A 288,358-nucleotide genomic window follows, 5' to 3' on the forward strand; every position below is an offset into this window, starting at 1 on the left:
ACCTAAACAGACTCAGAAAAGTCCCAAAAAAGAAACAGCGGAAATGCATATGCTCAAAACATCAACAAAATTTAGCATTCGCCTAATTAACCATAAACCAATTTTTAGACGATAATAATTGAGTGGAGACACTCCTAATCTTATCCCACTCTGTCATCTTGATCAAAATAAAACAGGTTGACAACATATTAAAATTCATAGAAAATATAGAAAATGGTTTAGCTATTCCAAAATAGTCAAAATCCGTAACACTATCAAGAAATGGAATACTATTTACAAAATTAATCAGAGTACATGGTCATAAAAACAGGTAGATCAAAATACGCAAATTAATTATTAATTACATAGAATACATATTTTATATAACCTTTTCATAATTAATACTCTCGCCATGAAAGTCCACGCTAAACAAGAAATAATATACAGCAGATCGACAAAAACATAAATATTGAAAGCAGAATTCTTTCACATCAGCTGTCCGGGAAGAAAAACAACTCCGCCTTCCGTACTCGCAAGTACAAAGAATGCCGACAGCGGTTCCGCCTCGCCATTATTGTTGCGCCCGCCTGTGCGGCACGCTTGATCTCACTCGCCTGTGTAACGGCATTTCCTGAACGTCCGTTTCACTGAATTCTTTAGGAAAAACTCACTCCCGAGTAATCTCAAGGAGTCCCTCAATACTATCACAGTGGATAACTCAACACTGTCCATCATCACACGCATGTACTAGCCTGAAACTTAAAACAGTGTCTAAGTACATCGGCAATGACTAGTAAAACACACATTCGTGAAATCGTACAGCTATTTACAAAATCATATTTACATTCCTTAATCTACTGTGACTCAGCTGAAAACTTAAACTAGCAGCTTGGATTTTTCAGTTGATTAGATCATGATTAAAGTGATTAAAAATTAAATTGATTAATCAAAATTAATTACTTATTAATTACAACTTCTTTAATGACCTTGGGCAGTCAAAAACATGGCAGTCTAGCAAATCGTTAAATCTTACACTCTATTTTACATACAGTACAAATTACCCATTGTGTGGTATTAATCAATCCTAGGTTGGTACAATTTCAAGTCTACAATGTTCCGTGTACCTAATAGCTTTCCAGAGCTTGGATACTCTAAGCAATAAGCATTTGTGTGAGGTATACCAATGACTTTATATGGTCCATTATAAACAAACTTAAATTTAGAGGTTTCATGGTCTATCTCGCTCGATTTCTCATGAGCTTTTACAAGTACTAAGTCTCCGATTGCAAACTTAGCAAAACGCGCTTTAGCGTCATGACGACGTATGCGAGCATCGGCTTTTAGCTTCATTACTTCTCGCAAACGATCTTTTTTCACACCAATACTAATGTCAATCCGTGGAGGGAATTTGATTATCTCTTCCACTAAACTTTTACTTCTGTCATCCAACAGGATTTCCTCTGGAGAAAATCCCGTCGATTCATGTCTCAAGGTGTTCATAATTCTCTCGAATATTGCTACATATTTGCCCCATGCCCTATGAATGTGATGGCAATAGATACGGCAAAGTCGGCCTAGCTCGCGCATATACCTCTCAGCGGGATTTCCAGCCGGACAATAAGCTGAAATATGGATCACCTCGACCCCATTACTTTCCATGCCTTCATTCCACAACTTAGAAGTAAATTGTGCACCATTGTCTGATAGAATCGCCTTGGGCTTGCCAATATTAACAAAATAATCGTTCACAAGCTTGCTATAGACCGCTTTGGCTGTAGCTTTCCTAATCGGGTATAGTTTGATGAATTTGGAAAAAGCTTCTAGCACTACTAAAATGTAGGCAAAGTTTCCTGATGACTTGGGCAAAGGTCCGTACAAGTCCACGCACAGTAATTCAAAGGTGTCGTTAGGTCTTATACTTTGCATAGGACCACGACTCGTACAGTTGGTAACCTTCACCTTCTGACATAAATCGCAAGTTTTCACTCTGTCAGTAACGCGTTTTAACATGTTGTTAAAATGCACTACTTCACTCAGCTTTTCCGTACATTTCTTTGGTCCACAGTGACCATACGCCAAATGGTAGTAGTCTATTATTTCCGTGACGTATTTGGTGGGCCAGCATACCCGCCAAATATTACTATCTTCACCCTTACGTATGTACAAGATATGATCGTATATCTTGTAATACTTCCTTAATTTCTCTCCTTCTGGACTCCTTTCGTCATATCGGGTTTTCACCATATTTAAACAACCGTCCTCGTCTGATGACGACGTAGATTCTTACAGATGTTCATTATTAATTTACGTCCCTCAACTTCTTTAAAATAGTATAATTTGACCACTCGGTCTGCCTCATCTTTCAATTCATCTTGATTAGACTCGGGCAAACGCGACAGCGCATCCGCTACGCAATTGTCGGTCCCTTTTACGTAACAGATGTCATAGTTAAATTGCTGTAAATACAGCAACCACCTAGTCAGTCTTTCGTGAAGTAGTTTACAATCCTTCAGATAAGTGAGCGCCTTATGGTCCGTATGAATAATCACCTTACGGTCCCATAGGTAACCCTTGAACTTCTTGAATCCCCACACGATAGCGAGACACTCTTTCTCAGAAATTGTGTAGTTTCGCTCACTTTCTGATAAAGTTCGACTCGCGAACGCTATCGTCCGGTGTTCCTTATCCTCCCCTTTACCAACTTCTTGGAACAGTTCTATCCCCACCCCGTAATTCGACGAATCCGTTCCCAGGTGGAAGGGTAGCGATAAATCAGGATGAAATAGTATGTTAGATCTTAACAACTCGTCTTTTAATCTCTCGAAAGCGGCCTGACACCCGTCAGTCCACACAAACGGAACATTTTTGCATAAGAGGTTATTCAAATTTTCATCATTAAACACTTGTCCTTTTACAAATTTACGGTAAAATCCTGTTAACCCTAGAAAACGTTTTAACTGTTTTCTAGACTTGGGTGGAGGACAATTCCTTATTGCCTCTAGTTTCTCTGGGTCCTTCGTAATACCAGCAGTGGTAATTACAGCCCTAAAAATTTCAGTTCCTGCTTCACAAATTCGCATTTCTTTAACTTTAGAGTCATTCCGCCATGGCGCAATGCTCTAAGAACTTCATCTAACAGGTCACAATGGTCATGCCAAGTGGCATTGGCCAACAATAGGTCGTCAACATATACAGTTAATCTTGAACTCAAAGCCGGTCCTAGCACTTTATCTAGGGCCCTGATGAATACGGACACAGATATATTAAGTCCAAACGGCAGTACTCTATACTGATAACACCTGCCCGCAAACAAGAAGGCGGTGTATGGCCTAGATTCTTCTTCGAGTTCTATTTGCCAGTAACTAGCCGTCAGATCGAGGCTAGTCATGAACTTAACGTCATGAAAACGTTGCAAAATCTCCTCCATACTCTCTGGTCTGTCTGTTTCGCGTTGAACGACCCTATTCAACGTGCGTGTGTCAATCACAATACGCACATTACCATCCCGTTTTGCTACAATGACCAAATCGTTATTGTATGGACTCGTACTTCTTTCAATCACTCCCCATTCGATCATCTTATCTATCTCCCGTTGCACTGCTTCCTTTTTGGACAGCGGTATAGCATACGGTCTCACGAAGAATGGTTCGTGCGGAATTACATGCAACTTGCATTTATATCCTTCCACAAGTCCCGGTTTGTCTGAAAACACACTCTTATTCCTCATTATCACTTCATACAGGCCTCGTCTTTGTTCGTGTGTTACGTTTGACACACCGTCTACAATACTTTCCAATTCACTTTCTACACTATTGTCAATGCCGAGATTCCTCACATTACAGTAGTTCAAATTCATACCTACGTCAATAGCATCCGGCCAGTTAACAATGTGTATAGGCTGGTATTGCCTATGCACACCGTCTCCTGCCTCGTCAAAACTAACTACTATTGTTTTATCTTGTGACGTACATGTCAAAGTTTTGCTTTCGCAATTAATCACTGCACGGTATTTTAATAGCCAATCTAACCCGATAATTACTTCCGTAGTCAAGTCTGGCACGACGACAAACTCTTGCTCAAATCGTGCCCCACATATCTCGAAGTTGACAAAAATCTGTTTTGTGACCAGTTTACTGGCCTTCCGAGTAGCACTGATAATTTTCACTCGTGTTACTGGCATAACTACGATGCCAGGTCTGTCTTTCAGTAACTCAAATATTTTCCCAGATACAGCACTCAATTCTGCACCGGTGTCAATCAACACGTTCAGTAGTAGGCCGTGCATATTAACAGATACTACTATCTGTCTACACTTGTCCTCCCTGTTTCTTTATTTTGCCACAGTAAATCCTCGTCTATATCCAGGTCATTCCAGAAAAAACCATCCGGCTTTGATCCTAAAGCCGGCTTATCTGGCGGCCTTTTCAGTTTTAATTTCAACACGTTTGTCCTGAGGCGTAGTCTGTAGCTTCGCCTCCAATACTGAAACCTTTTCCTGTAACTCGTCAACTAGTGAGTGTTGCTTTGCTATCAATTCATTAATTGTCACCTTCGTTGATTCCTCTTTGGTCAGATTGATCTCATCTGCCAATCTACCTGGAGAAATGTGCCCAGTAGTATCTGCAATTACTTCCTCTAGATCTGCGCAACCCACACTGCTATCGTCTGACCGTATAATGTCAGCTCTAACCTCATACACGCTGTAATCTATGTGCTTTTCTACCAATCGTGTCCGGCCATCACTAAAATTTTCGTAATCTTTCTCCTTAATACTCTCGCAATGTTTAAACTGGAGGTTTGCGTCGGATGGGTCGGCTACTTCTACCACTACGACTTTCGGTAAGGTCTGCCGGTTAGGGCCAGAACTTTCCGTTACTACTTCAACATCTAACTCCTGCGGGACGAAACACGACGAATCTTGCTCGTGCTCCCCATTAACATCAACTGTTTCTGGTAAAGTCTGCCGGTTAGGGCCAGAGCTTTCTATCATTTCACAAACACTATCTTCCTGCGGGACGAGACGCAGAAAATCCTGCACGCGCTCCCCATAAACGCTTCTCCCATACAGACCCCTATAATCTCTTAGTTCGTCGTATAAGCGACCGAACTGCCTTAACCAGACCTCATCCCTCTCTGCATCCCCTCGCTCGATGACGGACGTTTTATCCGACATCTGATCTTCTCTCAACACTTGCGAATCATTCTTAAACTCAATCTCCAGTTCCGCTGTGGGTATTACAGCTGCCACTTTATAATCGATTTCCGGAACACTACTTAAATTGTTCTCACTGACAGTGAATGTACTTCCTACTGCCGTGTATACAGCTGATCTACTACTTGTGGGCGCACTCCTTTCTCCTAACAGTGGCACACTCTTCCGCCGTTGATTATTCCACACGGAATTTTCATTACGACGACACCTGGGTTTTCTCCTGTTATTGGGCCGCCAAAATTTCTCCACGCCCGGTCGGCCCCTCACCGGCGCGGCTAATGGTTTCCCTGTCTCGTCCCAGCAGATGCGCTCCCCGGATGCTGCTGAGGCGGCTGATCACACACTCTGGCGTTATTACTATTCTGCGAAGCCCGTATCACGCTAGTGTGATACTGGTTTCCGTCATTCCTGTTATTATTTGCATTGTACCGATTGTCATTACGGCCCCAACCACTATTGTTATTGCTGCCAAGATTGCGGTATGCATTATTCCCATAGTTATCATTGTTGTGGTTGCTGTGGTACCCGTTGTTGTTACCACGGCCTCTACCACTGTCGCGATTATTGCGCCAATTGTCCTCGTCCTCAACTCTTTCCAGGAAATCATTGATTGTCCTGTGATTGCTTCCTACGTAGCGTTTTGTGTCATCTGGAAGCTTCCTGTAGAGTTCCCAGACTATTTCGGATTCCGTGCGGCAATCACGCAAATATTCCAACTTGCGGATCCAGCCCTCACAAAACTCCTTCATCGAGCCGCGCGAACTCGCATCGAAAGGCCTCGATACGACAAATTCGCGCCAGACACTTTGCTGTTTTTGCTCTGACCAGTATTCAGCCAGAAACAAATTTTTAAACTCGTCAAAAGTCAGGTTCGTAATGTTGAGGTTTAAGCCCCAACGCTTGGCATCACCAGCCAGCACATCAATAACCGCATTAATTTTTCTCTCATTAATCCATGATCTGGGTAAAACTCTTTCACAATTTTTAATGAAATCCGTCGCGTGTATACCGCCCTTTTTCAAGGGGTCGAACCGCTCCTCTTTCGTCAACAATTCCGAACTATGTGCACAGATTGGCACATAGCTCTGTTTTTTGTCAAGTTTCTTTTCTAATTCCGACACTCTCGTAATTACTTGGCAAGTGGTTGTCGCAAGCGTTTCTACTTCCCTTTTTTTCTCTTCGCAGGTATTAGCCTGCTTCGTCACTTTGGTATCTACTTCGGATACTAAAGCCTTTACAGTTTACACCTTCTTTTGATCCTCTTTTTTCACTAATTGAATTTGTTCCGTCACCTTATTCTTGATGATCGGAGCAACTGCTTCTCCTACACTTTTCTCGATTCTGCTAATTTCAGAATAAAAACGAGTATTTATGCTCGCAATATCCGCCTGTTCGCTTATCATTTCCTGTTTAAGATTACCGATTTCGGTATTAATTACAACAATATCTTCTTTGATTTTATCAACTTTTGTGTTAACAACTCCAACATTGTTGTTAACAACATTAATAGCTTTGTTCTGATTGTCTAGCATCCGTTCAATTTTTTCAGACTGAGCTTCTTGCTTGGCAGCCTGAGCTTCTTGCTTGGCAGCCTGAGCTTCTTGCTTGGCAGCCTGAGCTTCTTGCTTGGCAGACAGAGCTTTAATTTCTGCCGATTGACTCTTGATTTCGTTAATCAAAACATTCAATAAATCAGTTAAATTCCCGGAAACTACCGGTTTTACTTCCGTAGCGGCTTCCTCTTTAATTGTCCCCCCGTATTCGTCATCGAGGGACTCAGATTTGATTTTCACTTCCGATTCCGAAACATTTTCTAAAGTTTGGAATTCCATTTCTGCTCTTTGTTGCGTTTTGGCGGTCGCGTCTTTCATGCTAGCCGCCTGCCCCTGAACAATGGGTACCGCAGTGCGCGTTTCCCACTGTTCGACCGATTGTTCCGTATCCAAGTCTACCAAATTTTGGTAATTGTTGCCTTCACTCATTTTAATAATTTTCAATATAAATGCCAAATCTCAAATCTAATTAGGATTCCTCACACTAATATTCTGGCTGACGTATCGAACATTTCGTAACCAGTACTCTGTTACGAGATTTGCACAATGCAAAATTCGTGTCCACAACAATCTCAAATCCGAAGATTGTCCTGTCACCAGGTCGCCACGTGTAACCTCCCCCTCACTTATCGACCTAAATGACAGTAAAAAATTAAACCGCGTGTACCTAATGGAAATTTGGGAAAAAGCAATCGTCACCGAAGTTAATTTGTCGGTAAAGAGGGAGGAAAGGGTTACATCTAAATGAAAGGAAAAATGCTAATGAAACTGGTGGAAATTAATTTTGAAAAGGGGTAAAGTTAATAAAGAAAGTAAATGTGCGGCCGTTACGTTAACAATCAACTAGCGGTAATTAGATATTTGAGATTTGGAGGAAATTACGGTCGCCAGTCCTAAGGACAATTACTATAGTAACTGAAAAAGAAAGGTTATTACACATATAATTAGCACTAGAAGCGTGGCAACTGAAGGTTGACACGTGCAGTGTGAAAACTGAAGGTTTGTCAGAAGTAATAAATTTCGCTACACTCTGACTTAATTTAGCAAAAGAATTAATAAAACAGGAAAATCGAAAGTTAATTTAGTGACTGAAGTTAATAGTGAGCTTTCTTTCTGAAGCACATCGAAATTCGGTAAAATACGGTTAGTCTTGGACTACCTCAACAATCATTTCAAAAGCTACTTGAATCTACGCAATTTAGAAATAAGAGATTTAACTTTGAACTTGAATTAAATGATTCTGAACAATTAACAATAGTAAAATTTAGTACGTACCAAGCTAAGCTGCAGTCACATGTAAGCTAAAATACGGTAACAAAACTCGCACTCTTAATTTGTGCTTGTGTAATCTGAATATTGTAGCCAGCTATGAATACTTTAACTGAACTTTAAAATTAAACCAGTGAAATCAATGATGCTGGCGTTCGAATTTCAACGACACTCGGGTTCATTCCGGAAAAGGAAGTGACCCTGCTTGGTAATGCAATTGGGACAATGAGCAACAAAGGTTCATTCTACGTTGCTGTAATTATAGTTACGAAAATGGTACAGTTTGAAAAGCTGAGGTCTGCCATACAGTTCTAAAACTTTACGTGCTCCCAGTCTTCCTTGTTGGTTGATTGAAGGTTTGAAGCCGTCGATCGAGGAGGTGGCGACAGTCACTCATTGTCGGCCGTCGCTGTTGCAGAAGCTGGATGTTGGCGCGCCTTCTTCTCGACACGGTCACCAGACGAAACGGGCTCTTGATGTGCGCCAGCTAATGCTTCCCGTCCGCGACACCATGTCAGAAACTATCATCGCAAGTCGAGTGCAATTACATGCTGCCAAACCCCGAAAGCGCGGCAACTCGCGGGAGCTTCACACAACACACCTGCTCCACTCGCTACTCCAGCCAGACCCTCTCTCTATGCCCTGCCCACGCTCCACGCGGCCGAGTTAACACTACCAAAGATCCTAAACACTCTGGTTCCCCACACGACCTATCGACGTATTCATTCGATAGCATCGTTTTCCCTAGGCATGACCCAGCGTAAAAATACAAATAATATTTACAAAACAAACCAATTATACATAGACATAAATGCATAAATATATATATACAAACAGTAAAACAATTACAATATATAAAGAGACAGAAATGTCATATCTTGAGGTAACAAAATAAGGAAAAAATTACAGTACAATAGATGGAAATAGGAGGATATGCATTTCCGGCATTACAACCTGAATTTGTAGACTTTTCCAGACATACCTGATGATGTCCACTACAGGTGCGCAGGCATTTTTGTGAAATGCAGCAACTACCACACAGTCTATCACCTCATCTCGAAGGGTACTGTTAAACACTATCAAGAACCTTGCCGGATTACATTTAGCATCTGCGACTTACACAGTATCTCCATCTTCTCATAAGGAAGCCTTAAATTTATGGTAAGTAACACAGGTATCAAATGGTGAAATAGCCAGATGATGTGGGTTCACATGAGCTGAAGACTTAACTGTGTAATGTTGGCACCTGACCAAACACCAATGTTACAGTTAACATTATGAAGTCATCTTGCCATTGCACTAATGTGCCACGAAAAAGATTGGCATATCTCTGTCGGGCTACAGTGTGTCGGAAACCTCGATCAGTTCATCTTGTAAAGTACCTGTCTCCTTGTAGCTATGCCAGAAAACTCGGAAAGATCATAAGGTTGGATTATAGTCATATTTTTGTTTATGATTTGGTGCAGTTAATTTAGAGTGTCCCGTTTAATTGTTCTCTTTTAGAAACTTTTGTATTAGTAGTTGGTATACAAACTGTTTGTGGACATTAAAGTTACATTCTGTGATTATTAAGTTAATTAACAAACATTGCAGTTAAGTGAGTACTGAATTTTTGTTGTAAGAAATAAGTAACTTTTATGTTTTATCACGTACTTGAAAAGCTAACATTCAGGCCTAATTTTTGTGGCTTGTAAATAACAAAAATTCAAGTTGTGGAAAGTCTGTTGTGTGATTTAGTTCTATTTTTAAGTGTGTGGTTTGAGTTGCTGTGCATGATAAGTTTGGATGGTGTCGTAGGATAGTCAAAGGGGGAATGGCGATTGTAGGTTGTGGGCTGGAATTTCACTTTGGTGACTGTAGCCAGGAAATGAATGGGGTAATAAATGAGGCTGTCTCATGGAACTTAAGACTCTGCAAGAAAGACAATAGAATTGCTGAGTAGGAAGCAAAACTATGTACCCTTCAACCTGAATTAGAACTTGAAATTTGAACTAGACAGGTTTAAGGGGGAAAAGGTGATTGGGACTGGGTAAAGGTAACAAGTAATGGGCAAAGGGTACCAGTTCTTCAATTCTTTCATCTGCATTTGAACTTACAGTATCGAATAAATTTGGCATGTTACCTAAATTATGAGGGGAAGAACCTCCTCCAGCTGTAGGTCACAGTAGGGTGAAGCAGGCTTCTAGCAAAGAAACTTGGTATAAGATGGTATCAAAAGAGAGCAAGAAGAAAAGTCTAGCTGCTAGATAGTAGCCGTGGGAGGAGTGTAGGCCAGATGATACAGGGCAGCAGGGAACAACTTGGCTAAGGACAATAATTAATGCATTAGGGGTGACCTGGATGAAAGAGGAGCAGCAACTACACACACAAATGTGAGTTTTGAGGAGGTCCTACAATACAATGACCAGCCCTGTGTTAACATTGCTGCGAGCCACATGAACACTGCGTTAAGCAGGCTGCTGCTGACTGAAATGGAATCTTATACGAGTGCAGTGCCTGTTGCTACAATTGTGAGGTGGGGATATACTAGACTTGGTCTACACCTTAATAGGAGAGGGAAAAACAGGTTGACTGAGCGTCTTACAGAAAATATACAAGGGGCCCAGCATCACTCAAATTAGGGTCCATATGGTTACTGGCGTCAGAGAGGTAACTTTTTTAGGTTAGAATCAGGATTCAGGCACCCTGTTTTGAAATAAGCCAAAATAACAGAAGAGTCCCACAAAATGCTGAAGCATGCACAGAAAAGAAAGTGTAGCTTATTTCATTAAAATATTAGAGGACTGAGTAATAAAGCAGAAGTGCTTCTTATCTGGAAAATTTAGAGAGCTTTGAAAAGATCAACATCCTGTGCCTGACTGGGCACCACATACCCACAGGGTTATGTAAGTTACATGTAAAAGATATTACATTCTAGCAGCTTACTCGTGCAGAACTAATATGGGAAAAGGATGAGTTGTCACATATACTAAGATGGAACACAAGTTCAGAAACACAGATAAGCAGATTTTCTAGTGATCAGAACACACAAGTGTGTGCTTGTGAACTGATATTGAAAAATAGTTCACTTTTAGTTGTAACTGTATACAGATACCCACTGTGAAATTTTGAAGTGTTACTATGCTATTTATCAGACAGGAGGACATAGTTAAGTCTATGGTGACTTCAGTGCAGATTTTCTGAAGGATTCTGGTAGGAAAAAATCTGGAAACCTTAATCAGATCCTACAGTTTTATCTCAGTAATGAACTTTCCAGCAAAGGTGGCTAAAGGCAGTAGGACTCTAATTGATAATGTTTCCTTTGGTGAAGCTCAAAGCAAGAAAACAACTGTTTACCAAGTGACAAATCATGCTTGTGATCATGAGGCACAGTTAGTTAGGATAAATAACATACTGCCTTATGGTATGAATACTCGTCAGTGGAAATCCATTAGAATAATTAATGACTCCAGGACAAATGTTTTTAAGAGCAGTTTACAAGAGGTGACTTGGCATGAAATTCATGATGAACCAAATGCTAACATTAGATTTAATCTATTCCATGATAACTTCATATCATTATTTGAAAATAGATTTCAGCATAAGCTAACCAACAAGATATTAAACAGCCACGTAAAAAGCCATGGATTAGTAGAGGGATTAAATTATCATGTGAAATTAAAAGGGAAATGCATGTGTTGGCAAGAAAAAGTACAGATCTGGAGTAGTCGTGCCTACAAAAACTACACAAAATTACTAAAAATGTTATTAAAAAAATCAAGCAATGTGCACTTATCAGAAAACAGCAGTGCCGACAACACACTGAAGTCTATATGGAACATAGTGTAATGAGAGACAGGATAACTAGCCACAGAACATGATAACATCACTATTGAACTGAATCAAAGGGTTACAAATGATGAATCACAGGTAGCAAATATATTTTAACAACCTTTTCTTAAACATAGTAAAAAGTATTCAGGCAAAAAGTTAAAGAGAAAATCACAACAGTTTGCTGAAAAAGCAACCATCATAAAATTCAATCATATAAGTGTATCAGCAACTTCATCTGAAATTAAGAAAATTATACATTAAAAAAAAATAAAAGCTCATCCGGCTTTTGGTGGTGTTTCCAAGAGAGTACTAAAGATTTGTTCCCATAAAATAAGCTGTCTTGTCTGGAATATGTAATGCATCATCTACTCCACGGCATTTTTCCAGAGAGCCTGAAATATGCAGTTGTCAAATCTGTATTTAAGAAAGGTGATAGGACACATGTCAATAACTGCCATTGTGTTTCACTGCTGACACAATTTTCAAAATATTTGAGGTGATGTATTCTAAAGCAGTATGTCACCTTACCATCAATAATATCCTCATAAAAACACTATCTGGATTTCAGAAGAGTTGCCCTTCTGAGAATGCAATTTGTGTGCTCATTCACCAGATTTTACAAGTATTAAATAATAAAATAACACTGGTTGGTATGTAAGGCATTTGACTGTGTGAATCACAGTATTCTCCCAGATAAATTGAAGTTTTATGGAATTGATGGTATAGCCAGCCAATGGGCAGTGTGGCATCTAACCAAAAGAGGAGAGAAAGTTGTACTTGGTAATTCAACCAATGTAGTTTGGGAACATTATTCCGACTGGGGAGAAATTGCATATAGGGTTCCCCAAGGCCCAATCTTAGGTTTCTTTTTGTTCCTCTTATATGTAAATTAGCTTCTGTCTTATATAAAACTGAGTTAGATCTTTTTGCAGATGAGACTAGTATCATAACCAATCCAAACACACATACAGAAACAGAAGAAATCTTAAAAGTATCATTGACTAATTTTCTGTGAATGGTATCACCCTCAATTTTAGAGAGAGACAACTAGAATTGTAAAACTACCCTCGGCTACTGTAGACTTTCATAAGTACGCGTAGATAAAGGTAGTTTTCTTAGTAGCCTTGGTCAGTTAAGTTCATAACCGTGTTACCTGTATGTTAGGTGTGCTGCATACCCCTCGGCCATTACCTCATTTCAATTATGTATGCGATCAGTCTCTTACTAGAAACCTAAAGCAGTGAATTGTATAGAAACTGAGTGAGGGTGTATAAAGGGCCATGTAACCTACAGAATGTTCTACATAGTTATCTTGCCGTCAATTCCTTAAAAATAAACAGTACTTATAGCAAAATTGAAATTATCAATGTTTAATACTGGTTTTATTTGAAAATTTTTAATTTGTATCGCGAAACAGAGGTATGTTGTAAAAATAAAGAAAACAATACGGATTTAACATATAGTGCTAGAAAATGCAATTTCCTAAAAAAAAATGAAAATATAAAATCATCACTTCAGTACTTCACCAAGCCCATATAAAACACGGTTCTGTTATTCGTAAACAACTTTCACACTTATCACTAATAATCGGAAGCTTTTGTCTTCAATCATAATGAAGAACATTCTATTGAGAAAAAAAGACAATAATAGTTATATTAATCTTTTAATGTTTGTTCATGTGAATTATACTTGCATGAAAAGTAATTGCTTTGTTTACATTAAAGTGCAAAAACTAGTTTGTATTACTTATCAGATGCACTGTATATTTTGCAAGGAACTGCAAAAACTGAACAATGTGTGGTTTTAATTAAGTGAAAAACAAACTAAGAGAAGTCATTGGCTCCCAGTTTCTCTCTTACACATTCATTTATGTTTCTTTCCCTACCAATACAACAGGTAATCCTACTATTTATTATGTCGTATATGTACTGTACCAAAACTTCAGAACTGACACACTCTAGACACAACATACTCAGCTCTGTACATCTAGGTGTACCACACAAGTGATAAGTGTAAAAAATGGCGAGAAATTAATAAATAGGATGGAAACTTCTAAATTTTTATATGTACATACTGATGAGAATCTAAACTGGAAAAAGCACATTTTGGAACTCCTAAAACAATGTAGTTCAGCCGCATTTGCACTTCAAATCCTTGCAAATCCTGAGGAGAGACAAACCAATAAGTTGACAAATTTTTGCTTTTCAACAATCAAGAAAGAAATTCTTCATTCCTCAAAAATGTGCTGCAAGATTAATGTGCGGTGCTTACGCACAATCGTCTTCAAGACACCTGTTTAAGGAGTTGATTATTCTGACTATTTCTTCACAGTATATTTGCTCCCTCATGAAGTTTGTTGTAAATAATTCACTGCAGTTAAAAAAAAAAACCATTATATACACAATCAGAAGGAACAGTAACATTCATTACTTCCCATTAAGATCGTCTTGAGCACAAAAAAGGGGTGCACACTGCTGCAACTATAATATTTGATCACTTGGCCAGTGATATAAAATGTCTGACAGAAAGCAAAGGAAATTTTCAAAACAAACTGAAAAAGTTTCTTCTTGACAACACCTATTTCATACAAGAATTTCTATTATAGTAATGTGGGAAAGGTGGCAGGTAGGAATTACTGTGTATTAAAAATAATAAATAAAAACCATAGAAATGGTCTGTATGTAACGATATTAACAAATTAATTTACATTGTGAATGTAAAATGATTCTTTCCACATCATTATGATTCATCGTGTAAGATGATCCAAGGAACACGAAACAAACTATTGCATAACTGATGATGGCAGATAGAGAGACATTGAGATTTTTAGCAACAGAAAGGAACAATTTCCTTGTCAGGGTGAGTTCACTGGTGATGTTTGTGCAATTAAGGTAAATGGTTTTTGCTTTTCATTTACGCCACTTTAATGTGTTTAATTCAGAAACAGTATCTGCTTCAACTTCTTTATAATGACAAATCACTGTTGTTTTGTTTGCACATACAGAGAAATGTAGATCTAAGATACATTTTGTCAGATCTCTGACCCAATGCGCAGAATTTAAATATTTGCAGATTAGTAGTGCATGCTTCCCTTCAGGGTGTATTTCACATGACTGTTCAGAAACAATTAAGCATCTGCAATGGACTGCATCTGTCTCAGCTCACTATAAAATACCCAAGAATTAACTATAATCAAGAAGGGAAAACCACACACACACACACACACACACACACACACACACATACACACATTTTGTGATCAAGATATGTGGAGGGTTACTGAAGTAGTAAAAGGTTAATCACAAGACACTGAGAACAGAACAGCAACTAAAACATATAATTAGATTTGCTCTCAAACCAAAAGAGAGGTTTTTAAGAAGAAATAAATCTGGTAGCAGATGACAGACTAGTTTCACCTCCTCACTGCTTCCCCAACATGCTCTATAGCAGTAAGTCTGAACCAGAAGTCCGGCTGAGCGGTTCTAGGCGCTTCACTCTGGAATAGTGTGACCGATATGGTCGCTGGTTCGAATCCTGCTTCGAACATGGATGTGTGTGATGTCCTTAGGTTAGTTAGGTTTAAGTAGGTCTAAGTTGTAGGGGACTGATGACCTCCGATGTTAAGTCCCATAGTGCTCAGAGCCATTTGAACCATTTTGAACCAAGGGTGAAGGGAGGGAGTCTGTTCTAATCACACCAATTAGTGTTGTTTCTGATACTGGGTGTGTGGGGGACAGTGGCTGGTTCACTTCTTTTTAAAGTGCTCTTGCTATCCTTAGAAGTGTACTTTGTATTACTGTTTCTGCAAACAGGGCTTGCCAAACAACCATTAAATGGAGATATTTAAACAGGTAAATTTTGCTAACAGTTTGGCCTAAAATCAACATTGTTTTGAACACCTCTGTAAGGATGAGGATAACACACACAAAGAATTATTCATATACTGAAGTTCATTGGCTTTCAAAAGGTGCAGTGCTATCACATTTAGTTTTTATGTAAGAGGATGGAAAAAGAATAAAAAATTTCTGTTTGCTCCGTTCAGGTTTGCACCATAGTTTTTGTGAAAATGTTGGAATAAAACCAGATGTGTTTTCTATTAATATTTAATCTGATTACCAATGTCTTTGATACTATGGTCACACAGTTCAGTGGTTACAGAATAGATAAATTAAAAGTTCGGATTGCCGTTGGTCACTCCACTGTATGCCTGGTGAGCCAGCTGTGTTATAGCTTTGTGCTGTTTCTCATTTCACTTATGATGCTACTGTAGCTCTCACATTGGCTCAACACTGAACTTTATAGGTGTCTTGGATTTCTTTTGACACAAGCTTTTCTTTGACTTGAGTTTTCTATAATTCTGAGCGTATTTACAAATCATATGAGCTGACAGTTTTCAGTTTAATACCAATTTTGACACATATTTTGGCAAATATTTTTATTGTCTCACTTTGGGTCCTAGCAGTACTCCACAGCTCTTCACAATGATACCTGATCAGACTGGCCATGGGTGCTTTTAGGACCAGCCCCATGCCTGTCTCCTGTGCCACTTACCATCCGGTGCCAGCTTCTCACGGTGTGTCAGATACTCGCTACTCCAACTTCCTCTACATACCATACCGTTGCTCGTGTAGCTACAGAATGCCACTTTACAAATCGTCCCTGGGCATTGAGGTCATTTGGAATCTCTATGAAATATCTGCTTGAGTTTCTTTTAGCTCATCCACAGTTTTACATCTGTTTTAATCCCAGGTATAGCACCTTTCACACTTTCTCAGTTGTCTTCAAGCATATGAGATAAAGTGATTGCGTGGCTCAATACGAGTGAGGTGGGAGTAAGTGAATGAGTGTTATTTTATAGATTTCCTCCTCACCATGTGCAACAATTTTAGGGACTTTATCCACATATGTTTGTTTTACTGCGGGTAAGGGCACCGATAACCTTGCCGTTGAGTGCGCATAAGCTACACGCACGCACGCGCACACACACACACACACACACACACACACACACACACACACACACACACACACACACACACACAAAAATGACACCCAACTCCAAGTCTTAGCTACATGCATGAAGTGATTCGTAACAGTTGAATGCGTGCGGTGGCATCAGAGCAAAACAAATACTGTGTAACAGACGTGATCTATCCATTGCCATCTCAACTATTATTTATACATTACTAGTTTCTTAGCTATTAGCTAGTCAAATCACAGTATTTTGTTACACAAGGAGTCGGTCCGACGACCAAATAGACATTTTTATGTGAGAGACGTGTACTCTTAAAGATTGCTTACCTGTTGGGTATGTTCTCACATATCAACACATTAAACCTGCATCTATCAGAAAAAAATGATGCAATATTTCAAAGTGAAGCAATACTGTAGCTACAAGGAACAAATTAAAACTCCAGGAGTGATAACTCTCAAATGGCAACTGTTGGTTTTCTTGTCTCCAGAATTTATTCATATTTTGGAAAACATTGAAATCGGCCTTTTAGACATCTTGTACAGTATTTACACAAATGTTAAAGACTCCTGAATACTTTCCAGGACCTGAATCATATAAAGTTTGAGTTGGGGATTGTCTTCTGCCGACATGAGCAAAGGGCTGCTAGAACTGCAGAGCAAGAACTATAAAAAAAGTTTGAGAAGCAAAAATGTTGAGACTTTTTGAGCACTTTACGATTGGCCTGTTTTAGCAAAGTAAGCAGTAGGAATTATGATGGTTTCTCACTTCCTGCTTGTGTGAATGTGTGTTTCCTATAGTAATTTGCATGGAAAAGTAGGTACAGGAACAGACTCAAAGATGTCAGTGCTGACCTTGGGATTCAGCTGTTGGGAACTGAACCTAATGCTATCAAGTTTCAGTGACATACATCAAGATTTGTACTGATTTCTTTTAAAGTTGTTTTTCAGTTATTAATAATGTTACTTGAGATGTCAACTTTTCATAAAATGCAGATACTAATCTGAAAGCTGAAAATACTGCCCTGTCATACTTGTCTGCCCACTGCACCTACTTGCAGTATAGAGGGTGTCTAAGGAAGAGTTGTCAATATTCAGGGATATGGCAGGAATGATCATTAAAACAAAAAAGTCGCATACAGTGCCTCGGGAAGTACGACAGTGTTGTAGTGCCTCAATTTTGCATTAATGGATATGAACTTTTTGTTATAGTTCCATGTGAGTTTATTATAAATAGCTTAACTTATTTATCATTAGATGTAGTACCAAACAGTTTTGATGCTTTACGTTTTAAGGGGTCTACCGTAATAAACAAGTGCTCTGTTGGATTCAGTTCCTTTGACCTAACTGACCAGTTCATGCAGTGGATGTTAACAGGCACAGTAATATTGTCCATAAAAAAGAAGTCTTGACTAAATGTATCTCTTAAACTGCCCACATGGTACAGCTGGTTATTTCTATGCACATCTATGAAGATAAGGAGCTTCATGCACGGGGTGTATATTCCCCGGACAGCTGGGAATTTTTTCATCCGGGAGAAAAACAGGAAAAACATGGGAATTTTTCATTGTTTTAGTTTTCAGTTAAATTTTTGTAATTCTGACTGGTAAGACCTCATAATCTAACAAAATATTTTATTTCAGCCTGCTACTGCAGAATAATGCAGCAACAAGACATGAACGAGAGAAAAACACCAATATAAAAGTTAAACTACAAAGAAAATGTGGCAAAGGCTTTAGGATGAAGACTACGTAATTCTTCATAACAACAAACAGCTTTTGATGAGCTTAACATCACAAATGTTTACATTTCTAACAGGTCACTGGAAAATATTGAGAATGGTGGTTTCAGAAGCGTTGCTTCCAAAATAAATATCCTTTTACGCAAGGTGAATTATATTATGTGAGAATGTGCGATGAATTTCTTAAATTGCAGAGCATTTAGTCTCATTCAAAACTTAACACTTTTAGGACCAGCCACTTTGAAAAATTTCAGGCCCAGAAGACCAGACATTTGTCATAATTTAAAATTTAATTTCAGGCCCAGAAGACCAGACATTTGTCATAATTTAAAATTTTCCTGGCACATCTGTGTTTGATATGCCTTAAAAGGTAACACTTGCAAAGAAAACATTATTATATGTGAAAGCTTAGCTTTTATTGTAGCTATACTATATGTATAGTCATTTAAACCATGAACTTTCCTATTTGTGTGTTCGCACTACTTAAGTGATATTCCTATTGGCTGACCGTTGTGCCAATGCTTTCTGCAGCGATCGCTCGCTTCCGAGTGACGTCACTGTCGAGAACCATCAGCACCGCGAGGCTTATTCTCACGCCCATGTACGGTGCTATTCCGCTCATGTAACATTTACGAAAGCTGAGGCGCAATGTAAACAGTCACGTGTTCGATAGTTTACCGATACAGTGCTCTTATATTGTTTTTCTAGTGATAGCGAAACTATTAATTGTAGCCCACTTAACATGCATATTCTGTTATTCAATCTTTTCTATTAGGTAAAATAACCTGGCAAACTTTCAGACCGTTTTCAAATAATATACAATTTTCAGTCGCTCACAAGAACTTTCAGTTTAGTAACCATATTTTTGCGTCACAGTCAGAAACAGTGTATTTTTGGAAATTTGTGGTGAGGTACTATGGGACCAAACTGCTGAGCTCATCGGTCCCTAGGCGTACACACTATTTAATCTAACTTGAACTAACTGACAACACACGCATCCATGCCCGACGGAGGACTCGAACCTCCGGACCCGCGCGAACCGTGGTAAGGGACCAGAGACCGCGCGGCTAAATAGTGTAAAACACTTTTCTCATTAAGATATTAAATAGTAAGAAAACGCTATAAGTCCAGTTACTTGACACATTACTACGCGTGATACAGAAGTTAGATGATTAATCGCCTCATTTTCAAGAATGTGAAGAAGAATTTAAATACCTTAACCCGATATGTAGTGAACCACAGAAGCTCTCCACCTGCGTGCTGTTTGGCGCTCTGTGCCGTTTGCTGATTTGTTGAGGTGTCTTATTCGAGTAAAGGTTATGGTTTTAGCATACATTGTGATGACCTCGCCCGCATCTCGTGGTCGTGCGGTAGCGTTCTCGCTTCCCACGCCCGGGTTCCCGGGTTCGATTCCCGTCGGGGTCGGGGATTTTCTCTGCCTCGTGATGGCTGGGTGTTGTGTGATGTCCTTAGGTTAGTTAGGTTCAAGTAGTTCTAAGTTCTAGGGGACTGATGACCATAGATGTTAAGTCCCATAGTGCTCAGAGCCATTTGAACCATTTTTTGTGATGACCTCTTAAGAAATAGCTTACACAGACTGCTGCATGAAAATTTGAAAATAGCACCTCTAACTGCTTAATAGCTTCAAATCACTCATCTGAAGGGACGATTAAGCCGTCACGAGTGAGTTTCCCAATGCACCCAGAACTTGTAGATTCTTCTGACACTTCCATTATCTTGCCTCTAGGATAGTCGAGTGATTTGTCTACGGAGGCGCATCTAGTGGCAATATATCTAGCGACGTAGCGGAGACCTTCTAGAGAACACTCTGAAGCTTCTATCAACGGTGAAACACTCCAGCCATCTCGTATGATGTGTGTCATTTTTTGCTCACCTCCTGCCATTGCCAACGCTTCCTCAATGTCCCACCCAAGTCCTGTAAACAACTTGGAAGTCGGATAGTTTGTATCAGTTTCCACTGCGACTAGTGAAGAATTATGTAATTGAATGTCAACAATACTTCTGTTCATAATTAAGATAGGCAAACGGCGTTTGAACTCCACTGGTAAGAGAGGATCATACATCCTGCCAGTTGCTACTAGCTGGGAAAATAAGTTTTCCAGGCAGTATTGACTGAATCCTGAGGTCAATACATACACCAAATCGTAGCTATGTCTCAAATCAGAGAAATAACACAATAGTGACTGTATCGAGGTGAGTAACCTCATTTGGAAAGAGGTAAAGTTTTATGATTTCCTACTCTTTTGTTCACAGATGGAGTAGAAGCTGCGAAAAACTTCCTCTTGTGTCTCCATACACAATCCAAAGGCAATTGAAATTGATCAGTTTCCAACGGGTGCTCTTGAACTCCTAATGTCAAACGTATCGTTTACCAACCAAAAAAGTTCTGTAGTATCTTTTTCTTTAGGCATTACGTAAGAAACTGTCTCTGACAAAATGTTGGGAAAGAGCTAGCAGGCAAGATGAACGCGCTGTCGATTCATTCTGGAAAGTGTCGGATGATGAGCCATCATCTTCCAACAACAGCTGCTCGATTACGCGTTTTGTTATTGTTTCCTTCCATCGCTTAATGAAAAACCGTAGCCCAAAAAGTGGTTTCTCAAATGTTTCGCCATAAACAGTACATCAGCAAGTAACCAAAAACGTTTCATTTCAACGTCAGGGTTTATGAATCACGTGTTTGTGTAATCGATGTGGATTCCTTCCACAGTTTCCCATTTTTATCTCCCAAATCAAATACAATGCCAACTACAACAAATCCCACTTTCTGCATCTCTTTGATGATACTGACCAGCAAATCCCGATTCATCGCAGCAGCAAGTTATAATACACAGGCTGCTTCCACGTTCCACATAAACCACGTGCCATAACAAACTGTTCTTGGCTATGGGGACCATATATGGTGTCAGTTTCTTGGTCGTAGCGTATATAACTGTCCACACTCATTTCATAAAATCTCAACACGCACAGGCCCTCTACCTCGCTTAAGCTTGTTGCTTGCATACTCATTTTTTTAGTGCAACACATCCGTCAAAATGCCAGGAAGACAGCAATATGGATTTGAAATATATCTTTCTAACACCGAAAATCCCGGTAAGAGTATACCCATAACGTTCCTCAAATAAATGTAAGTTTTTCTGGACAGATAGCTCAGACGCAAAACTTTGCCTCCATCTTCCTGACTCCAACCTGTACTCTTCTTGGACATCATGAGACGTTTAGTTTGTGTGTCCGTAAATACTCTTTGTAAAACTTGCTGTACTTTAGCCATCATTTGTAGACACTGAAGGCTTTGGCACTGCTTCTTGTTTTTCGTCCTCAAATGTAATGTTTTCAGGTATTAAACTATTTTTTCTTTCTCTCAGTAGTGATAATTCTTTTTCAAGTCTCTTCATTTCATCCACGATACGGCCTTTTTCTGTATATTTTTCTTCGGCGACAAAGAAGCTAGCGTGTTAAGTGCACGTTTACGTGTTTCACGATCTTTTCTTCTGTTACTTCTTTGCTGGACAATGGAGGAAGCAGCAGAGCGTCAGAAGTGGCTTTAGTAAAAGGGGGGGGGGGGGGGGAATTAACATTTCCTTACCGCCCACTGGACAGCATAATAGCAAACCTATTTACTACTAAGTAAATTATTATGTGTAACGCAGCAGATAATATTTCACCATACTTTCTAATAATACAGGGTTATTACAAATGATTGAAGCGATTTCACAGCTCTACAATAACTTTATTATTTGAGATATTTTCACAATGCTTTGCACACACACACAAAAACTGAAAAAGTTTTTTTAGGCATTCACAAATGTTCGATATGTGCCCCTTTAGTGATTCGGCGGACATCAAGCCGATAATCAAGTTCCTCGCACACTCGGCGCAGCATGTCCCCATCAATGAGTTCGAAAGCATCGTTTATGCGAGCTCGCAGTTCTGGCACGTTTCTTGGTAGAGAAGGTTTAAACACTGAATCTTTCACATAACCCCACAGAAAGAAATCGCATGGGGTTAAGTCGGGAGAGCGTGGAGGCCATGACATGAATTGCTGATCATGCATCTCCACCACGACTGATCCATTGGTTTTCCAATCTCCTGTTTAAGAAATGCTGAACATCATGATGGAAGTGCGGTGGAGCACCATCCTGTTGAAAGATGAAGTCGGCGCTGTCGGTCTCCAGTTGTGGCATGAGCCAATTTTCCGCGGGCTACGCGTGAAACTTGCCCCCACGCGTTCAACCCTTCGCTCACTGCAGGCCGACCCGTTGATTTCCCCTTACAGAGGCATCCAGAAGCTTTAAACTGAGCATACCATCGCCGAATGGAATTAGCAGTTGGTGGATCTTTGTTGAACTTCGTCCTGAAGTGTCGTTGCACTGTTATGACTGACTGATGTGAGTGCATTTCAAGCACGACATACGCTTTCTCGGCTCCTGTCACCATTTTGTCTCACTGCGCTCTCGAGCACTCTGACGGCTGAAACCTGAAGTGCGGCTTCAGCCGAACAAAACTTTGAGTTTTTCTACGTATCTGTAGTGTGTCGTGACCATATGTCAATGAATGGAGCTACAGAGAATTATGAAATCGCTTCAATCATTTGTAATAGCCCTGTATTATAAATTTCACGCAAGAACTACTGGCTGTATTTGGATGAAATTTTGCACGCAGTACGATACGAGTTAGACCTGGATAGGATATAGGATACTTTGATACCGATAAAATGATCCCGTGGGATAATTTTCAGTGTTGGTCCACACTAGGCAAAGAAAGTCGCGGGCAGAAGCAAGTAAAAACAAAAAAATGTAGTACTCAGCCACGAAAACATGTTCCCTTGCCGCGAAGCACGTTAGAAACAGTGAAGTCAGGACTAGTGCGTCCGCGGTGACTCAGAACTGCGGGGAGACTGGCTTTCGTCAGTGCCGGCAAATCATTCTCGCTTAACTAGTGCGCCTTACCGAGCAGCCTGATTTCCTTTAGAGCAGCTATTTCCGATCAGTAAGCGTCGGAGGCAGGGGCCATGTTTTCGTGTTTGTAGTAGATTACAGTTAATAATATAGACACTAAAACGAAGTAGACAATTTTAAGTTTATTTTACAATCATTTTCTGGTTTTGGTTTTTGAAAAATCATCAATAAGTACCGTTGAATCTATACTTAATGCGGCATTGTTTTCGATTGCTATGAGTGCCAAATGTCGGAGTCGAACTTGACCTATAAACTATTCCTTAAATAAGTTTTAATCTTTTTAATTTGCTGAATGATCTTTCGGATGTTACAGACAGGTATTGTATAAAACTTCGATAAACACTTCCGTAATGTGGTTAGCATTGCATATTTATAATTTCCTTGCATAATTGGTGAACAGTCCATATCACAGTCAATCTAGGTAGAACAAGGCGATAAGTATTAATACATTGAAGTGAAAAATTAGGACATTGTTACATCAAAATATTTACTTTGGAACTGATCACATTTTTGTAGTAAAGTTGCTCCATCTACAGTGAGCGAAAATGGTGTTAGGAAATTTAGTAATTGCACTCATGCCAGTAAAACGTGTATTTAACTGAGCTATTACTGTGTCTAGTACATTTTTTGAAAATGGTAACGTTATATATTTCTTCCCTGTTTCGAAATCAGTGGTCAAAAGCTAGTTCATCAAAATATTTTTTACTTTAGCTGTTTTCCGTGAAAACTGGGATCTATGCCTGGCTTTGTGCTTGAACTGTTAGAAATCATTTCTATAAAATATCAGTTTTAGCATCTACTAAAGCTCTACTTGCCTCGTCCAAATAGATATCGCGTTTTTTTTTTTTTTTGGATGCATATTGATGTCATTAAATTTTTGGCCCATGAACTCAGAAAAGAAATCAGAATTTAGCATTTTTGTTTTAATACTTTCTGCTTCGCTGCACTGATCTTTACTGGAACTCCTCAGTACTACGTATTTCTGATAATGCCTTGATTATATGAAAAAAGTTTTATTGCAGACATCGTATAACTCTGGTAGACCATCTAGTCGGATTTGATTGTCTTAGAGTGGATTCTGATTCGCCAGTAAATTTCGATAGTAGACCCCAACGCTTCATGTAGTTCTCGAAAAAATTATACAAGTCTTGTATTGTTGCGAAAAAAAAAATACTTCCACACAACTGCTAAAGACATAATTTATTACTAAATTCAAATTATGACTGGCGCAATGTACACACTCTGCATTTGGACGCCATTATAAACACTGCTCATCACACTGGCCCCCATCATAAACTTGACCCAAACAGCTACCACATTATCTGCGTCACAATCAACACAAACGTTTCGACCAGAAATAGTTGTAGAAGGCTGAGTAAGAAATTTGTCAATTTTTGTGTACACTCTTCTTTTTCCTGTCGTTTTCACTTAAACGCAACACTGTGTTTCTTTTTTATCCATGATTTTAGTTCACTTCAACAAAAACTTTGCAAAGTAAACAAACAGTCCTAATGCTTGGTTACACGTAGGTGCTCGAGTCGATTACTCACCGAACAGCGTCGACTTTACAAATTGTTAAAAATAAACCTGATGTAAACATTTCGCTATGTATACTTCTGCATTTGCTATTACCTCATTGGCCTGTCGTTTACGGGGGGCTTAAAGCACACCCTCTTGAATACAAACAAGTAGGATAATAGTAAGAGAAGTTGTACTGTAACGTAAGACCGAAAAAAAATCTCATAACCGCACATATATTACCAGCACATTTGCACTGACTGGCCAGCCATGCCAGTTAACTCATGTGAACACCTGCACAGAGTTTGTAGAAATGACAACATACAGAGAAACAACAAATGTCAATTGATTTTAAGCTAATGAATGAAAATACGATAAAAATTCAGAAATATGCACTTTAACAGGCAGGTGGAAAGCAAATTACAGCAAGTGGGAGGGGGGGTGGGGGGTGGGGGGGGGGGAGAGAGAGAGAGAGAGAGAGAGAGAGAGAGAGAGATTGTTAGTGTATATGATAAACACTTTCCCTCGAAAATCTCTCCCCCTCATATCTCCTCTGTGTTACCAGATGATGTGTCGGTGATCTCATTTGTATTAAGATTGCAGTACATGCGAGGTACCTATTTGCATCCACCGCCCAGAGTTGAATGCATAAGTTCTAATTAATGTTCACCAACCTGCAGTCTTCTATAGTAGTTGTTTCCTGTGCAGAATACAGCACTCAGGTCGTGAATCCATTGTCTTGAGGCTGCAATAAACTCTTAGTGAGGATCCGATATTGTATAAATAATTAAATCTTCAATTAGTTTGTTTTTGCAGGATGCGACTTGCTTTTTTATTAGCAGAACACGTGAATCTGCACAAAATCCACTTTGCGAAACTCAAATAATCTACAATCCTCACTCTTTCATAGAAAATAAACAAAACAGTGAACTGCGTATTTGTGTAATTAGAATCAAATTCTCATTTGAAGGAAAAGTATATAGACAAATCATCAGCACAGCCATGGGCACCCACATGGCACCCTCCTATGCCAACCTTTTTATGTGCCATCTAGAGGAGACCTTCCTAGCTTCCCAAAACACCAAACCCTGAGTCTGGTGCAGGTTCATAGATGATATCTTCATGATCTGGAATTAGGGCCAAGACACCCTATCTTCGTTCCTTCACAATCTCAACACCTTTGCTCCCATCCGCTTCACATGGTCCTCCTCAACCCAGCGTGCCACCTTCCTAATGTTGACCACTTCCTCCGAGATGGCTCCATCCACACCTCTGTCCACATTAAACCCACCAACCATCAACAGTATCTGTATTTTGACAGCTGTCATCCCTTTCACACCAAATAATGGGGACAGTGTACCTGCAGTGACAAAAAGTCCCTTGCTCAGTATGCTGAGGGTCTCAACAAGGCCTTCACAGACTGGCACTACCTCCAGACCTAGTCCCAATCACACCCTCAATCCTCCTGCCACCCCAAGAACCAGCCACAAAGGAGTGTCCCCTTCATCACCAAGTACCACACTTAACTGGAAGAACTGAGTCACATCCTTCACCAGGGTTTTGATTACCTATCATTTTACTCTGAAGTGAGAGACATCCTATCTGAGATACTTCCCACCCCTCCTAAAGCGGTGTTCTGTCACCCACCCAACCCCTTCACAGCACCCTAGTCCATCCCTATGCCACTTCCAATCCAAACCCCTTGCCACAAGGATCATATCCCTGCAGAAGACCCAGGTGCAAAACCTGTTCAATCCACCCACCCAGCACTTCCTATTCAAGTCCTGTCACAGGTTCATTTTACCCCATCAGGGGCTCTGCCATCTGTGAAAGCAGTCATGTCATTTACCAGTTCTGATGTAATCATCGCACAGCTTTTTATACTGATATAACTACCAACCAGCTGTCCACCAGGATAAATGGCCACTGCCAAACTGTGGCCAGGAGCAAAGTAGAACACACTGTGGCACAGAATGCAGCTGAACAAAACACACATTATTTCAATGGCTGCTTCACTACCTGAGCCATCTGTATCCTTCCCTCCACCACCAGCTTTTCTGAACTGCACAGATGGGAGTTACCCTTACAAAACATTCTCCACTCCCGTGATTATCCTGGCCTTGACCTACAGTAACATACTATCCCACCCCCTCTACCCGCCTCTGTCCTATCGTCTGCTCCCCATACTCATTTCCCACCCTGTTTATTTGCAGCCCTCTGCCAATGCATCCACCCATCTTTCCCCACATGATGCTGCATTCTGGGTGTGTGCATGAGGTGTGATTGCTTTCGTGTGTGTTACTGACAAAGGCTGTGGCCGAAAGCTTCATCTGAGTGTCTTTTAATTATGCCTGTTTTCAGCCTGACGTGTCTTCTTTACGGTAAGTAGGAATTTGTCTTTTCCTACATTTTTGATATTCCTATATGGAGTTCCCATTGTTTGTATTTTTGTTGCTATATTTGTTTGCAATGCTTTTATACAGTTTACTGGTTACCACAGAGCTATCAGTTTAATTTTGTGGCTATCTTTAATATCATGGTATTCCTTCCTTTCTGATGAGCATTTCCATGCAATATATACCATTTTAGAGTGCTTGGGGACGTTTATATTGTGCGACTGACTGTAACACGATCCACAGGAGGTTTCCTGTACGTTTAAAAATTGTACGCCATTGTATTTCCTTATCTTTAAGTTAAGAAAGGTAAATGAATTATTAACTAAAATATAATGTGTCTGGTTGCAGTTTTCTTCTTCACTGGTATTTCTGAGAAGAACTGCATTATTTTCAGGCCATCATGGATCAAACAAGTTAAGGTTAATTCAAAATAAAAACATTTATTGGTAGATATATGTAACAGTTAACAGTTTCATGAAACAAGAATCTAGTATTAAGAAAACAACTCCTCTTTCTTCTTAGCTGAAACGTTCAAAACAGTAAATATCATTGAAATTAGATTTCCACAGCCATTACAAATGTCTCAGATTTCATGACTAAAAATAAAGCCAACACACAAATCATTTAAGAAGAAAACATATCCAATATCTTTTAAGACTAAGTACTACATGAAGAACAAACAGCAATAACTTAATATTTTTTTGGCAGAAATATACCTCTAACAAAGTCCTGAGTAGTCTAGATTTTGTCATTTTGACAGAGTTTTGAGTTTTAAAAGCTATCCTTATATATCTGTATGTAATGTCACTCATTAAGGACATTTTTCATAAATAAAAAACACTGCTTTTGGAGCAAAATTTCTAAAAACATGTCAATTCGTTAATGGCTGAATTAAATAAACAAGTTTTATAAAATGCTGCTATACTGAACATTACTTTGGTTGTGATTCACAAGGTCCACAAATTACTGAAACATACAGAAACAACAACATAACATTGTGATATTTTAATACCAACAGCTACTCAGTCTTCAGTTCTCCTGGGTACCATGTACTGCAGTTAATTTGCCTTCTCTTCAACAGCAACTTCTGTACTAGCTTCAATATAGAATGGTCCACGATTTACGTACTCTCTCATTTGAGACAATATGTTTGGGCTGAATACAGACTCAGCTATATGTGAATGAAGTAGAGACCGTATAATTTCATACTTTATTTCTCTACTTTCCTTACTACTGGCCCTCTTTCTGTCTAACAGGAACTCAATCAGCCCTGAAAGTATATTTTGTTTGGTTAGATACATGCACAATAATCTCTCTCTCTCTCTCTCTCTCTCACACACACACACACACACACACACACACACACACACACACACACACACTCTTTTCACACTTAAAATAAACCAAAATTAGTGATATATCAACACCAAGAAGGATAAAGGCAATCAAAATGAACTTTTTAGCTATGATTATATAACATGACAATACACAAATGTTTAGGTTTACAGAACATGCTCTCTGGCAGAGAATTACAGAAACCAGTCATATTAATGTGGCCTCTGCCTATGTTCGATGTGCAATAACCACTTGCAGACAGCAAGTGGTGGCACTAGTAGTAGCTGGTATACGGAGGGTGTCAGAGGCGTGGGAAACGAGTTTAGTCGTTGTTGTAATGTGCCGAAAGGGAATGATCATTGGCTTTTGGGCCAAGGGTAGAAGCATTTCCAAAAGGCAAAATTTGTGAACAGTGTGTGTGTGTGTGTGTGTGTGTGTGTGTGTGTGTACCGTGCAAAGAAAAATGGTGCTATCCAAAACAGATGCTGCGGCAATTGTGGTATACTACGGGCTACAGACGACACAGGTGAGTGATGGCTATACAGAAATGTGCACTTGATGATGATGATGATGATGATGATGATGATGGTGGTGGTGTTAGGTTTGTGGGGTGCTCAACTGCGCAGTCATCAGCATCCATACAAAGTCCGAATTTTTACACAGTCAAATTTTTTTACCCAATCCAATTTAGTCAGACATGAATGATGATGATCATATGGTGAGGACATCACAAACACCCAGTCCCCGGGCAGAGAAAATCCCCAAACCAGCCTGGAATCAAACCCAGAACCCCGTGATCCAGAGGCAGCAATGCTTGCCACTATACCACAGACTGTCCAGATGAACCAAGGGACTACCAAAAGTGTCTCCTTAATGACCATGCAGTGAACGTTGCTGCATATGGGCCTCTGCAACAGGTACCTGGTTCACGCATCAATGTTGACTGCAGTTCATGAGTGGTGACGGCCAGAATTTGATTGCCCATACCGTAAATGGACATCCACTGAGTGGCGACAGGTGGCCTTTTCAGATGAATTGTGTTTTATGCTCCATCAGACTCATGCCTCTTAGTGTGTATGGCATAAACATCTGAAAGTAAACACCCTGCAACTATAGTCAGAATGTTATGGTTTGGGAAATGTGTTTGTGTCATTCTCTGGGTGATCTCATCATTGTGGAAAGCACAATGGATAACCACATGTATGCATCTATCCTTGGAGACCCTGTCCACTCCCATGTGCAGGTTGTTTTTCCTCACCATGATGGCATCTGCCAGCAGGACAATGCAACATGTCACATAACTCACAGTTTATGAGCATGTTTTAAAACCACCAGGATATGATTACTGTACTCCCCTGGCCATTAAACTCTCTGGATTTAAACCCAATCAAGAATCTGTAGCACCATCTACTGAGTTGGGCTGTTCACGCCATGGATCCTCAACTGAGAAACCTAGAACAGCTGTCCAAACACTGTAGTTGGCATGGCACCACATCGCTGTTAGTAAGTTCCAGAACCTCACTGACACTCTTCCTGTACATCTTGCATAGTTTGCACTGCAAAGGGGGGTTATTCAGGCTTTTGACAGATGGTCCCATTAATGTGACCAGACAGTTTAAGTATGGTGTGAAGCCCATCACCTGCAATCAGAGTTTTCAGAGTTTTGAAGCATGGAATCAAAGTAGGCCAGAGTATTTCACTGGTGAACCTTCCATAACATAGTTTGTATGCAAGATGACAAGACAAAGCATTGGAGGAGGAATGTGACACCCAAGTTGCCCATCAACCATATCCCACAGTTGATGGGCAACATGTCCATCTAACATGCAAAAAGAAGGAAGGAAGATTAGTGTGTAACATCCCATCAATGATGAAATCATTATACTTGAATGACAAGCTTGGACTTACGAAGGAAATCACCTGTGCCCTTTCAAAGAAACCATCCTGGCATTCACCTGTAGTGATGTACGGAAATTGTGGAAAACCTAAATCTGGATGGCTGAAGAGCTATTTAAACTGCTCTCATCATTTATATGAAGCAAATGTCTTAATAACTGCATCACGTGGTTCAGTGGTCAAACATGCAGAACAGGAAAAGAGTGGTAACAACGTTTTTTCAAAGATGGTTTGTACATTGCTTGCCACATAAATTTGCATGTTCATGCTGAAGTATGGCACATGGAGTACCTCTTTCACTAGAACCTTCATAATGATGTAATAGTTGTTGTTCAGATGCTCTCAATATGTAAGAGTCACTTATACCAGCATAGTAATCATCCCCCCCCCCCCCTCCCAAAGTAATGGGCATATTCAGAAATGACAAGGGATAAATGGCCAATTAAAAATATTGAACTATTCATATGTGTAGTTAACTGTTATATTCAGAACTTTCCTATAGTGTTAACAGATCTTATTTGTGTGTCTAAGCTGGTATTAAAAAATTTGACAGCATGAAACTATAAGTTTTAAAATAACTTGGCAAATGACAGTGAATTAATCAGACTAGCACTTTTGATTTGCATTGAATTCTTTTAGTAAAACATGAAACTGTTAATGTATTATTATTATTATTATTATTATTATTATTATTATTGGTTACCACACCAACATAATGAGACTGCACTTATCAAATTTATGAAAAGGCTTTAAATAATCTTTCTCTCCTGTATTTACAGAAAAACCACAATCACCAATACCACAATCCCTGCAAGATAACAGCATCCAAAAACATGCATTTTCCTGTACATGGTTCATGGTATCATATCAAATTCATTATCAAAATCTGCCTTTCAAATTGAATTAAAGACAATCAAATTTACCATTTTCAGTAATGGCTATAGCTCTGACTGATAACATTCTACAAAAAGGAAAATGTGTAAAATCACACCACTTCTGTACGCTGGCCAACAGGAACCAGTTGCTCTGGTCACATTACATGATCCAGTACCCATTTTTGCTGCATTTTACCCTCTTCTATCCATTGGTTCGTGTTGTCACAGTAACAACATACCCTGTCTGACCTTGGGTATTGTCATATGACAAACCTACTTTGCAGAGATTGACCACTCTGCCCCTCAAACTTACATGCTGTATTATGCCTACTGATGTTAACAAGGATACTGGCATTTGTCTTCATGTTTCCACTTGGTGTGATTGCTTTTTGGAGATTAGGCCGGGCACATAATACTGACCTTTCTAGAATCAAAAGAGAGGACACTGCTAGGCCTACGTGTCTACCACCTTTTCACAATGTTAATTATTTATTACTAGTACATTTTACTGTACACACTCCAAGTTTTGGTTCACTCAGACTATTCTTGGTGGGTGCTGCAATTTTCATGGATGTTATTGTATATCATTTATTCATTCACACAGCATGTTCTACAAATTCTGTCATGAAGATGAGTCTGCAGGGGCTTAGAATGTGTCAAATTATATGTTAATTGTGAGTGGCAGCTACTTTAGGCCACTTCAGAAATGTACACTAACAACCATTTACAACTAGTGCTATACTCTTGCAGATAACTGTGAGAATTACTTCCCGAGTTATTTATTGCTATATATCTTAGCGGAAGGGCAATGGCTTTTTTCAAAGCAACTGTCTTTCCACTGATACTATTCAGCTGCTGTTTTTAGCTAATACTTCAGCCTAAGCATAAAAATTTTGAGCATTATCTACTGTCTATAAGTTACTGTTATAAGTTACAAACTTGTTTAATGTGAACATTACTGGTTAACAGAATTTACATAAACAAGTCCAACTATTTCAGTATATTATAGATGGAGAGGCTCCTAAGGGATTCTCCAGGGTATCAATCACTGTGCCACCTTGATTGGCAGGTAAATTCCTATATTAATTATCAAACTATATTTGATAAACAAGTGGAGGCATTAAAAAGAAATGCTGTTGTTGTCTTTGATGCCTTATAACATATCCTATAAACTGATGCTTTCTTTTAATTGAAGTGTGCTACACATTTTTATTCTCGCTAATTCTCATTACATATCTGCCTCATTACATATCTGATCAACCCATCTAATCTTCAGCATTCTTCTGCAGCACCAAATTTCAAAAGTTTCTATTCTCCTCTGGTCTGTACTGTTTATTGTCCAAGTTTCACTTCTGTATAAAGCAATACTCAAAACAAATACTATCAGAAAAAGACTTCCAAACAATTAAATTTATACTAGCTGTTAATATCTCATTCTTTTTTAGAACAGCTTTTCTTTCTATTGCCAATCTGAATTTTTTATTTTATTCACCTCTGCCACTGTCCACTAATTTGCTCCCCAAATGGCACACCTCCTCTATTTCTAGGTCTTGTTTCCCGATGTCATGCCTCAGCATCACCTGATTGAACTAGACTACACTCCTTTACCGTTCTATAAATTTTGTTGATGTTCATGTCTTTTCAAGACATTATTCATAATTAGACAGCGGATTTTAGGTAAAAACCTATTTTGTTCCTGAGTTCCTATCTGCATAAAAATTTGTACTTATGCATTTCATGACTATTTACACTTAATAGCATTAATTCTATAGGACCTACAAAAGCTTATTTCGACGTTAGTGCCTATTTCAGCCTTAATATCCTAAAGAGTGCCTATTTCATCGTATAAGACAGTGGCTCCAAGTTTTTCCACAGTATACGACAGATGGAAAAAAAATATTTTCTGCCCAGCGTGCAGCAAGGTGGCTAGTTGATATGCGCTCATGCTTCATATTTGCCTTCATATTTGCCTAACACTTCGGTCTTTTTTTATTTTTTTTATATCGCTATCCCTGTTAATACCAAATACTCTTTATAGGTGTTTTATTATTCATATGTAAAAAATAGATCACAGATCTTTAGGATAAAACCTATTTTTTTTTTCCTAAGCTCCAATTTGCGTATAAGTTGGTACTTATGCTTTTCATGACTAACTAAACTGAATACCATTCGTTCTATAGTATTTCGACATTGACACCTAATTTTGCCTATTTCGGCATCAAAATCCTAAAAAGTACCTATTTCGTTAATCTGACATAGAGTTCTTGTGTTTTCACAGATTAGAAAAAGGAAGTAGACTTAGGGCTTTATGTCTCAGTCGAAGGTGAAGGTCATTAAAGACTGTTTACAATTCCTTTGCTTGCCTTACTACCAACAGCACCCGGCACGGTTGAATGGTCATCCATCCAAGTACGCGCAGGGGGCAACAGTGCTTAACTTCGATGATCGAATGGGAACCGGTCAAAGATTTGAGTTACACATTAGAATCGAATGTGGGAGAACTAAATGTTATATTTGAAAATATTTCGTTCGTAGGATTCTGGCCAGCTGTGTATTTTCGCAAAGAAACGGTTTCATAGGCCTTAAGCTGAGCATGGATTAAAAAATCACAATGTTGATCGTAGATGCCCTCTGTAGCTAAATTACTGCCCTTCACGCATTTTCTCGCTGCTGTCTACAGGCAATCCTATCAAACTACTCTGTTTCGTGAAAGGTATTATACGTGAATTTTCCGGTTCGAAAAATAATTTGCCAGTAGTGAGATGTTTTCATCTGAAGCACCGGTAGATTCAATTCGCTTGTTCAGAAGGGGCGGCCATCTGTCAGGACCCCTATGTCCAGCAACGAGTATGGTACTTCCACTATCGCTCCCATGCAGCACAGTAAAAAAAAAAAAACCAGGTCATCGTTCACTTTTTACCAGTGAAAACAAATCAGTACATTGTGTAGCGATCGACGTGTTAAGTGTTACTGATGTTCTAAGTGCAAAATAAATTCTAATTTCTGTGTGAGAATACTACGCCATGCCGAAAACAGCTAGTTCAAAGTCTACTCATATAAAGCAGTGGCTGCAAGATTATCTGCATTATACAACAGATGGGAAAATTATTTTTTGCCAAGCATGCAACAAGGAGGTTAGTTGACGTTTTTCTTAGACTTCTTATTTTCCTGTCACTTAGTATTCTTTTTTATCGCTATCCTTTAGTAATACGAAATACTCTTCATATGCGATTCCAAACTGCATTTCCCTTTTTTTCTCGTATTAGGTTTCGAGTGTTAAGAAATCTCACTTAACTCAGCATGCAGATGGAATCGCACATAAAGCTAACGTTGAACGAAAGTCAAAATTGAAGCAAACTCTTTTAACCAATAAATCTGGCGAATCCTCCGAAAAAAACAACTTCTGCAGTGATTTGTGTCATGCATTTGTGGCAGCAAACATCCCCTTTCGGAAACTAGAATACCCTATTTTCAGAGGTTTTCTTGAGAAGTACTGCCATCAGTCTATTCCTGCAGAGTCAACTTTACGTAAGAATTATGTGGATTCAGCTTACAATGCTGCATTGCACAGAACCCGAGATGATGTTGGAGAATCTTGTATATGGATTTCTGTGGATGAAACTACTGACAGTCTTGGCCGTTACATTGCAAACCTGATTATTGGCAAGTTAGATCCAGATGCTCCATCCAGGGCTCATTTGATTTACTCAAAACAGCTTGCAAAAACTAACCAACAAACAATAGCACAGTTTGTGAACAATGGGCTTAAGGTGCTATACCCAAATGGAGTGGATGAGAATAAGGTGCTTCTGGCCGTCACTGATGCTGCTGCATATATGACAGCAGCGTTTCAACTATTAAAAGGATTCTACCCATTGATGCTGCATGGGATCAACCACATAGCAGAGCAAGTAAGGCTACAATTTCCTAAAGTAAATAAAGTAATATCTACGGTGAAGAAAATTTTTGTTAAGGCACCATCAAGAATACAGGCATTCAAAGAACAGCTTCCAGATGTCCCATTGCCGCCAGAGCCCGTTGTCACCCGCTGGGGCACGTGGTTGATAGCAGCAGAATACTATAGTACGCATCTCTCAGTTGTCCAGAAGGTGGTTGAAAATACACCGGAGGATGCTGCATCCGTAACTACAGCAATGGAGTTACTCAAAGATTCTTCTTTAAAACGGGACTTATCTTACATTAGGGCCCACTACACATTTATGGCAACAATAATTTCACTATTAGAAGGCTCAGGGAGACCTATCTACGACAATATTTCTTTGCTTGAAGAAGTCAAAATGAAAATTAATGAAGCGCCACGTGAAGTAGGGGAAAAAGTACGGGCAAAAATGCAAACAGTTTTGCAGAAGAACACTGGCCTCAAGGAGTTGTGTGCAGCTGCCGACATACTTAGTGGAAAATCCAGGACTCCTGACTGCAGCATTCCTGTCCAACATGTGCCGAAAATGAAGTACGCCACTGTCACATCTGTTGATGTAGAACGTTCTTTTTCTGAGTATAAATTGATTCTGACTGACAAGCGCCACAGTTTTTCACTAGAAAACCTAGATTTGGTTATTTATTGTGAAGCCAACTATGGTCAGAATATGTGAAACTACGAATATATTAATTAAAACAATTCCCCCCCCCCCCTTTTTTACGGAGATCTTTATCTTGCAGGAACTCAAAAATATTTGGAGTTATGTTCAATATTAATGTTGTAGATTGCTGTGCTCTGTAGCTGTGTAAATTTTCATTCTCCTTGTTTTAATGACTAATAAGATGTTCATACTGTCAACACTGTGTATTTTAATCTATTTTTATTTTCTCTGCATCATTTTTATTAGAGCCTATTTTAGGTTTTGTATAGCCTAAATGAACTACTGAAGGAGCCTATTTTAGGTGCCTAAAACACACTTTTTTACGACCTAAAAATCTGTGGTCTATTCATAATGTTTAATGGATCTAAGTCCTTTGCTGTCTCTGACAGAATTACATTGCCATTGGCAAACCAAAAATTTCTCCATCTCCTTATCTGCTGGGTCAACTACATCCCTGTCCTACACTCTTTTTGTCTACTACCTCTCTCTTACGTCCTCTGCTTCTTAAAATTACAGTCCAGTTTCTGGGTAAGTTGTAGATAACCTTTTCTCCCTGTATTTTATCCGTGCTACCTGTAGAATTTTGAAGAATGTAATCCAGCCAACATTTTTGAAAGCTTCATCAAAATCTAAAAATGCTTGTAATTATGGGTTTTCATTTTTTCTCTCTTCTGAGATAAGTCTTGGGGTCAATATTTCCTCATGTTCCTATGTTTCTCCAGAGCTCAAACTAATCTTCCTGATGTTGGCTTCTATCTGTTCTTCAAGTCTTCTGTAAACAGCTCATGTTAGTATTTTGCAACGGTGATGTATTAAATGATGGTTTAGCAATATTAACACCTTTTGGCACCTGACTTCTTTAGAAATTGAATTATTACAATCTTCTTGAAAGCTGAGGGTATTTCTAATTCATCTTGAATACCAGATGGAATAGTTTAATTTACGACATATTTTCCCAAGGATCTCAATAGTTCTGAGGGAATGTCATCTACTCCAGGTGCCTACTTTCGACTTAGGTCATTCAGTGCTCTGTCAAGTGCTTGCAGATGGATATTCCCAATATCAGCAGTGTATTCCCAATCTCATATTATACCACTTTCCTTCCCTTCCTTTAGACTTCCCATCATATTTTCTTACAATTTTTTCTCCATATAATTTAAAGCCTTCTATATATTACATCTACCTTCCAACCTTCCCAAATCTGCTTGTTACTAAATTGCCATCCGAGCTCTTGATACTCACACAGCTGCTTCTCTTTTCTTTAATTTTCCTACATGTGACACCTATCTTTTCCATACTATTGTATCCTTTTACAACTTGCAATTTTGCACTTTCCGTCATTCTCATTTTTTAGAGTTCTGTATTACCTTTTATCCGCTTCATTTGCTGTTTTTTTATATTATCTCTTTTCATGAATTCAATCTATAGTTTTATTTAAGCAATACAGCTAGGATTCAACAAGGATGAGAATGATGGCATTTCTTTATATATCACTGAATTTCTTGCATTGGTTTGCCCATTAGCAAACAGTACAGTGGTTACATTTTAACATAATGTAAATAAACATCTGGAGCTTATTGCAATGTTCAACTTTGTGTGTGTGTGTGTGTGTGTGTGTGTGTGTGTGTGTGTGTGTGTGTGTGTGTGTGTGTGAACACTACCAGTCCTCATATATTTTCAAGTTGAAAACGGTAATCATATACAATTTTTATGTCTTAAAAAAAAAAGGGGGTGGCATATTCCACAAGGAAATCAACTTACTAATGATCACTGTCACGGCCACAGCCTCAACTTGTGTATCATCTCTAATGACTAGTTTCCCGCATTTTACAACTCTTTAAGGGAGTATATGCTGCAAGGAATATTTTTGATAATTTAAGGGTTAGCTGCTGCCATTGCGTCAATGTGAACTCCAGTTAACACCTCTATGGCATGACCACATCTGTGTGATAACTGTTTCTGTCTTCTACCTATTTCAGCCTTTAAGCAAACTTGCCTTTACCACTAATATGATCAGTTATTTGTTTTGTATGTTTTCACTGTATGCACATAAGGCTTACTCTTTCTCACAGCCAAGAACAACATGAGGATAGGACCACTATGAACTGATATTCCATTTATAAGGAAAATTAGAGTAGATCAAGATGACACTGTTGAAACAAGTGAACATGATATACATTCTGAGGGGATTGGCTATTCAGTTAATGGAACTTTGAATGCATCTGCTAAATAATTGTTACTCGAATAAGGATTTTTGTTTATTTATTTACCAAATGTTTCAGCACAATATTTGTAAAACTATGTGTGTGGGGGGGGAGGGGGGGGGGGGTAATGCAGTGCAATGTTAATGTTGTACGACAATGACGAGAGAAAAGAGAGGATGAAACCCAGTGCCAGCACACAGTCTACTCCTCTCAAATAGTACCAAAGAGGCCGCCAAGCTTAACATCCCCATCCAATGGACAGATCAGCATCAACAGTGCCCCCTTCACTTCATGAGACACTGCAGAGAGGTTTTGTATTTAAACCAGGACATTGGTGCGAAGTATGGTGATCAGGAACTTCACGCCACCACCTCTCCTTCCCTAGATGGGGATTCAGACTGGCTTACCACTGAGTCTAGTGCCACCACACAAGTGTGTGTTAGTGATCCCGGCCACAGAGGTAGGTAACTCGAAAAAGGATGAGCAAACTACATGACAAACAAAACCAATCAGTTAGAAAAGAAGACAAACTAGGAGCTTCAGGGCTAGATATAGCAGTAAATACTCTGGCAAAACTGTTTTCCCTTTATTCTGATGATATGGATGGCAGTATTGTATATACTAATACATACATTATGAAACTATGTGGACAGTGTGACAGGACCAGAGATGCACAAGATATGCTGAGAAGAATGCTGTTTAGGTTTTTATGCTACATGCAGAACTTCTCATCTCCGAGTGGGGTATAGGGGAGTCTGATGTATTCTCAGTTACACTACTACATAGAAGATTCCTATTTTTTTCTTGATGATAAAAACTGCAAAAATGAGAAACAAAAAACTGAAAAGTTCATATGGATTTATCAAATCATCACAAGATAGGTATTTGAAGATGTATACTCTTTGAATGAGTTCACATCACAATGACATACTCTCAATCTCAAGGATGATTACTTTGCAACCACACAGGCCAAGAAGGGGGAAAACTGACATATGAGTCTTTGCTTTGGCAGATTCCAGAAGAGAAGGGGAATGGAGGAGAGGCTGAAAGCTGGGAGGAAGAGCAGCACGCAAGTGGGACAGAAATGTGGTGTCAGTGAGCCTGCCCTGGTACAGGGGAGTTGCATGTAGTTTGCAAAGGGGGGTGGGTGGAGGAAGGGGGGGATGAGGAGGAGGAGGAGGAGGAGGAGACAACAACAGGTAGAACAATGCATTGGTAGATTAATGGAGTAAGTGGGAAGCACAAGGACAAGGGTTGGTGTGGGTGTGTGAGTGTGGGACATGGGCTAGTGAAAACTGAGGTCAAGAGGCATGCAGGATCAAAGGATGTGTTGTAAGGACAATTCCCATCCAAATATCCAGAGAAACTGGTGATGTACGAGGGATCCAGATGGCAGCAATAATTGAAGTTGACCATTTTGTGGTATGTCATATGGTGTCTGGAACCACTGGGTGGTCAACTTCACTTCTGTCCACAGTTTTGAAGTGGCAATCATTCAAGTAAACACTATGTCATGCCCACATAAAAGACTGTGCATAAGTTTCAGTACAGTTGGTAAATAACACGACATGACTGAAATATGATTTGTTGGTTGGGTGTACACAATATACTGTCAAAAAAAAATTAATTGTTAATATGGCGGCAATGAGAGAGAGATTCACATCCTTCAAACTCTCCACGGAAAGCTACATATAATAACTGAACACGGGGAGTACACAGCAGGCACCAGGCAGACAGATGAAAACAATGTGGGGCCTTTCTTTTATCCCAGCCTATAGGGCAGATACTGAAGTCAGTGTCAGCAATCCTTCATTTTAGACAAGAAATGTTATATATGTTTGGTTTCTTTCTACCAATAAAATCCAGTTTTATAAGTGGCCAAATCATCTAACTAAAGAACAAAATTTTTCCCATATCTGCTTACAGTATGCAAATCAAATGGTAACATTCCAAAAAGAGAAAGACAGATTACAATTGCTCAGCTTCATTTACATTACAATGTGTTACGTTTCTTAGAAAATAAATGAGTAGTACATAATCATCATTTTGTACAGTAATCCCCGCGTGGAAATCTTGTACGCTTGGTGCTCTGAAGCTTGTAAGTATTTTTAAAAAAGACACATTACTATACACCACGAGCTTGCCAGACACGTATTCAGGCATTGAGTGTTTACTATGGCCAATAAGTGTGGCTGTTAACATTTGACAGCTATAACATGTACAAACGACAACTTGTGTATCATAATGTAAGCTTACTGGACAAAAAACTAATCAGCCCAGTTCACATGCACAGATGAATCATTAAGTCTTTACAGATGGATAGGTGACTGATTCATGTGCTCTACCATGCATGCACTGCCTCTCTGTGAGCATAGTGCAGTACTGTTCAGTAAGATACTTATATTTTAAGGGGACATTGTATGTAAACATGGGTAAATGGAAGGACGTGAGGGAGTGGCAAAAGGGGGTAATAATGTTTGGCCATGCCCATGGCAATACAGTACAGTACAAGCCTGCTTTTTCATTTCCGGAATTAAAGTTTCCTGCCGTTTATGACATTTTTTTATCGCTCCCTTCAAATTTCATACATTCACAATGTTAATTCACACCCGTTTTTACGTTAACATGTCAGTAATTTTCCCATGATTTATGTTTTATGAAACAATTTTCGACAAGGAAAAAAACTGGTGCGATTGACATAAAATGATGCAGGCACAGCATTTGCCTTCAAGTAGTGTTTACATACATTTTACGTTTAACTTTCTTGACACCAGGGTGCTCCACTCAGCAAATCTTAAGTAAAAAAAAAAAAAATGTAATTTGTATCCTGCCGCTGCCAACCACAACTCGGCGTGGTGGCTGATAGGAGTAACTGCTTCAATAGAAGACGGAAGAACTTCTGAGGAACATTCATTTGTTTTGAGTCGATACCAACTTTATCTGTCAGTACTGTGTGCTACAATAAGTACTACCCTTAATTTATTGTATCTGCATCGTTTCGGCATTAGCTTTACCCTGTGATGATGATCCCATACGGAGGATATCCATTTTACAGTATTTGTAACTTGCTAATATATGGTAATTTCCTTTATGGTCTGTATACACATTGTACTCAACATATTTCTTAACAAAATGATCCACCACTTTGAAGAGGCCTTTCTGCAAAAACCAGTAAGAATAAATAATAATAATAATAATAATAATAATAATAATAATAATAATAATAATAGAAAAAAAGAGTTGGATTACACCAGCTATAAAAATCTCTTGCAAACATAAAAGAATACTCCACATGTTATGCAAACAAAGTAGTGACTCCCCCCAACTAACAGAATACTATAAAAACTACACATGTATCCTAAGAAGAGTGATCAGACAAGCAAAAAGGATGCAGAATGATGAGTACATTGACAAATCCAGCAATAAAGTAAAAGCAACGTGGAATATCATAAAAAGGGAAAGAGGGGAAATGAAAGCTTCACACACGAACATAGAAATCAAACTCAACAATGAATCTATATCTAATCCCGAAGTTGTGGTGAACTCTTTCAACAATTTCTTTACGAGCATAGCTGAAAAACTGGTCCAAAATAATCCTAACACAAATTACCAACCAGCAAACCAAAAATATAACACATGTGCAGAGTCAATTTTCATTACCAAAGTCACTGAATATGATGTTGCAAAAGCCCTCACAGAGTTTAAAAATTCATATTCAGCTGGAATTGATGGTATCCCAGCAGCTGTAATCAAAAATTGTGAACACACAATTGCTGAACCATTAACTCACCTCTGTGACTGTTCTTGCCAGGCAGGTATCTTCCCTGAAGCTCTGAAACTTTCTAAAGTAATTCCTGTCTTCAAAAAAGGTGATAATAAAGATATGAATAACTACAGGCCTATCTCAATCTCATCCTGCTTTTCTAAAGTTTTTGAAAAAATAATGTACAAAATAATGATGGACTTCACTGGGGAAAAAAAAAAAAAAAATAAATAAATTACTAAGTTTAGCTCAACATGGGTTCAGAAGCAACAAATCTATTGAAACTGCAGTATATGATTGCATAAATACACTTTTAGAACTGTTAGATAGAAAACAACCCATAACAGGCATATTTCTGGATCTGTCAAAGGCTTTTGACACTGTTGACCACAAAATATTACTGGAAAAATTAGAACACTACGGTATCAGAGGAATTGCAAACAACTGGATTGCTACATTCCTAACCAATCGGATGCAGAGAGTCAGCATGAAATATACTAATAGACAAAGCAACTCAATAACCAAAATACTATCAAGTAATAAAACTGTAAAGCAAGGTGTTCCACAGGGCTCAGTATTGGGACCCCTACTTTTCCTCCTGTATATTAATGATTTGACCCTGAATGTTGATGCACACAAAACAATAATATTTGCTGATGCCACAACTGTACTCCTCAAAGGGAAGAATACAGAGGCTGTGTAAAAAGCTGTGAACTTGGCCACTGAACAACTCAGCAACTGGGTATATGTACAACACTCAACTGTGTAAAAAGGGAGTTTTCCACATGGGCCTCCAACTGTTCAACAATCTTCCCACTAGTATTAAGTCCATCAAAGACAACATTAAATTTAACAAAGCCGTGAAGTCATATTTGTTGTGTCACTGTTTTTACTCTGTAAATGAATACTTAGAACAGTAATCTTGCTGTTTGTGTTAAATTGAAAACATTGAGCAATATAATACATTAGGATACTATAGGCCTATGTTAATATATGTTAACAATGTTAAATGATATTTTCTGACATCTGCAACACACTGTGTACCACCAGATCACATGGGATAAATAAATAAATAAATAAATAAATAAATAAATAAAGTACAGTGTTGTTTGCTATCTAAGGTTGGCAATGCAACAAAGCCTGTTCCTACAACCGAAGTGAGTCGATTTCAGTCAATACAGCTACTCTCAACAACTGCCGTGTGAAGAGTTTATGTGTGTTACTTTGTTTGTGTGTACTGCATAGTGTGTTCGTGGCCTTGTGTGAGGGGATCTAAGTCTGTGGTTAGTTGTTTCATTCACATTGTTGTTTTCTGTCGCAGTTTAGGATGGAAAATGCCGGTACTGCCAAAAGAGACAGGAAAATCCTTTCTATGGAAGAAAAAGTAAAAATTCTGGAAAGAGTTGATGCTCACCATGGAACGTGTTGCATTAGCACAGAGTTTAGGAATACCGGTATCTACATTGAACACTATCAAGAAAAACAGGGAGACTATTTTGGAAAGTGTAAGTAACAGTGGGCCAAACTCCAAAAAAAAAGAAATATGCCAGCTATTCGAAATACGCAGAATTGGAAGAAATTATGAAGAACTGGTTTCAGGCAGCACGTGCATCGAATATTCCAAGAAACAGCGTGATGATATGTGAAAAGGCGCTGAAAGTTGCCAATGTACTTGGGATGGAGGACTTCACAGCATCAAATGGGTGGATAGATAGATTCAAGAAGCGGTACACTGTAGTGTATAAAACTGTATGTGGCAAAGAAAACAGTGTGGACATAAAATCTGTTACAGAATGGCAGAGTGGCAGGTTACAAGAATTTTTGAAACAGTATAAACTGAAGGATATCTTCAATATTGACAAAACAGGTCTCTTTTACAGTGTATTGCCAAATAAAATGCTTGCCTCTAAAAGCAAAAACTGCCATGGAGGTAAACACAGCGAAGTTTGCCTGACAGTAATGTTAGGCACTGGCAAATCTAAAAAACACTACCAACAAACTAAAGTGCCAACAAAAAAGTGTTAATGACATCGGAATTATTCGAGAGAGAATTACATTGTCTTGATGCAAGAATGGGTACTCACAACAGAAAAATTCTCCTCTTAATGGATTGTTGCCCTGCGCATCCCAGAAATATAAGCCTACATAATGTGTAATTAGAGCTTCAGCCACCAAACTGCACAAGCAAATTAGAACCTTTGGATTTGGGTATCATCTACACCTTCAAAACACACTATAGGAAGGTGATTGTGCAGAAGGCATTAACTTCGAAGGAAGTTGGGAAAGACCCAAACTCCTTTAAAGTGTAAATGTTAGATGCTTTGCATTATATTGCGAAGGCATGGACAGAAGTTACAGTGGCCACCATCTCCAATTGCTTCCACAAAGCGGGATTCATCGAAGCCGATGGTACAAATGGATCTGATGCACCAGACGTGAGTGTTAGTGACAGCGGTGAAAAACTGCTTGCTTCATCATGGGAAAAGCTGCAGCTTCAGCATCCGGTTCATGATTTCCTACACATTAAAGACGACGACGTCACTGTGGAAAGTATTTCTGTTGATGACGTCAGCGACTTTCACACACAAGAAAATGCAGAAAGTGACAGTGATAGTGATAGTGATGAGGACAATGAGGTTTCCTCATTTGCAGTTGTTAATGCAGCACAGTGGAAACAATTAAAAAATATATTTCAGCTGCAAATGTTAATGACAAAGTCCTCCAATGTGTTTATGAACTCGAAAACCACATTGAAAAAATTCATCAAACAAAATTAGAACAACCCACAATTTTGGACTTTTTGCCAAAAAGTAGTAACTACTGTACTCATTTGTTAACGTCATGTTAATAGACCAGCCAAATTAAAAGTCAGTATAATAAATATAAAGGGCATATTAATGTTTTGTAAATGTGTGCTTGAAATGCTTAAGTGTAGTATTGTTTGCTTCCCTGTAATTTTGGCTGTGGATACAGACCGATCTCTATCGTAACCCCAATGTCTACGTTGATTTGAAAGTGTCAGTTTGGCTGGGAGCTGACTAAGTCAGTGAGTGTGAAATAAAGGCTGCAGTGACAGATTGATCTGTAGTGTAGTGCCATATTTAACGTACTTTACGATATTTCACGCACCTATATATACAAAATCAAAAACAGCGAGATAAACGACCAGTACTGTATACATCTGCTGACATCACTTTCGCAGGAAAGTTACACTAAAAATGATGCAGTTTAGAGAGGTCTTAAATGCAGTATACACTTGACATGCACTTTTCATAGGCATCAAGTATAAATACTAAAACTACCAACTGCATCACTTTAGCTTTGCAAACACGTAAATCAACATGGTGGTCGCGTGGTTTGCGTTAATTTTAATGCGATTTGTTGTGCTACACTGTCGGTGAATGTCATATCACCTGCTAAACATAGCACTAAATTCAGATAACCTTTAATAAAAATAAACATTCCCTGATGAGTAGTTTTTGCCTATTATCTACATGTATCATATAAAACTACACAACCAGTAAAACTTAAAAAAGTAATATCCCACATTTCACATTTTCTCGCAGTTTACGCCATTTTTTTTCAAGTCCCTTGAAAAGTGTAAAAGCGGGCTTATACTGTATGTGAAGTACCTGATAAATTAATGGTGAATGGGAGAGAGGTTGTATCAAAATAATGGGGCTTCTCTTTCCTCAGCTGAGCTATACAAACAGCAGTTTTTAAACATTGATAATTTATATGGAATAATGTTCACATAATTAATGCACTCTGAAATATTGAGTATTTTAAAATCTGTGATTTATAAAAGTTAATGAAATTAATCTTCATTGTTGGGTTAAAAACACAGAATTTCCTGAGATTTTATGATAGTTCTGAAATTCCCTGAGATTCCCTTGATTTTTCCAGGTAAAATGTAATTCTATAAGCTTTCCTAGTTTTCCAGAAGAATCCTCACCCTGCACATAAAGATGATAACAGCAAAGTTCATTGGACTGGAACAGTATGTGGCTCATTTTCTGAATACTCCCCCACCCTATTACCTCTCAATTGGCCTGCAAAAATCACCTGACTTGAACCCCATAGAAAATCTGTGGGGCATGTTGGAACAGTGAGTAAAATGCTGACATCAGCATTGCCCCAATTTGGTCAAATTGTGTGATCCAATCCTCAGAGAGCACCTTACCCTGGAAGTGATGTATATGCACACCCTTGTGGACTCACTTCCTAACTGCAACCAGGTGGTTATCAAGTCCAGGGGTGGAACAACATGGTATTACACGACGCTTGTAATGATTTATTTAGGGATGACTAATGTTTTGTTCGGTGTGGTTACATCAATTTTAACATCATAAAGATTTCATACTTGACACACCTGTCATTTGATATAGTCATAAATTATAGGCGCCACAGATGATTTGATTTTTTATTGGTCCAGTTTTGTCATACGCCACACATTGTACAATTGATGTTGGACAGGTCAAAGATAAGTTACAATAATACGTAGTATTACCAAAATAGTAGGCAAATTAAAAATAGGTACCTATTAAAATTAATTTTGTTACGTATTCAGAAATTCTCTGACAGAATAGAAACAGTGCTTTATTGGAAATGATTTTAGTTTAGCTTTAAATATAGGTAGTAGTATTACACAAATGTTAATTATGCTCCTCTGATAGGTGGTTGTTCTGCGATATTTTTTATGTATATTTGATTTCCCTCTGGTACTATAGTTGTGTACATTTTTGTTCTGTAGCAATTTACCTGTTTTCAGGAGCTAGTCCCTAGTGAACAAGGTAGTTCCATAAATGAATAAACTTGGAACATTTAGAACACCAAGCTCAGTAAAATGGGATTTACAGGACTCCATTTTTTTAAGGCCACAAATTATTCTTTGAGCTCTTTTTTGCGTTCTAAAAACCTTTACACTGTGAGTTGAGTATCCCCAAAAAACGATCCCATATCGGACTAGTGAGTGGAACTGTGCATAGCATGCCTGCAGTACTGTTGTTTTGCTTGTTGTAGCCTTTAAAATTCTTAGGTCATATCACACAGATGATAGTTTTCTAGACAAGTTATTTATGTGTGTGACACATTTTCTAGGGGATCATTTTTTAATTGTGCTTGAATAGACATTTGATTAGTTGGAGGAATTAAATGAAAATCGAGACGCACAGTAGTTTCTTTTTTTTTTATTTTTTTTTTATTTTTTTTTTTTTGGTGAACCACCGAATGGATCCAGTGAACAACATACTGGTGTCATCGGCAAACAGGATAGTTTTTGTGTGACTCATATATTCAACTAAGTCGTCCACATAAAGCAAGAAGAGTAATGGACCTAAGATTGAGCCCTGTGGTACACACACATTTTATAGGTAATCTGCTAGAAAGAAAGCAGTTGTTTCTTGTTTTATTCATTTTGTTGAATTCATACTGAAGTGATACTTTCTGCCAGCGGCTTTTTTAGGTATGAACACAACCAGCTATGAGCTACACCTCTTACTCCTTGTCTTTCTAATTTTTCGAGCATAATGTTATGGTCCAGGATGTCAAAGGCTTTTCATAGATCTAGAGAAATACCTGCAGCTAATTTATGTTGATCAAGGGATTTTAAAATGCAGTCTAAGAATTCGAAAATTGCTGTCTGTGCAGACTTAGACTTTCTAAAACCATGTTGTTGTACTGTAAGAAGTGCATATTTATTTATGAAACTTAAAAGCCTTTCATAGAAGAGTTTTTCTAGAATTTTTGAGAAGGAACTTAACTGACACTGGTCAGTAGTTTGATATTTTTTCAGAAGAACAATTTTTTAGCAGTGGTGAAACTTTTGCTATTTTAAAAATATCTGGAAATACACCAGTTTTTAAAGAGAGGTTGAAAAATTGTTGCCAAGGGGCTTGCTATGTGATGAGAACATGCTTTTAATGTGAAATCAGGTACTTCATCAAGACCACTTGACATTTTATTGCTTAATGATTTAATTTTACTTATAATTTCATTGGGGTTTGTTTCATAAACATACATAGAAGAGATCACTGACTTGCTGGAGAAACTTGGGACTGGTCCTTGACAGTGTACTTGAATGAGGTCTTCAGCTAGTGAAGTGAAGTATTCATTGAATTCTTCCACAACTGAATTTGGGTCTGTGACTTTTGAGCCTTCTAGTGTTAATGATACATTCTTTTTCTTTGGCGCTGAACTACAAGTTTCTTTCTTTATAACTCTCCACGTGGATCTCATGAGTTTCTTATCAAATTGTCATTCCACATAATTTTTGCCTCTTCAACTACTCTACCATAGATTCTTTTGTAGGCTTTTGAATAATCTGGAGAATTCTTGGGTTACTCTATATTTCTTACAACAGTACTGCAGGAATCTGTTTCTCTCGCTGGACATTTTTATGCCTTTAGTTACCCATTGCTTATTATTGTTAGGTTTTACTGTTTTCACTACTTTTGGAAATTCTACATTAAAATAGTGAAGAAAGATGCTCTGAAAACTCATGTACATGCTATCAACATTGTTCTGAGTGGCAATGCTTTCCCAGTTTTCCTTCGCCAGTAAGAGATTAAAAATTCTAATGTTATCTTCAGAAAAGATTCTTTTTTCAACTACTTTTTCGGAACTGCTACTACTTGTTGGCACTTCTATACACAGCAGCTGTGCCTCATGATCACTATAACCATGCTCAGTACTTTGCTTGTGAATCTGTAATTTGTTTCTGAGATGAATATTTGGTCAATAATGGAATTTGTGCATTCTGTTAATCTTGTTGGGCAGTGTATTGTGGGGATCATACTGAATGTGTTGGTCATATTTTTCAGAGCATCTCTGATGCTGCTGTCTTTTGAAAAATCAAAATTGAAATCCCCACAAAGCACTATCTTCATATTTAGTGCACTGATCCTGTTAGGCAGAACATCTAGTTTATTCATGAAGACTGGGAGGTTTCCACTTGGTGCTCTATAAATGTTAATAACTATGAAATTAAGCTCTGGCAGTTTAGTAATGGAAAGTTCAAAGTCTTTTCAATTGAGTCAATATAACTTTTACTGACATCACAGAACTTTATTTGTTCTTTCACAAAGATAGCAGATCCAACATGTTTGGAAAACTCTCGGCTAAAATGACTTGCTAATCTATATCCTGAGATTGAGGTTAATTTTACTTTGTCATTTCGTAGCCAGTGTTCAGTAATGCCAATTATGTCTACATTTAGTGCATACTGGAGTAGTGCTTCCAACAGGGAAATTTTATTTGTGAGTGACTGAATGTTATGGTGTAGTATAGCAAAATCTGGGTATTTGGTAACTTTAGTTGAAACGGTTTCTGATTCTTTATCTAATGGCATTTCTAATACAGCACTTACCCTAAAAATTTTTTGATATCTTTCTTGTGTGTGGCTTTTGTTTGCTGGTGGCAATCAGCAGGTGAGTTAACTTCTGGAGCTTGTATAAGTTTTGCTTCATCCACATCTGTCCTCTTCGGTTTAAACCATTTCATAATTTTCGTTCGGCTGACGACTTGATTGTTTCTCACCTAATCAGTTTAAACCACTTAGTAATTTGCGTTTGGCCGATGGCACAGCTTGTAACTCATCTACAGCACTTCTTAATCTCCATTTGTTTGCCACTTATACTTTTTTCCTCACTCTTCTTCGAAATGCGAGTACATATTTTTTCGGATAGTAATTTCTTTCCTGGCATATTTAAATGAAGTCCATGGACTGTATGGAACCTTTGCTCCAATCTGTTTATATCTACAGTATCGACATTCTTAAAGTTAGTGCATATTTCAGTGATACACTCGTTTGCAACATTAATTTCGCGGTTCACACACGACCAAGGTGGTAAATCATGACGATGTGGGATGTTCCCAATGAGTACATTTTTGTGGGTTAAATTATTTAAACATTTCCTCATTTCTGTAATAACCTTGTATGTCTCGTTTCTATAGACGTCTTTTGATCCTTCTATTAACACGGCGAAATCATCTTTATTCAAACTAGCTATGTCAGTTAATGCTGTTAGGTCCGTTATTTCACTCAATGGAGCCCCTGGCTTCATGAAACCAGATGCCTTGAAACTACATGTTTTCATCAACATTGCAGAAATTTCACAGCTGTGACTATCACCTAACACACAGATAGTTTTGTGTTTCACACCTTTTGTAACCGGAGGATTTAAGGTTCTTCTCACCTGACTAGTGTTTTTTTGCCGCACATATTCTAAATATTCTTCAGTTTGCAGTTTCCCTGGAGATACATTTTTTAACGTAGTTTCCTTTGTTGCATTGAAGACTGTGGTAGTGTAGGTGTGCACACTTATTTTCGGAGTTTTTAGAATATCTCCTGATGCAATATTTTCACTGTGACCTACGTACAACAAGGAATGTTTTGCCTACTTTGTTTTCCAACCTTTCAACCCTTTCCGATGTGTTCACTGAATTCACGGCAGAAAGCAGTTCAAAAGATTTTTTTTTTGCACTAAATTTTCACTGTCTTTCAGATCTTTTACCTTCTGAGTACAACTTCCTTCAGTCAATACCTTCCATTTTCCCGAGACCGAGTCTTCTTTCTTCATTAGCGTCACATTTTTCAGATTGTGGTTTACTTATTTCCACTTTTTGATTGTCGATTGTAAACTGTAGACTGGATATCCATTCGTTCAGCTTTAGTATTTCATTCTTACAACTTGCACACGTTTTTCTTTTACTACCGAAATTTATATTTTTTCATGGAGACACATGATACACTTTCAAGTTGGCGACAATCTTGACTGGAAAGTGTGAAAGTGCTTGTGAAGAGTTCTGAACATTGAGCAAGTGAAATTTTATGTCTAAAAAAGTGAGCTGCAATGAGCAGTGTAATTTAACTTTTTGCAACCTATGAGGATTTACTCTGTTTGCAAGACAGGACTGGTATATAAGCTTTATACACCAGAATACTGGCATGGTAATCAAATGTTTTTACATGTAATTCAGGATGTACAGAAAGATGTCTTTACAAGAAGATATCGGATTTGCCACTTAAATGTCGATGAAGCACCTGTAGCACGTGCATGGGTGCTGATGTATAAAACACCTCCAATTCCCTTGGTATGTCATCTATGACACACATCCCTGAAGCAACCCCAAGCAAACATTACATTCAGTTATTCATAGGTGACAGTAACTAACACATACACTCATAATACATACTACTATACCCTCTAAAAGTTAATAATATTTGAAAAAAAAAAAACTGAATCATTTGTTACAAACCTACAAGATGATCCCTTCATGCATGTATCGAGCAGTAGTTTTGTGAAGAATGGCATATGGATTTTTTATCTGCCAACTGCTGCTGTTTCAGTCTGAAATTATATGGTATTCCTCTCTTATCCCTCCCTCCACCTACACGTTCTCTTATAGTAATACCAGAATTTAGTATATATCAACAAAAATAATCACTTTTTGAAAATATAATGTAACTGGATTGATAAAAAAAATCTACTCACTAAGTGGTGGTAGGAGAAGTTTCTGAACCAGGTGCTTAATCTACTGGCAGAAGGATTGAAGGGTGAAGGTAAGGACTGGTGAGGTTTAGGAAATAGGGAGAATTCGGGGAAAGTCAACCAGTATCCTTGGCCAGGGGATACTTACTAGGCGGGATGAGAAGGAAAGACTAACTGCTAACACAGAGTCTTTTGTTCTCATCTTGTCCGGTAAGTCTCCCCTGACCTGGGGTTCTGGGCGACTTCTCCAAACCCTCCCCATTTCCTAAACCTCACCAGTCCTTTTCCTTGATCCCTCTGTCCTCACCTTCAACCCTTCTGGTAGCAGGAGGAGCCTCAGGCTCCGAAAGCTTGCACATTTAAATACCTTTATATGTGTGTTCTCCTGCTGCTGCTTGGTGAGTGCATTTTTTATCTACATAATTAAAGAATTTAATATACACAAAGACAGAGTGACAGTCAGTTTGAAATGGACGCGGTAAATTTTTGGATACTACTATTTTTAATGGGACCACATGGATCCTCACACGAAGTAATTTAAGGAAAAATAAATCAAGACTGCTGGACAGGGATCTGAATCTCACCCTTCCCAAATAAGGGTCTAGTATCTCAACAGCTGTAACATTTCACTTATAAAAAAGTAATATGACAATGAAGGATGACACTACCTTGTCAAAGTGAAACAACACTGCCAGAGAACATAGTACTTCATTCCATGGTAACACAGAATTCGCCAGCCGGAGTGGCCGAGCGGTTAAAGGCGCTACAGCCTGGAACCGCACGACCGCTCCAGTCGCTGGTTCGAATCCTGCCTCAGGCATGGATGTGTGTGATGTCCTTAGGTTAGTTAGGTTTAAGTAGTTCTAAGTTCTAGGGGACTTATGACCACAGCAGTTGAGTCCCATAGTGCTCAGAGCCATTTGAACCATTTTGAACACAGAATTCGGTCATTATCTAAAAATCAAGTTTATTATAATAACCTAAGACTACTGAATAAATTTTTAACTCACTGTCCCAAACCTACTTAGCAGAACACTGAAACACACTTCTTGATTCTCTTTGTGTATATGAAAAGATCAAGTGCACAGAAATCATATACTACTTACCAATTTGTTTATTGATTTCCTGGACTCCCCATGGCTGTTCTGCTATAACTTGTATGAGCTTGAGACCTGCCAACTGCACGTCAGGAAATGGCTGGTAACAGTATGCAATAATTAAATCCAATGGAGTTGCATGTATCCTGGAAAACCAGTGGTTTGTCACATGCAGCAATTCTTCTGTCTGCTCTTCAGGCTATGTTGAGAAGAAGACAAACACACATTAATCTTCAATTCTATAATATCTTGATTCCAATATTTATAAAGTATGACATGAATCAGCATATGTAAATACAGTGGAAACCCACTTTTACACTTTCATTATTTAGATAATGAAACACTGCATCTGATACATATTTTTTCATGATAAGCAGAATGTATTTCGAGAATTTATTCTCACTGTCAAGTGCAAATATTTACTTAAGTATATTATGTGATTGTTCTGTGTTGTTTTCTGCCACTGTAGTGGTCTTTTTTGAAGTTATAATATATACCATGCCCCTCAAATATGCAGAAAATCACACACACACACAAACCATAACGCACATTGCTTGTTTGTGAAACATCACAAAAAATACTTACATAAATATTTGCACTTAAGGATGAAAAAACAGGTGTAGTACTTCAAATTTCTCCCCTCGGCTGCCACACCAAGTAGAGTGGTAGCAAGAGACAAAGCACAGATCGTTCAAGAGTGTTACCAATTCAGATCTGCTGCGTAGAGCACCCTGGTGTCAAGAAACTTCATCGCATAATGTTTGTAAACACTACTTGAAGACCAGTACCTTGCCCGCATCTTTTATGTCAATTATTTGTTTCTTCTCCATGGACATTGTTTCATAAAGTGTAAATTGCAGGAAAATCACATACGTGTTAGCGCCAATTAAAATCGTTAACACAGGAAATTTGATGTAAGCAATAAAAAGTGTTGTAAATGGTAAGAAAACTTAATGCCACAAACATAAGAGTGGGGGTATACTGTACTTTATGACTTGTAAGTATTTACGAATTCAAATAGCAAACATGTTGAGCTGGAATTCCATCACTGGCTTCCATTAGTATGTTAAAAGAACATAAAAACATTCCCACCAAGTCCAGTAAACATGGATCTGGAAATGCACACTTTCTGATATCTGAATATTTGTTCATTTGAGGGGCTGAAAGATGCTTGGTTGTAGATAGAGGACCTAGGGTCTTCAAGTAAGGACTTTACAAAAGAGGACCATGTAGTGATAGTGGGTGGGGTGGGAAACAGTTTGGACAGAGTTGGGGCTTTTGACACAGATGGTGACTTGGACAAGATAGCTTCCCTGACTCATGGCACCAACATACACTTTGTTGAGCTGTTCCGGTGTCATAATCGACCACACCTCGATGGAGGTGTATCAATGTGGGGTTAGGGATGGCTCTGAGCACAGACAGCTTTGCTCACGTTTCTCTGGTGCCCGTCGAGACTATTAACAGATGGGGTTTCATTAGCCATGGCCTACACCTAAACAGGACTGGGAAGGGAAGATTGGTACAGCTGACTCATGAAAGTATAGGGGGTGGATCTTGGGCCACACATGGTCAAATACCTGTTGTCATAGGTAGGAAAAGTAGGTATTTTTTTTACGATAAATCCAAACAACAGGTTCCCCTGCCTAAAGAGTATCTCCAGCACTTTAAAAAATACTGAAACAATCACTCACAAGACAAATTTTAACACCTCAAATATCACATATACCAGATGTCACGAAGAAAAACAAGTCATTGGAAAGAGTAACATGGGGCATATCACAGACTTAACAATCCTCCATCAAAACATGCAGTCAACAAAAAATAAAATACAACTATTAGAAGTTGAGCTCCAATCGTTGCACTGCACAGTAGTTTGTATTACTGAGCACTGGTGTAGAGACACAGAAATCCAACATGTAGCATATTCAGTGTATGAAAAGGCAACCTCTTACTGCAGAACTACTTCAAGGGGTGGAGGATCATGCATTTGTATCAGAAAGGAACACAGTTCAAATCAAGACATGACCTCAGTACAGTAAGTGAAGACAAACACTTTGAAATATCAGTTACTGAATTAACAGGGCTTGATATCACCAAGAAATTAATCATTTTGTGTGTGTACACTTTTTTCAATAAATTAATAGAAGTTCTAGATAAAGTCTTAAGTACAAAGGTCGACATAATTCTGTGTGGGGACATTAACATCAACACTAATATAAATGAATCCAGCAGCACCTTCATAAACGTCCTTCAAAGTTTTGGCATGTCCCTACTGGTCAATAGTGCAACAAGGGTAACTACAACAACTGCATCAGTAATTGACCATGTGGCCACAAATATGGACAGGGAAAAATGTGATGTAGTTGTAAAAGATCTCGGACTATCAGACCATCTCTGTCAAATGACAACAGTAAAATCAGGCATCGAATCATTCCCTAAACTACAAGCCTACAAACGACATCTATCAGAAATCAAAATAAAAGATTTTTCAAAAGAGCTAGAAAAACAAAGCTGGGATGAAGTGTATAAGGAAACCAATGTGAATATGAAATTCTCTAAATTTTCCACATTGTTTAAATTGAACTTCGAAAAGGCATTTCCAAAAGTATGCATGTCTGTATCAACATCTCAAAAAAACAGATGGTTAACAACAGGTATTAAGAAGTCCTCCCAAACACTTAAACACCTCAGTTCCATAAAAAATATTTGCAATGATCCAGAATTCTTTAATTTCTATCATAGATACAAAAAGATCTATAGGAAGGTGCTGATTGCTGCAAAAACGTCATTTAATGACAAAATAATATATAATGCAGAGAATAAAAGCAAAGCAGTCTTGGATGTTATAAAAAAGGAAACAGGGAGAAGCAGACAGACACAGAATAACATACTGCTAAGGCAGGGGGACAAGGTAATTAATGATCCACAACACTTAGCAAACTATGTAAATGAGCATTTTTCAAGTATTGCAGAGAAGTTACAGCAAAAATTCCCCAAAACTAATATAACACCTGTAAATAATGTTGCACTAAACCACAGAGAATGAAGTCATTAAAACTGTTCAAAAACTAAAAAATATAAAGTCTGTAGGCTAAGATGAAGTAGCAAAGTGTGTACTGAAACAATGCATAGGGATTATACAAGGCCCCTTAACAAATATAATAAATGAATCCTTCACATCAGTGACATTTCCAGAGAAGTTAAGACAGGCAAGTGTTGTACCTTTGCTTAAGAAAGGTAATGCATGAAGACACAGAAAATTACCGACCCATTTCCCTGCTGTCAGCATTCTCAAAAATAATATAAGCAATTATGAAAGACAGATTAATGAATTACCTGAATAAATACAATCTTTCAAGTGAATTACAGTTTGGTTTCCGAAGTGGCAAAAATACAGTGTCAGGCATAGTAGAATTCCCAAAAGTTGTACTTGATGCTCTTGATAAAGATGAGTGTGCCACAGGCATATTTTTGGATCTTTCTAAGGCGTTTGATACAGTCGACCACAAGATTCTATTAAATAAATTAGAAGCATTAGGAATAAGAGGGGTAGCTAATGACTGGTTTTGATCATACCTAACAGATAGGGTACACAGAGTAGAGATAACACATACTTCAAAGAGATCTAAACATTTAGTAAAACACTTATCAGAATCAAAATACATTAATATAGGGGTTCCACAAGGTAGTATATTAGGACCAATACTGTTCCTGATATACATCAATGACTTTCCGAGTAGTGTTACTCATGGTGAAAAAATTCTCTTCACTGATGACAGCAATATTATAGTCACTGAGAAAATAAGAGAACTACTTGCTGAGAAAGCAAATATAATTCTCAAGGAAGTTTATGATTGGTCAATAAGCAATAAAGTGACATTGAACATGAAGAAAACTAATGCCATGAATTTCAGTTTGAAGAGGAAAAATGACAATGCTAAATTAAATGTAGATGGCACCTCTATAGACTGTGTAACAAATGCAAAATTTCTAGGAATGAATATTGATTCTCAGTTGAAGTGGTGTGAACACACAAAGGTACTTGCAAACAGAATGTCATCAGCATGTTATGCCCCTAGACTCCTATCATCAGTGTGTAACATGCAGCGTCTTTTAGTAACATATTATTCATATTTACACTCAATTCTTAGCTACGGCATTCTTTTTTGGGGAACAAACGCACAAAATATGAATACAATTTTCAAACTCCAGGAAAGAGCCATAAGAATAATAACCAAAAATACTAGTCGAGCTCATTGTAAAGATCTGTTCAAAACACTGGGGATTTTAACTGCTCCATGTGAATACATTTACCAGCCAGTTGTACACAACAAAAATAACGTTGGTAATTACTGCACAAACAGCTCTGTCCATGACTATGCAACAAGAGAGAGAGACACAACTTACCTTTACCAAGAAAAAAATAAACATAAAACTCAAAACAGCATTTTCTACCAAAGAATAAAACTGTACAATAAATTACCAAAAGAAATTGAAAAAATACACTTATTTAAAAAGGTAGCTAAAAAGTATCTGTTATGCAATACATTTTATACATTGAAGGATTACTTAGATAAAACAGAGTAGGGGTTAGATAAAAAAATGAATGATTATAAAACATCCAACATTCCACATAACACCTTCACTTTATGTTTTTTCCCCCCTTCTTATTTTCCTTTCTAGAAATACTTACCCCCCAACCTATGCATAACACAATACTAACACCTATTCCTCTTTCTGAGCTCAACATCTCACTCATTATGGAGGGATGCTGACTCAGTTTTTCAGGATAGCAAATGGGAAGTTGCGGTACACCAAAATGACCCAGAGATCACCAGTGTGTGTGTGTGTGTGTGTGTGTGTGTGTGTGTGTTTAGCGAGCTGTTATGAAACAATGTGTGAATAGTGTGTGCAGTGACTGATAGTGAGAAATGAGTGAACAGTGTAACATTACATTATTTACAAAGTTATTTGTAAAAAAACTATTTTATACCAGGAGTAAATCTAATGATTGTCTCTAACTAGAAGTCTGTAAATATATGTGTATATGAATTAGCTTATTTTAAATTGATCTAAACTTGTAAATACTTTGACATGTTCTATATCCTTGTAAAAAGAGATCAATGGATGAATAAAGCTGCTGCTGCTGCTGCTGCTAGTCATTGCACTGGTACTCTATCAACAGAGCCAACAAAGCACTTTGATGTTTTTCTGCTTCACAGTGCTCTAGATACATATTAGTCTGAGTATTAGGTTGTCAGCAGTCAGTTGTGGGGTTTGAGTTGTGCTGTAGTCAACTCAGGTACATACTGTGGTGCCTTACCTACTTGCACAAATGACTTCACTTTTGTGTTTACTGTAATTGTCCTGTTTATATGTATAAATGTTCAGTACATCTTATTTTATTTTTTCTGTAACTTGTTCTTAACAGAAAGCTACACCTTCACAAATGATATTGTGGATATGATTTTGTTTTATGAATTAGGATACAGAATTAGTCTGCAAGTCCATACCCTCAACACTGAGAAATATATCCTCATCACAGAGTACCATCTGGTAAGTGTCTTAGAAAACAGATTCTCTAGCACCATGAAAGGTAAACATTCGAAGATTTAACTCAGTCCATTTACCCGAGTTGGAGGAGCATTTGCTACATGTAGTAAACAAAAGTCCTGAAACTACTGTAAAACAAAGCAGCAGTGAAGAGTGTGCATGGGCAGCACTTCACGAACAATTACTATATCCATACTGTGTTCAGTGAATCCAGGCTATACAATAACAAGGCTGCAGTGGCTAATTGCAGTTATTTCAACAGCTCTTGCAAAAATGTGGTGCACATCCAATGCTTAAATCTAAGATTTTATTTACTAATGAGGCGAGGTTTGTAAAACGAGGATGTTATGGATCTTCATAATCAGCATATGTGGACTGATTTAAAACCCAATGCAATTGCATAATGAATGAGCACGTATTGTTGGCAACAGATTAATAGAACTGTATATGCTACTAAGGAAATCAAAATAATGTGGACTCTCTTCCTCATTAACACATTGTCTACCTTGCTGGCGGATATGCCATGGCAATAAAAACTAGAGATGTGGTTCATGCACAGAGCCACACCAACAGATTTTTCCAGCAGTGGGCACATCTGACACTGACATCTCAGGACCACATTGCTGATTAGACCTCAATACCCTAGTATTTTGGTTATGTAAACACTTGAAGGAAACGGTCTGTGTTGCTCCAATCAATATGTAAATAACTGACGTAATTGCCTTGTTTGATGTCTTCTCTGCCGTTTGACTCATGAAAAAATTGATGCTGGCGCAAAATTTCTATAAATAAGGCAGCAGTTTAGATAATTAAAGCACATCCATCATGCATTTATTTTAACAGCCACATAAATGCATATCAGCTATCAGTAGACATTGTTCGTTACTTTTCACAAAATTATGTCAGAACATACACAGTCAGAGAAGGGGGAGAGAAAAGTTGCAATACCAAGAAGAGTTGTGTGACACAAACAGTAGTTGGCAGGCACGATTCTACATTTGAAAGACAATGTCTATTCAAATTTCGCACCAGTCGCATAAGAGTGGTGCTAGCAGTGCAACTATGATGATGCAAATTAGGTTTCCTTTAACACATGCTGCAAAAGTCATGAGCGTTTGTTAGTTACCTTTGAGATTAGATGTGGTGAGTTGATGTTAGTCAAGAATGCTTTTAAGGTGACAAAGATGCCATTAACATCTCACTGAATTTGAATGAGGTCGTGTAATAGGGCTGTGAGAAGCTGGATGTTCCTTCTGCAATACTGCAGAAAGATTTGGCAGGAATGTAGACACTGTACATGATTGCTAGCAGCAGTGGTCATAAGAATTTATGGCCGCAACAAGACCAGGCTCTGGATGGACGCTTGGCACTACGGGGAGGGAAGATCATTGGGTTCGGCGTAAGGCTCTGGCATGTCGTACTGTATCTGCAGCAGCAATATGATCAGCAGTTGGCACCACAGTAACAAAAACTCTTACCAACTGGTTACTTCAAGGACAGCTCCGAGACAAGTGACCTATAGCTTGCATTCTCCTGGTCCCAAACCACTGCTGTTCAATTTCAGTGGTGGCAGGTGAGAGCTCATTGGAGGGCTGAGCAGATGTCTCTTGTTTTCTGATGAAAGCTGTTTGTGCCTAGGTGCCAATGACGGCCGTGCTTTGATTATAAGGAGGCCGTATGAGGGCCTGCAAAATATGTCTGCGTGCTAGACACACTGGAACTACACTTTGAGTTATTGTCTGGGGTGCAATTTTGTATGACAGTGGGAGCGCTCTCATGGTTATTCCACACACCCTGACAGCAAATTTGTACACCAATCTGATGATTTCACCTGTTGTGCTGCCATTCGTGAATAGCATTCCAGGTTTTTTTTTCCAACAGGACAATGCTTGCCCACATACCTCTGTTGTAACCCAGTGTGCTTTACAGATAGATCTTGAGATCTGTCTCAAATCAAGCACATATGGGACATCAGATGACAACTCCAGAGTCATCCATAAACAGCATTAAAAATCAACCAAGTGCAACAAGCATGGAACTCCATCCCACAAACTGACACCCAGCACCTGTACAACACAATGCATGCACATCTGCATGATTGCAATCAACATTCCGCTGATTACACAGGTTATTTATGTACCAGCATTTCACATTTGCAATGGTTTATGTCGTGCTTACATTAACATGTGATCATGCAATGTTAATCACTTAAATATGTTACCCAGAAAAATGTATTCCTGAAATTTCTTTACACTACATTGATTAATTTTTGGTGTCGTGATTTTTTTTATCAGCGTATTTGGTGCCTCTACTGTCCCCAGTCGGCCGGTTTGACATTCTGCACCTCTTAAAAAACCTCGCATTAATACTCGACAGGATCATTTGTAATCAGGAGAACAAGAGCTCAGAAAAATTGCGTTCTTTATTGACTATTAGGCAATACCTTTCTCTTTTTCTTGACATAAAACTAAATATAGGATAGATAAAACCAGAAAGACAAAAGACAAGCAAGACAGTACACCTTTCTTCAATCCTTAGCTCCTAGAATTTTTTCTCTCTAATCTTGCTACAGCTTTACATGGCATACTTTCCTTTCTGCAAAAGAATCTATTACCTCCACAAAGTTCGTCAAACGTTTTGCTACATGAAAAATCGAAAAGTCGCTGTCTAATACTGCAAAAGCTGTTAATACAAATAGTGTCCAAGACTGGTGTGGTGTCTCAATCTGATTATGTCTATTTTGTCACTGTCTGCTAGATAAAACAAAACAGGCCTTTCTAATATTGCAGCAGTTATAACATACATAAAATAAACCAGGCTCTTTTGGCACAAATGGTCATTTTTATAACATGACAGAATATATATAATTCACGAAGTACCAATATCAAATGCCTAGTAGGCCTACTACAAGCAAAAAACTTTGTTAGTGTCACATTTCATTCATACACTCCAGTTTCTCAAGCATGAGATCGAAACGTAGTAGTATGAAATTTTTATATAAGTTTGGAATTGTCATATTCTTCCGTAATTTGTGCAATGTCCTTCCTAATTCTAACAAAATCTTGTCATCACTAACTCCGGAACTATTCCTGCCATTGTCAAAACTTATTTGCCGGGTAACTTCAGTAACCCTGCCAGAATCACCGGTTTAGTTATCGCGTGATTATTCTCCAGTTAGGAGTTTTTACATGTTTGTACAACGCGTCTTCCATGCTAATTCCAGAATAGAACTTAAGCGACTGCTAACCAGAGACTGTACAACTGGCCCTTGCTAGTGTAACGATCTGACCAAAAATTTTCTGTCAAAATTTCATTTTCTTGGATACACTGAGCAGGTAATACGTAATCTTTCTTACCTGTTATTCCTGTTAGTCGTTTATTTTCACTCTGGTAGTCTGAATCTATGGATTTCGCTAGTAATTATAACAACGCTGGTCATTCGCAAACCCAATCAACCACATAACCAGACAGTGATCAGCATTTACCTGTATGGCTTTACTCCACTCAGCTCGTATAGCCCCATCTCTTTTTGCCTGCAGGGAAGTTTATTTCTAGATACGACAAGGATTCCCCTGACGTAGACATCACGTACACTATGCACACATTCAAAAATCAACTTACGATTCATTCAGAAGTCAGCTTAGAATGTGTTCAAAAACCAACAGGGATGCGTTTCAAAATCATCTGAGTAATCAATAGACCAATGTGCGCTGGATACTAGACACTTTGTGAAACAAGGTTTCTTTCCCTCAAGAATATGAATTGCCCCCATAGATACAGGTCTGACGTGCATGCATGAATCTGGCAGGTTGGGGGCGAGAGTAAAATTTTGCCTGGTTGCATCTAGCTGCTTGCTCTGACTGCTTACACAGCCAACAACCACATTTCTGTATCCAGAAGCGGGAGAAGGTACTACTCATCCACGACTCAACTGCGCATGTGCATTGCTCGTACCTACTAAAACGAATCTAAATGCAAACAGTTGTGACGTCAAGCGCATTGGAAGCAATTTGTTGTTATGAAGTGCTGCAAAGTCTCCCTAAAGCCCTTCACACATTTTGCTGTTGGCAGACGCTTGTATCAGCACCGTGTTTTGTTGTTGTACAAGGCGCATTTCCTTTGCAATTTAAGTTTTATTTTCTTTTTTTTTTCTCTAGTTCATGTTTTATTGCTGCAGTATTATTCTGTAAGAGCAGGATACAGTAATATCCTTTGTTAGAGTATCGGTTCTTACCAGCCAAAATTACAAAAAATTAACTGAAAACTAAAACAATGAAAAATTCGAACCCAGATTTCCCGCTTGTTGCAAGCGGACGTCTCAACTACTTTGGCTATCCGAGCACGCCTCCAGGACCAACCCAAACTTCCAAATGTCCTATAGCCTACGCCCCTTACTGCTCATACACAATTTGTGTGATTCCTGCATAGGGACAGACTTTGTTTTTCTTGTCAGATTGCTTTGTTTTGGCATAAAATACATTAGTGCAGTGTCAGTATTAACAGTGTCTGTTTGCAAATACATTTCCTAATTGAATACTGCTGTAATTGTCAGCAGTGTGTGTTCCTTCTGACATGTATACATGTGTGAAGGAACATTGCGTTCAAACTAAACACATTCTGTAAATATATACACTGCGCTACTGGGTGGTCCATTCCATTACATAATTAAAAACCTGTAATTCATGCATATTTTAGGGAGTCATGAATTGTACAGTTCTAGCCCATGCCCATGCCCAAATAAGTGCAATTTCAGAAGGCACGACAACCAGCCAGAGATTAGGGATTATATCAAGAGCTGATCACCTCAGTTTGTCAGTGTTTTAGGACTGGACATTCACGGAATAATGGAACTTGCATCATACAATATCAGAAGTCTACAAGTTCCATGACAAGCCCATTCTCATACAAGGTAATAGTGACAGTCAATTGGCTGAATTTGTGCATTGGTAATATTTAATAGGTATATAGTAAGCCAAAGATAATATTCCCCCACTCCCCCTTCCATGAAAAGGGCACTGTTCTGACTATACAGTCTCAACAATAACTTTACAAAGCATTTAAAGTTACCTGCAGTCTTAAGATGCCTCCAAATGCACTCATAGCTCTCTCTTTCAACTCTGATGGAAGGTATCTCATATACTCTTCAAAATTTGCCATCAATCTGGGTATTGCATCACCTAGCAAACATACAAAAATTTAGCATTATTATATCAACAGATACATTTGGAAAGTGTACATAATTCAGGAGAAGGGGTGTGTGGAGTGGGAGTGAGTGTTACGGATGAACATCTCCTATAGGTCTCTGAACACACTGGAAAAAATGATAGTTAATCACTTTCTGCAATGGTGGTGGGATTAGTGGTTGGTGGTGATGGTACAAAAATATTTACGCACAATGACAAACTGAACAACTAAGAGTACATTTATTTTTAAGCTGTATACTGTTTCCTGTTAATAAAACAGGATTCAGTTATTTGCTTTCTGAATTAACTTTTTTCATATTCACAACAGAAGAAGGAGAGACTATGTAATGGTAAAAAACTGAGCAGCTAACCTCATATTAAAATTGTTGACCACTTCCAAATTGCAAGTACTCAAACACTAGTAAGATGCAAAGTAAAAATAGGTACAAAGCTACAAAAAGAATTATGTCATGAAATCAGAAATGTAAATTATAAGAATTTATCTAACAAGGGGAGGCCACAACATTGGGATCATGGATTTACTTCATACTTTGTACACCTTTAGTAGGCCATTCAAACAACATAACGTGAAAGTAGTAAGGTGTACTACTCTGGCAGTTCCAAGAAAATGGCAAGAGAAAGTTTCCACGTCTTTTATGTAACTGATGTATCCGTGCGAAGATGCCTGTTGTAAGAAGTCATTGTGGTCATATGGTTAGCATTAGCGCTTAGTAAATGAGTTGTTGACAAGGAAACAGTTCAAATCCTGCTACCACATACTTTTCAGCTTATGTTTTTTTCATCACTGGTCACATTATTTAAATCACGCGACATCTGAGAGGTAATATAATGAAAAAACAAAAAGACCACATGCATTTTCATGAAGTTGTAGTGAATTTCAAATGTTATTTGACTATTTACTATTTGTGATTAAATTTTCAAGGACGAGTAACAGACTCAGAAAGCCCAAGTCAAACCTCAATATATAACGATATGAATGACATTATTCACAATCATTAATATAGAAAGTCACAATGTGCCACACCACAAGAGTAATGTACAGATGTGCTCTCAACATCACACATTGCAGGATGATATTTGTCATGCAGAAATGGAAAACATAAACTGTAACTTCATGCATATACTTCATGCAAAATGCACGTGGTTTTTTTCATTATATTATCTTTCAAGTGCCATACAAATTAAATAATATGACCAGTGACGAAAAAAAAGATTAATAATTATATTTGGGCAGGAGTCAAACCATTGCCTCATACATTTTTGTCTTATGAAGCTGGAATGTTAATCACTTGACCACCATGAACTCTAACTGCCGGCACATACTAACACGGACATACGCCACATAACAGCCGCATAAAACTTCTCTTGCGATTTTCTTGGAATTGCCATAGTAGTGCATCTTACTACTTGCACATTATGTAGTATTAATGGCCTACTAAAGGTGTACAAGTTTGAAGTAAATATGTGATCCCAACATTGTGGCCTCCCCTCGTAAGAACAAGGACGTATACCACATTAAATTAAATTAAGAAATGAGTCCAGCATTTTAGAAAATGAAGGACATAAAGGCATACAAAAAAAGAGAGATTATGTAAAAAGGGAACTTTTGGAAACAGCAAATGATATTGCATGTACAATGCATGTACAAAGAAACCACAAGAAAAGAAAATCTCAAATGGAATGCTGGAGCTATTACAGAGGAGGCAACAGTTTCAAGCACACAATAATGACACAACAGAATATGCTGAATTACATAAAACTATACACAAATGTCTTTGAGAGAATGAGAAATGTTACAATAAAATTTTGGTATGACAAACAATTAAAAACAATATAAATATATATAATTTAAAGACTAAATGTAACAACATGCTGAATAGATGAGACACTGAGTTGCTGATAAACAAGAGTGCAGTTTGGCTGCAGTGCTAGTACAATGTAGTCAGCTGAAACAATATAGTTGTAGAGGTGTATCTGTGTTTTAATATCTGAGGAACAATTTGTCTGATAGCTAACAACACTCTTAGTCTTGTTTAGACTTGTTACATTTACTGCTTAAATTATTGACATTCCACCAAGGACTTTCCTTTACAGTTTTTGAAAACCACCTAAGTATGATGAACATGAATAAAAAAAGCTTGTGTTGGTGAGGGCAGCACATTTTATCAGTTACAAAGACAGATGGCACAGTAAGTAACAACATGAGAGAAAAATGTACAAGCATTACAAGGATCCTTTTACTGTTTGTATTGTTAAAGGAAGCAATAAAAAATTATAGACAATTAATCATGAAAGTAGTGAAATTTCTCATGTAATGCTAGAAGAGAGGTATAAACCCATTTGTGGTATGAAGAAAGGAAAGGCATCAAGATATGACAGAGTTTCAGTAGAAACTGTTAATACTCTGGAGATGAGCAACACTCCTATGTCACACAGATTATATTCCAAAAAGACAAGTGCCATAGGCCCTTCATTAGCCATTTCTCAGCATATTCCAACTTCTGTCTTACTTCTGTTATCTGCATAAAGGTCCTCTATGATGCTTGTTCTACCATGAAAAATCACAGATCATATTGGTGGGAAAGTAGTACAGATAATAATGTGTGCTACTTGCTTTTCAGCATTTACTCACGTTGCCATGCTCTGCGCCTCACAATGTGACACACAGTGCAAATCAGTTGCTGTCTGCAATATGCTTTATATTTATTTTCAAGATAGTCTTCTAAGTACAGTAATGATAAATGGAAAAGGGCTAGCTTAAGACCTAATTGCCCAGAAATTGGAGAAGTAATGAACTTTCATTTCACAGGTGAGACCATTTGCTTTCTGTGTAATAGAAAGACATTAAGAACGCATTTCTTTTAATGACAAACACAAAATAACTGTAGCCAATGTTGATGTCAGAACAAAATTAGGAACCATGGAGAAGAAACTTGCCTGTATTTTGGATTATAATCAAAAAAAGGCTGGAGTGGTTCAGAGCAACCATCTAATGGGCTACTGCCCTTTTGAGAGGAAGAAAAGAAAGTGGTGGAAGAAAGGTTTTTTTCACATTTTAACAATATCATGAAAAAGATAAATTACTACTCACCATAAAGATGACACACTAAGCTGCACACAGGAATGACGAAAAGACTGATAAACATGAGCTTTCGGCCAAAGCCTTCTTTCAGAAAAGAAAACACACACACATTTTACATCTACATCTATACAGATACTCTGCAACCCACCATATGGTGCATGGCTGAGGGTACCATGTACCACTACTACTAGTCATTCTGCCCCTGTGACACTCGCAAAAAAAGCAAAGGAAAAATGACTGTCTATATGCTTCTGTATGAGCCCTAATTTCTCGCCTCATATCTTCTCAATCCTTATGCACAATGTATGTTGGCAGCAGTAGAATTGTTCAGCAGTCAGCTTCAAATCCCGGTTTTCTAAATTTTCTAAATAGTGTTCGTTGAAAAGAATGTCGCCTTCCCTCCAGGGGTTCTCACTTGAGATCCCGAAGCATCTCTGTAAAACTTACGTGTTGTTCGAGTCCACTGGTAACAGATATAGCAACCCACCTCTGAATTGCTTTGATGTGTTCCTTCAATCTGATCTGATACGGATCCTGAACACACTAGCAGTAGTCAGGAATAGGTCATACCAGCGTCCTATACAGAGTCTTCTTTACATATGAACCACACTTTCCTAAAATTCTCCCAATAAACCAAGAACAACCATTCCCCTTCCCTACTACAGTTCTCATATGCTCGTTCTATTTCGTATCACTTTGCAACATTATGCCCCGATATTTCAAGTAGGAGACTACCAATACTGTACCCAAACATTACAGGTTTGTTCTTCCAACCCATCTACATTAACTTACATTTTTCCATATTTAGAGCTAGCTGCCATTCATCACACCAATTAGAAATTTTGTCTAAGTCATCCTGTATCTTCCTACAGTCATTCAACTTCGACACCTTACCATATACCATAGCATCAGCAGCAAACAACAGGAGATTGCTGCCCACCCTGTCCACCAAATCATTTACCCTCACCTCTGATGAACATATGTCGTTGAGAACAACATACTGGGTTCTATTACTTATAAGCATTCCATTACCTAGAAGCAGTCCAAGCAGTCACTATGGGACACAAAGATATTTAGCATCTTTGGTCGTAATTTAAAGGTATTGTTCACCATGTGCTAGAGAAATATGTGCCTAGCAAAAATATAGGGGAGGGAAAGGTTCAACAAACATATTACGAAGCTGCTGAGAAAGCATGGAATTTTGCGCAGTCGTTTTAAAAATAGTCACTGCCTTGCTGACAAACAGAAATTATAAGAAATCAAAGCAGCAGCCAAAAGGTCAACGAGAGATCCTTTTAATGAATTTGAAAGCAATATTGTATCTGCAGATTCTAAAAATAATCCCAAATAATTTTGGTCATACGTAAAATCTATGAATGCTACAAATAATTCAATACCTTCTCTTGCTGACAGTATGGGTAATGTAACGGTTGATGATAAACAGAAGGCCAAAATTCTAAACCTAGCTTTCAAAAACTCATTTACGGTAGAGGACTGCAGCACCATTCCCCATTTCAATTATTGAACAAACGCAAGGATGGCTGACATAGTGTTTAGTGTATCTGGGATTGTAAAACAGTTAAGATCCTTAGATGCCAGGAAGGCATTTGGATCAGACAGTATCCCTGTAAGATTTTATGTTGACTATGCTACAAATGTAGCACCATTCTTATCCATCACAGATCATTGGAACAGTGTAAAGTTCCATGGGACTGGAAGAAGGCCCAGATCATAGCAATCTATAAAAAGTGTAGAAAATCGGATGCACATAATTACTGGCCAATTTCACTGACATCGATTTGCTGCAGGATCATGGAACATATTTTGTGTTCAAATATAGTGACCTCTCTAGACTCTGAGAAGCTCATCTGCAGAAACCAGCACAGTTTTAGGAAACAGTGGTCATGGGAGACACAGCTGGCCCTCTTTGTGCATGATACACAACAGGCTCTAGATACCGGCTCCCAGGTTGATGCCCAATTCCTCGACTTTCGAAAGGCATTCGACTCAGATTCGCACTGTCGCTTGCTCCAAAAAGTGTGTGCTTATGGTCTATCTCGTGACATATGTGGTTGGGTAAAAAGTTTTCTAACAGATAGAAATCAGTATGTCGTCCTGAATGGGGAGACTTAAATAGAAACAACCGTATCATCATGTATGCCACAGCACAGCATAATAGGTCCGCTGCTTTTTATGATTTACATAAACGATCTGGTTGATGGTATTGACATCCACATTAGACTGTTTGCCGATGATGCTGTAGTGTACAGGAAAGTAGTATCACACAAAAGTTGTCAACAAATCAATAAGGATTTGCAGAAAATAAATGCATGGTGTAATGACAGGCAGCTATCTCTCAATATTAGTAAGTGTAACCTACTGCGTATAACAAAGTGAAAATCCACATTAATGTATGAGTACAAAATAAATGCCCAGTCTTTGGAAGCGGTAACGTCCGTCAAGTATCTGGGTGTGACTATTCGAAAAGATCTCGTATGGAATGGTCAGATTACACAAGTAATGGGTAAGACGAACTCTAGATTGCGATTTATTGGTAGAATCCTGAAGCAATGCAGTCCTTCAACAAAGGAAATTGCTTACAATACGTACGTTCATCCAGTCTTAGAATATTGTTCATCTGTATGGGACCCTTACCAGTTGGATCTGATTCAAGAGACTGAGAAGGTCCGAAGAAGAGCGGCAAGATTTGCGACTGGTACATTTGGCCATCGCAAGAGCGTTACAAATCTCATAGAAAGCCTGAAGTGGGACACACTTGCAGATAGATGACGCACTAAACGGAAGGGGCTGCTCACTAAATTCCATAAACTGATCTTTGCTGAGGATGTATATATTTTTACCACCAACTTTCAAATCGCGCAATGATCGCCATTCAAAGATTGGGGAAATTAGAGTTCGTACTGAGGTGTTCAGACAGTAGTTTTTCCCTCGCGTGATCCGAACGTGGAACAGAGAGGGGGGGGGGGGGGGAATATGACCTCAGCGAGAATAGTGCCCTCTACCACACACCGCTTGGTGGCTAGCGGAGTATATATGTAGATGTAGAAGTCTTCGAGCCACTCACATATCTATGGACTTACACGAGCAACCACACCTCATGCACACATGACTGCTGTCTCCGGCCGCTCTTGCCAGAAAGCAACTCACGTCAAAACTAACCAGCAATCCGGAGTGGGACAGGGAAAAGGGAAGGGGAGGGATAACAGGGTACAAGTGGGCAGAGAGAAGTCAGTGCTGCCTGTCGGAGTGTGCTGAGACTAGGTGGCAGCAGGACACAGTTGCCAGGCACAGTGTTAGGAGGCAGTGGGGGGAGGGGTAATGATGGAGAGTGGAGGGGGGAGATGGAAAGAGAAGAGCAGAGAATGGGAAAGAGCAGTGGGTGCATTGGCAGAGAGTGGTACACAACGAGGGTAAGGGGAGGAGAATTGAGAGGATGTGATAGGACAGAGGGGGCAGAAACCATTGAGTGGAGAGTGTGGGGACAGTCGGTTACCGTAGGTTGAGGCCACGATGGTTTCGGGTGCAGGGAATGTGTTGTAAGGACAACTCCCATCTGCACAGTTCAGAAATGGTGGAGCAGAGGATTCAGATGCTCCAGGATGTGAAGCAGCCATTGAAATCAAACGTTTTATGTTCATCTGCATGTTGTGCCACAGAGTGGTCCACTTTGCTCATGGTTGCAATTTGATGGTGGCCAGTCATTCTGTTGGATAGCTGGTTGGTAATCGTACCAACATAAAAAAATTGTGCAATGATTGCAGCACAGTTGATATATAACATGACTGCTTTCACAAGTGGCCCAGTCTCTGATTGTGTAGGATACGCCTGTGACAGGACTGGAATAGGAAGTACTGGGTGAGTGGATTGAGCAGGTCTTGTGCTTGGATCTTCCACATGGGCATGATCCATGTGGCAAGTGGTTGGATGTTGTGGCATTAGTAGTTGTGTTCGGAGTTTATGGGCAATCAAACAAGAGGTTATTAGCACCCTTACAAATATTAAAAGAAACAAACATGGATATAATACCTAAAAATGTTATCATACAGTGAGCAGTAAACCTACAAATTAACAAACACTCACCCACTCCCATCTCATTTCTGTTGATCCACACAAGCACTCTATCTCATACGCCTTATGACAATGGTGAAAGGGTACATGGAGGTCTACACGGGATAAAAACACAAGTAAAATGACAGAGGAACTGAAATAATGATACGGGGAGATGTGACTGGCTGATCACTTACAAAAAATATGGGGAAGCCAGTCACCCTGTTAACACATTAAGAACATCTCCCTAAAAATTTTAGAAACAAGTTGGGTATATCACAAAACCTTAAAACTCTCACCACATTTGTTTGACCATCACTTAAAATCAAGGGCAAATCTGGCACTGTACTCTGATCTTTAAAAAAAAGAAAAAACACAGTCCAATAAAATGTCGTGCACAGTGATGTGTCCGCCACAAGTACTGGAGGGTCCTCCCACTGTAGCTAGAAGCCATCTGTCATAGGGCTGTAGTCTATGCCTGTGTGTCTGGAAGATGTGCCACAGCTGTGCTGTGAACTTTACTAGGTACCTCTTATAGTCTGTCACTTTCAGCCACCTTTCCTCCCATTGATGCATGACGCATGACTGTGTACCTTGACAACAAGGCAATAGCACAGGGAGGGGTGGGGGGATGGAACACTGAACTAACTGAGGATCACAACATGCCTCCTTGGCTGCTATATATGCCATTTCGTTCCTAGCAATATCCATGTGTCCTGGCACCCAGCAGAAAGATGCCTCCTTCTCCAGTCCTTGTAGTCACAGGAAGATATCCTGGACTAGTTTATTTGCTACATACATATGTTGCAAAGAGTGAAGGGCATTTGGGGAATCGGAAGAGACAAGGAATTTAGGACCCGTAACACATCTTAACTGTTCAAGTGCAAGATTGCATATAATTCTACGTTGAATACAGTAAACTTGTGAGGCAGATGAAAAGAGAAAACAACAGAGTAATCAACGGAATTTCCCTGTTTAGACACTTTACGTTAGTGACAAGATGCCATCCTGGAGCTCCACAATAAATGCTAGCAGGAAGAGCCAGACTGCTACAGTTTGCAAAGTGACATGGAAATCCTTCCTGCTATGGCTCTTACTACCTGCTCCAGCGCTTCACTGGAAATGCAGACTGAATAGGGTATTTTAGTGGTTCAAAGCTTTATTCTTCTCCCATTTTCAGTTGCTTTTGCTTTTAGTGAGTGAAGAAAGTAGGGCCAATAGCCTTCCGCTATTGCATTTGGTAGTGTAACCATTGAAGAAAGCAGTGGCTCTCCATTATTGCTTTTGGTGGCATTGTCTATTCAATGTCATTTCAGTTTGAGTGCTCAGAATACGGGAATGGATACAAACACAACAAAAATTTGTGGAAGCATGTTTCAAAGGCACACCTAGAGTAAGTGACACTATTGTGCTGTATCTAAAGCACCAGGAATCTTTAGTGTATAACTGTCAAATCTGTGGCCAGAATTTGAGCTATGAGTACAATTTTAAATGACATCAGCAAGATCATCACAGTGAGACATCGACTCAGACTAGGTCAGTGAGCTGTAACATATGTAACTACAAAGTTGTCACAGAGCAGAATTATTCTGAATGCTTATGATCAGCACACAATGGAAAGTGGAAACAGAAGTCACACAGGCAATGTCTGTAAAATATCGTGGCTCACGTTTTGCTGCTGACAATAGTGTAAGACCTTATTATTATGTCATCACTGAGGGAGGGAATTTTAAGTCTAAAAATAATGACAATAGATTGCTAAAATACCAGGCAGTAATAAAATCTGTGAATGACCCATAAAAATAAAGGTCACTCATGCTATAGGTAACTTGAGTCATGTCAAATTTGCTTCTACTTACATTGGCCACACAGATGACTTAAGTCACTTGGGACTGAATGGAATAGAAAAGGAAAGTACAGCAGTGGATATCGCAAGGAAAATACCTTTCCACGCTAAACTAGATAAAGTACGAGACTCATTTTCTGACCCTCTACTTGAAAGAATTCGTCCGTTAATGAGACAAGACATATATAACACTGAGCGTTACTACAATCTGTGCTCTGCAACGGCTAAGCATCAAAATGCTGTTGCCACTGTAGGGGTGTGGGTGCATGAAGGATACAATTAATGAATCACACTAGGAGCTGAAAAGCACAAATTTTGTGTTCACTATAATGAATAATGCGCAGACTGTAAATCTGATGTAGTATGGGACCATCTGCATTTGTATACATGGAGCACATGGACTCAATAATTATGATTTTGAGCTGACAACATTAGTGGTGTTTGATGATATGAGACAAAGATTTCCTTGTGCATTCCTCATACAAAAAGAAACTATCACCAACTACTGTCCCTACTCTTCAACTGAGTAAAAGTTGAGGATTTCACTGAAGTTTCTTTACTGTGTGGAAGGTTTCTATGGAATCTCAGAAAAAGAGGTCCTATCGTACATGGCACAGAGACAAGGCCTGGAGGAAAAACAAACATTAAAGTAAGAGGCCGAGAGAACTAAGCAGAGGTGTACAAGATCCTGAGGACATTGTTACAGAAGAAATGTTGCTGCATTTGAAATTATGTTGCTTGCTATAGGAGCAAACTTGGACCATGATTCTGATGCAGCAGACTATGGGACCTACTTTCTGGGGAACTATGTACATAACTCACATTCTGAGCTATTGCCACAAACTGCATGCTGGGCTGTACACGAATATGCATATCGAAAGAATGTATCGGACTTTGAACCATGTTGAGCATCTTGATAAAGCTCTTATTGTATTTATATCTTTTGTCAAAGACAAAACCGGATAATAGTGATGATGACAAGAAATCTCACCAGCAAAGTGAAAGATATTCATTGCAGGCATAATTCGAGTGTAGATACAAAGAAGGACCTCATTGTAGAGGAAGACTGTTATTGGAAAGTGCCATCTGATTCAGAAGTCATGGAAATTTATTTTGTCATAGACAACAGAGTCAAATGCAGTGGCAAACTAATATGTGCCAACAGCAAAACTTGCTTCCATAGCTATTCATGCCCACATGCCGATTTGAGTGTAAAATGGAACATGTGCAAGCACATACACAGTGAAAGTTACTAAGGCCTTCACAGACAGGCACTATCCTTCAAACTTAATCCACAAACAAATTTCCTGTGCCATAGCCCCACACCCCCCATCCTCACACTTCCCGAAAGAAACAGCTACAATGGAGCACACTCTCCGTCACTCACTACTACCCTGGACTGGAACAATTAAATCACATCCTTTGTCAAGACTTTGATTATCTGTCATGATGTCCAGAAATGAGGGACATCCTACACATGATCCTCCCCACCCCTACTAAAGTGGTGTTCTGTTTCTCAGCTCCACAACATCCTAGTCCATCCTTATGTCATTCCCAGTCCCAAACTCTTGCCACAGGAAACATAACCCCAGGTGCCACACTCACCCAATCCACCCACCCAGCACTTTCTATTCCAGTCCTGTCACAGGGTTATCCTATACCACTATAGACTGGGCCACTTGTGGAAGCAGCCACATTATATACCAACTCTGTTGCAATCATTGCACTACCTTTCATGTTAGTCTGACTACCTACCAGATATCCATTAAGTGAATGGCCACTGCCAAACTGTGGCCAAGAGAAAAGTGAACCACCCTCTGGCACAATGTGCAGATGAACATAACATGCTTGATTTCAATGGCTGGTTTATAATCCAGGCCATATGGATCCTCCCCTTCACCATCAGATTTTCTGAACTGCAGAGACGGAACTTATCATTGCAACACATTCTCTGCATCAGAAATCATCCTGGCCTCAACCTATGGTAACCTACTGTCCCAACACCCTCCATCAAACTCTGTCCTATTACCTCTTGCCAACTGATGTTCCCTCAGCCTCACTGTGCACTGTTTTCTGAAAACAAACCCACCATTCTTTTCCCCTTCTCTCCTCCTCTACTTTTCCACCCCAACCCCTCCCCCCTACATCCTCCTTGACACTACGCATAGCAGCCTTGTACTGTTGCCATCCAGTCCCTGCATGCTCTACCACACAGTGGTCTTCTCTCACTGCCGCCATTATCCTACCATCCCTCCCCCACGTTGGCTGCTGTGGCCGAACGGTTCTAGGCACTTCAGTCCAGAACCACACTGCTGCTACGGTCGCAGGTTTGAATCCTGTCTCAGGCATGGATGTGTGTGATGTCCTTAGGTTAGTTAGGTTTAAGTAGTTCTGTCTAGGGGACTGATGACCTCAGATGTTATGTCCCATAGTGCTTGGAGCCATTTGACCCCTTCCCCAACCCCTCCCACTCTAGACTGCTGCTTCTGTTTGATATGAGCTGCACTCTGGCCAGAGTAGCTGGAGATAGCAGTCATGTGTGTGTGAGGTGTGCCTGCTTGTGTATATATATATTGATTTTACAATGGAGCACACTCTTCATCGTCCAATACCACCCTGGACTGGAACAACTGAACCACATCCTTCATCAAGACTTTGGTTATCTATCATAATGTCCAGAAATGAGGACATCTTACACACGATCCTTCCCATTCCATGTGTGTGTGTGTGTGTGTGTGTGTGTGTGTGTGTGTGTGTGTTTTGAAGTTTGGAGAAGGCTTTGGCAGAAAGCACAAGGGAACAGTCTTTTTGCTGTGCCTGTCTGCAACTTGGCATGTTATCTTTATGGTGAGTAGCAATCCATCCTTTTCATGATGTTGATATCTGAACTTGGACTTTCCATTGTCTGATTGTTTCACATTATCATCATGATGATTGTAAATCTGTATGTTTCATCTAAAAAATCATGTCCCACTAGCAAAAATTTTGTTGACTTCATTACTGAATTGGCAGCAGCTTTGATATGAGGTCTGGTTGAATCAACTTCCACTCAAAATAGTTTACCTGTAAACAGACTCGGTGGAAGCCATTTCCTTAAATTGATTCTAAATACAGAAATGTGGCAATGGCCTCAGAGGAGATGTAAGGTTTGTGAAGAACAAAGCAATGCAAAATCTGGGAAAGTTGGGGAGGGAGTGTGGGAGACAGGACAAAGAAGGAAGCTGAAAATCACGGCGGTGAAGAGACGCAAGGTGGAGCCCAACCGGTAAACCCACCCGAGGGCGGGAATCAGGTGGGTGACGTCCATGGTCTGGGAACAGGATAGAATAGGAAGGATGAGTGGGAGAGGAATGGATAGTGATTGCATAAGAAACCAGATGCTGGGACCGCCGAACAGAAAGGGGGGGTGGGGTGGGGGGTGGGGGGGGGAGAGGATCCCAGCTTCAACCAGGAGACTATCAACAGGGCTAGTAGGGAAGGCACCGGTGGCCAAACGGATACCACTATGGTGGACTGGATCCAGCAGGTGCAGTATGAAGGAGCAGCTGAACCATAAACTTGACCACCATAGTCCAAGCGAGACAGCACTAAAGCCCGATAAAGGCGGAGAAGGATGGAACAGTCCGCATCCCAAGAGGTGTGGGCGAGGAAGTGAAGGACATCGAGTTTACGGAAACATCCTACCTTCAGAAGTCAGATATGAGGCAGCCAAGTGAGCTTGTTGTCGAAAAGAAGACCCAGGAGACAAAACTGTAGGACCACAGATAATCGTTGTGCATTGAGATAGAGCTCCGGATCACGGTGGATATTAGTACGGCGACAGAAGCGGACCACCCATGATTTTAAAGGAGAGAACTGAAACCCATGTGAGAGGGTCCACGCAGAGGCACGCCATATAGCTCCCTGGAGCTGCTGCTCTGCAGAGGCCATAGTAAAGGAACTAACCCAAATGCAGAAATCATCCCCATAAGAGCAGGGGCGACCAAAGGACCAACAGAGGCAACAAGTCCATCGATAGCAATGAGGAAAGAAGTACGCCCAATACAGAACCCTGTGGGATGCCATTCTCCTGGGTTCATGGAGAACTAAAAACAGTACCAACCCGAACCCTGAACGACCGATGGAACAGGAACTGGCGGATAAAAATCGGGAGAGGGCCCCGAAGACCCCACTGATGAAGTGTAAGTAAGATGTGATGGCACCAAGCCATGTCATAGGCCTTGGAAAGGTCGAAAAATACTGCAACCAAATGGCGGCGCTGGGAAAAAGCCTGCCGAACTGCAGATTCCAAGTGAAGTAAATGATCAATCGGAGACCGTCCCTCTCGGAAGCCACACTGGTAAGGGAACAATAGATCCCGAGATTCAAGGACCCAAGTGAGCCGACGGGCTATCATCCGTTCAAGTAACTTGCAAACAACATTTGTCAGACTAATTGGTTGATAGTTTTCGACAAACAGGGGTTGGTCAGTTGTGGGATTAAAAGGACCAGACTGCTACGGTCATCGGTCCCTTTTTCCAAAACTGAAAACACCCACACAGAATAAAAATGACAATGGAAAGGACGACAGACAACACAAGACAAGAAAGACTTAGACAGAGACCAGACAAAAGGAATTAAAACACACAGAGTCGGACAGTGATTGGCCGACCAGAGAGACAAAAAGGGAAAGGCCAACCACCCAGAGACACATTAAAAACTCAGTCTAAAACCGTAGGCTAAATGCCAGACTCAACACAAAAAAAGGACAAACACTTAGAGTAAGTGATAAAAGCCCCCTGCCTGAATAAAACGCAAAACTAAGCCTGCCACAGCAGAGTCATCTGCTAAAAGGGCACAGAGCGTATCAGGCAGTGCAAATGTCTGCCTGAGCACAGCTAAAAGGGGACAGGCCAACAAAATGTGGACCACCGTCAAGGCCGCTCTGCAGCGACATAGAGGCAGGTCCTCACGACGCAGTAAATAACTGTGCGTCAGCCGGGTGTGGCCAATATGGAGCCGACAAAGGACAACTGAGTCGCTGTGAGTGGCTCGCACGGAGGAACGCCACACAGTCGTCGTCTCCTTGATAGCACGGAGTTTATTGGGTGTGGTCAGATCACGCCATTCAGCGTCCCAAAGCGCAAAAACTTTGCGGCGGATGACTGCTCGCAAATCAGTCTCCGGGAGGCCAATGTCCAGAGTCGGTTCACTGGTGGCCTGTTTGGCCAGGCGGTCGACATGTTCATTACCGGGTATCCCAACATGGCTGGGGGTCCACACAAAGACAACAGAGCAGCCGCAACGTGCAAGAGCATGGAGGAACTCCTGGACAGCCATCACCAGATGAGAGCGAGGGAGACACTGGTCAATAGCTCGTAAACTTCTCAGGGAGTCGCTACAGATAACGAAGGACTCACCTGAGCAGGAGCGGATATACTCTAGGGCACGAAAGATGGCAACCAGCTCAGCAGTGAAAATGCTGCAGCCAGCCGGCAATGAATGTTGTTCGTAGTGGTCCCCTAGAGTCAGAGCATACCCGACACAACCAGCAACCATCGAACCGTCAGTGTATACAATGCCAGAGCCCTGATACGTGGCAAGGATGGAAAAAAAGCGGCGGCGGAAGGCCTCCGGAGGGACTGAGTCCTTTGGGCCCTGTGCCAATTCGAGCCAAAGGCAAGGTCGAGGCGCACAGCACGGGGGTGTACGCAGAGGGGCCCGGAAAGGAGGTGGAAGAGGGAAAACCCCAAGCCCGGAGAGAAGCTCTCTGACGCGGACCGTGATCGTACAACCCGACCAGGGTCGACGTTCTGGGAGATGGACGACCGACTGTGGGAACAGAAGACGATAGTTAGGATGCCCGGGCAAGCTACAAACATGCGTAGCATAAGCGGCCAATAAATGTTGGCGCCGTAACCGCAGTGGAGGGACACCTGCCTCCACAAGTATGCTGTCCACAGGGCTGGTCCGGAAAGTACCAGTGGCAAATCGGATCCCGCTGTGAAGAATTGGGTCCAGCACCCGCAACGCAGATGGGGATGCTGAACCATAAGCCAGGCTCCCATAATCCAGACGGGGCTGGATTAACACATGGTAGAGCCGTAAGAGGGTAGATCAGTCGGCACCCCAGCTGGTGTGGCTCAAGCATTGCAGAGCATTAAGGTGCTGCCCACACATCTGTTTAAGCTGCCGAATATGTGAGAGCCAAGTCAGCCGGGCATCAAAAACCACACCCAAAAAATGATGTGTCTCCACCACAGCAAGAAGTTCGCCAGCAAGATAAAGCCGCGGCTCAGAGTGAACAGTTCGTTGCTGGCAGAAATGCATAACGCAGGTCTTGGCAGCCAAAAACTGGAAGCCATGCACTGCAGCCCAAGACTGTGCCTTGCGGATAGCGTCCTGCAGCTGACGTTCAGCAGCTGCAATGCCAATGGAGCTATAGTAAAGGTAAAAGTTGTCATCAGGTAAGGAAGCTGAGACAGATGTTCCCACCGCTGCAGCGAGTCCGTTAATTGCAATTAAAAACAGACAGACACTTAAAACAGCCCCCTGTGGTACCCCATTCTCCTGAACTCGGGAGGAACTATGGGAGGCCGCGACTTGCATGCGGAAGGTACGATGCGACAGAAAATTGCGTATGAAAATCGGCAGCGGACCCCGATGACCCCAACCATGAAGCATAGAGAGGATGTGATGGCGCCATGTCATGTCATATGCCTTCCGAATGTCGAAAAAGACAGCGATGAGGTGCTGATGACGGGCAAAGGCCGTACGGATGGCTGACTCCAGGCTCACCAGATTGTCGGCAGCAGAGCGGCCTTTACGAAACCCACCCTGAGATGGAGCCAGATGGCCCCGAGACTCGAGTACCCAACTCAACTGCCAGCTCACCATGTGTTCAAGCAACTTGCAAAGAATGTTGGTGAGGCTAATAGGCCAGTAGCTGTCCACCTCCAATGGGTTCTTGCCAGGTTTCAAAATGGGGAGAACAATGCTTTCCCGCCATTGCAACGGAAACTCACCCTTGACCCAGATATGGTTGTAAAGGGCGAGGAGGTGTCGCTGGCAGTCCACTGAAAGGTGTTTCAGCATCTGACAGTGGATGCGATCTGGCCCGGGAGCTGTGTCAGGGCAAGCGGCTAGGGCACTGTGGAGTTCCCACTCACTGAATGTAACATTGTAGGATTCAGGATGGCGGGTGTGAAATACAGGGCTCTGACATTCCACCCACTCTTTAATGGAGTGGAAGGCCAGTGGGTAATTCACAGAAGCAGAACTCAGAGCAAAATGCTCTGCTAAGCAGTTTGCAATTACGTCGGAGTTAGTACAAACTGCTCCATTCAGTGAGAGTGCAGGGACGCTGACAGGGGTCCAATAGCCACAGAGGTGCCGAATCTTGACCCAAACCTGCGATGGAGAGATATGGAGCCCAATAGTGGAGACTTACTGTTCGCAGCACTCCTGCTTGCATTGGCGATTAAGGCGGCGGGCCCGTGCACGCAGCCATTTGAAGGCGATGAGGTGTTCTATGGAGGGATGTCGCTTGTGACGCTGGAGCGCCCGCCGGCGATCTTTAATCGCCGCAGCAATCTCAGGCGACCACCAAGGCACAGTCCTCCGCCGAGGGGCCCAGAAGAACGGGGAATGGCAGATTCTGCGGCAGTAATGATGCCGGTGGTGACCGAGTGAACCACCGCATCAATGGCTTCATTAGAAAGAGGCTCAATAGCGGCTATGGAGGAGACCAAGTCCCAGTCAGCCTTATTCATAGCCCACCTGCAAGGGCGCCCAGGAGAGTGACGCTGTGGCAGTGACAGAAAGATCGGAAAGTGGTCACTACCACACAGGTCGTCATGCACATTCCATTGGACAGATGGTAAGAGGCTAGGGCTGCAGATCGAAAGGTCGATGGCTGAGTATGTGCCATGCGCCACACTGAAATGTGTGAAAGCACCATCATTTAAAACGGAAAGGTTGAGCTGTGTCAATACATGCTCAACGGTGGCGCCTCGACCTGTTGCCACTGACCCACCCCACAGAGGGTTATGGGTGTTGAAGTCGTCCAGTAACAAGAAAGATGGCGGCAATTGGACTATCAGCGCAGCCAGGACGTGCTGTGGGACATCACCATCTGGAGGAAGATAAAGACTGTGGTGTCCACACCCGAACAGCGACAGCCTCTAAAGGTGTTTGTAGAGGGACAGACTCGTTGTGAAGGGAGTGAAGGACATAGATGCAGACGCCACCAGATACCCTTTCATAAGCTGCCCAGTTCCTGTAACAACCCCGATAGCCACGGAGGACCAGAAACCAAGTTTCTTGAACAGCAATGCAGAGGAAAGGGTGAAGGCTGATGAGTTGTTGGAGCTCAGCAAGATGGTGGAAGAAACCGCTGCAGTTCCACTGGAGGATGATATTGTCCATGGCTGAGAAAGGCGTGAAGGGACTGGGGAGGCAGATTACGCAAGTGCTAACTATTGCGTCTGAGGGACCGGCGAGATCGAGGTCCTCAGCAGACGCCAGAATCTCCACCTCATCCTCAGACGCAGAGCTGGAAGGTTGCACTGGGGTGGGTGCCACCATGAGTTCTTTGGGCTTAGAGCTCTTCTTCTTGGATTTTTCACGCTGCTCCTTGTGTTTCACTGGCTGGGAGGGCTTCATCGATTCAGTCTCCGGGACAGAGGAGGATCGCGAAGCCCTACAACCAGCTGGTTGTGGGCACTTATGCCACTGTTGGGCGTCAGCCTTCCCGCTTGTGGAAACCTGGGAAGGGAGGGACCCAAGGGACCCCTTGCGAGCGTGAGAAGCCGAAGAAGTTGGTAGCTTCTCCGGCTTAGAAGCGGGGACGGACTTCCACAATGGGTGGGAGGGTGTTGCTCCTGAGGTAGGTGGCGCAGGAGCAACAGGGTGGGTAGAGCCCCCCACGGGCAAGGGGGCTTGTGGAGTTGTACAGTTCATCGATCCGGCTGGAAGTCTCGGAACTGATGGGGCTAGCACGGTTGATGTAGCAGCAGCATATGAAGATGTCATTATCACAGGATGTTGTTGGTCATATTTCCTCTTAGCCTCACTATAGGTCGGTCAGTCCAGGGTCTTATATTTCATGATTTTGCGCTCTTTCTGTAAGATTCTGCAGTCTGGCAAGCAAGGTGAATGAGGCTCTCCACAGTTGACACAGATGGGAGGCGGGGCACATGGAGTATCGGGATGTGATGGGCGTCCGCAATCTCGACATGTGAGGCTGGAAGTACAGCGGGAAGACATATGGCCGAACTTCCAGCACTTAAAGCACCGCATCGGGGGAGGGATATAGGGCTTGACATCACAACGGTAGACCATCACCTTGATTATCTCCAGCAATGTATCACTCTCGAAGGCCAAGATGAAGGCACCGGTAGCAACCTGATTATCCCTCGGACCCCGATGAACACACCGGACGAAATGAACATCTCGATGCTCTAAGTTGGCACGCAGCTCGTCATCAGACTGTAAAAGTAGGTCCCTATGGAAAATAATACCCTGGACCATATTTAAACTCTTATGTGGTGTGATGGTAACGTTATCATCCCCCAACTTGTCACAAGCAAGTAACCTGCGTGACTGGGCTGCGGATGCTGTTCGTATCAAAACTGACCCAGAGCGTGTTTTGGACAAGCCCTCCACTTCCCCAAACTTGTCCTCTAAATGCTCTACAAAGAACTGAGGCTTGGTGGGCATGAAAGACTCCCCATCAGATCTCGTACAAACTAGGAACTGGGGCGAATAACTGTCAGTGCCATTTTGATACTCACGCTGCTCCCACTGTGTGGCCAGGGAGGGGAACATTTTCGGATCATATTTCTGAGCGTTAAATTGAGCCCGAGAACGCTTAGAGACTGCTGGCGGCTGGCTACCAGCGAGAGATGATGTACCACGATTCATTGCTGGGAGTCCCGATGCCCCAGGGAGATGGGCATCTACTCGTTGGCATACGTGGGGAGTTAGCAGCGCAGACATCAGCAGAGCGATCCCTGTGTTGTCAGGGGGCAACAACCAACAGGGTACATGGCGGCCCCACCACAACGGACTGGCTACCGTGCTGGATCTTAGGTGCAAAAATGTCCAAGGTCGTCATTGCAGCAAAAAGAAACACTGCACAGTGCTGCATGGTAATCGCACCCAGGGACGTATCCTCGCCCAAGAGATGCAAAATGAGCGGGACAGCATTGCAACGATGAGAAAGCTGGCTAAAGGTCTCAACGCATGACGGATACAGTGCACCATGTAAGGCACCCTTCCAATTGGCTTGCTCTTCAGAAGAATTTAGAAAGATGGAGATCAAACCCGAGAGGGGACCATCACATAAGGCCAAAACTTTTGAGACTCCTTTTAGTCGCTTTGTACGGCAGGCAGGAATACCTCGAGCCTATTCTTACCCCCGAACCCGCAGGGGGGGACAAACAGGGGGTTCTTACCGGGCTGAAGGACAGGAACCACAATGGTGTCCCTCCACTGAGAAGGGAAGTCACCCTGGAGGCAAATACGGTTAAACACGCGGAGAAGATGTTGACGGTGTGGAGCACTGAGATGTTGAAGCAGTTGGTTATGAATGGAGTCTCGGCCAGGGGCCGTATCATGAGAAGAAGAAAGTGTGGAAAGAAGTTCCCATTCAGTAAAAGGTTCATTGTAAGATTCTGATTGACAAGGGTAAAACATAAGGTGGAAGCTTTGGCCCGCTGCTTCTGGTAAAGGAAAGCAGCCGGATAGGAGGCTGATGCTGTTGCAAAATGGGTCGCAAGATGTTCCGTGAGAATCAATGGGTCTATGCAAAGGCCATCCAGGAGGTGAAGGCTTGGGAGGGTGGACTGCTGATGGCAACCTTGGAGAGACCGAAGTGTAGCCCAATGCCCGTGACATAGGGACAGTAGAACCGAGGGAAGAAACAAAGAATTCCCAACACATCCTTTTGCTCTGTTTGATTAAGCAACAGGCTTTAGCGTGAAGGCATTTAAAAGTAATAAGGCTGGGAAAGGATGGGTACCTCTTAAGGTGTTGCAAAGCTTGATGGCGATCATGGATGGCAATGGCAATGGCAATGGCCGTACTCCACCATGGGACTTGTTGACGGCGAAATGGTCCAGATGAGTGCAGTACAGCAAGGCTAGCAGCGTGAACAATCGCGTCACACACACGTCGTGTAGTATGTCATCAATACAACCCAACAAAGAGGGAGGAAACACGACCTGTGCAGTGTATAGAGACCAATCGGCATGTTGGAAGACCAACGAGGTAACCTGTCCATTGGGGAGCAGGAAGGGAGCGAGAGAATCAACAGGAAATGGTCACTATCACAAAGGTCGTTATGTGGCGACTAGTGTAATGAAGGGAGGAGGGAGGGAGAAGAAAGAGAAAGATCAATGGCAGAAAAGGTACCACGACCAGCACTAAAATGAGTAGGTGAGCCATCATTAAGAAGATACAAGTCGTGGTCTGCAAGGAACTGGTGTATGAGAAGACCTCGTGTAGATGGAAATGCACTGCCCCACAAGGGATGATGAGCATTAAAATCCCCAAGAAGGAGGAAGGGAGGAGGAAGTTGCTGAAGAAAGGCAGTTAAGGCAGCAGGTGTAAGAGTCCTGTCAGGAGGGAGATGCAACCGCTTCCAATGTAGTTTGAAGTGGAATCCACGTGCTAGCAACGTCTGTACGGACTAATGTACAAATGCCACCAGAGGCCCACAGGGAGCCGGCCCGATTTCGACAGAAAACACGGAACCCACAGAGGGTTGGTGAGTGATCATCAGTAAAACAAGATTCCTGTAGAACCACACAAGCTGCAGAGTAAGACAAAATAAGGGATATCAACTCCGGAAGGTGACGGTAATTTCCATTACAATTCCACTGGATAACCACAGAACGATGATTCAAATGGGGGTTGAACAGGCTACAGCCAGTCATGGCGCCGGGTCACCACCCGTCACCGACAAGGAGGGGGCGTCATCCATGAACAACAGGTCAGAATCAGGTTGCGAAGCTGGGGATGGGACCTCTGGTGACACCAGAGGCTCCTTGTACCGGGACTTATGCTTTTTTCTTCTTTTCTGTTTGAGATCAAGGAGGGCTGTGCGGCGTAAAGGAGCCAGCTGCAGCAAGATTGGGAACGGAAAGAGATCGGGCAACCTGGGGGCCCACAGACCGTGGTTCTCGCGGTCATCGCGTGGCAGCAGACCTTTGGCCTGGAAGGTGCTGGGAAGGGGTCTCCCGGGAGGGGCGCCCTTGACCGGCAGGCACTGAAGAAATGGGACACTTCTCCGGCTGGGGAGAGGGAGTGGCGCCTGGAAGAGAGGGTGTGGGAGCCGCCGGAGAGGGGGGGGGAGGAGAGGGGTTCGGGACTGGGGTAAGGAAGGGGTGAAGATGTAACTAAAGCATAACTAGACGTCATGGACACAGGGTGAAGACGTGCATACTTCTTATGAGCTTCAGTGTAGGTTAAATGATCAAGGGACTTATACTCCTGTATCTTCTTTTTCTTCTTATATACTGGGCAATCTGGTGAACGTGGAGAATGATTGCCATGACAATTAACACACACAGGAGGGGGAACACAGGAACTCCCCTCATGGAGTGGATGTCCACAGTCACCACAGAGAGAGGCCTGCGAACAGCAGGAAGACATGTGTCCAAAACGTAAGCACTTAAAATACCTCATAGGAGGTGGGATGTACTGCTTCACGTCACATCGATGAACCATAATCTTTACTTTTTCAGGGAGGGTATCCCCTTCAAAGGCCAGGATAAAGGCACCAGTATCAATGTGATTGTCCTTCGGACCCTTCTGAACACGCTGAACAAAGTGAACACCCCGCCGTCCGAGATTGTCCTGAAGTTCCTCATCAGTTTGAAGGATGAGGTCCCTGTGAAAAATCACACCTTGAACCATATTTAGAGACAGGTGGGGGGTAATAGACACAGTAATTGTGCCAAGATGGTTACAGGCACATAGGGCCGCAGACTGGGCAGCTGAAGCAGTTTTGATCAACAACAAACCCGACCGCATCTTGCTCAGAGAGTCCACTTAGCCAGACTTGTCTTCAATGTGTTCCACAAAAAATAAAGGTTTGGTATTGGTGAAAGTATTCCCATCAGTCCTGGTACAAACCAGATAGCGGGGGAAAGGTTTTGCCCCTAGCCGACAGGCCTGACCCTCCTCCCAGGGGGTAGCCATGGAAGGGAAGCCGAAGGGGCAGGAGAAGCAGCACTAAAACAATCAGTTCCACTCGGAGAGATGGCCGCAGAAGAACAGCCAGAGTTCTGGACCCCTGTGCATTTCATTTGCATAGCGTCCACCCTGATATCACACATTCCGATCAGGGGCTCTCCCCACAGGTGCCACCCAGCCACAGCAAGGGCCGTCTGGCACGCCGGCCATTGCCGGGAGTTCCGATGCTCCAGGACGCCAAACAACCACTCCTAGGCTTACATGAGGAGGTCACAGCTCAGATATCACAAGTGTGATCCCTGTGTGTTCAGGGGGCTCAATCAAAAGGGTAAATAGCGACCCCACCACACAGGCTGGCTACCCTAGCATCAGACAACGACGTGAAAGAAAACGTGGAATGAACTAGGAGGGCACACGTAGGAGACACTAGGTACGGTGCTCTTCCCCAAATGGCTCACACTACAGAATATAAATTTAGTAATGGAGGTCAAACCCCAGAGGGGGACCAGGGAATGCCAAAAGGATGAGGTGATTACGCAACAAAACCAAATTGCAAAACCAACATAACCAGGAGGATAGAGGGGCCAACATAAACAAGGACACCAAGAGAGGGAGAGGAGAGGGTGAAGGGTGAAGGGGAAGGAGCAAGGAGAGGAAAGGAGGGGAAGGGCAAGGAAATGCAGCCCTGGTGAGAAGGAAGGCTGCAATAGCTCGCGGCCCTGTACTCGCCACACACGTACTCACGAAAGAACCGTGAGCCCCCTGGGGGGAGGTCTGTTGTGTTCAACATTCTGGTGATTACACTGGTTACTAATGGAACAGCATTTCACACTTGGAATCACTTATCTCGCACTTAGAGTAACCTATGATCTTGCAAAGTTAATCACTTAAATATGTTACCTACACAACTGTATTCCCGAATTTTCAGTATTCTACATATATTACTTTTTGGCATTTTAATTTTTATCCCATCAGTGTGTTATACAAAATCTAAAGAAACTATGAAAAGGCACAGTATCAGAAAGCTGAACTGCCAGTCCTCAAAGTGTTAAAGTTGTGTGAAATCTTATGGGACTTTAACTGCTAAGGTCATCAGTCCCTAGAAGTGTTAAAGATGTAGGAAATGTTATATATAGAAAAACTTTCAAAATTGTTTACACATTGATTGCAAAAGAGGATTGGAATATTCGCCAAGTCAGAGACTGCTTTAATTATTGTCCTTTACAAGAAAGGTCACAAACAAGAAGACAAAAAGAACAAGAAAGGCCTGTCAGTCTCCTAGCTGTAACACACATGAAATTCACTGTGATTTTCACCAACCACATGTACTTTTAATGATTTCAACAAAATACATACTAACAGCCTCTCAGAAACAGACATTTCTTTCAGGTACTTAGTATCCTGAAGAATACATACACCAATGTTACAGCTCCCAAAGGATTTCAACTGGAATCAGGATAGTGAGAAATTCAAGATAGAAAGGGAACTTGATCAAGGAAATTCTGCAGTCTCAATACTATTCTCAGCCGTACTAGAGATGTTTTTGGGCCTTACACTGAGAAAATGAAGAAAGAATTTATATTAATGGAACATACTGGAATCACATTAATTTGTGTGATGACATCATACTATTTATCTAGTGAAAATAAATTACGGCAGTGAACAGAAGCACTCAATACAGCAAAACAAAGTAGGTTCAAAAAATAAATTACAATAAAACTGAAATAATGATAAAAAACTTATTGTGAGGAAAATAGTACAAATTAACAACAAAGTCATATAACCAGGTCTAGATTTTTTTTTTTTTTTTGTATCTGAGAAAATATGAAAAAAATTAAAAATAGAAGCGTGCTTTTGGTAAACTGAAGAAAGTATTCCACAAAACAAACCTTTCATTTTACCTGAAAAAGGAAGTTTGCCATCAGCATGGGTAGTCAGTTCTGAATTATGGCAGTGGGGCAGGGACTTTTAATATTAAAACCATTCAAAAACCGAGGGTTGTCCACCAAGCAATGAGGAGATGAAAGCTGGAATTGGAGAGAAGGGAAAAGAAAAAAAATTGACAAGAGAAAGCTGTGACGAAAATGAAATGGAAGTAGGCAGGACTTCACTCACTCACTCACTCACTCACTCACCCACCCACCCACCACCCCCTCCACACACACACACACACACACACACACACACACACACACACACACACACAGACTGGACATATACTGGGTGCCCTTCTAAGAGAGGTCATGTACATTTTCTCTGATGTTTTGGTGGGTATTTGGAATTTCATATTTGTAACTTCTAGTGTTGACAGAAAGAGTCAGTTTGTTTCCCCTTACAAAGAAAACGGTTTTTCAAGTGGAAATTTACATGCCCATTCAATAGAGTGGTCCCAAATAAGTCTGGTGTGATATTTGTTTCATCAATATGTATTGACAGGAACAGTAAAACATGAAGAATAACCAGTACAACAGCAACTGCACAGTGCTCTTGCTTGGTGGCAGCAGTTAGCATGGGCCAGGGTGATGGCTTCACTGCTGGAGTATGGGTTATACTTCGTGGTCTACTGTCCCTATTAACACATATTGGTAAAACAAGTAATGTGTTAGACTAATTTGGGAGCACCCTATTTAATGGGCACGTAAAATTCCACTTTGAAAATAATTTTGTTTGTAATGGGAAACACACTGACGCTTTCTGTCCACAATGGGCATTGCATGAAAGACATGATGAGCAGTATTTGTCTGGAGTGACTCCAGCTACATATTGCAAAAAAGAAATTGCAAATATCTGTCAAAACACCAGGGACAATGTGCCTGATGACTTAAGTGGAGCATCATGTATATATATTCTGATGAAGTATCATCTGATAGAAATCTGATTTTGAAAAGCAATTAAAGCCAACAAAGTATAGTAGCAGATTTGTGTTAACAAGCACTTAATAACTGGAAGAATTATCAATACATCTGATGCATGTAGCATAAAATCCAAATGGTAAAGATAATAGCTAATATAGGAAAACACACAGGGAAACAATGCAACTACAGTGAAAGAGCCATGAACAAATCCATAAACATCTGGATTGATATCACTGAAATAACTTATAAATGATCTACAGTAGGACAGCTATCTATAAAAAATACTATTGACGAATTTTCTAAACTGACTCGTCAGCTTACATGAAGTATGAAAGAGAAAGGTTAAGAGAAAAAAATGCTCTCAGATTTCCAACCATGTCACATGATTAAAATTACATGGGCTTTGGCCAAGTGCTCCTGGCATTCAATGTTCCTACTTCAACCACGTGATCACTGTAAGCAGGCACATCGAACGCTGAGTCAACGTATGCCCATATTATGGTGATGCTGCGAGCACCAGTGATGTTGCAACTGGCAACTAGTGTATATAAGGAGCGTACCAGCAGCACACTGGCAGTCATACCACTTGGCAATGGCCACAGAGTGCTTGGCCAAAATCTCATGTAATTTTAATCACTTGATGCAGTTGGAAACCTGAGAACTTTTTATTCAATGTTACCTTTGTGAGACCCTGCATTCTTACAGAAAGGTTAAGTGTCAAGTAAGGACTAAATATCTTTGCAGAGAGAAACTGTAGACATGATTCAAAGTTTAATCAGCAAATGACTTACTGAATACAACAAAGATCAAGGATCTTTACCTTTCATAACCTTAGACTTTCATAGAAAGCAACAGTGTAGCCAAACAACCAAACAATCAACTTTGTGCAAGCACTATAACCTGTGATGAGTATCTCCTTCCTTCCTTCCTTCCTTCCTCTCTCTCTTTCTCTCTCTCTCTCTTCCCCCCCCCCCCCCCCCCACAAACACACACACACACACACACACACACACACACACACACACACACACACCTCCCTCTCCTCAATTGGTAGATATGATGAGAGATGAAAGAGAGAGGTTTGTAGTTGAGAATGATGCAGCTGACAACACTGGCTATAATGTTCCATAAACAATGTTGATGAAAATGTGTACCAAAGCTATGGCTTTTAAGAAAATATATTGTAAAAAAAGGGGGTATTGCAGTAACTGACGTCTAATCCGCTCCAATGTTTACATATGCTACAGGGGGACTCATTAAAACACATTATTTTAATTGATGAATTTTTTAACACCCTTTTGTGTAAAAAGCGCATAACTTTCGAAATTAAATTCTTTTTAACTGAAATTTTATAATAAAATTTACTGATAATTTCACAGGATTCATTCATAATATGTTATTAAGAACTACAAAATAGTTGTAAGGACTTGGATATTTGCTTTTATGAATGAGGTCCCACCATTCAGTAGACTACGCATATCTAACAGGCCACTGGCAATCTTCAAAGTCTGAAACTACATTCTCTTTGCAATTATTTAAAAAAAGTAAAAGTTGATACAAAAATTATGATTTTAGAACTAGTCAATATCACTGTGATTTGGCCCATTTGAGCCAGATGAAAGAGAAAATCAACTGTGGTCTGTCCTACATGGAACTCTTTTTGCATTCACCTTGTGTTTTATTGAAACCAAAGAAAACCTAAATGAGAATAGCTGGGCAAACATTAGCACTCTATGAATGTTGGAGTGCACTGTCTTCAGCACTGTGCCTCTCAGATTCAATTTATTGCCACCACAGTTTTAATCTCTCACAGACTCATTTCAAGCACCAATCCTAAGCTGATTGGGTAGATATCAATGAGTTAAAGACATATGTTTCAGTTTTGGCTTGACATCCTGTTTTAATGTCCATGGTTTTGATGTTCAAGTACTGGGTATTCTTGTTTTTGGTTTCAAGACAATTATGTTCAAGATGCATTTCATCAATTTTGAGGCATTTCTTCTTCATACATGCCCATAAAACTGAACTCTGAAATTACACAGTATGCACATAATTAATTTCCATTATAGAATATAGTTCTTATTTTTATTTTTTAAAATGTAGATCCCAATATACTATTTAACATCTTTCACTTTTTTCAGTCTAATTTTGTGAGTAAAGACCTATTGTGGAGGATAAGATGCATATAGACTCACTGGCTTTTTCCAAGTTGCAATGATGGATTTTGGTATTTATGCAGAAGTACTTTTTGGGTCATTAGAGAAACTCTCTCTGCATCTATTCTCCTTCAATTCATTGTCCATACAAGCTATCTTTCAGTTTACCAAACACATTGAAGCATGGAAACTATTATTTTTATGAGCTGGCCTAATGTGGGATAATCATGCCAATGTTGGATTCCATATGCCACAGAACAACATAAGCTTTAATTAATAGCGCACTTCTGAGTGTTTGCCATGTTGTTGTTTTCAGTTTACGTATAATATTGTGTCGACTAACCCAGCCACTACAGGAACGCGAGTTTTGCTGTAATGTGCACTAGCTGCCTGGAATCCAACACGACTGTAAACTACTGTTGGTCTCATGCAGCCATTTATAGCCAAGTTCAATTCCTGATTCCCTATGACCTTTGATTGTCTTTGTTTCTCAGAGCTTGCACTCATATTCTGTGAAACAGCTTCTCTCAGCATTTTCCAGCTCTGGTGGATGCAGTGGCCAATGATATTTTTATAAATTGAGTGACAGATCCCAATCATTATTTAAATTAAAACTGCGATCTCTGTTTATTAGATTATCTGACATCTTTATTTTGACTGAATTGTTAGTTATACTGCCACAAAAATTTGGCATATGCACCATGATACAGGTCCCATTATATTCCATTTCATGCAAATATTCATGGCAGTGCTTTGAGACACCCAATCTACTTGGTTGTTTTTGTCAGGTATGTCACTGATGTTTCTTGCATTTCACCTCAACTATTTTGCTAGTCTGCCCCATGTAAGACATGAAACTTTCGCATGGAATTCAATAAACACCTAGATTTCGTAGACCTAGGTTATCTTAGCTGAATGGAGCAAAATACACTGTATGCCATGTTTCCTAACAAGTCTATAGATTTTTCTAGATGTTGAGCCAACATAAGGCAGACAATCAATTTTTAGTTTCTCTTTCTTGGTCTCTGTCTCAAACTATTTCTCAGGTATTCTTGATTTTGACTGCATTGCCCATTCAATTTGATGAGCTGAGTACCCATTCCTTCAGAACACTACTTATGGGTGTTGCAATTCTTTGGCAACAGACCAGAGTCTTTAGCACTGAGTTTCTTTGTGATGGATAGTGATGGCTTGAGGGTGGAGACAGAGGTCAGTGTTTGTAGGTTTTTAGCAAACCACACCGTGATCCAGGGATCCATTTGTTGTTCTCAACTGACACATTGAGGAAGGTAGTTGGCCCTTTTTTTCAGGTTCCATCGCGAATTTTATATTATGATGGATGGAGTTTAAGTGTTCTAGGAACTCTTGAAGCTTTCCTGCTCCATGTGGCCACACTAAAAATGTGTCATCCACATACTGATAGAAACACAATGGTTTCAATTAAGCACATTCTAGTGTCTTTGCTTCACAGTGTTCCACGTATAGGTTCTCCACAACACGGGATAACAGACTACCCATTGTCACGCCATCAGTTAGTTCATAATATTTTTCACTGAATAGGAAATAAGACAATTTTAGAATGTGCCTAAAAAGTTTTGTGAAACAGTTGGTGACCTTTTCTATGGTTAGTTCCCAGGAATCAGAAAGTGGAACTCTTGTAAAGAGGGAGACTCATTGAAACTGAGCATAATATCCAAATCGTGGAGCTACATTTGACTGACGCAGTGCACAAAGTCAGTGGAGTTGTGGAAGTGGTGCTCTCACTTCCCCACATATTCACTAAGAATGTATTTCAGGTATTTTGCGAGCTGGTATGTAGATGTGCCAATATTACTATCTATGGATCTTAGAGGAATTGTTTCCTTGTATACATCAAGAAGGCTATATAATTGTGGTTGCACTGTTGCTCGTGTTTTAAGATCTTTAATAATGTTATGTGGCAAGCCTGACTCATTGAGCACACTCATCATCTTCCTCTCTGTTTTATTCATAGGATAAAAATCTGCCTGTTTTTTATACAATGTCATTCAAAAGATTGAAAAACATCTTACTGTAGTCCACACCTGACATCAGGTCCACAGTGTCCCCTTTGCTGGCAGGTAGAACTCCTTCACAGATTTTTCAATGCTACTCATTCTCTGTTGGGAGATGTTTGACCTTAACATTGGTGATTAGCTTAAGTACTCTACATATTTTGTAGCAAACCTCTTCCCTGCTTCTGATGGAAGAGAATCTACAAAATGCTCCACAGATTTGATGTAATCTGCTATTGGTAGCATTTTTCCAGTTGATGCAAAATTTAGCCCTTTACAAAGGATCTTTACTGTATCTTCATCCATACGATTGTCAGTGAGATTAATTACATTGTGGTTTCCTCCATCTTGTCTTGGCATATTGTGCAAGTGATCAATATATTAAAATCTTGTTGGCCATCTCTTCCACCAGAGTTGGAAAATGCTGAAAGAATCTGCATTTCATGGAATATCAATATGAGCTCTGTAAACAAAAGATCATCAATGGGCATGGTGGGCATCAGGAATTGAACTCTGATAGAAATAGCAACATGAGACCAACAACAGTTCACAGTCTGGTTGGAGTCCAGACAGCGAGTACACATAACAGCAAAACTTGCAGCACTTGAAGAAGATGGCTGGGTCGACTGTCAAAACATTGTGCACAAAATTGAAACAACTACTCAGCAGAACACCTGGAAGCACATATTAATCAGTCATGCTGAGAAACCTGAGAGATATTAAGTTTAAACTCTTTCACTGCTAAAGACGTGCTCTCTGCATTCCATGCTGAGTTGGCTTCTGTTATAGCTGTACTGGTCACCAAATACTGGTGCCTGTGTTGAAAGGAGGCTTCCTGGCCAATATGAAATATTTACCATCTGATTTTTTGAAAACTATTAAGGGGAAAAATGGGATTTTTGCGTATCTTACAGTCTGGTATCTTCACTCAATAAATAACTTAATTACTTTCCAATATCCATCATACTTACAGTGCTGCATCAAAATAAGTAAAAACATTGCACAAAATTTTAAGTATTTTGCAGAGGTAAAACCAAACTGCTTATACATGGCTGATTTTAGCTCTACACTGCGGCAGTAGATAAGATATTTAAATTCCATTTAAAATCGAGAGCAGACTGATACCTCGTTTGATTCTCAAGTTATTGGATTTTATATCTGAAGGACAGTTGTGTGTAATGTGCTCATTCACATCCTTATGAATCACAAATTGTGTGGTCATAAGAATCACCATATCTCAAATGATTTGTGATATTGGAATGAGGTTTTCTTGAAAATGGTAGAACACAATGAGGCACATATGTTGTACGATAAATACTCGAAACTTTTTCATTCATCGAGATCTGTAAGTAACTTGTCTGTAGCAGTGAGTAATCAGCAGTTCAGGATGCAGACAGACATCCATAGCACTGAAGGAAAACCCAAGCTGTACACATATACATGTCCACAGCATCTGGGGAACGGCATAGTAGGATGTGTATACATGCCCCCAGCAATGAAAGGATTAATCTTAATTTGAAATCGATAGATATGTGTTTCACTATGCTTAGATGAAAGATGGCACTTTCCTGAGATAAGAAATGTAATGATTTGTGTGACAAATGAAACAAGTAGTCTGTACGTGAATTTACAACAATGCACCACACACCTTAAAATAGAGGGACACGTGCAAAACCATTTCGTTTTCATCCTTGCACATAAAAGCATTTACAATTGCGTCAGGGGATGATGTGTCACAGGCTTTGCACGAGGGGAAGATGTGAAGTCAAAATGTGATCAGAAGATGTCTACATGGAAGCTTTGTGCACAACATTCTAGATCATTGGCATAGGTGGATATCTTATGTGGACATTTGATTTACAGAAATATGTAAGGGGGCAATGCATGCGCAAAGACACCCCTCTGACGAGGGTAAGGACTCGTCCATTGGAGTTGAGTGACAATGAAATAAACAAAAAGGGTGGCAAAGCAATAGTTTTTGTGGCGAAACCGATTAAGAATAAATTCTGTGATAACTTCATGTTGAAGTTTATGTCTATTAGATGTGTTTTCGTTACACTTGAGTTTAGACACAATATGTGTAATGATGAAACAGGTCAAGGGTTGGCCTGAAGTAACAAACATGAATAACAGTAATATACACTGAAGAGTCAAAGAAACTGGTACATCCACCTAATGTCATGTAGGACCCTCGCAAGCATGCAGAAGTGCTGCAATAAGATGTGCATGGACTTGACTAATGTCTGAAGTACTGCTGGAGCGAACTGACACCATGAAGCCTGCAGGGCTGTCCATAAATTCGTAAGAGTATGACGGGTTGGAAAGCTCTTCTGAACAGCATGTTGCAAGGCATCCCAGATATGTTAAATAAAGTTCATGTATGGGGAGTTTGGTGGCCAGCTGAAGCGTTTAAACTCAGAAGAGTGTTCCTGGAAACGTGGGGTGTCACATTGTCCTGCTGGAATTGCCCAAGTCTGTTGGAATGCACAATGGACATGAATGGATGCACGTGATCAGACAGGATTCTTAAGTACGTCTCACCTTTCAGAGGCCCATATCCCTCCAACTGCACACACCCCACACCATTAAACAGCCTCCACCAGGTTGAACAGTCCCCTGCCGACATGCAGGGTCCATGGATTCACGAGGTTGTCTCCACAATCGTAGATGTCGATCCGCTTGATACAATTTGATATGAGACGCATCCAACCAGGCAACATGTTTCCAGTCATCGGCAGTCCAGTGTCTGTATTGACAGGCCCAGGCAAGGCGCAAGGCTTTGTGTCATGCAGTCATTGAGGGTACACGAGTGCACTTTGGCTCTTAAAGCCCATATCAATGATGTTTCGTAGAATGGTTCACACATTGACACTTGTTGATGGCCCAGCATTGAAATCTGCAGCAATTTGTGGAAGAGTTGCACTTCTTCATGTTGAACAATTTTCTTCAGTCATCATTGGTCCGCAGGATCTTTTTCCAGCTGCAGCGGTCAGAGATTTGATGTTCTACTGGATTCCTGATATTCGTGGTACACTCGTGAAACAGTTGTCTGGAAAAATCCCCACTTCAACGCTACCTCGGAGATGGTGTGTCCCATCGCTCGTGCTCCAACTATACCACCATGTTCAAACTCACTTAAATCTTGATAACCTGCTATTGTAGCAGTAGTAACCAATCTAACAACTGACACTTGCCTTATATAGGTGCTGCCGACTGCAACACCATTTTCTGCCTGTTTACATATCTCTGTATTTGAATATGCATGGCTATACCAGTTCACTTGGTGCTTCAGTGTATAAACACTTATGGGAAATAGCAAAATGCAGCGAGTAATGAAGATAATGGACAAGGGGTACTACATTAGTAGTGTGAGGATAAGGCGAGAATCTGAGTCTGATGGGAGGTGTGCTATGGTCGTCTGTGCAGTTGCACTGACCACTGTGTCTGGATTGCTTAGAGGTCAGAGCATCTGCCTTGTAAGCAGGAGGCCTGGGTTTGAATCCCAGTTCGGCACAAATTTTCAACTTTACCCACTCTTTCATTGATGCATGCTCGTAGCCAATGTTTGTAATTGGTTTGTGTCTTTTATCAAAATTGTTGCCCATATGATGCAAGAGTAATGAGGTCACCAGGTCTTAATAATAAATTGCCTATATACTATATTTGGTTTTGTAATTGCTTGTAGGCTTAACGCCGGCTGTGGTGGCCGTGCGGTTCTAGGCTCTGCAGTCCGGAACCGCGGGACCGCTACGGTCGCAGGTTCGAATCCTGCCTCAGGCGTGGATGTGTGTGATGTCCTTAGGTTAGTTAGGTTTAAGTAGTTCTAAGTTCTAGGGGACTGATGACCTAAGATGTTAAGTCCCATAGTGCTCAGAGCCATCTGAACCATTTGTAGGCTTAACAAACATCTTCCTTCGCCTATTTTTCTCAAGGTTTCTTGACATACTGCAGTTGTGTCAAGCCGAGCGTACACTATCAGGAGTGTTCCTGCATAAAGTGAGAAAATAGGTTTACAGGACAGTAGACATAAGACTGTCAGATAATAACTGTACTGTAAGGTGGGTGAGTGTATTATCTGAGTTTTGCCCTGAGTCCAACCTCTGACAGCAGTAGGAAAGATAGGTGAGAATAATTTTAGTGTGGTTTTGCTCCTGGTACAGTAAAAAATGATGCATTGTCTGATAAATGATTGGGAACAGGCCACTTACTGACAATAATTTCGTATGGCTAGATGCCACTCTCTAATTACAAAATGTTTCTGTGTTGACGATTAACTTTTACAAGCTGAGATACACCTACAGGTATTTCATAGCTGATGCCATGTTGTAGGAACAACATTCTATTTTGTTATAATAAACAAACACTGTTTGGATCACAAATTATTTTATTACTTATTACCAGTTTCAATTGGCTCTGCAGATCATCTTCAGGTCTGGTGTCACAAAATGCAGTTTGACAGTTGACAAACTGGTGGTCAGTAATATAATAAGTTGTGATCCAGATGGTGGCTATTTAATATCTTATAGTTACAGTTAATGTAACTGGTGTGGTAAACAGTATGCATTTCATGAACAGGAACTAATATTGACATTTCCTTTGTGAGCCTCGCTGCCAGAAGCTTTGCAACATTCAGAAGTATGCAAAGTGCAAAATTAAATAAATATATTTTATTGCTGATAGGTAAATTGGTCAAGTACCAGAACATAATGGCTTTTTCTGTCACAAGATGACGATGTTTCATATGACTGAAGTGGAGAAAAAATTGAGTGTCAAGGTAATGATGGTAGGACTGAATCACCCAAACCTAAAATGGCTTCCACTAGTATAATGAGTGATGAAGCAGTTTATTGAAAAGGGTTGAATATGTAGACCACACAAAATTTGAGGTTGTAAAATGCCTTATAACGTTGCTGAGACTCAAGTCATGCCCCAAGAAATAAGGGAAGATATTTCTTCAGAGGTAAAATTCACTGAGGCAAAATGATTTTACATCGTCATCAACTACTAGTATTGGTAATTTGAAAATTGACTTATCAAGAGATAATCCTCATATTGCAGGAGAAATTTCCCATATGTCTGGAAATAGCTTTGAATTGAAAGAGTACAATGCAAAGCAGTTTGATGAGCAAAAAGAACAGCTGAAAGATGTTGTGTAAGAAGAGGTCGAAAAGGCTTATGTCAGAATACTCCATGAAGTTAAAACTGTTCATGAATATTGTAAAACCAAGAAAAAAAAATCTTTGAAAAGGTTGAGAAAAATTGGAAGTGCAAAGTAATGCTTATCAGACCTTCATCTTTCACACAGAAAAATCAGCAAACAGAAAACAAAGATGCCACAGCCTCACAAATAAAAGCATTGTACAAGCAGAGATGTCATTTTGAATGCTTTGCAGGGGAATCCAATCATACACTTGACACTGTGCAATCACACAAGTCATTTCAGCAAGAGCAACTAATCTTTATTAATTATGTATTAACACTATAGCCTTTTATCATCATATTACTAACAACATGATGTCGTATATGTATGCATGTGTCTAGAAGCCCATGCCATGAAAACATCCACACAGAGCTGTCACTATGGCACCTTGACAACAGCAGCTGCTCTTGTCACCACATTTGGTCTCAATAATGATGCTGGAGAATACTAAGTAACTCTCCTACAGTGTTTCTTTGTGAATCGTCATCACAAATGTCTTTGATGATATCGACCTGAATTGATACCTTGAACGTAGCTGAAACCCCCAGGCATACTTCTTTGGTTTCTCGACTACCACTTCGGCCATTATGTTACCATGACAACAGCATCCTTTCTCAGTACACATTTCTATGATATCATGGCCGCCATTTTAACATTCACGTCATCTAGGCAATGGTGTCGTTTTAAATTCTTACCAGAGGGCACTGCCTAGAAAATGCACAACGGTATGTACATATTTAATGGTTGTATCTTTTAATGTAATTTTATCTCTCATTATCTGTATATGTAATATCTATGTGCACATAATTATCACTCTCTTCTTTATTCATTTATCGACAAAACATAAGTAAGAACTGTGTGTGTGTCTTTCACACCAATGTCGATAGATTACACAGCTTCTTCTGTTGTTTTGTAAGTTTGTTTATTTTATTTTAACATAAATGACTACTGCCTTTATGCTTGATAATGTTTCACGAATTGTACACTACTTAACCCATAGCTCCACAGCCATCAGTCAGTGTACAATCATGTTATCATGAAAAAACCAAGGAGCCACCAGCACCAGTCATATGGGTAAACACTATAACCCTTCTCTGTTTTTTTTGAATGCCATATACAATAGTATTTTTTATAGTTTTTACTACAGCTTTTCTGTATTTTAAGGCCATATGTAATAGTACTGTTTATAACTTCGCTATTCCTACCCTTGCAGGGCCAAAAATTCTGAAGATGACTTTTCCATAAGCCAAAATCAGTAAATAAATATTATTGCAATCTTGACTGTTCATTTTAAATTAAATATAGCAGCAGATTGCTGCTCTCCATAAACTATGTTGTCTAAATTTATATTAACACTAGTCTAGATCTGTGTCAAGTCTCAAGAAAAATTTCTCAGCATTCACATGTTGCCACATCTGATGCAAAATTTATGAGATGTCATAAATTCAGTTGTTTTTATTCTCATGGATCTGTGCAACCAAAAGTGTTTCTTCTGCTGGTGCTTGAAAATGTCTTTCCTGAAGTGTGGATTGCACAACAAACATCTTTCATGTGGAGATGCCACCCAAGCAGTTGAGAGAACAAGATACATTGAGGTGTGCTGATTACTGCTCACAATGGAACCAATGATATCTGTCACCTGGGTTTTCACTTAGCACTTTCCAGAGACTGGCAGAAATGATGAAAGTAACTACCTTCAATCATGAGGTCTTTGCACAGCTTTTAATTTGCAGCAATGTTCTGAGGACTGATCAGGGTCCTCTGGTCTGGAACCCAGTGCAGGGTCTAAGCCAGAGGCTTCACCAGTTTACTGATAAGATTGGTTGTACGTTCCTCCATCTATGCTACACAGTAAAGACTGGTAGAATCAATGTGCACTATACATTGAAAATGGACACTCAAGTGTCACAGTACATGTTGAAAGCATATATTTAATTTTTTAATTTTTTTTATTTATTTAATCAGGCGAAACTCAATACTCACAGTAGAAAACCACACTAGATAAGCCAATTACTTCAACAGAATGGCTAGAAAACCTGGACAGTGAGAATTTGAAAAGACTATCTGTTAACAGCCAAACCATTTGCAGTAAAGTCCTGGAGCTCATGTCTCTCATAGAACGCAGTCACCCCACATCATACCTAGAACTAAGAGTGAGTTGAAACTCAAAGTACAGAGCACGGAAATTTTCAACAACACATGGAACATATATCAGAAACATAGATTATACTCTTCAGAGGAGGAGTGCTCGTATTGCCAAGCAGAAGAATTAGGTCTAGTGATGTTTAAAAACTGACTGATTGTGAACTAATATGGATAAGAGTAAGTGGGATCAATGAACTTGGATTAATAACCCGTTTCTACCATCTGCCACATAGTGAAATTCACTGCTCACTGTCAACTGGGAAAACTATGCATACGTTTCTGGTGGTTTGGACAAAGTCTTGCGAAGTAATACTGAAAAGTTAGTCTGGAAACTGTCTTGAATAACTAGACTGATGACGACATGTGAAAGCAATATTCTAGATCTCCTAGTAACAATCAGACTTGATATTTTTAACAGTGTCACCAGTGGGAGAGGAATAAATGGCCACATTATTATTACAGGAATTATGGCCACTGAAGACAAAAAGTTCGTTAAGAAAGCTTGGAGAGTATTTGTATTTGGTCGAATTGATAGAGAATGCAATGGTGCCAGGTGTAGAAAGTTGTGAAAACAGAGACTATTACATCCCTGCTACAAAAGAGATTGCTGGGGTAACGGTAGAGAAAAGTTAATGGTATATATTGTATCTGTAAGAAGAACCATGTGTGAAGCCTATAATAATTTTTACAATCGAATCTTCACAAAAGATTTGAGAAAATTCTGAGCATATGTAAGAGTCAATAAATGGATCTGAACATTCCATTAAATCTATGGCTCTGAAACTGAAGTCAGCAGACAAAAAGCAGAAATTTTAAATTTCGGCATTTAAAAATGTGTTTACACGAGGGGATACTACCATACTGATGTTTGACTGCAACACAAAATCACAAATGAGCAATAATGATATTAACCACCCCAGTACTGATGAATAACTAAGACTGCTTAAAGTAAACAAGGCACCAGGCCGCGCTGAAACCTCAGATTTTACACTGAATAAGTCATGGAATATCTCCTTTCTTAACTACTATTTATTGAGAATGTTTAAATACGTTTTGGAAAAGTTATTGTTGTTGCTTGAAAATGTACATAGTTTATACACAAGTCTGAGCAGCAATGAGCATCAGTGAGGTAAGATTATTAAAGTGAATTCCATCTAGCAAAGGACTGAGCACTCTAGAAGTGCCAGTGTAGGTTTTAATGTGAATGGCAACAAACGGATGTTTTAGGAAAATGGACATAGCAGCCTGGGAGCACCAGTGTGAGTTAGCTTAAGAACTAAATCTATTGTCTAACTACTAATGAAACCCTGAAGGAGAGGAGGATTCTGTCAACAGAAGCAAGATAACCATTGTACATGAATCAAAATTTTACTGGTGTTGTAAAAGAAATATACTAAGGTGACAAGTCATGGGATACCTCCTAATATTGTGTTGCAACTCGACGTGGCATGGACTCAACAAGTTGCTGGATTTCCCTGTAGAAATACTGAGCCATGCCGCCTCTATGGCCATCCATAATTACAAAAGTGTTGCCGGTGCAATATTTTGTACACAAACTGACCTGTCAATTATGTGCCAGACCAAGACTCAAACTTGGGACCTTTGCCTTTTGCAGCCAGTGTTCTACTGAATGAGCTACCCAAACATGATTCATGATCTGTCCTAATGGCTTCATGTACACCATTATCTCATCCCCCACCTTCCAGGGGTGCTAGTTCTGCAAGTTTTGTTGAAGAACTTCTGTGAAGTTTGGAAGGTGAGAGATGAGGTATAGGTGGAAGTCAATCTGTAAGGATGAATTGTGAGTCGTGTTTGTGTAGCCCAGTCAATAGAGCACTTGGCCATGAAAGACAAAGATCCACAGTTCGAGTCTTGGCCCAGCACACAGTTTTAATCTGCCAGGAAGTTACGTAGTAGCACACACTCCACTGCAGAATGAAAAATTAATTATTTTTAGAGAAGGCTATTTCTTGACAGAAAATTTGTGTAAATTGATCATGTTTTTTCATGTTTACTTTATAAAATTTTATCTATGTTTAGAATGTCAAGCAAGTGTAGTAGAGATCACCACATGTTTATAAAACAATGTTTTTATACCATATTTGGATCTCCACTTGCTTGCAGGCAAAACAAACCACTTCCGCAGTGTTTTCTTTTTTTTAATCTGTCTAGATGTACTACAACTGCATCAAACAAAGAGCAAATTATCACTGGTATTATTGAATTTAGGTAAGAAGTTACGTTTACAAGAAGGTGGACTTCAGCAGATGACAGCTGTGCTCCACTGTGAGTGTGCATCGGGCGAGGTGGCGCAGTGGTTAGCACACTGGACTTGCATTCGGGAGGACGACGGTTCAATCCCGTCTCCGGCCATTCTGATTTCGGTTTTCCGTGATTTCCCTAAATCGTTTCAGGCAAATGCCGGGATGGTTCCTTTGAAAGGGCACGGCCAATTTCCTTCCCAATCCTTCCCTAACCCGAGCTTGCACTCCGTCTCTAATGACCTCGTTGTCGACGGGATGTTAAACACTAACTACCACCACCACTGTGAGTGTCTGCTTGTTAAAGGACATCTTGAAATGACCATGAGCATTTAAAATGTTTTAACAGCCAAACTAATATTTACATACAATTGTTTGTTGTCCTCTGTATCAGATGCCACTGGCAATGAGTTCTACACTTGAATACTGGTCTGGCTATTAAACAAATATTTACAAACTCCGAAGCACCAAGAATTCAAATGAGTGGCTGCATTATCTGAGTTTGGTCCCAGCTACTGGCAAGAGCATGACTGTTAAGCCAGCAAAATGTTAGTGCAGTTTTGCTCTCATTATGGTTCAACATGACATGTGCAATCTGAAAGATACAAGTTATATGGTGGATGCTTTTATACTTTATTCTGAAACCCACAAAGCACAATATAAATTGTACATATTATGTGAGGCTGATGACCACCATTGGTTTGATTCAATACTGAATTTACCAGTGCACCAGACCATGGGAAAAAAAAAGAGGGGGAACAAAGTTGGTTATGAGAGTTTTACCATCTTGCTTCAACTTTTATGTTCACTTTAACCTCATATTTGGTGATGCTTTAAAATACTGAGGAAAAATATTTTAGTTTATTGTTCTGAATAAATGGGACTTTCTGAATGTAATGGAGTATTTATACAAATTTATTTTTATTTATTTAACAAATAAAGGATGTTGCTTTTAAGCAAGAAAGTCCTTCCAACACCAAAAATATTACCTTCTTTTTTGTGTAAAACAATGTTAATGTAGCTGTATATGTTTCATAAAAGTCATCTGACAAACGCTGCATGCATGTCTTCACCCAGTTCACAATTAAATAAAAAACACATGCCATCTGGCAGCTCACAGTTCTCATCATGCAATCTATTATACATGTGGTGTCACTTAATAAAATACCATCCTACAAGGTGGTACTTGCTAGCTGTGCATATCTATTGCAAGCACTACTGTCAGTTAAAATGAATCGGGCCTCTTGGTGCTCACATAATGTCTAAGGAAATCAGTGTTACTTGAAAGCAACATTTGTCAGCTAAATGTCTAAGTTCATTTCACATTCATGATACTCCCCATTCTGTTACTGATGAGCAATTGAGGTGTACCTACAGAAAATGAGTATATTATGTATTTTCTGCATATGTACTGCTACCACAGTCGAGTAAAACTGGTAGCTCTCATTTTAAAATTTTTTCATAGTTCTGACATGAACATGCTCATTTATTTTCTGCACTGGGTATTTCTTTACAGTTCTGTTAATTGATTCTTATATTGATAAGATGACTAAGAAAAATGAGCGCGCACACACGCACACACACACGCGCACACACACACACACACACACACACACACACACACTCACTTCCACCCTAATATAATTTTATTTTGATTTGTTATTGCTAAAGGAAGGCAACAATTTTGCCCACAGCAGAACCTGCAAATAGAATAATTGACGATGCACAGTTCCCACCATATTTTTTTTATGCATTCCGAAAAAAAAAAATTAAAGCTGCAAGCAATTATATACAAAAGCTAATCAAAATGAAGGCTTAAAGCAAACACTGACATATTAGGTCTACAACTTTGTTCCTGCCACTTTGCAACAGATGGCAGTAGTGGCAACTGGTGGTGCAGATGGTAGGTTGTGTCATACAATAAGCTTAAGCATTTGTAAAGATAACACCATCAAAATATTAGTCAATTTGTGATACTGCATCGAAAAGTTATTCTCTATTGAATAAGTCAACTTATGAGCCCATTTCACATCATTTGCAGGAAGTTTTAATTTTTTGCTTTAACATGAAGAAATCTGCAGCTCAGGCTCATAAAATGCTGGTCAAGATCTGTAGTGAGGCACCTGTTAGTGAAAGAACGTGCAGAGAATGGTTTCAACACTTCAAGACTGGTGATTTTGATGTCGAACAATGGCATGACAGTGGAAGAGAGGTTTTAAAAGCAACTGAAATCAACGGAAACCATCGTAGGAACTCATTATAAAAACCACTGATGTGTTTGAGCCGAGCACTGAAAGGCAAATGACCACAATACAGCAATAGACATGGAAAGATGATTTTGCAGCATGACATTGTTTGACCCCATGTTGCAACAGCCATCAAAACATACTTGGAAATGCTGAAATGGGAAGTTCTACCAAACCTGTCATATTCTCCAGACATTGTCCCCTCTGGCTATCACATTATTTGATCAATGCACAAAGATGGGAGAAAATAGTGGCCAGCAATGGCAAACACGTTGAACTGTAATTTGTTTGTATTTTTTTCGCAAAAAAGCCTCGAACTTTCAGAAAGAACTACAGAAGTACAGTTGTAGGGCTAATATTCGGTAATAATGTACTTATAAATTACTATAATTCTAATGGTATGGTTTCTGAGACTTCCAACATCATTCAGAGTGCAGAGAATTCTAATTATGTACCACTGGGAGATAAGATTCTTTTGCCTGTTACAGTAGTCTCAGTTACAGACTTTAAAGTGTTTCAATATTAATTCAGCTGCATGTGGTTAACACAATAATATTTGATTGGAATATGTATAAGACACTAATGAATGACATACACACTGTACCAATTTTTGTATGAACAAACATGGATTGTGCTTCCCTACAGTGAAAGCTACAATACTTGAGCACAAGATATATACCACAGATTATATTATGCTAAATAAGAGTAGATAAGACTACTTCTAACAAAGTTGCCAAGCTGCTCTGGCAGTGTACAGCATTCTTATGTAATATATGACTAAAGAAGTAACAGTGTGAAATGTGTAGTTATATAGTGATCATGTCAGAATTCCAGCACCAATGTGCTTTTTGCTGGCCATGCAAAAAAAGAACATCGTAACAGAAGTTTTATTTCCAAAACTGTATCCTGAAACCAGAACTGACTTTGGGTAAGACTGTAATATGAGGGAAGTACATATAAAATGTCTAAATTGCACCATAAACAATAGCTACTGAAATCAGAAAATTTACTCTGTTGCTCTCGAAGTAGCTGCTTCACTCGGCAACAGTATAAATACTGACCTCAGAGCTAACTACTTAAATATGTCTGTAGACTGCAATGACTCAGGACAATTACTTAACATTTTTCCATTTAAGGGAAAAGAGTATGTTGCTGCCAAACATAATATACACGTAGTCTTGGTACATACCCAAAGAATGAAGAATTTTTTTCCCTTCTGGTGATGATGCAATGTATGCTAACGTTTCTAATAAGACAATCAAAGAGACTGGATCAGTTGCATCAGTCACAATTGTCCCAACCATAAAATGTATAATATCTGGATGCAGAGTGGCCATCTCTATAGGATGTGCATGAGCTAGGGTTCCGCAGAACTTGATGTATCCTGAAACCACAAGGAAAGTTTTTAAGGCAGAGATCATGGATGCAAACATGAGTAGTATGAACACAGAGTTCATTAATGTTAGAGCCTGAACTTTACAACATGTTTTATTCCTGTAGCTGAAATCATATTCTGAATCTGAATGCCACTACCAATTAAAATTATCACGATTGTGTTTCAAGGAAGCATTGAGAAAGGAAGAAAGTTTGACGTTTAACATCTTGTCAGTGACCAGATTGTTGGAGATGAAGCACATGATGAGACTGAACAAGGATTGTGAAACATGTTAGCAGATTTTTTTTTGTAGCAACCATTCTGGTATTCACCTTAATCAGTTTAGAGAAACCCCCCTCCTCCTGCTCCTCCTCATTGTGAGTCCACTATGCTAAGCACTGTGGCACTTCCGTTGGTGGATGCACTAGAGACAGGAGAGGTGTTAGGTATTAAAGAGGAGGGGTTGGTTTCAGATGTGTGTTTTATAGTCTAATATCAGTGCTTCATCTTATAATGCTACACCCCTCCTTGAACTGTGCTGGCTACAGTTAGCTAGGCTAGGGCAATTAGATATAATCGCAAACAGTACCTCAAAATCCATTTGTTTATGACTAAGTTTACAATGTGGAACCAACGATAACTTTGGCTACACTCACTGCACCATTTATTGAGCCAGGCAACAATAAAGGCAAAAGGAGGCCTTGAGTGACTGTGAAATAAACTTTATTCTGTAGTAACTCTTCGGATACCCCTACATGTTTAAAGTGATTATGCTGAATCTGATTACAATTATTATACCACCTAAGAAACCGACTAGCATATTCTTCCTAATACTTAATGCTCATGTACAATTTACTCAAATGCAGTGAATATTCTCCCTCTGGCAACAACTGTAATGGTATACAAGAAACACTGTTGAAGCATCTCCATGAAAACTAGTCTACGGGCATTAAAACACGCAATAATAATGTTATGTCATACTTCTCTCGCAAATTTCAAAGAGTACAAAGTGAGTAAAAGACATCATCACTTGGTTCAGAATTACATACTTAACAAAAATAAATGTAAGAATAAAATATAGCATAAAGTTGTCAACAGGCACACCAAAAGATTAAAAAAAAAAAAAAAACTTGCTAGCTTTCAAAATAAACCCTTTGTTGAGCTACAGTACACACACACACACACACACACACACACACACACACACACACACATATATATATATATATATATAAATCATGTCAGCTGGATACACAATGCCAGGCAGGTGGGGTGGGGTGGGGTGGGGTGGGGTGGGGTGGGGTGGGGTGGGGTGGGGTGGGGTGGGGTGAGTAAATGGGTGGCGGAGAGGAGGGAGGCAGGAAGAGGGGTTGGAGGTGGGTAGTCAGTGGCTAGGAGGGAGGCAGCAGGTTCCCTGGCTAGGAATAAGGTAGGGAGGGATGGCTGTTGTACAGGATAGGCATGTGATGCACAGGTACCAGAGCTGTTGGTGTGCAGAGCATGATGAAGGTGATGTGGAAACGTGGATTGTAAAAGGGGGGACAGGACATAGGAAGGGGAAAATGTTGGGTGGAGGGTGTGCAGACAGTGGGTTGATGGAGACTGGGGCCAGGTGAGTTATGGTGAGTACCGTACTTTCACACCTCCCTAACCCTCCCACCAGCCCCAAGAACCAGCTACAAAGGAGTGCCCCCTCATCATCAAATATCATGCTTGACTTAAACAACTGAACCAAATGCTTCACCAGCTCTTTGATTATCTTGCATCAGGCCTGAAAATGGGGAACATCCCACCCAAGATCCTGTCCATCACTCCTAAAGTGGTATCCCATCCCCACCCAACCTACGCACCATACTGGTCCACACCCATGCTACTAAAACGCCCAGCCCCTTGCTACAAGAATCATATCCATGTGGAAGACCCAGGTGAAAGACCTGTATAATCCACCTGCCCACCACTTCCTACTCCAGTTGTCACAGAGTTACCCTATCCCATCAGAGGCTGGGCTATTTTTGAAATTAGCTATGTCATACACTAACTCTGCTGCAATCACTGCACATATTTTTTTATGAATATGTAACAACCAACCAGCTATCCAAGCTGTCCACCAGGATGAACAGCCACTGCCAAACTGTGGCCAAGAATGAAGTAGACCACCCAGTGTCACAACATGCTTGAGTTCATGGCTGCGTCAAAACCCTGGTCACTCTGCATCCTTCCCTCCACCCAGCTTCTCTGAGCTGGGAGGTATACTTGCAACACATCCTCTGCCCCCTAAACCTCCTGGCCCCAATCTCCATCAACCCACTGTCCCTACACCCTCTATCCAAGCTTCCCCTTCCTTTGTCCTGTCACCTCCTCCCAATCTATGTCAGCTTCATTGTGCATCTCAGTGGTTCGGGAACCAGTGCATAATGTGCCCCATCCACACACCTACCACCTCTCCCTCCGTATTCCTACCAACCCCTCACACCCTCTCTCACCTCTTCCCCCCTCTACCAACGCCACCCAACACAATCCCAACATATGAGCACAGGGAGGGGTGTGTGTGTGTGTGTGTGTGTGTGTGTGTGTGTGTGTGTGTGTGTGTGTGTGTGAGAGAGAGAGAGAGAGAGAGAGAGAGAGAGAGAGAGAGAGAGAGAGAGAGTTCTGAAAGCTACCAAGTTTTCTTTCTCTTTTGTATGCGCCTGCTGATGACTCAATGCATCTACTATTTGGTGAATGGCCTACTTTACTGCTGAATTACTTAAATTCTATCAGAACCTTCCTCATTACAAATAAGTGTAAAGTGCACTACTTGCACAGTAAATATGTGCGTCGTTCCTAAATGGTGAGTCATAAAGCACAAATTGCTTTAAAAAAAGGTCTTACTTGTAAGATCGGTTTTCTTTTAAGTTTGTAGCAGGTCCTAACTTGCACTGCATATCAAACCTGGACAACCAATACATCACTTTCTTGAAACAACAGTTGTTGTTGTTGTTGTGGTCTTCAGTCCTGACTGGTTTGATGCAGCTCTCCATGCTACTCTATCCTGTGCAAGCTTCTTCATCTCCCAGTATCTACTGCAACCTACATCCTTCTGAATCTGCTTAGTGTATTCATCTCTTGGTCTCCCTCTACGATTTTTACCCTCTACACTGCCCTCCAATGCTAAATTTGTGATCCCTTGATGCCTCAAAACATGTCCTACCCAACCGATCCCTTCTTCTAGTCAAGTTGTGCCACAAACTTCTCTTCTCCCCAATCCTATTCAATACCTCCTCATTAGTTACGTGATCTACCCACCTTATCTTCAGCATTCTTCTGTAGCACCACATTTCGAAAGCTTCTATTCTCTTCTTGTCCAAACTAGTTATCGTCCATGTTTCACTTCCATACATGGCTACACTCCATACAAATACTTTCAGAAACGACTTCCTGACACTTAAATCTATACTCGATGTTAACAAATTCCTCTTCTTGAGAAACGCTTTCCTTGCCATTGCCAGTCTACATTTTATCTCCTCTCTACTTCGACCATCATCGGTTATTTTACTCCCTAAATAGCAAAACTCCTTTACTACTTTAAGTGTCTCATTTCCTAATCTAATTCCCTCAGCATCACCCGACTTAATTTGACTACATTCCATTATCCTCGTTTTGCTTTTGTTGATGTTCATCTTATATCCTCCTTTCAAGACACTGTCCATTCCGTTCAACTGCTCTTCCAAGTCCTTTGCTGTCTCTGACAGAATTACAATGTCATCGGCGAACCTCAAAGTTTTTACTTCTTCTCCATGAATTTTAATACCTACTCCGAATTTTTCTTTTGTTTCCTTTACTGCTTGCTCAATATACAGATTGAATAACATCGGGGAGAGGCTACAATCCTGTCTTACTCCTTTCCCAACCACTGCTTCCCTTTCATGCCCCTCGACTCTTATAACTGCCATCTGGTTTCTGTACAAACTGTAAATAACCTTTCGCTCCCTATATTTTACCCCTGCCACCTTCAGAATTTGAAAGAGAGTATTCCAGTTAACATTGTCAAAAGCTTTCTCTAAGTCTACAAAAGCTAGAAACGTAGGTTTGCCTTTTCTTAATCTTTCTTCCAAGATAAGTCGTAAGGTCAGTATTGCCTCACGTGTTCCAACATTTCTACGGAATCCAAACTGATCTTCCCCAAGGTCGGCTTCTACCAGTTTTTCCATTCGTCTGTAAAGAATTCGCGTTAGTATTTTGCAGCTGTGACTTATTAAACTGATAGTTCGGTAATTTTCACATCTGTCAACACCTGGTTTCTTTGGGATTGGAATTATTATATTCTTCTTGAAGTCTGAGGGTATTTCGCCTGTCTCATACATCGTGCTCACCAGATGGTAGAGTTTTGTCATGACTGGCTCTCCCGAGGCCATCAGTAGTTCAAATGGAATGTTGTCTACTCCCGGGGCCTTGTTTCGACTCAGGTCTTTCAGTGCTCTGTCAAACTCTTCACGCAGTATCTTATCTCCGATTTCGTCTTCATCTACATCCTCTTCCATTTCCATAATATTGTCCTCAAGTACATCGCCCTTGTATAAACCCTCTATATATTCCTTCCACCTTTCTGCCTTCCCTTCTTTGCTTAGAACTGGGTTGCCATCTGAGCTCTTGATATTCATACAAGTGGTTCTCTTCTCTCCAAAGGTCTCTTTAATTTTCCTGTAGGCAGTATCTATCTTACCCCTAGTGAGACAAGCCTCTACATCCTTACATTTGTCCTCTAGCCATCCCTGCTTAGCCATTTTGCACTTCCTGTCGATATCATTTTTGAGACGTCTGTATTCCTTTTTGCCTGCTTCATTTGCTGCATTTTTATATTTTCTCCTTTCACCAATTAAATTCAATATTTCTTCTGTTACCCAAGGATTTCTATTAGCCCTCGTCTTTTTACCTACTTGATCCTCTGCTGCCTTCACTACTTCATCTCTCAGAGCTACCCATTCTTCTTCTACTGTATTTCTTTCCCCCATTCCTGTCAATTGTTCCCTTATGCTCTCCCTGAAACTCTCTACAACCTCTGGTTCTTTCAGTTTATCCAGGTCCCATCTCCTTAAATTCCCACCTTTTTGCAGTTTCTTCAGTTTCAATCTGCAGTTCATAACCAATAGATTGTGGTCAGAATCCACATCTGCCCCAGGAAATGTCTTACAATTTAAAACCTGGTTCCTAAATCTCTGTCTTACCATTATATAATCTATCTGATACCTACTAGTATCTCCAGGATTCTTCCACGTATACAACCTTCTTTTATGATTCTTGAACCAAGTGTTGGCTATGATTAAGTTATGCTCCGTGCAAAATTCTACAAGGCGGCTTCCTCTTTCATTCCTTCCCCCCAATCCATATTCACCTACTATGTTTCCTTCTCTCCCTTTTCCTACTGACGAATTCCAGTCACCCATGACTATTAAATTTTCGTCTCCTTTCACTATCTGAATAATTTCTTTTATCTCGTCATACATTTCATCTATTTCTTCATCATCTGCAGAGGTAGTTGGCATATAAACTTGTACTACTGTAGTAGGCATGGGCTTTGTGTCTATCTTGGCCACAATAATGCGTTCACTATGCTGTTTGTAGTAGCTAACCCGCACTCCTATTTTTTTATTCATTATTAAACCTACTCCTGCATTACCCCTATTTGATTTTGTATTTATAACCCTGTAATCACCTGACCAAAAGTCTTGTTCCTCCTGCCACCGAACTTCACTAATTCCCACTATATCTAACTTTAACCTATCCATTTCCCTTTTTAAATTTTCTAACCTACCTGCCCGATTAAGGGATCTGACATTCCACGCTCCGATCCGTAGAACGCCAGTTTTCTTTCTCCTGATAACGACGTCCTCCTGAGTAGTCCCCGCCCGGAGATCCGAATGGGGGACTATTTTACCTCCGGAATATTTTACCCAAGAGGACGCCATCATCATTTAATCATACAGTAGAGCTGCATGTCCTCGGGAAAAATTACGGCTGTAGTTTCCCCTTGCTTTCAGCCGTTCGCAGTACCAGCACAGCAAGGCCGTTTTGGTTAATGTTACAAGGCCAGATCAGTCAATCATCCAGACTGTTGCCCCTGCAACTACTGAAAAGGCTGCTGCCCCTCTTCAGGAACCACATGTTTGTCTGGCCTCTCAACAGATACCCCTCCGTTGTGGTTGCACCTACGGTACGGCCATCTGTATCGCTGAGGCACGCAAGCCTCCCCACCAGCGGCAAGGTCCATGGTTCATGGGGGGGGGAAACAACAGTTATAAATTACATTGTCCAGTCACATTAATGTGACCATCTATCAAAAGCCTAATAGACACCTTTTGTGGTTCAAGACATGCACGAAGAGGGTCAATGAGGTTCTGGAAGGTGCTGACAACAATGTGGAGCCATGCCGACTCCAGTGCCACAGCTAACTGTGCTAGGTTTCTCAGCTCTGAGGATCCATGGCGTGAACACCTAATTGAGGTAGTCCCACACATACTTGAATGGGTATAAATCCATAAAGTTTGGTGGTTAGGGGAGTATGGTTAACTCAGCCTGGTGCTCTTAAAACCATGCACATACACTGTGTGTGTGTTTTCAGACGTTTCACACCATGCACACCATCGGTCATTTGTCCAATGGAGCATAAACATGATTCATCTGAAAAGGCCAAGTGTCATCACTCAGTTAATGTCCAGTTGTGGTAGTGATGTGCCAATTCCAGTTTTCATCACCAATGAACAGCAGTCAGCATGGGCGGATGAAGCAGGTGCTTGCTGTGGAGACCCTTATGCAGCAACATTCGCTGAACGATCACTGAGGAGTCAGTTGCTCAACAGTTGCATGTTGCCTGCACACATCTCTGCATCCGTCATTCACCATTGTCATCTATGGTAAGGGTTTTGGATAGTACAATTTTGCCTTGTGCAGTATATTTTAACCATGACGGCATGCAACAGTTTACAAACTTAGCAGTTTTGGAAATGCTTCCAATCTTGGCCTGAAAGCCAATAACATGCCCTTTTGGACACCACATAAATTGCTCTGTTCCTGCATTATGACAACAACGACTGCACTGTTTTCAGTGTCCCATTCCCCCCCCCCCCCTTTCCCCCCGCCCCCAGGACACACTTTATATACCCTCCACTGCTAGTACTGCCATATGTGAGTGGTTATTGCACACTGATGTCAAACATATGTAGTGGTCATATTAATGTGACTGGATCATGTATAATGGACTGCTACAGAAGTACCACATTCTTCATCTATTAACACACAACTAAGATACTACCATAAACAAGAATTATAAAGTTTCAATATTTGTAAGACATACACATTTTTAATGGCGTACTTTAAATTTTTATTTCAGATACATATAACTAGGGTGGCATATAATATTACAACAAACCCTAGTTCTGTCCAAGGACAAACTTTCAACCAAAGAATATCTTAAATCTCGACATTTTATTCTTACATAAAATGATCAGCAGCAAAGGTGAGATGAGCGTAATCTTGCTCCCAATGACTGCTTCTGCAGCCCGTATCTTGTTAAGACTTTTGGACAATTATAGCAAAGCCTTTATTATTTATAGTTTTAGCTCAGAAAGTAAAAATATTTAATGATTAACTACATGGAGAAGGCAGTGAACATTCCGCTCAGATAGTAACTGTTATTACATATGTGGCATGCACCGTAAGCACTCAAATTTAGTGAAGTGAAGGTAGTACAGTCATTCAGTTCATTAGTAGGCTACACCTTCCCCAAGTCAGTTAAGACAAGCCTCTTCTAACAGGCACATAAAAGAAAACTGGCTAATAGTCTACATAGCAAATTCACCACTAACATTGTCATTTATAAGGTTGGAGGGCAGTACCCCAACATCCCAAATTCCTTAGTACCACCACAATGCCAGTATAAATGATATTTGCATTTCATTCAACACAGTAGCCAACTCAAATACATTAAATTCTCCTTCTTTCAGAAGGCTAAGCCTTGTCTCCACAGCCACAGCTTCCTCCCTTCAGTAGTCTTCTTTATCTTCATGTATGAAGAACATCCCATCTCACTGACCAATTTCTGGAACAGGATGTTCTCCATCATCCCCTTATTTTCTTCCCTGTGATTTTGTCTTAAAAATGTTTTGTAGAAGAATACCATGTCTGATCAAGTGACCCAGTTTTGTTTTGCACTGGCCTATAACTTTCAGTAGTTCTTTCTTCTCTCCTATTGCCTGTAGAATTATCTCATTCGTTTTTCTGTTAGTCCAAATAGTTCTTGTATTTCTCCTCCAGAACCAAATTGCTGCAGCTTTGAAACAAGCTTTCTCCTGCTTTTGCTTATGTCCAGGCTCCACATCCACATGTCAGGACACTCTACACAAAGGTCTTTACAAATATTTCTTTAATGTGGAAGCTGATGTGCTTTTTAAGGAGGAGATTCTTCTTACTTTGAAAGGCACTCTTCCTGAATGTAATTCTTCTCTTGATTTTCTTGAGACAACTATCATTTTCCTATAGAATGCTACTCAGGTAGTGAAATTCGGTTACTTCTTCAAGTTGCTCACTGCCTATTTTTGTGTCTCTTACCTCCACCAACTTTCTTGTATATAACCATGACTTCTGTAATTTCTTTTAATTTTTAGTATTGTTACCTCTTGTTTTCAAACCATAAGCATTTTATCTAGATCTTTCTACGAGGCTGTCACTCTTGCAATGGCACTGGCAAATTTGAGGCAGTCAACATGAATATCATTAATTTTGATTCAGGTCATTTTTTTCTTTCCTTGTTACTGCTTCCTTGATGAGAATATTAAATAAGTAACATGATAGCTTTTGCTTCTTTCTTGCTACCATTGATACCCAGTTCAGTATTCCGACTTTTGTATATACTATCCCTCCCCTGAGTCCACTATTGCATGCTTGAATCGCTGCACAAACTTCACTTGATATACTTCCCATTTCTTTGGATATTTCAGCTGGTATTTCTTAAATCTGATATTGCACTTTTCCACAACAAGAGTACAGTCACTATCTACAGAAGCACCTGGGTAACTATGAGTGCCAACGGCCTTACCACAGTAGTAACACCAGTTCTTGTCAGATCACTGACATTAAGCACTGTTGGCAAGTGCAGTGCACTCAGCCCTTTTAAGGCCAATTGAGGCACTACTCAATTGAGAAGTAGTGGCTCTGGTCACGAAAACTGATAATGGCTGGGAGAGTGGTGTGCTGACCTCACACCCCTCCATATCCACATCCAGTGATGCTTATTGGCTGAGGATGACACAGCAGTCGGTTGGCACTATTAGGCCTTCCGAAGGCTGTTCTGATGAAGTTAATTAGGAATAGATTTTACTTGGTTCCTGTACCTCTGCTTCAATATAACATAATCACCAAGTGTCTTCCACATGTGGGTTTTCTCTTTTGAGTTTTATAATATGTCTGTTATAACCATCTCATGTTGTTCACAAAATTCAAATAATTTCTCACTTCCTGAATTCATTCTTCCTAATTCCGAACTTACCGGCACATTTGTCATCGTCTCATACGCCTGCTGACACATTAAAATCTCCCACGAAAATGACATTGTCTTTGGTGTTTATCAGTTTCATAATTCTTCAGTGTAGTCACAAATATTTTCTATAGAAACGTCTTTCATGGGTGGCTAGACTGTATGGGAGAGATTTTTTGGTGTGGAAGGGGTGGCAGCTATCAAAATGCAAGTACAGTTGGTGGTTAGTAGCTTTAATGTGATTAGAGGCGAGGGTGGAGCTATCGGAGGAGTGTAGGTCAATGTCCAGAAAAGTGGCATATTGTGTGGAGGTGGTCCAGATGAAGGGGATGGGAGAAAAGATGGTGAAATTGTGAAGAAATGTGGATAGGTTGTCTTAGCACTGTGTCCAGAACCTGAAGATATCTCCAATGAACCCAAACCAGACTAGGAGTTTTAGGAGGTTAAAAAGGTTTCCTCTAGAAGGCCCATAAACAGGTTGGGGTTGGAAGGTGCCATGCAGATGCCCATGGCTGTGCCGTGAATTTGTTTGTATACCTTCCCTTTTGAAAGTTGTGGGTCAGGATATAGTTAATAAGGTATATAAGGAATGAGGTGGTGGGTTTGGAGTCTGAAGTGCATTGATAGAGGTACTGCTCGATAGAGGCAAGGCCATGGGTGTGAGGGATGCTGGTGTGTAGGGAGGTGGCATCAACAGTGATGAGTGGGCCTCCAGAAGGTAAAGGGGGTGGAAATGGTGGAAAGTCAGTGAAGGAAGAGGTTAGTATTTTTTATGTGGGAGGCTAGGTTTCAGGCAACTGGTTGGGGATGTTGGTCAAAAAGAGCAGATATTCTGTCAGTGGGAGCACAATAGTCATCTGCAGTAGGGCATCCGGGATTGTTGGGTTTGTGGATTTTGGAGAGTGCATACAAGGTAAGTGTGCAGGGTGTTGTTGGGGTGAGGAGGGAGATGGACTCAGGTGAGAAGTTCTGGGAAGGGCCTATGAATTTCAGTAGGGACTGGAGGTTACATGCCGGCCGTTGTGGCCGAGCGGTTCTAGGCACTTCAGTCTGGAACTGTGCGACCGCTACGGTCACAGGTTTGAATCCTGCCTCGGGCATGGATGTGTGTGATGTCCTTAGGTTAGTTAGGTTTAAGTAGTTCTAAGTTCTAGGGGACTGATGACCTCAGATGTTAAGTCCCATAGCGCTCAGAGTCATTTTTTGGAGGTTACAGTGAACTTCTGGGATGAGATCATTCTGGCAGAGGTGGTAGGTGAAGGGGAGAGAGTTGGCAGAGGCCTTCCATCAGGTAGCCACTAAGACTGCAGGTTGGATGATTAAGTCTGGATCTGTTTTTCAGGTTGCGTATGGCTGTCTTTTCTTCTGATGAAAGGTTAGTGATCTTAGGAAGGGGCCTGAGGATGGATGGTAAGGCCAAGTTGAAGGTAAGAAATTCCTGGTAGCTGACTAGAGGTTGGTTAGGTGGGAGGGTCATGATTGATTGGTGGTATGAAATGGGACAGGCAAGGTTTATTGTTGGGATTAGGTTGGCATTAGTTGGCAGAATTGGCGACAAACAAGTTTTTCGGCTGTAGGGATCCGGAGGAGGAGAGTAGGTCTTTGACAAGTCCAACGTGATTAAATTTTGGGGTGGGACTGAAGAACAGGCCTTTGGATACGACTGAAACTTCTGTGTGACTGAGGTTTTCGGTGGAGAGGTTAACAATGGTGTTTTGGGTTTGCTTGGGTTCTGGGTTTTGTGGGGTGTTGGTTGGGGATTTTGGAGGATGTGGTACATTGAAGAGGGCAGCTAGACAGAGTGTGTGTTGATGAAAGGGATTGCTGGGAAGCCGGCCGCGGTGGTCTAGCGGTTCTAGGTGCTCAGTCCGGAACCGCGCGACTGCTACGGTCGCAGGTTCGAATCCTGCCTCGGGCATGGATGTTTGTGATGTCCTTACGTTAGTTAGGTTTAAGTAGCTCCAAGTTCTAGGGGACTGATGACCTCAGATGTTAAATCCCATAGTGCTCAGAGCCATTTTTGATTGCTGGGAGAAGAATGGGTGTTGATGGATAGTGATGCCCCAAGGTGGGACTAGGCTGTCAACATGTGGGATAATGTATGGAGGTGGTTCTGGAATGCTCTCCCAGTGTTGAACTGCAAGCTTTTATTTTTCCTCCACAGACGTGTGTATGTAGTGAGGACTGAACAATAACAGTTTCTTGTGTAGGAAATAGAGATGGTTGTGGCATGTTTGTGCCATGGAGAGGTGGATTTGCTGTATCAGGTTTGTGAGGGATTGATATGTCCACTGGGTTAGCTTTAAACTTTATCGCAGTGTATGTTCATTATATTATGCATCTATTTCTTTGTTTGTACAATAGCTACTCCATTCTTCCCTGACTGTTGGCTTCCACTATGAATTATTCTGAAATCTCCTGATCTAAAGTTGTCATTTCTAGCCCACCTTGTCTCACATAGCCCCAGAGTATCCAGCTAACACTTTGTTATAGTCCCTTTGACTAGATTTAACAGAGTTCGCACATTCCATATCCCAGTGTTAAATTTACCTTTTCCTTCTTTTTCCGGTCTACCTACTCCTTCTCTATGAGCATTTCGCGGAATCATGACCTGATGGCGGTGGTGGTGATGGTGGTAGTGGTAGCAGTAGCAGCGGTGGCAACGGTAGTAGTAGTAGTAGTAGTAGTAGTAGTAGTAGTAGTAGTAGTAGTTACGAAACACTTTATACTACAGGTACACAGCTGTGGAAATACATCTTGATAAATGAAGAACCACACTGACTGTTAAATGATGGCGGTGATATTTGCTTTGTGGGGTGATTAACTGTGTGTTTATCAGCAGTCATACAAAATCCCTATCTTTTCACAATCAAATATCGCCACTTTCCCGAATGACGATGATATGATGAGGACAACACAAACACCCAGTCCCCGGGCAGAGGAAATTCCCGACCTGGCCGGGAATCGAACCCGGGACCCTGTGATCCAGAAGCAGCAAAGTTAGTCACTAGACCACGAGATGTGGACGGTTGTTAAATGATCCTTTTTTTGAAACTGGTTTTGCAAATGGTTCAAATGGCTCTGAGCACTATGGGACTTAACTTCTGAGGTCATCAGTCCCCTAGAACTTAGAACTACTTAAACCTAACTAGCCTAAGGACATCACATACATCCATGCCCGAGGCGGTTCCAGACTGTAGCGCCTAGAACTGCTCAGCCACTCCGGCCGGCATCTGGTTTTGCAGCTTGAACTCACATGCTAAGGTATACATCTGAGTAGTAAAAAAGGGGGAGAAACAATATTGTCTACACCCCAAGTTTAAAAAAGTATGTAGCAAATAACTGATAAATGCTCTAACAATCAGTTCATATCAAATATAAACTGGGGTTAAACGGACAACCCAACATTCTCAGTGAAATCAAGATAAAATGTCGACAGAAGAACGTTAGTCAGGTAATAAAATCAGGAGAATGATAAGTCGACCATTCCAGGTAGCAAGGAGTCCTGCAATAAAAATCTTACGAGAATTGATAGGGTCTAAAATTCAAAGTTTGAGAATGTTCAAATAAAATAGGAATATAATAGATAAACTCACCATTGGGAGAGCAACATAGTACAAAATAGATTCGTGGCAAGCAGGAAGAAAAACTGATCAGATAAATAGGAAACCTAAAATAAAAATAGAGCATTAACAGCCAATAAAGACAGGTTGCAGAGGAAACAGATATAGGGAAACAGTCACATAGGAATCCATCGGAAAGACCAGCACACACAGACTAAGTGATAAGCGATCCATGTGAACATGACAGAAACAATAAATGCTACAAATGAATGGGTCAGGGAAAGTTGGGTGAAATCCCGACATAGCTGATTAATACAAAGATGGCAAAATATTATCAAATCTGACACACGAAATAATCATCATACGAAAAAAAAGGGAAAAAAGTAAATACGGCCAGTATTATTAGATTGGAATAATGATAAAAACATTTAGTTACAGAAGGTGAGAGAAGTATAGCAAATCTCAAGAGGAAAATAAAACAAGCGATTGAGATAATGCATCGTAAGAATTGTCTCCCACAACACACACCAAAGTGAACTGACACATAACAATCTGCTTGCAAATTTTGGCTGTCTAAATAGGGTTACTTAATTTTATTCATATTTTCACTATAACGATATTATACATTTTTGTTACAACTTTTCATCCCATTTCCTATTTCCTTCTGTTTTTTCCCCCCACTTGTGTTTGGTTCCATCGTCCTTTCAATTATCCAGTCATTTTCTTCCACCCCCTCTCTACTTGAGGTCTCCTTTACATTTCTCACCTTCTTTAACTAAACGTTTTTTATCATTATCCAAAGCTGATCATTACTGGTTGTATTTAATGTCTCACTTCCCACCAAGATTATTTCATGTTCTAGGTTTGATTATATTTTGTGTTAATCAGATATTAAGGTGGTCACCCAACGTACTCTGTCCCATTCATTTGTAGTATTTATTGTTTCTGTCATGCTCATGTGTTGTCACTTATTACCTAGGCAGTGTGTGCTGTCCTTTCCAGTTGGTTCCTTGCCCCCACACGCTTGGTGTTCCACCGGCCCTCGTTTGTGTTTCTTCCAACTACGTGACTACTGAGTTTAACATTCTGCTAAGTTCCTTAATATCGTCCTTTGTGCATTTTTCATCATCTTTCAGTTAGTCTGTTTCTCTGTATCTATTTTCGCCAACCTGTCTTTAATGGCTATTAATGCTCTATTTTTATTTTAGGTTTTCTATTTTACCGTGGTTGTTATGTGTACCTTTACAGACGAATGGAAAAACTAGTAGAAGCCAACCTCGGGGAAGATCAGTTTGGATTCCGTAGAAATACTGGAACATGTGAGGCAATACTGACCTTACGACTTATCTTCGAAGAAAGATTAAGGAAAGGCAAACCTACATTTATAGCATTTGTAGACTTAGAGAAATCTTTTGACAATGTTGACTGGAATACTCTCTTTCAAATTCTAAAGGTGGCAGGGGTAAAATACAGGGAGCGAAAAGCTATTTACAATTTGTACAGAAACCAGATGGCAGTTATAAGAGTTGAGGGACATGAAAGGGAAGCAGTTGTTGAGAAGGGAGTAAGACAGGGTTGTAGCCTCTCCCCGATGTTATTCAATCTGTATATTGAGCAAGCAGTAAAGGAAACAAAAGAAAAATTCGGAGTAGGTATTAAAATCCATGGAGAAGAAATAAAAACTTTGAGGTTCGCCGATGACATTGTAATTCTTTCAGAGACAGCAAAGGACTTGGAAGAACAGTTGAATGGAATGGACAGTGTCTTGAAAGGAGGATATAAGATGAACATCAACAAAAGCAAAACGAGGATAATGGAATGTAGTAGAATTAAGTCAGGTGATGCTGAGGGAATTAGATTAGGAAATGAGACACTTAAAGTAGTAAAGGAGTTTTGCTATTTGGGGAGCAAAATAACTGATGATGGTTGATGTAGAGAGGATATAAAATGTAGACTGGCAATGGCAAGGAAAGCGTTTCTGAAGAAGAGAAATTTGTTAACATCGAGTATAGATTTAAGTGTCAGGAAGTCATTTCTGAAAGTATTTGTATGGAGTGTAGCCATGTATGGAAGTGAAACATGGACGGTAAATAGTTTGGACAAGAAGAGAATAGAAGCTTTCGAAATGTGGTGCTACAGAAGAATGCTGAAGATTAGATGGGTAGATCACATAACTAATGAGGAAGTATTGAATAGGATTGGGGAGAAGAGAAGTTTGTGGCACAACTTGACCAGAAGAAGGGATCGGTTGGTAGGACATGTTCTGAGGCATCAAGGGATCACCAATTTAGTATTGGAGGGCAGCGTGGAGGGTAAAAATCGTAGGGGGAGACCAAGAGATTTTCTAAGCAGATTCAGAAGGATGTAGGTTGCAGTAGGTACTGGGAGATGAAGAAGCTTGCACAGGATAGAGTAGCATGGAGAGCTGCATCAAACCAGTCTCAGGACTGAAGACCACAACAACAACAACAACATATGTGTACCTGAAGATGTAGCTATAAGCTGAGAACGGATAGAGCTGTAGAACACCTTGCACACATAACGAATGCCATCTTAAAAACATCAACACTTCCCTGACTTTTGGAAGGCGGCCAAGGTCCTGATGTTCAGGAAGCCAGGGAAAGACCACCCCCTGCGACACAATTACTGACCCATCAGTCTGCTGTGCTCACTCAGCAAGATTGTTGAGAAGGCAATACTAAAGTGCAGGACATTCTCTAGCTGGGATCCATCTGTACAAACGATAAAATTGTGGTATGTACTTAAATTGGAAGAAAACAAAAGTTGTAAAAGTGTAATCTGGAGTACAAGGAATCCTCGAGTGTCGATGAGCAACATACAGTAGACATTGAGCATTCTACTCTCACATAATATAACACAATTTTCATGTTTCTCTACTATGCTACTTCAACTTTGTCGCCTCATGTTTTAAAATAATGAAAGAAACGAGAGATTAACAAAATGCATTCTGTATTTTTAGTCTGTAATTCTGATGCCTCATCACATAATTTGTCCAAAAGATTCAGCTGTGATGATGGTCATTTTGGTGGTCCCATAAAGGGCACCAAATAAAAAGAGGCCACTACCAAAGCTTCCACTGATGCCATTTTCTCAACATTACAACAAAAGAAACAAGTGCCGGAAAAAGTAGTAACTCAGTTGCCTGCAACGACAGCAGAATGCTGCTGGTGCTACCTGACTGCAACCGGGTTCACTCTAATGCTCTGGTCGCTGCACACAGAATCGAATATGTTTAATTTCCTCAGTGCCGCCCTGCTCCCTGCTTGCAGCATCACTATAATCATGTGCACTGACCATCACTATAGTCATGCATTCTGACAGTACTGGTTTGTTTCACCATCGCTGCTCTGCTCACAGCACTGCACTGCTTTAATTGTGTCCTGCCGCTCCACAATAACTGCAGCCATACAATGCAGCATCACAATAGCCGAGGTAGAGATGATACAAAGAAGGGCACCATGTTTTGTTACTGGTTTATTTAGTAGGCACAAGAGCACCATGGAGCTGCTCATCCAATTTCAGTGATAGATACTACAATGGAGGCATTTCACACAGCATACAGATTCATTGTTTACATTCTATGAGTGTGTTACAACAAGAACCAAGCAACATATTACTTCCTCCGAACGTATCTCTCAACATAGGCCATGACTGTAATGCCAGAAAATTTCTGGAGGGTTACCAACAATCTCTCTACCAACACAACATTCATGCAGAGAACAGGACAAGGCGGAGGGAAGGATGGTGGTAAATGAAATATCCTTTACCATACATGGTAATGTGGCTTAATGAGTAGGCAAAAATGAGAGATTCAGCCACATAACAATGGAAATCAAATATATACATTCCTCTCAATTTGAAGGAGTGGTTACTTATGAAATGCTCCTGAATAACATTCCTGACGTTGTTGAGCTTTCAATAAGCAAAGTTAGGATGACTGCACCATTACACACAACTTTAAAGAGAGTAATCTGAGAAGAAGTAGGAGGTACATTTACTGGAAAGGCATAATTTACACAACTTCCTCAAAGAGAAGTCTGTTGGCCTGTCTGGTGCTTTCTGATGCTGAAAGGGTACCTGTAATAAAAGGTTTCAGAACCACCCTTAAGAATCCATTTTTTAAATTCTTGAACAAGAGTAGTTCCCTGCGAAACATGTAGCCACGGGCACTATTTAGACAGTAGAATTAGAAATTACCATGGAGGCGGCATGAAAAAGCTGTGAAAGCTGGAGCATAGAAAATCTGGTTGACCAGATGAGGATCTGAAGCCTGCTCCACCAAATAGAGTCCTGTGACTTAACTACTGCACCTGTGATGGACTGCATGGGGTTCTGTACCCTGCTCTACCCAAACGTGAGTTACACTGATATCATCATTGAAGAAACAATACAGCATAACAGACTGTTTTTCAGTCAGTTGGTATCCTTGACTCTCAGCACACTACTTGTAACTGCACAAATGACTAAGTTTTAATTGTTTGTGAAGAAAATTATGCTAAAACAATGTCATATCAAGCACAAAGGAGTGGAGGTGGGGGGGGGGGGGGGGGGTGAGTAGGTGTAGATTCCGTGTAACTGCAGAAGAATAAATTACTGTGTAACTGGGGCATACTAAGGTCGTTTGATAAGTCTGGAAAAAAAAAGTAAGAAAAATTTTTGTTATAAACAACTGACCTTACTTCTCAACATAGTGTCCTTTGAGGGATATACACTTGATCCAGCAATCCTCCAGCTTTTTCATTCCATCAGAAAAATAGATTCTGTCAAACTCTGCAAAATACTCATTGACTGCAACTATGACTTCCTCATTTGATGGAAATTTCTTCCCAGCAAGAAAATGTTCAAGTTAGGGAACAGAAAGAAGTCTCTTGGGGCTGAATCTGGTGAATAGTGTGGACAAGGAACCAGTTCACAGCCCAATTCATGCAATTTTGCCATTGTTATCACTGATGCATGGGATGGTGCATTATCCTGGTGAAAGAGTCCTTTTTGACATTCCAACCTTGGCCTTTTTTTCAGCCAATGCAAGTTTCAAATGATCCAACAATAGGGTCCACTCCACTTATGGTTCTGCATTTTTCCCAGTTATCTGTAAGAATTATTCCTTGGAAATTCCAAAAAACAGTGACCATCACACTACCAGTTGACAAAATTTTCTTTACCTTCTTCAGTGTACTTGCACCAATCTTCGTCCACTGTTCTGACTGCTGTTTTGACGCTGATGTGTAATGATGGCCTCAGGTTTCATCAGCAGTCACAAATCAGCACAAAAACTCATGCGGACTGCGAGTAAACATTGTCAGACATTGTGTTAAAATGTTGTGCCGGATGCACTTTTGGTTGACTATGAGCAATCATGGCACCCACATCGCACAAGCTTCTCATAGCCAATTCTCAATGCATGATATTATGCACTTACTCGGTTGAGATGTGTGCAGTCTCAGCAATCTCACGAATTTTTATTCAGCAGTCTTGCATTACCATATCATGGATTCTATCAATGGTGTCCTTTGTGGCGACCTCAACTGGATGACCAGAATGCAATTCGTCATTGGTGCTTGTCCAACCACCTTTAAATACATTAATCCAAAAGTAAATGGTCTTAAATCATGGTGCAGAGTCGGCATGAACTTCATCCAATTCTGTTTTGATTTGTATGGCACTCCAACCCTTCAAATGAAAATGTTTAACAGCAGCAGGAAACCGTGTCATCTCCATTTTCAATCGCAGATGGCTGTCAACAATGAACTGTACACTGTAAAGAGTTTAAATTCTTTACACGGTCCTTGGAATAATCAAGCTTACCAACCACAAAGGCACAACAAAACTGTTTCATTCTTTCATGAAATTTCGCAGACTTATCAAACCATCCTCATAAATGCAAAATTGAATGCAGCCATAGTACAGTGTTGTTGGTTATTATGAATCTCCCCCTTTCTGAAAGCTGTTCTTGAAAAATAACTTCACTTCATGGAAACGGACAGAGTTTACAGAACCATCTTTCTACTGAGGAAGAAAATGTGCTCAGCTGAAAGCAGCATATGAAAGTTGAAGCTCATTCCTGATGGAAAGAAAATCTTCAGCTTCATCTTTGATCATCTTAAAATAATTACCAAATATTTTTCATCAAGACATTTCACTTGCAGTATCAATGCTCACCCAAACTTTAGTCACAATTGGTATTAGTTGACCACAATATTATTGCACCTGGGAGGGAAGGTGCTTTGGCCGGCTTATCATGAGTGGTTATTGTTTTATTTCACGAGGGCATGTTGAACTACTTTAAAGTATATGCATAACTCTCTCCAAATAATTCACAATGTGATGCATTTTCCTTAGCCATCACTGTACTTACCTAATGTAGTGTCACCGTCTGTTTCTGATAATGGCCACAGAAGGCCAACTGCAATAATATTGTGGCTGGGTAATACTGGAGATGACAGTAATTCATCACAGTCAATGCTAGACTCCAGAATTTGAAATTTTACTAGAAAGTCAGGCAATTCATCCAAATAGGAGAGAAACAAGGATGTTGTAACATAATGAGCCTGGCAATGTAACAGTTTCAGGATTGTAATTGTATACTTTGTGTTTGCTATATTTAATTTCTCTGAAGCTATTCAATAAAAAAACGATGTTTCTAAAATTGTTCTGTTACTTACATTTTCACCCCAAACATAATCATAAAAGCAATATGTTGTACCACACATTGTCACAAAATGCTGACACACTACTGTGTATCTGACATAATTAAGCCTTCTGAAGAGTCTTTTTTCTTGCATAACATTTGGATATAACATGAAATTTTATTTTAGTGCTACAATACAAATTGTAAATCTCTCTGAAATGTTTCATGCAAATCATACAGTCTATTGTCTATCAAGTACATTCATATTTTGCTACTCATGCTGTACCGCTTGTTTAACAGCGATATGAGACATTCAACACTAAGAAAGCATTGGAAAAACCATCTGTACTAGGCTCCTGTCCACAAGGAAATGCAAGACTCCTGCATGCCAAGTGCTAAAGCTCTCATCACCACCTTCCATCTTTGATGGCCATCCTTCACCAGCAAAACTGCAAGGTAGCAGACCATCAAATTGACAATGAAATTAATACTGACAAGGGAACATTTCCAAATGTCAATAAATGATCTTGACAAAACTTGGCAGGTATGTATTGGTGCAAAACTGTGAAATACATTTTTTTTGTGCCCCGTTTCACTTTTAAGGGTTAAAAAATACTGTGAAATGTAATCTGGCATTCTAGGTTTAGAGGGAATCTACATCTACATTTATACTCCGCAAGCCACCCAACAGTGTGTGGCGGAGGGCACTTTACATGCCACTGTCATTAGCAATACTTTTGAAACAATTATATGTAAAAGCTGATATGTAATTAATGTTCTTGAGAACTGTATAATTGACTTTTGTAATAATTTGAAATTTTGCAAAATACCCCACCACCATTAAATAACAATGAAAAATGAAAACTTCTGTTACAATATAAATTAAAGAAGCTTTCAGAGCCACATACATAACAAAGTTGGATCCTGAAATATCATTTTTGGAAAATACTGTGTATTTTCAACATACCTAATTAAAATATCTACACATTCATTACTATTCTAGTTATTTATTTTACTTATATTTGTTTTATATTTTTAATTGTTATTTTACATTATTTTTTTGTATTTTATTTTGCTGTTTCACAGACATGTATTTTGTTAATTGAAAATAATAAGTAACTCATTATTGTGATAGAAAATAATCACAATAATGATAATCTGTATGGAAATGCTTAAAACGTAACCTTTTTTTTTTTTTTTTTTTTTTCACCATGCACATAAAATAAATGAAATTTCTTCACATAATATACATGATGGAGAAGACAATATTACACAAAATTCAGTAGGATTTCAAATTGTCATGGGTGATCCTCTAAATATCCTGATTTATATCAGGCATATTTCAGTATATTGATAAGCCTTGGCGAAGAGAATTAATTATGTACTAGCGACTGCAGCTTGATTGTATTGTTTCACAAGTGGACAATGACATCATAATCATTCAACAGAACTAGATCTGAAAATCTACTCCTGAACTACTTCCAACAGCGAGAGCCGTAAATGTTCTACCGCTGTACCTGTGCAATTGAGCCCTTTGGGATCAGCAGATGTTTCTTGTTCTCACGTACGACACTCACAAGTGTTTTTCACACTGATGACCTGCCTCTACATAGTTTTAAAAGAAACTAATGGTGAGGGTGAGCTTGGACCAAGAATTCGAGAATCTCTTTTCGAAGCCCAAATGTCCTTGTGACAGTCCTGAAATCTGGGAAACAAACATATGACCAGGTCAAAAGATATTTGAAAGATGTGTTCCTTGCCAGTAAGGAAGAAATATCTGTATTATTGTAAGATTCTTGCAAAGATCAATGCAAAAGAGATGTTTAGAGCCTTGTACCTGAGGACAGGGAACTTGTTCATCTGGCGATCCCAAAGGGCTCAACGGCACAGTTACAGCTGTCAGATGTTGATGTTGGAAGAAATTTGTGAGAAGATTTTCACATCCAGTTCTGCTGAATGATTGATTATGATTTCAATCTCTACTTGAGAAACAATACAATCAAGCTGCACCTGGAAATGTTGCCTTGTCAGTGCTACTTTCATCATCAATTTAGTGGGCTGGTACCTTGCAGTTTTGTTGATGAAGGATGGCCATCAAAGATGGAGGGCGGCTATGAGAGTTTTAGTACTTGGTGTGCAGCAGTCTTGTATTTGCATGTGAGCAAGATCCTAGTACATTTGGTTTTGGCATTGCTTTCTCATTGTCATCTTGCCAGATTAAAACTGTGTGCCAGATCAGGACTCAAACCATGGTCCTCTGCCTTTCACAGACAATAGCTTTATCAAAGAGCTGCACTTCTCTCTCCTACCTTCTAAACTTCACAGAAGTTCTTCTACACACTTAGATGGACTAACACTCCTTTCAGGTACTGGCAGAAGTAAAGCTGTGAAGGCAGGTTGCAAGTTGTTCTTGGATAGTTCAATCATTAGAGCACTTGTCCATGAAAATCAAAGGTCCCAGGTTTGAGTCCTGGTCCAGCACACAGTACTAACCTATGATAAAGTTTCATAATTATGACCAATGTCATCTTTTGTACCGTATTTGCATCTACATTTGCATTATGTACTGTACCAAATAGTATCTTGCAAGGTATAGTGTCAAAAGACAATGTTATGGGCATAACAAGAGCTTTAATAGTCTTTAGGGAGGGGGTGTTTAGAAACCAGTAGCTTCACAAGGCAAAGTGGTGACATCTTTCAGAGCTACTGGAGTCAGTATCTAAACTAGCTTTCTCACTGTATTTAATCTGTGCAGCATGGGAAATTCTTAAAATCATTTCCAAGAAAACATTCTGCTAGAGCGTAAGCATTGTTCCTAAGTGTCAGATCATGCTACTTATACCTGGAACAGTACCTGAAATATTCTCAATCTCCACTAATACTTTTGTGGACATAGTGGGATGATAAGCTGACTCAGAATACAATACTGTCTTTCAGTTTTTCATTACATGTTGTAACAGAGCAAGGTGGAATCATCCACCTTGTTCTTGTACCACTCCTGACATCAATATATTTTTTCTTTTATTTGATCCCATTTTGTTGAGAACACGGATAAAGCAAATATGAAAAATATTTAATTTTGTATTCAAGCCTTATTTCATCACATTTGATTATTGATGATATAGTTCCTCAATCACTAACAGTAATAAACCAAATTCCATCTAAACAGGCCCTGGAAGGTCCAACAATACCAACAGACCACCATGTCATCCTCAGCTGATAGGCGTCACTGGGGGCAGATATGGAGGGGCATGTTGACACACTGCTACTTCTCAGTCGGGTAGCTCCTCAATTGTCCTCACACGGGCTGAATGCACCCCCCTTGCCAACAGTGCTCAGTAGATACAGTCAGTTTACCATCGAAGTGTTAGCCAAATTCGAGAGTGCTTAACTTCAGTCATCTGATGGGAACCGGTATTACCACTGTGGCAAGGCCATTGGCACTACCAGTAATATTATCATTAATTTGGCTTGTAATTATTTTCCTCAGTAAATATTCATAACTTAAGACTCATCAAGAACACATGGAGATGAAATTTGCAATGATGTACTAGATGACTTGCTAATTTGATATAACTCATTTTAAGGCTCTCATTGTCCTCGTATACATAAGCATTTTATTTTTGTGAAAAACTTACTATTGCAAAAAATATTCATGATCAAAGTTATTGTGTTCTACGATGTTTTAATCTTAACTTGTGACTACTTCTAAAATTCAGTCTCATGGTTTTATCGCCTTGATTTTTCTGATTCCAAAAGTGCCCACTACTTCTAGGAGAAGTTAATAGTTTGATAATTATTCAATATGAAAATTTAATATTTGGTAATTTTTTGTGAGTTTTGTAAGTCCTGCAGAAGTACAAGTTATTTATACAAATAATGCCAATAAATTTGTCTTTTTTCTGGTAAGATAGATTACGGTTGAATCAAACTGTTCTTCTGTTGATGTGTGTCATCTGATTTTGCTCTTTTCGATGTTATCAATTAATAGGTGAAACCGAATTTTGATGTTTATTCTTACTCACCTATACGTAAAACAACAGAACAATGGGTTAGTCCGTCCTTGGTTAGCCATCAAAATGTGAATGCCTCCAAAACGTTAACAGTCAATTAGTGGTTAGCTACTGAAATGAATTCCTAATGAATTAAGTGAGAGCTCACATCTATATGTAATTGGTATTAAATTCAGCCAGTGCCTTAGAATCACATAATAAACATATCAGTGCCACTATTAGCCTCTAGGAGGTAGTGGTACTATGCAGAGACGCCATGTTTGGAAAGAAGCTATCAGTAACGGGAAAAACAGAATTGGGGAAGGAGTAGTCTGGAGCCCTTCCCCCAGATTTTATTTTATTTCTTTTTTAAATTAACAGTAGGAATCTTGGTCTGAAGTCAAACTGTAATGTTTGAAAAGTAAAAATTTAGGTTAAATCCTTAGTAAGACAGACAAGAAAGGGACCTGGAAATTTAAATATTAGATCTTTATTTATTTATTTAAATTTTCTTTGCGTGGAGCCATCATAATGATGGCTTGTGCAAACGTCAGACTTAATACTATGGTTATATTTATACTTATAAAATACACTATATTCTGTAGCTGTTGCTTCTTATGTCTATTTTTTACATTTATCACATTACAACTGATATGCTAATTCCTCATGTTACAATCATTATCTTAAAATTCATTGAAAGAATATAAACATTTTTCTATTAGAAAAGATTTTAATTTTGTTTTAAAAGAATTTCCCATGTACATTCTTAGAGAGTTTGGTAGCTTGTTATACCAAATCAAACCACTGATATATGGACTTCTATCAATCATTTTTAACGTTGTTCTGTTATGGAAACAGTTACACTTTGCTCTAGTGTTGTGATCGTGTACATCACTGCCCTCGATAGCTTCTGTTGGTTGACTTATAACAAATACAATTATTTTGAAGATGTACAGAGAATATATCGTCAGATATTCGTGCTGCACAAACACTTCACAACATGAATCTATGTCCCATCCCATGTATAAGTCTTATTGCTCTTTTCTGTAGTAGTAGTATTCTTTTTAAATGTACATCAGCTGCACAGCCCCATAGTTCAATTCCATAATTGAGAAAGGGGTAAAGTGTTCCATAATATACTAATTTCAGTGCTTGGCTAGGAACTATCTTTGCGAGCTGGCTGAGGAGATATATGGCACTACTGACTTTTCTGCATACGAAATTAATATGGTATGTCCACTGCAAATTTTCAACAACATATACACCCAGGAATTTACAATTACCATTTTCTGTTGCAGAGATATTACATACACTATTCATATTGTGATTCTTGAGTTTCTCCCGGCGTATTTGATAATCAAAATATCCACGGGTATGCTGCCGGTCTATAGTGTCCAACGGGCACAATATTTCGGCGATCAAACATGTCGCCATCATCAGGTGAACTGACGGACTGAGCTCCTGTGAACGTGCCGGCACGGAGATCCGTACGCTATGGCTGCTCAGAGGGAACTGGGTTTGGTCGCGGCGGCGGCCGATTTAAATACCCTCCGCCCGCGGCGCGCTCCCTCCGCCGTCCGCGCCCAGCGCCACGGTCGCGCGGTGGAACAGATTGCGACGGCGTCTGAGATGACGTCGGTGTGATGGCTCTGTCCGCCGTGGTCGTCACAACTATACGTCTGCTCGATTTACTCTTGATTAACCCGATCGCTGGTTCCCAAGCCTTGCTAAGATTATAGCCACAGTCCCGGTTTATGAGGTCGTCATTGGTGCGAATTTCGATGGCCTCTCTAACAACGCTGTCCCAGTATCTCGACGTCTGTACCAGAATCCTCGTGCGGTCATATTCCATGGCGTGATTTTCCGACAAACAATGTTCAGCGACCGCCGACTTGCTCGGATACATCAGTCGAGTGTGCCTCTGGTGTTCACGGCATCGATCCTCGACGGTACGCATCGTCTGACCAATATACGACTTGCCACATTGACACGGAATCTGGTACACGCCGGCCTTCCTCAAACCGAGGTCATCTTTGGCGCTCCCCACCAGTGCACGAGTTTTATTTGGAGGACAAAACACAGTTCCGACCCGGTGTTTCTTCAGAATGCGGGCGCGCGCTATCTCTGACGCAGAGAGTCTACCCCAGGAATTGGAACATCTGAGAACTGTATTTCGAGAAAAAAAAAAAAAAAAAAAAAAATGGGTACTCAGAGTGGCAGATTCAACGTGCTCTCCGCCCACCCACTGCAGCACAACCTGTTGAGGTGGATGAAGTCACGAGGGAGGAGGTAGGCATTGCATTTATTCCATACACAGGCGCACTCTCGGGGAAAATCGCCCGCATTCTGAAGAAACACCGGGTCGGAACTGTGTTTTGTCCTCCAAATAAAACTCGTGCACTGGTGGGGAGCGCCAAAGATGACCTCGGTTTGAGGAAGGCCGGCGTGTACCAGATTCCGTGTCAATGTGGCAAGTCGTATATTGGTCAGACGATGCGTACCGTCGAGGATCGATGCCGTGAACACCAGAGGCACACTCGACTGATGTATCCGAGCAAGTCGGCGGTCGCTGAACATTGTTTGTCGGAAAATCACGCCATGGAATATGACCGCACGAGGATTCTGGTACAGACGTCGAGATACTGGGACAGCGTTGTTAGAGAGGCCATCGAAATTCGCACCAATGACGACCTCATAAACCGGGACTGTGGCTATAATCTTAGCAAGGCTTGGGAACCAGCGATCGGGTTAATCAAGAGTAAATCGAGCAGACGTATAGTTGTGACGACCACGGCGGACAGAGCCATCACACCGACGTCATCTCAGACGCCGTCGCAATCTGTTCCACCGCGCGACCGTGGCGCTGGGCGCGGACGGCGGAGGGAGCGCGCCGCGGGCGGAGGGTATTTAAATCGGCCGCCGCCGCGACCAAACCCAGTTCCCTCTGAGCAGCCATAGCGTACGGATCTCCGTGCCGGCACGTTCACAGGAGCTCAGTCCGTCAGTTCACCTGATGATGGCGACATGTTTGATCGCCGAAATATTGTGCCCGTTGGACACTATAGACCGGCAGCATACCCGTGGATATTTTGATTACTATTCATATTGTTGTGATGAGAACTGCCTGTTTTAAATGTCAGTAGTTGAGATTTGGTGACATTCACCTTGAGCCCCTGATCATTGAAGTATTTTGTACTTCTGTTACACCACAAGTAGCAAGAGATTCTAGTTCTTTAGATTTGCTCCCATAGAATAAGGTAGACGTGTCATCTGCATAGCTTACAATATGGGAGTTAATGGGTTGTGCAATGTCATATAAAATAGAGGGAAACATTCCACGTGGGAAAAATATATTTAAAAAGAAAGATGATGAGACTTACCAAACAAAAGCACTGGCAGGTCGATAGACACACAAACAAACACAAACATACACACAAAATTCTAGCTTTCGCAACCAACGGTTGCCTTGTCAGGAAAGAGGGAAGGAGAAGGAAAGACAAAAGGATATGGGTTTTAAGGGAGAGGGTAAGGAGTCATTCCAATCCCGGGAGCGGAAAGAAACTCTTTGCCTTTACAAATGTCTGCTTGTGTCTGTGTATGTGTGGATGGATATGTGTGTGTGTGCGCGAGTGTATACCTGTCCTTTTTTCCCCCTAAGGTAAGTCTTTTCGCTCCCGGGATTGGAATGACTCCTTACCCTCTCCCTTAAAACCCATATCCTTTTGTCTTTCCTTCTCCTTCCCTCTTTCCTGACAAGGCAACCGTTGGTTGCGAAAGCTAGAATTTTGTGTGTATATTTGTGTGTCTATCGACCTGCCAGTGCTTTTGTTTGGTAAGTCTCATCATCTTCATATATATATATAAGGAAGAGAAAAGGTCCAAGGATTGAGCCCTGTGGTACACCTTGTAATACAGGTTCGCTGGAGGAATGGGCATTCATGATTTTATTATCTAGTTTGTATGACAATTTAGTGCTTTGCTTAAGATTCAACAGTTACGTGGTTAGAAGATTCATGGCTTGATCCCCAATACTATAAGATTTTAGCTTTTTAAGAAGTACCCTAGGGTTTACCGTATAAAATGCTCTTGTCAGATCCCAAAATGTACCTGCAGTCTGCATCTTCTGGTCCAGCAGACAGTAAACTTCATGGATGAACTGTGTAACTGCTGTGGTTGTACTTAGCTCTTGTGAAGCCATGGTGTGAATCTACAAGCAGTTTATGTTTTGTGAAAACGGCACTTAGTTGAGAAAGGATAATGCTTTCGAATATCTTATTAAAACTGGGAATTAATGATATTGGTCTATAATTGGAGACTTCTTCCTTACTTCCCTTTTTAAACACTGGTTTCACTACACTCATTTCTAGAACCGTTGGATACATGTTTTCTCTAATGCTGCAATTAATCAGGTGAGTAAGAGGTTTGGAAATTTCTTTTAAGCATGCTTTAGTAATAGCACTGGATACGCCATCCCATCCAGATGAAAATTTTTTCTTTAGCATGTATATTGCCCCGGGAACCTCCTGCTCATTCACTTCCACAAATTCAAATTCGGTACACTGGGTGAGATGGCATCGGATCTCTATCTGTGAATCTGTAATATGCGTTGATTGTTCACCAGAAATGTAGTAGTTATTAAAAATATTACATATAGTATCTGGGTTTTATATAATGTTACCATCATGTCTTATGCTGAGTGGTTCCATGTTCATCTTGTTGGGACCTTTTCGGTATTTGTCAATCAGCTTCCAAGATGCTTTGCTTATGTTGTCAGACTGTTCTATTGTTTTGCTGTTAATCTGCTTCCTTAGATTGACAATTTCAGTTTCAAAAGTTTGCTTGGCCCTATTGTATTTTTCCTTGAAAACCTGCATAGTAGTAGCTTTATAAAGCTGGTTTAGATCATGCGCTTGCTGCCTGAACCTAATCAGATTTGTTGGGAGTTTTAGTCTAGGATTACTTCCATTTTGACAGTGTTTAACTATCTTCTGGATTTCTCTGACTGGACAACTATATTCATAATGATGCAATAAATTGAGTAGAATTCATTCCATTTCTCATCCGACCTTTTTACCTGGTACACAGAATCCCATTTCTCATTCGCTAGTTTGTCTTTAAGAGCATTAATATTTGAGGTATTCAGCATTCGTTTCTGTAGCACAATTTTTGTTATTTTAGGCACAACTGAATTTTTGTATTCTATCACCTGACAGAAGTGATCAGAATAAAGAAAATCTAAGTTACTGTAATTTACCTTATCTATAACATCTTTGTTGATTATAGCATAATCTATTCTAGTGGAACATGTGTGTGTCACTCTGGTGTCAGAGTTCACTATATTTACAAGTTTGTATGAGGTCAGTACATCACTGAGTTTCAAGTTTACTATACTATTTGAGTTTGCATCTATATTAAAGTCACCTAATATAGTAAGGTCATTAGAACTAGCCTGACCAGCAACACTACTAAGTTTATCCATAAACAGCATTACATCAGCATTTGGTGGCCTATACACTACAATCACTTTATGCTTTGGTAACTTAAGATCATTACTGTGGAGTACAATACCTGTCATTTCAATTGATCCTTCTTTGGTGTGGTGTTCAAGAAAGGAAATTTTTTTAGCTTCTACATACTTATTAACATAAATTGCCACACCGCGACCTTTATGGTTTTGCCTACAATAACTACTTTCTAGTAAGTAACCTTCTAATCTATAGTATATTATTTCACTGCATTTTAGCCCATGTTCCATTATTACTAGTACATGTGGCAAATGTTCCTCTATGAATATTTGTAGAATGTCTAGTTTGTTTCTGAGATATTGCACATTTAAGTGTATTAACTTTAAGGGTGTTATCCCTTCTTGTTTAATTACCATTTTGCACGAATCAAAATTGTTTGAGTTACAAATTTTACGATATTTTTTGCATACACTGGTTTTTTGGAACTGACCTGCAATTACAGAGCACTTACTTCACAGCCTGGCATTTCTTTGCGTGCACGGGACTCAGTCATATCCGAAATACATCCCTGAAAACTATTATCATGGTCTTTTATTCCAAAAAAGTCTCGCTGTTGTAGCCCAGAGCAATTGGAGCTTTCTCCACACTGTCTTTCTCCCAAAGTTTGCTTATGTGGGAAACTAGCTTGGCCTTCCCTTTCCTGTTTAAGTGGAATCTGTGTTTTGTATGTTCATCGCGACTCCTCTTACTTAAGTCTAATGTACATGGCTAAATTTATCACACAGTTTCTTTAGCTCGGAATTGTAGTGTCGAATCTCTTTGTTTACACATGACCACAGTGGTAAATCATGTTGCACTGGCACGTTTGTGATGGACAATGTTCGTTTGAAATAGTTTTGGTAATATGTTACGGAATCCTCGCAGGGCTGTCTTGCTTTTGTTTTTGTATACGTCGTTGCCACCGCCAATCAAAGTTATGGTTTTCAAAATATAAAACACAAACGTTCTTTTATAACAATATGTAGTGGAGTGTGAAATAGATCAGTTTGGAAAGGACAAAATAGTTCAAAACACTGCACAGTCAGTATGCACTGAGGAAGGAATCTTTGAAGAAGTAAAAACTGAACTTTAATCATGACTCTTGCATTCATAAAATATATCTTTAGAACTGCTATTGACACAAAGAATTTCCAGATTTTGAATTAAAAAAAAAAAAAAAAAAAGTACAACAGGCAAACCACACGAAAGTACACACTGACACTTCAAACACAATCATATTAACAAGAAAGTAAAACTGTTACTGTTACAGTTACCTTAAACTTTACATTTGTTTACCAGTGCCCAAAAGACTAAAAGAAGTGTGACAGTTAATTTAAATGCTACTCAACTGCTTTACATTCGACAGTGACATCACAGTCTGAACATCTGTTAGCCAAATAGCAACATAACAATATGTTTAAGCACCCACAGCAGTGAAATTAGCGAGGCATCACTGTAGTAGAAGTGTCTGTATATATAATACAATCTATGCTAAGAGATAAGAGAGTACTGGATTACTTCTGAGGCAACACTGGTTCATAAGATGATGCAATGAAAAACATTGTGTTGTCCAACTAAAATAAATCAAATAGCGAATTCTGAATTCCATAATTTTAGCAGGAGCTCCCTTAAGATAGTAATTTTAGCCTAAAAATCATAATAATTACACACAAATCTTAATACTTGGCATATCTGACTGTGCTAGTCAATAATACAAACTGAACAGTGAATAAGAGATAGAAAGATAGATAGATTGATTCATATTCGATGGATCACGTTTGTATGACAAATCATAATGATTTGGCACAAGTCAGTTTACTTTCACATCACACACTAATTTGTAAGTACGGCTATATGCTGACTATTTACAAAATTTTTTTTTTAAATACAGATGTGAGTTTGTAATTCCTACCTACTATCTTTTACAAGTAACAATAATACAAATTCTTCTATGCAATTCAAGCAGTTGTCAACAAGAAACTTTTTCAGTTTGTTTTCAAATTCTACTTTCCTGTCTATCAGACATTTTCTATTACAGGGCAAGTGATCAAAAATTTTGTTTGCAGCACTGTGTACTCCTTTTTGAGTGAAAGACCACATTAAAGTGGAGTAAAGATTTTTATTTTTTCTTCTGGTCTTGTAATTATGTAACCCATTGTTCCTTTTGAACTGCAGTGGATTATTTACAACAAATGTCATGGGGGAATAAGTGTATCCTGTGAATCAGTAGTCAAAATGCCTACCTCCTTAAATAGGTGTCTGTCTGCAAGATGATCATGGATGAGCACCACATACAAGGGGCGTGCAGTAAGTAATGCAATACTTTTTTTCCCCTCTCAGCCAAGTTTGGTTGAAAAATATGGAATTTGTTGTAGAACATCGGGGAATATTCCTGCTTCAGCTCCTATAGTTTCATGAAGTTCAAACATACGGTGGTGCTATACGTAGCCTTTAAAGTGGTGTCTATAATGGAGGTACGTTCCAAACAAAGAGCTGTCACTGAGTTTCATAGTTTCATTTGGCAGAAAACCAGAGCACTGCAGACAACCATAGGTGCTTGCAAAATGTTTACAGAGATCTGACAGTGAACAAAAGTGTGGCGAGTTGTTGGAGGAGGCATCTGTCATCATTGTAACAAGGTTGTGCACACGACACACTCATTTGCCACAAAAATGCTAACAAACTTCTCCTTCTTTATGACAACACAACGCCTCACACAAATCTGTGCACCCTAGAAGAGCTCACAACACTTCATCGGACCGTTCTTCCTTATCATCCCTACAGCCCAGATACCGCACCTTCTGACTGCCATCTGTTTGGCCCAATTAAGGATACACCCCACGACAAGCACTACATGGATGATGGTGAGGTTATTGCTGCAAAAGATGTTGGTTCTGATGCAGACCAGTGTAGTGGTACAATGTGGGCCTACAGCCCCTACCGGTAAGATGGTGTAAGGTTGTCACACTGAATGGAGATCATATTAAAATGTGTTTTTCCAGTTTAAAGTCTGATCAATATGGACACCTATGTATTTTGAAGTTTCCACCCTAGTTGTTATTTCCACACCATGTGTCACACCTATCACTGGTGTATTACCTCTAGATGTGCAGAACTGAATATGTTGGGTATTTCTGAAACTGAGAATGAGACCACTCACAGAAAGCCATTCAATGATACTTTTAAGAACATTATCATTTTTCAGTTGCTGTGTGAGTGCGCTTGGGTTAATTACAATGCTAGTGTCATCGCAAAACAAAAGGAATTCTGCTAGTTGTATATTTGGCAGGAGGTCATTTACATATATAAGGAACAGTAGTGGACCTAAGATTGAGCCCTGGGGAACTCCTTAACTGATTTCTCCTCAGTCAGAAGAATCTCCCGCAATTACACTGATTAAATTACTAAGCAAACTTTCTGCATTTTTTTGGTTAGATATGTCATTACCCATTGGTTGGCTATACCATAAATTCCCCAAAACATTTTATCTAGGAGAATATTGTAACTCACATAGACAAATGCCTTAACAGGTCACAGAAAATACCAACCAATGCTCTTTTGCTATTTATGCTTGTAAAATTTAGTGAATGAACATGTAAATGGCATTCTCAGTTCAGAAACTGTTCTGCAATTGAAAATGTGACTTACTGAGGATATTATAGTTGCTCCGGTGGAATACTATTCTAGAAAACATCACCTGGGCAAACATTTTGGAAAACAATGTCAGTGGTGAGACAGGCCAATAGTTGTTGACATCTTTCCTGTTGTTGTCATCTTTCCTATTGCCTTTCTTATTATAAAGGGGTTTAACAATGGCATATTTCAAGCTCTTTGGAAAAATGCTCTGAATTAGCGATACACAACATATTATAGAAAAAAACAGGGCTTATGATATGGAAAAACTTCTTTAGTAATCTGTTGGAAACATCATCAAATACGGATGAGCTTTCATTTTTGAGAGAATATATAATTTTTTTTTATTTTAAGAAGGAGAAGTTGGTGATACATTCATATGATTGAATTTTATGACATTCTACTGCAACTGCTCTCTTTCATTGTTTGTCCCTCTGTTTTCTATTGCATTTAAGAAATGATTATCAAACATATCTACTACTGGTGACTGATCCTTGAAGTGCAGTGACTACATAATAAAATCAGTGTTATGTTGTCTGATGGACAGAATTTGACTGTGAAAGAGTACTGTAAAAATTATACCACTGTCAAAACATTCTTAGTATACATGTTGACTTGCGATATATGAACTGGTAAAATTATTTATTTCAACCTGATTATCATTTGTTTACTGATGCCAATACAAGAATTGGTCTTTTTTAACAGAGTGTCAGTCAAGAAATGCAAATTACTGGGAACTTGAAGAAAACTATTTTAGAAGCAAACTATCTCAATGTACATAATGCTGAACATTATAATTGTTAGTTTTAATGAAGATTTGTTGGTTTTTAAAATAACTTCTTATTACACATAATACCTAGTAGTAGTTGTAAGTGTTTTAAAAATTGAAAAATCTGCCCTTTTAAAAAAGACTGGCTAAGGACATGGAGAAACAATGGAAGACTGATAATCAACAATATTACAACATTTAATTACACTTTAAGTCATTCAGAATTACGTACAAAGAAGAAGACTTTGATTAAAAGTTCAAAATATTGTAGTAAGTTACAAAAAATGTGCAATTAAATTGTCATTTACTGTTTATCAACTACTGTTTGCAGCATTATTATTTTTTGGCCAGTTAAAAAGTTCCTCTAAAATGCCTGTGTTCACGTGGAATTCTCTTTCTTAAAGTCTTCCATTTTTTCACTGTAACTGGAACTGTTCTTGAAGGGTACATCAATGCTGATGCTGGAGGAAAGATCCATTCTTAGATACAAAGAAGAATGTGTGGTTTATTAATACATTTATGTTATTGGATCCTGTGAGATATCCACATCCACCACGCGCGTAAACAAGGTCTAACAGACTGCTGACTGCAAAGTTAATTCTTTCAGTTCTAGGCTTGTTCCTTGTTTCTTCACAAAATGTGGTTTTCTTATAATGATTTGTCCACCGGTTCTTGAGGTCTAGAATTTAAGATGTTTTGACTTCTGTTACTAAGAACTTGCCTACTTTGTCTGTACTTTGGATAATTTTGTCTATAATCTGACGGATACTGAAAATTCTGTCATATCAACGAGTCGTTTTGAGATAATTCCAAACTCTTTGTCAGACTGTAGGGATAATATTCCTGCACTTTTTGGTAATGGCCAGAACCTGTAAGTGACTTCAGATGGTCAAACAGAAAGGAACAGACTTTATTAGGGCTATCTTTACCATTTCCTTCACAGTAAACATAATATGAGTTAGACCCTCTTTTTATATCATGGATGCAAAAACATTCACTACAGGTTTCCTTAAATAAAACAGTTCCTGTACTGACACTTTCGGCATACTGTTGTCTTGCACATAATAAAATAATACGGACAACATTTTCATCTCCTCCGTTGCCTCCTCTGATGCTCCATACTTGAGAGCTGAGTAAAATTTCTTACTTATATGCTGACATATCATCAATTCTGCAGTTTCTGTTCATTTTGCTACATCATTGAGAAATGGAGATTTAAGATTTAATTTCAGCTCTTCACTGGTACAACAGGTTTCAACCTGCGGTCATCCAAACTGATACTTGAAACAGTTTCACATTAAAATCTGCACTAAGATAATATACCTTTTCAGCAGTACAATGCATTTTTCACAAGGGGACTGACTGAATATGTTCATATGTTGCCTCATGAACAAAGATGATTCGAGGCTGTGTGTAACTCCCCTACCTCTCCTGTCCCCTGGGGTTTTCCCGGAGAGCTTAAGCTGCATCATTTTTCATACTTGTTTCTCACTAATGTCAAAAACTGAACGGAAAGCTCTCATGCAAACCTCTTCATGTGAGGCACCAACAAACACAAGATACAAAAAGCTAACATAGTGTTTCACCACAGGGTTATCCTCCTCTTTGTCCTTTTTTTGTTATCTCTGCTTGACGTCTTGAGAATCTATTAATCCTTGAAGAAATAGTTCTTTCTCATCCTTATTAGAAATACTGTAAAAGTTTGTAAAAATGTCTAAGCAGTTTTCCTCTCCAGTTCCTTTCAAACATTTCTTCTTACATCTGAAGAAAATAAATAAAATTTATTTCAGAATTATGAAAAGGATATTTATCACAACTGTTTCATTTTCGTTACTGATGACATTTGAGGTTATTTCATGATAACCAAACAGAACAGAACAGGAAATATTTATTTTTTGTTAATTTTCGCAACTATAGTTTCAATATAAAAGGAACATAATAGGTATATGCTAAATAAAATGGAAGATTAGCTTACCCGTAAGACAATTCAGGTTTTTTAAGCTTCAACTGGTTTCCCTTCAATCAAATTGGTTTTATTTTGTTACTTTTGTAACTAAAAGGATTTCTTCATCTCTCTCTTTTTCTACTTCTCCAGTTTCACACAGAATACTTCAATTATATTACAGGTAATAAGATTTTATAAATGAAGAAGAAATACTTAGACTTCCTCCACAGAATAACAAACAACTGCTATTCCCTCTTCAGCTGTTTCCACGGCCAGCAGTTCATTTTTAAAATGGGATATGCCAGTGACAACCACCTATTTAAAAATAAGTATGAACTTTGTTTTCCTGTTACTAGCCAACCAGCATTTACTGCTGCCCTTTTAAACACAAACTATTGATCTACCTCTTTATTAGGTAAGACATCCAAAACACTGAAACAGTAAAAATGATGACTTATGCCCTTTAAAAAAGATCAATTTAAATGTGAAGAGACTGCAAATGACACAGCATTGTGTTCATCAATTAACAAACTGGTCAAATTATAACAAGACGCAAGACTCTTAAGAGTTGCAGCCATACTACAGAGGTAAAATTCAGGTCAGTAATCTTATAATGTGCATGAAATTTGTTTTCAAATGAGAAAGACAGTAAAGTTCTTGACCGTCCGAGCTATGTTATAGCAGCCAATCTTGCCCAACTAACACACACTCTTTGAAGTTGAGAAGTTACATTAACAATATACTACTACTACTACTACTACTACTACTACTAATAATAATAATAATAATAATAATAATAACAATAACAATAATATCCGGTTTTGGTTTACGCATCCTTGCCTGTTCCAATTTCAAGTACATTGCAGCTTATCTCTTTGCATCTCTTGTTAGGAAGCCCAACATTCCTTTTCCCTCAGGGTGTATACTTGTGTATTATTTTAGGTTTTCTTCTGGCATCCTTTGAATGTGTTCATGCCATTTATTTCTGTACGGCTATATTTTCTGAATTATGATTTTGGCACTTAGTTCTTTCCTTATTTCATTATGTTTTATTCAGTCTATGAATTCGTAACCAGCTAGAGGTCTTAGGAGTCTCATCTCTGCTGCCTCAATCCTCATCTGAATGGCAGTTAAGAGGACAAGCCTCTGACCCATACATTAGAACTGGCACTGCCCTTACATTACAAAATTTTAGAACTGTCTCTTTTCCAACTTTCTTAAGGAGTGTGTGTTTATGGTACATACAAACTGCTGGAATTTTTGCACTCTGTATTCTTAATCATTGTGTGTGACATGCGAGACCTCACATCCTAGGTATTTTAAAATGTTTATTTCTTATAGTGACTTATCACTAATTATTATTTTTGCTCTTACCCTAGAATGTCATTATCTTAGTTTCACTTTCAGATATTGTCATATTATAATCATTTACTACCTTGTGCAAGAACCAAGTTGCTCTCTGTAATTTATCTTTTGAGTCCAATAAGATTATTTCATCATCTTCAAACATGAATGTATTTATAACTTAATTATTAAGCTTATAATAGTGCACTACTTTATTCTGCCATGTCTCTATGATGTCATCTATGTATATGTTGTATAATGTGGGTGATAAAGGACACTCTTGGCTCAGTTCTAGACAGGTGTTTCTTGCAAATGGATTTCGTTTTTGTACTAATGACAAAGGCAATAAATTACATAAAATATGGACCACCACCTAACAATAAGAGAATCACAAAACTGTAATTTAGTAAGAAATCTGTCATCATATGACACAATTATTATATACAAAAACCAGCATGAACACTGAAAATGCTTCACAAGTAAAAAGAAGAGAAACGATTATGGCACAATACAAACGGCCTATAATTTAGTTGCATTAGACAAACCACATTTTAAAGAATATACAAGCAACTTTAATAAGAAATGACAGAAAACACAAAAAAGACAACACATTACAACCCACAGTTTTGCACATCTATTCTGCCAGCATTGTTTTGGCTACTGCATAATATGCTAGAAGGATCCACAGTTGTAAGATGATGTTATATTGCACATAATGAAATTTTCCAATTAAATTTGACTCCAAGGGTAAGGAATCACAGTCGTCACTCTTTACACTCTTTTAATAGACCGAAGTTCCCACAAACTTGAGTCTCCATGAAGATGAATTTCAAGTAAACATGTAGTGTGTACTAATGTTTCCAAGGTCATATGACCACAAATATTTATCAAGGTTGAGCCTTACTCAAGATTATGAAATGATGAAGTAAAGGAGACAGCAAACTGCTCAATCTGAGCAACACATTTCTACAGTTGGTGATATGTCATTGTCTCTTTCCCCCAAAGGGTGAATTTTACAACCAAAGTAGTTTCTACATAAGCTATGGTCCACAAGTATTGTGGCAGTCCGTTTTAAATGTATGTCTAAAGACAAGTATTGTGGCAGTCTGTTTTAACTGTGTGTCTAAAGAGAAGATGGAAGCTATTTTGTGATGTTTGAAACAAGCCCTGCCTCCCTCTTACAGGTCATCCAGCCTACAACAATGTTCCACTTTTCTGCAAAAGGAGAATTGACATGAGTTGCTGATCCCTTCTGGTGTCATGAGAGTCGTACTCTAACCCTGTGATCGACCAGGGTTAGTCTCATCACTCATTTTAAAGAAAAGAAAATAGTGAGCTAGATACAACAGAAAGTAAAGTGCTGTGCACAAAGCATATGGTAACAGCTATCTCTCAATCACTTGCTGAGGTCAGCTGTGGCATAAACAAGGTAGTTCAGATCCAAATTCTACCAGTATCATATGTAACCATAGTTCAAAACATCCAAAACCTAAAACTGCCGTGTTACAGTGTCCGCAATTTTCTGTAATACCAACTTCGACCAGCAGACAAATGTAAGCATTTCTTTGTTCTAAGACGTTTAGCGGCATGGTCGAATCCTGCATTGCCATATGTTGCATGAATCTCTTACCATTGTTCAACATGGGACCAGAGTGTAACTTATGAGAGCACTGATACAGTATTCCATTTGTGCGTGGGTGTGCTCTTTATTTTGCAAACACATTCTTATGTACATCCTCTTTCCAAACTGAGCTTCACCAGATGTGCAATATCAGTAAAATCAGTTACTGTTTCGTATATCGTATGCAGAAAATAAAGCTACTTCAAACTATTCCTGATGAAATAGCTCATCTGGATACAATTTGCTGTGAAATAGCATTCATCTCACAAATCCAAATTTTGAGATGGAATTTGTGTTTATCACAAATGAGAAGTTTTTAAGTTCCTACATGTTGTGGGGTGGACTTATGGCGTCAGTGAAAATCAATTAAGAGGCAGAAGACAAAGTTGTGGTGGCAATTCACTTTTTACACCCAGTCCTGGCTCATAGGAACAAACCACCCAAAAATTTTCTGTGAATATTTCAGGGTACATGCTACCACCTGAACATTGTTACCTTTAATCTTTCGAGGGTATTTCCGGATTCACAGCATCACTTACATGGCACTAATGTTCATACCTTCTAGCGGACTATTTGAACCATAATCAGGCCAGTCCCACAAGAATTATGAAATTTAATGAGATTTTGTTTCTTTCATCCAGTGTGCAATTGTGGCTCAGATATTCGATACATGATCAAATGACATCTGTGATGAGCCTTGTCGAATTACCCCATTCACTGAGTTGATAGGGAAACTATGTAACCGACAGGGCAGAAGTCCTAGGCTGTACACACTTTGTTACAATGTGTTATCTGTTCTTTCTTTACTTAGGTTTCTTTTTGATAACTTATCAATATATATGTGTGCAATGGTGCTTCATTTATATTTTTTGCAGATACTCATCAACAAGAGGAAAAGTCTAAGACACTGTCAGAAAGAAACAAAGCATTTTGCCACAATATGCAAAAGTGATCGAGGCATGGCTTTACAGTCATTCAGAACACTATACAAATATGAAACATTTTTCATTCTCATTACAGGTGAGTAAAACTGGTGAACTGTTTAAACAAATTTCCAAATCACAAAACCAAAGAGCATCCAGAATACGTAATACCATCATAACTGAAAACAACACTAACAATCTTTAAAATGTAGACAGGAAGCAACAAATATTCCCTTCAGACATTACTTGTTTGTCACTTTACAAAGAAAAGAATGTCCAGTTTGTAAAATTTACTAGCCAGTAGTACAAAATCACACAAGAAAGCACAGGAGCACACACAATATGGTACTGAAAATTTCTCATGACAACTCAAAATTGATGAGTAAAAACTGAATACTAGTTAAACATGACTAATACAGAATAATCTTCCTGAAGTAGTTTACTTTGAATGTGCTATTAACTGTTGTAATGTTTATGAAAAATATGAATACTGAATGATGACTGGAATGCAAAATTTCAGAACTAGCTGATACACACTTTTATGTTCGTATACTGTCGCTTATTATGACCGATTAATTTTATATGTGGTGTCTGTTCTTTTGGACACGTCCAAAAAGAACACACCATTTTGATCCTGCAGCTATTATAATTTTAGATGCTCAACCAAAGTTGATGCACATTCAAACTCACCAATTTTGTATTTTTCACTTATTTCTCACTGTACTTTAATGATCTTAGATACAAGTTCACTTTGTATTTATGAGCAGACATTATGTGTTCCAAATGTAGTTATATATGATGATCTTACCTGGCAACAACAAAGAAAGTGATGGATCAGTGTACATTTGCGTAAATTTAGAACAAATGTATATTATAACTCCTTCAGTTTCAAGGTATTTAAATCCATAACTTGTTTCAGCAAGTTTTCCGATGAGGTCTAATGCATTTAACTGCATCAGAGGATCCTCTTGTTTAACTTCAGTGATCAGTTCTGGTAATAGACCACACATTACACACTCCACGAAACCTTCTTCAGATGTTAAAGCAATTCCCACGATCACCTGAGGTTAGAACATAATTATATAGCATAAAACAAAGTGTAATTATTATTCTGCTAAAATCTACAACTCTCAAGATCAGTTACTACACAACTGAAAGGCAATGTAAGAAGTATTGAGGAAAAAAACCCATGGGAAAGAGCAGATGAGTTACTATGTAACAGTGTTCATTAACTTCCTGTGAAAGTACAAAATAAAGTGGCACAGTAGATATGAAGAATTTCCTGTCGAAGGATAAGTGTGATTGTCTACGGAACACTGAGCAACGATGTGACGTGTTAATAAAGGAGAAAGGAACAGGGCAGAGTGATAACTGGGCACAGGACAATGAGAGAGACATGATTAGAGGGAAGGGGAGAGGGGATGGGGGGTAGGGGAGGGAATTGTTATTTATTTCACTTGGCAAGAATATAGCCTTTAGGCAGCCTCTTACATCCAATCAGATAGTGCACTAACATTACAATATACATAGTACAAGAGGTGTATGGAACAACAACAACAACAACAACAACAACAACATGAAACTATTTTAATAAATATATGATATGTAGGTAATATTGATATTATTAACACTATGTTGAATAATATCCTCATTATGATAATGTCAAATGTGAGTACTGACATACTAACAGAAATGCATGGCATCAGTGCAGAAGGAACCAAATCTGGGTTAGTCTAATGGTTCATGGAAAAGTGAGAAACAATATCGTAAAGTTAGCAGATGAGGCATAAGAAAGAAAACAGAAACAGAGAGAGGTGAGGAGAGCATGGGTTGCATTCACATTGTGACAGATATGATGGTTCACTGCTAGACAAAAGAAAGGTAGTTTTGAATTGGACAGAGATTACTGGGTAGTTTGTTGACTAATATGGATGAAATGGTGGAAGGTTTACTGTAATGCGTAGCTACAGCCAAGATGCTGCAAGTATCAGATCTTGTATTGCAGTTATGGAATGACGATAGATATTTGATATGTGAAGAAAGATAACATGAGAAATTATGAAAATGATGATGCAAACAGAGACTGAAAATCAATATCGCCTATCTGGCTGAATTCACTCTAACTGAGCATCAGAAAAACTGACATTCTGCTACGCGTGTATTTTACACAAGCATTCACCGCTAGCTAGCTAGCATCTGGAGTTTTCACAATTTGAGTCACATTGAAATACGTCACAGTAAATTTGGCAGGATTAGTTTCATTTTAGTGAAGGTCACAACATTTTTTATAAATTTTTGAACTGCATATATGCAAGAGTGACTTCCTGCATGCTGTGGCAGTTTATTCTTCCCAATTTAGATGTTTGTGCAAGATTATGCCAAAATCTTATTACTTTTAATGGATAAATGGGTATCGTTGCAGAACATAGCAGGAATAATTTCACAAAACTGTTAGCTGAGAAACTTTCATTGTGATGTAAAGATGATTCATGACTTTGCAATATTTAATTTAAGACCCATTTAGTGTGCCAAATATGATACTGAATGACTGTCATTCATATCTAATATAGCAGCAGCAACGTTCATAGGGTAGTGTAATGGTACTTGAATTACGTAACCATTACGGCACCTCACCTCAACCTCTCGATACCAGCAATATTCTACTGTGTTTCTGTAAAATAGTTAACATATTTCTGTGACAACATCCAGATTTTATTTCATTAATGTAGAGGTACTTCGATAAATCGATATGTATACATTGCAATGATATTATTCTTATGTGTATTATTTCTTTTGTCACTATGATCTTTGACGTACTTGTAACTCTTATTTTTGGGCGTGTAAGCGGTTATTAGAGAGTCAAGCTTTGCTGCTTACTGGATTCGTCTCTTGGTCTCCCTCTACAGTTTTTATGCCCCGTCTCCAATCCCCCACACTTCCCTCCCACATTAAATTGATAATTTCGATGTCTCAGAACGTGATCTATCAACCGATCCCTTCTTTTAGTCAAGTTATGCCACAAATTTCTTTTCTCCGCAATTCTATTCATTATCTCCTCATTAGTTACATGATCAACCCATCCAATCTTCAGCATTCTTATGTAGCACCACATTTAAAAGCTTGTGTTCTCTTCTTGTCTAAACTGTTTATCGTCCATGTTTCTCTTCCATACAAATACTTCCAGGCAAATGCCTTCAGAAAAGACACCCTGAAACTTAATATATTCAATGTTAACAAATTTCTCTTCTTCAGAAACGCCTTTCTTGTTGTCACCAGTTTACATTTTATATCCTCTCTACTTCAGCCATTATCAGTTATTTTATTGCTTAAATTGCAAAACTCATCTAATCTGATTCCTTCAGTATTGTCTGATTTACTTCATGTTTCATTATCCTAGTTTTGCTTTTGTTGATGTTTATCTTATATTCGCCTTTCAAGACACTGCCCATTCCATTCAAATGCTCTTAATAAATCCTTCATTGTATCTGACAGAAATACAATGTCATCAGCAAACATAAAAGTTTTTATTTCTTCTCCCTGAACTTTACTTCCTTTTCCAAATTTCTCCTTGCTTTTATTCACAGCTTACTTGATTTATAGATTGAACAACATTGGAGACAGGATAAAATTCCATCTCACCGCCTTCTCAACTATAGCTTCCCTCTCATGACCTTAGACTCTTATAACACCTGTCTGGTTTCTATACAAGTTGTAAAAACCTTTCTCTTCCGGTATTTCACACCTGCTACCCAGACAATCTCAAAGAGTGTATTCCAGTCAACATTGTCAAAATCTTTCCCCAAATCTACAAATGCTATAAACATATGTTTCCCTTTCCTTAACCCACCTTGGGTCAATGTTGCCTCACATGCTCCAACATTTATCCAAAAACCAAACAGATCTTATACAGCGTCAACTGCTACCCGCATTTCCACTCTTCTATAAATGATTCGTGTCAATATTTTGCAACAATAACTTGTTAAACTGATAGTTCAGTAATATTTATGCCTGTCAGTGCCTGCTTTCTTTAGATCTGGAATTATTTCTTTCCTCTTTAAGTCTGATTGTATTTCCCTGGTTTTTATATCTCGCCCACCAGGTGGAATAGTTTAGTTGCGGTTGCTTCTCCCTAGGATAACAGCAGTTATGACGGAATGTTGCCTACTCCAAGAGCCCTGTTTCAGCTTAGGCTTCAGCTCTGTCAAATTATTCTCGCAGTATCATCTTCATCTACTTCCTTTCTATAATACTGCCTTCAAGTTGATTTCCCTTATTTAGCAACTGTGCATATTCATTCCACCTTTCAGTTTTTCCTTCTTTGGACAGATACAGTCAGTGGAGATCATTAAAAGTTCCTCTCAATTAGCAAGCACCTAAAATGTGAAGTAATGTAATTGCAAATATTGTGTCATGTAACATGGCATGTTAACAATTACATTTATCCATCAGAAAAATGCCAATTCTACATTTAATATGAAAAAAGTATGGAAAAGTAACTGGTGGAGTTAATGCCAATATAGAATAACATGGAATCAGAAGGATATCAAGATCTTACTGCCAAATCAGTATCAACATGGACTGCAGAACAGAACAGCCTTTTAAAAAGTATGAAGGAATTCTAATGTTCAGGTGGTTTTAGAGACATAACAGAAACTTTATACTCTAATGTAGTCCAAGTCTCAGTATGCACCACTACAACATGAGTAAATGTAGACTCTAGAAAATATTGTAAACATACAAGTATTACAGACATAAGCTTGTAAATGTTCAGTATCACCTGGCCGCATCTGACTGAAGGAATCACATGTGTCAGATGACACTTAACACTTGTAAGCTTATGTCTTTGGTACTTCTATGTTCACTTTGTCTTCGAGAGAGAGAGAGAGAGAGAGAGAGAGAGAGGAGAGAGAGAGAGAGAGTGGTGCTACTGAATGAATGTGAATATCAAAGGAAGTGCCCCCTACTTACTCAACTGTAAGGCAAGTTGTCATCTCCCCCCCCCCCCCCCCCCCCAAAAAAAAGAAAGTACTTTGCAAAATACGGGGTTGTCTTACATTCACAGATTAAACTGCTGTTTCCGAGGTCGACATTTTTACACTGTGTTTATTTATTTATTGTTCAGCTAATTCAATCTATACAAGATGTAGCCTCTAAGTTATTAAATACATTTTTAAGAGGTATTTGCCTGCATCTCTGTCTGCTGTTGTCTACTGCAGTTGAAGCCCACAACTGCCCCGAGTTCCTTATCCCAGTGATCTGGTGGTCTTCATTTTTCTCTGGGACTCCACTCTAAAACTGATTTTGTCCATCTTACATCCTTCGTTCGTGCAATATATCCTGCCCACTGCCATTTTAAAGACTTAACCTGTTCTATAATATCTTTTACTCCAGTTATTGCTCGTATGTCTTCACTTTTCTGTCAATCTTTCTTAGTGTGACCTAATATACCCTTATGTTAAAACTGGTAGGATACAGTGATCAAAAACTGTCTTCTTTAAGTAGACTTGCATGTTATATTTGAAAACTGTTGCACTCCTTCCATAAGCCCTCCAAACAAGTTTAATTCGACGAAAAATTTCAGGTATCAAATCCCCTTTTGTCTCAATTAATTAATCCAGATAAACCTATTCTGTAGCATTGTTTAGGATGTTGCCATTCAGTGTTACTTGTCCTGCAGCAACCACTTATTATGCATAACCTTTGTTTTAGAGTGATTTATTTTAAGTCCAACTTCCTGACAACGATCTGTTAAGTCTAAAAGAGGACTGCATTTCCATTTTACTGTTAGCTAGGACCACTATATCGTCAGCAAATCTCAGGTTGGTGAGCCTTTTACCATTCACCCTTATTCCTCTGTTGTCCCAAATAATTTCGGACATAGCCATGTCAAGAACTGCTATAAATAACTTTGGGGATACAGGATCGCCCTGCTTTACTCCTTTTCCAATGGGAAATTCACACTTGTTTTTTACAATGTTGATAGATGCTACAGATGTGTCATAAATGTTGCACAGTATGTTTATATATTTTGTTTCCACTCCTTGCTCGGCCAGTGTTTGTATGACTGCAGTGTGGCTAACAATCAAATGCTCTTCCAAAGTCAATGAAGACTAAGCATAGTGGCATTTCATACTCACTGGCTCGACTAATTGTCTCACAGTGTGTTTATATGGTCAATTGTACTGAAACTACTGCAGAATACAGCTTGTTCTATGGGCTGCGCAGTCTCCACTACCATTTTAATGTGATGTATCAGGAATTTAGTGAACACTTTAAATACAACAGGAAGTAAGCTAATGGGGCGGTAGTTCTTCAGATCATGAATACTTCCCTTTTTATGTAGTAAGATTATGTTTGCTTTGTTCCTGCAGGTTGGCATGCTGCCATTCTATATGTTGAAGTAAAGACTTTAGCCAGATGTTTCTCTGTTTCCTCCCCTGTAAGTTGAGTATGTCAATTGTCAGACCATCATGATCCCCTGCTTTGCCATTCTGCATCTCTTTTATAGCTTTTCTTATTTCTTTGGGGATGATTTTGGGGGCTACTACATCATCATCATCATCATCATCATCATCATCATCATCATCTGCACAAGGTTTTCCTAGTGGTTCATGTGTTCTTTCATATAATTTACTATAGAAATTCTTTATATGCTTTAGAATTTCTTTCTTTTCCATTATATGCCCATTATCAATCGCTGTGATTTCGTTTTTAGCAATCATAAGCTTTTGTTTAGCTTTCTTGCAGCTCCTTTTACTCTCTAATGATAATTTTAAGGTGTTTTAATTGTATTTTTGTATGTTGGCTCTCATATTCTTCCTTATGCACTTACACAGTTCTGAATATTCTATCTTGTCACAAGAAGTTTTAATTTTCATTCTTGTCTTTTTACGAGTACAGCTTTGGTTTCCGCTCTTAGTTTTCCTCGTTGTTTAGTAATTGTTTTCAGTCCACCTATTTGTTTTGCAGTTTCCATTATGATTTCAGCTAGATTTTCTTCTGTTGACTCTTCTAATCTCACTCGAAGGGCATACTGAAAATCTTTTTCCTTTCGTTTAATTTATCCATACCTATAATTTCTTTTTTCTGTGATATTAGTTTTCTTCGTTCTTGTTGAGTATTAATGTTTATTTTTGCTCTTACTATTCTCTAGTCACTACCAGTATTAAATTGATTTAAAACTGAAACATCTTCAATTATTTTGGTGTGATTTGAGATGATAAAATTATTTCATTGTGGGTCTCATGATTTGGGCTTCTCCATATCCATTTCCTATTGTGGTGTTTCTTAAAAAAGATGTTCATGATGAATAATTTATTTTATTCTGCAAATTGAACTAGCCTTTCACCCCTTTCATTTCTCTCATTGATTCCATGGCAGCCTACTGAGACATCACCCTGTTTTTTGATACCAACCTTGGCATTTAAGTCCCCAATTACCAGTTTAAAGTGGCAGTCTCATCCTGTGTAATAGCTTAATATATGGGTTGTATTAGATGAAGCTTTGGCAACTAGGATCACGTGGAGATTTAGTTTGAATAATTCAGTAGGGTGGGCACTACAATTATGTGAGGATAGGAGTGACAAGAGGGTTTCGTTGTGCTGTCAACAATGGGAATGTATATTGTGTCCCTTGCCTTTTTATGGCCACCTACCACAATCAAATTGTAGTTTTCCTGAATCCAATACTAGTTGGAATGGAACTGACTTTACATTTGGACAAATACTCAACAATAGTATATGATGAGGGCATGCTGAAAAGTAATGTCTCCCAATTTTTTATTCTGTTCTCAATATTCATTGAGGTATTACCTATCACGCATATTACTTGGTCAACTTTCCTGCTTTGCTGATTCAAGATGCAACCCTCTGCTGCTAGAGGGCTCCAAATTGTAACATGCAATATGGCAGTGTGTAATGTAACTATGTTGGTGCATGAGAAACAGCATGCTGTAATGGAGTTTCTAACTGCAAAATAGTTTTACATCTACATCCACGTGATTACTCTGCTATCCACAATAAAGTGCCTGGCAATGAACCACCTTCAAGCTGTCCCTCTACCGTTCCACTCTCAAACGGCACGCGGAAAAAACAAGCACTTAAATTTTTCTGTGCGAGCCCCGATTTCTCTTATTTTATCGTGATGATCATTTCTCCTTATGTAGGTGGGTGCCAACAGAATGTTTTCACAATGGGAGGAGAAAACTGGTGATTGAAATTTCATGAGAAGATCCCGTTGCAACGAAAAACGCCTTGGTTTTAATGATTGCCACTCCAATTCACACACCATGTCTGTGACACTATTTCCCCTACTTCCTGATAATACAAAACCAGCTGCCCTTCTTTGTACTTTTTCGATGTCATCCGCCAGTTCCACCTGATGCGGATCCCACATCGCACAGCAATACTACAGAATAGAGTGGTCAAGTGTGGTGTAAGCAGTCTCTTTAGTAGACCCGTTGCACCTTCTAAGTGTTCTGCCAATGAATTGCAGTCTTTGGTTTGCTCTACCCACAATATTATCTATGTGATCTTTCCAATTTAGGTTATTTATAATTGTAATCCCTAAGCATTTAGCTGAATTTACAGCCTCCAGGTTTGTGTGCCTTATTGCGTAATCGAAATTTAGCTGATTTCTTTTAGTACTCATGTGAATAACTTCACACTTTTCTTTATTCAGGGTCAACTGCCACTTTTCGCACCATACAGATATCTTATCTAAATCATTTTGCAAGTCGTTTTGATCATATGATGACTTTACAAGACAGTAAATGACAGCATCATCTGCAAACAATCTAAGACAGCTACTCAGATCGTCTCCTAGGTGGTTAATATAGATCAGGAACAATAGGGGGCCTATAACACTTCCTTGGGGGACGCCGGATATTACTTCTATTTTACTCGATGACTTTCTGTCTATTACTACTAACTGTGAGCTTTCTGACAGGAAATCACGAATCCAGTCGCACAACTGAGGCGATACTCCTTAAGCACGCAGTTTCGTTAGAAGACTGCTTGTGAGGAACAGTGTCGAAAGCCTTCTGGAAATCTAAAAATATGGAATCAATTTGACATCCCCTGTCGATAGCACTTATTACTTCATGAGTATAAAGAGCTAGTTTTGTTTCACAAGAACGATATTTTCTGAATCCGTTCTGACTATGTGTCAATAAATTGTTTTCTTCGAGGTACTTCATAATGTTCGAATACAGTGTATGTTCCAAAACCCTACTGCAAATCGATGTTAGTGATATAGGTCTGTAATTCAGCGGATTACTCCTACTTCCCCTTTTGGGTATTGGTGTGACTTGAGCAATTTTCCAGTCTTTAGGCACGGATCTTTCTGTGAGCGAGTGGTTGTATATAATTGTTAAATATGGAGCTATTTTATCAGCATGCTCTTAGAGTAACCTGACTGGTATACAATCTGATCGGAGGCCTTGCCTTTATTAAGTGATTTAAGCTGCTTTGCTACACCGAGAATATCTTGGCAATTGTTCTTGATTGGAATTCAGAAATATTTACTTCATCTTCTTTGGTGAAGGAGTTTCGGAAAACCATGTTTGATAACTCTGCTTTAGTGGCACTGTCATCAGTGAATTCACCGTTGTTATTGCGCAGCGAAGGTATTGATTGCGTCTTGCCACTGGTGTGCTTTATGTATGACCAGAATCTCCTTAGGTTTTCTGCCAGATTTTGAGAGAGAATTTCATTGTGGAAATTATTAAAAGTATCTCGCATTGAAGTACGTGCTATATTTTGAACTTCTGTAAAATTTTGCCAATCTTGGGGATTTTGCATTCTTTGAAATTTGGCGTGCTTTTTGCGTTGCTTCTGCAACAACGATCTGATCCGTTTTGTGTACCATGAGGGATCAGTACCATCACTTATTAATTTATGTCAACTGCTGTCGATTCTCTCTCTCTCTCTCTCAAAACATTCCACAACACTTACATGAGCAGATTGGAAGGAGTGAAGACTGTCTCTTAAAAAGGTGTTAAGAGCATTTTTATCAGCTTTTTTCAATAGATATACTTTGCGTTTCTTTTTGATGGTTGTAGGTGTTACAGTATTCAGCCTAGCAGCAACTGCCTTGTGGTCGCTAATCCCTGTATTTGTCAAAATACTCACTATTTGTCCAGGATTATTCGCTGCTAAAAGGTCAAGTATGCTTTTGCAACTTTTTGCGCTTCGAGTGGGCTCATTAACTAATTGTTCAAAATAATTTTCTGAGAAAGCATTCTGTACCATTTTGGATTATGTTTTATGCCTGCCGCCATCTTTAAATGTATAATTTTTCCAGCATATCAAGGGTAGATTGAAGCCACCACCGACTATAATCATATGAGCGGGGTACTTATTTGAAATGAGACTCAACTTTTCTTTGAACTGTTCAGCAACTATATCTTCTGAGTAGGGGGTCAATAAAATGATCGAATTAATAGTTTAGTCCAATTGTCAGGTATAACCTCTACCCATACTATTTCGCAGGAACTATCTACTTCAATTTCGCTACAAGGCAAACTACCTCTGACAGCACTAAAGACTGCACCACCAACTGTATTTAATCTATCCTTTCTGATCACTGTTATATTGTTTAAAAAAATTTCGGCTGAACTTATTTCTGGCTTCAGCCAGCTCTCTGTATCTACAACTACTTGAACTTCAGTGCTTTCTATTAGGGCCTGGAGCTCTGGTTCTTTCCAAACACAGCTATGACAATTTACAACTACAATACCAATCGTTTCTACGACTACCTTACTGTGTTTTACCTGCCCACTTTTAGACGGACGCCCCTTCTGTGGTTCCCTGAGACCCTCTAACCTACAAAAACTGCCCAGTCCCTTCCACACAGCCCCCGCTACCTGTGTAGCCATCTCCTGTGTGTAGTAGACTCCCGACCTATTAAGCGGAAGGAATCTGCAGCCTACAAGGTCACAGAACAGCCTGAGCCTCTGATTCAGACCCTCCATTCGGCTCTGCACCAAAGGACCACAGTCGGTTCTATCGACGATGCTGCAGATCGTGAGCTCCGCCTTAATCTCGGAAGCAAGACTGGCAGCAGTCTTTACCATTTCCGCTAGCCACCCGAAACCTGACAGAATCTGCTCCGATCCAAAGTGACGCACGTCACTGATACCGACATGAGCCACCACCTGCAGTTGGCTGCACTCTGTACTCTTCGTGGCATCCGGAAGCACCCTTCCCACATCCAGAATGACTTCCCTCGTAATGCACACGGAGTGCACACTGGCTTCCTTCCCCTTCTTGGCATCCATGTTCCTAAAGGACCACATTATGCGCCTAATGTTGGAGCTCCCAAATACCAGCAAACCCACCCTCTGTGAATGCCCAGACCTTGCGGGCCGAGAAGCTTCCTCTGGAACAGGGAGGATGACTGCATCCGGCTCAGAGACATCATCAGCCACAGATAACGCCTGAAACCTGTTCATCAAACAAACCAGGGTGGCCCTACGATCAGCCCCTCTGAAAGTTTTTCGCTGCCTGCCAGACTTTGGAATAATCTCCCACTCAATCACAGGTGAGGGGTCAACCTCAGTGCAGGCAGTTCATCCACACATGGAACACCCTCTCCTCCAGCACAACAATGTCAGATCACACACAAGTGCTGCGACTTCTGCAACAATCCAACACCTTAGGTTCACTGCCATCAATCATCCTCCATATAGTCCCAACTTCACCCCATCCAACTTTTGCCTGTTTCCAAAACTAAAAGAACACATTTGTTGACATAGTGATGATGCACTGCAGGCAGAGGTGATGATGTGGCCCTGTCAACAAAGTCAAACAATCTACAGTGATGGTATCAACTGGTCTCTTGTTGGGAAAATGTGTTCATCGCCAAGATGACCATTTTAAGAAATAATTACATAGGCATGAAGAACAAAGTTATAGAATGTTCTTGAAAGTCTTGTCGGGTTTGCTGCCAGATCCTAAAATCAACTTGACTCGATATTTCGGGGATCCAACTGTTCGCCATCTTCAGGAAATGCTGCTTCTGCTGATGAGTCCCGCTGAGAACTGACGCAAGATTGCAATTCGACGTCCTATATAGGCCACCGTTCAGTACACGGCGCATGCGCCGCCCATCACGGTTTCTGCCTTTCGAAACAGGGAGGTGGCGCCGCCCTTGGTGAAACATTGCTGGGAGCGATATATCGCAATCCATGCCGAACCGAAGAACGTTCAGTTTTGATGCGAGATAATACGGGATTCCATGTTTTGCTAAGAGGAAACCCATTGTCTCTGTTGATTAAATTATCAGCCAACCTAATTTCAATCGCCTCTTTATAGACACTATCCCAAAATCCGGAAATGTTGGCAATCACAACAGTTTCCTCAAATTTCATTTTGTGTCCCTCATTTAGGCAGTGTTCTGCTACGGCCGTTTTTTCCGGTTGTTGTAGCCTTGTGTGACGGCGATGTTCCACACACCTGTCATGCACTGTGCGAATAGAACGGCCAACGTAAGCTTTCCCACATTGACACGGGATTTTATACACTCCGGGTTTCCTAAGTCCCAAATCATCCTTCACAGAGCCGAAAAGAGCCCTAATCTTAGAAGGTGGACGGAACACACTCTTAATGTTAAAATTCCTTAAAATTCGTCCAATCTTAAACGATAAGCCTCCAGCATAAGGAAGAAAGGCCACAGACCTATGTTCCTCTTCGTACGCCTCCGGAGATGGTCCAAATTCCATAGCCCGACGAATCTGTTTCTCGGTATATCCATTTTCCTTAAAAACAGTCATCAAATGCTCAAGTTCTTGGGTTAAGCTGTCTGCGTCGGAAATGGCATATGCTCTCCGTACCAAAGTCCTAAGGACGCCACTACGTTGGTGTGGTGGATGAAAACTCTTAGGGTGCAGATACCAATCTTTTTCAACAGTGAAAGTGTCTTACGTTTGATTTTTGGACCACTTCAACTGTCTTCATCCCCATATCAAATTTACTATGGAGGTTGAAAATGATGGGATGCTTCCATTTTTAGACGTAATGGTTTATAAAAAACCAGATGGAACTTTGGGACACAGTGTTCACTGAAAGCCGACACATACAGATTGGTATCTGCACCCTAAGAGTTTTCATCCACCACACCAACGTAGTGGCGTCCTTAGGACTTTGGTACGGAGAGCATATGCCATTTCCGACGCAGACAGCTTAACCCAAGAACTTGAGCATTTGATGACTGTTTTTAAGGAAAATGGATATACCGAGAAACAGATTCGTCGGGCTATGGAATTTGGACCATCTCCGGAGGCGTACGAAGAGGAACATAGGTCTGTGGCCTTTCTTCCTTATGCTGGAGGCTTATCGTTTAAGATTGGACGAATTTTAAGGAATTTTAACATTAAGAGTGTGTTCCGTCCACCTTCTAAGATTAGGGCTCTTTTCGGCTCTGTGAAGGATGATTTGGGACTTAGGAAACCCGGAGTGTATAAAATCCCGTGTCAATGTGGGAAAGCTTACGTTGGCCGTTCTATTCGCACAGTGCATGACAGGTGTGTGGAACATCGCCATCACACAAGGCTACAACAACTGGAAAAAACGGCCGTAGCAGAACACTGCCTAAATGAGGGACACAAAATGAAATTTGAGGAAACTGTTGTGATTGCCAACATTTCCGGATTTTGGGATAGTGTCTATAAAGAGGCGATTGAAATTAGGTTGGCTGATAATTTAATCAACAGAGACAATGGGTTTCCTCTTAGCAAAACTTGGAATCCCGTATTATCTCGCATCAAAACTGAACGTTCTTCGGTTCGGCATGGATTGCAATATATCGCTGCCAGCAATGTTTCACCAAGGGCGGCGCCACCTCCCTGTTTTGAAAGGCAGAAACCGTGATGGGCGGCGCATGCGCCGTGTACTGAACGGTGGCCTATATAGGACGTCGAATTGCAATCTTGCGTCAGTTCTCAGCGGGACTCATCAGCAGAAGCAGCATTTCCTGAAGATGGCGAACAGTTGGATCCCCGAAATATCGAGTCAAGTTGATTTTAGGATCCGGCAGCAAACCCGAAAAGACTTTCAAGACTTATTACGCCGGGAAAGCTTACGTAATCACGTTATAGAATGTTAATAACATTTGTTTTATTTTAAAAGCTTTATGAGTTGTCACATAAATAATTTGGAGGAATTACTTTTCAGCAAGCACTTTACACATTTCTACAGGAGAGACACTACAGCTGCTACTGCTGTACAGCACTGCTGATTTTCAAGGTTGGCAACAATGTTAACTTGAAGTGGTACAATTTCACAATTCATTTATTGAAATTCAATTTCCTTATGTATTCTGCACTGTAAGAACTGTGAATTGTTGCAATCAATAATGGATGGAAATCACAGCAGTTACTCTGCTGAGAAGTTTGGGTCTACAAGTTTGCACTTCACAATTGATCTGACAGACAAGACAACAAAAACTTTAAGTTACTGGTTATTCATGAAGCATAGGCCACAAACAACTGTGCTGCAAGAAGAAAATTTGGTGTCACAGGAGCAAATGTTCATGGGTGGTGTCAGATGAAGAACATATTAAAAAATGGCAGTTCTACACACCAAACTTTCAGGGGACCGAAGCAGGAAATATTTCATGAACTGGAGCAGCTGGTTGCACAATATAATTTTATTAGTAAACTGTCTAAGTATTTGTAACAAATTTCCCTGAATTTACTGTCCTTCAGGACAGTTCTCGCAGTCAAATTACTCTTGGGACCGAGAGCTGGCTGAAACCTGAAGTCGAAAGCTCTGAGATATTTTGTGCATCATGGAACATATATCAGAAAGACAGATTAGAGGCCATAGGAGCGGGAGTGTTTCGTGCAGTTGACAAAACTGTTGTCTCTAGTGAGGTCCAAGTTGAGTGTGACAGTGAAGTTATCTGGTCACATTTAGCAGGTGTAGGTGAAACCAAATTAATTGTTGGATGTTTTTACCGGCAATGCAGTTCTACTGTGACTGTTCTAGAGTCATTCAGGGAGAAAGAGAGAGAGAGAAAAAGGGGGGGGGGGGTGGGGGGTTACAGGATAGACAGTCATGCAAAATACTTTTGAACATGTTTTCTGAAAACTAGCTTGAGCAGCTAGCTCCGCAGCCCACACGCAATGGGATCATCTTAGATCTTGTAGCTACAAATAGGCCGGAACTTATTGGTAATGCCAGTATGGGAAAGGTGATTAGTGATTACGATGTCACTATAGCAACTATGACTCTGAATGTTAACAAATGAGTCAAGAAGGCTAGGAGAGAGTTTCTGCTGGATAGGGCACATAAGCAGTTATTAGCATCTCACTTAGAAAGTGAATTGGCATCACTTAGTGACCAGTAACATGGATGTAGAGGAATTATGGGTAAAATTTAAGCAGATTGTAAATCATGGTCTGGGCAGTTATGTGGCTAGTAAGTGGATAAAGGATGGAAAAGACCTGCCATAGTTTAATAATGAAATTTGGAGGATGCTGAGGAAGCAGAGGTTGTTGCACCCTCAGTTCAAAAGGGAATGAACAAATGATGACAAGCGAAGGTTAGTAGAGATTCGTTCGTCTGTGAAAAGATCTATGCACGAAGCGTACAACAACTACAACCATCACACCTTAGGAAAAGATCTGGCAGAGAACCCGAGGAAATTCTGGACATATGTCAAATTGCTAAGTAGGTCTAAGGCTTCCATTCTGTCCCTTGTTGACCAGTCTGTGGAAATTGGAGATAGCAAAATGAAAGCCAAAGTTTTAAATTTCACATCCAAGAAATCGTTCACACAGGAGAATCATACAAACCTATCTTCATCTGACCATTGGACAGACTCCCGTATGGACGACATAGTAATAAGGATCCCTGGTGTAGAGAAACAACTTAAAGAGCTGAAAGCAAGTAAGTCACCAGGTCCAGATGGAATCCCAATTCGATTTCACAAAGAGTACTTTATGGCATTGGCCCCTTACCGAATCTATCGCCCAGCACAAAGTCCCACGCAACTGGAAGAAGGCACAGGTGACTTAAGTATATAAGAAGGATAAAAGAACGGACCTGCAAAATTAGGGACCAATAACCCTAACATCTGTTTGCTACAGAATCCTTAAACATATTCTAAGTTCGAAAATAATAAAATTTTCTGGAGACTGAGAAGCTGTTGTCCACAAATCAGCATGGTTTTAGATGGCACCACTCGTGCGTGATTCAGCTTGCCCTTTTCTCACATAATATACAGCGAACTATGGATGAAGGACAACATGCAGATTGAATATTTCTAGATTTCTGGAAAGCTTTTGATGTGGTGTCCCATTGCAGGCTGTTAATGAAGGTACGAGCATATGGAATAAGTTCACAGATATGTGAATGGCTCAAAGACTTCTTAAATAATAGGACCCAGTATAGGACTGCTGTTGTTCTCTATATACATAAATGATTTGGGGGACAGAGTGAGCAGCAATCTGCAGTTGTTTGCTGTGATGCTACGGTATATGGTAAGGTATCAAAGTTGTGTGATTGTAGGAAGATACAAGATGACTGAGACAAAATTTCCAGTTGGTGTGATGAATGGCAGCTAGCCCTAAATGTGGTAAAATTTCGGTTAATGTGGATGAGTGGGAAGAACAAATCCGTAATGTATGGATACAGTATTACTAGTGTCCTGCTTGACATAGTCCTATTGTTTCAATATGTGGGTGTAACTTTGCAAAGCGATACAAGACGGAATAAACATGTGAGAACTGTGGTAGGGAAAGCAAATGGTAGACTTCAGTTTGTTGGGAGAATTTCAGGAAAGAGTGGTTCATCTGTAAAGGAGACTGCACATAGCACGCTGGTGCAACCTATTCTTAAAAAGAGTACTTCTTGAGTGTTTGGGACCTGTACCAGGTTGGATTGAAGGAAGACATCGAAGCTATTCAGAAGTGGGTTGCTAGATTTGTTACCGGTAGGTTTGAACAACACATACATGTTACGGAGATGCTTTAGGAACTCAAATAGGAATACCTGGAGGGAAGGTGACATTCTTTTCGAGGAACACTGTTGAGAAAATTTAGATAAATGGCATCTGAAGCTGATTGCCGAACGATTCTACTCCCGCCAACATACATTGCACATAAGGACCAAGAAGATAAGATATGAGTAATTAGGGCTCATATGGAGGCATACAGACAGTGGTTTTTCCCTTGCTCTATTTGCAAGTGAAACAAGAAGGGAAATGCCCAGTGGTGGTACAGGATACCCTCCGCCACACACTATATGGTGGCTTGCAGAGAATCTATGTAGATGTAGATGTATGTCAGGCCAATGCAGTGAAGGCTTCCCAACTACGAGAAATTCCAAAATGGGGAGGTAAAGAAGAATTGTCAAATTGCATGCATTGCAGAATTCAAAGCAAGTACTGGCTGGTGTCTGAGGATGATACAGAGGACAGAGCTTAGTACAACAGAGAACAATGCTTTGATAAGCTGTGAAATGTTACTGTCAACGTGATTGGTGTTAAAAGTGTTCCCTTCAGAAGTTCTGGCAATAACGTAATGCAGTGTGCACAAGCAGATGGCAGGTTGGTTTGTTGGATTAAAAGAGGGGGAAAGGGACCAAACTACGAGGTCATCAGTCCCTTGTTCTGGATAAAACAATGCCACAAGTGTGAGAATAAAACAAACGAGACTGACAACTCAAAACAAAATGAAAGGAAAAATCACAAGAACAATGAAGGGCAACAAACATGTAAATGGACAAAAGAGACAAGAAAACCACAGAAATGCAAGAAACAGGATGAAGAGATTAAAACAACAAAGTAGATTACCATGGTTGGCTGACCACAAGAATAAAAAAGGAGAAACCAGCCACTCTGCAAACACATTAAAACCTCCACCCCAGAAGCACTAGGCTGGAGGACACAGAGGGACAAAGGACATGCTTTAATACTTAGATCAAATGATAAAACCCACTCTCCCGAATACAAGGTAAAACTAAATCAGCCAATGAGACGTTGTCAGATAAAATTAGCGGCAACAAGTCCGGTAACCCAAGATTTCGTTGCTGGGCAGTCAAAGTGGGACAGTGCACCAGAATACGGGCCACTGTCAATCGGGCACCACGCCGACACTCAGGCGGGTCTTCACGGCGCAAGAGGTAACCGTGGGCTGCCCAAGCGTGGTCAACGCGGAGCCGGCAGGGGACAACTGATTTCTGCAAGAGGCCCTCATAGAAGACTTCCACAAATTCGTAGTCTCCTTAATGACACACAGTTGGTTGTGTGTGCTGTTATGCCATTCCACCTCCCACAGCTAAAAAACCCTACGGCGTAAGTCAGAACGCAGCTCAGGTTCAGAGATGCCCATCTCCAGATTTCACATAGCCTGTTTGGCCAGCCTGTTGGTAAGTTCGTTGCCTGGGATGTCAACGTGTCCCGGGGTCCACTCAAACACCACTGAATGACGGGACTGGTCCAGGGCATAGACGGACTCCTGGATGGACGCTACCAAAGGATGGCGAGGGTAGCACTGATCGATAGCTTGTAGGCTGCTTAAGGAGACAGTACACAGAAGAAACAATTCCCCGGGGTATGAACGGATATACTGAAGAGCACAAGAGATGGCCACCAGCTCTGCAGTGAATACACTGCAGCCATCAGGCAAGTAATGCTGTTCAAAATGACCTCTGCGGATGCAGGCGAAACCAACATGACCATCAGCTATTGAGCCATCGGTGTAAACCACTTCAGAGCCCCGGAACACAACAAGAATTGAGAGAGAGTGACAGCGAAGAGCGGCAGGAGTTACTAAGTCATGCAAAAGGCCCAGACGAATCTGTGTACACCATGGAGGTGTATGTAGATGGACCTGGATGGGAGGTGGTAAAGGGAAAAAAATCCAGTTCAGAAAGAAGGAATCGCACGCGAGCCACAATTGTTAGCCCTGACCTGGACCACTGATGTGGGAGATGAACTGCCGTGGGTGGAAAAAAGAGATGGTAATTCGGATGCTCAGGACAACCACGAATGTGTGCAACATAACTGGTGAGCAGTTGTGCACGTTGGATCTCCACTGGAGCAACAACGGCCTCCACAAGGATGCCGGCCACCGAACTCGACCTAAAATCTCCTGTTGCTAGGCGAATGCCACAGGGGTGCATTGGGTCGAGTACAGGTAAACGTAATGCTGAGGGCATGATCGAATCATAAATCAGACTCCCATAGCCAAGGCGGGATTGAACAAGGACTTTGTAGAGCTGCAGCAGAGTACAGCAATCTGCACCCCAGTTGGTGTTGCTCAAGCAGCAGACGGTATTGAGGTGCTGCCAGCACTTCCGCTTAAGCTGACGAAGGTCAATCGGGCATCGAAAACCAGTCCTAAGAATTGATATGTCTCAACTAAAGTGAGTGGATCGTCATAAAGGTAAAGTCCTGGTTCCGGATGAACGGTACGGCGCCGACAGGAAGTGCGCGACACACGACTTAGCGGCCGAAAACTGGAAGCCATGAGCGAGAGACCATGACTGCACCTTGTGAATGGCTCCCTGTAGGTGCCGCTCAGCAACACCAGTACTGGTGGAGCAGTATGAAATGCAGAAGTTGTCTGCATACAGGGAGCGTGAGACCGACGACCCTACAGCTGGAGTCAGTAGGCAATGTGACTCGAGGACCAGACCCGACCCAACCACCGACACACCATATGTTCCAGCAGCTTACAAACAACGTTGGTGAGGCTGATGGGCCAATAGCTATCCACATCAAGCGGGTTTTTGCCGGGTTTGAGCACCAGAACGATGGTGCTTTTCTGCAATTGCGATGGAAAGATGCCATCGCACCAGATCTGGTTGAAGATAATGAGGGGAATCTGCATGCAGTCACACGAGAGACGTTTAATCATCTAACTGTGGATCCAATCCGGCCCAGGAGCTGTGTCGGGACCATGTGCAAGAGCAATGAGGAGCTCCCACTCCATAAATGGGGCATTATAGGGTTCACTGTGGCGTGTAGTGAACGAGAGGACTTTCCTTTCCATCTGCTGTTTGCGGGTGCGAAAGGCTGGGGGGGTAGTTCTCCAATGCAGAGGCTCGAGCATAGTGCTTAGCAAAGTCCTTGGCAATCATGTTTGTGTCAGTACATAGCATGCCATTGGTGGTAACGCCAGGGACACCTGTTGGGGTCTGGTACCCAAAAAGATGTCTGATCTTCGTCCAGACTTGGGAAGGTGACATATAGCACCCAATGGTCAACACGTACCTCTCAAAACACTCCTGTTGCCGTCGTTTTATAAGCTGGTGTACACGGGCACGGAGCCGCTTAAAGGCCATCAGATGCTCTAGGGAAGGGTGTCGCTTATGTCACTGTAGAGCTTGGACGCTCTGTAATTGCCTCAGGGACTTCTGGCGACCACCAAGGGACTGTCTTTCGCCGTGGGCACCCTAAAGAGCGAGGAATCGTGTTTACTGTCACAGAAATGATTGTGGTAGTCACCTGCTCAACCATCACATTGATGTTACCGTGTGGGGCAGAGTCAATGGTGACAGCAGAGGTGAAAGTTTCCCAGTACGCCTTGTTTAAAGCCCATCTGGGCAAGCAGCCTGATGCTGGGGCAGTGACAGGAAGATGGGGAAGTGGTCACTACCACACAGGTTGTCATGTGCTCTCCAGTGGATACATAGGAGAAGTCCTGGGCTGGAAATGTATAAATTAATGGCCGAGTATCTACCATGAGCCACACTGAAATGTGTGGCGGCCCCAGTATTTAAGAGGCAGAGGTTAAACTGAGACAGTAAAGTTTCGACATCTCTGCCTCGGTCAGTAAGCAGGTGTCGCCCCACAAGGGGTTATGGGTGTTAAAATCTCTCAAAAGTAGGAAAGGTTTAGGGAGTTGATCAATCAGCGCAGCTAATACATTCTGGGGTACTGCACCATCTAAAGGAAGATATACATTCCAGATAGTTATTTCCTGTGTCGTCTGTATTCTGACAGTCACAGCTTCAAGAGGGGCTTGAAGGGGCACAGGTTCACTACAGACAGTTCAAGACATAAACGCGAACTCCACCTGACACTTTATTACATTCGCTATGGTTCCTGTAATACCCCTTATAGCCACGGAGGACAGGGGTCTGCATTGCTGGGAACCAGGTTTCATGGAAGGCAATGCAGAAAGCAGGTGTGAAGCTTAACAGTTGCCGTAGCTCAGCCAGGCGGTGGAAAAAGCCACCGCAATTCTATTGGATGATGACATAATCATGAGACTGGAAACGCATGGAAAATTCAATGAGCAGTCTATATCCATTGTGTCTGAGGGTCCGGCTAGATCTAGGTCCTCAGCGGACGCCAGGATCTCCACCCCATCCTCAGACGTAGAACTTGTAGGTAGCGGTGGTGTGGGTGCCACCGCAAGTTTCTTGTTCTTAGGGGTCTTCTTTTTCGATTTCTTGCACTGTTCCTTGGGTTTCCCTGGCTGGGAGGACTTCACTGAATCAGTCTCCGGGACTGAGGATGAGCGTGAAGCCCTCCGACCAGCTGCTTTTGGGCTCTTCAACTGCTGGCGGGTGTCATCTTTCCCACTAGCACAAACCTGAGAAGGGAGTGACACAAGAGACCCCTACCGAGCGAGAGGAGCCAAAGAAGCCTTACGCTTCTCTCGCTCAGAAGTGGGGACTGAAATCCGCAATGGTTGGGGGGTTGTTGCTTCCAAAGTAGGTGGTGCAGGAGCAACAGGGAGGGAAGTGCCCCCCCCCCCCCCATCACCAAGGGGGCAGGTGTAGTCTCCCAGTTCTGAGAAGTGACAGGAATTCGAGGAACTGATGGGGCAACAACTGTTCTCGTAGCGGCGGCTTGTAAGGAGGTCATAGCCACAGGATGTAGGCACTCAAATTTCCTCTTAGCCTCAGTGTAGGTCAGTTGGTCCAGGGTCTTATATTCCATTATTCTCCTCTCTTTCTGTAAAATCCTGCAGTGTGGCAAGCAAGGTGAATGATGTTCTCTTTAGCTGACACAGATGGGAGGCGAGGATGGTCGAACTTCCAGCACTTAAGGCACTGCATTGTGGGAGGGATATATGGCTTGATGTCACAGCGGTAGACCATCACCTTGACCTTCTTGGGCAACGTGTCACCCTCAAAGGCCAAGATTAATGCTCTGGTGGCAACCTGGTTATCGCTCAGACCCCAATGGATGCGTCTGACAAAATGAACACCTCGCCACTGTAAATTGGTGCACAGCTCATTGTCTGACTGCAAAAGACAGTCCCTGTGCAATATAATACCCTGGACCATATTTAAGCTCTTATGACGTGTGATGGCAACAGAAACATCCCCCAACTTGCCACAAGCGAGTGACCGGGCAGAGGATGCTGTTTTTATCAAAACTAACCCAGAGCGCATTTTGGACAAATCCTCCACCTCCCCAAACTTGTCCTCCAAATTCTCCACAAAAAACAGAGGCTTCATGGACATGAAAGATTCCCCATCAACTCTCATACATACGAGGTACCGGGGCAGGTAAGCTTCACTGTCATCCTTAGCCTGGCGTTCCTCATGGTGTGGCCAGGGAGGGGAATGACTTGGGGTCATATTTCTTAGCATTAAAGTTAGACTTTGCCCACTTAGAGACTGCTGGCGGCAGACCACCTGCAAGAGATGACGTGCAGTGCTTCATGGTGTGTCATCCACCCTGATGCCACCCACTCCGACCAGGGCCCCTCTCCACGGGCGCCACCCAGCCGCAGCGAAGGCCACCTGGCACGATGGCCATTGCCGGGAGTCTCGATGCCCCAGGGTGATGGGCATCTACTCCTTGGCATACATGGGGAGTTAACAGCACAGGCATCAGCAGAGCAATCCCTGTGTTGTCGGCGGCTACAACTAACAGGGTACATGGTGGCTCCACAACAACAGATTGTCTACCATGCTGGATAGGACGTACAAGGAAGTCCATGGTCATTGTCGGCACAGAAAGTGACACTGCATAGTGCATGGTGGAAAAATGCACCCAGGAATGTGTCCTCGTCCAAGAGATGGAGAATGGGCGGAACTGCAATGCGACGATGGGAAAGTGGGCTAAAGATCTCAATGCATGATGGACACGATGCACCACGTAAGGCGCCCTTCCCCAATTGGCTTGCTCTTCGGGAAAATTTTGAAAAATGGAGGTCAAACCCTACAGGGGACCGTCACATAAGGGGCGAAACATGTAAGACTCCTTTTAGTCACATCTTACGACAGGCTGGAATACCTCGTGCCTATTCTTACCCCCAGACCTGCAGGGGCTCAGGTGGTAGGTAGCTCCCTCATGTTTGACTCTTTGTAGAAAAACCATACCAAAAGTAAAACTGCTTCCAGGATTTACTTATAAATGCCCAGAAAAGTATTGATGACAGACAAACAGATGCCACACTGATAGATTATTTGGAACAGAATACTAGGTTTTTTGCTTAACAGAATGAAGAAGTTGGTACTGGATTCTTTCAAGGGTTGTCACACATAGGAAGATAAGGACATGATATCAAAGAACAACACAGACCTGATAATAATTCCTGTTGGTGTGACCTCTGGTGATATGACCTCACAACTTCAACGAAATGGATGTTGTTGTGAACTGACTTTTCAAGGCTCATCTGTGACAGCTTTACAGGCCGAAGTTTCTTCAAGGAGATCATGTCCTCAAGCCAAGGGGGGTGGGGGATGGGAGTTAAAGGAACCTTCAGTATCCATACTGGACCAGTGGATCCTCACTGTCTGGGACAGAATATCACAATGCTATGGTTGGCTCAGAAGATGATGATGTATGTGAGGTATGCCAGGAAGGAAGAAATGGCAGTAGACTTACAAATGATGATGATGATGATGATGACGATAACAGTGATAATGATTACTAAAAACAGTGGTATGGGAGACCCCTGGGTTAGATAATAGGCAAAAAAGTACATGAAGATAAAAATTAATGCAAAACCTTTTTTTAAAAATTATCATCTCCTTTCACAGAAAAATCCAGACAATAATTGGCATAAGTTGAGAATAGGTATAATGTTTACTTTTTAGACAGATATTTTATATCAATAAAACAATCTGTAATTTTGATTAGTCATAGTATGGTAAAAATAAGAATTTCTCAAGAGCAATTTTAAAAAAAGGGGGGGAGAGGGGGGAGGGTCGCCATACATTCAGGGTCATTTTATTGTCTGATAAATGCAGGCATTTAAAGCTCACATTTTGCTCCTGCTCCAGGTGCATTCAAATCCCCAATTACAAACTCATGTACACAACTAACACCAACTCTAACCCACCAGCAGCTTCCCAGATATTAACGATAAATTATTATGTTTTTGACTATTAGCAGATGTTCCAAAAATTACAATAATAATACTCTATTATCCACAGTCAGAGTTTTCACTCATCTTTGGATTGCAGCTTGTCACACTGCTCTGAAACAATGAGCAGAAGAAATCACTGAATCCTTACCAGTGACACTCTCTCTTACATAGCTCCCACACCAATATCAAAGTTTCTACTCACATTTCCAGTAGCTTTGGTGTAAGTACATACAGACAATAATAGATTATTGTTAATAACTTCATACACACTTTCTGAACTTGCCTTGCATTTCTTCAAATCCTAAGTAACACACTAATGCACAATCTATTGGTGTGATAAAGTCACACACCACTGATTTTATACATACTGCTTTCAGAAGCTGATACACAGAGGAAGTACAGAAGTATGATATATCATTGGCATAACTTAAAAACTCTGATTTTTAGAGGTTTCAAAAAACCTACAATAGTGAAAACAAACATGTCTCCATATCACTACAATAGTGAAAGCTGAAATACGTCTCTACGAGGTGCGACAATAAAGTAATGAGACTGATTTTCTTTACAAGATGTGGCAACCCTGCAGGCTTGCGTAGGCACAATATCTTTGACCTTGGTCTATAAGCTGCTTCTAGTCCAAGCGGCACTTCAATGCAACTGCTCAGTCATGAATTGTGCTGTAATAAGTTAACACGTGTTTGTGTCTCTTGTCACGGAAATGGAACCGCATAATACTGCACAACAGTATGCCATTTCTTTTCGTGTTAAATTGGGTGAAAATGCGACGACAACTTACGGTAAGCTTCATAAAGCTTTTGAAGAGGAGGTTATGTCAAGAGCTCAAGTTTTTCGTTGGCATAAAATATTTAGTGAAGGCAGAACGAATATTGAAGATGAAGACCGCAGTGGACGACCATCAACCTCAGGGACGGATGTCAACTTGGCCAGGGTGCGTGAACTCGTATGATCTGATCGAAGATTATCTGTGAAAAGATTGCAGAAGAACTGAACATCAATCGAGAAATGGTTCGTCTAATAATAACTGGAGTTCTTGGTATGAGAAAGATTTGTGCAAAAACGGTCCCCAAAAATCTCACACCACAACAGTGAGAAACACGGAAAAATGTGGCAACTGATCTGTTAGAGCAAACAGAAATCAATCCAGAATTGTTGAGCCATGTTATCTCTGGTGATGAATGTTGGTTTTTTCAGTACGATCCAGAGACAAAACGCCAACGTTCGCAATGGTGCTCAAAGGGATCACACAAACCAAAAAAAAACTCGTGTGTCAAAGTCAAAAGTGAAATGCATGCTTGTGTGCTGCTTTGATTCCAAGGGAATTGTTCATAAAGAGTGGGTGCCTCCTGGACAAACAGTTAACCAATATTACTACAAAGAAATTTTAGAAAGATTTCATAAAAAAGTTCTTCGTGTCTGCGCCAACATTGCCGATAATTGGATTCTGCATCACGATAATGCGCCATCCCATGCTGCTCTGTCAGTACAGCAATTTTTAATCTCGAAACAAATTTCAGTAATACCACAGCCACCTCATTCACCAGATATCACTCCAAGAATCAAAACGGCGGTCAAGGGACACCATTTTCAAACAAGATGTCCAAAAAGCTGTGGCGAGGGTCTTTGAGGATATTACAGAAGATGAGTTCGAGAAATGTTACAATCAATTGCAGAAGCGCAGAAGTGTGTGCAATCAGAAGGGAACTACTTTGAAGGAGACAACACTAAACTTGACTAAAACGGTAAGCAACATCTTTTTTCACATCATTCTCATTACTTTATTGTCGCGCCTCTTATATCAGCTTAGATGGGTGTGCCCAATTCATTAATATTCTCACTTAAGGGAAAGACTGTGTACACTATTTAAAGGAAAAAAAATCATCTTGTTGATTACTAAACTTTTTCATCTTTAGTTATTTGTTGCTAAAGGTGAGAGTTAGCTAGTTTCATGTTGCAAGGATCACTTGCACAATAAATCATAATGACGTGGAATTTACATGCACATCGCGACAGTCTTGTCAGTCTTGAAACTGTTCCCTGTCATGAAGTATCACTATTTTTAATAGTTATTTCTCTATTCCAAACATTTTTCAGTCTGTCACAAATTTATAAGTTTTAAAATTTAGTATTGCCTGAAAAAGAACAACAATTTACTTATAGAAAGAATGACATCCATACCTCATAAACTCTGAATGAGAATTCTGAATTCATTGCTTTAGATGTCTGCATATAACTCAAAGGCTGTCCAGATAAAACAGTCTTCATTGTCGTTGGATTCTTAGACATTTTTATTATAAATTCCGATGCAAGTTTTGTGAGGTGCAGGTCGTTTGTAAACAGACACGTAACTGAGTTTGCCAGTAAGCCTTGCTCACAGATCACTGGCAACAGGCTCTCGAATTCCACTGCTTTCAGAAGCTGATACACAGAGGAAATACAGAATTATAATGTATCATTGGTACAATTTAAATATTCTGTGATTTAAGAATTTACAAACTAACATACAATTACATAATAAATTCATGAAAACACACTACAATAAATACATTAAAACACCGATTGTATTACATTAACAAATTATGTGGAAAACCAGAAGTATTGCATATCAATAATGAACAACTATCATCTCATGTGGAACAACATTACTTATGATGGGACAGTAATATCTGGTAGGATTTCTGGCACGTGTGTGAAAATTTCTTATATTGATTATTTGATCAAACTTCAGCAACACTGCTTCTAAACTTCAGCAACACTGCTTCTACTCATAAATAGTCGAATAAGATATAGTTGCTGTTTTGGAGAGGGCAGCTCCTGCCACATAGACGCATGGAATAGTTCAGCATATCACGACAGGAATGCCAACCGACCTCGTGCTGGCACCAATGCCGGTTGATCAAGACTCATTATATAACCAAATGTTATCTCGTTCAGGCTATGGGTTGGGTGGATAAGGCACCATTCCCAACATCATGCACACTAAGGGTTTTTCAAGTCACCATACCAAGCATGTACCATGACCACCTCAATTTAAACTGGCAGAATCTGTGCTGTGGAGGATGACAAATATCCAGGTTGAACATCACCATGTATAGCTGCAGGTAACATTGTTGTTGGTATCAGATGAAGACAGTACATAGGAGTGATAGAATAGTGTATTTGATAGTTTTCTGGAAAACGTCTTAATGATTAATTATGTCATTTATGCTCCTAACATGCTTTTTTCCTCTTGAATTTCAGTATTCTTTAACAAAAACAGAAATGAAATTCAAATAATTAGAAAGCCCACTAAAACACTCCATTCAAGTCATGTGATGCCTGTGATGTCACTGGCTAGCTTGCTGCTCCTATTGTCATAATGCTAATTCACAGTGATAACTTGTTTTGGAATTAACATTTTGAAAAATTGGTTACAAATGGTGTGTAATATCATACTGTAAAAGTACATCTATAAAGACTCCTGAAAAGATGTTTTTGAGTGTTCCAGAGAACGAGAAGATGCGGAAAATGTGATTGCACTGTACCAGCAAATTGCCACTACATCAATGCCGAAGTTTACTAACTTAATTAAAAATGTGTTGCAATGTGAAGTTAACATTACTTGCCTCCGAGGTATGCTCTCCTACTGTTACAACGAAGGCTAGCATCATTCAGCAAAATTAAACTCCTAGTGAAAACTGTTGTCTTACCCAGCTATTCAGTAGCTCAGTTGTTAGAGTGGTAGACTGCCTAATTTTATATGATGATGTCCAGAGATTGCTGGTTCGGGTCTAATCCAAAAGAACATTTTAACTTATCTGGAAAACAACTCGACAGTCCTCTCATATGGAAACCAAATCACAATGACAAATTTTCACCACACCGATCAGAAATAGAATGTTATTGTGTTTTCCTTGCTGTTTACATACACATACATTTGCAATCGCTGTTCACACATGTCACACTCACAAAGATATTTTTTAGCTAATGCGACCACACCCTTTTTAATTTATAAGGAACGATGTTTTTATCTTTGCACTGTCCAGTTAGGATCCTTCTTGTTTAAACTTTAGCAGTTTTATCAACTTACATAAAGATGGTGTAAGTCTGCTTCAGATGCCAACATTAAGTTTACATTCACAAACATCAGAGCCCCTACATTTGTGTCATCTGCATGTTGTACACACTTTATATCTCTCCATATAACCTCACTGTCCTACATCTTGTTGTCCAAAACAGATAACTATGTGCTCGCAAAGTAAATCCATTTATCCTCTGTTGTCTATTTCTCAGACTGAAACTAATGTGGAGCTATATGCAACACATCCCATAGTCGAAACAACTGCTACAATAAGTTCTTGCTAAAGCTATTTTCGTATTTCATGTAAAACTTTTAAATATATATGACTTTACCAGGATTCAAACATGTGACTTCCTTATCTACAATCAGAAACGCTATCCATTGGACAACCGAAAGCCTGCTGAATGAGTCATCCTGGAAATCAGTACCACGTTCAGCCAAGAATAATTTTATTGCATTTTGGGTTGTAGCTTATGACTGATAGTTAACAATCTAGTTATAATATACAGACCCATTCGCAAAAGTTCTACAATTCCTTAGTTTTGAGTGAGTTTAATGATGTTGCAGGGAGCAGGAAAAGAATGTCTGCCATTGTCCAAATTGCCGCTCTAAAGGGGTAGAGCAGAAGTGCATCAACTTTCGCAAGGCTTCCACTGTCAGCATTCACAAAATTCCTTTTTATTGTTACTTAAATGTTGTAATTGCATTTTCCATTACTAAATAGCAGAACTGTTCACAGAAAAAGTGCGTAAAAACCTCATAACTTCAGCTAATGCTCCTATAACACACATATAGCTTCGTCTTACTCCTAGTCTGTGATGTCACCAATAACACGGTGTTCTCGATCATGTGACCAGATCTTGAAATGTAATGTTTTTAAAGCTTTAATTACATAAACATAACATATTTTGTGAGAATATTGAGCATCAATGCTATCTAATTGTTATGATCAATCAGAGTAACAAAAATCTGAACCCTGTTTTAACATAGGAAAATAGCCTATTGAGGCACTGAAGAATACTAGTGCCAGAGCTGAGAAACAATTTATGGAGAAGAAAAGTATACAGATTGGGCTGGTATATAGGTCAGAGCAGATGACGGGTCTTCCAGGATCATCTGTTGCAAGAGAAACCCCACCCACATTCCAAAAGTCCCGCCAACCTGATTAAGGGCAAAAACAGTTATAGAGCAAAGAACACCTTTTAATCAGAAAAGTCAGAAAATATTGCAAAAGTGAGTGAAATGAACCACGAGGGCTGTAGGTAGTCAATCTCTTATGTCTGATGTATTAATAAAATGCTATATATGACATGTAAAGACGTTCTAGCATACAAAATGAGTGATTATGGTGAGCCTCATTTCTCATATTTCAAAATGTCATCATACAGCCTAAATCTGCAGTGAGTTGAAAAACACAACACAAGATCAGATCAATTTCTTGTGAAGTCTTAAATGTTAATGAATCATTAGTTTATGATTATAGCCTTGAAATAAACAGTGATCACTACAGCTGAAGAAAATATCCAGTTTGCTGTCAAGAAAAGCATGTCAAGTTCATCATGTTATTTGTTCCACCTAGTCAAACAGAAAAGAGGAAGAACTATTTTGTTACTCTGACAAAACAGGGACTTTTTTGTGTAAAACAAGAAATATCAGTTGCTTCATGGCAACATGACCACACTTTCACACAACTGCCACATTCACTTGACATAGTCCCTTTTGAATTCTCTCTTCTTGCCTAAGATTAAATTTCAGTTGAAAAGGCAGGGTTGCAACTACATCAAAGATATTGTGGTGTGTGTCTATATATATATATATATATATATATATATATATATATATATATATATATATATATATATATATATATAATGGGAAGTGACTTGTTGGCAGCGGTGTGGCCAGTTGATGGCCCAGATTTACCAAGGACAAGTGAGTGCTCTGTTGGGCCGAACAGAGCTGGAAGATGGCGGTCTGGCCTATGGAGTGTTATTGGCAGCATCTTGCTGGTTGGAGTTTAACAATCAGGTACTCGACCATTTGAGAAAGCAAGTCTGCTTGGGGAACTGTTGCATATTTTCAACTACATGGTGAGGCCTTTTGTAACTGGCAACAATTTTATTGTTAACTGATGTGGCAGCCACTGCATCCTAGTTCCTTTCGGGGCTAGCTGGTGTTTGTTGTTGTTCCTCTGACTTGCTGTTGTGAGCCAAAAAGGCTCATTTGTGTTTTGCTACTAGGCTGTGTTTTGATGATTTTCTGGACACACATTCATGATTTGTGGTGAATATGTATTAGTTTCTCAGTTTGTTGTCTACTAGACACATTACTGAGCAGCATGGGTGAGTTGTTTGTGTGTGCAGGCCGTGCTTTCTGTCTAGTCATTCTGTAAGCTACCTGCCTGACATGTTACTCACTCAGTACTCGCCAGCCTTTTTTAATTCATTAGTATCTGCATTTTATTGAAATAGTGTTCTTACTGTTAAATTTAACTGTAGGCTCCTTGCCTGGCATATTATCTATTCAATGATTGCCAGACATTTTAATTTGTTTGTGGTATTGGTATTTTATTACAACACTATTTAACACTTTCAGTGCTTGTCAAACTTGTTTGATGTAAAAGAATATTGCGAAGACATGGCTTAGCCACAGCCTGGGGGATGTTTCCAGGATGAGATTTTCACTCTGCAGTGGAGTGTGCGCTGATATGAAACTTCCTGGCAAATTAAAACTTTTCCCAGACCGAGACTCGAACTCGGGAACTTTGCCTTTCGTGGGCAAGTGCTTCAGCAAGGTTCGCATGAGAGCTTCTGTGAAGTTTGGAAGGTAGGAGATGAGATGCTGGCAGAATTAAAGCTGTGAGGATGGGGCGTGAGTTGTACTTGGGTAGCTCAGATGGTAGAGCACTTGCCTGCGAAAGGCAAAGGTCCCGAGTTCGAGTCTCGGTCCGGCACACAGTCTTAATCTGCCAGGAAGTTTCATATCAGTGCACACTCCACTGCAGAGTGAAAATCTCATTCTTGTTTGATGTATTTCTGGTTTGGTATTTGATTAGAATATTGTTTAACCATGCTTATAATGTGCGTTACTGGACAAATTACCCACTATTTAATGAAACTTGTCTCACTATATGCTTTTGGTTGGTCTGAGGACATTCACACACAATTTTGTAATTTCCTCATACATATATGGAAATGTTATCTTTTTTGGTAAGATAGCAGGCAGCTGATTACAGTAACTCTGTACTACTTGTCATTTGCTATTTTCTGAACTAGCCGCCTATGTAATAATTATCTTGTGTTTGTTTCTTTGTTGTTTCTGCACACTGGGTATAGTTGAGTCCGTCTGTATATTTAGTCAGCTATTGCAACTGTTTGCTTTCCTGTAATCCATGAATTTAAGTGATTGTTTTGCTCTAGTGCTTCATATTTCAATTATATATGATTTAATACAACTAATTTCTTCCAAATCCCGCTTAAGTAAATCCAAACAACACCGTGTAGAGGTAGCCTTTGGTATAAGTTTAACCTGAAGTTTTGGTCTGCCAGTGCACCATAAAGGTCTCTGTGTTTAAGCTTAAGATCATTCAAAATGTAATTCGTGTAGATCCTGAAGGTCCTTCACCAAATTTAAACTTGTTGCATGTACGCTGGCCACTACTTCATTTGACTGGTATCTGTCATAAAAGCTATTAACGTTTCTTGTAGCGCAGTTCTGTCCACTCAAGATTGGTCAATGTTGCTGTAAACTGGTTGTTACAGCCAAGGCATTGTGTTCTTTAATGATTATTGTACATAAAACCTTAAGGCATTCGCGCAGTTGCAAAGTTTGGGCAGCTGATGTTCTTGAATTGTCTTTTAACAACAAACACTGCAAGGTGATTAATAAATTGGTTGCAAGTGCTTCGTACTTGAATTATTTGATCATGTTATTTTGGCCTCCAATATGTGGCTTTTTTTTTAATTATCATGTTAGTCCCTTGCATTTCAAGAATTGTATTTAACCATGTATTTTCTCATTGTAAAAGGTTTAATTTTTTGATAGTAAATTGCTGTTCCAGTACACTTTATTTTGTGGTCCCAGTACCTCCCCACTCCTCAACCAGTTCCATACCACTTCAGATATCTACACCAAATAACTTCAGTTATTAAATACACAACAGCCAGTTGACTTCCAGGCTTTCAGCAGAGGTTCTGACATTGGAATTGTTGCAACCCACAAGTACCAGTCTGGTGGCGAAAAATTAGAATGTGAAGTTAGTTTTCTCATTTTCATTTGAGAGTAGTGACAAAATCATATGGTCAGCACAAACAAAAGTTGTTCTCACATAGTTATGGGTGAAAATCATCTTTAAAAAATCTACTGGTGTCAGATGAGCATATCAGTGATGCTGGCATGATGACCAAATGTAGCCATGATGAAACGCACAGCTCTTCTTTGAAAGTTCTCTCTCTCTCTCTCTCTCTCTCTCTCTCTCTCTTGTATTAATTATATCTGGTTATTGGCCCCAGACTGATGAGCAATAACCAAGAATACATTGAATAAAGGTTTAGACATTTGCTGCTTTCTACCTATTTATGAGAGATGTTTTACATTTGTTTATGATGAGGATCTGCTGTCACTACCTGTACCAAGTGCTGATACTTTGCAGGTCTCCTTGCATTTTTGGTAAAATTTTCTGGCACTGCAATTTCCCTATATATTACAGTATTATCTGTAAACAGCCTCATAATGCTTCTGACATTACCCACCACATCATATGCATGTTTTGTAAAATTAAAGGTCCAATTACACTCATCTGTTGTACACCTCTCAACTTCTGATGACACTTTTAAGCATTCAATAGTGCGGTTGTCAATGCCCTCGCTGAACATCAATATATGCAGTTTCTGAAGTTAGCCAAGAATTCTTTCTTGATTAGCAATTTTTGATGATTAAAATTACAGTTTGGAACAAAAACTATACTGAAACAAAGAATAAAAATATGCATTACTGTGTATTATCACGAGCATTCCAGAAAACATCCTTGGAGTTAAATAACCTTACAATAGCCATAAAGTAAAACACTGCATCACGAAACGAAGATTAGCTAGATAAAAAGACACTAACATGTTCCCCCACTAAAATAAAAAATGGGAACGAACCAGCTATTCACATGCTAAAAATTTACTCCCTAACAACTTAAGGATGAGTCCTGATTCCTCATACAATTTTAAAACTCAAGCTACATTCACCCAACAGAAGAAAATAAAACAGAAGGCATGACTCCAGTTAAACTATTTGATATCCTCTTATCAACATATAACCAATATTCTGTTAAAATATGATGCACTGTTACAGTGATGCCATGTGTGTAGCATTCTGGAGGCTTTGTGACATGATTGGGATCCATGGGTTAAAGGGATATGCTCAATATGAAGCCACACTAAAAAGATCTAGTTTAAAATAAGGGACTGGATAGAAGTAAGCCATGGGCAGGTGCTTGATTTAACCATCTGAACTTTGTTTCCAGACACACACTCTGTCACATAACCATGACTGTCCATCTCAGTACTGACACTATAGTCCACAGAGGATCTTGCTTCTGAATTCTCACCAGAAGCCTGCTTCACTGCTGCAACTCCAGTCTCATAACTGTGTATTCCAAAATGCTGCAGCACCCAATAGAATGAAACCTCTTCATCTACATTTGCAGCGAAAACAGGGTATCCTTGATGTTCTGGACAAGACACACTATCGCATACATTTTCTGTATTCTCTGCAGGGTGCTCTGGGAGTTGGAACAGAAGACAAAAGCTTTTGTATTGGAAAATCTCTTTTACGGCTGCATCAATTTCCGGAGTCCACCAATCCACCAAGGGACCATCTTCCAGCAAGGTGAACCTGAAGAAGAAGGGATTGCTGAAACAGCTGCTGAAAGGATGGAGGCAGTCAAGGTCTGAATAGATTCATCAACAATGTCGTGTGGCAATACAGGGGGGATGGGAGCAAAGGAGAAGGCACCCCAATCAGCCTTACATAGGGCCCACCTGGGAGGGTGACCGAGCGAGAGACGCTGAAGGAAGGTCAAAACAATCTGGTAATGGTCGCTGTCACGTAAGTCATTGTGGACGCCCCACTCAATGGATGGAAGAAGGCGGGGACTGCAGTTGGAGAGGTCAATGGTTGAGAAAGTGCCGTGCACCACACTAAAGTGTGTGGGAGCACCTGTGCTTAGTAAACAGAGGTCAAGCCCTGCCAACTGTCCTGCCTAGGGCAGTAGTCGTATGACTACCCCAAAGAGGGTTGCGGGCATTAAAGTCTAATAACAGGAAGGGAGAAGGGAGTTGTTGAAGGAGGGTAGTGAGGGCACAGGATGTGGGCGGCCTGTCAGGTGGGAGGTAAAGATTACAGATTGTGACTGGAGTGGCCAGATGGACCCTGACAGCAATGGCTTCCAGAGTGGTATGGAGGGGAACCCATTTATTAACAAAGTCCTTGCGGCCCAAGGTGCAAACACCACCAGAAGCCCGCAAGGGGCCAATTCGGTTCCGACAGAAAGCATGGGACCCACGAAGGGTCGATGAGTAAGAATTGACAAAATGGGTCTCCTGGAGCAGAATACAAGCAGCAGAGTAGAAGGAAAGAAAGGGTTGCAACTCTGGAAGGTGACTCAAATATCCATTACAATTCCACTGGAGGATTCTAAAGCTGGAGTCCAAAGTGGAAGTGAATGGACCGAAGTCGGTCTCGCCACTGAGTCGCTATCCGTCACCGGTAAGGATGGGGTAATATCCATATAGGTGGGGTCAAACTCTATTGGTTCATGGACTGTAGGAGGGGAAGGCAGCACCTCAGGGGGTACCAGAGGGGCCTTGCCCTTGTTCCTGCTTCTTCTCTTGGGAAGGAAGAGAAGGGCAGACTTCAGCGAGAGCAGGCACGGAATTACACTGGGCAATCTTGGCACCCACCAGCCACGGATCACACTGCCAATGTGGAGCAGTAGATCACCTTTCAGGAGGGTGCCGGGAAGAGGAGTCCCGGGAGGGAGCTCCAGTACCAGCAGCCGCTGAAGGAGGGGAGCACTTCTCCGGTGGGGGAGGGGGAGCAGCACCAGAAGGGGTGGGTATGGGTACTGAGGCAGAGGGAGAGGGACAGGGGGAGGGGGAAGGGGAGGAGGAGGAAGGGGAGGAGGAGGAAGAGGAGGAGGAGGAGGCAGCTGAAGGCATGGGGCGAATGCGGTGGGGCTGGGAAGAGGAGGGGGTAGGAGGGGGAATGGACGTAATTGAAGCTAAAGTAGAGGTCATAGACACGGGATGGAGCCGGTCATATTTTTGATGAGCCTCAGTGTACGTGTGTTGATCTAAGGTTTTGTACTCCTGCATCCTTCTTTCTTTCACAAACACCGGGCACGTAGGTGAGTGTGGAGAATGCTGTCCATTACAATTTACACATATTGGCAGGGGAGCACAGGCACTCCCATCACGGAGGGGGGCCCACAGTCACCACAGAGGGGATCAGTGGTGCAGTGGGAAGGCATGTGCCCAAACCTTAATCATTTAAAACATCTCATTGGTGGTAGAATATAAGGTTTTACATCACACTGATACACCATTACCTTGACCTCCTCTGGGAGGACATCCCCCTGAAAGGCCAGGATAAAGGCGCCCGTAGTGATGCGATTGTTTGGAGGACCTCGCTGCACACGGCAAATAAAACGAACCCCTCGCCGCTCAAGGTTAGCACGGAGCTCCTCGTCACATTGCAGAAGAAGATCTCGGTGGAAAATAATGCCCTGTACTTTCAAAGATCTACATCTACATCTTATTTTTTTTTTTTTTGTGGTTTTAGGGCGCACAACTTCAATGGTCATTAGCGCCCTGACTACTCTAAGAATGCACCGCGAGGCACAAGTTGACAACAACAACTAAAAGGGAAAACACGATAAAAGACAGACTGACAGGCATAGGATTAAAAAACAGCATCATCAAATGTCCTTAGAGAGGTTTGTTAAATTGATAAAACGAAGAACACGAGCAGCTGCTCGTGGGTCATCCGCTAAAATGGCATCGAAAGTACTTGGCAGATTAAGATCTAGACGCAGTGTGTTAAAATCTGGACAGGACATTAAAATGTGTCGAACCGTCAGCAAGTGCCATGGGCAGAACGGCGCCGGCGCAGCCGTCAGCAGATGGCGATGGCTGAACCGGCAGTGTCCAATTCTTAACCGGGCCAAAACTACCTCCTCCCGCCGAGAAGGGCGTGAGGAGGACGTCCAAGCCACAGGAAGAGGTTTTAAGGCCTGAAGCTTGATGTCTGTAAGTGCAGCCCAATCGGCATGCCACAGCGATAAAATGCGCCGACAAATGACCCTGCTAAAATCGGACGAAGGGACACAACAAGAAGCTGTCCGAGGCTGGAGGACCGCAGCCTTTGCCGAGGCATCTGCAGCTTCGTTCCCAGGGATACCGACATGGCCAGGAACCCACAGAAAGCTAACCGGAGAACCGACGTCCACCAGCTGCTGAAGAGAGCGTTGGATCCGGTGTACGAAAGGGTGAACCGGGTACGGATCACTGAGGCTCTGGATGGCGCTCAGGGAATCGGAGCAGATGACATAAGCAGAATGTCGGTGGCGGCAGATGTAAAGAACAGCCTGGTAGAGGGCAAAGAGCTCAGCTGTGAAGACCGAACAATGGCCATGGAGCCGGTATTTGAAACTTTGTGCCCTGACAATAAAGGAACACCCGACCCCGTCATTGGTCTTAGAGCCATCTGTATAAATGAAAGTCATGTTGATGAACTTCGAACGAAGTTCCAAAAAACGGGAGTGGTAGACCGAACCAGGGGTAACCTCTTTTGGGAGCGAGCTGAGGTCAAGGTGAACGCGGACCTGAGCCTGGAGCCAAGGTGGCGTGTGGCTCTCGCCCACTCGAAAGGTTGCAGGGAGTGAAAAATTAAGGTGTTAAAGGAGGCGACGAAAGCGAACTCCAGGGGGTAGCAGGGCAGAGACATACAACCCGTATTGACGGTCGAGAGAGTCGTCAAAAAAGGAACGACAAGACGGATGGTCGGGCATTGACAGTAGCCGACAGGCATACCGACAAAGCAGTATATCGCGCCGGTAGGTGAGTGGCAATTCGCCAGCGTCAGCATGAAGACTCTCTACGGGACTAGTATAAAATGCTCCGATCGCAAGTCGTAAACCCCGATGTTGTATGAAGTTGAGGCGGCGTAAGATGGATGGCCGTGCAGAGGAGTATACGAAGCTCCCATAATCCAGCTTGGAGCGGACGATCGACCGATATAGACGAAGTAGGACGGTTCGATCCGCTCCCCACGACATACCACTGAGAACACGGAGGACATTTAAAGAACGGGTACAACGGGCGGCCAAATATGACATGTGGAGACCAGCTAAGTTTCCTGTCAAATGTAAGGCCTAAAAATTTGGTTGTCTCCACGATTGGGAGAGCAACGGGACCGAGTCGTAAGGACGGTGGGAGAAACTCTTTGTAGTGCCAGAAGTTAATACAGACCGTCTTCTCGGCAGAAAAACGGAAGCCATTGGCGACACTCCAGGAGTAAAGACGGCCAAGAGAACGCTGAAGACAGCGCTCCAGGACACGTGTACACTGCACGCTGCAATAGATGGTAAAATCGTCCACAAAAAGGGAGCCTGATACATCAGCTGGGAGGCAATCCATTATTGGATTGATCGCGATGGTGAAGAGAGCGACGTTCAAAACTGAGCCCTGTGGCACCCCATTCTCCTGGCGAAAGGTGTCGGGCAGGACAGAACCCACACGTACCCTGAACTGTCGATCCATTAAAAAGGAACGAATAAAAAGAGGGAGGCGACCGCGAAGGCCCCATGTATGCATGGTGCGGAGAATGCCCGCCCTCCAACAGGTGTCGTAAGCCTTCTCCAAATCAAAGAACACAGCCGCGGTCAGGCGCTTCCGCAAGAAGTTATTCATAATGAAGGTCGGCAAGGTAACCAGATGGTCAACAGCAGAGCGGCGCCTACGAAATCCACATTGTACATTGGTAAGTAGGCGTCGAGACTCGAGCAGCCAAACCAATCGAGAGTTAACCATTCGCTCCATCACTTTACAGACACAGCTGGTAAGCGAGATAGGTCGATAACTGGAAGGCAAGTGCTTGTCCTTCCCCGGCTTAGGAATCAGGACAACAATAGACTCGCACCAGCATGCGGGAACATGTCCCTCAATCCAGATGCGATTGTATGTACGAAGAAGAAAACCTTTACCCGCAGGAGAAAGGTTCTTCAGCATCTGAATATGAATAGAATCAGGCCCTGGAGCGGAGGACCGTGATCGGCCAAGTGCGTTTTTGAGTCCCGCATGGTGAATGGGGCATTATAACTTTCACAATTCGAGGAGCCGAAGTTAGGTGGCCTAGCCTCCTCTGCCTGTTTGCGGGGGAGGAAGGCAGGGTGGTAATGAGCGGAGCTCGAAACCTGTGCGAAAAAGCGGCCGAAGGCATTGGAGACAGCCTCAGGGGCCACAAGGACGTCATTCGCGACCTTCAAGCCAGAAACTGGTGAGTGGACCTTAGTGCCAGATAGCCGGCGCAGGCTACCCCAGACAACAGAAGAAGGAGTAAAACTGTTGAAGGTGCTTGTGAAAGCAGCCCAGCTGGCTTTCTTGCTTTCTTTGATAATACGACGACACTGAGCACGTAATCGTTTATAATTTATACAATTCGCCACTGTAGGGTGGCGTTTAAATGTGCGTAAAGCACGTTGACGAGCACGTAAAGCGTCTCTACATGCTGTGGTCCACCAGGGGACCGGTACGCGACGTGGAGAAGAAGTAGGGTGAGGGATGGAATATTCAGCAGCGAGAATGACTTCCGTGAGGTGTGCGACCTGACGATCGCAGCTTGTGAAGGTTTTATCCTGAAAGGTCGCCCTGGAAGAGAAGAGTCCCCAGTCTGCCTTGGAGATGGTCCAACTAGAGGAGCACGGAGAGGGGGTATGCTGCAGGAGATGGATAACACACGGGACGTGGTCGCTCGAATATGTATCAGAAAGTGCATACCACTCAAACCGGCGTGCAAGTTGGGGAGTACATATAGAGAGGTCTAAATGGGAACAGGTGTGAGATGTGTCCGAAAGAAAAGTAGGGGCGCCAGTATTGAGGCAGACAAGATTGAGCTGGTTGAAAAGGTCTGCTAGCAAGGAGCCCCTCGGGCAGGATGCTGGAGAGCCCCAAAGGGGATGGTGGGCATTGAAGTCTCCAGTTAACAAAAATGGTGCAGGTAGCTGAGCAATAAGTTGCATCATGTCTGCCCTGGTAACGGCAGATGACGATGGAGTGTAAACGGTACAAAAGGAAAACGTAAAAGTGGGGAGAGTAATGCGGATGGCAACTGCCTGCAGGCCGGTGTGCAACGTGATGGGATCGTAGTAAATATCATCCCGGACCAGCAACATAACCCCTCCATGAGCTGGGATACCTACCACAGGGGGTAGGTCAAAACGCACAGAGGTGTAGTGTGCCAAGGCAATTTGATCGCATGGGCGTAGCTTCGTTTCCTGGAGGGCTACGACGAGCGGACGGTGCAAGCGGAGCAGCAACTTCAAGTCCTCTGGGTTGGAGCGAATGCTGCGAATATTCCAGTGAATAAGTGCCATCGTAAGAAAAGGAAGATGAAAGAAGGGGTCACCTCGAAGGCCGCTGAGGGCCTGGCTTCGAGCGAGCACTGCCGCCGCTATCAGTAGGCCGACAGTCATCGTCCATTGGGTCTATAGGTTCATCGGCCATCTTGGGAGGATGGCCGGGAGGGGGAGCTTCCTCCGCCGGTGAACGGCCAGATGTACGGCTACCAGCGGTGCGGCCAGGCGAAACGGATGACGGCCTGGGGCGGCAACCGCTGGGTGGCGCAGGAGAAGAAATGCGCCGTGGCGGAGAAGGAGAACTGTGCTTCCTATGAGCCTTTTTGGAAGGACGTTTGGTGGAAGTACCGGTCGAAGGCTGGGAGGTCGAGGTACGTAGGAAGTCTGCACGGGATGGTTCCTTCTTGAAGGCCCGTGCATCTGACTTCGGGGTCTTCGTCTTTGCAGAAGCTGATGAAGGGGCTGGTGTCTGTGGGGTGATGGGAGGAAGAGGAGACGTCGACCGCGCGATCTTAGCACTGGCCGAACGGACGACCGTGGTGCTGAAGGTCAGATCGCATGTCTGGGTTGCTACCTCCCTGGTAGTCCGAGGAGAGGTGAGGACAGTACTGTATTTCCCCGCTGGGAGCAGCGCGGGCTTCCTACTAGCCAATAGCTTGCGAGCAGCCGAGGTGGACACTTTCTCTTTGACCCGAATTTCTTGGATACAGCGTTCTTCCTTATAGACAGGACAGTCGCGGGAGGATGCGGCATGGTCACCCTGACAGTTCACACAACGAGGAGACGGAGGTGGACAGTCACCCTCATGGGCATCCCTGCCACAAGTGACACATTTAGCCGCATTGGAACAAGACTGTAGAGTGTGATTGAAACGCTGACACTGGTAGCAGCGCGTAGGCGTCGGGACATAGGGGCGAACAGAAATAACCTCGTAGCCCGCCTTGATGCGCGATGGCAGCTTAACACTATCGAAGGTCAAGAAAAGTGTCCGGGTCGGTACAAGGTCATTGTTGACCTTTTTCATGACCCTATGGACAGCCGTCACGCCCTGCTCAGCGAGGAAAGATTGAATCTCCTCGTCAGTCAATCCGTCGAGGGAGCTAGTATAGACTACACCACGAGACGAATTCAAAGTTCGGTGGGCCTCCACCTGGACAGGGAACGTGTACAGGAGTGTGGCCCGAAGCAGTTTTTGTGCCTGAAAGGCACTCTCAGTTTCTAGTAATAAAGTACCGTTACGCAACCTGGTACAAGATTTGACAGATCCGGCTATGGCATCTACGCCCTTCTGGATAACGAAAGGGTTGACAGAGGAAAAATCCCTTCCGTCCTCAGATCGAGAAACGACGAGGAACTGTGGGGCAGGCGGTAGTACTTTTGTCACTGGTGGCTGGTCACATTTCCGTTTTTGGGCAGAAGTCGAGAGAGATGGAGTAGAATCCATTGCGGAGGAATCCCCCATGATTGCCAGCGTCTCCAATGGCGCGCTCCTTCCTTGTGGGGACCCTCTCAGAGGGCACTCCCGCCTTAGGTGAATGTTTACACCTCAGGTCACACCTCCCGAGAAACAGACAGAGGGACCAATCGGCATGGTCAGAAGGTATCAGCTCAGGCAATCACCCCTCCCCGGGCCTGGCCTTTACCAGGGGGTACGCACGTGCCTTACATGTCTACCCAGGGCGGGGAATTACGCGTTACCCCGTCACTGGCTACGCGTGCGAACGCGTGGGTCGGCCTTCAGGCACGCACAGAGAGGAAGGAAGAAGAGGAAAAAGAAGAGAGAGAGGGAGAAAGAGGACAGACTGTCTCAAACGCCGAGGCGGAGACCAGAGAAGGCAAGGAGAAGAAGGCAATGAGAAGGCAAGGAGAAGAAGGCAATGAGAAGGCAAGGAGAAGAAGGCAATGAGAAGGCAAGGAGAAGAAGGCAAGGAGAAGTCAAGGGAAAGAGTAAGGAAGACAGTGAGGTGGAGAAGAGCAAAGAAAGGAACCAACAAAAGGAAGGAAGAAACGAGAAGTGAAAAACCAAAAAGACCACAATTATAGGTCGTGGAACCGTCCGTCTCCGGACGCAGGCGCTAACTACCCCCGTGAGGGGGATGGACTCCTTTTAGTCGCCTCTTACGACAGGCAGGAATACCTCGGGCCTATTCTAATCCCCGGACCCGCAGGGGGTACATCTACATCTACATTTATACTCCGCAAGCCACCCAACGGTGTGTAGCGGAGGGCACTTTACATGCCACTGTCATTACCTCCCTTTCCTGTTCCAGTCGCGTATGGTTCGCGGGAAGAACGACTGTCTGAAAGCCTCCGGGCGCGCTCGAATCTCTCTAATTTTACATTCGTGATCTCCTCGGGAGGTATAAGTAGGGGGAAGCAATATATTCGATACCTCATCCAGAAACGCACCCTCTCGAAACCTGGCAAGCAAGCTACACCGCAATACAGAGCGCCTCTCTTGCAGAGTCTGCCACTTGAGTTTGCTAAACATCTCTCTAACGCTATCACGGTTACCAAATAACCCTGTGATGGAACGCGCTGCTCTTCTTTGGATCTTCTCTATGTCCTCCGTCAACCCGATCTGGTACGGATCCCACACTGATGAGCAATACTCAAGTATAGGTCGAACGAATGTTTTGTAACCCACCTCCTTTGTTCACGGACTACATTTTCTAAGGACTCTCCCAGTGAATCTCAACCTGGTACCCGCCTTACCAACAATTAATTTTATGTGATCATTCCACTTCAAATCGTTCCGCACGCATACTCAGATATTGGTGGAGTATGATGGAGACTGGGATGTCACCGAGATGGTCACAAGCACGCAGGGCGTCAGATTGGGTAGCAGAAGATGTCTTGATGAACAAAGCACCAGACCGCATTTTACTCATCGATTCAACTTCGCCATACTTATCTTCAATCATCTCCACGAAAAACAAAGGCTTGGTCATGGCAAAACTACCGCCATCCGTCCTGGTACAAACCAGGTACCGAGGGAACAGTTTTAACCCAAGCCAGCGAGCTTGCCCGCCCTCCCAGACGGGGGGGGGGGGGGGGGGGGGGGGGGGGCAGGGAGGGTAAGGCTTAAGGATCAGAAGAAGGAGTGTCACGTCTGCTACCACTTTTAGGAATTGCCACAGAATGGCCTGGATGGTGAAGCTTTTGTCGCTTCAAGGCGTCCGCCCTAGTACCACCCACTCCGATCAGGGGCTCACCCTGTGGGCGCCACCCAGCCACAGCAAGGGCCGTCTGGCACGGCGGCCATTGCCGGGAGTTCTGGCGCCCCAAAATGATGAGCATCAACTCATGGGCATACATAAGGCGTTTAACAGCTCAGGTACTAGTAGTGTGATCCCTGTGGTTCCAGGGGGCTCAGCCAAGTGGGTACTTAACAGCCCCACCACACGGAGTGGCTACCATGCTGGTGACCTAGCAGGAGGGGGCCAGGGTGCAAAGGGAAAGGGGTGGGGAGGGGAGGGGAGGGGAGGGGGAGAGGAATCTGCACCATGGAAGCTAGGTAAGGAGTTCATCCCCAAACGGTTCACAATGAACGCATAATTTCTGGAAATGGAGGTCAAACCCCAAGGGAACCAAAAATGCAGAAAAGGAGAGGGAAACCGCAAACTAAACAATAGCACAGACCAAAACAACGCCAGGAGGATAGCCAGGTCCGCAAAGAAGTCCATTAAGAGGGAAAAGAGGGGGCAGGGACAAAGGAGCAAGGAGAGGGAGGGTGAGGAACAGGGATGGTTATGCAGCCTTCAAAGGAAAGGAAAGGAGGCTGCAATAGCTCGGGGCCCCGTGTGCGCCACACACGTGCCGACAAAAGGACTGTCGGCCCCCTGGGGAGGGTTCTCGCTTCCGTTTCCATCTTTTTGATTGCTTGACTGACTGATTGATGGGGGTTATGGGATTAAACAGTAATGACACCAGTCCCACAATTCAAAGTTACTTGCGGAAGATAGAATGTCCATTAAAAGTGGCCAGATCCAGCCAGAGGAGTCAAACTATAAAGCAAAGAAGTTAAAACACACACAGTAAAAGGCGTAAAAGGACAGGCTAAATCTAAAATCTGGAAAAAACTCAGGGATAAAAGACTGGTTGTTGCACAGGGTAGTGTTCAAGGGGCCCAGACCTAGAAAATGCTAAGAGGCCCCGACCACAACCACCCTGCCCCTGCTCCAGGAGTGAAGCAAAACTTTATAACTGAAAATAAAAACCACTTTAACACAGGAAACTGAGGACAGTTCAACCAACTGTGAATCTGGAAGGCTACACTTAGTATGAAGGGCCGAAAGGAGGGGACATTCCACCAATATATGGAGTACCATCAGTCTGGCACCACGGTGACATTGTGGGGGTGGTTCGTTATGCAAGAGAAAAAGATGAATGAGCCTGGTATGACCATGAAGAGTTTATTACTGACAAGGGAACCTCCCCACCGCATCCCCCTCAGATTTAGTTATAAGTTGGCACAGTGGATAGGCCTTGAAAAACTGAACACAAATTAATCGAGAAAACAGGAAGAAGTTGTGTGGAACTATGAAAAAAATAAGCAAAATGTACAAACTGAGTAGTCTAATAGCAAGATATACAACATTTGAGGACAGAGTAAGCTCAGGAGTGCCGTGGTCCCGTGGTTAGCGTGAGTAGCTACGGAACAGGAGGTCCTTGGTTCAAGTTTTCCCTCGAGTGAAAATTTTACTTTCTTTATTTTCGCAAAGTTATGATCTGTCCGTTCGTTCATTGACGTCTCTGTTCACTGCAATACGTTTAGTGTCTGTTTTGCGACCGCACCGCAAAAACGTGCGATTAGTAGACGAAAGGACATGCCTCTCCAATGGGAACCGAAAACATTTGATCGCAAGGTCATAGGTCAACCGATTCCTCCACAGGAAAACACGTCTGATACATTCTATACGACACTGGTGATGGCATATGCGTCACATGACAGGAATATGTTGTCAACCCACCTTGGCGAATGGGTAGAAAGATTCTTCTACCTTGCCCGATTTAGGTTTCCTTGTGGATGTGATAATCACTTCCAAAAAAGTGACGAAAACATAAGAGTTTGTCACATAAACTGCAACAAATGAATGCAACAGTTTCACAGTCGCACAGTTTTCCCTGTACTCTGTAAAAACATACGTTTTTAACATTTTCAAATTTTTCCGTGTGTATACCGTCAAATCCTGCATATGTCCAAGCAGATCTGAACATGTCCTGGAATTTAGGAGAGCGAAGTTGATTATGTGTGAGTGCCTGAACTCCAATAATTGACACACGATCACGAACAGATAATAGTCTGAAAATAAAAAATTTAAAATTTTTACTCGAGGGAAGACTTGAACCTAAGACCTCTCGTTTCGCAACTACTCACGCTAACCACGGGACCACGGCGCTCCAGAGCCTGCATAGTCCCTGATGCTGCCTATCTTGCACGGACTACTCAGTTTGTATATTTTGCTTATTTTTTTCATAGTTCCACACAACGTCTTCCTGTTTTCTCGATTGATCTGTGTTCAGTTTTTCAAGGCCTATCCACTGGGCCAACTTATAACTACACTCCTGGAAATTGAAATAAGAACACCGTGAATTCATTGTCCCAGGAAGGGGAAACTTTATTGACACATTCCTGGGGTCAGATACATCACATGATCACACTGACAGAACCACAGCCACATAGACACAGGCAACAGAGCATGCACAATGTCGGCACTAGTACAGTGTATATCCACCTTTCACAGCAATGCAGGCTGCTATTCTCCCATGGAGACGATCGTAGAGATGCTCTGGATGTAGTCCTGTGGAACGGCTTGCCATGCCATTTCCACCTGGCGCCTCAGTTGGACCAGCGTTCGTGCTGGACGTGCAGACCGCGTGAGACGACGCTTCATCCAGTCCCAAACATGCTCAATGGGGGACAGATCCGGAGATCTTGCTGGCCAGGGTAGTTGACTTACACCTTCTAGAGCACGTTGGGTGGCACGGGATACATGCGGACGTGCATTGTCCTGTTGGAACAGCAAGTTCCCTTGAAGGTCTAGGAATGGTAGAACGATGGGTTCGATGACGGTTTGGATGTACCGTGCACTATTCAGTGTCCCCTCGACGATCACCAGTGGTGTACGGCCAGTGTAGGAGATCGCTCCCCACACCATGATGCCGGGTGTTGGCCCTGTGTGCCTCGGTCGTATGCAGTCCTGATTGTGGCGCTCACCTGCACGGCGCCAAACACGCATACGACCAACATTGGCACCAAGGCAGAAGCGACTCTCATCGCTGAAGACGACACGTCTCCATTCGTCCCTCCATTCACGCCTGTCGCGACACCACTGGAGGCGGGCTGCACGATGTTGGGGCGTGAGCGGAAGACGGCCTAACGGTGTGCGGGACCGTAGCCCAGCTTCATGGAGACGGTTGCGAATGGTCCTCGCCGATACCCCAGGAGCAACAGTGTCCCTAATTTGCTGGGAAGTGGCGGTGCGGTCCCCTACGGCACTGCGTAGGATCCTACGGTCTTGGCGTGCATCCGTGCGTCGCTGCGGTCCGGTCCCAGGTCGACGGGCACGTGCACCTTCCGCCGACCACTGGCGACAACATCGATGTACTGTGGAGACCTCACGCCCCACGTGTTGAGCAATTCGGCGGTACGTCCACCCGGCCTCCCGCATGCCCACTATACGCCCTCGCTCAAAGTCCGTCAACTGCACATACGGTTCAAGTCCACACTGTCGCGGCATGCTACCAGTGTTAAAGACTGCGATGGAGCTCCATATGCCAGGGCAAACTGGCTGACACTGGCGGCGGCGGTGCACAAATGCTGCGCAGCTAGCGCCATTCGACGGCCAACACCGCGGTTCCTGGTGTGTCCGCTGTGCCGTGCGTGTGATCATTGCTTGTACAGCCCTCTCGCAGTGTCCGGAGCAAGTATGGTGGGTCTGACACACCGGTGGCAATGTGTTCTTTTTTCCATTTCCAGGAGTGTAAATCTGAGGAGGGTGCGATGGGGAGGTTCCCTTGTGAGAGCAGTACCGCGCCAGGTGTCATTCCCCTGTTGGACAAAGAGAGATCTGACGTGTATCTGCTTATCTGCACCTGGGTTCATGAAAGGAAGTGGGGGGACAAGTACCTGCCTCTCTAGCCAAATGGCAGCCAGCTCACTCCCTGGAATGCCAACAGGACTTGGGACCCAGAGGAAGACAATGGAGCACGTGGCACGGCCAAGGGCAGAGAGAAGTTCATGGATAGCAGAGACCAAAGGGTGACGAGAGTAGCACCGGTCTGCAGTCTGCAGGCAATTCACTGAGTTGGTACAAATTAAAACACTGTGGAGGGAGGCCTGACAAACAAAATGGAGGGCCCTGTGAATGGCTAGAAGTTCTGCTGTGAATACACTACATGATCCTGAGAATAAATGGTGTTCTAAACCAGTAGGAGAGATGTGAAAGCGTACCCCACCTTATCTATTGTGTTAGAACCATCAATGTAGGAGAAGGTGGCATCCTGGACCTCTGCAAGCGTGGCACATACAAGACACTGGAAAACCATAGGGATGACAGAGACCTTAGGACCCTGGAATAGGTCTGTCCAAATCCGTGGTCTAGGCACCATCCAAGGAGGGGTTTGGGAGGGAATACATGCGGCGCTTTCCAGTGAGTGGAGATGGAGATCCTAACAGATGGAAATAAATTGCATTCCAACTGGCAGTCCTACCTGTGGGTGATTATCTGGAGGGAGATAGCCCTTGTTTGCAAAGAGGACCTGGTACACGGGATGGCTAGGGAATTGGCGAACTGCCACTGCGTAAGAAACCAGGAGTTGGCTCCATCGTATTTGTAGAGGGTGAATCCCCGCTTTTGCAAGGAAACTGTCAACAAAACTAGTGTGAAAGGCACCAATGACCAGATGCACCCCACAATGGCGTACAGGGTCAAGTACTTTTTCAGAGTGGAAGGGGCCGTTGAGTCATAAACCTGATTACCATAATCTAGTCTGTACAAGACCAGAGCAAGGTAAAGATGGAGAAGAGTGGCACGGTCTGCACCCCAAGATGTGTGGGCCAGGAGGTGGAGAGCATTAAGCTTCTGCTTGCATGTAGTATTAAGGTGGCGAATATGGGGCAGCCATGTCAGCTTTTTATAAAAAAATAAGGCCCAAAAAAGAGAACTGTGCTACAGTATTGATGAGCTGGTTGCCTAAATGAAGTTCTGGATCAGGGGGTGGGTCAACGATGAAAAAGTATAACCTGTGTTTTGGAAGGAGAAAACTTGAAGCCATGGGAGATGGCCAATGCAGAGGCCCATCAGATGGCGCCTTGGAGCCAGTGCTCAGCAGATGCTATCAAGTGGAAGCTGCACCAGTTGAAAAAAAATGTTGACATACAACACTGGGGTAACCACAGGCCCAATAGAGGTTACAAGCCCATTGATGGCGATGAGGAAGAGTGTGACACTTAACACAAAACCCTATGAGATACCATTCTCCTGAATCCGAGGGGGCACTGAATGAAGTGCCAACTCGAACCTGGAACAGCTGTTGGCACCAAGCCGTGTCTTATGTAGATCAACGAAGACCACGACTAGGTGCTAGCAGTTAGTAAAAGCCTGTCAGATTGCTGTTCCCAATTTGAGTAAATGGTTAGTTGGAGATCGTCCTTCCTGGGAGCCACACTGCTATGGGGACAAAACACCCCAAGATCAGAGTACCCAATGTAATCAGAAGCTAACCATCCTCTAAAGCAGTTTACAAAGTATGTTCATCATGCTAATAGGGCAGTAGCTGTCAAGAGATGTCGGGTTCTTCCTAGGATCAACAACGGAGATAACTATACTGTCTCGCCATTGCAATAGGAAAGCACCAGTGAGCTAAATGCGGTTAAAGACCTTGACGAGATGTTGGCTCTGGGTAATGTCCAAGTGTTGGATCATCTGTTTGTGGATGGAATCCGGGCATGGGGCCATGTCAGGTGAAGAGGTAAGAGCCCGCAATAATTCCCATTCAGTGAAAGGTTCATTATAGGGTTCAGTGTGGTGAGCACAGAAACGGTGTGTGTGTGTGTGTGTGTGTGTGTGTGTGTGTGTGTGTGTGTGTGTGTGTGGAGGGGGGGGTCTGTTCAACTCAGCATTACTGCTGGAGAAAGGTAGTGGGATAAGAGGATGATTATGCCGTTGCACAGTGTGTCACTAAGTGTCCTGCAACAGAGCACAGTGGAGGGTAGGTCCCAGGACACTTGACTGTCGCTGGCAGCCCAGAAGGCTACAGAGCTTGGACCAAACCTGAGATGAAGATGCATATGTCCCCAGGGAGGATACATAGCATTTCCAACATTCCTTACTCTGCTTAATAAGGTAACAAGCCTTAGCACAGAGACCCTTAAAAGGAAGGAGGTTGGTCTGTGAAGGGTGTCATTTAAATCGCTGCAGCTCCTGTCGGTGGTCTTGGACAGCGACTACTACATCCTTGGCCTACCACGGTACTGGTCCATGACGAGGATGACCTGTGGATAAGGTGACACTGGTGCCACCAGCGAGAAGAACAGTGGCAGGTACACCCTGCATGACTGAATCAATGCAATTTGAGGGGGAGGTGTTGCAGTGCGCACCAGACGTATATAATGGCTAATTGGCCCTGTGGAATGCCCAACGTGGGGGCCTGTCAGCCTGGCGGCAGCAGGGGAACGATAGAATCACCAGAAAGTGATCAGTCACAAAGATCATCATGAGGTGACCAATGTAGGGAAGCCATGAGAGCAGGGGAGGAGATCGTGAGATCAACAGCAGTAAAGGTGCCACTCATGGCACTGAATTGGGTAGGGGAACAGTCATTGAAGAGACACAAATTAAAGTCTGTAATAAGTTGGTTAATTAGGAGACCCCTACCCATTGAAGTGGCACTCCCCCACAATGGATGGTGAGCACTGAAGTCCCCCAAGGAGGAGAAACGGGGGTGGGAGTTGCTGTATTAAGGTAGACAGTTCAACATAAGGGAATGGCCTATCTGGTGGGAGATAGACATTACAAATGGTGATTGCCAGAGTCATATGCACTAACCACTATGGCTTTCAGGTTGGTACAAAGGGGGATTCAGTCACTAATGATATTGGAGCAAACCAAAGTGCAGACCCCCACCAGGTGCTACCCTGGGGCTGGTACAGTTCTGACAGAATGCCTGATAACCCCGAAACGTTGGAGAGTGGTCATCACGGAAGTGCGTTTCTTGAAGAGCAAGATGGAAAGCACAATAGGAGGAAATAAGACACTGTATTTCCAGTTGGTGACGATAGTATCCTTTGCAATTCCACTGGATGATCATTAGACATAAAGAAGCCAAGAGGAAGTCATGTCACTCGGTCTGTGGTCGTCACCAACAAGAATGGGGCGACATCCATAAATAGGAGTCAGACTCAGATTGCGAGGGGTAGATGACACTTCTGGGGTCACTTGCCCTGGGACTTTAGTTTCTTCTTCTTCTTCTTCTTCTCTTTCGGAGGTGGAGGAGGGCAGGGCACAGAGGGAGTACAGGTGTTTGGCTTCTGGCCTGAGAGAGGGGGGGGGGGGGGGGGGTTGCCATCACCAGCAGGTGCCAAAGAAGGGGTACTTCTTCAGCCAGGGAGAGGGAGCAGCTCCTGGAGGGGAGGTCGTGGGAACTGCAGGGGTGGCGAAGGGGAGAGGGGGACGGGACTGGGAAAGGAAGAGGTAGGAGGGGGAATAGATGTAACAGAGGCAACAGTTGAAGAAAGTGACACTGGATGGAGTCTCTCATATTTTTGGAGAGCCTCAGCATAAGACAGGCAATCTAGGGACTCATATTCTCGGATCTTCTCTTCTCTCTTGTAAGCTGGACAATTTGGTGAGCGAGGGGTGTGGCAGTGATGACAATTGACACACACAGTTGGTGCAACACAGGGGCTTTGCTCATGGAGTGGGTGTCCGAAGTCACCACACAGAGGGCCTGCTGTACTGTGGAAAGACGACATATGACCAAAACACAAGCACCAAAAGCACCTCATGGGCGGCCGGATGTATGGCTTCATGTCACATCTGTAGTACATAACCTTGACCTCCTCTGGAAGTGTACCCCTCAAAATCCAGAACTAAGGCACTGGTATCAGTACAGTTGTCTTTGTGACCCTTCTACACATGTTGAACAAAATGAATGCTGCATCACTCCTGATTAGCCTGAAGTTCCTCATTAGTTTGCAGGACAAGGTCCCTATGAAAAATCATTCCCTGGCCCATTATCAGAGATTGGTGAGGGGTAATAGATGCTGGGACATTGCTGAGATGATCCCAAGCATGAAGAGCTGCAAATTGGGTGGCAGAAGCAGCTTTGATGAATAGGGAGCCCGAATGCATCTTACTGAGACTCCACTTCACCGAACTTGTCCTTGATATTCTCCACAAAAAAAACAGAGGCTTTGCGGTGGTGAATTGTCCCCATCCGTCCTAGTACAGACGAGGTAGTGGGAAAAGTGTTTCATCCCAAGACGGCGAGCCTGACTCTCCTCCCACGTGTAGTCAGGGAATGAATGGCGGTCAGGTCATACGAAGCAGCATTCAATGAGCCTTCACCATTCGAAGAGACAACTGTTTGAGAACGGACAGATTTTTTCAGCTTGATTCATTTTATGTGCCAAGCGTGCGCGCTGATACCACCCACTCTGATCAGGGTCTCTCCTCATGTGTACCACCCGTCCACAGCAAAGACCACCTGGCATGACAGTCATTGCTGGGAGTTCTGATGCTCCAGAAAGACAGGCAACCGGTCCTTGGCACACATGGGGAGGGAACAGCTCAGGTATCGGTAGAGTGATCCCTGTGTGAGGGGGCTCAGCCACATGGGTACATGACAGGCCCACCACACGGACTGCCTCCAAGTGCTGGTGACCTAACAAGGTGGAGGGGGGCTATGGCAGGGAAGGAGGAGAAGGAAGGGTCGGGGGGAAGGAACCCATGTCATAGACACTAGGGAGGGAGTTCTTCCCAAATGCTCACACTGAAAACAGCAAACTTAGAAGTGGAGGTTGAACTTAAAAAAAATGGTTCAAATGGTTCTGAGCACTATGGGACTTAACATCTGTGGTCATCAGTCCCCTAGAACTTAGAACTACTTAAACCTAACTAACCTAAGGACATCACACACATCCATGCCCGAGGCAGGATTTGAACCTGCGACCGTAGCGGTCACGCGGTTCCGGACTGAAGCGCCTAGAACCGCACGGCCACACCGGCTGGCCCGATTGAACTTCAATAAGGGAACCAAATGCCAAAAAGGATGAAAGAGAACAGGCAGAAGGAACAAAATTGCTAGCAATACAGGGAACCAGGTGGATATATATCAAAACACCGAGAGAGGGAAAAAGGGGGGGGGGGGGGCAATGGGGAAGGAGCGAGGATAGGGAGGGAGGGGCAGGGCGAAGGAAATGCAGCCAAGGAAGTAAGAATGGAATGCAATAGCTTGGGGCCCTACGTGCGCCATGCACGGACTCGCAGAAGAACCGTGAGCTCCCTGGGTGAAAGAACTGAAAGGAAAAGACATTGATAGGTTATGGGGATGACTTAGAAGCTTGGCTGGTACTATCGGTACTGAAGAGAGAAGATCACTGCTTCGGCAGAGAGAATGTCCACAGGACTAGTGTGGAAGGCACCAGTGGCCAGAAAAACTCCACGATGATGGATTGGGTCTAAATTTCAAAGCTGAAGGTGCCACCGAGCCATAAACATGGCAACTATGGTCCAGTCGGTGTGAGATCAGGCCCTGGTAAATACGCAGAAGAGCAGCATGGTTCGCACCTCAAGAGTTGTGGCCAAGGAAGCAGAGAGTGTTAAGTTTCCCCATGTAACTTAGTCTTTAGCTGATGAATATGGGGCAGCCGAGTCGGCTTCTTGTCGAAGAGCAGTCCTTAAAATCGGGACTGTGCAACGACATCCAAATGCTGCACACCCAGGTAGAGTTCTGGGTCAAGATGGAGCACAGTACGACTGGTGTTTTCCCAGGAGACACTTGGAAACTTTTGCAAAGGGTATAAGCAGAGGCCCATTGAATGGAGCCTTTGGCACTGACATTCAGCAAAGGCTAAAAGTGAATGTAAATGAGGGAGTGTGCGACACTCAACACAGAGCCCTTTAGAATACTTTTCTCTTTGACCCATGGTGGGTGAGTGGAGTACTAACACTAAGCCTGAACAACCAGTGCGATAAAAACTGACACATAAAAGTTAGTAGAGAGCCTTGACAATCAGTCATGGATGGTAATAAAATGTAATAGTACTATGCAGGATCACATGTCTTATGTAGGTGTAAAAAAAAAAACTGCAATGAGGTGTTAGCATTTAGAAAAAGTCTGTTGGACTGCCATTTACAACCAGTGGCCAATCATCCTTTCACGCAATTTGCAGAGCATGTTAGTGAAGCTCACTGGCCAGTAACTTTTGATGGGCGTTGGGGTTTTTGCCTGGCTTAAGGATTGGAATGATTACATTATCTTGCCATTGTGAAGGAAAGACACTGCTGAGCCAAATACAAATGAAGACCCTGAATAGGTGGAACCACTGAGATGATGTATCATCTGACTGAGAATCACATCAGGGCTCGGGTTCATACTGTAAGATGAGGTAAAGGAGAGGAGGATGTTCCCGATTCGTCATTAACATGTCCAGAAGTCAGTCACGTAAGAACAAGACGCCGATGTCATTGCACAGTAGGTCCAATGGGATTCAACAGGAGCCAACATGTCAGTACACACACCACTGTGTGTTCCTGAAGGAACAGACCCAGTACAATTGCGTCTCTTTAGGGCCCAGAAGACTGGAGTTTAGTCCGCACCTAGAAAGAAGAGGCATACATTCCCAAGGAGGAGACATAATGCTCATAGCATTCCTTCTTCCTGCATTTATTTAGATAGTGAGTCTTAGTGTGAAGTTGTGTAAAAGTGATAAGGTTGGTCTACAAAGGAAACGTTGCAGGGCTCTTTGGTGATCCTACTGCAATGTCCTTGGTCCACCATGGCACTGGCTGGCAATGGAGGGAAGGTCCACAAAGGAGAATAGCAGTTCCAGCGACACGGGTGACTGCATCGGAGATGTCTTGAACAACCTCATCGTAACAGGGAAGGGTGAGGGTAACACCACAGGCATATAACTGTATTTAGCTCTTTGAAGTACTCAACATGGTAGTCAGTTCATCTGGCAGTGACAAGGAATCAACAGGATCACAAAAATTTGGTCACTGTCAAAACGATTGTCATATAGTGACCAAACAGGCCTGGATCTGGGGGAAGGCAAACTGAGGTATCTGCCCGAGGCGGCAATTTTAAGGTGCACCAAATTCATATTCTTGAAGAAAAAAACCTCATTTCACGGAGTGCCTAGCATCCAGCGCACGTTGTCTTATCAATTGTCCATATGATTTTGAAACGCATTCCTGTTGGTTTTTGAACACATTCTAAGTTGATTTCTGAACGAATCATAAATTGATTTTTCAATGCGTGCCAGGTGAATTCCCGTTGCATCTAGAAATAAAAAACCTTCCCACAGACAAAAGGTGACAGAGCTATACAAGCTGAACCGAATAAACCTAAACGGGTGAGTGCCAATCGCTGTTTGTTTATGTGGTTGATTGGGTGTGCGAATGATAAAGGTTGTTATAATTATTAGCGAAATCCATGGAGTCAGACTACCAGAGTGGAAATAAATGACTAACAGGTAAGAAAGACTACATATTATCTTCTCAGTGATCCAAGAAAACGAAATTTTGACAGAAACTTTTTGGCAGATCACTGCACTACTAAGAGCCAGTTACACTGAGTGAAGGGATCATTAGGCTGATAGTTGAAAAAAGGTGCCAAGGTGGGTAGGAAACAGATCATGGTCAATAAGAAGCTGATCAATTAGAAGGCCCCTACCAGATAGAGTGGTACTCCCCTCACGGGATGTGGTGCACACTGAAGTTCTCAAATAAGAGCAAAGGGGAAAAATGGAGAGAGTGGGGGTGGGGGGTGGGAGAGGCCCTTGTTGAATTAAGGTAGTCAACTCAGTGCAAGTAAGTGGTTTGCCTGGAGGTTTTTTAAAAAAAGGTTGCAAATGGTGATCACTGAGATTGTTTGCACCCACACAAATACTGCTTCCATCTTGGTATGAAGGGGAATCCACTCACTGATGACATCTCAAGATGCCCTATACCTCTGGTATAGGGTGTGATTTCGTTTGACAGGAGGAGCGAACTCGTGTTTATCCCACACACCCAGACTGCAAATCTGTACGTCAATATCGTTATTCAACCTGTTGCGCTGCCAATCATGAACAGCATTCCATGGAGTTTTTTCCAATACGATAAAGCTCACTCACATACCGTTGCTTTGACCCAACATGCTCTACAGTATCTACATATTGCCTTGGTCTGCTACATCACCAGATCTGCCTACAATCAACCACATAAAAGGACATCATTGGATGACAACTCCAGCATCATCCACAAACAGCATGAACCATCCCTGTGTTGACTGATCAAATGCAAAAGGCATGGAACCCCATCCCACAAACTGACATCCAGTACCTGAACAACATAGTGCATGCACATTTGCAAACTTGCATATAACATTCTGGTGGTCACACCAGTTATTGATGTACCGGCATTTCACATCTGCAATAGCGTATTTCACACTTATATTAACCTCTGATTTTGCAATGTTAATCAATTAAATACATTACCTACACAAATGTATTCCTGAAATTTCATGACCCTACATTAAATATTTTTTTGGCACTACAATTTCTTCTTTCTGTCAGTTTAGAATTGAATACAAACTCTTTGGTGTGGTCAGTTTAAGATGACATTTCATGAGCTAACATAGCCACCACTAATTTGTAAAGAATATTACATGGTTTGAAACTTGGAACTCACAATAAATTGCTTTTCATTGCTTACCTAAGTCTACTTTCCTACGGGCCATGCAAAGATGGTGTGTTAATCTATACACCACAGAAGACAAGCTGTCTTTGACACTGCTACTGCCATAGACTTTAGTCAACTGAATAAGAATGAAAATACACAAAGAAGTATTGTATCTTCCATGCCTGACCACTCAAGAATATTCACACAGCAATGGATAAGGGTGATGTAGTGGATCCCAGCTGCATTTTTTGTAGTTGACGAACGATATATACAAATAACATGCACCAAAATACTTGCCCAACTTTTCTATTATGTAACTAGTTTTTCTGCAATTACCTTACAATTTTAGTTATTTAAGAGGAAAATTGCATTAAATACGGAATGAATGTAGATCTTAGGCTGTACTTCACCTAAATCTGTTACAACCACCTTTGTATTTCATATGTACATTCACTGAATTCAGCAACTAACAACTTGTTACCTTCCAACTCAACCTACACTGACATCATGCTACACTACGGATCAAGCTGACATCACAACCATGATTTCAGAGAGTGAGGTGGAAGGCTACACTACTGTGCTCTAGCCCTTTTTTTCTTGTCGGTTGTTCTATTGCAGCTGCAAGAGGGATGGACAGAATTACAAAACACATCTGGTCCATACTGGAGTACCAAACAGGAGTGTGGGATCCATATCAGGTCAGACTAATAGAGAACTTCAAGGATAGTGTAAAGAAAGGAATCACAAATGGTCAAGGGCAAACTACCCTTTTAAAGGTGGAATGGAATGTCAAGAAAATTTAACTGTCAGAGACTGAAAGAAAGAGTTGGTGTATCTCATGAAAACCTACCTATAAAATGCCAAGAATCTACATGTATTCGTACATTCACCAGCCTTCTCCACACTGCTTCCATACACCATGTACTGATATACAGTTTGACTACAACAGTTCAAGCAATTATTCTTCTCATGTCCCATCTGTGAATGTATGGGGAAGAAATCATAATATACAGTATAATAAAAGCACTCCATCATGAAATTTTCAGTGGCACAGATGTAAAACTTTAGTGCCTAAAGAAAATAAGATTTCCATAGACTGAACATTACTTTAATTTTTGATGTACACTGTCTTGGTAAGAAATAGTTTCCATCAAGGTTGGAATTAATTTTTTATTTTAATGTCATTTTAAAGTAGTTCTATGCAATACAAGTATGAACGCCATTCAATAAAATACATTAACTTCTACACTGAAATTTGATAAGATAATGATGAGCACAATACTATAATACTACAGGTACTACATATTCAGAACACAACAGAAGCAACGGCTGCAAGTATCAAAGTCAGCTAAAGTGTAGCTTAGAATTTCACGTAATATATACATGCAACAAAAAAATTTAATGATGATTTTGTGAAAACAATCAGAATGAAGAGCTCATGTGAGTTAACATGAAAAAGTACCTACAATAAAATGTGTAATAAAGAAGGGCTGAACTATGATAGTGCTGTCCTGATAGCTGCAATTCCACCCATCGGCTCTGGCCTATGACGTAACTGTGTTGTGTGATGTCATGGAGGCATGGCGTGCTTTAAATGGGACTGTAATTGTAGAGGGTGTGCTGATGTAAGCAGTGGCATGTCCTAATGTTGTATGTTTGTTTTTGTAATTAGTTCTGAGTAACAGTAGAGTTATACTGGGTTTTTCCAGTGTTATGAGTCATGCTTTTGTAGATGGTTGTTGGCTTGTCAATGATTAATTTTTAATTTCAGAGGTTATTAGCAACCGATTGGTTTTCAGTTTTTTATAGCTGTTACTTCACCATCTGAAATTTGCTAAATCTAACTACACGTTTGTTGTTCGTTTCCAGGTATGGATACAACTGTTAAATTTAGTAGTCAGTTGTTAGAGGCTACCATGATATGGCTAGTGTCAGCTTTAACAGTTGCTTGGTTTGTTTTCCAAGCATGTTGGGTGCCACCAATGTGGGGAGCTGATGAAGTTATCAAGAGTTCCGCCTCCTCGAACCACATACCTGTACATGTGGAGGTATCATCGGGATAATGTTACAAGATGAATTAGAAGTTTCTAGTTCGAGCAATTTCGGCTGGCCTTGTGAGGTATTTTATTGTTGACATACTGTTGGTGTTACTGTTATCCCCTTTTGTTCTGTGCACACATGGCTAATCTGAGTGATAAGTGTGTGTTGGAGTGTGTTCCTTCTTGTCATGAAGTGTGTACCGAGTTTATTCAGTACAATGGGTCTTTTGGGGGGGCTCGGGGTAACTGTAGAAATACATGGTTCTCAGTTTGGAAAGGCTAAGAATGGGAGAGAGGATCATCTCAAGGGAACACGGGCATGGGGGACTGTTGTTTCTTGCTTGGGGGATAGGTTGTGATGGGGCTTTTGGGGAAGCACTTTGGTGAGGTTAATAGAGGATTACATTGCAGGGGGGTCAATTACAATTTCTCATTGTTTTTCTTCTAACAGAGATTTGGATCATTGGGGTTTTTGCCATTTGAGTGTAAATCATAGTGTAAAGTTTAAGAATTATTCAGTGCTTGCACCAAGGGAAGGGGCTGGAAGAGGTGCACTTAAACTCTACAATCTCATATTGATGAGTGTTGTTGGAAGGAAAGTGTGCCAGATAACTGTTGTCATTTTACATGTTTTAGGAACCTTGTGGGTAAAATGCACAGGCTAATGCAAAGATGGTTAGTTCAAACTGGAAGGTGGGGGTTGTGTTTTATGTGGTCTGGAGTATTATGGTAGGAAGACACTTTTTCTGGATTGGTGTTTGTGTGCTTTATTTTTTGTGGTTTATTTGTTCTGAAGATGTGAATGATACGTGTATGTGTCAATTGGCTTTCCTATGTGGGTATTTTGTTTGGGATAGGCATTGGTTGTTAGGTGGGTGGGCAGTGGTTAGTAGGTATGGTGTGGGTTTTAGGAATGGTTGATGTAATTTATATTCAACCAATTTGGTAAATTATTTTGCAGGTATCTATCAGCTTATATTAGTGGGTATTGCAGAGTATGGTCTGGTGTTGTCAGTTTGTGGGGGTTGGTGATATCATGGATTTCGGTTGAGATAGCATCAAGTGAAAGTTAAGTTGCTAGTTTATAGAGTCGTGTTTCAGCTATATACATCCAGAAAAATGCAGGCTACCAATGGTGTGTTTTTCGCATTTTTTTTTGGTCGAGTTGAATGTTGAGGATTTCGCATTCATTATTTTTCGGTTGACATTTGTTTTGGAACAACGCTGAGATTCTTATTGTAGTATATTTAGTTCATCCCTGCCCAAAGCCCCCTACTTCCCACAGTTGTCTCATTAGTTCAATTTTAGTGCTAGCATTAAATTTTTCACATGCTATTTAAGTTCGTTGAGGAGTGTAGTGAGTGATGATGTGGCCACCATATTGAATCTGCTTGAAATACGGGTGTACACCATCTTGGTAACAATCGTAATGGGTGGAATCAAATGGGTGGAATCCCCACCCTCTGAAATCTTGGTGGTTGTTAAAGACTGATCTGCAGTGTAGCCCAAGGTCCAGGATGTGATGAAAGGTAACAGTCTGGTTGCCAGTTGTTGAAGCCAATGACTGACTGTGAAATAAAGGTAATGGTAAGAGAGTTATCCCATATATAGCCTGATGTCTATGTTCACACCATATTTAATGCAGTTTTCATTATACAAGTTAAAACTGCAAGGTAAATTCAGAAAACTTGTATCAGATAATAAACAAGTCTCAGATATGTATTGTGATGTGTATTATGTAAACATATTATAAATAAACGCAATGGAGGATGCTGTGTAAGACCACGCCCTAACATTCTACACCTTGCCAATTTATTGGTTATTTTTCTTTGAATGCTATTAAGTGCAACATACATGCCGCAATCTTAAAGATACGGCACTTAAATTACCACACTACTGCTCCTCTTGATTCCATGAAATGTGGCATCAGGGTCATGAGCACACCTTCAGTTGCGTACATTTTAAGGAGCTTTTGTGCATGCGCAACTGGCATGACATAATTGCCTTACGGGGCAAATGCATACAGATCTGATAAACAATGTGCGCGGTTCATAATGTGCACAGCTAGCCCATGCTATTCAACTAGAAGCTTACATCAGTGGTAGCACACTGCAGCAGACTTATCTCTGTTCACTCGACATAAATCCTGCTATTTTGCATGTTTCTGAATGAGTTATAGTATTTTAAGTTATGAAGTTTATCACACAGTAATCAATTTGAGATGCAAACAAGGGAAACTCCCCATCTCACCCCTCTCAGATTTTGTAAGATGGTCCAGTGAATAGACCGTCAAAAACTGAACACAGATCAAGCATGAAAACACAAAGAAGGTGTATTGAACAGTGGGAAAAAGAAGGAAAAATAGAAACAGTGAATGGTCTAAGCTTAATAAGCACAACATGGAGTGTATGAGGAGGGACCCAAAAGTAATGGAAATTGGGCTGTGGTGGGGAGGAAGAGTGGAGGAACCCATTGTTCGACCAGATGTCCATTACGGGTATGCCACCTGAGTCAGTGTGCGAAGTTGTGTCCCTGTGAGTGTATCTGTTCGCCCGTGAGAGCTTTTACAGTAAAACAACTTTTTGCATTTCAGCAAAAATGTGATGACAGATTGTAGAGAGCAATGTGCAGCTGTGAAATTTTGTTTCCTGTTGGGGAAATCGGCCATGGAAAATGGAGAAATGTCAATTGAAAACAAACCCCATTGAGAATGCTCCTCAATGTCAAGAAGTGACGAAAATGTTGATAAAATCAATGTCCTCGTTCGTGAAGACCATTGTTGAACCACTGATCAACTCTGTGAGACATCTGGAATATCACGGAGTTCAATTCAGAGGATTTTATCCAGAGATTTGCACATGAGAAGGGTTGCAGCCAAATTCGTCCCCCGCCTTCTCACAGATGAGCAAAGGGAGCATTGATTTCAGGCATGTTTCGAGCTTCAAAATCAGCTCAAAGAGGACCCTAATTTTTTTTTTTCCAAAGTGATTACTGGTGATGAATCGTCGTGCTTTGGATACGACCCAGAAACAAAGCAGCAATCAAGGCAGCAGATGACAAGTGGCTCCCCTCATCCCAAAACAGCTCACCAAGTGAAGTCAAGACAATGCTCATTTGTTTCTTCGATTGCAGAGGTGTTGTGCACACAGAGTTGCTTCACCCATGTCAAACTGTCAACCAGGAGTTCTACTTGGAGGTTTTGAAAAGACTGATGAAGAGTATCCGCAAGAAAAGGGCAGATCTTTGGAACACAGGCGACTGGTTCTTCCATCATGACAATGCGCCGGCCCACACTGCCCTCTCCGTAAAGCAGTTTTTAACCAAAAACGGCACGACACAAATTGCCCACCCTCTTACTCAATGGTTCTAGCCATCTGTGATTTCTTTTTACTACCCAGACTCAAAAGGGACATGAAAGGAAAGTGTTTTGCCACTGTGGATGAGGTAAAACAAAAAATTGCTGGAAGGCATAAAGAACATCCCAATAGTGAATTTAAAAACTGTTTTGAACAATGGATGGATCGTTTGAAGAAATGTATTGTGGTTAATGGAGAATACTTTGAAGGTGATCAAAATTTGGTGTAAAATTATTAAGAAAAAAAGACATTATGATGAATTTCCCATTTCGGTTTTGGGTCCCCCCTCGTACATAGATAGCCACGGTGTCGTGGTTCAGTGGTCACAGTGTCGGACTGCAAAGTAGACGAGCAGTGTTCAAAACTCCCTTGTGCCAATTTTTATTTTTTTTTTCTCAAAATTATCAACTGTTCATTTGGTCACTGAAATGTTTCTTCTCTTTCCACAGTCTTGGCAACTGTCATATTATACATTGGTTATAATATGAGAATAGTGAGAGCAGGCAAGATACCACACAAGCATCACACCAAAATGGAAACAAATACAGGGATGTGAACAATGTTGTAACAAAGGAATTCAAGAGTCAAAACTTCCAAAATGGAACACATCTTCAAAAATGTATGTTCTGATACATCACAGGGAAAACTGTGTGATTGTGAAACTGTTGTGTTCATTTGTTGCAGCTTATGTGACAAACTATTATATTGTCATCATTTCTTTGGGAATGACAACGTTCACATCCATATGAGTACCTAAATCAGGGACGGAGGCATAGCTCGCTCACTCACCAGGCGTACAAGTTAGGCACATCAATAAGAGATTCCTATCATATGACACAGTACTGTCACTAATGCCATGTATGACACACCAGATGTGTTTTCCAATGAGGGGTTCAGTTTACTTGTTGCCTTATCATTAAATGTGTGTGGTTCCCATTCAAAAGCCACTTCCTTTTCAGCTGCTAATAGAGTAGTTGTGCAGAATCAACTTTCATCATACGACTCTTCCTTGCACCTCGATGTTACACCATGACAGACATAAATTTGATTACAATGAACAGACACATCAATGATTGGATGGACAGTTCATAATTGTGTGTGTGTGTGTGTGGTGTGGGGGGGGGGGGGGGGTGGCAACAAAACCCACACAATGGAGGACATGCTAATCTGTTTTCTAGTCCAACTCCGGTACCGCTTAACCACGAAGTCATGGCTCTTTGCCTGTGTTCCGTGTTTTACTTGTTGAGCTTGGACCATTCACTGTTTCTATTTTAATTTTTTTTTCCACAGTTCAGTACACCTTCTTCCTGTTTTCATGTTTGATCTGTGTTCAGTTTTTGACTATCTTACCACTAAATCTGCGGAGGGTGTTTCCCTTTTGAAAATCATAAGGGCCTAAAGCACATCACCATCAATTGCGAGATGGTAGCACTTATTCATGCTTCTTAAATCTGTCGATCTTATGGTGAGTCAGGTTTATCTATGCTGTAGGTCCACATTGCATAAATGAAAATTCACAAAAAGCTGTATCACTGGTTTCTCTGATATTCACTTACATGTGGGATTGACAATGGTGTGCTTTAGCCCCCCCCCCCTTTTTTTTTTTTTGGGGTGGGGGGGGGGGGTTTAGGGCGCTCAACTGCTAAGGTCATTAGCGCCCAGTCACAAATGTAAATGCACATATAATCTGGTAAAACTCAAGGGGGTTGGGGGCGGGGGGGGGGGGGGGGGGGGGGAGGGGCGGGGGGGGGGGACGACACCAGAAAGTTCTAAAGTTCTTACAAAGGCACAGATAAAATAATTAAAAGAGTTAGATGTCTTAGGACAAGTCCGTCAAGGTAATAAAACGAAGAACACGAGCAGCTGCTCAAGCGTCATCAGCTAAAATTTCCTGTAAGGTAGATGGCAGAGACAGGACAACACGAGATTGATTAAAACGGGGACACGACAATAAAACATGGTGCACTGTCAATGTATGACCACAAGGGCACTGTGGGGCGGGGTCACCGGATAGCAGGTAGCGGTGGCTAAATCAGCAATGCCCAATCCGCAACCTGGCCAAAATGACCACCTCTCGCCGAGATGGTCGGGAGGAGGTTGTCCGAGCTGTTGGGAACGGTTTTATGGCCCGGAGCTTATTTTCTTAAAGTGACGACCAAGTATCCCACCATAATGACACAAACCTCTTACAAACAACTCCACTAATGTCAGATGATGAGACACAAAGGGAGGCCGGCCGAGGCAGGAGGACTGCAGCCTTGGCTGCAGCATCAGCAGCCTCATTCCCAGGCACTCTTACATGGCCTGGAACCCATATAAAGCTAAAAGGAGAGCCATCATCAGCAAAAGAATGGAGGGATTGCTGGATTCGTTGCACCAAGGGATGGACTGGATATGGAGCTCCAAGCCTCTGAAGAGTACTGAGTGAATCACAGCAGAGTACATACGGAGAATGGCAGCGGCGGCGGACATACTGAACGGCCTGATAGAGAGCAGAAAGCTCGGCCGTAAAGCTGGAACACTGGTCGAGGAGCCGGTATTTAAAGGTGACGTCCCCGACGACAAAGGCACAGCCGACACCATCGTCAGTTTGAAGCCATCAGTGTAAATAAAGGTGTTATTGGTGAGTCACGCACGAAGTTTGACAAACCGTGAGCAATACACTGCATCCGGAGTATTTGAGAGCGAGCTGAGGTCAAGATGAATGTGAACCGGAGCCTGGAGCCAAGGTGGTGTCAGGCTCTCACCCTCTCTGAAGGTGGTAGGGAGGGCAAAATCCAATTGTCGAAGCAGGCGACGAAAGCAGACTCCATGGGGAAGCAGGGCAGAGACATACAACCCATACTGACGGTCGAGAGAATCGTCGAAGAAGGACTGATAAGCGGGGTGGTCGGGCATTGACAACAGCCGACAGGCATACCAACAAAGCAGTACGTCGCACCGGTAGGACAATGGTAATTCGGCAGCTTCAGCATAAAGACTCTCGACGGGACTAGCATAGAATGCTCCGGTTGCAAGACGTAACCCCCGATGATGGATGGAGTTGAGATGGTGTAAGAGGGATGGCCGAGCAGACGAGTATCCTATAATCCAGCTTTGATCGCACTATGGACCGATATAAGCGAAGCAGGACAGTGCGATCCGCTTCCCAAGATGAACCACTAAGAACACGGAGGACATTAAGGGAACGTGTACAACGGGCAGCCAAATAAGAGACATGCAGAGACCAACAAAGTTTCCTGTCCAGTGTGAGCCCAAAAAACTTTGTCGTCTCCACGAATGGGAGAATAACAGGACCGAGATGTAAGGATGGTGGAAGGAATGCTTTATATCGCCAAAAATTGATGCAAACCGTCTTCTCTTCAGAGAACCGGAAGCCATTAGCCACACTCCACGAGTATAGGCTGTCAAGACAACACTGAAGGTAGCGCTCCAGGAGGCATGTTCTCTGGGCACTGCAGTAGATCGCGAAGTCATCGACGAAAAGAGAGCCGGAGACGTTAGGTGGAATGCAATCCATAATTGGATTGATCGCTATGGCAAAAAGGGCTACGCTCAAAACGGAGCCCTGATGCACTCCGTTTTCCTGGAGGAAGACGTCGGACAATACGGAACACACACGTACCCTAAACATTCGATCTGTTAAAAATGAATCAATAAAAAGGGGCAGGCGACCACGTAGGCCCCACCTGTGCATAGTGTGGAGGATACCTCCTCTCCAACAGGTATTGTAAGCCTTCTCCAAATAGAAGAACACAGCTACCGTTTGGCGCTTTCGCAAAACGTTGTTCATGATGAACGTCGACAAGGTCACAAGGTGGTCAACAGTGGAGTGGCATCAACGAAAGCCGCATTGAACATTGGTAAGTAGCCGTCAAGATTCAAGAATCCAAACCAACCGAGCGTTAACCATGCACTCCATCACCTTACAGACACAGCTTGTAACAGAAATGGGGCGGTAACTAGAAGGAAGGTGTCTATCCTTCCCGGGTTTGGGCATGGGAACAATGACGGCCTCACACCTATGCATGGGGGACCTGACCTTCAGTCCAGACACGATTATAGGTATGAAGAAGAAAGCATTTGCCTGCCGGAGAAAGGTGTGTCAGCATCGGAACGTGAATGGCATCTGGCCCCGGAGCAGAGGACCGGGACAGTGCAAGTGCACATTCGAGTTTCCGCATGGTAAAGGGGGCATTATAATCTTCCAGATTCAGTGAGTGGAAGGAAGGTCGCCGAGCCTCTTCTGCCTCTTTTCTGGGAAGGAAGGCAGGGTGGTAATGGGTGGAGCTTGAAACCTCCGTGAAAAAGTGGCCAAAGGCGTTGGAGACATCCACAGGGTCCACAAGTACCTCATTACTTGAAGTCAGGCCAGGTATCGAGGAGTGGGCCTTAATGCCTGACAGCCGGCGCAGGCCACCCCAGACGACAGAAGAGGGAGTAAAACTGTTAAAGGAGCTTGTGAAAGAGGCCCAACAAACTTTTTTTGCTGTCTTTGATGAATCGACAACATTGCACTCGGAGTCGTTTGTAATTAATACAATTCGCCAGCATAGGATGGCGGCGAAAGGTGCATAAAGCACGTCATCCAGCACGGATAGCGTCTCTGCAAGCCTCATTCCACCAGGGGACTGAAACACGACGTGAAGAAGAGGTAGTACAAGGAATGGAACGTTCGGCAGCATTGATGATAACAGCCAAGAGGTATTCGACCTGACTGACACAGCTGAGAAAATCTTGGTCCAGAAAGGTCGCCAGGGAGGACTCGAGTCCCCAGTCAGCTTTCGGTATGTTCCAGCTCGAGGGACGTGGGCATGGGGTGTGGTACAGAAGACAAACGACACAGGGGAAATGGTCTCTCGAATAGGTGTCAGAAAGGACATACCGCTGGAACCGACGGGCAAGAGTGGTAGAGTGGTAGAACAGATCGAGAGGTCCAAGTGGGAGTAGGTACGAGTACAGTCCGAGAGGAAAGTCGGGGCGCCAGTATTGAGGCAGACAAGATTGAGTTGGTTGAAAACATCCACCAAGAGGGAGCCTCGCTGAAAGGATGCAGGAGAACCCCAAAGGGGATGATGGGCATTGAAGTCGCCAAACAATAAAAACGGCGGAGGAAGCTGAGCAATCAGGTGCATCATGTCAGCCCGACTAACTGCGGATGATGGTGGACTGTAGACAGTACAAACAGAAAAAGTAAAGGCAGAAAGAGTAATACGAACAGCTATTGCTTGGAGTGGGGTGGTCAATGGGATGGGATGGTAATAGACATCATCCCGAACGAGCAACATGACCCCACCATGAGCTGGAATACCATCCACAGGGATGGTGGGCTGTGGGGGCTGGACCCCAAGAAAGTCCTCACGCTCTGGGTCCTTTTTTGAACGCCAGACCTCGGAAGCCGGGGTCCGTAACGTTTCCCCGATGGACGCCTGAGAAGAGGATCGCTTCCCAAGCGGCGGAGGAGGAGGAGGAGGAGGAGGAGGAAGGGTGGCCCTTGGGGCAGAGGTGGCAGGGGCCGCGAGGGAGGAGGATTTGGAAGGGAGGGATTTGGGAGGCAGAGGCATAGACCCCGGATGGGGTGAGGGGGAGGAGGGGGGACAGGATGGGGGACAGGATGGGGGTGAGGATACTGTGGAAGGAGTGGACACGACCGAAGAAAACGACGTCAACATCACGGGATGGAGGCGGTCATATTTTTTCCTGGCCTCAGAATAAGACAGATGGTCGAAGGTTTTCAATTCTTGTATCATCTTCTCCTCCTGATATGCGGGGCAGTCGAAAGATCTAGGCGAGTGGAGGCCAGGACAATTGACGCACCGAGGTGGTGGGGTGCATGTATGTCCCTCACGAAGAGGACGTCCACAATCGCCACAAAGGGGCTCAGTTTCGCACCGTGACGACATGTGCCCGAAGCACAAACATCAAAAACATTGCATAGGAGGTTGGACATAAGGTCGCATGTCAAGTAGCACATCACCTTTACCTTCTCCGGGAGAACATCCCCCTCGAAGGCGAGGATAAAGGCCCCAGTGTCGACGTGACGATCTTTGGGGCCGCGCTAGACTCGCCGGACGAAATGCACACCATGGCGCTCCAGGTTGGCCCTGAGCTCCTCATCAGATTGCAGCAGGAGGTCCCGATGGAAAATAATCCCCTGCGTCCTATTGAGCACCAGATGTGGGACAATGGACATTGGGATGTCCCCTAGTCGGTCGCATGCCTGGAGTGCTGCCGAGTGTGTAGCAGAGGTGGTCTTTATGAGAATGGACCCCGAACGCATTTTACTAAGAGCCTCGATTTCTCCAAAGATATCCTCGATATGCTGTACAAAGAAGAACAGACTAAATAGCGGGGGAAATATTTCGCCCCAAGCCGGCGGGCCTGTCCTTCCTCCCAGGGAGGGGGGAAAGGCAGAAGTACCAGAACCAGAGACAGAACCTTTCCCCTTAGAAGATGTGACCGCAGAGTGACCTGATGCATGTTGACATTTCATCTGCGAAACGTCCGCCCCGATACCACCCATTCCGACCAGGGGCTCTCCCCACAGGTGCCACCCAGCCTCAGCAAGGGCCACCTGGCAGGATGACTGTTGCTGGGAGTCCTGATGCCCCAGGTAGACGGGCATCTACTCCTTGGCTTACATGGGGAGGGTGCAGTTCAGGTATCAGCAGTACGATTCCTGTGTTGTCAGGGGGCTACAACCTAGAGGGTACATGACGACCCCACCACAACAGGCTGGCTACTGTGCTGGATTTCGGGTGCCATGGAAAGTCCATCATGATTGTAGGTGCAGATGGGGACGCACTATGAGCGAAACTTGTGAAACCCATGAGGTGTTTAGGCCCAAATTGATGAACAGTGGCTGCAGTTACGATGATGAGTGCCAAGGTCTTAGTGCACTGAGGACCAGTGATACAACACATAAGGTGTCCTTCCCCAAAAGGCTCGTACTCCTGTAGAATTTTGAAAAATGGAGGTCAAACCCCAATGGGGACCATCACATTGAAGGCCGAAATGGTTGAAACTCCTTTTTGTTGCCTCTTACGACAGGCAGGAATACCTCGGGCCTATTCTTACCGAGGACCCGAAGGGGGAGCCCTTATGGATCTCAGCACCTCATTAATTCTAGTCAATTAATCATGTTGGTAGACATCGCTTCCTGAGTTTAAGCATTTCCACAAATGGCACTTTCTGATTGGAGATGGTTGTTTACTATGTGGGAATCGGCTTTCATGTGCAATGTAAACATGAACTATGTTTAATCTATTTTAAATGCTAACAGAAAAGTAAAGCTGTGAGGACAGCTCCTGAGTCGTGTTTGTGTAGCTCAGTCGGTAGAGCGGGTTTGGGGGGGTTGTTTGGGGAAGACCAGACAGCGAGGTCATCGGTCTCATCAGATGAGGGAAGGACGGGGAAGGAAGTCGGCCATGCCCTTTCAAAGGAACCATCCCAACATTTGCCTGGAGCGATTTAGGGAAATCACGGAAAACCTAAATCAGGATGGCCGGACGCGTGATTCGGTAGAGCACTTGCCTGATCCCGAGTGAGTCGCAGTCCAGCACACAGCCAGAAGCGTCTAATTCCACCCGTTGGCTTTGACCCATGACTTAAGGCTGTTGTGGTGTGTGATGTCACGACGGCGCGGAGTTTAGTTTGTGAGTGTGGCGTGTTTATAGGTGGCGTATTGTTGCAGTCTATGGTTCTCTCTGGTGGTGTGTTTATGGGCAGAGTGTTACATGGCGCATGGGGTTTATTTGCGTGGTAGCATTGCACGTGTGTGGTATCTGTGGTGACTGTGTTTTCAGCGGAACATTTTTCAGTGAGTTAATGATTATGGTTTTGTTATGTCGACGTTATTGTAGTTTTTTTTTTTTTCTGTTCGGCGTGTATGAATTTTGGTAAATTACTTTGTTTATGTCATTGGTAGGTATGGATATGACTGACAAGGTCAACAGTTTTTGGTTGTCGGCGATGATGGGGGACAGTGCATTTCTTCAGCTATTCGGGCTGTTGGCTGAAGTTGTGAAGTGTTCAGTGTGTCATGAAAAAATGAGCCTTACTAAAGTTCCGGTGTCTCTGACCAGGGACGGCTATATGTGGAGATGTCACAAGGATAACTTATGGCGCTCCATTGGGCAAGGTTCCTGGTTCGAGAAGTTTGGGTTGGGTATGCGAGAAATTGTATTAATCACGTATCATTTTTGTTATAAATCCTCTCACAGTCTCTGTGCGCATGAGGTGGGTGTGAGGGAGAGAACGATGCACGATTGGTATTCTTATTGTCGTCAGGTGTGTTCTGAATATATTACGTTCAGGTGTAGGTTGGGTGGGCCTGGTGTTGTTGTGGAGATTGATGAGCCACAGTTTGGGAAGAGTCTCTGGTTGGTTTATGGGTGTTGGGGGGGGGGGGGGGGGAGGGGCTGTGGTATTGCAGGGTGGGTTTTCAGAATGTGTATTTAGGGTTTTGGAGGGCCAGACAAAAAGGGAATTAGTGAGATTGATTGATTGAGGATTTTATTGAAGGTACCACTATAGTTTCAGACTGGGTCAGCAGGGGTACAATTATTTAGTAGTGAACCAAAGTGTTGAGTTTAAGAATTATGAGACGGAAGTCTGTACAAATACTATAGAGGGGTTTTGGGCAGCAGTTAAGTCAGTGATTGGGAGGGGGAAGAGGCACTCTTCCAACCTTCAGCCTCATCTAGATGAGTAGTGTTGGCAGAAAAGCATCCCGGAGGGCTATTTTATTTATAGTGCTTTTTTAAGGGTGGTTAGTAGGATGCATAGGCCAAAGGTTGTGGGTTAGTTAGGTGTTGGGTGGCGACTTTGGCTTGGGGGGGGGGGGGGGGGGCGGCAGCAGTTAAGTCAGTGATTGGGAGGGGGAAAAGGCGCTCTTCCAACCTTCAGCCTCATCTAGATGAGTAGTGTTGGCAGAAAAGCATCCCTGAGGGCTATTTTATTTTTAGTGCTTTTTTAAGGGCAGTTAGTAGGATGCATAGGCCAAAGGTTGTGGGTTAGTTAGGTGTTGGGTGGCGGGTGGTGACTTTGGCTTGGGGGAGGGGGCACGATGGTTAGTTGTTGGTGAAGTTTGTAGAGGGATGGGGCGGGGGTGATTTTTTTTTTTTTTTATTATTTTGAGCAGAGGATATTTTTGTTATGGTAGTTGTTGAGTGTGGTTGAGATTTTGTTTTTTTAAGTTGACTTTTTCTTTTCTTTTTTTCTTTTTTCTTCGTTAAATGGTTGGTGGAGTGTTTGTCAGTTGTTTGGTATTATGCTTTGCTGTTGACTTATATGACTTTAGGGAAGTGTTTGATTACAAGGTGTGGTTGTGGCTATGGCTGGCTTGGTAACATTAGTTGCTGTTGACGTATATAGGTCATGGGAAGTGATCGATTACAGTGGCTTTTGTGTGTAGTGGAATTTGGGAAGGTTGTGGGGTCTCGTTACTTTAGTGTTTTTTGCCATTTGGTGTAGTGGCGTGTGTTTATATTTAGTTTGTCCCCGCCCAAAAACCCCCACTTGTCCCGTTAGTTTCATTATATTTTTGGAGGAATATCTGTTGTTGTAATGTTTATGTCTGACATCATAGCAGCGGTATGGGAGTTTTTGTGTATGGTTGTTTCCACCATATTGGCAATGTCGTTGGTCAAAGCAGAGGAGTGGAATCTGACACTTCCGTTATCCCCTTCAATCTGCCAGAAAGTTTCATATCAACACACACACTGCCGCACAGTGAATATCTCATTCTGGAAACAGAAAAGTAAATTGTCAAAAAAATTAGTAGCAAAGAAACTGGGGCCTCCGAGAACAGATTCTTTGACTGACAAAGTGACAAAATCAAATAAGCGTGACTATGAGCAAACATTTAATATGGAGCTGTACAGTTAGCATGAGGTGGTGTGTGGGTGCAGCACCCAGGAAGTAAATTAGTGAACTAATACATCTGTTAGGGATCTCTTACATTTTTCAAAAAAAAAAAAAAAAAAAATGAAAAAGCACAAAAACTCCCACTTACACAAAAAGGTGAAATGGACAGCTGCGAAAGCTTGTGCATTATTAAGTATTACCCTAAACTGTACGTAATTATGTACAAATAAACAAAATTTCACAATAGCAATTATTTCTTTTGTCAGATAGGTTATGTATATTATTATTATTATTGGCAATGCTGTAGTTGTATAAACTTGATGATTAGCATAACTGTTATACAGCAAACGCTATTAATTTCACACTCTCAGTTTTTTCTGAATCTAAACATTTGTGAACACCCAGCATGTATACTCTAGAGTCGCCATTGCACACACTAGAAAAAGATTAAGAGGTGGGGATACTACATAACTTTTATCAAATGGAGACTGGTGAAATGCAGCTTTCACTGCATTTAAACATGGCAGTGTAAAAGAAAGATGATGATGTTTTGATTTGTGGGGCACTCAACTGTGCAGTTATCAGCGCCTGTACAAATTCCGAACCTTTGCTCAGCCCAATCTCGCCACTTTCATGATGAGGACAACACAAACACCCAGTCATCTTGAGGCAGGTTGAGAAAGAAAGTAAAGAGACACACTAATAAGCGAAATTCCCTGAATGTCATCACTTTCTTCCATATTAAAAACCTCATCAGATCATGTAACGCATTGCCATGTGAGACAATTTACCTACAATGGGGCTCAAACTAAGTAGCTAAGAAACATAACATTCTGATAACATTGTTAATCAGTATGGGCATACTCAGTTCAAGGAAAGAGCAGCTACTTTCTACTACCACCCCCCCCCCCCCCCCCACCCCGCCCGGGAAAAAGATCAAGAATTGAACGCTTCTACTGCCCCAGCACATAGGGAGAAGTATCAATTCGGTATCAGATTGAAGAAAGGCGGAACATATAATTGAAACTGACTAAGTAGCAAGTGTACACAGAAAATTTTCTCGTAAAATCACTATTTCGTCATTTAACCTACTCACATGTTAATCTTAGACCATGTAATTCTGTGCGCTTTGGGACATGAAAGAACAGCACTGCAAAATGTAATCTGAAAATTATACCTCATGCGAATAGTAAGAATAAAGAATACAAAAGCAACTAATACATGCTAATTACATGCAATCAAAGCTACAGATGATAATTTTACTTACGACTTTCAAAACAATGGATCTAACTTCGTTCATTGGATGATTCTGCGCTCTTTGTAAGCACGGCAAACAACGAGTGAACACAATTTCTGGATTCATATCAGGTAAAATTTTATCCAAAATTGCACAAGACAACTTGATTTCTTCCCTATAAAGGCACAAGCGCAACAGCATTAAGAAACGTGACAGTAGCTTATGTACAGTTAAACTACTGTATGGTCTCAAAAAGTTAAAGAAATAGTTATGACACTAAATAAGCATGTTGCAGATGTATAGATATAAAAATGAACTCACTCGTCCGATGTATTCAGACAGTCAAACAAGCGTGGCAACTGTATTTCCACTTCAACACGTTGCAGTGTTTCTTTCCTGACGCTTCCAACTAAGTTTAATATCTCCTTCAGGGTGTGTCGTCGATTGACATCAATGGACAAGATGCCGAAAAGACGGCATATATCATCAATTTTTTCCTCCATATTAAATGTCAACGTCCGTGCAGCTTATTTCGGAGCATACAAACAACACTACCGGCTTCTCAATAAACAAAACCAGAAACGCCACTCATTCTTGTAGATCCAAAGACTATACAGAGATAGTCCACAACGGACCCACGCTCTGACACTATGTCGCTGAGACGCTATCGAGGTGGAGTTGTCATGACGTGACAAATAAGGCGAAGCCGACATCCGCCATGTTAGTTGCCCAAAGAATTAGCTACTGGTTTGACTGATTGATTTTATTTGATCCCATTTGATTACATTTTGGTGTTTCTTGTAATGTAGGATAGGTCACCTTAAACCTAATTTCTTGCAATATTCAACCTATTTATTATAATATATCAGAGTGGCAATACATATAATAATGTTGCATACATTTTTCACCCATTTTTTAGGATCTGAAAATGATTTACATACTTCGTTATACTCATATTTACACTTTTCTCTCAGTATTCATGTTCTCATGTTGTTTACATATCAGAACATGTTCAGTTACTTACAGTACTTCTACAACAGAAGTAGTAGCATTTTTCATTCGCTGATACATATACTCTTCTACACTATAAAATTACTTTTCCATTAAATAACCCTTTAAAAGGTTTTGAAATGTCTTTTTGCTCACATTGTCCTGCAAACTCTTTGGAAGGCACTAGATGAGTTTGACACCAAAGTATCGAGGACCATTTTTAAGCAACTCTCAGTCAGTATTGTACACTTCTCAGTTGACCTTTATTGTTGCATATGTATGAACGTCTGCGTTTCTTCCTAGTACTGCATTTTCCTTTATTAATGATATTATTGTATTGTAAATGTATAGAGATGGAAATGTCAGAATTTTTAGACTATGGAAAACAGTTCTGCATGAGTCTCTGTTTCTTGTTCAAGATGGTCCTAACATCTTTTCTTCTGCATTCTAGATATTCTTTTTGTATTTTTGCTGCTGGAATCCCCCCAAACAGTAATTGCATATTTTAGGTATAGCTCAAATAGAGCATAGTACACTGTACATAGAAGCTCCTTGTTGGCAAAATGTGCAGTGCTTAATTAACAGCAAACATTATCTATATGTTGATTCCACTGGAGCTTATTGTCAACTACAATCTCCAGAAATTTAATAGAGGTGACTTCTTCCAGTCTTGTTTCACCTGTGAATATATTTATCTGTTCTTCCGTTTCTCTATTTGCGAACACCATGAACATTGTCTTTTTTAGATTTAAAATTAAGTCATTTTGTATAAACCACTGTGCTGTGTCATTTAGTGACATAAACGCACTTCTTTCCAGTGTTTCCAGATTTATTTCTGCATTCAATTTTGTCATGTCATCTGCATATAGTATTTTTTTAATCATTCTCACTGACATCAATATTCTTTAGAAATAGGTTGAACACAAATGGGCCAAGTACAGATCCTTGAGGCACTCTGTACTTAATATTTGTGATTTCAGATCTGTATCCAGTTTCTGTTTCCCCATAATACTTTCTGTTTCTGATATATGATTTTATCCATTTTGCTACATGTCCAAGAATACTATAGCTTTCAAGTTTTCGAATAAATGTAGTGTGGGTGAATGTGTCCAACACTTTAGACAAATTCAGAAACATAGCAAACACAGAGTTTCTTTTGTGTAATGCATCTATAACTGATTCTGTGAGGCTTGAGATGTCGGTTTCTGGAAACCATGTTGTGCTGGAATCAGAATACTAGTTTCTCCAGGAATGTGGTCAACCTACTATGGATGAGCATCTCTAGTGTTTTTGAGAAACCAGAGATTAAAGACACTGGTCTATAGTTATGTGGATCAGTTTTGTCTCCTTTTTTAAATAATGGCACTACTTTGCTTACTTTTAATTTTTCTGGGAATACTCCTCCCCTAAATGAGCAGTTTACAATATCCAAAACTGGTTTGAGTATTTCTTCACTCAAATGTTTTATTAAATAATCTGTGGGTTTTAACTTCTGTTTTTTTTTAATGAGTTCTGTTTTTGTCACTGTCTCCAGGAACATTGAGTGGGGTGGTTGGCTAAGTGTGCTCAAATGCTTCGACCACTGATGACTTGTTTCCCCTTTTAAATTTTGTATGGCATCTATAAAGTTGTTGTTTAGTATATTAACGATTTTTGATCCATCATTAACTATGTTGTCATCAATTCTCATTCACTTAATAAAATCACTGTTTTTACTCTTTTTTGGCTATATCTTTCGTTGTTGGTTATATACCATGTTGTTTCACTTTTTTGATTTGAATTTTCTATGGCTGTGTGTATTGAAATTGCTTTTGCTTCTCTCATTAATTGCCTGTACTTCTGATATTGTGTATATGTCTTCATATTCCCTGCTTGTCTGTGTTTCTTCACTCTAGTCCTGAGTTCAATTATTTCTTTCGTAATCCATTTCTTACTGTGACCCAGCTTTTCTGTGTTGTTTTGAAAATGTTCATGTTTTGTACATTGATAATTCTGACTTCTTTCTTATCTTGCATTTCTTCTGTTTTTGAGCTCCTGTTCATATGGATGTGAATTATTAGCCCATGATGGTCAGAAATTGTTGTCTGTAGAACTTTTGCTTCACATTTATATTTCTGATAATGTTGTCAATGATGGTCTGACTATGATCAGTCACTCTTGTAGGCAAATCTGTTATTGTTTTCATGTTACACTGTAATAGTGTCTCTATCAGTTTTTGTTTTGGTTTTGATTCTTTACACATATCTATGTTATAGTCTCCACATACTACAACTTCTTTCATTTTAATTCAATTTTTCTAGTTTTTCAGGAATGTTGTAATATTACCACTTGGGGACCTGTAAACACACATAATTCTGAGCTTTTCACTCATTGCACCAGTAATTTCAAAATCTTTTTCAATGCAAGCTGGAAGGTTTACATATTTACAGTATTCAGTATCTTCTACAATTCCTATTTTCTTCTTGTATACACACCAAAAAAAGTTTTGCATCACTTCGGTTCTGAGAGTTCACGAACCTGTACAAAAAATTGGGGAGAGACCAACATAAACATCATTTCCACCCTTTTTATTGCTCATGAAAACCACACATTGCATGTTGTACCGCCATACAGCTAGACCTTCAGAGGTGGTGGTCCAGATTGCTGTACACACCATTACCTCTAATACCCAGTAGCACATCCTCTTGCATTGATGCATGCCTGTTTTTGTTGTGGCAGACTATCGACAAGTTCATCACTGTTGGTCAAGACTGTCCCACTCCTCAATGGCGATTCGGCGTAGATCCCTCAGAGTGGTTGGTGGGTCACGTCATCCATAAACAGCACTTTTCAATCTATCCCAGGCAGGTTCAATAGGCTTCATGTCTGGATGACATGTTGGCCACTCTAGTCGAGCAATGTCGTTATCCTGAAGGACTTCATTCACAAGATGTGCATGGTGGGGGAGCGAACTGTCATCCATGAAGACGAATGCCTCGCCAGTATGCTACCTACCTATATGGTTGCACTATTAGTCGGAGGATGGCATTCACGTACCATACAGCCATTACACTGCCTTGCATGACCACCAGCAGCACACGTTGGACCCACATAATGAAATCTGAAACAGCACGGAACCTCCATCTTGCTGCACTCACTGGACAGTGTGTCTAAGGTGTTCAGCCTGGCCAGGTTGCCTCCAAACATGTCTCCGACGATTGTCTGGTTGAAGGCATATGCGACACTTATCAGTGAAGAAAATGTGATAACAATCCTAAGTGGTCCATTCGGTATGTTGTTGGGCCCATCTGTACTGCACTGCATGGCGTCGTGGTTGCAAAGATGCACCACGCCATGGACGTCGGGAGTGAAGTTGTGCATCATGCAGCCTATTTTGCACAGTTTGAGTTGTAACATGATGTCCTGTGGCTGCACGAAAAGCATTATTCAACATGATGGCGTTGCTGACAGTGCTCATCCGAGCCATAATCCACAGGTAGCGGTCATCCACTGCAGTAGTAGTTCTTGGGCGGAATGAGCATGGCATGTCATCGACAGTTCCTGTCTCTCTGTACCTCCTCCATGTCCGAACAACATCGCTTTGGTTCACTCCGAGATGCCTGGACACTTCCTTTGTTAAGAGCCCTTCCCGCCACAAAGTAACAATGTGGACGCGATCAAACTGCAGTATTGACCATCTAGGCATGGTTGACCTACAGACAAGACGATCCGTGTACCTCCTTCCTGGTGGAATGAGACCCCCCTCTGTCTAATAGGTACAGCTCATGCATGGTTGTTTACATCTTTGGGCAGGTTTAGTGACATCTCTGAACAGTCAAAGGAACTGTATCTGTGATACAATATCCTCAGTCAACATCTATCTTCAGGAGTTCTGGGAACTGGGGTGATGAGCATCTACAGAATTAATTAACCCTAGGACTCACTCTGGGGTCATAGGTGACCCCAATCATCTTTACTATGGATAAAATAACATTTCTATTTCTTGTAAAAATCCAGAATTTTATGACTTTTACCACACAGTATTGTAGTTCTCTGACAAAAATTTTTAGAGCTCTTGACGCAACATTTAAATCAATAATTAACAAAAACTACTGTTGGGGTCAATTATGACCCCAGATAGATTATATGTAACATTCATAGAATGTATAGATTATCAACTATTAATCTCTTTCTTAGGTATTTTGAGTTGGTAACACTGAATTCAGGTGTTATTCAGGTGTTACTCAGAACTAACCTCAAACTGGAAGTTCATTTGTACGTTTGTTGTATGTTTGTTGTTGCAGTGTAATTTCAGCATGGATGGAATACGTTTTGCTCCTGGCTATAGTGTAGAACAAGCTATGGAAGACTTATCTCATAGCAGTAGTGATTCAGAAGGTAGTGACGCCGAAGATGATGGAACAGAGACACAGGTAGACCAAAGTGATGAAATTTGTTTACATGAATTAGAAGAAAATGATATTCTTGCTGAAAATGATGACAGTGGAGAAGATGAAAGTGCGGTACTGGTAAGCAGGGGTCGGGATATTGCATGGAGTACAAAAGAACCATCAATTCGTAGATTTCCAATCCGCAACATACAACGATTTTCAGCAGGTATTCCTAGTACAGTTAGTGTTAGCTTAGCTGTTGACTGTTTCAGGCAGTTTATTACTAATGAATTGCTGGATATAATAGTTCAGTTCACAAATCAACGAGGAAATGAATTGAAAGTGTCTGGAAAATTAGTTGACTGGCGTGATACAGACAGATGCGAGCTTCTTTCATTTTTAGGCTTGCTGATTCTGTATGGCGTACAGAAGAGCCGGGGGAAACCTATTGACGAATTTTGGGACTCTGAATATGGCACTCCTCTATTCCGTGCTACTATGTCGAGGAGGCGATATCAGGACATTCTGCATTCACTTCGTTTTGATGACCGCATCACAAGACTTGAAAGGAAAGAGAGGACTGGAAATAAGGCTGAAGCTGTACAGGAAATATTTGATTTGTTTGCCGTGCAATGTCAAACATCATTTATACCTTCCAGCAACATTACTGTTGATGAACATCTTTGCATATACAGAGGTCGGTGCAGTTTCAAGGTCTACATTCCTTCAAAGCCAGGAAAGTATGGCATCAAGATATGGTGCGCAGTAGACTGTGAACGTGGTTATCTGACAAATCTTCAAATGTACACTGGAAGGAGTGGTGATGTGAGAGAAGTGAATCAAGGCAAGAGAGTGATCTTAGATTTAGTGCGTCATCTGGCTGGCAGTGGTAGGAATATTACCACTGACAATTTTTTCACGAGCCATGAACTTGGCCAAGAATTGTTGAAAATGAAGTTGACACTTGTAGGTACTCTACGTTCTACAAGAAAAGAAGTCCCAAAAGAGTTTTTGCCTTCGAAAACTAGGGAAGAATGCACTACCAGATTTGCACACAGTGGTAAAACCCTATTAGTTTCGTATGTTCCAAAAAGAAATAAGGCTGTGCTACTCCGTCAACACAACATCAATCATTTGAAGTGCCCAAAGAAAACAACTTGAAACGAAAACCAGAAATAGTGTTGTATTACAACTCAACAAAATCAGGTGTTGATACGTTAGATCAAATGAGATCTTACTATTCTGTGAAAAAGGGTACAAAGCGTTGGCCATTAGCAATATTTTATGATCTTGTCGATCTAGCTGCACTCAATGTCTACAGACTCTTCTGTGTTGCTGTTGAAAAAACAGAGAGACGTCTTTTTCTAATGAAGTTGGCCAAAGAAATGGCAAAGCCCCAAGTGGAACGTCTTTTGAGTTTACCACAAGCAAGGAACAAGGATATTATTAGCAGTATCAAACGGTGTGGATTTGATGATCTGTTAGACAATGGACATCCAGACATAATACCCAACAATCAGAAGAGAAAGCGAGGCAGATGCTCTATTTGCCCCCGATCAAAGGAAACAAAATACAGTTCAACATGCAAAAAGTGTAACAAATTTGTTTGCAAGGAACATTCTGAAATAGTTACTACTTGCAAAATATGTGCAGATGACTATGGTATGGTTTCCAGTTAGAATTATGTTTCCTGTTGAGTTGTTCATCACATTTTCTGTAAATTTGAAGCCATTGTGAAACATTTATGACTGAAACAAATTATGACTTAGAGTAATATTGTAACTTCTGATATGTAATTGCTCTGCCATATGTAATTTTATTCTACTATGTACATACCTGTTAAAAAAGCTGTGAAATGTGTCTAAATAATAAATAAAATGTAAATAAACAGTATTAAATGACAGTACGTTGTTCTCTGAATGATTAGTACACACAGTCAATTATATATTGATTGGGGTCATGTATGACCCCAGATGGAGTACTAGGAAAATTTTAGCAGAGTGAGTCCTAGGGTTAATCAGATCATAGTCTCTTAATATTATGCTGCTAAATTCTGCTTCATTTAGCCCATGCTCACTGATGCATAATATATCCGGTTGTGTTTCATTCAGGACTACTTCCATTTGAAGTTTTTTGTTGGCTAAGTACTGAATATTTTGGTACAAGACTTTCATGCGTTTTTTTCTCTCTTTGTGAGTCCTGGATTGCTGAATATCTGTTGTAGTTGGAGCTTGATATGTGACTATGCTGTATTCATTATTATTTATCCTGCCTTTCTTCTCTTTTGTGAAATAAAAAATCTTTTGTTAAATAGTGGGGAACTGCCCATACTCTCTGCAAAGCCCATGTTGGTTTCCTTTCTTTTGTTCAAATTTTGAAGTTGTTGGTTGTATGCTTTGATGTATTTCACATTCTTTTTGTGGTGCTGCGTGCAGTGGTTCCTTTATAATATTTAATCCACTATCAGTTGTTTCTGTTGACACATTGTGATCTTCCTGTTTTTTACAGTTTGTGTTCCAATATTGCTGTTAATGCGTCTATTTTTTGATTCAGTGTGGTTTACCTCACTGTTGGAATGTGATGGTCCAGTTTTTTCCATCTTCCTGGTTTTTTTGATTCTACAGAAGATTTTTCTACTTCTGGTATGATGGTTACTAGTATGTTATTTCTCATCACTATGGTGTGATTTTTGGTTGTTATTGCATACTTTAATTCTCTGCATAGTTTCTTTCTTCCTCTTTTGATTATATGCAATTCTTGCTGTGTGAAATCTTGTCTTCTTAGGAATCTGTTTACATCAAGTACTGTGGCATGATTGTATTGTTCACCTGCATTTACAATGTAACTGTTCAGCTGACATATAACATACCGCGCGACTGCTATGGTTGCAGGTTCGAATCCTGCCTCGGGCATGGATGTGTGTGATGTCCTTAGGTTAGTTAGGTTTAAGTAGTTCTAGGTTCTAGGGGACTGATGACCTCAGCAGTTAAGTCCCATAGTGCTCAGAGCCATTTGATATATAACATAATTTGTCTGCACCCTGCCTTGCTGGTATGGAATTGTGCATAGTATCACCCCTGTGTGCAACGTATTCCTGATTAACTCTTCTACAGCATTTCTGAAATTATAGGTCTTTTTCCAGTTTCTGCTGTCATTTGATCCAGCACGGACTATTAGTGTCTTCTTTTCCTAGGTGTTTGATTTTGCAATGAATGTCTAGTAACTTCGTTAAATAACGCGCCTGGTTTAACAAAGGACGTTACAGATAGCGTTTCTTGAAATAAAGCATTTAAGAGGCTTGCACACACTCTGCCGTTTTCGTCAGTCAACATAAGAACTTTAGTTTTTGGCATAGCTGTATTACATTGATTCCTCGTTCCTTTCTCTGCTAATTCCATTTCTGTTTGTGCAATATTTACTTTTACTGGAACGTGTGATGTGACACAATTAAAGGAACATTCAGCAGTGTCGCTGTTTTATCTTTCAAAAATTTTTTTCTTAGAGTTAGCATTCCTGGAATATTGGCACTGCGGTGTCTTCATTTCCATTTCGTTTGGGCACTTTAAACATATTGTTCAGAATTGTACTACACGCATGTTCGAAAGGTTTTCGCTAATACATACACTGATTTATATTTACGCTTCGTCCACGCTTTATACAAATTTTACTGGCGTGATATTGTAACAAATTCTCTTTTAACAGCAAAAATTACATCTGTAGGCCTGACTCTTCTCTCGTTTATTTTCGCACATTTGACTACATTCACAGGATTACTTCGCTAAGCACTTGCTGCCTTGGTTTGCTTCAGTATGTTTAACTGTTTCTACTTCCCCTTTCCTCTATTTTTGTGATAATATGAGGCACAATACACTTGGGAGCGGTATAAAATCCGCGACATTCGTATATTACACATATTTTTCACTTTTTGCGTTTATATTTGAAGCGCTAACACACTCGCGATTTGCAGTGTCCGCCATCTTTTTGAGGAAAAATGTCAGCTTGCCTGGTTTACGGGTGTATTATAGTCTAAACTGTAAAGGAATCGCATTTCATTCTTAAGTGGACTCGTTCAAGTGATAATTTCTTTTATATACATGAATTTTGGTTGCGATACTACCTTTTACTGTAGTGATTTTATTTCTGTCATTCTAATTTAGATTTCCTCTCAGTTCAACTCGAAAAACTCTGTGTACTAACGATATGAGAACCAACCTAACATAGCAAACTATGTTCTCAGCATTTTAGGGAAGAGGACAAAGACCGAACATCAGTTTCGTCAATCCGTATTATAAAAAATGCTGGTTTGCGGATGTAGCATTCTCATATTACATACCTCTCTTCTTGGATATTCGAAACATTTAACAAAGAGAAAATTACATTAACGATTCGAAATTCGTCGTATTACTGGATCAAATATGCATTTAAGACCAGAAAAACGTCTGCAAATGCCTTTCTGGCTCTGTGCTATTCACGAAAGTACTTGAACATTTTCTGAATAAAACAACTCTTGCATGCACACGACATAAATTTTACAATTTGGTGCATGAACACGGCGGCGCCGTCTTCAAAGCAATGTACAGCTTTAAGCCTGTACTCGCTCGCTCGCTCAAAATGACAAGGCTTCCCTGGGCTTGACTGTGAGTAGGTTAAGCGCCTGGTGCGCTATTGCTACCGTTCATAGCATTCTGCATTGGTTTGGGGTAGTTGTGCCTCGCTTCTTGGATATTCTTCTTTTCAGGATGGCTATAGGCCTTCCTCAGGCTGGTGGGATAGGTTTCTATTCCCTTAGCAGTTGAGGCCAGCGCGTAGTTAGCCTATGGTGGCCAAAGTCTGATGAGCCGGTTCTCGGAGTTTACCATCTTCGCGTAGAATTGGCATGCTGTCTGCTTGTACCTATCTGACAGTAATGGGATGCCAGCATCTTCGTGTAGCATTTGCGTGCTATATCTGCTCGGAAGGCAAAGAGTGAGCTTCAGAACCCAGTTCTGCACCCTCTGCAGCATCCCATTGTTGGTGTCAGCCACGTTTCCCCACACCACCGCTGTGTATTTTAACAGTCCAGATTAGTGTCAGGTATAGTGTGACGCCGTGGTGCAGAGGAAACGGGACGACGGGTTGAGCAGAGGGTATAGTGCATGAAGTCGCCCTAATGCTTTACCCTTGACGTCTCTGATGTGTGGCAGCCATGTCAGTCTTAGCTCCAGAGTGACTCCAAGGTGGCGGCCAGTCTTGTTCCACAGGATGGGGCCTCTTGCGATGGTAACCGGCGGCAGGGCAGGTGGCAGCAACTTTCTTGAGAACACCCCTGCCTGGCTCTTGGCAGCATTGTATTTCAGCCGCCATTTGTTTGACCACATTCCGAGTGTATCGCAGCCAAGTTTCAGCAGTCTTCTCATTTCTATCGCGTTCATACTCCGCACGAGTAGCGCCGTGTCATCGCCATATAGGGTCAATTTCACGCGCGCCACCCGGTATAGAGGGAGTACAACAGGGGCCCAAGCACTGATCCCTGTGGCACTCCCACTCAAATCAGCCACTGCGTCGATCTCCTGTCGTCAGTGCAGACGTGGAATGTTCATCCAGCAAGGTAGGAGCGGATCAGTAGTCCATGTGGCGTCGGTAAACCGTGCACAAAGAGTTTGTACACGAGGCCATTGCGCCACATGGAGTCGAAGGCCATGGAAACATCGACTAGCACCGCCTCAAGGTACTCTCGCATCTCCAGGACACACATGGCTTCTTCCACCAGCCTCACCAGCTGGTGGGTGGTGGAATGTCTGCTCCTGAACCTGAATTGCTCGTCGGGGATTGTCAGCAATGCTTCAATGTCAGCAGCCTCCAAGCTCCCTCTCGGTGGTCGATAGGCTGCAATGCAGATGATCTGCCCGACTGTGGTATTGACAATGACTCCTGTTGTCTCCATGGTGTCCAGCACAGGCAGATGCACCAAGTGGTGCTTCACCAAACCCTTAATGTATACGGCAGTGCTGCCGCCAGCTATCAGCCTGTCGATTTGATAGTATTGGTAGTTTGCAGCTCACATGTTGACTCCAGCTTTGAGGTGAGTTTCGTGCATGAGAGCAGATGTCGATTCCCTCGTGGTGGAGGAATTGGCGAAACTCACCCTGCTGGGGACAGACTGTTTGCTTTGAAGCCACACACTGTGGGAGCATGGATGTGATGATTATCCATCATGGTTTTTCATGGGAACGGTGCTGGCCTGGAGGGCTGCTGTAACTGCCGTCACCAGGACTGGCAGTTGCTGTAGGAGCTCATTGAGTGATCTTAGGAGTGATCAGAGTTCGTCGGCATCTTCTCTCTGTGCAGTGGCAGCCATGGTGGCATCCTCTACAGATGGAGCAGCTCAATGCGACTGGGCAGCAGCTGCTGGCTGCTGTGCAGCTCGTTTTGTGGGTCACAGTGTAGTGAGGGGGGGAGGGTGCTCCATGCGTCAGCCTCGCCCTCTGGATGCTATCTGCGGTGCAGCTGCTTCTTTGTCTTGCTGTTCCTTGATTGCCATGGTAGGCTGCGGCTGATGATGTTGGTCTGCAGTGGATGCACCCACCTCTGATGGTATCCAGGAAACTGGTGCCAGGCCGCACCTTCTTAGATGGCACTGCTTTTCCTCACTGATTGTTGTTGGACTCCTTGAACGCCTTGCAGCCCCTGTAACTTGCCACATGAGGTGGCTGCAGTTGCAGCATCGTGGCGTGTCTTCTTTCTTCAGAGAGCACTCTTTGCTCTGGTGAAGACGTGCACATTTGACGCAGCAAGGCGGCATAAAACAGTACTGTAAGACGTGGTCAATGCCCAGGCATGGGTAGCACTGAGACCACCTTCTCTTAGCTCAGAGCGGCTCGACTGTCACTTGTACTCAGGCTGCACCTGGAAAATCAGATGACAGGCGGAGGGGGAGGAGGTTTCCTCCCCTGTTACGGCTCAGCGCCACTCACGCCAACATCCCCCGACTCAGGTATACCATCGAAACGATTTTCTATCAGTAGCTGTTGCACTGGCTGGAACACTTTGGCCTTAGCAGTGTGCTACCGGCTTGGGACGATAAATCTCACTTCATCTTCCTTCCAATTAGGAGTAGGTGCAGCAACTTCCTTCTGCACCCTCTTCTTTGATCATGACTTTCTGCTTGTAGATTGCAGTGTGGAGTCTTCTTCATCAGAGGCAGCTGTGCATTTCCATGATCGCCGTGAGGATTTCATGTGTTCACGATCTTCTAGGGGTGTACCCTTAGGGAGAATTCCCTTTAGGAATGCCAGGGCATGAGCCACATCCTGGGTGGATGCTCCTGTCTTATTGGCATTCAGTGAGGTAGGGTGCGCTGCTGTGCGCAGCGTAGGGACAGTGGTCTGCACGGCGGGCGTGACCACTGCCATCTGCATCTTCCAGGATGCCATAATGATTTTTGTGTCCCCCATCTTGGCGGTAGAGGTAGCCTCCCGTATCCATCCGGTGGATGGCAGTGTTGTACACATCGACAGAATGTGTACGGTTGTGCAAGTTGCGTACATGCACAGATCAATCTGTGTCCATTTTACGGGCTTGTGATTTTCCAGTGATGTAGTGCGATTGCTGGTTGGTCATAGGTGGCAGGAAGGATGTCGCCAGCAGGCAAACTCCATCTGATGACGATCTGCCAGGCCACTCGCTTCTGCAGCCAAGACTGCATCTGCATAACGACCTTCCGATCCTCTAGTAGCATCCTTCTGGTGTTCCACTGCCAGCAACTGGTCTGTCATAGGTGATGAGCAGGAGGGTACCACCAGATGGCCCTCCGACATGCCACACTCTTCTGAAACTGAGGTCATGTCCACGTACCACCATCCCATCTTCCTAGCAGCATCTGTCTCGTCGACCGGGTGCGAAAGCTGGTCCATTATAACTGGGAGGCTGGACAGGGCCATCGAGAGAACAAACTCTGCTGGAAAGCAATCCACCACGCCCTTCGCCCCATCACCGCATGGATCTCGCCTCATCATATCGCTAGGACTGTGTCGTGTCATGTTAAGGCTGTAGCGCCATCCCCTCTTATTATACCACCATGAGGGTAATATTTTATTATTTTGTAGTGATTTTTTGCAGTGCCAGTAGGACTTGTGAGTGTGATTTTTTTGTACATCACTGAAGAAAAACTGTACCAAGATGATCAAAGAAGAATCAGTTTCAGACATTCCCTGGGGGAGTAATTCAAGTTATGAACAAAATTTTAGCAGTTCACTTTCAGGGGAAAATGCTGTTTTTGAACATTTACCAAGGAAATCAAAATTGTTGAGGCAATCAGAAGAGGAAGGAAAAAGTGAACTAAGTTATAAAATAGACAAATCAGATGAACAGCTCCATAACAAACTCAAAAATTCAAAGCGTTAATTTAAATGCAAATTAGTTAAAATGACGACATGCTCTCGCAAATGACAAGTTAGTTAAAATCAAAACACCTAAATAACAGTGTTCAGGTTGCACAAGTAAAACAGGATCTTAATAAATTAAAATGCACATTATAAGTGGGGCACTGACAATTTAAAGCTCAGGTAGAAGTAGGTGAATCTACAGTTGTTAATGCAGAATTAGACCTTGTGAATAAAATTGGAAAAAAACTGCAAATAATTTTTAAATAGTTCATACTTTCATGAGTAAGTAAAATCAAAATTGTGAATCAGAAATAACTCAAACCAAGAAGAACAACTAAGAAAAAGAGGAAACTTTAAATTAAAAAAAAACAGGTTTCTGAAATTAATGCTTAGTTTTAGACGTGGAGAAAGTGGTCACTAGTAATATAGATGCGTGCAAAAGTAATGTGTCTGGCATTAGCAAAAAATTTGTCAATTTATAAGAAAATTTTGCTGCAAAACGTTTTATCACTAACTTTAATGGCGTTTGGAGTACTGCACATATAAACTATGTTCCATTGATTTCGTACAACACTGTCATAGCAGTTTTGTTTCTGGAAAACTGATATGTTTAAAATTAAATTTGTAAAGAAATGTTTGGATGGTGAAATACTTTCATGGGCAAACTGGAGCACTAATTCAGATATGTCTTAAAGTGAGTTTCTCTATCAAATTTTGGGCAAGAACAGAAAAAGCTAGAATTAAAAGTGAATTTTTAATGAGCCAGAAAATAGAGAGGGAAATGGGAGTATGATAGAATTTTGTGAAAAATAGCTTAGGAGATTAATTAATTTGGACAGACCCTTTGATCTGTTAACAAAACAGATGCTGTTAAAATAAGATCACCAGAAAAAGTGCAGTGGGCATTGGTGTATGAGCCTAATTACTCTCCTGAACAGTTTCTTAAACATGTTGACGAGTTAGACAGAGCATGAGAGAAAAATGAGAGAGATTACTTTAATCAGGGTGGATTTGGTGGTTAGCAGCATGGGTTGTGGAATCAAAATTATAGTGTGAGAGTACATGAGAGAAGATATTCAGAGAATTACAGAAATGAGTATCAGGACTCACTGGGATGAGAGAAATGTGAATGGGAACAGAAAACCTGAAAACAGAGGTAGGGCTTGGGAAGAAAACAACACACCACAAGATAACACAAGACCAGATAAGAGGGGAAATGTTCAGGAAAACTTGAGGGTTGTCCCACTGGGAAGGAAAATGTTCCAGCAGAGAATAAACTTTCAATCTTACGGAAAAATTAACATGAGAGCATACAAGATAAATTGGTTGTATTTTGATAGGGAATTCTGAAAATCATTGAATATTAATACACTGATCAGCTAGAATATTATGATGACCTATCTAATAGCAAGTATGTGGTAGGTCGCAGGGGGGAGTTGACATTACATCTGCAGACACAAATCACCTAATTTCCATACATTCCAGGGAGGGGGCAATGAGCCCTGATACCATGTTTAATTACGTCCTAGGTGTGTTCTGTCAGGTTCAGATCTGTTGAGTTGGGGGGCCATCACATCAATTGGAACTCATCACTGTGTTCCTCCAACTACTCCATCACAATCCTGACCTTGTGACATGGCGCATGATCTTGATGAAAAGTGCCACTGCCGTCAGGAAACATAATCATCATGAAGGAGCGTACGTGATCTGCAAACAGTGTATGGTACTCCTTGGCTATCATGGTGCCTTGCACAAGCTCGATTGGAGCCATGGATGCCCACATGAATGTCTCCCAGAGAATACTGGAGCCACTGCTAGCTTGTCACCATTCCACAGTACAGTTGTCAAGAAGCTGGTCCCCTGGAAGATGACAAATTTGCGCTCTCCCATTGGCATATGAAGAAGGTATAATGATTCATCAGACCATAGAACACACTGCCACTGCGCCAATGCCCAGTGCCAATGGTCACATGCCCATTTCAGTTTTAGTTACTAACATCATGGCACATGCATGGGTCATCGTCTGCGGAGGCCCGTCATGAGGAGTGTTCAGTCCCTGTGTGTTCAGACACACTTGGGCTCTGCCCAGCATTAAAGGCTGCTGTTAGTTCTGCCACAGTTTGCTGCCTGTCCTCTTTTACCAATCTGCCCAGCATATGACATCCAAACTCTCTAAAGAAAGGTGGCCGCCCAATCCCACGATATCTGGACATGGTTTTGCCTTGGTTCTGTCACGTGTTGAAGAAACTCACCATAGCACTCCTCAAACACCTGACAAGTCACACAAGTCACGCAGTTTCTGAATTGCTCATGCCGAGCCTCTGGACCATCAAAATCTGCTCTCAGTCAGACTCAAATAGCTCACCCGCCTTTCCCATTTTACACAAGTACAACATGCTAACTGATACTACATGCACCCTGCATGTCATTCCTTGCCCGGTGATGCTACTGTCGCCTGGACTGGTTTATATGTGTGGTTATTCCTGATATGCGGAGCGGCGGCGATCATTAAATAACACACCAACATACATTAATACCACTTTATTGTACGTGAATATTTACGTCATCTTATACAGTCGGTAGCACAGAACAGAATGGAAAGCAATATGGCGGCCTGGGTCAGAGAGTCTGCTATGGCAGAGATATATCACTCGTAGAGTCGATAATCGCCACAGAGCCCCCCTCCCCCTTTGCAGTGTGGAGCACGGTGGTACGTAAAGTCCTGTGCCAGCCATGTGGGGGTGGGACACTTGATGGTCACAAAAGCACTTGCCCATGGTGAAATCACACGCACAACACTTGGGAGTAGGTGTAGCAAGCTCGACTGAAGCTAGGACATAATCACTGTGCCAACAGGATGGAACCACTGGTCGTCCAGCCCGTGATGTAGGCTGCAAGGGGGGAGGAAGGGGGGCAGGGGTGGTGGGCCAGTCCAAATCATGATGGGATTCCTGGGAAGGAGGGCAGGTGTTGTGTACGTCGGGGTCACTTGCAGAGTGCTCCTGCAAGGTCCACGCAGGTTACACCTGGTGGAGTGAAACAGTTACTGATTTACCATTGTTAAGTATCGACAATGTGGAAGGGCCTCAGGACAGGACTTTAAACGGACCGGTGTAGGGAGGCTGCAGGGTTGTCGGTACTGTGTCGCCATGTAACATGATAAATTCACATGTGGCCAGTTCCTTATGCATGAACACACGAGGCCTACAGTGGGCAGAGGGCAAGGGAGGTTTGATGAGTGTGATGTGCCCTCTGACGCACTCGACAAGTGCTGGGAGCTCGGAAGAGCTTGGTAGCAGCATATCCTCGACCAATTTGGCTGGTAAAACCAGAGGCTCCCTGTAAAGGATCTCGGTGAGGGAGGCTTGCAAGTCCTCTTTGTATGCGGTGCAGAGGCCTAGCAAAACCCAGGGGAGGGCATCAGACCACTGGCCACTGTGGCACATAAGTGCGGCTTTAAGCGTGCGGTGCCAGCACTCCACAAGTCCATTGGCATGGGGGTGATAAGCGGTTGTGTGAAACTTTGCGACACCACAGTACGAACAGAGGGAGGCGAACAGCTGTGATTCAAACTGCCTACCTTGGTCGGTGGTCAGTAAGGTAGGGCTTCCGAATCGGGATATCCAAGTGGCAACGAAGGCCCGAGCCACAGACTCAGCCGAAATATCTTCCAAAGGGACTGCCTCGACCCATCTAGTGACCCTATCAATAATGGATAGGATATATCGAAAGCCCTTGGAGGGAGGCAGGGGACCTACAATATCAATATGGGCATGTCGTAGATGTCCTTTAGGTATGTCGAAAGTGCCTGGCGGAGGAAGTGCATGGCGGCCCACTTTAGCTGTCTGACACAGTACGCATGTGCGAGCCCACATCCTGCAATCATGTTTAACACCGGGCCAGATGTACCTTTCTGTGACCAATCTGGTGGAGGCTTTGATGCCTGGGTGAGCTAGGTTGTGGAGTGCATCAAAAACAGAGCGGTGGAGGGCTGCGGGTACAAGAGGGCGGGGGCTACCAGTGGAAACATCACACCAGACCGGTTCTGTGGTGCTGGGGAATGCACGTTGTTCCAGTTGGAGGGAAGAGGTTGTGTCTTGTTGCAAGGCATGAATATCGGGGTCTTCGGTTTGCCGGTGGGCCAGGTCGGTAAGGTTAAGTGGGGTAGTGATGATGTTGACACAAGACAGGTAATCAGCGACCTCGGATATAATGTGCATCAGTGGAATATGGGGATATGAAATCCATACGGCGGAAGTGTCGTGGGGGGAGATCGTGTGAGGGGTTACGGATTGCACCTGACAAGGGTTTGTGATCTGTATAAATCGTGAACGGGCGACCCTTGACATCGGCTCTGAAATATTTGACTGCCTCATACAGGGCGAGGAGCTTACGGTCAAGGCGGACCATTTGGACTGGGATTTGGTTAATTTCTTGGAGAAGAAACGGAGGGGTTGGGGGGCATCCAATACATGTTGCTGAAGGACCGTGCCAATTGCAGTGTCGCTCGCATCAGCTGAAATAGAAATGGGTGCATCAGGAGCAGGGTGAGCGAGTGTGACAGCTTTAGAGAGGGCGGTTTTGAGATTTTTGAATGAATCGGCCATATTCAGTGTCCAAACGAGTTTGCGTTTGCTTTTAGTATCCTTACCCACCAGAGCATCAGTCAGAGGGATCTGGATAGATGCAGCATGGGGCAGGTGGCGCCTGTAGAAGTTCACCATGCCTAGAAAATGGCGAAGTCAGCGAAGTCCTCTGGGGAGGGAGGCTAAGTATGAGTTCAACCCGAGAGGAGGTAGGGCAGACACCCTCGGCCGTGACTGTGTGACCTAAGAAGGTGACCTCAGGACTGCTAAGCTGAGACTTCTCGTGGTTGATCTCCACTTCATTAGCAGCGAGCAGTGCAAGCACTCTGGAAAGATGGAGAGTGTGTTCCTCAGGTGAGGGAGAGAAAATCAGTATATTGTCTAAGTAGGCATAGGCGAAAGGGAGGTCAAACAACAGTGCGTCGATGAAGCGTCGCCATGTCTGTGTGGCGTTTGTGAGACCATATGGCATGGAACAGTTCTCGAAGAGGCCAAATGGAGTGATTATGGCTGTCTTGGGGATGTCGTCGGGGAACATGGGAATCTGATGATATGCTTTGCCACAATCGAGAACGGAGAAGATCTGGGAACCATGCAACATCTGAGTGAAACCTTGAATGTGGGGGATAGGGTAGTTATCAATGGTAGTGCATGCGTTAAGAGCACAGTAGTCACCAGAGAGGCAGAAAGTACCATCCTTCTTCGGCACGAGATGGATTGGTGACGACCAGTTACTATCAGATTGACGGAGAATGTTGGAATCCAAAAGATCTTTAAAGATGTCTTTAGCACGGCGAAGTTTCTGCGCAGTTCGGCGGCGTGCCTTATGCCGCACAGGGGGTCCTTCAGTCGTGTTTATTCTGTGGCATGTGCCATTGGCAACTGCACACAAAAATGTAGGAGAAGCAGAGGGGGTAGTGGCAGGAGGGGTAGGGGCAGGGGGGTAGTGGCAGGAGGGGTAGGGGCAGGGGGGGTAAGGGAAGAGGGGGTAGGGACAGGAGGGGTAAGGGAAGAGGGGGTAGGGGCAGAGGGGGTAGGGGCAGAGGGGGTAGGGGCAGAGGCTGGCCGAACCGTTAATGGGGTCACAGCTGCAGAACAATGACCAGGCTGAGGAGGCGTGTCCACGATTGCAAGAGTGGGTGTGCGGAGTTGCAGAAGCTGCTGTTGTGTCTGCAACAGTTGTGCTTAGACTTCGTCAATGCGAACACGCAGGTCGACATTCTGAGTGCGCAATGCATCGACATCTGAGCGCTTGTGCAAGAAAGCTGAGAGAGCAGAAGAAAGGTTTGCAGCAAGTGACATACACTCTGAAAGGGCAGAGTGTGAACAGTCAGTAGAAACTTCGAGCTGAGGGGGGGAATATTGTGACGTACCAGGAACACTCAAACCGGAGACGTGAGTCAGACAGCCGGCTTGCAGATTAGGGGAGAGGGCATAGTGATGAAGAAAATCGAGGCCCAGTACAGGTGCATCACCTTCCATGACGTAAAATGTCCAGGGGAAAACCTGATCTGGGGCAAATTTAAGCAGGAGATGTGAGGAACCTAGCACCAGAATCGGGGAATTGTTAGCAGCTATCAGTGGTGGTGCATATAAGGGATCTATGTTAGGGGCGAGGGAGGGTAGGATAACACTAATGTCGGCTCCAGTGTCCACTAGAAAATGAAGTTCGGTGTTGGTGTCCTCGACAAAGAGGCGTGAAGCAGATGACAGTGCAGGAGGTGTCGGACGAGATGCCGGTAGGCGCCGTGAGGTAGCGCGGCGGGACGTGGCGCCTAGATGTGCCCGCCATAAGCATTTGGGAAAGCACACGGTGGTTTGAAGTTGTGAGCCGCGTCACCAAAGTTAGCGAGGAACCAGCAATAAGGAGGAGCATGGCTGGGCGGTGAGGCGGCCAGCTGCGCGGCTGGAGTGTACTCAGGTGCTCGCTCGGCCATCTTCGGTGACCTTTGGGGCGGCAACGTAAAAGTAGGTAGTGCAGTCAGGCGACCACGGGGTGGCGGGGCCGTTGCTTGCGCTGACAGCGAGGTGCGTGTCTTGCCACGGCCGAGGGTAGGCTTGGCTTCTGTTACTGCATAATTCGTGGGGGCGGCGAATGCCGGACTCGAATGCTGGAGGTACCGGTGTTGAATGATGCTATAGCTGCAGTTGTAGCTTAGAAGGAAGTTTAAGTAGCCAAATTGTCCAAAGTGCGACATCTGGTAGAATGTCTGTGTCCACAAGGGCGTGTAAGTGGCACCACAGCTGTGACGGGGTACAGTCATGGAAGTGTTCTTCATGGATAATGCGTTGGATTGACTCAGCAGGAGGACGGGATAAGCGTTCAATGATACAAGCTTTAGCAAATTCGTACTTATTCTGCACGGGAGGCAAAAGCAGCAGGTCACTAATAAGATCTGTGTGACGGTGCAGGTGACTAAGAAGGCACACAAATTGGGCTCTGTCATCTAGGACGCTGTGAATGTCCAACATTTTATCCACTAATGCAAGCCATGTCTTAGGGTTCTCCGTTTGTAGGGCTGGCAGTTTTGGGAATCTGGTAGGTGTGAGGTACTGAGGAATGGTCGGTGCAGCGAACACACTACTTGGAGGTGCAGACGGTGTAGCAGTGTTGAGTGGTGCCAAATCGGGATTGTAGGCACCAGGAGACTGGCACACAGTAGTTGTACTAATCTGGTTATTAGGGACAAAACTACATGATTTACAAGCAGCAGGAGTGCAAGAAGAGAATTCAGTCTTGACATGTGAGTTTAGTTGCATAGTGTAGGCAGGTACAGTTGCTGGGGCCCCGGCTGGTGGGGGCACGGTTGGGTGCAGAAGACTCTCAAGTACCATGGAAACAGGTGCAGTTCGGTCTGGTAAGCACGCGACCAGTGTTTGCCAAGCGAAAGAACCCGGCGCGGAAGTTGATGAAACGTTGTGGACCGGCACGGGTGGACCTGCAGGAGCGGGCGGTAGGCATGCGAGAGCTGGTAACAACGGATGCGAGAGTGTAGCGGGCACGGTTGAAACCAATGTGGCAGAGACAGATGAAACCATCGGGAAAACGTGGGGAAGACAAACGGGAGCCGGGATGGCGCACGGCGCAGGAGGCGTGGCTGCATCATACCTGAGCGGTTGTAAGATGTCCGTGGAGAGTTGCGTAGTCTGTGGCTGTAGAGCAGGCATCATGTGTGGGTGCAGCAGATGAGCAGGGACGGCAGGCGCTGGCAGTGCTGGGGCGTCGATAAGCCGAATGCAGTCCGACGGTCGAGAGGCAGCCGTAGGCGTGGGAACTGCTGCGGTGGCCAAGCGGGAACTGTTGAGGTTATCTCGGGGCCACGTAGGCTAAAATCCGGTTGACAGCGGAGTTCACTTTGGCACTGAAACTGCGGCGTGATTTCTGGTATGGGTTCATTTTCCACTTTGAAAAACTGCGTCCGCGAAGTTTGATCACAGGGACTGAACAGTTGTTGAAACATTATTTGTAGCACAATACAAATCACTGTTAATAGCACTCGTGAATTGAACTAAAACAGATCGGGGTCACCAATGTGGTTATTCCTGATACGTGGAGTGGCAGCAATCATTAAGTAACACACCAACATACATTAATACCACTTTATTATACGTGAATATTTACAACATCTTATACAGTTGGTAGCACAGAACAGAATGGAAAGCAATATGGCGGCACACAATAGGTCTGCATGGGTCAGAGAGCCTGCTATGGCAGAGATATATCACTCATAGAGTCGATAGTTGAAACATATGTATAGTAGATTGGTGGTCATAATATTCTGACTGATCAGTGTATATTTGATGACAGCCTACTAGCAGATATGGGGAAGAGGTAGAGCTAGATGAAGAAGTGCTCACAAATTTCTGTAGCCAGTCAGGAAATGACATTTCAAGTGAAGATGAATTGTTAAGTAATAGCTTTGATTAGCTCGGAATGAATAAGTTAATGAATAATGAGAGAGTAGAAATTAAGAGTAATCTTGTTGATTCTGAAGTTTATGGTGAGTCTGATGACCATGCACTGGGAGGTGAAAAGATTTTATTATATAATAGTTGTAAGTTGTTGCTGAAGATAATGGTGAATATAGAAGTGAGACTGATTATTGGAAAGAAATTGATGAAATTATTTATATTGAAGTTAAGGAAGAAGTAGTGTAAGATAACAGTGGTGGCGACAGTTGGGGAAGTCAGGTTACTATTAGGGAAGTATATGAGAATCAAATGTTGAGTCAACATTTACAAATCAGTAGCCATTAGTGAGGAGAAGGAAGAGTATGAGAAAATCATAAAACATAAAATTTGAAAGTAGTGACAATAATAGAAAATCAGTGGTAGAGTAAAAAAAGTTTGTGAGGAGATGATTACAGTTTTGTGGGAAGAAATGAAAAATAAGTTAGATAATAGGGGAGAGTCTGAAATTGAAGAATATCCCATCAATAAGAAATGAGACAGTGAGGGGGATCTGACAAGCCTATGAGTGCTTCACAACCAGAAAAATAGGCACTTATCAGAAAAAGTATGGTAGAAAATATGGCATTGATTGAAACTGAAGATCATTAGTGATATAAAAAAGGCAATAAAGTGAATGTGAGATTCCCAAACTGATAACTGGGAAGGTAACTGGTAGAGACTGACAGTCACATTTGTGTCATTTTTGAAAAATTTAAGGACAGAAGTAAATAAAGTCTACATTTCATTGAGGTACCTGTAATAGGCCTTTAAAAGAAGGGGAGCTACAGGGAGACGTACAAAGGTTGTGAGAAAACAGGTGCTATGGTATGAGAGACTGTAGACTCTTCTGGTTTATACTATAGATGAAAAGCTCTTGGGTTTCAACTCAGGCGGCAGTGATAAAACACCACGATGTTTCAAGAGTGTTGTAATGGCTCAGACACCAACAGCTAGGACAGAAGCCCAGCACCCAAAACCAGACCACAGTTACTGTCAAATGCCCTGCCAGCCCAGTAACATCAGCAGACATGGTTTCCACTTCCACAGCTGGTGCTCCCAAGTGAGGAATGTCACGTGGACTCCAGTCACATGAGCGACCGACCTACAGATTATGCCACATCAAGCCATGGACTTTGCTTCAGATGTTTTGATGCAATTCCTGCAACTGTCAGCACTTGGAAACAGAATTTAAACCACTAGGACTAGCCAGTCAACAAGTCATTACAGCTGCGCTGCACAGCCTGTGTCAATCGTCATCGCATCTATAACATTGCCTTCACTGGGCGGCGAACTGATGACTGCTGTTTCAGTGTCCCACCCATGCACAGAGACACTGCCGTGCTAGCACGTCACTACCCTTTAGCCATCAACTGCCACCCACCAGTGTGCTGTGGCAACCAGATAACCAGGCTGACGGTTCTGTCCATGGGAAATGCTGGCGTTGGCACACCCGTATCAGTGTGCTCGGGCCCGAGGATCTACTCCCATCATCTGCAATCTGTTTCAACTGTGCTGAACCATGTCTGTTTGCATTCATCAATAAAATATTTTATCAGCCGACTGGCTTCCTTCTTTGCACATTCCACCACCAACCTCCAGCACAGGACCACTCACCTACTCCTACCTTGTAGTAAACTCAAACACCATACAGTGCCATACTCATCACCGTCTGGCTACTTTGTGAGAAAATGATGAGTATGACACTCTTTGAAATATCATGGTATTTTAACACTGCTTCCCAGCTAGAAACCCAAGAGCTTTCCAATAAGGCACTACTATCAAATGGCTCTGAGCACTATGGGATTTAACATCTCAGGTCATCAGTCCCCTAGAACTTAGAACTACTTAAACCTAACCTACCTAAGGAAATCACACACATCCGTGCCCGAGGCAGGATTCGAACCTGCGACCGTAGCGCACTAATATCATTTAAAGTTAATGATACAGAATTTACACAGGGATGTCTTATAATACAGGATTTGAGTGAAAATGTCATTTTAGGCATGGACTAGATAGTAAAGTCATTGTGGGACTTAATAAGTGGAATAAAGAAGTCATTTTTACAGACTTGCATTGGTGGAAATTCTTCAAAGGCAAAATTAATTATTCTGAATTGTGTAAACAATAAGCAAGGAAAAACAATAAGAAAGAAATAACCAACTCATGGGGTCCTTATGCAAATGAGAGGGGATATTTTTAGGAAGATGATGCTTTTACTGTAGAGGGTTTGGTTGGAGAATAATATCACAGTATGACAAACTGCCTATTGGCCTCTGTCTCAGGTTCTTTGGTCGACACTTGTTTGATGATTTTTGTGATATTTCACCAGCATGAGTGGCTGGCAGTGTCAAGGCTTCACTCTCCATTGCTGGTAGTGGACTGGAGTCAGGCTTGCGGTGGCAGATTACATGTACCTGTGGCTCATATATCCATCTTGCTTGCATAATGAGCAAAGTAATCATGCCTCTTGTTCTGCTTGGATGATGATTTGACAGTCTGTAAAGCCAGGAAAGAGGCATCATTAATATGCTTATAACATGAGGAAGGCAAATATGTGAGCTACAGCATCTCAGACATGACATGCAACACCTGGAAAGCATTCTGAGGAGCAATGGGTACTCCACCAGTTACATAAGAAGTGTCACAGAATCAACCACTTGACGAAGTGATACATCACAAAAAGAGACCTTTCTGCCATACATTCCCAAACTGAACGACAGACTTGGCCACACATTCCACAGACACAGCATAAAGACTATTTATAAACAGAAAAATATGATCAAAGAGTATCTCAGATTGGCAAAGGAGAAAAGAGACCTACTTACAATGTTGGAAATATACTGCACACCAGGTACATGTGGAAAAGTGAAGATTAGATGTTAATTCTAGACATCTAAAAAAGTTTTTGGAAAGGGGAACTGTTTGGCAGGAAGCATAAATATAAACATATAAAATTCATGACTAGCCTAGACACCACTTCTGGATTCCATCAGAGTCCTTCTCCATCAAGTTCAAGAAAATAGATTGCATTCTTATAAGGGGGTTGATGTTGTCATTACCACGTTATGCCTTTTGGCTGTAACATTTTGGTTGCTGAACTCGTACACCGCCTGACAAAAAAAGGGGAAGCATCCATGCAATTGCTGGGTATGTAAATGATTAGAGTTGCAGTTCTCTGTGGCAGAAAGAATAGCCACCAGGATGCATTAGTGTTGTTCATGTTTAGTGTTCTTACTAGGCTTGGTAGGCTGTATAAGGGATATGAACAGCTTTGGATGCTGAGCGATCACTGTGAAGAACACAGAGATGCTGCATACTTGAGTGAGACAGCATTATATGCACCTGATAGAGACTGAAAGGAGCCTCATTGTGGATCACCGTTTGGCCGATTGGTTGAATCATGCACTATCTGGATTTATAGGATATTCAGATATGACAGTGGCTTGCTGTTTGACTGCATGGGAATGTGAGGACAATCATACTTGTTGTCAAGGTGCTGGTCAACAATGTCTGACCACCACAAAGAAAGATTGCTGCATTGTGCGCCAAGCATATTGTGACTCCTTCACATCTGCACCTGCCATCTAAGAACAAGTAATGGACTCCTTGCAGCTGAGTGTCATCCTGCATCATTGGTTGGGGACTAACATCAGCTGGACTAGGGAATTACTATACCATGTGAAGGCTACCATCAACACCACAGCACAAACAGCTGCATGTGGAGATGATGCCATGAAACATAGACTGCTGATGAATGGGATCAGACTGAGTTCAGTGATGAACAATGGTTTAGCAGTACCATGGATAATCATTGCTGACAAGTATGGTGGTGACCTAGGGAGAGCTCTCACTCTTTCAATGTTTTGGAGAGGCACAGTGGTGTTATTTCTCTCATCATTGTGTGGGGAGACATCAGGTATGATTCCAGGTCATGGCTGGTAGTGACTGAGGTACAATGGCATGCCATGGACATCCTGCATCCTTAAGAAATAATAGGCAGTTTTGATTGCAAAATGGTTGTTTATTTATTTAATTTGTGACACATTTCACTCTCACAGGAGCATCATCAGACATCTGGGGGAAAATAAGTTTCCTTAGTAAAAATTTATGAGTCGGGAATCAGCTATAAAGCTACATTGCCACTTAAAACCCGTGCTGTGAAAAGAGTGTAACCAGAGACAAACTCGTGGGATAAAAACACTCAAGGACCACTAGCAAGTGTACAGAAAGTCCCCCAGTCAACAAAAATGGCACATCATGCAATAAAATTTACATGACACATCCACCTATGGAAATAAATAAGAATATGTTTCAAGGCAAAGGTTAGTAAGCAGAACAAACATAAGAAACCATGTAAATAAGTGTGTAGATATAAAGGAACAAATACTGAAGGCTATGAGACCTTGGCTCAGAGAGTATGTGAGTAAGAGTCACAAGTTACCTATGTTTAAATGTACATTATCTTAACACTGTGCAGAGCATGTTTACAACATAGGTCAGATGTATAAAACATCCTTATGGCACATGTTTATGGTTCCTACTGCAGAGCTATGAATCAAAGTGACTGACACCATACTAGGTAGAACTGTATGTTTCTCACTGTGAGGAAGCAGGAACTGTGTTCCCACATTTATAGAGGACATGATTTGTACCTTAGTATTCCTAAACAGTTTGGCCAAGTCAAAACAAAAGGGGCTCAATGAAGAACTGACCTTTCATAACCAGGGTTACTTTGAGGCTGTGATGTTACATTTTAAATAAATATCTATGCACTCATGACCTTGGTTTATATGTTGATATTGTTTAATTGTGCTTCCTTGTTTTTATCTTATATAATGGATCTAAATTTATCATTACACTGTAGAAATATTCTCTGTTTTCCCACCTGGCAACGGCACCTATGTGCAGTAAGTGCCGGTCACTTTGATTCATAGCTCTGTAGTAGGAGCCATAAACGTGTACCATAGTGATGCTTTATACACCTCGCCTATGTTGTAAAATGCCCTGTGTTGTGTTACGAGTCTGGACACATAAACACAGGTAACGTGTGACTCGTAGACAATTCTATTCCTTATATTACCCATATAATCTCTGAGCCCTCAATATTTGTTCCTTTATCTCTACACTTATTTATGTGGTTTCTTATGTTTGTTCCACTTACCGCTCTTTGCCTTGAAACATATTCTTATTTATTTCCATAAGTGGATGTGTCCTGTATATTTTATTGGATGATGTGCCATTTTTTGTGGTTGCAGGACATTCTGTACTCATGCCAGTGATCCTCAAGTGTTTTTAGCCAGCGGATGTGTCTTGTAAATTTTATGGGATGGTGTGCCATTTTTGGTGACAATGGGACTTTCTGTACTCTTACCAGTGGCCCTTGAGTGCTTTTACCTGGTGAGTTTGTCCCTGGTTACACTCTTCTCACAATGCAGGTCATGGTTTCCCAGTTGCTTTATTTAAGTGGCAGTGTAGCTTTATAGCTGATTCCTGGCTCATAAATTTGTAGTGAGGAAACTTATTTTTCCCCCATATGTCTGATGATACTCCTGTGAGAGTGAGATGCATCACAGATCAAATAAATAAAGATCCATTTTGCAACCAAGACTGCCTATTCTTTCTTGAGCATCTCAAGAGGGTGCTGCACTATTATTCGAAAGATGGAGTAGACTGTTTTTCCTGCATCCTTACAGTTACCTCTTATTTAACAGCGTTATTGTGTCTTTTCTCGAAGGACAATGCTTGTCCACACCTGGCACATATCTGGGAACTGTCTGCTTTGTATTCAGCTAACACTGTGGCGAGCAAGATCCCCAGACCTGTCCCTGATAGAACATGTGTGGGCCCAGCTCAGGTATCAACTCTATCCCAGTGCCAGTATCCATGTTATCAAGGACCAGTTAAAACAGTTCTGCACCAGTTTGCCTCAGGAGACTATACAAAGGCCTTATGACACTCCTCCCTACAGAATCAATGCATGCATTCTGGACAGATGGGGCACAAAAAGGCTCATACTGCCTAGTTCTTTGTAAAATTGTCTTAATATTGTAATCAATGAAATAACACTACATACTATCTATTTCTTCCTCTCTTTCTGGGTGTTTCACTTTTCTTGCTAGGCAGTGTACATGAGCTGGATTTTGTTTTGGGATAAAAATTTATTGTGAAATTAACCATTTGTGTTGATGATATATTAGTTACTGGGAGAAATTGGGAAGCTCATTTGTAATTATCAAAGAACATATGTGAAAAATTAAGTATGATGTGTATGTCTTTGAAGTTAGGAATGTATAAATTTGCTGTGAGACAACTTAAATTGGTGGGGTACAGCATTTCTGGGGATGGAATTTTGTCTGGAAATGATAAAACCAAGGTCATTGCAATATCTACATACAGTCCCAAAGACAAAGAAACAATTAAAATCAGTTTTGAGCTATATGGTTTTCAGTGGAAATTTATCACTGCACATGCCTTAAATTCATCATGTTTGAACAATTTGTTAATGAAGAACACTTTTCATTTCTGAGTTTGGGCCACTGCTCGCCAGGAGGCTTTTAATGACATTAAGAAACAACTTTTTGTGAAAAAATGTTAAACAGATATGACTTGACATTATAATTTTGCCTCATGTTTAACTGCAGTGGCACAGTGAAGATGGTGTTTGGGGGGGGGGGGGGATAGACCACATGTCCACACATGTTGCCACCAGAACACTATGAGAACATGAGAAAATTTGTACAGTTAAGACAAAGAACTTTCAGTCATCCATGTGGCATTCAATAAATTTACAAATTTCGTATTGGGTCACAAAATGACAGTCTACTCTGACTACAAACCTTTGAGCTATTTACAATAATGCAAACTGTATCACAGTAGAACAAAAAGGTGGGCATTATTTCTAGAGCAATTTGATTATGCTATTAACTATATAGAAATGAAGGAAAATGTATTTTCTAAGTCTCTGTCAAGACTACTAGCAGGAAGGAAGGAAGACTGGGTTTAATGTTCCATTGACATCAAGGTTATTAGAGACAGAGCACAAACTTGGATTATGTTAAGGATGGGGGAGGAAATTGACCATGTGCTTTCAAAGGAACCATCCCAACATTTGCCTATAGCAATTTAGGAAAGTCACAGGAAACCTAAATCTGGATGTCTGCAAGCAGATTTGAACCATTATCCTCCTGAATGCATGCTAACCACTGCATCACATCACTTGGTAAGACTATCGATGGGGGGTGTATTTGAAGATAGCAGTGAGGAATGTGAAAAGGAGTTTAGAATACTGTATTTGAAAGGGATTAAGGAAGAGAAGGAGATAAGGAATATTTTCAGTGAGATAAGAAGAAACCAAAATCATGATCAATATTGGAGGCTTGTAAAGAGTTTGTCACATAAAAAGATAAAGGAAAAAGTTGAACAATACTATTGTGTTTAGAAGGGAACACTTTTTAGAAGAGACAATACTAACAGTGACAACTGGAAACTATACTGGCAAAAACACTTTATTGATGTATTAATAAAATACACTCCTGGAAATGGAAAAAACAACACATTGACACCGGTGTGTCAGACCCACCATACTTGCTCCGGACACTGCGAGAGGGCTGTACAAGCAATGATCACAAGCACGGCACAGCGGACACACCAGGAACCGCGGTGTTGGCCGTCGAATGGCACTAGCTGTGCAGCATTTGTGCACCGCCGCCGTCAGTGTCAGCCAGTTTGCCGTGGCATACAGAGCTCCATTGCAGTCTTTAACACTGGTAGCATGCCGCGACAGTGTGGACGTGGACCGTATGTGCAGTTGACGGACTTTCAGCGAGGGCGTATAGTGGGCATGTGGGAGGCCGGGTGGACGTACCGCCGAATTGCTCAACACGTGGGGCATGAGGTCTCCACAGTACATCAATGTTGTCGCCAGTGGTCGGCGGAAGGTGCACGTGCCCGTCAACCTGGGGCCGGACCGCAGCGACGCACGGACGCACGCCAAGACCGTAGGATCCTACGCAGTGCCGTAGGGGACCGCACCACCACTTCCCAGCAAATTAGGGACACTGTTGCTCCTGGGGTATCGGCGAGGACCATTCACAACCATCTCCATGAAGCTGGGCTACGGTCCCGCACACCGTTAGGCCGTCTTCCGCTCACGCCCCAACGTCGTGCAGCCCGCCTCCAGTGGTGTCGCGACAGGCGTGAATGGAGGTACGAATGGAGACGTGTCGTCTTCAGCGATGAGAGTCGCTTCTGCCTTGGTGCCAATGACGGTCGTATGCGTGTTTGGCGCCGTGCAGGTGAGCGCCACAATCAGGACTGCATACGACCGAGGCACACAGGGCCAACACCCGGCATCATGGTGTGGGGAGCGATCACCTACACTGGCCGTACACCACTGGTGATCATCGAGGGGACACTGAATAGTGCACGGTACATCCAAACCGTCATCGAACCCATCGTTCTACCATTCCTAGACCGGCAAGGGAAATTGCTGTTCCAACAGGACAATGCACGTCCGCATGTATCCCGTGCCACCCAACGTGCTCTAGAAGGTGTAAGTCAACTACCCTGGCCAGCAAGCTCTCCGGATCTGTCCCCCATTGAGCATGTTTGGGTCTGGATGAAGCGTCGTCTCACGCGGTCTGCACGTCCAGCATGAACACTGGTCCAACTGAGGCGCCAGGTGGAAATGGCATGGCAAGCCGTTCCACAGGACTACATCCAGCATCTCTACGATCATCTCCATGGGAGAATAGCAGCCTGCATTGCTGCGAAAGGTGGATATACACTGTACTAGTGCCGACATTGTGCATGCTCTGTTGCCTGTGTCTATGTGCCTGTGGTTCTGTCAGTGTGATCATGTGATGTATCTGACCCCAGGAATGTGTCAATAAAGTTTCTCCTTCCTGGGAAAATGAATTCACGGCGTTCTTATTTCAATTTCCAGGAGTGTATGTAAGTGAAAGTTTGGTCACAATAAGGTTTAAAAAAGTATTCAGAAAATTCAGAACCACAACCACAAGATTGCAGATGGACTTTCTTCAACAACTGGGGAACAAATGCACACATACAGCCACATTTGGTTAGCTTATTGCCAGCAACAATTGCCACCCAGTTCCTGTCACAGCCTTACTGTTATCGCCAGCCAACACAGATCATCAGTTGCTTTCCTCATAATGAGCCACTATAAAGAAGAGATCATCAGACAGGGATTGCCAAAGTCATACTCAGACCTGAATTATAAACTGTCAGAAACCTCAGAACAGACTGAACTTCTGTAGATCAGATAGCTATCTTTCACTGTGTCAGGTTAGACTAGTGTGTAGGACTAGCTACAGAAGCATGTTCATTTTGTGTTGGCCATGTTACTTGTGTAGTGATATAAATGTCCTATGATGACACTAGTTGCTAGTGAGCAAGCAAGCCAACTTTGTACAGCATTTACTTCCTTGTGGTAGGGGGTTCTCTTCCTGCTACTCTTTATATTGGGCTCCAGACTTGTTTTTGTGACTACAACATAAAAACATAACACCAAGAAGGAGTTGTGTGACATAAATTAAAGTTTGTAGGCATGTTTCTACACCTGAAAGCTGATGTATATTCAAATTCAAACCATTCACATAAGAGTGGCACTAGTAGAGCCCCTGTGAGGTTGCAAATCAGGTTTGCTTTAAATTCACACTGTGACAGTCATGGGTGTTAGTTAGCTTTGAGACTGGATGTGATGAGTCAATTTTAGTCAAGAATGCCTTTAACTCAATGCTTTAAGAAACCAAATCAAGATTTCAAAGATTGGATACCACAATTACACAGCTTAATTAGAGATTGCAAATTTCAGTGGGAAAATGGCAAGCGTAAAAAATCTCTTACGCTGTTACACTGAGTCACACTGATAGTACATTAAAGAAAGGCCTGCTTAGTTTATTTAATCTATCATTGGAAGACTATTTGCCATTAATTTGGACACATGAACAAACTCTAGAAACAGCAGAGTTGTTCCATCAGAAGATGCTTGTGTGTTTGTGATACAAATGCAGCCTCCAGGACCAAGGGAATGGTGTGGCCATCAGTGTATCTCACAGGGCAGCAAATGGACACAACAGATTGTAAACAGTTTCCTTGAAGGAAAATTAAGATCTTGCGTATACTGCAGAGTTAACCACAGGCACAAGGATTGTTTCTTTTGAAATGAACAATGCATTTACTGTAAATAATCTGGTTGCAAATCCAAAGAGTGCTACTGGGGCACATCAGACGATATAATAAGATACTCAAGCACATAAAAGTGATCATAATAAAAATTCAAATGGTGTTCACAATGAACAGGAGGAAATCAATAAAAATTTGTGGACAAGAAGAAAAGTGACTGCTATCTTTTTGTACATGACAAGCCCTTACATGTGGCACTCAGGGTTAATAAAGTACCACTGAAATTTCAAACTGACAAAGACTCATCAATTTTGGTAGTCAATCTACAGGTGTACAATATATTAGGATCACTGAAATTAGCTTTGTTTGAGAGTTTGCTATATAGTCACAGCAATCAACAAATTCCAGTCAAAGGTCAATTTAAAATGCACAAGATTTGGTATGTAGGACATCTGCAACTGAGAGGCATGACAATTTAGAGAGATCCACTTCAGGTTTACTAATATTTCTTCAAAACATGATTGGTTTTGGGATTTTAAAATCCCATCTTCCATTGTATGAACTTATTGTATTATTTAACACATAACATGTGGTTGAGCCAGTCAGTGCAAGAGCTCCAATCACTGCACGTTGGCAGAAACTGTCTGCCGCCAGGCAGCTGCACTGTAGGAACACCACCCGCTACTGTCTGGAGGGCCATGTGGAGACCTCTGATGTGGCTTTCCACACTGTATTGGTTGGCATTCCTACCATATGTTTGCCCAGCGAGGGACAGTTTCTGCCAACATGCAGTGTCTGGAACTTTTGCACTGACTGGCCCGAACACATGTTATGTGTTACCAGATGCAATAATTTCATACGCCTGAAGATGGGATTTTAAAACCCTGAAACCAGCCATGGTTTGAAAAATATTAGTACAATTGAAGTGGATCTCTCTAAATTAATTATCAATTTATAATGGATGTTGCGTACAAGCAATTTACCAAACAGCCAAGATTTATAGTAGTTCATTTACATGAAGCAAAAAATTTGCTGGGGCTTGATCTCTTCAATACGCTAGACTTCACAATTCATAAAAGAGTGAATCAGATTCACACTGAGATTCCATATGAAAAGTTGCAAGCACTGTTACAAAAATTTGATAATATATTTTCAGAAGCTATAAATAGTATTAAAAGCAACAAATCACATGTTCCATTGAAGCCAAATGCTGTGCCGAAATTCTGTAAAGCACACAACTGCAAAACAATGTGAGGTGTATGGCAGAGAGTATGTCCCATTGTACCAGTTCCTCCCATTCTATTCATGTACGGAGCACAGGAAGAATGATTGTTTAAATGCCTCTGTGTGTGTGTGTGTGTGTGTGTGTGTGTGTGTGTGTGTGTGTGTGTGTGTGTGTGTGTGTGTGTGTGTGTGTCCTTCGTCAGTATTCTACCCACAAACCAAAGTCTACCACCTGCTTTACCCATTACTGAGCCTATGTGATCATTCCATGTTATATCCCTACAAAGTGTTACTCCCCAGTATTGTTATGAGTTGGCTGATTCCAGCAGTGATTCATTGGTATTATAATCATAGAATACTACAATTTTTTTTTTCATTTTGTGAAGAGCACAGTTTTACATTTCTGAAAATTTAAAGCAAAGTACCAAACTTTGCACCACTTTGAAATCTTATCAAGATCTGACTGAATATTTATGCAGCTTCTTTCAGATAGCACTTCATTATAGATGACTGTATCATCTGGAAAAGTCTGAGGTTACTATTAATATTGTCTGTAAGGTCATTAATATACAACATGGACAGCAAGAGTCCCAACACACTTTCCTGGGGCACACCTGCAGTTACTTCTACATCTGATGAAGACTGTCCATCCAGGATTACATCCTCCCTACCAAAAAGTTCAACCCAGTCACAAATTTCACTTGATACCCCATATGATTGTACTTTTGACAATAAGCATAGGTATGGTAGGTATGCTTTTTGGAAGTCAAGAAATACTGCATCTATCTGGCTGCCTTGATCCAAAGCTTTCGGTATGTAATGTGAGGAAAGCGTGAGTTGGATTTCACATGATCGATGATTTCTGAATCCACACTGGATGGCATTGAGTAGGTCATTCTTTCAAGATATCTCGTTGTATTTGAGCTTAGAATATGTTCTAAGGCTCTACAACAAATCAGTGTCTAGGATACTGAACGATAATTTGTGGATCACTGCTACTATCCTTCTTGTAGGTAGATGTTACATGTACCTTTTTCCAAGAACTGGGCACAATTTTTTTGTTTGAGCAACATACTATAGGTTGTAGTTAGAAGAGGCGCTAACTCAGCTGCTAATTCAGTATACAATCTGACAGGAATTCCATGGGGTTAATTTTTAATGATTTCAGCTATTCCTAAACACAACTGACACTAATAGTTATTTCATTCATCTTTTCAGTGGTACAAGGATTAAATTGGGGCAATGTTCCTGGGGTTTCCTTTGTAAAGGAATATTTGAAAATGAAGTTAAGCATTTCAGCTTTTGATTTGCTACCCACAATTTCAGTACTTTTATTATTTTGTTGGGGACTGGACACACACTTTGGTGCTACTAACAGCCTTTGCATACATCCAGGATTTCTTTTGGTTTTGTGAAATATCGTTTGATAATATTCTGCTATGATAGTTACTGAAGGCATTATGCATTGCTTTCTTGACAGCCAAATGTGTTTCATTCAGCATCTCTTGATCTACAGCCCTACACTTTGCTTTAAACCTATTATGCAGTAATCTCTGTTTCTTCATAGTGACTGTAAATCATGGAAGTTCCCTCCAATTATGAACTGTTGCACTGGGTTGAAGGGTAAAGTCAAACAGGAGTAAGATCACCTAGAACTGTATGGCATCATAAAATCCATTACCAGTAGCCAATGGGCAATGACATTCATGGTAGCACAAAAACCAATTGACCCATTTTGGATCTGCATACATTTCAAAGTGACAGTCAATGTGCAGTCCATAACTGATTCTTATTCAATTCTGAAACCAGAAGAATTAATGCCAACATTAGCTAGTGGTTTATATTCTTCAAAACTTGATTTGAAGGAGGCCTATTTATGAATAACTTTGGATTAAGATACATAGAGATATTTGGTCATAAATACGTTTCAAATTTTACTGATACAAGAGATTACTGTTTGGAATTGGCAATGTACCAAGCTTATTCCAGCAATACATAGAATAATTATTTAGGAAAACCACTGATGCCACTTCAATTGCATCACTGACTCAAGAAAAATTGTAGAAGAACTGGGGTGTTATTTGGAACCTGTTTTTAAACTTAACAAACTGCAATTTAAAATTTAAGAAACAGAAAGGCACATTCTCCAAGCATGAAGTACAGTACTTGGGACTCATCCTGTCTGAACGAGGCATCAACTGCAACATACTGATGCAATTAAAAACTTTCTGATTCTGCAAGCAATTACATGCTGTACTAGGCCAAATTAATTACTACAGGAAGTTCATTCTACATGATGAATTCATAAATAAAACACTTCACATACTATTAGCACACAAAAAGTGTGAAATGGATTTGGAACTATGAAAGTCAACATGCATTTGATAAATTAAAACAGAGCTTGCAAAATGATAGATGTCTCACAATGTATAACCCAAATAAAATGTTAACAATTGCAGCAAATGCTTGCAAATACAGAACTGATGCAGTCTGTCACACAGACAACATGGTTTTGAGCAGCCAATAGCGTTCATTGCAAAATACTTACAGTTGCTCAGAGGAACTACAGTCACAGTGAAAAGGATGCTCTTGTAATCATCTATACCTTTATTATCCATACAAGCCATTAGCGGATATGGTTAGACCAAATAATACTGTTCTTTCCTGGGCAGCTTGACAATTGCAGTGCTGGGTGCTGCTTTTACAAATTATGACTATGAAATAATTTTCAGGTCCACAGCTCAACATATGAGCACAGATCTGGTATCACAGCTACCGATAAGGAAGAATAAAATTTTTGATTCTTCTGCTGACATATGTTTTGCATTAGATTTAATCAGTCAACACATTGTGGTATATTTTCCATTGAATTATAATTTAATTGCAAAACTTATGCCAAACATTCCAATGTTATCTGAGATTAAACGGTACAGTTAGTCAGTGTGGCATATAGATAAAAAAATTGATTAATCAACTGGGAATTAAATCATCTCTCTCACTATCTACAGAGTCATTCTGGTGCATTAAGGATGAGGAAAGTCATGAGTAGCTACTCCTGAAGTGCTTAAAACTGAAGTGCAACAAATGCTACATCAGTGCCACTAGGGCATCATACATACTAAATGTGTTGCCAAAGAACATTGCTATTGGAAAAATATAGATAATGACATACAAGTGATGCTGGATAAATGACACTTATGCCAAAAATACCATCAGCTCCTCCTCAACAATGTTTTCCGTGTCCACAGTTATCAGATCTATGGACACACTGACATATTGACTTTGCTGGACCATTTTTAGAAAGCTACTGGCTGATTGTCATAGATGCATTTTCAAAATTTCCACATGTGATGCAAATGTCATTGAATATTCCTATGCAAACAATTCAAGCTTTGTGAAAGATTTTCTTGACTGTAGGATTGCCAAAATCAGTAGTTACGGACAACGGCACTCCGTTTTCTTCTCAGGAGTTCAAACTTTTTTTGTGAAAAGGAATGGAATTTCACACTTCAAACCTGCACCAATTCATTCTGAAGCCAATGAACTTGCTGAAAGATTTGTATGGAATTTTAAGTCTCACATGATAAAGCTCATTCATCAGTAAAAGAATAGAGTTTTATTGATTTTTCTCTCAGTACAGAGCCACTCCTCATGATACAAAATCTCCAGCTGAAAAATTGCATTGGAGACCACATCACACTTTCATGTCAATTTTAAAGCCACCTGTGCATCTACAGACTGATCAGTAACAACAATAATTCAAAAAAATTTTTAAGGTAAGTGATCTGCTGCTGACTGCAGTGTACAACTATGGAAAGAAATCTTGGGTACTAGGCATTGTCATACAGCAGTTTGACAATGTCATGTATAAAATTCAAACTCAAAAAATGACACAACACACCCCAGAAATCAAATGAGGCTGCAACATGCACATATAGGCAAAACATGTAGGCTATTCTCTTTTTCAGTTTCACAAGACTTCAATGAAGCCAGAAATCCTAGGGATCTGCAGTTGAAGCTGACAGCCACTCCTGACTTTCCCTCTGGCAGCAGGATCCAGTTGCAACCAACCAATGATGGGTAGATGGAGGTGTACATTGCACCTCACACCACAGACGAGCCTATAGAAGTTTACATCAGTTGACTGACTACCCCCTCACCAAGATTCTTGGTATAATATTCCACAGTGCTATGGGCTAATGCCAGGTGGAGCAACATGTGTGGACACAGCATATTCAAATGTTGGCAAGCAAGGAAGTATACAGTCCCCCCTCCCCTCTTCCCTCAGCATTCCCAGGGGAGGGATGCTGTGTACACTGTCTCATATGGTACACAGTGATAACTATAGAAGGCACCACCACAAGCAATCTCCAGCTGTGGCACCACAAAGTTCTTATTTGTTGCTCATAGGTGGCACTCATAATAGGAATCTATTTACACTTCCACCACGAGACCTATGTAGAGTCCATTCTATCTGCCAGTAAATATGTCAGTCACTGCAGAGGGCACAGACATCAGGAACTATTTTCCGCAACTGCCAAATAGATCACAGATGGACATCCTTCTACCATTTGTGGGTAAATGTGTATCCATAGCAACACTCAGTCAGTTCATTACCAAGAACAGCTGCCAATCAGTACCTGTTACAGTCATCACCAATTTATGCACATCACCAGTTGCCACAGTTACAGCCAGCCAGTAGAAACAAACAACTGGTGGACAGTAAATGCTCAGTATCAAGGTATTACTCGCACTCATGCTTGAACTATAAACTGTCAGTGTAGACTGAACTTCTATGGATTAAATAGTTATCTTTCACTGTGTTAAGTTACAGTATCTACATCATGCATCATTCATCATTCACATCTGAGTATTTAAGTGCAACTTATTTTAATAAATGATTATTACTTGTTCCACATGGTATTAAGATAGAAGCACCCTGTGACTACACCAGCTGCTAGCATGCAAGCAAGTCAACTTTGTATAGCAAAAATCCTTCATTCTTAAGGGCACCACACTTTCCTTGTAGAAAACAACAGCAAATTTAGTTGAATATTACTTTTATTATCAACTGGAAAGGGAAGTTGATATGTGGAGCTATTTTTCATGGGTAAAAAAGCTGTAATGTTGATTGAAGATGTAAAGATGAATAAGAGGGTTGAATTTAAATGTTTCTATAATCAGGCACTTAACTACTTCATTGGTGCATTTGTGGTACTTTTTGCAAAGCAGCTATGTTATTGACTGTGATGCCTTTTTCATTTCACATCCTGTACCTATTACTATACTTTGTCTCTGGAAAAGTTAAAGTCTTTTAAGGAACAGAGTAAGTTTTTGTAAAGTAAGAGCAGACAGTGTAAGAATATAGAAATGTTGAGAGCTGATTAAATAATGTAATGGAAAAATACTATCTTTAATGAAGTGATGATGTAATGAATGTTCATACTAATTATATGTTATGTCAGTTAAGTGGGAAATTATTATAATACAGTACAGTGAGCTATTAGGAAGTAATTAACATATTTTGTGAACTGAGATATTGATGAAATTGTGTTAGCATTATTTATGAATAATTGTTGATGACATGGCACCAAAATATGGCAAAAAGGCCAAAGTGGTGGGTGTTTATTTTATTTTTTATTTTATTTTATTTGGTATGCGTATTCCATAGATCCGTACATGCGAGTGATTCGCCTGGATGTGGAACGTGTCAATAAAATTGCACAAATACAATTAATGCTACAGAATAGTAATATAATACAATGATATAGATATTATAATTATCACTTTTTCTCATTTACAAGCTGTCATTAAACTAGTATAGCAATTCTCAATATAACATTATAACTATAACATTAACACTATAACATTAACATAATATTGTATCATCCATCTAATAACTAAGAGACTAAATACATCTATTATTAAGGGAGGGCATTACTTCTGGAAAAGAATTCATCTAACGAGTACAGTGGATGGTCGAGCAGGTATTTTTTTAACATACCTTAGAACAGCGTTTCATTTTCTATTGTACATTTAATATAATTAGGTAATTCATTAAAAGTCTTTATAGCAGCATACTTTACTCCGTTCTGTACAAGTGTTAAATTTTTTAGTTCAACATGTAGATCATCTTTACCTCTAGTATTGTAGTTATGGTATGAACAATTTGTTTCCTACTGAGCATAGTCTTTATTAACTACATTCATCAGAGAGTATATGTACTGACATGTTGTGGTCAGAATACCTAACTGTCTACATGAGGTTCGTGGAGGAACCCCACGCATGATTCTGACTGCTCTCTTCTGAGCAGTTAAGATTTTTTTTGAGGCTAGTGAATTACCCCAGAATATTATTCTGTAACTCATTAATAAGTGAAAGTACCCAAAGTAAGATGATTTTAAAATGTTGATGTCCCCAAAATGAGTAATTATTCTTAGAGCAAAAGTTGCTGATGAAAGCCTTTTTAGAGTAAGGGACACATGCTGTTCCCAGTTGAGCCTACTGTCAATGTGAACCCCCAGGAATTTAGTGGATTGCACCTGTTCTAGTTCCTGGTTGTCATGAGCAATTACTATATTTTCTAGAGTTTTATTTTTTGTGTGGAACTGTATAAAATTAGTTTTTTTAATATTAACTGAAAGAGAATTAATTGAAAACCAAGCTGTGACTTCTCTGAGTATATCATTAACATCAGTCTCCAGATCAGCAGTAGACTTACCATCTACGACAATGCTTGTATCATCAGCAAACATTGTAAATTCACAATTTTTACTAATGGGCAGGGGTAAATCATTAACATATATTAAAAACAGCAAGGGTCCAAGGACAGATCCCTGGGGAACTCCATGCTGAATTTTGCCCCATTCAGAATCCACTAGATTAGGAGATCCTTTGTTGCAGCCATTTAGAACCACCTTTTGTTTCCTGTCTTCAAGATATGATTTTAGCCAGTTACCTATAGGCCCTTTGATTCCGTAATGATAGGCCTTCTCCAAGAGTATCTTGTGGTTTACACAATCAAAGGCCTTGGAAATATCACAGAAGACACCAACTGGTGACTTCTTACTATTAATAGACTCCAAGACATCATTCGTGAGTGAATATATGGCACGCTCTGTGGAAACCCCTTTTTGAAAACCAAACTGACTGTGGTTAATAACATTAAGTTTATCAAGATGTGCCACAATCCTGTTGTACACTGCCTTTTCAAGAACCTTTGAAAATGTTGTTATGAGAGAGACAGGACGATAATTTTTTACATCTGTAGCATCGCCAGACTTGAAAAGAGGTCTCACAATGGCATATTTCATTCTCTCTGGAATAACTCCCTCGTAAAGAGACGTGTTGCAAATTGAGCAAGTACTACACTTACATCATTACTGCAGGCTTTCAACAGTTTATTAGAGATGCTATCTATACCTGAAGATCCTTTACTTTTCAATGAGTGAATTATTTTTTTTATTTCATTAACAGTTATGGGTGTTACATTTATATCATTAAAACATTGTGGAAGGTTAAGTTTCAGAATATCTAAAGCTTTCCTTAGGTCACCACTGCAACCTATTTGAGAGGTGACACTTAGAAAGTGGTTGTTAAATGTGTCTGCTATCTGTTTACTATCAGTTATTTCCAATTCGTTAATTTTTAGGACAGCAGTTTTTTCATTGTCAGATGGTGCAGTACCTGTTTCCCTCTTTATTACATTCCAAATCGTTCTGATGTCTTCGTATCTTCATTATGTTCCATAGATTGAACTCGCCTGGGCCTGAATGCATTACGTATCTGTCTCTCAGAATAACCGTTTTGTCGGAACACTGTCTTCAAATGTTGTATTTCACTCGACAGGCTCTCAGGATCAGATACCACAGCCGATAATCTTATCAACAAGAGTACGGGATTTCAACTGAGCACAGTCTGGAACCCTACATTGGCTGCTATTACACTCCTGGAAATTGAAATAAGAACACCGTGAATTCATTGTCCCAGGAAGGGGAAACTTTATTGACACATTCCTGGGGTCAGATACATCACATGATCACACTGACAGAACCACAGGCACATAGACACAGGCAACAGAGCATGCACAATGTCGGCACTAGTACAGTGTATATCCACCTTTCGCAGCAATGCAGGCTGCTATTCTCCCATGGAGACGATCGTAGAGATGCTGGATGTAGTCCTGTGGAACGGCTTGCCATGCCATTTCCACCTGGCGCCTCAGTTGGACCAGCGTTCGTGCTGGACGTGCAGACCGCGTGAGACGACGCTTCATCCAGTCCCAAACATGCTCAATGGGGGACAGATCCGGAGATCTTGCTGGCCAGGGTAGTTGACTTACATCTTCTAGAGCACTTTGGGTGGCACAGGATACATGCGGACGTGCATTGTCCTGTTGGAACAGCAAGCTCCCTTGCCGGTCTAGGAATGGTAGAACGACGGGTTCGATGACGGTTTGGATGTACCGTGCACTATTCAGTGTCCCCTCGACGATCACCAGTGGTGTACGGCCAGTGTAGGAGATCGCTCCCCACACCATGATGCCGGGTGTTGGCCCTGTGTGCCTCGGTCGTATGCAGTCCTGATTGTGGCGCTCACCTGCACGGCGCCAAACACGCATACGACCATCATTGGCACCAAGGCAGAAGCGACTCTCATCGCTGAAGACGACACGTCTCCATTCGTCCCTCCATTCACGCCTGTCGCGACACCACTGGAGGCGGGCTGCACGATGTTGGGGCGTGAGCGGAAGACGGCCTAACGGTGTGCGGGACCGTAGCCCAGCTTCATGGAGACGGTTGCGAATGGTCCTCGCCGATACCCCAGGAGCAACAGTGTCCCTAATTTGCTGGGAAGTGGCGGTGCGGTCCCCTACGGCACTGCGTAGGATCCTACGGTCTTGGCGTGCATCCGTGCGTCGCTGCGGTCCGGTCCCAGGTCGACGGGCACGTGCACCTTCCGCCGACCACTGGCGACAACATCGATGTACTGTGGAGACCTCATGCCCCACGTGTTGAGCAATTCGGCGGTACGTCCACCCGGCCTCCCGCATGCCCACTATACGCCCTCGCTCAAAGTCCGTCAACTGCACATACGGTTCACGTCCACGCTGTCGCGGCATGTTACCAGTGTTAAAGACTGCGATGGAGCTCCGTATGCCACGGCAAACTGGCTGACACTGACGGCGGCGGTGCACAAATGCTGCGCAGCTAGCGCCATTCGACGGCCAACACCGCGGTTCCTGGTGTGTCCGCTGTGCCGTGCGTGTGATCATTGCTTGTACAGCCCTCTCGCAGTGTCCGGAGCAAGTATGGTGGGTCTGACACACCGGTGTCAATGTGTTCTTTTTTCCATTTCCAGGAGTGTACATCAAGACGCGAAAATCAAGCTTCTTCGATAACAGGCCCGTCATAACACTGGCCTAGTAAGGCCGTTGGTGAGTAACGTCTGGCTGCACTTATGCAACGTACAGCGCACGTGCGAGAGAGTCGCTCTGCAATTTTCGGCAGAGGGAGTTTGAATATGGCAAATCACTGCGCATGCGCGACGTCCGCGGTTGCGCATTCTTCGCGCGTGTTCTAAAAACGGGGCGTCGGTGTGCGGATACCATCAGTCGTACCTAGCCACGAGCAAGGTTGAACCACCTGAAGATGTCGGACAGTTGCTCCGAGAAAATACTGTGGAATTTGCACAACGTGATCCGGCTGCAAATCCGTGAAGACTATTTAAAACACATCCGCCGGGAAAGCTTGAAGAGTCACAGTATTTGTGTAGTTTAAGACTGATTTATATGTGATTTGCTTAATGTCGTTGTATGACCCAGAGAGAGCGGGGCTGACATCTACCTAAATTTACTTAAGACTCAAACCAAAACAAATTTTTAGAAGGCCAAAGGCCTTACCTTAAAACAGTTCTTTAATTAGGCTGAAGGCCCAAACAACCTGACACCTTAAGAGCAAAACAACTTTAATTCAAAATCGGCTGAAGGCCCATCACTTAAGACTCAACAAAATTAAATTTTTAAAAAATCCAATGGCCTTACATAAAACAGTTCTTTAAATTAGGCTGAAGGCCCAAACTATCTTACGCCTTAAGGGCAAAACAACTTTAATTTAAAAATCAGCTAGAAGCCATACAAATACAAGCAACAAGAATAAATAAGAAAAGGCAGTACACCCAAAGGTGCTTAGAAGTTTATGAGGGACGGCCTGGAATTCAAACACTAACACTCGCTTAGGTGAGACAGGCAGTAGGCCCAACCACTCTTGATCCGACGACAACCCAACCGACAGACAGTCAACGGACCCACCGACAAGATAACTTCCGCTCCACCCAGCCAGCACACAACAGTTCAATGGAAGACCCTAGAAAGTATTGGCACCCACAACCAATTATACATTGCGCTGTCAAACTATACACTGTGCTGGACAGCGACAACACGATGAGGAAAATACACTGCCTGAATTTACGTTACCAGGCGGGGCAGGTAACTGGAACGTTAACGGCCACAAGGCAGAAGATTCCGCTGGTGCACTTCAATTCAAAATAACCAAGTACAGTTAAACTCCACCGGCGGGTGGCTAAAATTCGCCAACTTGAAAAAACACGTGGTTGCTCACGGGAATGTCCCAACAGCCGACAACGAAATCCAAACGACACAAAGTGAACAGTTGTGACTTGCTGGTAGATTAAGTCAAAACCGAACTTTTGTGTCCAGGATTGGTGAGCCACGGACCTCGTAGACATGGGAACAGCACCACACACTCCGACCGCGCGTAGACGTCGCCAGCGGCCCTGGCCAAACTTCGCGCCGCGATTTCCTCGCTGCTTCACGCCAACCGACCAACTGGTCACACACAGCACAGCTAGAAACTACACTCCTGGAAATTGAAATAAGAACACCGGGAATTCATTGTCCCAGGAAGGGGAAACTTTATTGACACATTCCTGCGGTCAGATACATCACATGATCACACTGACAGAACCACAGGCACATAGACACAGGCAACAGAGCATGCACAATGCATGCTCTAGTACAGTGTATATCCACCTTTCGCAGCAATGCAGGCTGCTATTCTCCCATGGAGACGATCGTAGAGATGCTGGATGTAGTCCTGTGGAACGGCTTGCCATGCCATTTCCACCTGGCACCTCAGGTGGACCAGCGTTCGTGCTGGACGTGCAGACCGCGTGAGACGACACTTCATCCAGTCCCAAACATGCTCAATGGGGGACAGATCCGGAGATCTTGCTGGCCAGGGTAGTTGACTTACACCTTCTAGAGCACGTTGGGTGGCACGGGATACATGCGGACGTGCATTGTCCTGTTGGAACAGCAAGTTCCCTTGCCGGTCTAGGAATGGTAGAACGATGGGTTCGATGACGGTTTGGATGTACCGTGCACTATTCAGTGTCCCCTCGACGATCACCAGTGGTGTACGGCCAGTGTAGGAGATCGCTCCCCACACCATGATGCCGGGTGTTGGCCCTGTGTGCCTCGGTCGTATGCAGTCCTGATTGTGGCGCTCACCTGCACGGCGCCAAACACGCATACGACCATCATTGGCACCAAGGCAGAAGCGACTCTCATCGCTGAAGACGACACGTCTCCATTCGTCCCTCCATTCACGCCTGTCGCGACACCACTGGAGGCGGGCTGCACGATGTTGGGGCGTGAGCGGAAGACGGCCTAACGGTGTGCGGGACCGTAGCCCAGCTTCATGGAGACGGTTGCGAATGGTCCTCGCCGATACCCCAGGAGCAACAGTGTCCCTAATTTGCTGGGAAGTGGCGGTGCGGTCCCCTACGGCACTGCGTAGGATCCTACGGTCTTGGCGTGCATCCGTGCGTCGCTGCGGTCCGGTCCCAGGTCGACGGGCACGTGCACCTTCCGCCGACCACTGGCGACAACATCGATGTGCTGTGGAGACCTCACGCCCCACGTGTTGAGCAATTCGGCGGTACGTCCACCCGGCCTCCCGCATGCCCACTATACGCCCTCGCTCAAAGTCCGTCAACTGCACATACGGTTCACGTCCACGCTGTCGCGGCATGCTACCAGTGTTAAAGACTGCGATGGAGCTCCGTATGCCACGGCAAACTGGCTGACACTGACGGCGGCGGTGCACAAATGCTGCGCAGCTAGCGCCATTCGACGGCCAACACCGCGGTTCCTGGTGTGTCCGCTGTGCCGTGCGTGTGATCATTGCTTGTACAGCCGTCTCGCAGTGTCCGGAACAAGTATGGTGGGTCTGACACACCGGTGTCAATGTGTTCTTTTTTCCATTTCCAGGAGTGTATAAGCGCCAGGCCAAAGGTAGTACAAGGTGCGAATATCGATACACACCGCTGCTGCCACTTGCGGAGAGAGAGGATAACAACATAATCGCAATAACTGCAGGAGACTAAACACAGAATAGCAACCGAGGTTTAATCCAACGCATAACATGAGCCAGCCACGGCTCACAGGGTGTTTACTTTCAGACAGAGCATAAAATGTGATTCATATGGAAAGGCCACCTCTCACTACTCAGTGGACGTCCAGATGCAGTATTGATGTGTCAATTCAAACCTTCATTGCCGATGAAGAGCAGTCAACATGGGTGCATGAACTAGGCGCCTTCTGCGGAGATCCATACACAGCAACGTTCGCTAAATGGTCATTGGGGAGACAGTGTCGGCAGCAGTCAGTACCAGTTTCAGAAAAACTGGAAAATTTGTTCAAGATACTGAGCTTCACAAATTGACTAAGTCAATAACGCGTTGATCCACTTCTGGCCCTTATGCAAGCAGTTATTTGTTTGACATTGACTGATTGAGTTGTTCGATATCCTTCTTACAAGGGAACCTCCCCATCGCACTCCTCTCAGATTTAGTTATAAGTTGGCACAGTGGATAGGCCTTGAAAAACTGAACACAGATCGATCGAGAAAACAGGAAGAAGTTGTGTGGAACTATGAAAAAAATAAGCAAAATATACAAACTGAGTAGTCCATTCGCAAGATAGGCAACATCGAGGGTATTCTGAGGTTAGGAGCGCCGTGGTCCCGTTGTTAGCGTGAGCAGCTGCGGAGTGAGATGTCCATGGTTCAAATCTTCCCTTGAGTGAAAAGTTTGCTTTCTTTATTTTCGCAAAGTTATGATCTGTACGTTCGTTCATTGACGTCTCTGTTCATTGTAATAAGTTTAGTGTCTGTGTTTTGCGACCGCACCGCAAAACCGTGCGATTAGTAGACGAAAGGACATGCCTCTCCAATGGGAACCGAAAACATTTGATCGCTAGGTCATAGGTCAACCGATTCCTCCACAGGAAAACACGTCTGATATATTCTATACGACACTGGTGACGGCATGTGTGTCACATGACAGGAATATGTTGTCGACTTGTACACTTGGCGAATGGGTAAAAAGATTTTTCTACCTTGCCCGATTTAGGTTTTCTTGTGGATGTGATAATTACTCCCAAAAAAAAGTGATTAAAACATAAGAGTTTGTCACATAAACTGCAACAAATGAATGCAACAGTTTCACAGTCCCACAGTTTTCCCTGTGCTCTGTCAAAACATGTTTTCAAAGTTTTCCGTGTGTAGACCGTCAAATCCTGCATATGTCCAAGCAAATCTGAACATGTCCTGTAATTTTGGGGAGTGAGGTTGATTTTGTGTGAGTGCCTGAACTTTGATAATTGTCCGAAAATAAAATTTTTCACTCGAGGGATGACTTGAACCATGGACCTCTCGTTCCGCAGCTGCTCACGCTAACCACGGGACCACGGCGCTCCTCAGTTGACCTTGTCCTAAATGTTGCTTATCTTACACAAGGACTACTCAGTTTGTATATTTTGCTTTTTTTTTCATAGTTCCATACAACTTATTCCTATTTTCTCGATTGATCTGTGTTCAGTTTTTCAAGGCCTATCCACTGTGCCGACTTATAGCTAAATCTGAGGGGGGTGCGATGGGGAGGTTCCCTTGTTAGTGATATCGTGCCAAATTCTGTCCAATTGGCATGTTAGATCGTCAAAATCCCGAAATGGTTGGAGGGCCCTGTCCATAATCCTCCAAACGCTCTCAATTGGGGAGAGATCTGGTGGCCTTGCTGGCCAAGGTAGGGTTTGGCAAGCACCCAAATAAGAAGTAGAAACTCTCGCCGTGTGCACGCGGATATTATCTTGCTGAAATGTAAGCCCAAGATGGCTTCCCATGAAGGGCAACAAAATGGAGCGTAGAATATCGTCGACGTCCCGCTGTGCTGTAAGACTGCCATGAATGGCAACCAAAAGGGTCCTGCTACAAAAAGAAATGGCTCCCCAGACCATCACTCCTGTGTCGGACCGTATGGCAGGCGGCAGTCAGTTTGTTCATCGGGGCTCAGTTCGAAGTGGGCCTCATCACTGAAGAGAATTCTACTCCAGTCGATGAGATTCCAAGCCGAAGAGTCCCAAGCGACCGCAAAAAAGCGCAGGTGACTTCTATATATAATAATGGTAAAAAATGGACCCGCATCACTACAGACCAATGTCCTTAACATCGGTTTGCTGCAAAATTCTTGAACACATTCTAATTTCGAATGTAATAAATTTCCCTGAGGTAGAAAAGTTTTTGTCGACAGATAAGCACAGATTTAGAAGGCAATGCTCGTGCGTAACTAGCTTGTCCTTTCCTCACACGGAATCCTGCGAGCCACAGACGAAGGGCAACAGGCAGATTCCATATTCCTAGATTTCCAGGCAGCGTTTAACACAGTGCACCACTGCAAGCTGTTAACGAAGATCAGAGCATACGGAATAGGTTTACAGACTTGTGAGTAGCTCGAAGAGATATTAAGGGGGGTAGGACGTCAAACGGGATGACTTGGACCAGGAGAGGCACCAGAGGACATTTTAATTTCCACTGTCTATACTTTTACGAATAAATTCATAAAACTTTGTCAAAATGACCAGAAAGGATTCAGGATTTACACTCATAGAAGTGGAAGTTCAAAAATATAAGAAAATGTTTTTTTTTTACATTTGAAATTTGACCTTTTTTCACTTACCATTGGCTGCATTTGTTGCTATAGGTACACTTTTCTTCATAAGTAACGGAGATTCTTCGATGAATTTTGCACAGCATACAAACCATACTTACAGGTGTATGAAACGCTAGAATTTTCCAAATCTATTGAAAACTGTGGTAAAAATTGAGATAATTAACAATAAAATTTGAGTTTTTTCTAAACATGAAGTTTAAAATATAACAGCACCTTCATTTGTTCATAAATAATTTCTAGAGTTTCATATACCTGTAAGTATGGTTTGTGTGCTGTGCAAAATTCATCGAAGAATTTCTCTTACTTATGAAGAAACGTGTACCTACAGCAACAAACGCAGCCAATAGTAAGTGAAAAAATGATGAACTTTCACATGTAAAACAAAATTAATTTTGTTACGTTTTTGAACCTCCACTGCTATGAGTGTGAATTCTGAATCCTTCCTGGTCATGCTGACAAAGTTTCATGAATTTATTCGTAAAAGTATAGACAGTGGGAATTAAAAAGTCCTGTGGTGTCTCTCCTGCTCCAAGACGGCCCATTTAACGTCCTACCCCCCTTAAGTAATGGAACCAAGTACGTTGTCTTGGACGGTGAGTGTTCATTACGGACAAGGGTATCGTTAGGACTGCCCCATAGAAGTGTGATAGGTCCGCTCCTATTCTCTGTATGTATAGACAGTCTGGAGGATAGCGTGACCAGGGATCTGCGACTATTTGCTGATAATGCTGCAATGTACGGGAAAGTGTCATCGTTGTGCGACTGTACGAGGATACAGGGTGCCTTAGACAGAATTTCTAGTTGGTGTGGTGAATGGCAGCTCGCTCTAATTATGGAAAAAGGTAAGTTGACTTGGATAAATAGGAAAACCAACTCTGTAATATTCAAATAGAGTATTGTTGGTATGCTGCTTGACATAGTCAATGGAAAGCGATATGGAACAGAAGGAGCACGTAAGATCGGTAGGAGGGAAGGTGAATGGTAGACTTCATGGGAGAATTTTAGGTAAGTGTAGCTCATCTATAAAGGAGATCATGTACAGAACACTAGTTCGATCCATTCTTGAGTACTGCTCGACAGTTTGGGGTCCCCATCAGGGCGAATTAAAGGAAGAAACAATTCAGAGGTGGACTGCTAGATTTGTTACCGGCCTATTAGATCAGTACGCGTTACGGAGATGCTTCGTGAAATAAAACAGGAGTACCTGGAGGGAAGACGACTTTCCTTTCGCGAGACACGTTTAGAAAATTTAAAGAACCGGCATTTGCGGATGGCTGTAGAACGACTCGACTGCCGCAAATGTACATTTTGCGTTAGGATGGCGAAGACAAGATAACGGAAATCAGGGCTCGTATGGACACATTTAGACTGTCCTTTTCCCCTCGCTCCGTTTTCGAGTGGAACAGGAAAGGGAGTGGCTAGTAGTGGTACAAGGTACCCTCTGCCATGCACCGTATGGTGGTTTGCGGAGTTTGCATCTAGATGTACATGTAGATGTAAAACAGCCCGAAATAATAACCATAGAGGGGGTCTAAATTCACGGCTGGGTACAGCGTATCACGGTATTAGCGACAGATTTTAGCGAAGTGAGTGTGGTTCACTGGACGGCGAGTTATATTAGCCGTGTGACGACAGCGTCTCCCTTCCTACGCGGTCTCGGGGCGGTCTGTGCAGCCTGCGACAGCGATGATCTCAGGCTATCGATTTCGCTATCCAACACAGAGATTTGTTGGAACCATATCGTATCGAGAAGAACGAAGTTATGAGAAGCATAGAATCAACATTAGCTTTTGAACAAAAAATGAGGCAAGGATAACGCGGACACTTAGGCAAACAAGATAAACTCAAGAAAACCATTGAGTATAAAATACAATATACTTGTGAAAGCTTCTACACCGGACAGATATGGAGACGTAAAATTACGTATTGTCAACACATGGGACCTTCAGCTGAAAAATTACTGTAAGTCGGGTGCGGCAACACATTTCGCGAAATTGGAGACAAGCATGAAGCACTGGCTATACGACACACACAATCCATAGCGACGAAGCTAAATGTGCTGAACACGCTGACAATTTTCAGAGACCCAAAGCTACACCAAGATGTAACAGTGAATGAAAATATTAAAAGAAATAAAAAACACTAAAACCACCTCATCTGCAATTGACCCTTAATTTTATTATAGATCCTCTTCTTGCATATAAGTGTTAGATACAATACAATATAATATAGTTTCGATAATAATATCGGGATCCAAATGAAGTATTATACATTATTTTTAAAATTAAATGGGTGATATACACTGTGTGATCGAAAGTATCCGGAAACCTGGCTGAAAATGACTTACAAGTTCGTGGCGCCTTCCAGCGGTAATCCTGGAATTCAGTATGGTGTTGGTGCCTTGATGACAGCTTCCACTCTCGCAGGCATACGTTCTATCAGGTGCTGGAAGTTTTCTTGGGGAAAGGCAGCCCATTCTTCACTGAGTGCTGCAATGAGGAGAGGTACTGACGTCGGTCGGTGAGGCCTGGCACACAGTCGGCCTTCCAAAACATCCCACAGGTGTTCTATAGGATTCATTTTAGGACTCTGTACAGGCCAGTCCATTACAGGGATGTTACTGTCGTGCAACCACTCCGACACAGGCTGTGCTTTATGAACAGGTGCCCGATCGCGTTGGAAGATGCAATCGCCGTCCCCGAATTGCTCTTTAACAGTGGGAAGCCAGAAGGTGCTTAAAACATCAATGTAGGCCTGCGCTGTGATGGTGCTACGCAAAACAACAAGGGGCGCAAGCCCCCTCCATGAAGAACACGACCACACCACAACGCCACCGCTTTCCAGTTTTACTGTTGGGACTACACACGCTGGCAGATGGCGTTCACTGGGCATTCGCCATACCCACATCCTGCCATCGTATCGCCACAGTGTGTACCGTAATTCGTCACTCGACACAACGTTTTTCCACTGCTCAATCGTCCAATGTTTACGCTTCTTACACCAAGCGAGGCGTCGTTTGGCATTTGCCGGCGTGATGCATGGCTTATGAGCAGCCGCTCGACCATGAAATCCAAGTTTTCTCTTCTCCCGCCTAACTGTCGTTGTACTGACTAATATAATTTGGAATTCCTATGTGATGGTCTCTATAGACGTATGCCTATTACACATTGCGACCCTCTTCAACTGTCGGCGGTCTCTGTCAGTCAATAGACGAAGTTGGCCTGTACGCTTTTGTGTTGTACGTGTCCCTTCATGTTTTCACTTCACTATCACATCGGAACCATGGACTTGCCGTTTGCGTGCCTCAGCGATACAGATAGCCGTACCGTAGGTGCAACCACAACGGAGGGGTTGCTGTTGAGAGACCAGATAAACGTGTGGTTCCTGAACAGGGGCAGTAGCCTTTTCAGTAGTTGCAAGGGCAACATTCTGGATGATTGACTATTCTGGCCTTGTAACACTAACCAAAACGGTCTTGCTGTGCTGGTACTGCGAACGGCTGAAAGCAAGGGGAAACTACAGCCGTAATTTTTCCCGAGGGCATGCAGCTTTACTGTATGGTTAAATGATGATGGCGTCCTCTTGGGTAAAATATTCCGGAGGTAAAATGTCCCCCATTCGGATCTCCGGTCGGGGACTACTCAGGAGGACGTTGTTATCAGGAGAAAGAAAACTGGCGTTCTACGGGTAGGAGCGTGGAATGTCAGATCCCTTAATCGGGCAGGTAGGTTAGAAAATTTAAAAAGGGAAATTGATAGGTTAAAGTTAGATATCCTGGGAATTAGTGAAGTTCGGTGGCAGGAGGAACAAGACCTTTGTTCAGGTGAATACAGGGTTATAAATACAAAATCAAATAGGGGTAATGCAGGAGTAGGTTTAATAATGAATAAAAAAATAGGACTGCGGTTAAGCTACTACAAACAGCATAGTGAAGACATTATTGTGGCCAAGATACATACGAAGCCCACGCCTACCACAACAGTACAAGTTTATACGCCAACTAGCTCCGCCGATGATGAAGAGATTGATGAAATGTATGGTGAGATAAAAGAAATTATTGAGATTGTGAAGGGAGACGAAAATTTAATAGCCATGGCTGACTGGAATTCGATAGTAGGAAAAGGAAGAGAAGGAAACGTAGTAGGTGAATATGGAATGGGATAAGGAATGAAAGAGGAAGCTGCCTGGTAGAATTTTGCACAGAGCATAACTTAATCATAGCTAACACTTGGTTCAAGAATCCTGAAAGAAGGTTGTATACATGGAAAAAGCCTGGAGATACTGGAAGGTTTCAGATAGATTATATAATGGTAAGACAGAGATTTAGGAACCAAGTTTTAAATTGTAAGACATTTCCAGGGGCAGATGTGGACTCTGGCAACAATCTATTGGTTATGAACTGTAGATCAAAACTGAAGAAACTGCAAAAAGGTGGGGATTTAAGGAGATGGTACCTGGATAAACTGACAGAACCAGAGGTTGTAGAGAGTTTCAGGGAGAGCATTAGGGAACGATTGACAAGAATGGGCGAAAGAAATGCAGTAGAAGAAGAATGGGTAGCTTTGAGAGCTGAAATAGTGAAGGCAGCAGAGGATCAAGTAGGTAAAAAGACGAGGGCTAATAGAAATCCTTCGGTAACGGAAGAGTTATTGAATTTAATTGATGAAAGGAGAAAATATAAAAATGCAGTAAATGAAGCAGGCAAAAAGGAATACAAACGTCTCAAAAATGAGATCCACAGGAAGTGCAAAATGGTTAAGCAGGGATGGCTAGAGGACAAATGTAAGGATGTAGAGGCGTATATCACTAGGGGTAAGATAGATACTGCCTACAGAAAAATTAAAGAGACCTTTAGAGAAAAGAGAACCACTTGCATGAATATCAAGAGCTCAGATGGAAACCCAGTTCTAAGCAAAGAAGGGAAAGCAGAGAGGTGGAAGGAGTATATAGAGGGTCTATACAAATGCTATGTTCTTGAGGACAATACTGGGGAAATGGAAGAGGATGTAGATGAAGAGGAAATGGGAGATATGATACTGTGTGCAGAGTTTGACAGAGCACTGAAAGACCTGAGTCGAAACAAGGCCCTGGGGGTAGACAACATTCCATTAGAACTACTGATAGCCTTCGTAGCGCCAGCCCCGACAAAACTCTACCATCTGGTGAGCAAGATGTATGAGACTAGCGAAATACCCTCAGACTTCAAGAAGAATATAATAATTCCAATCCCAAAGAAAGCAGATGTTGACAGATGTGAAAATTACCGAACTATCAGTTTAATAAGTCACAGCTGCAAAATATTAACACGAATTCTTTACAGACGAATGGAAAAATTGGTAGATGCCGACCTCGGGGAAGATCAGTTTGGATTCCGTAGAAATAATGGAACACGTGAGGCAATACTGACCCTACGACTTATATTAGAAAATAGATTAAGCAAAGGCAAACCTACGTTTCTAGCATTTGTAGACTTAGAGAAAGCTTTTGACAATGTTGACTGGGATACTCTCTTTCAAATTCTGAAGGTGGCAGGGGTAAAATACAGGTAGCGAAAGGCTCTTTACAACTTGTACAGAAACCAGATGGCAGTTATAAGAGTCGAGGGGCATGAAAGGGAAGCAGTGGTTGGGAAGGAGGTGAGACAGGGTTGTAGCCTATCTCCCATGTTATTCAATCTGTATGTTGAGCAAGCAGTAAAGGAAACAAAAGAAAAATTCAGAGTAGGAATTAAAAGCTATGTAGAAGAAATAAAAACTTTGAGGTTCGCCGATGACATTGTAATTCTATCAGAGGCAGCAAAGGACCTGGAAGAGCAGTTGAACGGAATGGACAGTGTCTTCAAAGGAGGATATAAGATGAACATCAATAAAAACAAAACGAGGATAATGGAATGTAGTCGAATTAAATCGGGTGATGCTGTGGTAATTAGATTAGGAAGTGAGATGCTTAAAGTAGTAAATGAGTTTTGCTATTTGGGGAGCAAAACAACTGATGATTGTCGAAGTAGAAAGGATATAAAATGTAGACTGGCAATGGCAAGGAAAGCGTTTCTGAAGGGGAGAAATTTGTTAATATCGAGTATAGATTTAAGTGTCAGGAAGTCGTTTCTGAAAGTATTTGTTTGGAGTGTAGCCATGTATGGAAGTGAAACGTGGACGATAAGTAGTTTAGACAAGAAGTGAATAGAAGCTTTCGAAATGTGGGGCTACAGAAGATTAGATGGGAAGATCACATAACTAATGAGGAGGTGTTGAATAGAATTGGGGAGAAGAGAAATTTGTGGCACAACTTGACTAGAAGAAGGGATCGGTTGGTAGGACAAATTCTGCGGCATCAAGGGATCACCAATTTAGTATTGGAGGGCAGCGTGAAGGGTAAAAATCGTAGAGGGAGACCAAGAGATGAATACACTAAGCAGATTCAGAAGTATGCAGGTTGCAGCAGGTACTGGGAGATGAAGAAGCTTGCACAGGATAGAGTAGCATAGAGAGCTGCATCAAAGCAGTCTCTGGATTGAAGACCACGACAACAACAACAACAAAATCACATCGGAAACAGTGGACTTAGGGATGTTTAGGAGTGTGGAAATCCGGCGTGCAGACGTATGGCTTAAGTGACACCCAGTCACCTGACCACGTTCGAAGTCCGTGAGTTCAGAGGAGCGCCCCACAATGTCTAATGACTACTGAGTTCGCTGATATGGAGTACCTGGCAGTAGATGGCAGCACAATGCACCTAATGTAAAAAACGTATGCTTTTGGCGGTGTCCGGGCACTTTCGATCACAGAGTGCATTTATAAAGTAAAATAAGCACCGTTCTCATTAATGTAGAAATGTGTAACAAAAATATCCTTTGTTGTACAGCTTTGTAATAGAAACTCCTGGCACACTGAGACTGGGCCAGGCCGCGACTAGAACCCAGAACGTTTGGCTGTCCTGGAAAAATGCTCTACCAACTTAGGTAAATAGGCACAACCCGCCCTCACAGCTATTTCCTACAGGAAAGCGTAAGTTTCCCATTCCTTTTCTAACCGCACCTGAGTACTCATAGAATGTTATGAACCAGTTACCCTTCCTGAAATATAGCCCCAGTCACTGACTATGACCCATTAATAACGCAATATGACTTCATATTAATGTTTCGGGGAATGTAAAGCTCAAACGAGGCATAACGAAGGGGGGGGGGGGGGGGGGGGTCGGAAGTAACAAAATTGAGTTTGCAGCTAGAGCATTGACTGCAAACTTCATACTATACAGTCTCAAAGTGTAGTAAAATTTGGCGATGTCGGCTAAGTTTGTGCAGAAAAACATGTTTGTCATCTCTTCCCTACACTAGCTAATAACCTGAAAAAAATGGCTCTGAGCACCATGGGACTTAACATCTGTGGTCATCAGTCCCCTAGAACTTAGAACTACTTAAACCTAACTAACCTAAGGACATCGCACACATCCATGCCCGAGGCAGGATTAGAATCTGCGACCGTAGCAGTCGCGCGGTTCCGGACTGAGCGCCTAGAACCGCTAGACCACCGCGGCCGGCAATATAACCTGAAAATAGAGAGTTTGTGTGATGGAAGCATTAATTTACAATGACGTCGTCTTCGCCGTCATGTAGCTCGAACAACAACATTAGCGTCGGATATTACCTGCAATGCCGAAAAAATGTACAAAAGATAAATACAAGTGCGCCGAGCCTGTGTAGCGTAGCCCTGAGAAAACTGCAGTACAAGTGAATGGAAAATGATTTGTATGAAACAGATATTAAGTGTCCAAACATAGAGGTAAGGTACACGTGGTAGAATTTGTGAACAAAGGAAAGGTGTAACATAACGAATTTGCGAACCCCAAATATATGAAAAATCCAGCATGATGCGTAAACAAATCTGATGTACAAGGATAAACACCAAACCAGAAAATTTAACATCCCCTCCGAACATCATGGCACAGAAGTACGTAAAATAAATTTACGGAGTGCTGACAAATTGTTCTGGGTAAGAGAATCTGTTTGTAAATCACTTGAATTTACAGTTGGAATTTAGCGGACAAAGCGTACTCAGCAGCTTCCCCTTCAGCCAAATAGGACAGTAATCGTTCCTCTGCCTATCGAACTACCAGTCGTAAACGCGGTAAAGAAACGATGGTGGAACTGCAGTAAAGCGAACTGATCACAATACACAAAGGAGGTAGACAATAATCTACAATAAGTGCCTCCTAATACTAAGAATTATTCTACATTTCTAGAATTGTGGGAGTACTTAAAGGGGCTGCAAAAGAACAATAAGCGGAAAATGTGCCACTGGAGCCAACTATTCGGGGAGACATAAAAGATAAACTGCAAAAAATTGAAAAAGAACGTAAGAACGACCCTTCGATTTCGATCCACTTTCGGGAAAACGAAGTCGAGGTGGCAACAAAATGCTGCAGGAATCAGAAAAGCAGCCGGGGCTGATGGGATACTCACTGAATTTACAAACCATCTGGGGGAGAAATCAATGAAATGGTTAACTCACTTTTACTCCGATGTACTACATTCAGGATATGTTTCAAATGCCATTGATTCAGCAAGTCGTTGGAAGTTCCCTGCAGAAATGGTGAGCCATTCTGCCTCTAAGGCCGTCCTTAACTGCGAAAGTGCTGCTGTGCTCCATTTTGTGCACAAACTGACCTCTCGCTTGAGATGTTTCTCACCAAGTTTCATAGTCGCAGCCTTTCGTCCGATGAGAGTATTAAAATCTTATGACTACCCTTTGTAAAGTAGTCCTTTTTTAACAAGCAATTGATGTAACTGGTTTCTGTATCACATCACTGGGTCTCTTAAGTTATCAGCTAATCACTATAAAAGTGAAAACACTGGTGTGTAACACTTAAGGATGAAAGTAAATTCCACATGATGTCTCACTGCTAAGTAATACAGCTCGATGAAACTTGGATCTTACCTACAAATAACTGCTACAGTATAGTATACCATAGTATAGTACATAAGTGGAAGAAACACGCAGTGAGACGAACAGGAATGATTCTGAGTCACCTCGATTTATGTTGGACCCCAGGACATTACAAAAGGTGGAACATGCTTCTTAATAGGTTACTTGATCACTACGGACGGCAGTTCATATTCTGGAACTTGCTCCCATGCTGGGCACAAGATCGTTAAAGAGTTCTTTTAGTGAGGCGTCCCATTCTTCCACCAGGGCGGTTGACAGCTATTGGATGGTCGTTGATGCACGTGGACATGCTGCTATGCGTCTCCCCATCTCAATCCACACCCACCAGATGGGATTTAAGTCGGTGTAACGAGTAGGCCAGTCCAATATCCTCTATCTCCGCTGTTCGATGTGGTCGTGCATTATCATCCATACAAATGAAGTCAGGGCCGAATAAAGCACTGAAAACACACCCGTGGGGAAGGAGTAGTGTCACAATAACGTTGCCCGGGGAGCGTACAGTGTTCAAAGAGTTGCAGAACTGTACGCCCATGCAGTATTATGCCAAATTTACACCTACATACATACTTTGCAAGCCACCGTACGGTGTCCGGCGGAGGGTGTCTTGTACCACTACTAATCATTTTTTTTCCTGTTTCATTCGCAAACAGAGCGAGGGGAAAACGACTGTCTATATGCCTCGGTAAGAGATCAAATTTCTCTTATCTTCGTGGTCCTTACGCGAAATGTTCGTTGCGGCGGATGAATTGTTCTGCAGTCAGCTTCAAATACGGTTCAAATGGCTCTAAGCACTGTGGGACTTAACATCTGAGGTCATCAGTCCCCTAGACTTAGAACCACTTAAACCTAACTAACCTAAGGACATCACACACATCCATGCCCGAGGCAGGATTCGAACCTGCGACCGTAGCAGCAGCGCGGTTCCTAACTGAAGGACCTAGAACCGCTCGGCCACAGCGGCCGGCTTCAAATGCGCTTCTCTAAATTTTCTCAGTAGTGTACCTCTAAGAGAACGTCGCCTTCCCTCCAGGAATTCCCATTTGAATTACCGAAGCATCTCCACAATAATTGAGTGTTATTCAAAAAGTACCGGTTAACATATCCAGCAGCCCGCCTCTGAATTGCTTCGATGTCTTTCTTTAATCCGACCAGATGCGAATCCCAAACATTCGAGCAGTACTCAAGATTGGGTCGCACTAGTGTCGTAAAATTCTCCCAGTGAACCAAAGTCGACCATTCACCTTCCCCGCTAAAATACTTACGTGCTCGTTCCATTCCATATCCCTTTGCAGTGTTACGCCTACGTATTTAATCGATGTGACTGTCAAACAGTAGACTATTAATGCTGTATTCGAACATTTCAGGTTTGTTTTCTTTACTCATCTGCATTATCTTACACTTTTCTACATTCAGAGATGGCTGACATTCATCTTACCAAGAAATTCTTTCTAAGTCATACTGCAGCCTCCTACAGTCACTCAGCGACGACCGACATCTTCCCATTCACCACAGCAGCATCAGAAAACAGCCGCAGATTGCTGCTCACCCTGTCTGGAAGATCATTTATGTGTACAGAAAACAGCAGTGGTTCCTTAATTCAGTCTTGACGATACCCGACACTATAACACCCGGACCAACAAACCGACCATTTTCAACAATGTTCCTGGATGCACTAAGTGTTCCCACCTCTCACCATATGAAGGTACGGTCGGAATCACTATTCAGACTGCATCTGCTCTCGTCCGATACGTCCACGCGACCCCAGCCCTCGTCGGTCTGGTCCCTACGCCCCGGGCACCATCGCAAACGGTACCACCGGCGAGCTGGTGTCAGCGGAACGCAACGTACTGGTCGTCGGGCAAAGAGACCACCCACATTCACTCGCCGTGCCACTGTGGAGCGTGTGATAACGTGCTTTGCAGTCCCGTTAATTGTGTTTGCAATTGCACCCGCTGTTTAACGTGGATCCCTCCTTGCCTGTTGCACAATGTAGCGGTCACTGCTACTGTACGAGGTGCATTCAAGTTTTAAGGCCTCCGATTTTTTTTCTAATTAACTACTCACCCGAAATCGATGAAACTGGCGTTACTTCTCGACGTAATCGCCCTGCAGACGCACACATTTTTCACAACGCTGACGCCATGATTCCATGGCAGCGGCGAAGGCTTCTTTAGGAGTCTGTTTTGACCACTGGAAAATCGCTGAGGCAATAGCAGCACGGCTGGTGAATGTGCGGCCACGGAGAGTGTCTTTCATTGTTGGAAAAAGCCAAAAGTCACTAGGAGCCAGGTCAGGTGAGTAGGGAGCATGAGGAATCGCATCAAAGTTGTTATCACGAAGAAACTGTTGCGTAACGTTAGCTCGATGTGCGGGTGTGTTGTCTTGGTGAAACAGCACACGTGCAACCCTTCCCGGACGTTTTTGTTGCAGTGCAAGAAGGAATTTGTTCTTAAAAACATTTTCGTAGGATGCACCTGTTACCGTAGTGCCCTTTGGAACGCAATGGGTAAGGATTACGCCCTCTCTGTCCCAGAACATGGACACCATAATTTTTTCAGCACTGGCGGTTACCCGAAATTTTTTTGGTGGCGGTGAATCTGTGTGCTTGCATTGAGCTGTCTGGCGCTTTGTTTCTGGATTGAAAAATGGCATCCACGTCTCATCCATTGTCACAAGCGACGAAAAGAAAGTCCCATTCGTGCTGTCGTTGCGCGTCAACATAGCTTGGTAACATGCCACATGGGCAGCCATGTGGTCGTCCGTCAGCATTCGTGGCACCCACCTGGATGACACTTTTCGCATTTTCAGGTCGTCATGCAGGATTGTGTGCACAGAACCCACAGAAATGCCAACTCTGGAGGCGATCTGTTCAACAGTCATTCGGCGATCCCCCAAAACAATTCTCTCCACTTTCTCGATCATGTCGTCAGACCGGCTTGTGCGAGCCCGAGGTTGTTTCGGTTTGTTGTCACACGATGTTCTGCCTTCATTAAACTGTCGCACCCACGAACGCACTTTCGACACATCCATAACTCCATCACCACATGTCTCCTTCAACTGTCGATGAATTTCAATTGGATTCACACCACGCAAATTCAGAAAACGAATGATTGCACGCTGTTCAAGTAAGGAAAACGTCGCCATTTTAAGTATTTAAAACAGTTCTCATTCTCGCCGCTGGCGGTAAAATTCCATCTGCCGTACGGTGCTGCCATCTCTGGGACGTATTGACGATGAACGAGGCCTCATTTTAAAACAATGCGCATGTTTCTATCTCTTTCCAGTCCGGAGAAAAAAAATCGGAGGCCTTAGAACTTGAATGCACCTCGTAGTTGACCGTGGTTGACCACCTCCTCTTCTTCGGTAGAACCTGTGGTTCGGATCAGTCGCCATGCACGTGAATCAATGCTGTGAGCAATACCACACTACTGGGCTACACACATCACACTTCGTCCTTCTTGCAGTTTATCGATCATTCTTCGCCGTGTGAAGTCACCCAGATGTCGTCTCCGCGCCATGTTCTAATGAAGAACACCACTACAGTGCACCGTAACTGCTCGCTCATTGGCATACACTCTTTTCCCTTTCCTTTAACTGCTCCGTGTTGCGGAGACAGTCCCATTTGGCGCAATTGTCGTGCTGATCTCACACCATATAAAGTCCAGATTTCTGTGCATGGCTGCTTGAGCTCTGGTAACGTGCTCCAGTACATTCATTCATTTCCAACGAGTTGTTAATAAGTTATGTTACTTTATCTATCTCGTCTTTAAATTTTTCAGAGTAATGTGCTTCTTTCTACACTCAGTTCCACAAGAAAGTGTACGCTATAATTTTAAATGCAACGTTCGCAGCGACATCTCTAGTAGTGGTCTCGAATCTGGCATCAATACGCTTTTGCACAGTGTATAGATAAAAAGTGTGAGATTTGAATTATTTTTGTCGGTTGCAGTTTAAAACGAGAGTAAAATATCTGAAGCGTCACGAGGCAGTGTTCCTTGTAAATCATCCAAAAGAACCAAAGCTTTCAAATGGAGCTGCTGCTAAAATTCTTAGAAAGTCAAAGACATTCGTTGCGAAGTGGATCAAATGATATTTAGAGGTTGGAAACGTGGATGATTTGCCGGACAGAGGGCTAACGTGCGCAACTTGGCTATTTGCACTTATTTAGAGCCAATTTAAACGCTGAAAAATGTGCAATATTTATAAAAAATGCCTTCTGAGTTCCATTAAGAAGCTATTTGGTTCGAACAAAGCAAACTGGGTGCTTCAAGACGATAATGAACCGAAACATGGAAGCCGTCTCTGTACATCTTGGAAGCAAGACAATGGGATGTCCACGACGGAATGGCCTGCATGTCTCCGAATACAAATAAGATCGCAAATGTTTTGTCGTATATTAAGATGAAGCATAAGGGAAAGCCAGTTTATATTTTGAAGCAGCTATCGTTTAAAATCAGGACAATATGGAGATCGTTGTCGAGAGAATATGCAGAAAATTTCGTGAAAAGCATGCCAAAAAGGTGCCAAGCTATAATCAATAGTGGCGGCAATTGGATTAACTATTAGGTAATAAATGAAATGGCTCCAAGCACTATGGGACTTAACATCTAAGGTCATCAGTCCCCTAGATTTAGAACTACTTAAACCTAACTAACCTAAGGACGTCACACACATCCATGCCCGAGGCAGGATTCGAACCTGTGACCGTAGCAGCAGAGCGGTTTCGGACTGAAGCGTCTAGAACCACTCGGCCAAATCAAATATGCGTGAAATCTTATGGGACTTAACTGCTAAGGTCATCCGTCCCTAAGCTTACACACTACTTAACCTAAAGTATCCTAAAGACAAACACACACACCCATGCCGGAGGGAGGACACGAACCTCCGCCGGGATTAGCCCGCTCAGCCACAGCGGCCGGCTATTAGGTAATAGTGCAATTAGTAATAACATGTATTTTCATGTAAACATATATTTATAATGATGTCTTTTATTTCATACAGATAACGGCATATACTTTCTTGTGTATCTGACTGTATATCAGAAATACCAGCCGATATGAGACGGTGGTGTAACTAGATATACATACAAATATCAGCTACATTATCGCACAATGTTTTAACTTCGATTTCTATCACTTAATTACATAAGTTCGGTTTTATGAAAGATCATGAACGATACCAAATGAGCACTAGTGTACCTCTTTGTCTTCTTTTGATGATCTGTGGGAGACCGACCTAGTTTTCATCTTACATCGTTTAGTAGAGCCAAATACATTTTCCTTATGTCAGATATTTTAACTTACATGTCGTGATTAATTATCGGATGAAAGCGTTTCAAAAATTCACAATTTAATAGTTGTAGATTTGTGATATTTAGTGGGTTCTTGTCTCTTGAGTGAATTTATTGCAGAAATCTTATAATTAAAACTTAAATACAAAAGTAAATTTCTAAAATTATACCTGACTTGACATGTACTAATTAGGTCATTACACTAATGGATTTAGTTCAGTTTTCTTTAGGCAATATTGGCCCCAGTCTTTGAAAGGTCGAGTGCTTATCCAGATACATGTAGTCCTAAAATTAATTATCAAGTCAGAGAAATTTTCGCTGTCGTTTGGGCTCAGTTGGTGAGTCACCCAACAACAGCCGCAATTCCCTAAATCGACCAGTGAATAACATATCTGTTCAACTTCCTTCTGGATCCCAGCTGCTATTTCCACGTGAAAACATGTAACTTACAATGCACGGCTTTATCTTTGGTGTCCGCAAACTCACAGAGACTACGTGTCTGCTGTGAAAGGTGGTATTGTACCACGTCAGGTCACATGGTCTCCTGCAGCAGACAAGTTAACTTGCAGTGTTACAGTTACCTGCCATTGTAAATATTAACGCCTTGTGACGGTAAATACAGCAAAAAGGTCACACATAAAACTAAAAAAAATTTAATAGGTAAGAATGTTTGCCTTCGTATTGGCTGTTCAATGTTTCATCGATTTTCCAGTTTTTTAGCTGAAATCAATCTTGTCGTAAAAATAGCAAGAGCATCAGAATTTTTTCAATACAACATTAGTAAGGAAGGTAGATGACACGAAATATAATATTATCCAAATTCAAATTGACTGTATACTGACTTCCTTTCCACACAAATGCTCTCAACCAGCCGCTTACACAGTACGGAAGGAAGATTAGGGTTCAACTTCCCGTCGACGACGATGTCATTTGTCAAGTAGACCAGCTTGGGTTGCGGTAAGATGGGGAAGGATATTGGCTGTCTCTTTTCAATGGAACTATCCCGGCCTCTGCCTACAGCATTTAGGGAAACCTCGATGACCTGGCTGGGATTTGGACAACTACCCTCTACAATACGAATCCAGTGTCTTACCACTGCGGCACCTCGCCCAGTAGATTACACAGATCAATCACTGCTGTCGAGATCTGAATAGAGACCAAAACTCAATGCAACTGCTGATTATTAGAGAGTGTGTAATTACAATAGCCACAGATATTCCACTGCGGCTAGTCGAACACAACTTATCTTCGCAGGAAACCGATGATTATTAGAGGTTGCATAATTATTATGGGCAGAGGCATTCTATAAAAGTCATGAACAATTTATCTTCGCATCGAATGCAAGGTTTCAGCAGCATACACTGACTTCCGTAAAGAGGGTTAGAACTTTAATAGTGGCAACTATTTATTTACAGCTCGTACAAAATAGATACGTGTTTCAAAGTTTTGCTGACCTTCAAAGTAGTCACCAGTATTGTGTATAACCCGTTGCCAGCGATGTGGAAGTCGTAGGATACTCTTAGCAGTGCCAGTTGTGTTGACAGTTCGAGCTGCGCGGTCTATGGCCCGACGAATTTGTAGCAGTTCTGAAGCGAATGCCGTGAAGTGTTTCCTTCAGTTTAGAAATCGAGTTGAACTCACGAGGGCTTAAGTCAGGGGAGTGCAGTAGGTGGTGTATCACTTCGCAGCCCCATCAGTCAAACAAATCAGTAACAGCTTGCACTGTACGTGCTTGAGCATTGTCCTGCAAAATGATGGTCGGGTCCTGCAGAAAGTGTCATCACTTCTGTCTCTAAGCTGGTCGTAGGGTGTGTTCCAAAAATGAAAAGCATAGAGACAGAAGTGATGACACTTTCTGCAGGACCCGACCATCATTTTGCAGGACAATGCTCAAGCACGTACAGTGCAAGTTGTTACTGATTTGTTTGACTGATGGGGCTGCTAAGTGCTATACCACCTACTGCATTCACCTGACTTAAGCCCTCGTGAGTTCAACTCGATTTCTAAACTGAAGGAAAGACTTGGCATTCGCTTCAGAACTGCTACAAATTCGTCGGGCCATAGACCGCGCAGCTCGAACTGTCAACACAACTGGCACTGCTAAGAGTATCCTACGACTTCCACATCGCTGGCAACGGATTATACACAATGCTGGTGACTACTTTGACGGTCAGTAAAACTTTGAAACACGTATCTATTTTGTACGAGCTGTAAATAAATAGTTGCCACTATTAAAGTTCCAACCCTCGTATTTAATGCTAAAAAAAGTTAGTGTCTTTAAGGTCAGAATACAACAATGGAAAAAATTTCTTGTTCCGGCTTCATATTACACAGATCTTCGGTATGCATACGGCAGCATGCGTATCTAATACGTTCCAAAAAGCCGCGCGTAGAAACGGGATTTTCAGCTGCTCATACCTCGGGGTCTATTGATGATAAAAAGGTAGGGCTAAGTGTCTTGGATAGCCTTTGGGCCAGGGTTTTTTTTTTTGAATACCCAGCAGAAGGATCGTCTTAGAGTCACTATCCTACAGTACTGGGTTAAAGTATAAATATTACAAAATTCCTCCCGCTGAGGCAAATGGAGCAACTCGGTTTGTTCTTTTTGAATTTTGTATGGTCTGTGGTGTTCATGATGAGACTTGTGGAAGCACCATTAGTTCACGGGTGCTTCGTCGCTATATTTTCGCCGCCGCCGCCGAGGATTTCAAGACGGTTATGAAAAGCAAATGGTTGAAATTTTTACGGTATGTTCCTTAAATCACGACTTCGAACAACCCTGAAAATTTTCTATCTCTAGCCCGTTTTCTAGATACAGAGCTTGAAATTTACCCTATTTGTACATGTAAAATTGTCACGTAAAATCCAGTGTGAGGCAAAAATGGTTCAAATGGCTCTGAGCACTATGGAACTTCACATCTGAGGTCGTCAGTCCCCTAGAACTTAGAACTACTTAAACCTAACTAACCTAAGGACATCACACACATTCATGCCCGAGGCGGGATTCGAACCTGCGACCGTAGCAGTCGCACTGTTCCGGACTGAAGCGCCTAGAACCGCTCGGCCACCGCGGACGGCAGTGTTAGGCGATAAAGTAGTTTACAAAGTGACGTAGCACAGAGAAATACGCTGTAAAATGTCATTATCATCTGGAAGCCCCATGTTATAGTACTGAGGCACATGCAAAATTTCTTTACACATAAAATCCGATCTGAAGTGTATTTAAAGTTATTTCAATTCCACATAAGTAAACTATCTATATTTTACTGACACAATACATTTCTTTTCACATTATTTACTTGCCCTGGTGCAGTAGGAAAAGAAGCGATCCAGCGGAAAAATACTCCTATCGGGGCACAAAAAATGCAGATGTGTTCCTGTTTATTTAAAGAGACTCTGACTGAAAAGTGAGGTACCAGCTGCCTCATTCTGCTTTCCTCAGCACTTTTAAAAATGTTCCAAAAATATTGGTATGCGAACATATTAGAAATTTTTTATGCTGAGAGAGAAGAAGGCAGTGGCAGTAGCAAAGAGACGGAAAAGTAATAAATACCGGAAGGTAGTAGACAGGGGTTGTGTTAAGAAAGTGCTAAGGAGACAATGGCAGTGTGAGAGAAACAGAGGGATATAGTGTCAGTGGAACACAGTTGGCAGTGACAGAACTGTGCCAGGAAAAGGGTGAAGGAGACAGTGCCAGGAGAAAAAATAAAGAGAAAGAGAAAGTGGAAGTGGGTGAGAGGCTGTGATAATGAGACACAGAGTATACGACAATGACAATGAGGAAGACAGAGATAGAGTGAGAAGAGACAGCAGCAGTAGGAAGGAAGGAATGAGATAGTAGCAGTTAGCGAGAGCAAGAGGAAGACAATGACACAGAGTGTAGTAGTAGGACAGAACGAAAGGGACTGTGGCTGTGACACAGAAGACTATTATAAAATTATACGTTGTCGTGTTGGAAGTCAGATCTCAAACCTGGACAGATCTGTAGAGATTGAATAATAGTCCCCACCCGTTCTTTCCCCCAACCTGTCGTCCTCTAAAGTTGTCTCCCCAGCGCAGAAGACAGCTCGTCGGTCGTGGGATCTTCTTCGGCGGAGGCTGCTATGCTGTCATCTCGAACTTGAACCAGTGTCTGTGCTTTTATTTTGTGGGAGGCCACTTGCGCAGGTTATTCTCTGTATCTACAGAAGGCAAGATATGTAGTACTGCCAATGATGGTAGGCGACACCTCTAGTTAATGTATCCTGTTTGTTTATATTTTAAAATATCACTTTTTACACTGTCTTCTATAACACTCGACATAGCTTTCTTAATAGTACGGTGACTTTTCTGACAGCTTCCTATATAGAGTACGACATGTCCGTCCGAAAGAGAGATACACATCTGGCTCTGAAGAACGCCCGAAACAGAGTGACTAGCCCAGCCGAAGTACATCGTCTCCCAGGCGAGCCGAAGCGACCCGAAGGTGTCCGAAGCACTTCGGCTGTAATATCATTACTCTTATGTTTCTCAAAACTAGTGAAATTTGCCGGCCGGTGTGGCCATGCGGTCTAGGCGCTTCAGTCTGGAACCGCGTGACCGCTCCGGTCGCAGGTTCGAATCCTGCCTCGGGCATGGATGTGTGTGACGTCCTTAGGTTGGTTAGGTTTAAGAAGTTCTAAGTTCTAGGGGACTGATGACCTCAGAAGTTAAGTCCCATAGTGCTCAGAGCTATTTGAACTAGTGAAATTTAATAAACAAGAACGGTAGGCTCGTAGGGTAACAATGAGAGTGTGTCATACTGAAAACTGGGTTAAATACAATGAAAAGTATATAAATAATTAGTAAGAGAAGTTAGGCATTTTGGCGCCTAACACCCAACTGTGCCGACCAGTCAGAGGCAAGTTCAATAGAATTGGTGGACTCTCCCACGGGAATGGTACGTACTGTACCATCTGCTGCTTTTACCTCACTCCACTTTTGTACCATATGCTACTTCACGTGTATCAAGCTGCATCAAGGCAAGCTTCTAGCAAGATAAAACACTAGCGGCCACAGCCAGGAATATCACACATTGACAGAGAGACACAAAGAGATAATGACAATGAGTTGGGCGGAATGAGTGAGTGAGAGAGAGGGCAGCTGGGAGTGGATGGGTATGAGCGACTTACAGCGATAGACTAGTGGGTGTTAGTAAGTTACAGGCAGGGGAGATTGTGGGAGTTTAAAATGAGTTGCCTGTTGAAAAAAAGCGGGTAGTTATTTAAATCATTTTGGCTGCCGTGGACTGTTGGACGCGAGTGTACTTCGGCACGCGACACTGTACCGCTCCCCAGCTTCCTGATTACTAGCGCATCTTCTTCTTTTCCTCTTCGTTTTTCCCCTATTTACCTACGGGTTTGTCGTTATCAGGTATCAGTTTTGGCAGTGGTGGTGGAATTTTGTGGTGGGTGCCCTTCCTGCCGACACCTCTCCCTTTGGGAAGGAAGCTGTGTACTCTGTTTTTTTTTTTGTGTCTAGTGTAGATTTCATGTTCAACTGTGATAACGTTTTCTAACGTATCCGAGGCGGGATGTGGGTACCAGCCCGGTATTTACATAGTTGGATGTGGGAAACCACCTAACAGCGACATCGAGGTTGGCTGGCTGACCAGCCCTGTTCGTTAATCCACCAGATGGCTTCGATCCGGCGTGGTTCGCCTCCGTGTCCCGAAAGCGAATACGAACATAAACACTATTTACAAAAATTTGTCTTATATTGTTATGATTTGAGTAGATGGGGCTATTCTCAACCTATATAACAGCCTCAACCCCTTGCAATGAACTGACATTAAAACGTATTTTACAAAAAAAATCAACAAAAAAGAGTTTAAAGAAAGCTGTTACTTCTTAAAAGAATGTTACTTCTGAAAAGAAAATTAGTGATGATTCTCATGGACCGGCACACTGAAAATCCCTTTCATTACTGAAGACAAAAATGCTTCATGTGACTTGCGCCCTACCGTGAAATACGAGTATCACTGTCAGCTATATATTGACAAACATTAAAAGCAAAGAAAATACAACATAACTAACCTTAACGATGGCTTTAATATGTGTAAAATAAGTGTGTCTAACTTTTTACTACCACTGAATGATTAACATCGACGTCCCATCATTATACTTACATTTCTCTCTGTCTGAGGCGAAAGAAGAGCATTTGAATTATCAAAGACTGAAGGTCATCCAGTTGAAACGACAGTATTTCATTGATATTAAAACAATTTGACCACCATAAATCACACTTTTTGTTGTGGGTATGACCACAGTCCGACCGATGGTACCCTTGTTTGTTATACGAAGCTCAGGTAGGAACACTTCTTTCAAGGGACACCCCCATTGTCAGTATAGAAAAACCGTAACTCAGTATAACAACACAAGCGTACGGTATAAACTCCAATCTTAATTAGCTGGTATTGCCGAACAATTTACAGAGTTCATCTCAACCAATTTGCTGTAATGCTCGCAATCACACCTGCGTGGAGCTATGAGAAAATTCTACGCCGAGACATTCCTTTAATAACACTTGATACGTCATAGTTTATCTGAGTAGGTATTTGAATGTACTAAACCAAACATAGGTACAACAAAACTCCATAAACCTTTGATTTGTGTCAGTCGCTACCACAAAGGCAGAACCACTCACCTGGGGCCTCTCAGTTCCAAGCAGCAGCTTCCAGATGGAGCTCATAAATTCGGAGAACATTGCTTCTACGTTCTTCCTCTAGCACGTCGTATACGTCCGCTGATAGTGTGGACAGCCGCCATATGGAGCACTGTCAACTGCGGACTACATGGCTTTCACCTTGTACTGGAGGATGTGGAGATCCTTCTCCCATTGCAGGAGTGTCTCCTTTATCTCCTCTACACTGTTGATATGCCAAAACCATTCCCACCAGTCCATCTCCTTCAGTATGCTGATAAGACCGCTTTTCTCGCCCTCTACTCCAGACACCCCAACGATCCTTTCAACTCCACCTTAACGAGTTTACTTTCTGGTGTAACCAATGGATTTTCAAGATCAGTCCTGCCAAAACCCAGACATTAGTTATAGGACGAACCACCCGCACCTTCCATCACCACGACTTTTACCTTATCTATTACTACAGTCCTATCTAGTTAACTAATGCAGTAAACTATCTCAGACTAACCATCGACTGGCAACTGATGTGGAAACCACACCTACTAACCATGCAACAAAAAGCTCACAATATTCGAAAACTACTAACTTCTGGATTATACGCCTCCGCTATTCTCCATACCTACAAAATCCTTATCCCATCCATCCTCTGCCATGCAAATGTTGCATGGATCTCCACCACAGCAAAGTTCTCTAAGTCCCTCCAAATCCTCGAATGCCATGCACTCCATCTCACTTTCCACACCTGTTTACTCTCCTCCACATGGATCCTCGACTATCTCATCACATTCCCACTCCTCCTCACCCACATCGAATACCTCCACATCTGCTACACTATCCACAAACCTGATTTCAATAACCCCATTGTCATTCCTCTGATCACCAACCTTCACAAACATGTACCACTGTCCCTACACCTACACACACTCCGTATCGTATTTCATCGCAGCTTTAACCGGCTCTCTCTCTCAGACAATGAAATTCACTCCGATATTTATCCATCCTACCAGCTATCCTCTTATCCCTCTACATTTAACTCCCTCCCTTCCTCTCCTGATACCACGGCGCTGCCCACCCACT

At 41.8% G+C, this 288,358-nt stretch overlaps 1 protein-coding gene and 2 non-coding genes across 3 annotated transcripts; 2 read left to right on the top strand and 1 right to left on the bottom strand.

Moving 5' to 3' along the window:
- Positions 1–27,850: 27,850 nt before the first annotated feature.
- On the bottom strand, positions 27,851–218,377 carry LOC126183588 (26S proteasome non-ATPase regulatory subunit 5-like). The gene is made up of 8 exons (XM_049925686.1): positions 218,048–218,377; positions 217,757–217,901; positions 171,830–172,069; positions 146,159–146,411; positions 105,714–105,908; positions 63,317–63,426; positions 52,703–52,892; positions 27,851–28,701 (listed from the first exon to the last, which is right to left on the bottom strand). The coding sequence occupies exons 1-8, from the start codon at positions 218,227–218,229 to the stop codon at positions 28,490–28,492; spliced, it is 1,527 nt and encodes a 508-aa protein (XP_049781643.1). The 5' UTR covers positions 218,230–218,377; the 3' UTR covers positions 27,851–28,489.
- On the top strand, positions 96,115–96,187 carry Trnat-ugu (transfer RNA threonine (anticodon UGU)). The gene has a single exon. It is a non-coding gene; the product is annotated as a tRNA-Thr (tRNA).
- Positions 102,318–102,390, top strand: Trnaa-ugc (transfer RNA alanine (anticodon UGC)). Its single transcript has one exon. It is a non-coding gene; the product is annotated as a tRNA-Ala (tRNA).
- Positions 218,378–288,358: the final 69,981 nt, after the last annotated feature.

This window comes from Schistocerca cancellata, chromosome 4 (assembly GCF_023864275.1).
Source record: "Schistocerca cancellata isolate TAMUIC-IGC-003103 chromosome 4, iqSchCanc2.1, whole genome shotgun sequence".
NCBI classification, from domain to species: domain Eukaryota; kingdom Metazoa; phylum Arthropoda; class Insecta; order Orthoptera; family Acrididae; genus Schistocerca; species Schistocerca cancellata.

Coding starts and splice junctions, on each gene's coding strand:
- LOC126183588 (XM_049925686.1), bottom strand. CDS start 218,229: ATGGAGGAAAAAATTGATGATATATGCCGTCTTTTCGGCATCTTGTCC. Junction 172,070..217,756: donor GATCCATTGTTTTGAAAGTC/GTAAGTAAAATT, acceptor TCTGTGTATCAG/CTTCTGAAAGCAGTGGAATT. Junction 52,893..63,316: donor GAGGCATCTTAAGACTGCAG/GTAACTTTAAAT, acceptor TTCTCAACATAG/CCTGAAGAGCAGACAGAAGA.